The sequence below is a fragment of the Pogoniulus pusillus genome, chromosome 19 (genome assembly GCF_015220805.1).
Source record: "Pogoniulus pusillus isolate bPogPus1 chromosome 19, bPogPus1.pri, whole genome shotgun sequence".
Classification (NCBI taxonomy): Eukaryota; Metazoa; Chordata; class Aves; order Piciformes; family Lybiidae; genus Pogoniulus; species Pogoniulus pusillus.
The window spans coordinates 6,150,081-6,394,682 of record NC_087282.1 but is presented as its reverse complement, the minus strand read 5'-3'; the positions used below and the strand labels follow the sequence as shown (position 1 = coordinate 6,394,682).

Genomic DNA, 244,602 nt, shown 5'->3' with positions numbered 1-244,602 from the left:
GAGGTCTTCAAGCAAAGCCTGGATGAGGCACTTAGTGCCATGGTCTGGTTGACTGGATAGGGCTGGGTGCTAGGTTGGACTGGATGATCTTGGAGGTCTCTTCCAACCTGGTTGATTCTATGATTCTATGATTCCACACACCTCCTGCTTTGAAAAGCTCCTTCAATAGCTTCTGCTTCCACAAGAGCTGTACTGATGTAGCAAAACTCATTCTGAAATGCCATATTAAGACCCCCCCCCAAAACCCAGGTGTGGATAGGAAGACAGAAGTGAGTCAAGTTTCTGCTGGGCTGTTTTTGTGCATATGAAACACACACAAAGAGTAAGTCCTGGGTTAAGTAAGGAGACTGAAGGAAACGACAACAGAGCACTGGAGGGGCTATTCAGGCAGCTCGAAACACACCATTCTGGAGGGATGCATGGCCAAATCCAGCTGCACTATGCAGCTGTCACCAACAGTATCCACAAGGGACCTGACAGTGTGGATAACCTAAGTGAGTAGACATCAAGCCAAGTTACACATGCACACGAGACAGATGTCAGTGCACAGACATTAACAGACAGCACAAACCAATCTGAAACCACAAAACCAAGGTACTTTGCAGTGCATGCCTCTTGAATCATTGATAGTTTAGGGGCAGCAAAACCCAGCAGGAAGAAAATCTCATGTCAGTTTAGCTTAAATTTTGAGGCGAACCAAAATCTCTGGTGAAAGAGAATCACAGAATCAACCAGGTTGGAAGAGAGCTCCAAGCTCATCCAGGCCAGCCTTGCACCCAGCCCTATCCAGTCAACGGCACTAAGTGCCCCAGCCAGGCTTGGCTTCAACACCTCTAGGCACAGTCACTCCACCACCTCCCTGGGCAGCCCATTCCAATGCCAATCACTCTGCCAACAACTTCCTCCTAACATCCAGCCTAGACCTCCCCTGGCACAACTTGAGACTCTGTCCCCTTCTGCTGCTGCTGCTTGCCTGGCATCAGAGCCCAGCCCCACCTGGCTACAGCCTCCCTTCAGGTAGTTGTAGACAGCAATGAGGTCTGCTCTGAGCCTCCTCTTCTGCAGGCTGCACACCCCCAGCTCCCTCAGCCTCTCCTCACAGGGCTGTGCTCCAGGCCCCTCACCAGCTTTGTTGCCCTATCTCAACATCTCTCTTGAATTGAGGAGTCCAGAACTGGAGCTGGTTGCAGGGTTGGGAGCATCTTCCCAAGTCACCCAGTACCTTCTGTTTTCAGGATCTAATTAGGTCAAACAGCTGAGCAATTCAAAATTCAAAGGCAAGCAGGGAGGCAAACTCAGATTTGTTCTAAGTGCAGCCTTCCATATAAGCATTACAACATTTTAAAGTGTATGGGAGGGTTTATGAGATGCTAAATTTGCTGTGCACTGAGTTCTGAGGATTAAAAAAAACCTTAGTAAATAATAATAATGAAACCCTCCTGAAACCTCCCAAGGAACCTCCCCCAAAAAATCTCACTTCTGGAAGGTGAATAACAAGTGGCACAGCAAGGCTAATGGGATCCTGGGGTGTATTAGGAAGAATGTGTCCAGCAGATCAAGGTAGGTTCTCCTCCACCTCTACTCTGCCCTGGTGAGACTTCATCTTGAATACTGTGTTCAGGTTTGGGCTCCCCCATTGAAGAGGGACAGGGATCTGCTGGAGAGGGTCCAGCAAAGGGGTAGGAGGATGATTAGAGGATAGGAGGGCACGGCTTATGAGGAGAGGCTGAGGGACCTGGGGCTGAGGGACTTCCACTGTCATCCAAGATTGGGGTTTGTATCCCTTTCGGTAGGCATCCCTTCCCACAGACTCCCTGCATCCCTTCTCCCTTTCTGTATGCATCCCTTCCCTCAGTCTCCCTGCATCCCTTCTCCCTTTCTCTATGCATCCCTTCTCCCTTAATACCTATCATTGTCTGTTAAGATTACTTTCTTAACTTCCAGTTCCGTGCAAGCCCTTTTGTTTACCCCTTACTTCCCCTGCCTATCTTTGCCCCGAGGGGGAAGAGGGAAAGGGAGGTAATCCAAATAAACTGTGGGATTTTTTTTGGCCCTGAAACCTTAAACAATGATACCTAAGAATCTAGAATGTAGGTTTTGCAAGAAAATTACAATTTATCAGTGTGGAATAAATTCCTCCAAATCCCTTTTACAGAGCACGACCAAGAATGCTAAGTGGAAGAAAGGCTTCAGGGAGCATGATGCAGCAGCTGCAAGGAAGGCAGTAGGTTAAAGCGTGTTCATACACCTGTAGTGAGCTGCTCTTTGCCCTGTGCAAAGTGATGTGGCATTTTATCAAGCAGTCTCTGAGGAGGAACCCACATGCTGTTTTGAGTGGAGAAGCAGCTGGTGGAGCCTTGTGAGCTCAATTTCCAAAGCAGTGCTGGAGAAGCTGTTGTGAAGTTCCTAGGTACAGACACAAGGCATGGATAACCCTAATGGCTCCCAAACCTCAACCAGAGAACAGAGCTAGGCATTTTGCTCTCTACAACTACCTGAATGGAGGTTGTAGCCAGGTGGGGTTGGTCTCCTCTCCCAGGCACCCAGGGACAGAACAAGAGGATACAGCCTCAAACTGCACCAGAACAGGTTTAGGCTGGAGGTTAGGAAGAAGTTCTTCACAGAAAGAGTGATTTGCATTGGAATGGGCTGCCCAGGGAGGTGACACAGTCACCATCCCTGGAGGTGTTTAAAAAGAGACTGGATGAGACGCTTAGTGCCATGGTTTAGTTCATTAGAAGGGTTAGGTGATAGGTCGGACTCGATGATCCTAAAGGTCTTTTCCAACCTGGTTAATTCTGTGATTGGCTTGAGACTATCTGTGCTAAAGAGAGAATAAAAGGAGAGACAGAAAAAAGGCTGTCCCTGGAGCTGTACACTGATCTTTCTGGATTCAGCTGCTGAAAAAGAGTCTGGTGAAAGGTTTGTGAGCCAGGACAAAGGTCCTTTATGGTTAGGAAAAAACCTATTTCTCCCCAAGAGCATACAAATCCCTGTTTTCCCAAGATACAGGGCTTGCTCCTCTGGGCCTCCTCCTAACTGAAAGATCATAGAATCAACCGGGTTGGAAGAGACCTTCAAGATCATCCAGTCCTTATCACCCAGCCCTGTCCAATCAACTAAACCATGGCACTAAGTGTCTCATCCAGGCTTTGCTTGAGCACCTCCAGGGACAGCGACACCAGCACCCCCCTGGGCAGCCCATTCCAGTGGCAAATCACTCACTCTTTGAAGATCAGACTGAGTTTTCCCACGGCTGTCCACATCAAAACAACAGGAACTCACTCCTGATGCAGGATCACTGATCTCAGTGGCTGGGCTGTATCTACCTGGGAAAGCAAAGCCAGAAGGAACAGATCTCATCCAAAGAGACAAACCTGCCTGTCAATTCCAGTACATTAGCTGGGCAAGCATGCTTGAGAGTAGAGCACAGTGAGCCTCTTTACAGCAAAGAATAAAACCAGAATTAGGGGGCCCAGATTCATGCTGAGAAGACTCTAAAAATAGCTGCACTGGTGCTGTACCATCCCATCCCTTCTTTTATTTACATAAATTATGCCAGATAAATAATTGCACCTCCTCTGCTAGCATCAAAAGGCACAAAAATCTTCCAAGCACAGATTCTACCCTGCCAAAAGCATTTAGAGGAACAGTGGGATACTTTCTAAAAGCCAGTACCTGGGGTGAGAGAGAAGAATGGGTAGAGAACAGATACAAGTAGACAGCTGACAAGCACTCAAACAGAATGAAGCTTCCTTTCCATTTGTTCCTGCAGAGAGACTGAAACAAGTCCCCTGAATGAGAAATGAGGGCTAGAGGGGAGAGAGTAAGTCTTTTGAGAGCAGAGAGCATCAAAAGATGAGGAGTGGGTGTCAAAAAAGTGTAAAGAAATATGGGCCAAGGATGAAGAAGATGAAAGAGAGGAGAAAGGGAATAGAATTAGGAAGGAAAAAAAACCAAAACAAAACCCCCACGCAGGAGAGAAGGGGAAGGCAGACAGGTGTTTTTCAGGGGCTGTTCTGTTCTTCAGCAGCTGTCAACACATTTACAATGTGCCTTCCATCCCCCTCCTTATTTACTGGGCTGTGCACACAAAGGAGCAGGAAAGCAATCACACTGGAGCTGCAGAAGATTCGCTTCAGCACAGAACAGCAGTGCCCTAAGAGAAAGGAAAGTGCTTAGTGATCCGTGTACAACAAACCATGATGGGAGTGTTACAGTCCTAGGCTCTAGAGAGAGGGTTGGGAGGAAACCTGCAGAGAGCAGCCTCTTCCTGCAGAGATCACACTCAGGACTTGGAGGCAGCACAGATTCTGGAGGAGTGAGTCAAACTGCGTGGGGAAATAGAAATGCACATAAACACCGCATGTGAACCCGCACATAAACACCAGAAGCTCATCCCTGAATTCTTTAAAGGAAAAGCCCAAACGATTTAGGCAGAGAATAAAAATTTCACAAGTATCTGCTGCAATTTGCAGCTAATCCCAGTGCCTGAGGCGCAGGAGCTGAGCCGTGTTAGGGCGATTCGCTATCACTTAGCCGGTAGCAGAACAGCTCCCTTCTGTGTCACAGCTGTGGCAGGTACCCAAGCTCGCCTGATGCATGCTCACTCATCAAGCTGCAGAATGGGATCCCACCTGAGCTTGCAGATCTCAAAAGGCTGTCAAGGTTAAAAGAGCATTTAGAGTCTGGGTAAGGTACCTGCAGCTTGCTTGACAACCAGCTGTTTTCCTTTTTACTCTTGTGCAAGGCTGCACTGAGCCTGAAAATGGAAATAATTTGCCAAAACAATTAAAGCATTAAAATAAAAATTACCTTCTGCTACACAGACTTTTTTTATGCCTACAAGACAGGAAACTGAGAAGCAGAGGAATTACACAGCATCACAAGACATGCACGTTACCAAATGTTATTTATGTGCTTCAATACCTCCCTCTTGCCAGCTCAGACCACTTGGGAGTGACTCAGGCAGGTGTAACAGCTAGATCACAGAATCAACCAGGTTGGAAGAGACCTCCAGGCTCATCCAGGCCAACCTAGCACCCAGCCCTGTCCAATCAACCAGACCATGGCACTAAGTGCCTCATCCAAGCTTGGCTTGAACACCTCCAGGAACGGTGACTCCAGCACCTCCATGGGCAGCCCATTCCAATGCCAGTCACTTTCTCTGGCAAAAAAAGAGAAAGCCTAGGCCTCCCCTGGCACAACTTGAGACTCTGTCCCCTTGTTCTGTTGCTGCTTGCCTGGCAGAAGAGCCCAACCCCACCTGGCTACAGCCTCCCTTCAGGTAGTTGTCGCCAGTAATGAGGTCTGCCCTGAGCCTCCTCTTCTCCAGGCTAAACAACCTCAGGTCCCTAAATCAGATATAGATCTCAGGAGTCTTGTGCTGAAAGCCACATCACCATATGCTGAGGTTATAAGACCTTCCCTGGTGAAACTCAAAGTTTGGTGAAATCAAACCATCATCAGATCAAAACCATCACTCTTATTCCAAAAAGCAGAGCCATAGAGGAAAAGGCTTTAGTGCAGCATAAATGATCTTCACTGGAAGCAATGTGGCCTTGCAGCCAAGAAGGCCAAGGGCATCCTGGAGTGTATTTAAAGTGGTGTGGTGAGTAGGTAGAGAGAGGTTCTCTCCCTCTACTTTGCCTGGTAAGGCCCCTCAGTTCAAAAAGAGCCTCAGGGAACTGCTTGAAAGCATGCAGCACAGAGCCACAGAGACGCTGAAGGCAGCTGAACATCTCTCCTCCTGAGGACAGGCTGAGGGAGCTGGGGCTCTTCAGCTTGGAGCAGGAGCCTGAGGGGTGGCCTCACTCATGTTTATGAAGAGGTGAAGGGCAGTGTCAGGAGGACAGAGCCAGGCTCTGCCTAGGGATGCCCAATGACAGAACAAAGGGCAGTGGGTGCATACTGGAGCAGAGGAGGTTTCCATAAGGAAAAACAGAGATGCTGTGGAGCATCCTTTTCTGGAGACATTCAAAACCTGTCTGGATACATTTTTGTGTGACACTACCCTGGCAGAGGGATTGGACTCAATGATCTCCAGGGTTCCCTTTCAACTCCAGACATCCTGTGGTAAGTTTTTGAACTATTCATCCTCTAGAGCAAGCTCCTTACCAGTGCCTGTTGTTCTTCACCCAGACTGGATGTATCCTCTACCTGAAGAGTACACCAAGAGCTCCCTCACCTACTCTAAGGAATCACAGCATTATAAATAAAAGCAGCCCAACAGGCATTAGTAATGACAAGTTATCAGCTCATCTAGCATCATAGGCAGACAGGAGATTCACTGTGCTGAGAGGCTGGAGACAAGATGAACCTTTGGCTAGGTCAGATCCCTCAGTTTCCCTTATTCCTCTCTCCTCTGTGCTAAGCCATTTTGTCACAGCAGCCAGGAGGTGACTGCCTGGCCTTAAAAGGGCTTACAACTGAGTTTAACTAGAAGACAAAGGGAAGCAAATGAGGAGATTCTGGGGAGAGACATAAAAACCTTAAATGTTGCATTTAAAAAGAGGCAAAGTGGATTTTATTCTGGTAGCAGTTAAGTGTTAGCAGGAGCATTGAGAAGCACACACATTGACAGTTGTTAGAGCTGCAGTACAAGCCTCAGAGGTTCAATTTTCTGAGTGGCTACAGCTGTACCACCTTCTAAATCCTTGGGTCCTGATTTATTCATGGCATTAGGAATGCAAAATACAAGCAGAGGGAAGTAGGCCAACAAGAGAATAGAAAACAGGGACAGAGAGGAACCAGTTTCTTCATTCCAGCTGAAAACAGGTTGAAAATTATTAACTCTTTCAGAGCAAGCTCTCTCTGGAAGGGCAAGGCAGCCTGATGCATAAAAAACCCACAAATGAGCCTCTCCCCATAGATCAAAGTCATGATTAACAGAAACAAAGCAACCATGGCTTTAAAAAAAGAATCAGGTTAACTCTGGCCTGAAGCATTTCCATTTGCAGCAGCAGAAGGCCAAGGCCAATGTGTCTGTCAGGGGAGGGGTTAATGGCTTTGGTTCTGTGGACCAGATGTTCAACTGGTGCAACTCAACCTAGACACAGGCAGAGCTGTGCCTGCTTACCCTAGACAGGGTTCTGGCCCTGTGCTTTGAAACCCTACCTAATATCCATTCAGATTTTTCTAATGGAAAGAGCCTCAGTTTCTAGAAGCTTCTCAACAGGCTACCAGACAAGCTGCAGCATATGGTTAAGGTGCAATGATCACTTCCCTGACCTTTGTAACACAAGGGATGATAAAAAAACCTGTGATGCTGCAACAGCAATCTGCCACATGATTCTGTTTTCTCAATCAAACACCAGCCTCAGGAGAAAGCTGCTCTCAGGGACCAACAACTGTACAACCTTCAGTGGATACTGAAGGGATTCTACAATAAAACTGTACAATATTCAGTGGATCCTGAAGGGATTCTACTATAAAGCTGTACAATATTCAGTGGATCCTGAAGGGATTCTACTATAAAACTGTACAATATTCAGTGGATCCTACAGGGCTCTGCTGTAAAACTATACAACATTCAGTAAATCCTGAAGGGATTCTGCTATAAGCCTCTTAAAGATATTTACATACAGCACATTCAAGCTAGAAATTAGCAAGCAGCACTGATAGTAGCTGGAACACCCCAGCCAGATGAGAAAGGACAACACTTTAGTCTAAGGAGATCTCTCTGCAAACTTCTCTCTTCCAAAGTGCAAGATATATACACACATAAATAGATACATACATACTAACCAGACCACCTATGTGAGACAAGAAGTATGGTACTCAACTTAGAGGTAGTCAGATTTGGAGAGGTTAAAGAAACCAAACTTATCCTTGTTGGCTTTGGAGTCACTCTCAGGACTGATTCCTTCACTGGATCAAAGTAAAGATTAACAACGCAAAATTCATCATCCCTCTGAGCCACCTTTTAAGTGGTTACAATCTGATTTTTACAGCAGAGAACTGAAGTCCACTCAAATTCTGGAGTCCTAAGTTTTGTTTCTCCCAACTTCTGATTCAGTGTTAAAATGAAGTGACAGGAGAAGATAAATTTTTTATCAGAGTTCCTTCAAGATGAGTAGGTTGAAAACATTTTACAGCATATAAATTATTTATCTATGTGCATGTGTAATATACAACACGTAGAGAGCCAGAAAGGACAGCCCCCACCCCCTCCATTTACACTTATCAATGGTGACCTGCTGGCTATCCTGCTCCAAGTGCTCAAATCATCAATAATCCATCAGTTGAGCACCAAGCTTCCCAGGTATTTTGGATTGACATCATAAATAATGTTAGCACAAAGTCTCTTCTGGAGGCTTCCTAATGAAAATGAAGTTCAGGAGGGTCAGTTTGGTCAGCCAATATACACACAGTGCAAGAGGGACCTGGGAGTGTCACAGTGCTCCAATCCAGTACATACACAGTCCCCCTGAAAAGTTCATCAGGTTGTTTCTCATTACCTACTGTAATGAGCAAGATAAAGCAGGTCAGGGATCAATACTGCTTATAAATGAAGCAGCATTGCTAGTTGCAGCTTTGAGAAGGAAAGTGGTGGTGCTGTTTTTTTTCCTCCCTTCAAAGCAAATATTCCCAACAGAAAAATGAGGATGATAAAAAAAACCATCTGAGCTCAGCAGCTTCAGACCAATTAGGTTCAGCAGATGGGGTTCAGTGTTAGTGAACCAAGCCAGCCCAAGCGGTTCAGGTCTTCACATCCCCAAAATGGGTATCAGTACAAGAATGCAGATGAGGGTAATTGCTCTGCTTCTGTCCTCTGAGTAAGGAAGAATTAGTGACACACTCCATTAAACTCCATCTTCCTGTTCCTCAGCTTTATCACGGGTGGCCTGGGACACACGATTGATGCTGCTTTCGATGAAGACCTTTAGGCCCTTTAAGCCTTGTGCATAAAGGTATTCCAGATACCAGTTCCACTTCTTTCCCTACAGAAAAAGAGTCAGATGGGCAGGACATTCTAGGAATCTGTAGCATATCTTTGTCACTTTCTTTAGCCAGTCTGAGAAGGTCTTCAAAGATTACCCTGCACAGATTGCCAGCATGTAGCTTACAGACATGCAGGGCCACCTTTTCTTCCCACATGTCCAAGCATTTCACTTCTGGGTTCCACATTCCTAGCCTGAGCATGACAAGCAGCACAAAAGGCCAATGGCAGCCTATGCTGCATCAGTGGACAGCAGCTGGAGAGGAGATTCTGCCACTTTGCTCTGATGAGACTTCACCTGGAGAACTGCATCCAGCTCTGGAATTCTCAACACAGAAATGACATGGACTTGGAGAGGGTCCAGAGGAGGGCCACAGAAGTGACCAAGGGGCTGGAACACCTCTGCTATGAGGACAGGCCAAGGGAGCTGGGAGTGTTCAACCTGGAGAAGACTGAGGGATCTAATAGCAGCCTGCCAGTACCTAAAGGGGACCTACAAGAAAGCTGCAGAGGGACTGTCTGCAAAGGCCTGCAGTGACAGGACAAGGGACAATGGTTTGAAATGAGAGAAGAGATAATCTGGATTGGATGTTAGGAACAAGTTCTTTAGCCTGAGGGTGGTGGAACACTACAACAGGTTGCTCAGGGATGTAGTTGAGGGTCCCATCTCTGAAGTAATTCAAGGTCAGACTCAATAACGCTCTGAATAACCTGATCTAGTGGAGGATGTCCCTAAAACAAGAAGTCTTACCTTAATTAAACTGAAGTTGAAGGTAGCATCATCTGGGAAAGCCTTAGGGAGAGGGGGGAAAAAATGAAACAGTCTCAAGTCAGATAAAAAACATGTCCAGAGTTGATGTGCCTGTGCTTTCTTCTAAGTCAGGAACTACAGGTGTGCAAAGAAACTTTTAATCATGCTTCAGAATGGACTTTCAGCACAAGACTGTGTCCTTCAAGTGGTGCTGTGGAAATCATCTTGGTCTGTTACCGCATTACTGGATAGCAACAGAGATACCTTTAACCATTGCCTTTCTACAGGGTAAAAGTTACCCCTTCAAAACACTGTCATTTCCAACAATGAGAAAGAGAGCAAGAGGAGAGACCCTCCTGACACTTAGGTTATTGAGGTGGAAGCCCCACGCCTGAAGGCCAGGCTGGATGTGGCTCTGAGCAACCTGATCGAGTGAAAAGTTTCCCTGCCCATGGCAGGGGGGTTGGAACTGGATGATCCTTGAGAGGTCTTCCAACCCTGGCAATTGTGAGCTTAGTCTGTGTTCTGTGCGTGCTGCAGAGCAGTGCCCTCTGGTGCTCAGCACTCAAGGGTTTAAGAAAAGACAGCACTGCAGCAAAAAAGCACTTTTCCTTGTCTTAGGACACATCTATCATAGCTGCTAAGCAAATTTGGGGGGTTGGGGCTTTTTTTGTTACAAAACTACAAAGAATAATTAGAAAACTTCAGAAAGGAAAATATAAAAGATGAAAAACTAATCCTGCTACAACAGGAGAATGGTCAAGAAGTTTCTATATAACAAGAATTAAAATACCCTTTTCTGGCAAAGACAAAGTGTGGGTGCAAGAGACAAGCTACTTAGATTCAGGACTTTTACATGATATAAAATGAAGGAAATTTTATGAAGTGCTCCTAATCAGCATTCCTTGCTTAAACTTTTAACCTGAGATTTCCCTTCATTCCAGAAGCCACACTCCCCTTCAGCCTGCCTGCGTTCCTCACATCAAAAGGCCATTTTTGTGCACCCCTTGCCCTGCAAAACCTGATCTCTTGAAGCAGCATGCAGATCTCAGAGCAGTAACAACTCAGGCAAGCTGCTCCCTCTACTATTCCATAGCTGCACTGAACACAACTCCTAGCAGAACCCACACAAGACTGCACCCTATTGCTGCACCTGAAGTAACTACTTTTCTTTCTCTGATAACCCATTCACAAAAGCTTCTGCAAGAGTGCACTGTGCCCACCTGTACAGAGTTTAACTCCATATTTCTTGTCTTTCTGGACTTTAAATGTTTAGGACACATTCCATATTTTGTAGAGCAGGATGAACTATTGGGAAGCTTTTCCTGACTGATTTTTCATTACTCAACTATCTTAGTGACCATAAGCACAAATTCCCATCTAAAATGTACTTTTATGCTAACAAAGACTGCTCCACTGATCTGACAAACACAGAATCCCACACCAGCTTCTGAAAGATCTGTCTCCTGAGAGGCACTTCTCCAGAGGAGCTGTCAAAACAGAACATCTGACACTGCCAGAGGCCCAGATGTTGGTCTGCAACCATTACCTGCTGCAGGAATTGGACAGCATAGCCAATCATGGCTGGGTGGTAGACAATGTTAAAGCTGGTTTTGAACTCCTGCACTGCAGTTTCCTTCAGCAGTTCATCATCCATATGAAGACCCTGAGGATGAGTATCCTTCTGGAACACGTTGGATGTCCACAGACAACCTACCATGGCTATTACATACTGGTTGTACTCTTTGTATGTCTGGCTACTGATCTTGAACTGCAGGATTTCCTGAGGGGTAAGAAAATCAAATCATTAAAACCATCCTCAAAGCTGCTGGATGTGCTCCTTCCAGTCCTTAAAAGAATGCCATCAGAAGCCCTTCCCTCCATTCAACCCAACTCCTCACTAAGGTCTGTTCCAGCACATAGCAGATTTACCCCCAGTACCTTTTTACTCAGCTCATTTTCTTTTGCAGCCACCAAGTTGGTTCGATATCTGAAAAGGAAAAAAGAAACAAACAAGAGATCAAGTGAGAGACCTCTGATTTTTTTCTACCTAACAAAGCTAAAAAAAGCTGGAGGAATGCATTGGAAAAAAAAAATATTTCCTCCATGGGAGAGATCCAAACTTATCAGTGAAAAACAAGATGAAAAAGAATTCAAAGGGGCTTTATTACTTAGCACAGCTCCATCCTTTCCAGGAAGACTGGGGGACACTCAATAATAATATTCATTTCTTGAGTGTTTGAGACATGACTGATTTGCCAGGGACAGGCACTCTCAAAGGCAACATGTCAGAACTGACATGCAGCCTTAAAATCAGCAAAACATGCAGTGCATTTCTGAGGGAGACTTTCATTCACTAAGCAGGGAAACAGAAGCCACTGGAAGTAACACAACTTGACAGTTGTTCTATATAATAAGCATTAGCTCCTCTTATTTCCCAGAGACCATCCTGTCACTTTAATTACCCTGCAGACTCCTCAGAGAAAAAGCCACATGGAGAGCCCTGCGCCAGCTGTCAGCAGTTGGCTACTCTTCTTCTCAAATGCAACCACTGGAACTAACAAGGCCAAGAACAGCAGCCATGATGGTGGATCCTGCAGAGAGCTAAACAGTGTTGTCTTTTGACCTGCAGGCACACAACATTCCCTCCTCTCACAGAGTCTGGAGGTGGCAGAAGTGCTTCCTAGTCAGCACTCAACAGTATTTTTAAGGAAAACTCTAGTGGTCAAAGGACACAAACAAGGATCTCTGCTGTGAGGACAGGCTGAGGGAACTGGGGGTGTTCAGCCTGAAGGCTCTGGGGAGACCCAATAGTAGCCTTGCAGTACCTGAAGGGGGTCTACAAGCAGGCTGCAAAGGGACTGTTGCCTGCAATGATAAGATGAGGGGCAGCGCTGCGAAATGAGGGAGGGGTAGGTCTAGGTTGGATATTAGAAACAAGTTCTTTAGCATGAAGGTGGTAGAACAGTGGAACAAGGTGTCCAGGGAGGTACTCAAGGCACCGTCCCTGCAAATATTCAGGCTCAACAGGGCGCTGGGCAACCTGATCTAGATGACCTTTGGAGGTCCCTTCCAACCTAAACCATTCTAGAAGTTGTATAGTTAACTGCTATTCATTCCAGCTGGCTGACTTAAGTTCTCTCAAAACAATATGGGAACTCCTTCCTCTGCATATCAAAGACATGTAAGTGACACAGGAAAGAGGTCAGAATCCTGCTGTTTTGGGTAACAGACTGAAAACAGAGAGTATGAACCACAACTATAAAATCCTGCACCGTGAAAAACAGACACACCTGAAACGTTCACTTTTGCTTTGCATGGTAAGAGAAAACAGATTTCAGACTTTACACCGAAGCAATTTCATTTCCAAACGACTGAAAGGGGAGACAAGGAGTCCCTACAGCCCACACGATTTGTAGTACCTGTACATAATGTAGCAGAGCTTATTCAAGCTGACAGGACTCATGCTGAGAAGCGCGGGGTAGAAAACTCCAGCAGGAGGCAATATCAACAAAGGCAGATTGTACCTCAGGTACATGTCACACACCTGCATAAACCAAGCAAATCCAGGCAGATTACTACTGCCATTAACAAACCCTGAAGCATCTGAGAGCTAAACAGAGCATGATAGTGCAATTTCAGTCAGCTCTATCAACTTCACCTAGGAGGGAAGATCAGGGTGAAGCAATTCCATTTGTTTCCTTTGCACTGAGGCATATTCATCAGTTCATGTCTCAGTGTCTGCTTAAAACAGTGAGGTATATACCACCTTGTTTTGACACAGTGAATCAATTCTACCCAGATCCCTGTACAAAAGCAGCAGTCATTTTTTTTTCTGAAGCCAGGTAACAGATAACCCTGCCAGAGGGGACATGGTACTTGATTTGATGGGCACCAGTGCAAGCAAGCTCAATATTGGAGGCAACCTGGGCTGCAGCAATTGCACAGTGGTGAAGATCACAGTCCTGAGGGACACATCAGGCAAAGAGTGAAGTCAGGACACTACATTTTAGCAAAGCAAACTTGCAGCTCTCCAAGGAATTAGTCAATAGGATCCCCAGGGAAACTAATCTCGTGGACAAAGAAGCAGAACAGAGCTGACAGACCTAGAAGGACATTTCCCATTGAGTGCAAGAGTTCTCAATCCCCAGGTGGAAGAAAACAGGCAAGAAAAGGAAGAGACCAGCATAGCTGAGTGGAGACCTGCTGGTCAAAATAAAGGACTGAAGGAAATGCACAAGCAGTGGAAGCAGGGACAGGTATCCTGAGAGCAATATAGAGACACTGTGTAGGGCTGAATCAAAAAAAGACAAGAAGGGCTTCTAGAAACATGTCAATCAGAAAAGGAAGGTTAAAGACCCCCGATGAGCAAGAATGGCAAGCTAGTAAAAACACACAAGGAGAAAACTGAGGTAGTTAGCAGCAATTTTGCCTCCATCTTCACAGGATACCTCTCTCCTCACACCTCCCAAGTTGATGGATCTCAAAATGAGAATCAGGGAATATTTAAGCAGAAAAATCAGGATATGTTGTTTGAAATGGAAACCAACTCTTTTGTTCTGTAAATCTGAATTAAAAAACACGTTATGCTGCAGGGTTACTTTCCCTTCCACAGTTCACCTCTGGCTTTAGTCTGCTCTGGTAAGACTTCACCTGCAGCACTGTGTCCAGCTCTGGAGGCCTCAACACAGGAAGGAAAAGGACCTGATGAGGCTAGTCCAGAGGAGGACCATGAAAATGATCAGGGGGCTGAGGCACCTCTGCTATGAGGACAGGCTGAGGGAGCTGGGAGCATTCAGCCTGGATTAGAGAAGGCTCTGGGGAGACCTAATAGTAGCCTGTCAGTACCTGAAGGGAGCTACAAGAAGGCTGAAGAGGGGCTGTTTGCAAAGGCCTGCAATGACAGGCTGAGTGGCAAAGGTTTGAAATTAGACAAGAGAAGATTTAAACTGGATGTTACAAACAAGTTATTTACCATGAAGGTGGTGTAACACTGCAACAGATTGCCCAGGGAAGTAGCTGAGGCCCCACCCCTGGAGCTATTCAAGGTCAGGCACAACAGGGCTCTGGGCAACCTGATCTAGTGGAGGATGCCCCTGTTCAATGCAGGGATGTTAGACTAGGTAACCTTAGGAGGTCCCCTCCAACCCCAACCATTCTATGAGTCTATGACTTAAGAGCAACCCCTTTCAGGCAGTATTTATTTCTGGCTGTGGATGCAAGAGCTGCCACTTGTAGATGGAATAATAATTTGGAATGTTCCTTAACCACAAAGTTCTGTAGAATACAGTGAGGAAAGTGTTCTCAAGCTTCAAAATCACAAAAAAAGTAATGCAAACAGCCTTAGAGCAGTGGGAGTTTTGAAAGACAAAATAAATGGCATACATACGGTCTCATAGAAATTCAGGATGAAGTACAGCAAGAAGGAAGAGTTGTTCTCCAAACACAGTGCAACTGTAGAAATCCTTCCAACAAAGTGGACCAGCTCAGCCACCACGTTCACCAGTCCAGAGAGAGTGGTATTCCTGCAGCAATGACAGGGTGCAACCTCAGCAGAATCATAGAACCAACCAGGTCAGAAGAGACCTCCAAGATCATCCAGTCCAACCTAGCGCCCAGCCCTATCCAATTAACTAGACCATGGCACTAAGTTGGGTTGGAAAGGACCTCCATCTAGTCCAACCCCCTGCACTCAGCAGGGACATCCTCCACTGGAACAAGTTGATCAGAGTGGTGTTGAGCCTGACCTTGAGAATCTCCGGGGATGGGGCCTTAATCTCTCTGGGTAACCTGTTGCAGTGCTCCATCCAGCCTTTCCTTGAACATCTCCAGGGATGGAGACTCCACCACCTTCCTGGGCAGCCCATTCCCATGCCAATCACTCTCTGACAACAACTTCCTCCTAACATCCAGCCTAGACCTCTCCTGCCACAGCTTGAGACTGTGTCCCCTTCTTCTGTTGCTGGTTGCCTAGAAGAGACCAACCCCACCTGGCTACAGCTTCCCTTCAGGTAGTTGCAGACAGCAACGAGGTCTGCCCTGAGCATCCTCTGCTGCAGGCTCCACACCCCCAGCTCTTTCAGCCTCTCCTCACAGGGCTGTACTCCAGGCCCCTCACCAGCTTCATTGGCCTCCTCTGGACACCTACCAGTACCTCAACATCTCTCCTGAATTGAGAGGCCCAGAACTGGACATGGTACTCAAGGGTATAGACAGCTCTTTGCAAACAGCAAAAAGGAAAAGTGACTTAAAAACGAATATATATTGAAGTTCATATATCCAAATGTCCATCTGCCCCATCAAGCGTTCAGCAACATACATTTGCTCTTCAGCAGGCCCAGTGAAGTATTGTTATCACATTATTGCAAACATTTCTGTACCATGAGGGTGGTGGAGCACTGCAACAGGTTACCCAGGGAGGTAGCTGAGGCCCCATCCCTTTAGATGCTCAAGGACAGGCTCAACACATCTCTGAGCAATTTGTTCTAGTGGAGGATGTCCCTGCTGAATGCAGTGGGTTGGACTAGATGGAGGTCCCTTCTAACCCAAGCCACTTTATGATTCTGTGATGACACAGCTGTCACTGCTACAAGGGTTTTGACTTCTGGACATTGCCATTTTCAGTGGCAATAGAAACACTTTTAAAGACCGAGAAAGAAGAGGATTGATAAAGCAGCTTACAATAGAGCAGATACATTGCAATAGAGCAGATACATTACAGAGTTATTAACTTCCTAGCCAGTCATGTTAAGTAACAGGGCTGGAATGCTTAAATACTCTAATGAACAATGCACAGAACACTGCATTGCATTTATCTCAGCCAAAACTTACAAAGAATGGACTGGAGATGCAGGCTCTGACTCTGGCTGGAACAAGCGGCAGTTTAACCAGTTCTGCAGCAGCTCTTTCAGGCTCTCAAAAACACTGCACTGTAAGGGGCAAAAAGAAAACAGGTTGGTGGCAATTTAAAGAAATGAACAATACTGAGCAAAATGTTGTCATGAGAATTGACATGTGCAGAAGGAAGTTTCTCCAGATGTCAAAGTGCCTGTTCTATTCAACTGAAGGTGTGTGTTAAATAGCTGGTCATGGAGAATGCAAGTCTCAAATACTGAGTTAAAATGGCAATAAAACAAATCAGCTGTTTTCTGGTTCTTATTTCCAATGCTCCAGATAGAAGAGATTTTCTTTTTGGACTGGAACCAAAGACACTCAAACTCTCATAGTTTTGTAAGTATATATTTTATCCACATTTGGGCACAGGCTTCCCCAAAAGAAGTTCCCTATAGAAATCCTCCAGGTGTTAGCAATATCAACCAGAAGTAAACAGCCACTGGACTCAACTTACCTTAAAATAAAGTGATGATGTGTAAAAGAGCTGTGCCAGGGGATCATAGAGCTGTGACTTCACTTCTGAAACACAAAAAAGGCATTGTGATACCTGTGCACAAATTTTAACCCTCGAGGTCAGACACTGTCTAGCCTCACCCAAAAGACCTGCAGCACATACCAGGGAAGCTGCTGATGGGGATCCAACTAAGAAGTCTGAGGACTTGTGATTGGCAGCAGGCACCATCCCAGAGAGGAAGGCTCCTGTACACGAACTCCTCACAGGAAGTAAATCCCTCCTACAAAGCAGAAAGTGAACATTCAACAACTCATCTCATATGCCTGTACATTTCATTCTCACTTCACCCTTGAGAAAAGCATCAGCTTGAACCTTCTTCCTGTCATATAATTCACCAGGATAGTTAAGCTATCGTGCTCAGATTATCTTTTCTGCAGCAAACAAGGCCACCTCCAGAATATTGCCTTGCTGTACGAGTATGGATGTTTATTACTTGAAACAGTGTCACTTCTCAGAGACACTACTGGAAACAGGCAAGTCCCAGAAGTACTTTATAAGAGACTTTATGAAACTCTGTGCTTCCACAAAGTAGGCTCTTACCTGCAAGAAACATTCTGTCTTGTAGACAGTTTCTAGGAAGATCTTGAACTCGTCTTCATTTTGGTGGTTATCAGCCACACACCAGGGGCATTCTAAGGACAGAAGACTATTTGAATATGAACCCAGCAAGAATAAACACAATCAATTAGAAAAAACAGCTACTGGAGAAGAACTGATTTTTCTAACTATAACTCTGAATGGCAAAGTACCACTATAGAGAAGTGAAAAGCCTCAAACATCCTTTGCTTCACTAACATGCAAGGTAACCCTAAATACCTACCTTCCTGAAGAGCCTGGCTCAACCAAAAGTGAAGCCTCAGATGAACAGATTCATCTTTGATGATACTCATGTAGTGAAGCAATAAAGGATTTGTTAGCACTGAAGCCATCTGGGAAGGAAACTGCAAGAGAAAAAGTATCAGCAAATTACCAGATAACCTCATCACATGAGTGGCCCAATCCTTTCACCAGCACCAAGACCATCTCCAAGACTCATTCATCCTACTCAGATAGGACTAGATGCTCTGTTAGAACGGGGTAGCCCACAAACAGGACATAGATCTCTCACAACAGTGAGCAGAAACTCACCTCCAGACAGTGGATATTTTGTAGAAGCTGAGAAAAAGTCCGCAGCTGCTCCACTGGAAAAGACTGACTTGGAGTGTACAAGTCAGCATTATTTACCTTGCTCTCTTCTAAATTCACTTTGTTTGTACTACTTGCAGGTACAAGCAGGTGAGCATTCCATTTCTGTACAAAAAACATGAGCAAACAACAATGACTCTGCTTCCAATGCAATCAAGAGCACTTGTTATCGATGTTCCCATAAAGACCTTGATTGCAAAAAAGGGTCTCCAGGTTTTCATTACAATAGGGATGCTGTGTTTCTGGATAGCAGCTCCACCCTTCCTGACTCCCATTATTTGCCAATATGCATCGTAAAAACAGCTGCTTGGCCCTGTCTGGGGTCTGCCTTAGGCCTATAACTTACCCTTTTTCGTGACTGAGGTTGAGCTGTGCCTAAAACCAGTGGCTGGTGTACTGGAAAGTTTCTTTGCCTCACAGTGTTGATTGCTGCTTTCCATGGGCCCTCTGAATTCTTGAAGAAATTCTGAAAGCATGAATCAGACATCAGTGCAAGATGCCAAACTAAGACAAACTGACAGAAAGACTAGTTTCTGTTCTGATCTCACCACAGGGGTGTATGCACACTCTCTTCTCTGTGTGTGACTTTCACAGCACAGAACTCTCACTTTTCATCAGGTCTTTTCAACTGCAGTTCAACAGTTGTAGAATCATAGAACTGTTTGGGTTGGAAGGGATTGCCACCCATCATCTAGTCCACTCACCCCTGTTCAGCCTGGAGAAGAGAAGGCTCTGGGAAGACCTTACAGCAGCCTTCCAGTACCTGAAGAAGTCTACAAGAAAGCTGGGGAGGAGCTTTTTACAAGAGCTTGTAGCAACAGGACAAGAGGGGATGGGTTGAAGCTTGAAGAGGGTAGGTTTAGACTGGCAATTAGGAAGTAATTATTTCCAGTGAGGGTGGTGAGACACTGGCACAGGTTGCCCAGGGAGGTTGTGGATGTCTTCCCACTGCTGGTATTCAAGGCCAGGCTGAATGGAGCTCTGAGGAATCTGGTCTAGTGGAAGGTGTCCCTGCCCACAGCAGAAGAATTGAAACTAGGTGGCCTTCAAGGTCCCTTCTAACCTAAACTATTCTATGAATAGTCTCACAAGTAGAGGTTCCAAATAGATTAAGTCTAATTCCTTACCTTGATTTTCCCAGGAAGAGTTATGGTCACCAGTTCAGGACAGAAGAGTTTGTAAAGTGACAGTAGAGCCTGTAGATGACACTGCATTCCCTGTCAAATACCAGAATAAGAGGAACAAATATGTGGGATATGCTTTTAGATTAGCAACTGAATAAGGTTTTCCAGAAGCTAAAACCCCAGAGTGATTACTGAAAGCTTTCTTAAGTTACACATCAGCAAATAATCACAGATGAAAAAAGAAAACCACAACTGAAAAAGAACAGAAAAACTGTTCATGAAACACCTTAGGAAGGGGACTGAAGGAGGAGCTTATTGTAGTCATAACTCAATTAAAAGGAATTTAACAACTAAAACTCTGAACAATGACATCATCTGCTCTCTAAATGCTAAAAAATAGCTACAAGTTTTTTCTTACAGAAAAAATGAAAGAACTTTTACAATTGTATATGTCTCATTTTTGAGTTCACTTGGAAAATATTAATATAATATTAAAGCTGGTAAGAGGGAAAAAATGAAGCTGCCCTTTGCTTCAGAGTTTTTGCCACACCTTGCCTTAAAACCTACAGCATGTGCTCACAAAATACAAATGACATTTAGGGATACACATTTGAGACAGACAAAGCAAGAACCTGCAATTCTAAGCCTAACCCTGTCCTGAGACATCAACCACTCTTCCACCCTGCAAGGACCAGTCTCAAACTGCATTTATAGCCACTGTTTAAACTCTACAAGCTTTGAAATCAACTCACCATTTTTGCTTGGAGGTCAAGCAGTCTCTTAACCCGAAAAGGCTTGACTGGAAACACAATCAAGAGCACAATGCATTAAAAAACACCTATTCTATCAGATATTTAAGCAAAAAGGCAACAACACTTTAACAGCAAAGTCATGGCAAAGCAAACAGAACCACTCTTGTTTGTGGAGGAGTTTCCACTTTGCAATGCCACACAGATCAAGCTGAACTACCACTCATATTTCCTTGCCTTGAAAGCAGTAAATAAGGTAGCCATTGTGTTACCTTCAACAGAAAAGGCAGTGCCAGCAAAAAGAAACAAAATGGTCTGAATGGAATACAATTGGACAGACTCACCATTTTCTTTTGTGGTCAGCAGGTAGAGCAGGTGGCAGACATAGGAACACTGCAAAGAAAAGGCAGCAATGAACTATCTTGCCAGTGTAGGCTGCACTAAAACAACACAGAGACTTCACAAGTCTCTGTTCACAAGGTTCCATGTGAACAGAAGGAAAAGCTTTTTCACTGTGAGGGTAACAGAGTCCTGGAACAGGCTGCCCAGAGAGGTTGTAGAGTCTTCTCCTATGGAAAAATTCAAAACCTGCCTGGATGCATTCCTGTGTGACCTACTCTAGGTGCTCCTGCTCTGACAGGAGGTTTGGACTGGATGATCTTTCAAGGTCCCTTCCAACTCCTAATGTTCTGGGATACTGTAATGTTAATCTAAACCCATTTAAAACTTGACAAGAAATATAACTGAACTTTTGGAACACTAAAAAGTCTGAACTACATAATACTATGAACTGAAATTGTGAATATTCTATCTACCATTATTGCCAAGTTCATCTTATTATTAACTGAATCCAAACACCTCAATATTCCACCACTTGGATTTCACAGTTGCCATTTAGCCAAAAATCTCCTGGTTGCTTGTTCTCATTTAAGCTACATTTCAAGTCAATTAAGTAGAACAGCATTTGGAGCTTCTCACCTTTAAATAAGTAATGCTCTAAAAGGGTTTGTTTCAGTTTTGCCCAAGGTATACAAGGCAGGTTCTCCCCAGGAGGGGAAACTACACCTGCTGATGTCTGACATCTAAGGCAATCTAAGAGGCTGCAGCATCATAGTGAGTCTTGGGAATTTAGACAAAAGATATTGTCACTCTGTGTGATGCAAAATAAATCCTGGAAACATGTTTAAATATCTAGGCCACAGCATCCAAACTAAAACAATCAAACAGTACTTCCCTGTTTAAGCTAAATCTTCCAGCAACCTTAGAGTGCAAAATAAAGCAGAACAAAATGAACTGCAACCATCAGGAACTGTCTCTTTGGATTAATATACACACTGTTAATGAATATTTAAGCTGCTCTTACCATCTTCTCATCTTGCAGTAAGTAAAAGAAGACACAGTACAGGGCACGAAGTTGTTCCTTGCGATCAATGAAGTCAAACATTGTGATCAGCCATCTTATAAAAAGCAGCTGCAGAAAGGGAAAAAGCCATTTTAGAGGAAGTGATGGGCAACAGAAAGGCAGACCAGTCACACATGCCACTCTCAAGGACAGCTACAGATGGACAGTAAAGGGATAATTCATCTGTGGAAAAAACTCTGTGAAGGGCACCAGCTGCCCTAACTGCCATATCAGAATGGAAAAAGCTCAGTTCTGAATGCATGCTAATGTTCAGATAGGATCTGAGAGTCCCATGCTGCAAGACAGACATTGAGGTGCTGGACTGAGCCCAGAGAACTCTTTGGTCTAGAGTCCTGTGAGGAGTAGCTGAAAGAACTGAGGCTGTTTAGTCTGGAGGAAAGGAGGCTCAGGGTAGACCTCATTGTTCTCTACAACTACCTGAAAGGAGCTTGGAGCTAGGCAGCTGTCAGTCTCTTCTCTCAGAGAGTGAGAGGACAAGAAGAAATGGCTTCACGTTGCACCAGGAGAGGATTAAATTGGATATTAGGAAAAACATTTGTCAAACACCGGAACAAGCTGCCCAAGGAGACAGTTGAGTCACTCTTCCTGGAGGTGTTTAGCATAGATGTGGCACTTAGGAACACCATTTAGTGGTAGACTTATCCTTGCCAGGTTAATGGGTGGACTTGATACTAAAAGCCTTTTCAAAATTAAACAATTCTATGATGTAAACCTTTGAGCAGACTACATGTAGGTGCTTTGCTAACATTAAGTCACGTTGCCAAGGCCCACAGAACCTTGCTGAAGCTGATCAAGAACAGTAATATACAGAAACATCACTGGAGAAAGCATCCCTAAGGAATTCAGACACACAAGAGAACCAGGAACTGTGCAAATTTCAACTCACACTTCAAAGGTATCCCTTGATTCCTACTGCTGTTCCAACAATGAGTCTGCCAATCTTTCTAAATGGCAAGATCTTATTTAAGATCCTTGTATAGAAATGCTCCAGGATAATTGCTTCCTGAAAACAATCTTTCCTCATCATTTCTGTGCAGCAACAATAATGACTGCAAATATTTATGAAGTTACCTGGACGTTGCTTGAGCATTTGCTGACACAGAGCCAAGATATAGATGAAACTACAGAATCTTCTGGTATTACTGAGGCTGGAACCAGGCTCTTCAGTAAACGAGTGTTCACTGTATCAGCTGGAAAACAAACAGTTAAAATATGATGCTTCTGTAACAGATCCCTTGATATGGTTTTGCAGTTTAAGTCAAAATTCCCTCTAGACAAGACTTTTCAGAACTTCACTGCTTAAGTTAACAGCACACAGAAGTCTAGTATGGATGGGCTTATGGATACCTCAAAAAAATCATTTTAAACTGGAAAGAAGCATTTCTGATAAGTGTAAGGTCCTCCACCTAGGCCAGGGCAATCCTAGATATCAATCCATGCTGCAGGACAACGAAATTGAGAGCAGCCCTACAGAAAAAGGCTTGGGGACACTGGTGGATGAGAAGCTGGACATGAGCCAACAGCGTGCACCCACAGCCCAGAAGGGCAATGGCATCCTAGGCTGCATCAAAAGCAGCATAGCCAGGAGACAGAGGGGATTCTGACACTTCGCTGTGCTCTGGCAAGACCTCACCTGGAGTAATGCATCCAGCTCATGGACCTGATGGAGCGTGGCCAGAGGAGGGCCATGAAGATGATCAGGGAGCTGAAGCATCTACAAGGACAGACTGAGGGAGCTGGAGTTGTTCAGCCTGGAGAAGAGAAGGCTCCTGGAAAACCTAATAGAAGCCTTCTGGTACCTGAAGGGGGCTACAAGAAGGCTGCAGAGGGACTGTTTGCAAAGGCCTGCAGTGACAGGATGAGGGAAAATGGTTTGAAAGGAGAGAAGAGATAATCTGGATTGGATGCTAGGAACAAGTTCTTCATGAAGGTGGCAGAACACTATAACAGGTTGCCCAGGGAGGTAGTTAAGGCTCCATCCCTGGATCTATTCAAGTTTAGTCTCACCAAGGCTCTGAGCAGCCTGCTCTAGTGAAGTATGTTTCTGCTGGCTGCATGGTGGTTGGACTGGATGACCTTTGGAGGTCCCTTCCCACCCAAAGCACTCTATGATTCTATGACTCCAGGCTGGCAAGACAACCAAAAGCAACATTAAACAACCAAATTTCTTCAGCCAAAGAGTACAGTACTGTCAGCCAAACACCAGCAGGTTACTGTTCTGGAGATCAGGTGGCAATTTGATATCAAGAGCACTAAACTACTTGCACAGTGAGAAAGGAACTCTGTATCCTCCTCGTGGGTTAGAGGGTTGGACTACATGATCTTTGAGGTCTCTTCCAACCAGATACAGTCTGTGAAAGTTTGGTTTGGGGTTCTTTGGGTTTTTTTTCCCCATTACTGTTTCATTATTTAGCAGACTAAATGCATTTATACTTTCTATTCTTTAAGAAAGCAGCATGAGGGCTGCACTGGCTCTGCTGTATTGATTAGTAGGATGTTGGGTGGGTTTTAATGTTACTAAGTTTCAGTAATACAACTATGTCAGTTTCTTCAGTTGTTTTGATCTTGGGGAAAAGAAACCTACACAAACAGTTACAAAATGAAGATACAATGGTTGCTAAGGTCACATTTTAAGCCTTTTAGAGAACTACAATTACAAAGAAAGGAAATAAGCTTTTCAACAAATATATTTGTAAGAAACCATAATATTTTTCTGGCTGTATGTCCTCTCATAGCAAGAACTGAGGTTAATTTTAGGATGAAGTCAGAAATTACACTGAATTATGCCACAGAGGTTAACTTTACCCTAAAATACCTAACAAAGCAGTCAGCATAAACTCATTATCTCAAGCAGGTTTGATTAGAGGGGAAAAGAGTCATTCACAGAAGACACAATGGCAGTGTGTAAACATTTTACCAAGTTTGCCACTGAGTGCCACGTTTAGCAATACATTAAATCCTTCAGGGGGTAACCCTCTTTGCTGAGCAATGCTTTCCACAGCAGCCAAGTGCTTCTGTAGATCAGGATTGCTTCTCAGTGAAACACGGTCTGGAACTAGGGGGAAAGAAAACAACAACCAACATTAGAAATACAAGAATGAAACAACTTCTGAACTGAAAATTAGCTCTTTTAAACTTCTCTGAACTACCCCAAACATATTCCTTTCTGTTGGTTCCTTTACATGGTAACAGAAAGGGAGGGGAAAAAACCTTTTAAGACATTACAAAGCTTAGGTATAAATGAAAGAAAATAGCAGGTAGAATGAGATTTATACTTATTTTTTCTATGCCAGGCAGTTAACCTTAAAACAGCTTTTACCTTTCTCAAAGTAGCTCAAAGCTTGCTCAAGGGAGTCTTGCTCACTGTCATTTTTTGGACTATCAGGAGATTGATGACTTTTTTCAGCATTAGTTGCCCCTCCTTTTCTCCAAGCAGAGAGATCAGTTTGACTTTTATGAACTGGCAGAGGCTGCTTCGGGGTCTTAGAACTTCGTCTTCGATGCATCTTTTGAAACTCCCAGCTGAGAGTGGAAAATGTTATTTATTTGTCATGGGGGGTCCAATCCTTCATTATGAAGAGGCAAAAAATCCAGAGCAATCACCGACAGATGAAGAACGTCAGAATTGGTTCCTTGCAAGAAAAGAAAAGTGTTTGTCAGGTGCATGAACTGTACTTAGAACCATAGAATTGTCAGGGCTGGGACCTCAAAGATCATCTAGCTCCAGCCCCCCTGCCATGGGCAGGGACACCCTGTATTTTCATTACAAAGATTTGTGATGGTTTGGGTGTTACCTGCCCCCTCCCTCCACTTAAAAAAAAAATCACCCAGACTAGACTCAGCCAAGCTGGGAATTAGAATGAAGCTTCATATTTACAGCTTAGCACAATATCCAAGCAGACATTTACAATCTATACAGCTAGATACAGAAATAGACAAGTAATACAGAAACACAGCAGCCCTCCCAGAAACCAGAGTCCCCAGGAGGGGCTCTCAACCACTCTTCCAACTTCTTTCCACCCCTCTACCTTACCCCAGACTTTGCCCTACATTCAAGGTGATTTTGGAACTTAGAAGGATTAGTCACAGAGACAGCAGTTAGAGAGAGAGAGAAGTGCATGTAGCCAGTGCCCAAGAGCAACTCTCTTATCTATATTTATGTTCTTATACATCTCAGCAAGCCTATGAGTGAAGCAGACATCACCATTGCTTCCTGGTCACAGCCTATAATCTAATTCCTCTCACCAAAATACCCTAGCTAGCTTCAAGCTAGCATAAGACTGTAGACAGACCCTGCATAACATCAAAGAGTAACTTTACAGCCACCCCCCAAAGACCACACAACATGCTCAGAAGGTGCACAGACAGCAGTTTATCAAAGCCTCCATTCTTTCTTTTGTTAAAGCAAGAGCACAAAAAAGTCACCAGTAAAAATTAACAAAAAACTATTTTCAATTGAAAAATCCTGGTAAAACTGTACCTAGGATCTTGATCTAACATTAACAGAAGCACAAATTAGCAGAACAGAACCAACAACTTCCTTCTGAGTTTATTTTGTCCACCTTCAGCTTCATTACTTGTATTGTGTATGCCAATGTAAGCAAGCAAGAGGCTATGACTGACTGCAAGGCAGTGCACAGGTATTAGAGGATCATAGAATGGTCTTGCTTGGAAGGGACCTTCAAAGGTCATCCAGTCCAACCCCCCTGCAGTAAGCAGTGACATCCTCTGCTAGAGCAGGTTGCTTAGAGTCATGTCCTGCCTGACCTTGAATAGTGCCAGGGATGAAGCCTCAAATGCCTCCCGGGGCAACCTATGCCAGTGTTTCACCACCCTCATGGCAAAGAACATGAAGGTTCCTAACGTCCAACCTCCATCTACTCTTCTCCAGTTTAAAACCACTACAAAATTAATTTTACAAAGGAATAGATCTTTCTGTAACCTACCTAGGAGCTAGGATTGAAAAGAAATGTACCTTATGTATTTTTATAGGCTAGCAGGGGCGTAGGATACTGGAGGGCTGCTCTAAGGTGTCCCCAGAACCTTCTGTTCTCCAGGCTGAAGAGCCCAAACTGCCTCAGCCCTGTGCCTATAGGGGAGGTACCCCAGCCCTCTGATTACCTTTGTGCCCTCCTCTGGGCCCATTCCATCAGTTCAGTGTCCCTTTTATGCTGAGGGTACCAGAACTGGCCACGGTGCTGCAGGTGGGGTCTCACCAGAGCAGAGGAGCAGAATTACCCCTCTCATCCTGCTGGTTACACTTCTATTGATACAGCCTAGCACACAGCTGCTTTCTGGGCTGCAAGTGACTGTTGCCAGCTCTTGTTGATTTTTTTCCAACACCTGATACCCCCCCAGGTCCTTCTCCTCAAGCCTCTCCTCTCCCAGCCTGTACTGATGCTTGGTATTGCCCCAATCCAGCTGCAGGACCTCACACTTAGCCTTGTTGAGCTTTGTGAGTTCGGCTTAGGCTCACCTCTCAAGCTTGTCTATGTCCCTCTGGATGGTATTTCTTCCCTCCAACGTGCCAGCTGGACCACAAAGCTTGGTGTGATCCACAAAGCTGCCAAGGGTGCCTCACTGCCACTGTCCATATCACTGACAAAGATGATAAACAGCATCGCTCCCAGCACTGACCCCTGAGGGATGCCACTTAGAATCATAGAATCAACCAGGCTGGAAGAGACCTCCAAGCTCATCCAGGCCAACCTAGCACCCAGCCCTGTCCAATCAACTAGACCATGGCACTAAGTGCCTCAGCCAGGCTTGTTTTGAGCATCTCCAAGGATGGCATCTCCACCACCTCCCTGAGGAGCCCATTCCAGTCGCTGGACACTGAACTATTGCACTCTCTGAGTACAGTCACGCAGCCAATTCCTTATCCAGCCAGGGGTTCACCCCTCAAGTCCATACTTTCCCGATGTGGTGACCGGGATGTCATGCAAAACACTATCAAACACCGTACACAAGTCCAGATAGATCGCATCCCCGAAGTACAACACCCCCCGAAGTACAACACCCCCCGAAGTACAACACCCCCCGAAGTACAACACCCCCCGAAGTACAACACCCCCCGAAGTACAACAGCTTTCTGATTCCTTTGCACCTGCTCTACCCGGCTCTCCTCGTTTCGTTGTGCAGGAGTTCGGAGAGAAGAGCTTTAAAAGGGAAGGCAGCGACCGTAAAGCAGCCCTAACAAACAGGCTGGAACACAGGCGCTTGCTAGGAGCCAGCCCACCGCTGCACAGCTCTTCAGCATCAGGCACTTCCACAGGGATATCCGGCACGACCCCCCCTTCCCCTCCGCCCCAACCCACGCACGCACACCCTTCTCCCCACAGCGGCTCCCACCTGCCTGCCCAACGCTGCGAGAGGCCCTGCGGGGAGGAGAGATGAGAAGGCCTTCCCGGCCCGGTCCAGCCGCACCGCTGCGCTCAGGCACTTCGGCTCCGGAACCGCAAGAACGCCAGCAAGGACCCCGCGCCTCAGGGGGAGAAGCTGCCCTCGGAGGACCCAGTGCCGAAGGCGCCGCCTCCTCCTCCGCCGCAGCCCGGCCGCAGCCACCGCCACCAGCGCCGCTCTTAACCGCTCCGCAGTTCAAACCTGGGCGCCGCCGCCCGCGCGTGCGCAGCTCGCCACCGGGCGGGGCCGCACCGCCCCCGCGCATGCGCAGCCGCAGGCTGTGGGTAGCTGGGGCCGGGGCGCGTCCGGCGCACGGAAGTCTCGGCTGGCCTGGGGGGGTGCAGCGGCGGCGGCGGCCGACGCGGCGGGGCTTAGGAGGGTGGGAGCTGGGTGAGGCCAGTGGTTGGTGGTGGTGCGTTTCATCCCTCCGTTAACCGAGGGGCTGGCCTGCCCGAGCATGGGCTGCGGTGCTCCCGAGCCCTCGCAGCTGGCGGCGCTTCGGGGGCGATCTCCCGCAGCGAGCTGCGGCTGGCAAAAGGCTGCCTCTGGAAGAAGCCAGTCATGGCCACCCCTGGTGGGATGAGGCTGACGGAGTTAAGGGACGGGCTTGGAGATGAAAGGAAAGCGCAGGGAGATAAAAGATGGGAAGAGTAAATTAGCATCGCGGTGCTACAAACGGGCTGGGATAGTTCTCATCGCCTCTTGACGCGCAAAGGTGACTGGCAGCTTCCGAAAATAGTTTGCTCATGCCGAGAGGGGCAATGCTGGAGGTCAACGCAATATAGATAAATAGGGGATTCTTGTTACTGGGCTCCGAGAAAAGGCTTGGCTGCCTCTGTCATGAAGAACACGTAGCCACTGCTGCGGATCAGCAGCTCGGGGTGGGTGTTAGGAGGAAGATCTTGCCGGAGAGAGTGATTGGCATTGGAATGGGCTGCCCGGGGAGGTGGTGGAGTCGCTGTCCTTGGAGGTGTTCAAGCAAAGCCTGGATGAAGCACTTAGTGCCGTGGTCTGGTTGTTTGGACAGGGCTGGGTGCTAGGTTGCACTGGATTGAGCTTGGAGCTCTCTTCCAGCCTGGTTGATTCTATGATTCATTCTTGCAAGTGTGAAAAGAGAGGAACAGCTTTCAAAATTTCACTTCCAGCCTGAAAGTTTTTTCAGGGATGCTATTCAAAAACAATTTTACATCTATCATTCCTTTGGCATCTGCACAGTTCTCATCACAAAAGACAACCACTCGTTTCCAGAGTTCGCTGAGATGTACACGTTGAAGGGGCTGCTGGCCAAAAAAGGTTGCAGCTGTGAGCTCTTTGTGTAGAAATAAAAGACCATGGGGTTTGAGGTGATGGCATTTATTTGGTTTTGAATTAAAATATGATTAAACTCCAATCAGAGTGTGGCAAATGAAGCATTTTTTTTTTCAGGATGTAAAGCAAATTCTGTATCATTTGGGATGAGCTCGAGATAGTTTGCAAAGATTGTCTTAACAGCATTGGCTATCTATTTTTTCCACTCAGAGTGCACATTTGATAAGAGCCAATTAGTCTTTGGGGGGCTCTAGGAGGATGCTTCTGCAGCAATTATGTATTCAGCATATAGCCATCTGTATCAGCAGCAAACTTTAGCATAAGAGAACTGGATACATTGCATATGGACATCCATCATTTTTTTATAGAGGTAATACTGACATTTTACTGGAGTTTTAATAGCTTTTCTTGCTGCCACATTGTCATGAGGCAGAAATTCAGCTAAGGCTGTTTCCTGAAAACATCCAAATGTCTTTTAAATGCCTGTGCTTATTAATGTATAGCCCAGCAGTGTCCAGATGGATTTCATCCTTGCCATTCTCTGAAACTCCCCAGTGAGATTTTGCCTGTGTTTTGAGCACAGGAAAACTGCTTTCAGGTGTGTCTCTCAAAAAAATAAAAGAAAATCTCTTTCTGTTGATACATTTTTCTCCAAATTTCAAAAAGTTTTATTTTCATGAATAAGAAAATAAGGAAAAACTGAAAACAAGACAAACATCAAGGAAAAAAATGAAACCAAACAAACTCAAGAGGTAACACATGCTTCCTATGACACTCTCTAAGATTTCAGATACAACACACAAAGGATTCAGGCTCTAGTGACAGGACTTTCCCCACCACCACCATCCCCTGCTCACCAAAGCTGTATGGGGGATGAACAGTGAGGTACCTGGGCATGTTAGGACCCTCATCTATCAGCAATAACTGACAACTCTTACAGTAGCTGTGGAAAAGGAGATTCTGTTTCTTAACAAGGAAATAGGGAGCAGAATGGTATTTGCCAGTGAGTATTTTCCCTGGATAACCAGTCTAAAAGAAAGGACTGGACACAGAAGCAGCAAAGGTTAAGGGATTCCTCTCTCAAGCATGACACTTTTATGCTCAGTAGGGTTCTTTCCACGCTTGACTATGGAGAAGGAAATGTAGGTTTGTGGATGGGGCTGCACAAGCCTGCACAGGGACACCCTGGTTACGTTCTACCCAGCTGCTGTTACACCCCACTGCCATGTTGGACAAGTGCATCCAGACTAGGTTTCAAGTGCCATGGCGCTCAGGGCTGATGTTCAGAGGTGACTCTCCCCCCTGCAGCAGTACCAAGTTAGCATGACTACCTGCTCAACTCTTTGCCCGTGCTCTCAGGCTGTTTTTGCAGCTCATGCTGAGGCCAGCACTACTCCAAGCAGGCTGCCAACTGCCTCCATGCTGTCTTGGTGAAAGCTAGCTTGTGTTTTTCTGAATTACAGGGCAGCAGCAAAAGCAAGACTACAGTGTAGACATACCATGTGTCTCACAGACCCCAAAAGCAACTTTATTTAGACAAAAAAAAAAAAAAAAAAAAAAAGGGTTGTGGAATATATAAATAAGTAAATAAACCCCAAATTTTCTGGGTGACTTTGGAGGGAGCTGCCTCGAGGGTCCGTATTTCCCACACGCACTCTACTAGGATACCTTCATTTTGCCTTTCTCAGAAGCTGCTTCTTGGATGAGTGGCTGCTCATCCCCGTTCACTGAGAGGATCCTCTTTTCTGGTGGCTGTTCCTCAGGCTGGCGAGCAATCAGCAGGCGACAGGTGAGCAGAATCCCAAAGACTAGGGCATGGGCGTAACGCTTGAGTGGATCCCCCACCAGCTGGTGGAAAAAGAGCACAGCCAGCACAAGGAGGAGGAGGAGAAAGTTGGCCACGTCTTTGGGGCGACCAGGCACCAATGTCATGACAATGCCACATGCCACTTCTAGGGCACCGATGCTCTTGCGGAGAAGGATGGAGCTGACTCCCATCTTCTTTAGCATGGGGAGGGCCCGCACGTAGCTTTTGTAAGCTCGTTTCTGCAATCAAGCAGCGACAGTGTAGAACACCAGAATGTGAGAAAGGCAAAGGTGACTTCCACGTTGAAACACCCTGATGTGCAATCAGACCTAAACATCACTTCGCTCATCACAGACACCTCTGACACCATACCCAATCTGCATCCCTCAAGCATCTGTTGGAGGGATATCAGTGTGTAGTTTCCTGGCTGAGTTCTGCAACCTAGCACCCATATTTGGAGTTAGGACCAGACCAGGTGCAGCTTTTCCTGAAATCTGAAGTTAAAATTGCTAGAATTAGCAATGTAGAACCATGCTGGTACAAACAAGTACCTCTCCCTAAGAGTAGCTGGTGCTTTATCATTAACACACCCTGTAAAGCCAAGGCACAGCAAGACAGAAGTTCCTTTCTACCTCAAAGCAACTTACAGTATCCCAGTGTTTATGGGCAGTGCAATCTTAGCATGAGACTATACATCAAAGCTGAGACTCACCAGCTCTGTCCTGTGCTTATATACCTTTATGATCCTATCTTTCCTAGGATGAAAGCAAGCTGACATGTGATATCCTTTGCTCCCTGGTTTATGCTAGATTTAAAAGGTAAGTTGCAAGACTCAACCTCCTTATGTGGCCTCCTCATTCTTTCAGGGAAGTAGCAACCTCTGTCCTTACACACATTCAAGTTTTTGCATTTGAACATTAAGTGCTTGTGGGTTTATTTGGTTTCTTTGGGTTTTTCTTTTTGCCTTCCCCCCCCCCAATCAAGTATTTAATTTGTTTAATATATTTTCATAAATATAGTTATTTGAGACAGTAAAATTATTTCACAAACCCTGTGAGGAGTGGCTGAGGGAGCTGGGTATTTTTAGCCTGGAGAAGAGAAGGCTCAGGGGGGGACCTCATTGCTCTCTACAACTACCTGAAGGGAAGTTGTAGCCAGGTGGGGGTTGATCTCTTCTCCTAGGCAACCAGCAATAGAACAGTCTCAAGTTGTGCTGGGGGAAGTATAGGGTGGATGTTAGGAGGAAGATCTTACCAGAGAGAGTGATTGGCATTGGAATGGGCTGCCCAGGGAGGTGGTGGAGTCACCATCCCTGGAGGTGTTCAAGAAAAGCCTGGATGAGGCACTTGGTGCCATGGTCTAGCTGATTGGCTAGGACTGGGTGCTAGGTTGGACTGGATAATCTTGGAGGTCTCTTCCAACTTGGTCGATTCTATGATTCTATTTGCACTTGCACTTGAGCATACTGTCCTGGGCAGATATTCTTGCTGCAGTGTTCTCTACTCCTGTCCTCAGGGAAAGGGAAATGAAAGCTGAATTTCAGCTCTTACAGGCATTGATCACATTGTAAATTTACTTCCATCTGATTTTGGAAAGCTGCACTACAAGGCAGGCAAGGACTTCTCCACTTCTCTGTAAAGTTTCCTGCTTCCTCCTAAGAAGAGCTGACACACTTCACGTGTGGTTAAAAATATACAGCATTGTCATTCTTTGCTACTAAATTGAAGATCTCATGGCACGTTAAGTGTGTGCACTGCAAGGATGCCTTTTAAACCTTCATTGAATAAAATCCTCAGAGCAAAGTATTTTTAAACAATTCTAGGGGGGGGGGGGGTTGGAAGTACAGCTTTTAAAAGAAATGTACTATTAGCATGTCCTAAAGTACTCTTTTAAGGATTTTAATAGACAAACTAGTGTGTCTGGTTTTTGATGAATGAAAACCTGCAAGTTTGGTGCTGTAGGGAGATAACAGAGGTTCTGTATTTGCTCAGGGCAAGAAGCCATGCTTATTGATTGGCAAGATCAGGTTTTCACTATCTGTCTCCATTACATGACAGGCCACCCTGGTATGCAGCACAGCAAAAAAGCAGGAAAGCATAGTAAGCCCTGAACATGATACATTATGGGCTATTAAGAATGATGTGGCTGTGTAATATCCAAGTACCTCTGCTTTCTCTGTGTAAAGACAGAGATCTTTCCTTCCTGTGGGCTTGACTCTTGGTAAAGCAGAAGAGGACAGAGAGGCAAAATATTTTGCAAGGCTTTTGCAATGCTCCTAAAGTCTCAGTGCTTCCCCACCTCCCATTCCTTATGTAGCAGAATCTTAAGAGCTTTCTGAGCATTTTATCTCAGCATCTTGCTCTTGAGTTACTTGGGGATTTTTCTGTGTGAGATCCCTGTGCTGGGCTGGAGATGAGGCACTGTGATTCAGATGTTATTTGAGAGCTAAGGAAAAGCAGCTGAGCAGGTGGAGCAAAAGGATAGAATAGAATGTGCTGGAAACTTCCAGCACTATTTTATTAGGGGCACAAAAATCATGCCGATGCGTTTCAGTGGCTGCAATAAATATAACAGGGCCAGGAGGGGGGTGGTGGTGGGGCAGGAGGAGAATAAACAAACACGGCCGAGGAAGCAAAATGTGACAGCCAGTCCCTTGCCTGCCTGCACCTCGCAGCCACCAAAGCTCTGCAGCAGGCTTGGCCCCGGGCAGAGAGAAGCAACTAGCTCGCCAGCTGGGGAGATGCACACACTTACTTCTTCTCTCTCCTCATCCCTTTCCCATTAGGCAAGAGGAGGAGAGGTTCATTTCCCAGGCTAAGGAGAATAATAAGGTTGTTTCTAATAACGTTTTCTTCTGCCAGCTAAGACTCGCAAAGCATTTAATGGTCACGAATTAATCCCTGCACAAGTCTGGTGAGACAGGGACAGACACAGTGTCATTATCCTTGCTTTAAAGCACAGAATTTTGACTATGACCATCTGGCTAGCGAAGCAGACATCTGCTTTTCCTAGCCTCAGTCCAGGGATAGGCATTCTCCCAGGGATCGGCTGTACCTGCCTGCTACACGCCTGGCACTTCTTCAGCCCTTGTGTTTCAGAGACCCTTGCGTCCCCATCTTTCCCCGGCATCGGCCTGCCGTGCTCCCCCTTATCTCTTTGCCTCCCCTCCCCGTCCCTAGCCACAAGAGGTTTCTCCGTGGATCGGCTCAGACTTAGCCCGGGTTAGGGCTGCCAGGGTGTTCTCGGCGCTATGTATTATTTGTGTCCCTGTGTGTCCATCAAATAAGGAGACAGATTAGCTTCTTCCCGCCCCCGCCCGTCGCTCAGGGCTCCAGAGCAGCACCCACTGCGTACCCCACTGCAAAGGCTGCTCCTGCAGCAGGGTGGAGGGCAGAGAGCCCTCTGCCTCCATGCTGCCGCCGCTGTACTCACCATCTCGTTGTAGGCATCTCTGCTGAGCCGCGGGGTCAGTTTGATGGTCCCCATGAAGACGAAGAAGAGCCCCAGGGCCACCGAGAGGGCGATGATGGTGATAGTCCTGGGAGATGCCATGGAGCCGGCCAGGAACCGCTCCTGGGAGCTAGTCGTAGCGAGGCCTTGTCGCTCCGGCTGCCACTCCGGGCGGGAGGTAGTCAGTCACCATTGAAGGAGATGAGGAATTAAGCTGCAGAGGCAGCGAGGATGACAGCGGGAGGGAGCTTCAGCCTCCTCCACTGAGCAACCGCCGGGTCCTAATGCCCGGCAGCCACGCAGCGGAGCCAGGCGGCTCCAGCGCCTGCTGAGCAATGATTGTTCCACCGACTCCTACCCTTAAATCATCCTCCTTTGCCTTGGACCTTCCATGAATTACTCCCGAAACCCGACACGGAGCCAGTTCTAGGGATGTCAGGTGGCATTCAAACACACAGCACAAATGCTCACTAGTGGAAAATGAAGACACAGAATCAGTCAGGGTTGGAAGGGACCACAAGGATCATCTAGTTACAAGCCCCCTGCATTGAGCAGGGACACCCTACCCTAGAGCAGCCTGGGCCAGAATCTCATCCAGCCTGTCTTTAAACACCTCCAGCCATGGGGCCTCAGCCACCTCCCTGGGCAACCCATTCCAGCCTCTCACCACTCTCATGCTCAACAACTTCCTCCTCACCTCCAGCCTCACTCTCCCCACCTCCAGCTTTGTTCCCTTCCCCCCAGTCCTGCCACTCCCTGAGAGCCTAAAAAGTCCCTCCCCAGCTTTTTTGTAGGCCCCCTTCAGATCCTGGAAGGCCACAAGAAGGTCACCTGGGAGCCTCCTCTGCTCCAGACTCAACAGCCCCAACTCTTTCAAGTCTGTCCTCACAGCAGAGCTGCTGCAGCCCTCTAAGCATCCTCATGGCCCTGCTCTGGACACACTCCAGCATCTCCACATCCTTCTAGTCCCAGGGGCTCCAGAGCTGGATGCAGGACTCTAGGTGGGGTCTCAGCAGAGCACAGCAGAGGGGGAGAATCACCTCTCTGGCCCTGCTGGCCACACTTCTGCTGCTGCAGCCCAGGCTCCGCTTGGCTTTCTGGGCTGCAAGTGCACACTGCTGGCTCCTGTTGAGCTTCTGGTCCAGCAGCACCCTCAAGTCCCTCTCCTCAGGGCTGCTCTCCAGCCAGCCACTGTCCAGCCTGTATATTTCTGCTTGGCATTGCCTTGACCCAGATCTTGGAGATCTCTTCCAACCTGGCTGATTCTGTGATTCTATGTGTATTGAAGGGAGGGGCAAAAGCCCACTGCAGGTGACGGACCCCTACAGGCAGAAGGACTCCAGGGATGTGCAAGTGTTGTAAACAATCTGGTGGGTCAGCTCTGCCTGCTGATAACACACCTGGTGGTCACTTAAGCATTAATGTGGCCAGGGGGCGCTGGGAAAAACTGAATAAAAGACACTGGGCCTATACCAGCAGTGGTGTACATATGAGAGGCAGAGGGACAGAAAGAGCACATCACTATGGACATCCAGCCTGGAAGCAGCAGCCCAGGAACCCCCTCTGGAAACCTCATCTCTCTCTCTCCCCACCTCTCTGGCCGATGGTAATACAATCCCTTTCCTGCTCTTCTCCCTTTTCTCTGTTGTTCCCTCTCCCTCCCTCTCCCCTTCTCTCTCTTCCTGTTTTGTTCAGCTTTATCCTCTAATAAATAGCCTTGCTGTGACAGATGGTCTTGCTTGCACCTTAATTTCATAACATGGAAATATATAAGAACAAATCTCACTCATCTGGATAGATACTGTTAATTTCCATCCTCCAGACCGTGACACAGGGGAACTCTGCTCACTCAGACACACCACCAGGTTGTAGCAGCTCCATCTGTTCAAGAGCTGGAGAGAGATTCATCTAACATTAGGGTTCATGACTTGCAGTCAGGGAGTGGCATCACATGTTCAGATCACGCCAAAGTTTTGAGTAGCCCAAGAAAAGGTTTGCAGGGGATGGAAGCGTGAAGAAATGCTACAGAGGACCTTTTCACCTTGGAAATCCACATCTTTCCTTGCAGAACAGTGTAGTTGGGCACCCCAAAAACAAGAACAAAAGCAAAATTATTTATTTTTTGACAACTTCCAAAAAAAGTAAGTTCAAAGCCTAGCTATATCTACTCCAGGCTTCAGGACAGCTTCCCAGGCTCTCAGAGCTGGTATCTCTGCCTGCTTGTCAGCGGGTGAACAGCAACACCAGCTCACAATGAACAGTATGAGGAAACAGGTCAAAAGGCAGAGCCAACATGGGGGTAAATGGCTTTCCTGACAGCTTCTTCCCTGGGTTAGGTGGGCAGCACAGCCTGTGGAAAGCAAAGAAGAGCATCTTTTAGACCAGCAACACACTAGCACAGAGGAGCCCCTATTACAAGAGGGATGTGGAGATGCTGGAGTGTGCCCAGAGAAGGGCCACGAGGATGAGCAGAGGGCTGCAGCAGCTCTGATGTGAGGACAGATTGAAAGAGTTGGGGCTGTTCAGTTTGGAGCAGAGGAGGCTCCCAGGTGACCTTGTGGCCTTCCAGGATCTGAATGAGGCCTACAAAAAAGCTGGGGAGGGACTCTTTAAGCTCTCAGGGAGTGCCAGGACTGGGGGGAATGGAGCAAAGCTGGAGGTGGGGAGAGTGAGGCTGGAGGTGAGGAGGAAGTTGCTGAGCATGAGAGTGGTGAGAGGCTGGAATGGGTTGCCCAGGGAGGTGCTTGAGGCCCCATGGCTGGAGGTGTTTGAGGCCAGGCTGACTGAGGCTGTGTGCAGCCTGCTCTAGGGTAGGGTGTCCCTGGGCATAGCAGGAGGGTTGGAACTGGCTGCTCCTTGTGGTCCCAGCCCTGACTGATTCTACGATTCTATGCAGGAAGGAGGTATGGTGGCTGACATTCCTCAGAGTCTGCAGCTGACAGTTGGCTGAGGTCTGGAACCATCAATACTTAATCCCAAACCAGCTCTGAAAACCTGATGGCCAAGCTGAAGATTCAGTGACAGATTTAAAGCTGTCTGTCACAAGCCACCCCAGAGGACATACACTCAATACCCTTAGGAAACAATCCTTGTTTTTGCACTAACTTCACTGGTTGCCTGCAGATTTATCTGCCACAGACACTCAGCTCTGTGATTAACCCTAAGCAGGTGTCCCATCCTCTTGGCTTCCTTTTGTTGGCTATGAGGGGCCAACCTTCCTGCAGTGAACCCAGCAGACTCCCTATCTCACATCCAGAGGTGCTGCTTTGTTGGGGGAAGGATGCACAATGCCATTACAGCATGTTGGCAGTATTTTCTGTTCCTTACTGATGCACTAAAGCATCCTGCTGGAACACAACCCCCCGAAGAATACCTGAGTGCAGCTTGCAGGTAGCCTCATAGTAACATAAAAGCATAATGCACTTCTGACTATGCACTAACTAATCCTGGAGCACATCTGCAGAACTCACACACTGAAATACAGTCACAACAAAAATCTTGCTAAGCTGAAGTCAAGTATTTACAGATCACAGAATGACAGGGGTTGGAAGGGACCCAAAGAGATCAAGTCCAACCCCCTCTGCCAGAGCAGGACCATGCATGCAATTTATGGCCCTGGCTGGACATAACAGGGTCTGTCACTAAGGTCAGTGGAAAGGAAGGGAGGAGGATGCTTACTCAACAAAGTTCCTCATGGCTTCACCCTCTGGCTTGCAGGAGATGTAGAGCAGCCTCCGGATGGATGTGCAGTTTCGAATGGCTCGCACCACCCTGTAATCTGTAAACACAGACACTGCACTTCCCCGCTGACCTACCACCACTCTCAGCTCTCCAGGAGAGCACAGAACCACACTCAACTGCCAAAGGTACAAGGGGAAAAAGAGAATATAAACTTTTTGCCATGTCTTGTCTGAGACGCAGGCTGTTAGGAGGCCAGAGATGAGACTGGCACTGCTAACACCTTAGCTGGTTTGGCAGGGCAGAGCAGTGGAAGAAATTTGTGCCCCCAGGGGGGTGAAGTATGATAGAAAAATTGTTACATAAGCAGAGGCACATAAAACCTTCCACACACTTGTGGCACTGCATTTGGGCTTCAGGACCACTTTGGGACTTCCCAGTACATGCTGGAGTGAGTCCAAGACAATCAGAGAGCTAGAGCACTGCATGCATGAGAAAGAGTGTGAGGGCTAGGGCTATTCAGCTTGGAGAAAAGAAGGTGGGCTGGGATCCATCTTCAGGGGCCTCATGGGAGATTACAGAGAAGATGGGGCCAGAATCTTCTCAGAAGGGAACAAGAGGATGAGAGGCAACAGATCCACTGTAGCAAGGGGAAATTCTGATTAAATATGTTAGGGAAAACATTTTCAGGAGAGGGTGTCCACCCTTGGACACCCTAAAACCTCAGCTGGGTTTTATAGCCCTGTACAACCTTATACAACTTTGAGGTTGGCCTTGCTTTAGTTGGGAGATTGGAGTGTAGACCTCCAGAGGCTCCTTCTCTCCTAAATACTTTTGTGAGTCTATGAAATATGGACAAAAAGAGTAGAGCTGTCTGCCTTAAAGAGAACACATGATAAAGGCACTGAAAACAGCACACTCCATGGGATTCTACCTGCTGTTGGCAACAAGGTAAGAAACTAGAGACTAAGGCAGCAGAGGGTTTGGAGCCAGTGTTAACAGGTCTAACAGAACTTGATCTAAATTCTCTGTTCTCAAGATGGAAATAAATGGCAAATTCACTCACGGAGCCCAGCCCGAGATGGGTTCACCACAGCAACAAGAGGTCGGCCATCCTCCCACGATGACAGCAGTTGTGGCAACACAGCCTCTGCCTTTCCACTGTGATACTCACAGTTTGAAATTCCTGTGAAGCAAAAGGCAACCACATGAAGTGAGAAGAGTCAAGCTCACCAGACGTGAGGTATAACATGAAGCACCACCTTTTGCTGGGTGGAGGTAACTTGTTAGGATCCTTCTGCTCTCTTCTGCTTCTGGTTTTTCAGCAGTTAGTTTGAAACTTTCTGCCATGGAGAGCTTGAACTCACCATTAAATGCTGCATTCCACCTGGCATCCTCTACTGCCTTCTCCATCACCTCGATTCCAATAACCTTGGACACTTGATGAGCCAGACAGAGACTAATTGTGCCTGGAAATGAGGGAAGCAAAAAATACTCCACAGATACAGGCTGAAGATCATTTTTGACACATAAAGCACCAGCCCTGGGAGGCTGACTCACAAAGCCACTGCTCACCAGTTCCACAGCAGATGTCGAGGAAGGTGGTGTCCCCACCAGCCTGGCTCAGCTCTCTGACTGCCTGGTACAGAACTTCTGCTCCACCTGTGTTTACTTGGAAAAAGGCATCTGGAGAGATGCGAAACTTCAGGCCAAGCACTTCTTCAAAGATGTGTGGTTCTCCGTGAAGGAGCTGGAAGGGAGACTGCTCATGGGAGCAGCGTGTCATGGTGCTGGCAGAGGACACCAGAAAACAGCTGTTAGAAGGCAGCAGAGAAAGTGGGGTTTCACTTCCCTTCCCCAAGTGTCCACATGCAGGGAGCGATAGTTCTACTCCCAAAGCTTTTATTTCATGTGTCTTTTCAACAGGATCAAAGAATTTGGATTCTTTGTAAAGTATCTGCAACTTCCACAGCCTAGAATTCATTAGAGAGACCAAAATGACTTTGCAGGAGGCAGCAGTCCTAGGATCTATTCCCAAGGTTTGCTGCTAATGCTGTTTACTTGCTGGGCAAAGTCACTGTAGGTTGTTTTCTTTAGCTTCCCAGGGTCCTAACTCCCATGAGGGAAAGTCATAGTGTATTTAAATATTTGTGGTCTGGAAAACCAAAAAGTGTGGCCATCTTAAAACCATGTCTGCAAGAAGCATGCAAACATCTGTTGTTCTATTCAGGAACAACCTGGACTGGCAGGATTTGAATTGATCAGAAAAGAGGGAGAAGAAGAAGGTGGCTTTGTTTCCACTCTTTCCCTGAGTCAAGACATATACCTCTCTTGGAAATACAGTGAAGTCAAGTCACAGACTGTTCCAGGTCCACAGGTGAAGAACTCCTTCAGCAATGCTTTCTGAGTAGCCAGTTCCTCCTGTCAAGAGAAAGGAAAAGCCAGATGTTTGAGCAATCTGACTGGACACCTCTCCTCAGCCATACACCCAGCTCAGGTCAGCCTGATGCACCTCTTGTCAGGCGCCCTGTCCTCCATGCTCTCACCTGGCCCAGCTCTTGAGGGTGGAAGGTGACGATAGCCATGGTGTGGCCACGGCTGGTGGTGCGTACCACCAGCTCCCGCCAGTGTCCACCTTCGTGGAAGAGGAGACAGGGATCCAGGGGGGAGCAACGGATGAAGTCCTCATAGCACTGAGCAGAGGAGAAATGGCACTCACAGCACAGCAAAGGCAACTGCCCTGGCCTTAGCGTATCTCAGTGTGCCCCGAATTGATGGCCCTTCCAGCAGTACCATCTCCTTTTGGTTTTTCTCTCTGCTTGCTTTCAATACACTGAGTGAAGCTCTTCCCAACTTCACAGAAGGCAAAGGCATTGTACTCATTTCAATTTGTGATTCTTACATATTTTAATAGATGGGCAGGAATTCATTGCCCCTTGATTAACTTCGTTCTTTGGGACGGTTTAGAAGCTGCGACATTAACATGCAACTTTTAAATGATTCATTCATCAACCAGAGTCAGGCCTGAAACTTTTCAGAACATGAAAATGCACTTTCAGTGTAACTACAATGACAGTGTTCCTCCAAACAAAGAGATATGGAAGCCTCTCTATTCCACAGTCTAGGGATGGACATGACTTGGTTGATTTTACCTGGGCTACTTGTTTGTGTTTTGGGGGTATGTTCTCCATGTGGTTGGCTTTCACACAGACAATATTTCTAGCTGGAGAGAGACAGACAGGTTATTTGTTGTTATTTGTTTCAGGGCATGTAAACTACTGTAGCAGATGACAGGATAAACTGTGGAGATGCCTTTCTCCTGGATCTGGTATCCCAGCGTCCCACTAAATCCTGTGATGTTCTAGGTTCACACATCCAGCAGTATTCAACAGAATTCCCTTTGCCTGTGACCACTGTCACTGACTTCCATGAACAGCTTGGAGCTCCAGTAGCATTTTTAATGTCCTCTGTTACTCCCAAAGGAGCCACTGCACTGTTCTTAAACTAAGGGAGCCAGAGCAGAGCAAGCTGGGTTTCTACCTGGGGAATAATAGTGTGTGCTTACAGCAGCAAAGCAGTTTGAGCTGCCTGGAAGACAGCATTCTCATTTCAGCTTAAATGCTTTAGCATTCTGCTGTCAGAGGTCAAATGCAGCCATAGAATGATTCCTTCAGTGAAAGAAGGAAGCAGTGACCACACCAGCACCTCTTGCTATGGATGTGGCCAAGCACAACCTATTATCTATGGTGGGAACAAGTTCACCACTAAACAGCCTGCAAGGAGCTGACAGCTCAGTCACACAAAAATAAACTGCCTTGTGCATCCCAAATGCTCCAAATGTGCATGTGCAAATGCCTGTGGATGTGCACACTGCACCATGCTCTCCCTGCTCAGCACAGGCACCAAAACCATGGGAACAGGATAATTAAGAGTCAGAAAGCTAAATCCTGGAGGGGCTTCTACTGCAGCTATTGTCCCTTCTGCTATGTTTAGCAAACTAGAAGCTGTTTTTTCGTAAGAAAGTAATGAACTGAGATTTTAAAATTGCTGCCCCAGACTTGGTGGTGTTTCTGATGGCATCCCTTGGGATTCAGGCTCCTAATTTGGCTGTAGGTTGTCACAGTGAAGCCTTGCCCCAACCCAACTCACACCAGCAGTTTTCTACTCAGCTCCTTGTCCCGTACAGACCTCGGCCAGTTCCCACATACAACCCCACAGTTTTGGGGTTCCCATCCGGTCCTCGGTTCACAGAGAAAGTAGATTTGTTTCGGTAGCCATTAATGATAGGCTGAGGGAGGAAAAAAAAAGGAAAAGTAAGGCCCTGGATTAAAAGAAAAGGTAATGGAGGAAAGCCAAAACCCAGCCTGGTTGTTCTGTTGGCAGAATGGGAAGACACATCTGAACGTGCAAAATGCAGAAATGGAGCCTGGGTGTGAGACCCCCAGTTTCACTCCTTGGGAGGAAGAAATGGCCACCTGTGACAGGTTAATCAGGGAAAACCAGGGCACAATAAAGGCTTCCTCATCACTGGGCTGGCTTCACGCTCTGGCAGTCACTGGCTGCAAAGCAGAATCTAGCAAGGACTGCCACAAGCACATTCTCTGCAACCAAGTAATCCCCACCATAAAACTTTTGAGAGTTGAGTGAGTGTTAGTGGCTCACAGTGGACAGAGCGTTGCCATGGGATACTCACTGAAGGGACTACAGGCTGGAGAGGACAGCAGAGTCCACCAGGTTTCTGTACATCTATGCCCAGCTCCTCAAGATGAGATGCCAGTGTCTGCAAAATCTTCCTCTGGTTTTCATACTTCACCTACAGAGGAGTCTTAAGCCAGAAACACTCTCACAGACCACATGATGGTAGGCAGGTCTTCATCACCCACCTCTGAGAAGGAAGAAATACTTCAAGTGGGATTTTGCCCAGAGGAGCTCAGCCTTTCTCATCACTCCAACTTCTTGGAGCCACAGGGAGAGAGAAATCTTGTGTCCACTGCCATGGAACACGTGGTCCAACCTGAAGCCCCAGTGAACCAGCTGTCCCACGCTGGACAGGATCACTGTGCAAGTGCCCATCCTATTGTGTTGGTGACCTCCCACACCACTCACAGTGACCCCAGCCCCATCCTTCGCAGTAACTTAAGATTTAAAGCAGCAGTAAAAGGACTCTGAAGACTTTACAGCATTAAGCAACAAAGGTGCTCGGAGCTGTTGCTCAAGGGGAATAGAAGGGAGGACCACAGTTGGGGCAACAAGACAAAGCAAAGTGCAGGTAAGCACATCTTACCTGCAACTGCTCTTGATAGGAAAGTCTCCACAGCGGAGTCACTGCATTTGCTAACCTGGAAAACACAACATTGCTCAGAGATGCTCTCTGCCTGATACAGTGAAACGTCCCCATCGGCTGCTTTATGGGCAAGATCCTTCTGGTATGGGTCCTGCACCAGAACTGGCTGTGAATATCCAAACTCCCTTTACATGGTACCTTCCTGGTGCAGAGTCCTTGTGGCTGGAAAAGTGAGCCAGGAACCATAACAACTAGCTCTCCAGAGGGTAGCCCGAGCCTTGGGCAGAAAACTAGCTAGCGATGCCTGCGTGTCCTGGGTAAGCCAGGTGCTGTTTCCGATCCCCCTTTAGAGGACAGGGCCAGGAATAGCAATTTCCCCGCACGCAGACCCAGTCACTGACTCCAGGCTGGCAATGCCAGGGGAATGAGCATTCACATGTTACTGGGGTCAGAAGGGAAAAGCCAAAACGGAGCAAACAAACCTAAACAAACCCAAACAACAATACAAAACCAAATGCAGGCAGAGAAAAGGGGAAAAAGAGAGGTCACGTTGTAGCTTCAGATGGGTTCTGTTGCTTCCTGAATCAGAAGCTTTGGCTACAAGGACAGTCCAAGTCCTGTCTCCCTGCAGTTTTCCTTTGAAAGACCAAGATGCTCATCACTCGATACTCCCCATCCTGCATCATCTACCTGTTCACATTTCCAGCCACTATTACATCTTTTTTGCTGATACTGTCCTAGATGCAAAGCACCAGAGTGAAATGCAGTTTGTGCAGCAGGCAGGGAATTACAAGCTGCACATTCTCAGTAACCCAGCCATGCAGCAGCAGTTTAGAGATAAACCTTGGAACTTGTCACTACTTACATCTGAGGTAGGGTGAGCAAAACCAAAACACATAAGAGCTGATTAAAAAACCCAAACAGGATAGGGGTGAGGTGGACACGGTCCAAACTATAGCAACTACCCATGAACCTATTGCCTCACTAAGCCCATGGAGAATCTCACCCCACGGCTGCTGTTATTTTGAAACCACTTCCAAAGCGTCCAGAACTGCAAAGCAGATGGAAGGTTACTTTGTGCTTGCCAACGTGCAACTGTTCTGCTCCTAATCCTTTCCTCTTGGCTTTGCCATTATTCCTATCCTCAGGCAGAGCTCCACGAAAGCCAGCTGAACCCTGCCTCTTCTTACTGGGGAGAGCTGGTCTGAGGTGAAACCCTCAACCCGCTTCAGGTCCTTGCAGCTTTAGAAGATCGCTCGTTTCGAAAGAGCCGTACCTCTCCTCCCACGAAGAAGCCGGTGGGCTGCACCGCTCCCTAGCTTTTTTCTTCTCCTTCCACTTTGCTGTCTTCTCCGTCAGTAGACTGCGGTCCCGACCTGCTCGGCTGCTCAGGAGAACCCTCCAAGGGCGGAGGTGCCGGCGGGGCAGCCTCACCGCGCAGCACAGAGCCATGGCGGGCAGAAGGGTTGCACCCCTGCGAGCAGTGCGGCCAGCCTGCCCTCAGCTCCCCTTCGGGATACAGCTGGAGAAAGGCAGCGTGGCCAGCTCCGGCAGCTGAATCACTTGGGTTTCAAGTCTCCCATGGCAGGTCTGACCCAGCGGGAGCGCTTTCACTTTGCTCAGAGCTGCCGCACGCTGCGGGCAGAGCAGCCAGGGTCCCTGCCCTGGGCCGGCCGGGAAGCAGCAGCGGGAGGCGCCCTTTCCTCCCTCGGCCGCAGGTGACCGGCGGCGAAGCGAGCGCAGCTCCCGGGGCCGCCCCGCCTGCCCCAGCTCCCGTAGAGCCCCTCCGCTCTCGCGCGATGAGGAGCTCGCTCCTCCCGCTCGCCGCCGCCTCAGCCTTTCAGGGCTCCGGTGGCCGGATGCGGAGCTCTGCGCTTCCGCCGCACCGTGCAGTGCTTACGGCCGACAAACACCTCCACGCTACGGAACTCCCTGGCAGGCAGGCAGGGCCAGCTCCCGCTCTTACCGAAGTCCGCAGTCTCTGGACTAGCAGCTGTTCTACCCTAAACGTACTCAAGCTACCACCACTGGTACCCAGGCAACCACCTGGATTGGTTGGATGCCAACCCCTTTTCTCCTCCGCGACAGCCAGGTGCAGAGTCTGATGGTGGCTGCGCTGTCTTGTTTTCGGAAGAAAACAAAGTTCTAATGCATGAGGGCTTCCGTGGTTGGGCCGGGTTGTTTAATCCGTCCCCAGGACATTCAGCTTGGTTCTGCCTCGAATTGGCTTTGGGATTACACTTTTTCAAGCACGGCAACTTTCAGTATGTACGACGAGCAGTTTACTACGACTCAAAGTAAAGGAGGAGATGAACACATTCACTCTAATATTTGCTTCTGTTACAGAATTCGTATTAAAAATAAATAAGGACATAGAGGATAGGCCAACAGAGACTGTGGCCTTAGTACCCAGCTCAACCCCGGCCTTGCCGCCGCTCAGAGTCCCTGCCCGGCGGGGCTCAGCATCTCCTGCAGCACCAGATGCAGCAGATGGTTCTGTTCGGCGGTCAGCAGCGGCCACAGCTCGGCCTGCAGGGCCTTCAGCGCCTCCGCGTCCTTCTCCTGGCACGCCAGCACGGCCGACTGCAGCAACAGGAAAAGCTCGGCCGGTAGATAGCTCGCTGCCGGTGGCAGCCCTCCGCTGGCCCCGGGACCACCGCCAAGCCCTGGCCCCGGGCTGTCTTCGGACGCCTCCCAGCAGTACTGTTCCAGCGTCCGGGCGTGTTCGGGCAGAAGTTTTGCGGGAGGAGGCTGCAAGAGGAGCAGTAGCAGCACCCGAGACACCTCGCAGCGTGCCAGCAAGTCCAGGCACGCACCACAGGGTACACCGCCAGCACCCAGGCCGGCTCCGGCCAGGGCCTGTGCCCGCGTCAGCGCCGCCAGCGCGCCGGCGTAGTCGCGGCCCAAGAGCAAACAAGAGGCGCGTTCAGCCAAGCAACGCAGGGCCTCCAAGGGAAGCCGCGCCGCCGTCAGCAGCTCGGCCGCCCGCTGCAGAGGAGCGGCGGCGCGGGCAGGCTGTCCCGTGTCGCGCAGCGCCGCCGCCAGCTCCAGGCACAGCCCAGCCGCCATCGCCGGCTGCCCCCGTTCCAGGTGCAAGCGGGCCGCGAAGGCCCCGCAGCTCTGCGCCGCTGCAACATGTTCGCCGAAGCCGCCACGCAGCCCTAGGCGCTGCCGCAGGTCCCGCTCCTGCCGCAGGAAGAGCCGTGCCGCCTCGGCCAGAGCGGCCGCCTCGGCGGGCCCGTGGAAAAGGCTCTGGGCGCAACGCGCTACGGCTAGCTGGCACCATGCCGCGTAAGGCAGGCTCTCCTGGGCACGCAGCTCCCGCGCCAGCGCCGCGAACTGCTCTGCCGCCTCGGCAACGTTCGGCTTCCGCAAGAACCGCCTCCGCAGTTTAGCCGACACCAGCCGGTACCGCGATAGGAAGTCCCCGTCCCCACCGACGCCCGGCCCGGCGCCACCCGCCGCGCCGGAGCCCGAGCCGCCCGCAGCCGCCAGCATCGCGCACCGCTCGGAGCTCCGCGCCGCCCCGCGTGCCGCCGACCGACCGGGCCCCGCCCAGAGTCACGCGGGCGGGGAGGTGGCGGTGCAGGGCGGAGCCACGGCGCGGGGAGCGGCCAGCGAGCGGCTGCCCGCGCCCTGTGAGCCTGCAGGTACCGCAGCCGCCGGCAGGGGCAGCCCGGGGCGGGCGGCGCCGGCAGAGGATTGGTCACACAAAGAGGTGCGGGGCTTGTCGGGAGGGGCGGGGCTTGCCGTGGCGCCTCCCTTCCGGTCCTTGCGCGGCGGCGGCGTTACCACGCGGGGCGGTCATGGCGGACGGGGACGGTGCGTAGCGGCGGGAACCCGAGGCACAGCGCTTCGTCCCGCTGGGCGCGGTGTGCGGAGGCGGGAGCGGGTTTGGGAGGCGTCCACGCGGGAGTCGGGGCCATCACTGTGTCGGGGGGGGGGGCTGGTGGCGAGCGCTCTCGTGGGCCTGCCCCGCTCCCGGCGCGGTAGGGCCGGCAGAGCCTCCGCGGGACGCTTAGCGTGTCGCTTCCACAGGTTCCAGCGTAAAGAAGCGGCGGAAGAAGGAGAAGCGTGCGTTGCTCGATGAGGATGTAGCGGTGAGTGTGGGGCCGCCGGCCCTGCTGGGTGATTTGCCTGGGGCCAAGCTTGGGTTCCCTGTGGGCTTCCCCAGCCCCATCCGCGGCGGCACGGTCCGTGGATCTTGGAGGGAGGTCTGCATGTGTCGGAGCTCACCTAGCGTGCCCAGATGGGTTTCCCTCGCCCTTAGCAGCGGGAGGATGGCCGCTCCGCGCCTGAGAACCGCGTGGCGGGCAGCAGAACCGCGTGGTGGCGGCGTGGTGGTGGCGGGGGAGCGCGGCGGGTGGCAGCGCCGGTCGCCAGTTTGCTCTGATCTGATCTGGAGTAATTTCATCTGCCCATAGGACATTCAGCACACCGAGGAATTTTTTATCAAGCCCGAGTCCCGGATCCCCCAGCTGGATACGTCTCAATGGCCTTTGCTGCTGAAGGTAGAGCCGGATATAGGCAACTTAGTGGCTCCTTGCTGACCCTGTTCTTTCTTATGCTCAATCAGTGCAGGCCAGTAGAGGTCCACAGCTCTTTCTTTGTGTCACCATTCTCCCTAAGAACCAGCACGTGTGACACTCAAAGCGTCAGCAGCACCGTTTGCATACCTGCTCTCTAGGTTTATCATATTCTGTGACGACGCCACCAGATTTCTTAAGCTATTTATTTCTGTCTCAGTGGCCTGTGTAGACATAGGAGTAGTTTGTGCTGACTTTCTGTGGTGTTGGATTTATCCTGCTTTTTGAATGCTGTCGTTCTTCTGCTTTCCCATCTCTTTTCAGTGCAGAACTTCTGCATCTCTTTGCATTGGTTTCGTTGTTAAGTCGTTTTCATTTTGGAAGAGACAGTTTTGCTGAAATGTGCAAGTCATTTTGTAACTGTGGAGATGTATTGGAGCAAAGCAATGTTGAAACCAAGGTGAGCTGAAGAGCATGTCTGATCTTTTGCTTGGATCTTGCAGAACTTCGACAAGTTAAATGTGCTGACAGCACACTACACACCTCTTCCTTCTGGTGCTAATCCCCTGAAGAGGGAGATTTCTGACTATGTTAGGTAAGTGCAATACGGGCCATAGAGACTTCTATTTACTGCAGAGTTTATATCTTTAAACTGGATTCCTCTTGTACCTTTCTGCTTGATTCAGGTGCTTTGCTACTAACCAGTAAAGATCTAAATAGGATCCTCTGGTTATTGCTTATAAACTTGTCTCATTCTGGAGTTGTGGCTGCCTCGTGAAGGGCCATGCAGACACTTGAGGAGTTCTGTGGAGTCTTACAGAAAGTCTTTTGGCCTTCTAGGCTTTGGGACTGCTTGTAGTTTGTAGCATTTGGGTTAGTTTAATGTTGAGCAGTCTGGGGAGAAGAGAAATCGTTGACCATGGAATGTATCACCTACAGAGAGCAGGACTGAGATGCATTTCTTTGCAGCCATGGAAAACACTGTCAAAATTGCTGTGCTCTTCCTCTGTTAGCTCTGAAGTTTCACTCCTCCTCTTGTGTCACCGTGCACTGCAGGTCTGGCTTTATTAACCTCGACAAACCTTCCAATCCGTCTTCCCACGAGGTGGTTGCTTGGATCCGACGTATCCTCCGAGTCGAGAAGACTGGGCACAGTGGCACTCTGGATCCTAAGGTGACTGGGTGCCTCATTGTGTGCATCGAGAGGGCAACGCGGCTGGTCAAGTCTCAGCAGAGTGCAGGTATGTTTGCTGCCTAGGACAGTTTGTAGTCTGAGTGGGGAGATGAGGAGTTCTAGAGAAGACAAGATGATTTCAAGCCTTTGGAAGGACTGTGCTCAGTACCTTGAGCTTAAGGGTTGCTTGTTCTACTCACTCCCAGCACATCTGTGCTTTCATACGATTTGTGAATTGCCTTTCTGGGTCAGTCAAGATGCTTGTGACAGACTGGTTTAATTTTCTAACTGAGCTTACAGCCTCAGCCTCTACCAGTCCAGTCATTGGCTACTGGAATGGGCTGCCCGGGGAGGTGGTGGAGTTGCCATCCCTGGAGCTGTTCAAGGCAGGATAGGACGTGGCACTTGGTGCCATGGTCTGGCCTTGAGCTCTGTGGTAAAGGGTTGGACTCGATGATCTATGAGGTCTCTTCCAACCTTGGTGAAACTGTGTGATACTGTGAAATAACACTCGGTGAAGAAATAAATGGATCTTAGATTGATTCTGTTGGAAGAATAACCAACTCCATAATAAATTGCATTTCCTAGAAAAGATGGTTGTGAAACTGTCAGAGCTCTGTGGATGTGTGGCTGTGAGGCAGTGTGGACCTTGAAGTCAACATTAAATGCAAGTGGCCAGTCCTGACTGCTCTTGTCGTTCTTGCAGGCAAAGAGTATGTGGGAATTGTTCGGCTGCACAATGCAATTGAAAGTGAGGCTCAGCTTGCCAGGGTAAGTCTGGGCACACTGAAACATGCTGGCACTTCTGATGCAGTGGTCAGCATTGGTAGGAGATGAGAGGGCAGGGGCAGACCTGAGGTGTGCTCTGTGTGTGAGGTGATGATGAAGTTTATCCATTCTCTGAGGGCATTGGTGTTGTCCTCCTGTAGTGCCCAGATTCCTGTTCTAGAGTCTGGGTACCGTGCAGCCTCCAGAGACCCTCCAGTCTTCTGGTGTCCTACTGGGGGCCGCTGTGGTCTGTGGCTGGCTGCCTACAGGAGTGAAGTGATGCCAGCAGGGTTGGAACTCCTCTTTTGAGGGGCTTCACCCCGACTGAGATGAGGGATAATGTCTGATCACATACTGCCACCTGGTGAGAAAGCCCAGTTGTGCTCACTGGCAGCTGGGGTGGCGTTTTGACCGCATTGCTGGTTCACATTGTCTTTATTAAAGGTGACATCATCAAGTCGTGCTGGACCTTGTAATTTCTTATTGTGGAAGTGGTTGTAGTTGCTGGAGACCCCAAGGTGCTGTTGTGCTGGGGCAGAGATGTGAGCTGTTACTTCTGCTTCTGTCCTCAGGCAATAGAAACTCTGACAGGCGCCCTGTTTCAGCGACCACCTCTCATTGCTGCTGTCAAACGACAACTGAGAGTCAGAACCATCTATGAGAGCAAGCTGGTGGAATATGATCCTGAAAGAAGATTAGGTAAAACAAGACTTTCCTGCTTTCTTCCTTTGAAGCTGGCAGTTGATACATCTTTTTGTGACATGGGTCGCTTCCTGGTTGTGGTAGATGCTTTAAGACCCAAGTCTTCACCACTGTCAAGCAATAACTGCTTCATATGTGACTTTGGTGTGCTGAGAAGCAAATCCCACCTATTTTACTTGTACTGCTGCATCCTTCATCAAGGAGCCAAGTGATGTCAGTTGGATGGCAATAGCACTCAGTGCAAAGATGACCTACATCTATCACCCTAGGCTGATGGCTCTGTGAAGGGTTGGATGCATAGCTTCTTTGGGAGGGAGATTGGTTTTTAGATAGATGTTTAAATACTCTTCTATTGTGTGTTTCAGGTATATTCTGGGTGAGCTGTGAAGCTGGCACATACATCAGAACACTCTGTGTTCACCTCGGTTTGCTGCTGGGTGTGGGCGGACAGATGCAGGAGCTCCGCAGAGTGCGCTCGGGCGTCCTGGGAGAGATGGTAGAGTGCCAGCTTTAACTATAGCCACAACTTGAAACTGTCACAGTTGCAAGAGTTCTTTGAAATGTGTTGTTTTGATAGTGTCAGGAGGTGGTGCAGGTGCTCTGGGAGGAGCTCTGTGAACAGCCCCAGAAGTGTGGGAGCCCTTGCTGTAGAGGGTCTGTCACCAAAGCGTTGAGTTCAGTTCAGGGTGTTGCCCTTGTTCTGGTAATTAAGCTTTGGGACAGCGAGTGACTGGGAAGTGCACCGTGGTGGCTGAAAGCTTGTTTTATGCCACCTCTTGTTTCTCAGCCTACAAACCATGCATGTGCCAGAGGTTCAGCTGTGTGATGCCTGCTTAGCCAATCTGTCACCACTTGGTGTCAGGGCACCCTGCAGGAAGCCTGCTTCAGTCTCGTGTGACCCTGGTCTGGTCATAGCTGGATCCTGCTGCTGGCCTAAACTCCAGACCTGATTCCTTTTCCTTGCAAACAAAGCAGGTGTATTGGGAGTGCAGGTGCTCCCCCATGCATCTGCTTGGATTTAGTCACTGGTGGTCACCTATTTCTCAGTTTCAGGTGTTGGGTGCTTCAAGAATTTATTCCCTGTCACAGACTGAAAGCTGTTTGATGGGACAGTAGCCTGTGGTGATAGGATGAGGGGCAATGGTTTCAAACTAGAGTAGATTTAGACTGGATGTTAAGAACAGGTTCTGCACCACAAAGGTGGTGAAACATTGGAACAGGTTGTCCAGAGAAGTAATTGAGGCCTCATCCTGGATAGAATGGTTTAGGTTGGCAGAGACCTCAAAGATCATCCACTTCAAACCCCTGCCATAGGCAGGGACACCTCCCACTAGAGCTGATTGCTCAAGGCCTCATCTAATCTAGCCGTGAGCACCTCCAGGGAGGGAGCATCCACAGCATCCCTGGGCAACCTGTGCCAGTGTCTCACCACAGATATTCAGGGTGAGGCTCAACAGGGCTCTGGGCAGCCTGCTTTAGTGGAGGATGCCCTTGCTGACTGCAGAGGGGCTTGGACTAGACGGTCTTTGGGGAGGTCCTTTCCAACCCATACCATTCCATGGTGCCATGATTTAGCTTTCTGCTCACTAATCTTTGTCTAGATGTCTCAGGGCTTTTTACATTTCTTTGGTTGCATTTCAAAGTTTAAGGTGGGCAGGCTATCCTACATCTAAGTGCTGTCTGAGAATAGGAAGGTCAGAGATTGTGGTGGCACAACCAGCTGCTGAGGGAAAGTATTTTTGCCTCTTTTGGGTTGCTTTCTTGATGCTTTTGAGTTGTGCATCTGTTTTTCACTCCCTTTCAACACACTATCTGCTGTTGGACCTGAGCTGTCTCGATTTGGTGGCTGGCGTTAAAGTTTAGAGGGGCTGTGTGTTTGCAGGACAACATGGTGACCATGCACGATGTACTGGATGCACAGTGGCAGTATGACAACCACAAGGATGACAGCTACCTGCGAAGAGTCATCCTGCCCTTGGAGAAGCTGCTGACCTCACACAAGCGCCTGGTCATGAAGGACAGCGCGGTGAGTCCGGAGGTGTTGCCAGAGCCTGCAAACTGTCCTAACTCGCACAGCTGATAGGATAAATGGGGGTCAGGATCTACGTGCTCAGCACTGTCCTGATTGTGTGCTGTGCAGGACCTTTTGTGGGCCAGTGCCAGATCAGCAGTAAGATCACAGGGTGTTAGGGGTTGGAAGGGACTTCTGGAGGTTTTTCAGTCCAGCTCCCCTGCCAGAACAGGACTATACAATCTAGTGCAGGTCACACAGGAGCACATCCAGACAGGGCTGGAAAGTCCCGGAGAAGGAGACTCCACAGCCTCTCTGGGGAGTCTGTTCCAGTGCTCTGTGACTTGCACTAAAGAGGCTCTGCCTCATGTTGAAGTGGAACTTCCTGTGCTCCAGCTTCCATCCATTGCCTCTTGTCCTATCCCAGGGCACAAGTGAGCAGAGCCTGTAGTTGTCCCTTCCTTCTTGACTCCCAGCCCTCAGATAGGTAGAAACGTTGATCAGGTGTTCTCTCAGTCCTTTCCAGCCTAACCAGCCCCAGGTCTCTCTCTTGCAAAGGCCAAGAACAGAATGGCAGAGAAGCTGCTCTCCACACCTCAGGAGGATGCTGGTGGTTATAAGAGATCCATCCATGTTGTTTGCTGTGGTAGATGCTTTGTTTTGCTTGCTTCTTCCAAAGCCCCCAAGTCTTACATAGTGGACAATAAGAAACAGATACTTGGGGATGTTACTGCTGGGACAGTGATGGCAATGGGAACCTCAAACATTGCAGACACTTATTACCTTGCCTTATTGTCTAACAGTTTGTAAGCTTTCCTTTTCCTTATGTTTTCAGGTTAATGCTATTTGCTATGGAGCTAAGATCATGCTGCCTGGTGTCCTGAGGTATGAAGATGGTATTGAGCTTAACCAGGAGATTGTTGTTATCACCACAAAAGGAGAAGCTATCTGCCTAGGTATGGAGCCCCTTGTCCTTTTGCCCACCTAACTGCAGACTGCATTCCAGTGAAGGAGCCGCAAAAGAGCCCCCATGTGCAGAAGGTTTGAAGGGCTGCATCAGTTCTTGGCAGGCAGGGTGTGAAGAGTACCTCAGACTCGGGTGTGCTCTGTGTGTGAGGTGATGACGAAGTTTATCCATTCTCTGAGTGCAGTGGTGCTGTCCTCCTGCAACACCCAGATTCCTGTTCTAGGGTCTGGGTGCTGTGCAGCCTCCAGAGACTCTTCCAGTCTCCCAGTGTCCTACCGGGGGCTGCTGTGGTCTGTGGCTGGCTGCCTGCAGGAGTGACGTGGTGCCTGCAGGGTTGGAGACCCTCTCTGGGGGGCCTCCATCCTGGCTGAGATGAGGGATGATGTCTGATCACACACTGACACATCACACTTTCTGAGCAGCTCAGATCACAGTAAGAGGACTTGATCAACTACCAGCTTCTCTGAAGTGACTCCAAAGGATGCTGTGTTCTAACCAGGATCTTTAAAGAAGCTGTGTAGGTGACAGGTGCTGACTCAGTGTACAGATGGGTTGTCACAGTGCTCAGTGCTGCGTGGCCTCATGCTCTGTCCAGACCTATATTAGACTGAGAAGCCTTAGGAGTGTAGCACAGCCAAGCTGTTCTGGTTGCACTGCCTGCACTCTGGTCATCTTTGGAACCTGGCAAGCAAAACATGATTTACTGGTAGGATTAAACTCCTCTAGTTTGGCTCTTCAGTGTCTTGGGAGCTGATGAAGGAGCAGCACTGCTCCCTTTTTGTATTGGTGTGGTTCCTTTGTGCTGCCTCAAAGTGCTTCATCTGTTCACAGACCTTTTCATTATCTAGTGTGCTGCTGCTCTGAGAAATGGTTAATCTTGCTGTGTTTGCTGATCCAGCAGTGTAAGCTGGAGGCCTGTGCTAGGCAGGCATGGTTAATGACTGGTGCACTTGCTGCCCCTGAATTTAGCCCAGAACTTGCCTCCAGTGAGGGTGAAGTGGTGTGGGGAGAAGGCAGCTTGCTCATTTATGTGCTGACAGAGGAAGAACAGGCTGCACACAGCAGGTTCCTGCATCACTCTTGCAGTTCTGTTACAGTTACTGAACTCTGCCTCTTCCTGCAGCTGTTGCCTTGATGACCACAGCAGTCATTTCTACCTGTGACCATGGCGTTGTGGCCAAGATCAAGAGAGTGATCATGGAGAGAGACACCTATCCACGCAAGTGGGGTCTTGGTCCCAAGGTGAGTGGCTTGGGGATGCAGTCTGTCCCAGGGTGGCCAGGAGAGCCCAGCTTGTAGGCATGTAGGATTCCAGACCCCTCAGCAGAGCTGCACCTATGTCTTCTCCAGGACCTTGGTGTAATTCTGCTGTGCATTCCTGGAGTCCTGGTGGCACTTCCAGCTGCCGGGACCCTGCCAGCCTGGTGCTTTCCCTCACAGTGGAGCCTGGGCAGCTCTATCTGATGTCCAGCTGAGGTTGCCACTGATGCTTAGATGTGAGCTGCTCTGGTCTATATGGCACCAGCCCTCTCCTGGTAAAGAGCCAAATGATGTGAAGTGGATGGCATGAGCACTTGGTGCAAAGATGACCTTCATCTATCACCCTATACTGATGGCTCTAGAGGGGCAGGGCAAGCAGCTGCCTTTCCTTCTGGTGCAACTGCAACAGTGCCAAAATGCAGATTGTCCTATGAGACACTTCAGTGGTGCCTGAAGGACATGAGTAGTGAGAGCAGCTGTTGGGTTCCTCTCTCATCTCAAGCATGGGATGGTCACAGAAATGAGCATGTTAGCAGTGCTGGCTTAACTGCAGTCAGACTTAAAGCTCAGTGTAGGGTTGCTGTGGCTTCTTCCATTCCTGTGGTTTAGGAGAACTGCAGAAAGCTGTAGGGATGCATGCACATTGTTGGTTTGGCTTATTCCTGGGTTAAGTCCTGTTAGGCTGGGTGGCTGAAGCCCCAGGGAGGATTTCTCCTCTGTGAACCTTCAGTCTGACTTGTTGCACATTGCTCTCAGGCCAGTCAGAAGAAGATGATGATCCAGAAGGGTTTATTGGACAAGCATGGAAAGCCCAATGAGAACACACCAGGTTCCTGGAAGGAGGAGTATGTGGATTACAGGTGGGTGCAAGATGTGTGGATCCCAGGAGCACCCTGTGCAGTGAGGGCTGGGCTGAGAGCTGCCAACTGTGCTTGGAGCATGTCAGACCTGGCCTGAGGCTGTCAGCTGTCTAGACTCATGGGGTGTGGTGGCTTTTCTTGCAGCCCCAGGGAATGTGCTGCTGGTGGACAGTGCCAGAGAGAAAGGCCCTGAGCAGATGGTTATCCCTTTCTAGCCTGTGCTTGTGGTTTCAGAGGGAGTCAATTCTGCTAAATTAAAGAGGGGAGGCCTTGCTGTTGCCCAGCCAGCTGGCCCTGGTGCAGGCTGCAGGTCTTCCCTACACCAACCTCCCCACCCACTGCCTGGCACTGGTTGCAGAGCCCTTGGAAGGGGGAGAGGGCTTTGTGCTTGTGGAGAGCAGCATGAGGTAGTAGCTCAGCCTGAGCACTTTCTCTTTCAGGGATACTTCCAAGAGAGAGGCAGCTGCCATTCCTCGAGCTGTTTCAGAGCCAGAGAGGACTCCAAAAGTGAGTATCATTAGCACCCTCTAAGGTTGCTTGGGCCCTGGTGAAGAGCAGATACATACCTGAATATTCTGGGAACTGACTGTCCCAATGTATTGTGGTTGCATGGTCAGGAGCTAGCTCTAGGGTGACCTGTTTAGGGCCTGAGTGTTTGTCTATGGGATGTGGTGCCACAGGACTCATACCCAAAGAACAATGTGAGAATGAGGAGGTCTGACCTGTGGTGCACAAGCTGCAGCATCGAAGCAAATCTGTTGTATGGAGCCACAGTGAAGGTTCATTATACCAAAGACCCTTTCTGGAGTCTACAGAGTTGCAGAAATGTCCATGCAGGAGTTATCTAAAGTTCCTGTGATTCAGGGTTTGTGCAGTTACCTAAGGATCTATGCCAGGGCTTGTGCCTGCCATTTGGAAAGGTGCAGCAGCGTTTCACACCCTGGAGCATTTTGGATAGAGAGTGCAGTTCTGGGCAGAAGCAAATCCCAGGCAGTGTATGCTGGAAGGGACTGCTGGCAGTTGGCAGCTCATTCTCCCACTCAAAGCATTAACTGCAAAGTTTAAATTGGGCAGAAGAGTTGCAGTGGGCTTGCAGAAAGCTTTCCCATCAGTGGAGGTGCTTTGGCAGGGTGGCTGACAAGGTGTTCCCCCAACAGAGGAAGCGAGAGCCGGAGAGTGAGAGTGAGGAGGCTGTGACCCCACCTTCCCCTGCTACCCCTCCACCAGAGGAGCTGAGCAAAAAGGAAAAGAAAAAAAAGAAGAAAGAGAAGAAGGCCAAAGAGGCAGCTGAGAGTGGGGGAGAGCAAACAGAAGTGGTATGTAATTGGGTGCTGCCATGGGCTCGGTTCCAGGGTGTACAAGGTGGCTGTACAGGGGCGCTTGTAAACTGAGCTGGTCAAAGATGGTGGGAGATGAGGCAGGTGAGGCTTGTGGGGGTGGATCTGCAGTGGGGCAGCCACCTGTGCTTTGGGGCAGTTGGTGGGTACATGTTCCTGGCAGGCCACCTCTGTGCCCTGCTGCCCTGGAAGTGCCCCGGTGGGAGGATGGTGCCTGGCATGGTGCTGGCCTTCAGTCAGCATGGTGTGAGAGCGGATTGTGGCCATGGAGAGCCTGCATTGCATCTGGAACGGGGCTGTTCCTCCTGAAATGAGCAGTGGGGGATTTCTTACTGACTCCTTCCAACCTTTTCACAGACCTATGAGACCAGCACCAAGAAAAAGAAGAAGAAGAAGAAACAAAAGGAAGCAGAAGAGAGCTCAGAGTAAGCGACTGGACCTGTCCACAGCAGATGACCTCACTGGCCAAGAGGAAGGAGTCCGAGGCCTTGGGAAGAAGAGGACTGACTGCACGGCAGAGGGGCCAGCAACTTCCAAGTCCCTGTTCTGCTGTGTATAGGAGTGAGCAGGAGTGCTTGCCCACGATGGCACTTGCTCAGATCCCCCTCCTCATCCTGTTTTAAGGGTTGCCAGAGGAGCGGGGTGCCCAGCTGCCCCTGCATTGTGTTGCTCTCTGAAGCTGAATGATCCAGTGCCAGTAGTAGTGGCATCTTCAGGGAAGCTGTAGCTCCTGGCTCTTACTTGGTGTCTCCGTTTTCACTCTGAGAGGGAGGAATATTTTTCCCCTCCTTCTTGTCCTGCCTCTTTCTTCCTTTTCTTCCAGGATTGGGATTACTACCTGACAGCTGCAGAATGTGTTGGTGGCTGAAGGACTAGCATTGTCATGGATTTTGATGAGGACAGTCATATGAATTATTGGAAGGGCCCTGCTTTGTTTTTAACCTGGCCATATGTTGGCCTGATGCTCAGCTAGAGAAGATGAAATAGTCCACCCCAGATGCTCCTCACTACTTCTCTTTCATAAATTAATTAGAACATTAAATTCCTTTCCCTTTATAATGTGGGAACTTACTTGATAGTTGTCAGAAGCTGGCCAGTAGGCTTTTCCAAAGGGCTGTTGAGACAGAGTCCTGAGGAAGAATTTAGCCAGAGGCAGCTCTGAGGGGCACTGGGTGTGGGCTTAACGGTTTCAGAAGGCCTTGTCCCAATTTCCTTGTCTGAGGTGGCTTGCTGAGGGAGGGTGGTCTCTTCTGTCACAGCTAAGCCAGGATTTTAACCCCTTTTTAAGAGAGGATCCAGGCTGGTTTTTCCTTTGCTTCATCCCTGCAGACATTGTCTTGGCCTTGTGTTTATCTCAACCATCTGACTTTTCTCCTCTTGAGTGCTAGAGATGCATGCAGGCAGTAGGGCCAGCAGCTGGTGACTGTTAGAACCTGACCAGGGAAAAAAAAAAGTCCAATTTTTATTATTTTTGACATAAAAATAAAAGCCTTATTTTTAAATGGGTGATTTTCTTGCTTATGGAGGTCCTGTGGTGGTGAAGGAGGCAGCTCACATACGTCCGTGATGCAGATGGGAAGGCTTTCCCTTCTACCCAGCCTTTGTTTTGCTCTCCTGAAGAAGCTGCTGGTGCAGAGGTCATGTTGACTGGAACATTACTAGAGGGGCCTTGGTTACTGGTCAGGACTTAGCAGGTACTTAAGGGCCACTCTCCAGTAAAGGCCACTGCAGCCTGCATGGAAGCTGGGTGTTCTTTTCCTCCTTTGCCAGGGTGAGCTGCTGGACAGCTATGTCAGTGGCCAGCAGGGACTGTTTGCTCCTTACCTGCCTAACTTTGAGTGTGTTAGGATCAGGGAAGTGAGAAGAGACTTGGAGGTGCCAGCAAGTGCTCATCCTAAGAAGCACAAGACCTTTTACAGCAGTGTTTCGTTCAGCACATGTTTATTGCTGCTTATTGATTCCCTGCAGTGGATCAGAACGAAGGTCCCTATTGCACATCAACAGATAGATTGTTTTTGGCATCCTTAAGAAATTGCACAAGCCTTCTTCCTCTTTCCTCTAGCTGACTGCTGAACACACAAATGAGATTCTTCCACCTAAATGATGGCTATGGTTTGCCCAGGAGCTATAGTGATGCTTCCTGGACATGGTCATGGTAGGCCTTGTGCGTCATGGGGCTTCTACAGGAGCCCCTTGGAGTGGGTGAAGTTCACGTTTGCATACAGTGTGGGAGACACCCTAGACTCTTGACAACATGCCTGGATGATCTTTAGAGACACTGTTTCTACTGCATGCAACAGATAACTTGTGGCTGGATAGAATTTACCCCTTGAACTGGCCCCTCTGGGGTTTGGTCTGCAGGGCTTCCTCAGCTGCTTGGAGACTCTCCAGCCAGGCAGTAACAATCTAAGCTGCACGGTGAGAATTTCAATACAACTACATTTGCACAGGGTGAATCAGAACACTCCAAACACAGTTATGCAGGGTGAGACTTGCCTGGGGGTGGCATGCTGCATGCCACCTTTGTCAAATCCACACTTGGCTTTTTCTGCTCTTCCCCATTTGCGAGGAGAAACTTGGATGTAGGAGATGAGAGGTGGTCTCTGTGAAGCATCCTAAGCTCTGGGCTTCTTGAAGCCTTGTGGACCCTGGCCAGGCTTTTGAGGTGTTTGTGGCAAGGTGTTCGTGTGCTCCTGTGATGGCAGGGGGCAGCTGCCCAGAAAGGCTCCCTGCTCTGCCACTTCCCTTGGGACTGAGGCAGAGGTCAGCCAGGTGCTACAGCAGGTCTGTGCTTTTCTTTGCCCGGTGTGCTGGGCAGCTGTGCTCTGAGCTAAAAGGGTGGCCTGGGCTCCGCTGTAGGCCCTGACAGCACTGCATTACTGTGCCATGGGAAGTGGACATCCCCTGGGCAGTCCCTGTCCTCTGTTCCCCTGGGAGAGGAGATCCAAAGACCCTGTCTGTGTCAACCAAGACCATGTCCGTGGAGCAGCAGAGGAAGGGAGTTGTGCTGGGCTGTGTGTGGATCAGGGGAAGCTGAAGACATTTCTCCCCATGGCTGCAGGATGGTTGATGGGAAGGGGCTGGGGTCAGATGCCCTCTCAGTAGACCCAGGAGATGGGCACCCACTGTGGAGAGCTGCAGGCTTGCTCAAAGGCTTCCTGCAGCAGCTGGAGGCTTTCTTCTACCCCATTGTTGACCAGCGAGAGGTCGAAGTAGTGTGCGTATCGGCTCCGGATGCTCTCCGAATCCTTCTGGAGCTGCTCCAAAGCCTCTGACTGTACAGAACAAGAGTGAGGGGTGAGGAGGCAAATCTCACAGTCCACCCCAAGGAGTAAACTCCCTCCCACCACCAAAACAACTCAAAATGGTCGCCAGGTGTCAGAGCACAGAGCATCCCTGCAGCTTGTTTCCCCAAGCTGGGAGCAGTTGTGCAGTCTCTGTGGGCCCTGCAGGACTTGTGGCCAATGCTGGGAGGCTCAGGCTGCCTCCTAGAGTGAGGCCAGGTGGCCTTGGTCTCAGTTTCATCTTCAAAATGCTTTGTGGCAACTCCTTGGCAGGAGGTTTACCAAGCTTGGCACCGCATGAGTTAACTGCAGCAGCAGTGCTGCTTTCAGCCTCATCTTGGGGAGAGATGAGAAGCTTAATGAGGCAAAGAATGAAAGGAGCTGCTGTTTGTGTGTCTCATTTTCACAGCTGACAGCAGGATAAATGTTTCTGCTGCAGCTGGAGCCAGCCCTGGGTGCTGGACTGTGCACCCCCCTGCATGTCAGTGGCTGATGGCTGCTGGGGGCTGTCACGCTCATGGAGTCTACATTTGGGCTGCAAGAATCACCAGTTTCTGTTTCTCAGGCCTGGGCTGAGGAAGTTGCCCTGCTCTTGCAGACCACAAAAACAAATGCAGATATGAAGATGCTGAGGTGGAGCAAGGAGAGAGTCCTGAGGTGCTGCAGCAGGCTCCTTGCCCTGCTGCCATGACAGGCCCAGTGGGAGGGGGACTCAGCCTCGGTGTGCTGCCACCTACCTGCTCTGCCTTGTCTGTCGGGGCAATGAAGACTATGAAGGGGGAGAGCTCGGCTGTGCGGATGATCTTCAGCGTCTGTGGAGAGAGTGCTGCAGTTACCAGAACGTGAGCACTGCTCAGGGTGGCAGCAAGCACTGCCTGCTGGCTCCCCACCACCCCACACTGTCCCCGAGACAGGGGTGATGCTGCCCGTGATGGGGTCACACCTAGTCTGAAGCCAGGGGTGGACTCCTGAGTCTAAGGGTAGTTGTGTGATGTGGGAGCAGCTGAGTGAAGCTGGAGCAGGGGTCTCAGCATGGCTTCCTCTGCACTTCCTGTGGGAGGACGTAAGGGTGTCCCCAGCCCTCTCTGGGCTGGCTGCTGCACACAGCTGCCACTTGGCAACGCAGCATCCACACACTTGGTGCTGGAGAGGGGAAAGGGTCCCTGTGCAGGGCCCCTGCTGGCTCTGCACCCCGAATGCCACAGCATCCTGGCCCTGGCCTTGCTGCTGTCACAGCCAGGTGCATACTGTGATAGGGAACACCCTCACTGTACACGTCTTGGGAATGCAAATCCCACCCTAGCACTCCCTGGCTTTTTCCTTTGGGAAGGGCAGGTGGGCAGTGCACTGGGGAAGGCAGGGACAGTCACCACCAGCACAGGGGTAGTTCAGTCTGTGGTAGCCCCTGTCCTCCCCACCCTTCCCCTGCTCCCTACCTGGGGCTCAATGTCCAAAATGGCAACTTTATCCTGCTGGTGGATCTTGTGAACTGTTTCAAACTTGGTTCCAAACATGTTTCCCTGGTAGCTTCCAAACTCCAGGAATTCGTTGGCCAAGATGTCCCGAGTCATCTCCTCAGTGGAGACAAAGTAGTAGTCCTTCCCATCCACCTCGTTCTTCTTCTGGGGGCGTGTGGTGTCTGTGGAGGGAAGGAGACAGTGAGTTCTACCCCCCAGAACTGAGGAGGCAGCCTTCCTCCTGCCTTCCCCTTCTGAACCTGGGGCTAAGTCATGGAGGACCTGTGTACCTCAAGGCCAGGATGTACTAATTCCTTCAATTCCTTCCTGCCTGAGACAGGTAGGGAACTGAGTGAGCCTGAGGAGAGCCACTGGCATGGGAAATGTGATGCAGGCATTAGCAGCCCTGCAGCCATCCGTGGCTAGGTTCAGCCCACGGCAGATAGCAGGCAGGAAGGCTCTGCTGTGCCCTGTGTGATGGCATCGTGGGCTTCATGGTACTGGAGGAACATCTCCCTGCCTCTCATTTGCTGTCAAAAGATCCTGGCTCAAGGTGGTGAAGGTGCCCTCCAGCCTGGCTGGGTACTTACATGGAGGTGGGTACATGAACTTGTCTGGGTTGTTGCTGAGCAGAGCATTCTTGATGTGGCTCCGGCCCACGCCGCTGGCCCCTGCAGAGAGGGAGAGATGGACACTGGAGCCTGGCAGGAGATGCTGAAGCTCCTTTGTAGCTCTGAGGAAAGGTGCCCACTGAGCAGCCAGCACAGCCAGAGCTCAGCCCCTGTGGTGTGGGAGTCCTTGCTCTGGTGCAGCTGTGTAAAACAGGAGCTGCTTTTCACAGAAAATACCCTTAAGGAGCTAAAAATTCCTGGATCAGCTCTAGCTCGGCATCACAGTGCAGGTGTCAGGCCATGCACAGTGCCACACATAAGTCAACCTCCCTGGTGACTGCTCTAGGCAGAAGAAATGCTCCCCAGGTCTTACTGGATTTTAAAGGGCAACACTGCCCCAGCTCCTGCCCAGGACCCACCACACCCAACCCCTGCACTGCAGAGGATGCCTGGAGCAGAACCTACCAATGAGCACCAGAGTCTTCCTCTTGAAGGCAGGCAGCCTCACCACCTCTTCATACGAAACCACATCCAGCTGGTCAAAAACTGAGATGGAGACAAAATGACACAGCAAATGGTCACAGCTGGCTCAGCTGCAGCAGCAGGACTCTGTGTGAAGACAGGGCTTGGGAACAACAGAGGGAGCAATCTGAGCTGGGTTGGGCTGGGAGCTTGGACCTGTCTGGCTGCTCAGGGGAAAGAGCAGCAGCCTCAGCAGCAAGCATATGAGGTGCAGAGCAGGTGCTGGGGAGCTGGAGCAGCAGCCACTGAAGGAGAAGCTGGGGCTACTCCATCCTGCTCAGGACAGTAGGACCTTGGAGCTGAGGGGGGAGGTGGCAGGAGGCTGCAGGGAGCTTGTTGCTGGAGGAGCTTTATTTATCTTGCTGATTTATGACCTTGTTTGCTGCTGGTTGGAGCTGAAGGCTGAGCTAGGAGCCAGCATGTCCTCAGGCACCTGCTGGCCCAGGGCATGCTTAGCAGGTGGCGTTTGCAGGGGTGGCTGAGGGGTGACTCCCTGCCCCGCCAGGGCCATGGTATGGCAGCTGTGGGGAGCAGTTTGGGCTGCTCTCCAATTGCTGAGTGGCAACAAGGCCACTGCCTGCCCTGTGTTGAGCAGCCTGTGGGGTTTGAGGCCTTAGAGCTGGGGGCCAGGAGTGCCAGGGACTGTCACAACAGGAGAGCTCAGGAGCTTGCTCTCTGGCTCCTGCCTGAGCCAGCCCTGGCCTCCTGCACTACAGAGCTGCATGGGGACACAGATGTGACCACCTGAGGGGTATGAGGACTTTGGAGAAGGGACTCAAAAAGCTGACAGCTGTGGGGTATCCTCCGAGGCTCCCAGCAGGGCTGTTTGGTCTGACTCCCACGGAGGGCAGATCTGCCCCTGCCCAGAGGCAGGAGCAATGGCCAGGGCTGGGGATGGAGCCCGTTGTCCTGCTCACACTTACTTGAGCTGTGCTTGGCCAAGTATTTATCTTTGCACTTCTTCTTCTTCCCAAAGGGGCTGCAGCTGGGAGACTCGCTCTGAGTGGGCTGGGTGACGCTCGCCACACGCCTGCCGAGACAGGGGGACACCGCCATGGTCCTGCTGTCACCCCAGCCTGGGGGACAGCAGCAGGGCTGCTCCTCAAACAGGCAAGCAACAGAGGAGCAGGGCAGCTGCTGGGACAGGTAAAGGCTCCCTCTGCAGCAGGTGAAGAAGTTTGCCTCCTTTCCCCAGCAGTGACACTAGGTTTACCCAACAGAGTCACACATAGTCCCTGTTCCCACTTCCACTCCCAGATCCAGCCCTCCTGGCCAAACGCAGGGACGTACCACTCCTGCAGCTCTGGAGAAGGGATGAGCCCTGCTGACTCGGTGCAGGAGCCCTCCACACGGCCCTGCCACCAGTTGCTGTCGTCCTTGTTTATGATCTGAATAACGTCGCCGATCTGGAACTTCAGCCCTGCTTCCTTGCAGGGGATCAGGTTGTCTTTTTTGGGGTCGTAGTCAAACTGTGCTCTCATGAACATCTGTGAAAGAGAGGGCAGGCAGCATCAGCAAGGCTGTGCAAGGCGGCTGAAGTTACTTGTGTCCAGCTGCCAGCCCCACAAAGCAAGCCCTGATGAGCTGGCTCCAGGCATAAGGACCCTGCTCCAGAAGTAACCCCAGCCCCTGCTGCTTTCCAGGCCCCAGGAGGATGAGTGGGGAGCTGGGATTGGTTAGCCTGGAGAAGAGGAGGCTCAGGGGAGACCTTATTGCTGTCTACAACTACCTGAGGGGTGGTTGTGGCCAGGAGGAGGTTGCTCTCTTCTCTCAGGTGGCCAGCACCAGAACGAGAGGACACAGCCTCAGGCTGTGCCAGGGGAAATTTAGGCTCGAGGTGAGGAGAAAGTTCTTCACTGAGAGAGTCATTGGGCACTGGAAGGGGAGGTGGTGGAGTCGCCGTCCCTGGAGCTGTTCAAGGCAGGATTGGACGTGGCACTTGGTGCCATGGTCTGGCCTTGAGCTCTGTGGTAAAGGGTTGGACTTGATGATCTGTGAGGTCTCTTCCAACCCTGATGATACTGTGTGATAAATCCTTAAAGGAAGCTTTTGGGCATGGAGCTGCAGCGGGACATGCAAATGGGTGAGGGAGGAGGATGGTATCTTGGCACTGCTGGGAGCCAGTGCCACGGCTGCTGCCCTGCAGGCCCCACAGCTGTGCCTGAACCCTGACCTGTAGTGCCCTGCAGTACCATGGGTGCTTGCAGTGCTGATGAGCAGAGCCAGCTGAAGGTGAATCCTACCACCTGGACCAACACAGAATTGTTTTGGTTGGAAAAGACGTTTTAGATTGAATCCAAACATTCTATAACTCTGCCAAAGCCTGGTACTAAAATATGCCCCTCAGCACCGAGTCTCTGTATCTTCTAAACACCTCCAGGGATGGGGATTCAACCATCTCCCTCGGGAGCCTGTTCCAGTGTTTGAGAACTCTTTCAGTGAAGAAGTTTCTTCCAAGCTCCAACCTAAACCTCCCCAACTATAACTTGAGGCTATTTCCTCTCATTTTATCACTTGCTACCACAGAGAAGAGGCTGACACCCACCTGATTACAACCTCCTTTCAGTAGTTGTAGAGGGCTGTAAAGTCTATCCTTAGTCTCCTTCAGACTAAGCAACCCCAGTTCCCTCAGCCACCCCTCTAAGCCCTGTTCTCCAGCCCTGTGCTGTGGTGAGCAGAGAGGAGCCACTGCAGCGGTGCACTCTGCAATCCCATGTCCTGAGAGCCCCAGAAAAGGCCACCTCTCAACCCTCAGCCACTGTTCCCTGGCAGCTCCCCAGCACTGGGCATTCCCCTGCACAGGGCAGGGTCTTTGGGCAGCCAAGGCTGCAGTGTCATGTTCATCCTCACCAGGGTCTGTCCTGGGCTCTTCAGCATCAGCCACTCTTGCAACACTACACTCCTCACAGCTGCAACTGCACACAAGCTGCTGCTGCTTCCCAGGCCACTGTGTCACACTCCTGGGGATGCCCTGGCGACCACAAAGGCACAAGGAAGTGGCCCCTCCCTGTCCCTTCTGCTCACTCAGCTCTTTGGGCAGCAGTCTACATTGTCCCACTGAGGTAAGACTACCCTGGTGCCTCCTCCTGACCCAAAGCCCTTCTTAATCCAGCAAGCACCTGGGTGCCCCTGGGCTCTCAGTGCCCCCAGGCATCTTTGCAAGGTCAGGATAGAAATGGCATGTGGAGTTTGTTCTCCAGGAAAGGTGTTCAGGAAGGACAGCCCAACAGAGAGCAACAGGATGGACGAGATTCACCTCTCCCTGGCAAGGGGGCAGACCCTGTGTGTACAGCCAGTGCTTGCTCCCAGTGCCTGGGGGAATGGTTTCTTGTCTGAAATGCTGATGCAGCAGCTGAAATCTGCCTCTGGCCCAGTGCACTTAGCATGATCAGGACTAGGGTGGAGAGGAAAAGTCAAGACAGGGAATGGAGGACAGGGAGTGAACAGCAGGGTTCAGGGAACAACGTAAGGCTGTGGCTAAGCAGACCTCATATTGCCCTTGTTCCCCTCCTGGGTTGTTTGTTTGTTTTCCTGTGGGCCTGAGGCTGCTGGCAGCTCCCAGACATGGTGTGAAGTCCTGCAGGCTCCTCCAGAAGTCATGGGTGCTGCTGGGCTCCAAACTGGCAGCATGCCTGGGGCTGCCCAGCAGTTGTGTCACCAGCAAGAGATCTTTCTGGGATGATGCCCATGTCCTGTCCTCAGAGGAGTTAAGCAGGGACTGGAACACCATCTTCCCTGAGCAGGACAGACCATGCTGTCCTCATCCACACCAAAACAATTTCCCACAGTATGTCCTCCTCCAGCAGTGTTGGTTGAGGCACAAGGCCAGCAGGACACAAACATCATTCCCTTTTCACTGCCAGAAAAGCAGAACATAGGAGATCAAGCTGTGACATGAGACCTCTCACAATGGAAGACAAGAAGAGTGGAATTTCCTCTCAGGATGAAGACTGATGCTTGCTTTGAAAGCAGTCTCTGGCACAGTGAAACCCATCAGCAGCACAAACATACAAGGGACATGCAGCAAGCACTGCCTGGAGCTCTCTGCTCCCACAGCCCTGGTACCCCAAAGCCAGACATAGCCAGGTCCTGTACAGCAGTTAGGAGTTAGCATCAGGCAGCTCCAGGCATCGCCTGTGGGCTGCAAAGAGCCAGCTCCAAATGCAGGCTATTTGCCTGCCAATTGCCAGCCTCCTGTGGCTAAACTCCCAGGTGCTGAGCAGGCCCCAGCATGAGAAGCCCTGGTCTTTAAAAGTCCAAAAGCTGTGACCTGCACCTGGGAACAGGTTGGAGACGATCTCGAGAGCCCTGAGTGCTCAGTGCTGCTTCTCCTTAGGATCCTCCCACGCAGGAGGACCCCTGAGTACTTCAGTCACAGCAGGGCAGTAGGTGTCACCCCCTGCTACAGCACATCACCCACCACCTGGCAGCGACAGCAGGCACAAAGAGCTTCCTTCCTCTACCTCACCACTTCCTTCCTCACACTCACTGCTCACAAGCCTGCTGGTGGCATCCGGACCTACACCACCCTCCTTGCAGCTGGTGCACCTGGGCATCAGCCACAGCAGGGAGCAGCGACAGCACCTGCAGGTGCTGCTATGAACCCCTACCAGGGACGTGGCTCTAAAGGTGGCAGGACAAGTCCTGGTGTGCCACGCTGCTGCTTTCCCTGCAGCTAGGCTCAGGCATCAGCAGCCCAAGCTCCTGTGTACACATGGGGTAAATGCATCCACACAGGGCCCAAACCTGCTTGTTTGCAGTGGTGTAAGCACAGGACAGGGTCCTTCAACCCCCAGCAACTCGAGCTAAGTGACTAGGCAGATGTCCCCATTGTCCTTCCCCGGGCTCAGCACAGCTCTCTTCCCAGCACTAGTGCTCTGTGGTTTGCTCTGGTGCCACCCAGCCCTCCCCAGCCAGGTGCTGGTCCCTGCAGCTGCACTTACCTGGAGTGCAGGGAGGCGACTTTGCTGGTTGGGAATGACTTTTATTGAGACCATCCCCTTGGTTTCTTTCTAGTGAACAAAGCAAGGGGAGAAAGAAATGTTGGGGGGAGAAGGTGGAGGCTGGACAGCAGCAACCTGTGCAGGGAGATGCTGAATGCCAAGACCCACAAAGGCAAAGCTCCTGGGTGCTCCCAGCCATGCTGTGATGCTGAAGGACACTACAGTGGGGCCAGAAACAGCTTTGCTAGGGCTAAGAGCCATGGCAGCATAGCTCTGCAGTGCCTGTCCCATCCCCATGGGAGGACACCAACACCTCTCACAAGGGGCTGGTTGTAGGCACTGCTATAAGCATCACCAGGATGAACATGAAGATCTGTATCATCTCTGGCATGGCTGCCCCAGTCAGGAGCCTGGGAAGAGAGGATGGTTCTGCCAGGTCACTTTCATGCTGGCCTCTCACTCCTGCCCTCCTGGTTACAGTAAAGGCACAGTACTCCTTTGCCTGCCACAAGCCAAATGCACTTTTGCCCCATGTGTTCCACAACACCTACATGGTCCCAGAGGTACAACCACCCTTGGAGGGACCTTCTGGGCCGCCAACTGCCCTCCTAGGTCCCACTATCTGGAGCAAGGATGTCCTGCCATGAGGCAGAAGAGGATCCTGGCACTGCAGCAGGGTCAGGCACTCTATACTTAAGCTGCTTGTGAGCATCCTCAGCCACACCACCACCTCCCTCTTGCCAGGTCCCACATGTTGGGCATAAATCAGGGAGACCTCAGTATGAACCCAAGGCAGGTCTGAGATCCTGTCCAAAGCTGTCTCTAGCAAGGACCCAGCAGGATCACTGTGATCTCAGCAGAAAAAAATGGCAGCAAGATGACCTGCAGGAGCAGCTCATGTTTGCAAGAGCAGCTAGCCTCTAGGGCTGGAGCTGCACACCAGCCTTGGCAAGCAGAGGTGGTTTCCAAGCCCCACACACATCAGCACATCAGGGACCTCACTCTTGCTCTCAGGAGGTCAGAAACAAGCAGCAAACATGGACCACCAAGGCTGCACACATGAGACCATCCCTTGGCTGTGTTACAGCACCTCAGCACAGCAGGCCTGGCTCCTGCTGCATCACACTGCTGCACACAGCTGTGTGCTGGCTCTGGTATCTAGGAGAGGGGGTGGAGGTTCAGCCAGCATGAACATCTGCAGGCCAAAGAAGTCCTTCCTGGGACAACACCCCTACCAAACAAAAATACCTACCAGCATCTTCTGCAGCTGGTCAACTGAGTGGTTGCTCACACTCTGCCCATTGATCTCTATGATTTCATCACCCACATGAAGGGAGCCTGCCAGCAAGGGGAGAAACATGGAAATGAAGGACAGAGCCACTCACTAAACCTCAAACTGCAGAGGTCCACCAGCCTCCCTACCCCCAGCAGCGTCCCCCAGGACGCTGTGGGCAATACTTGTGAAGCCACATGTGTCACAGGGCACTAAATCACAATACACACTTCATCCAATCTGAAGGCCATCAGGTTTCTTCCCACCATGAGTCCTTCAATGCTTCAGACTGGTTCAGTTATCCCAACTCCAAGCACCTCACCTGAAGCCGTACGGCAGCCTCCCTGCAGAGCCCTTAGTACAGGCACTGATGACTCTCTGTGCTTTCAGTCTACACACACAGCCAGATGACAGCCTCAGACAGGCTGCTACAAATCCAGCTCCACTAGCATTGCTGGAATGTCTCCTGAGTTATTTTGGCAGGGGTAAGCTCATGCTTCCCACTTGGATTCAAGGCTGGAAACGGGGCCTCTTCTTCTAAGCACAGAAGATCTCATTCCCACGACTCTCTGGCAAGACTCAAAGCCAGAAAACAGCACCTAATTACTTATTTAGGCATCTTCTGGTCTCCAGAACCAAGCCACAGCAAGCCTGTCCACCTGTGCACTTTAGGAATGGGAAAAGCTTTCCACCCAGTCCCTGGGGCATGATCCAGCCTGTCACAGTGACCCCATCATGAGCCAGAGAGTCTCCTGTTCCTTTTTGGGAGAGCCCTTCCCCAACCCCTCATTTCTCCCTACACCTCCAGTGTATTAACATGGCAACCACACAAAGAGACCAGCCAGTTCCTGACGTATTCCTAGCGAAGGACTGGGTACAGATGTCCAATCCCAGGGGGAAGCCTGCAGTCCTGGGGAGCTGCCTCATCTCTGCACTGAAAGCAAGCATCTGCAGATGCACACACCCCACACACTGCCTCTGCCAGGGCCTCGTTACCTTGTCTGTGAATCATGCCCCCGTGGAAGATCCTGGCTACCATGCAGCTCTGCTTGTCGTTGAGCTTCAGCGTGATTCCCTGCAAGACAGGAAAAGCCATGACTGCCTGCTAGAGGGGAGAGCTCCTGCCTTCTCAGCAAAGTCCTCTCCAGGCCCATGCCCACGGGGGGCAGCCTGCTGCAGCTCCTCTTGGCACAAGCATCGCTACCCTCTGATGAGGTTCTCTGTGGGTCCCCAGGCAGGATGCAGCACCTTGTTCCCACGGCCAAGGTCTCCTGTGACATTCTGCTTCCCCCCAGGCCAGGCTGTTGGCACAGCTCGAACTGCCCCTCCACCCCTGGGCACTAGCAGGCTTGGGGCTCCTGCCAGCTCTCACCATGGGCTCCTCTGTGACCTTCTCAAACTGGATGAGGCGAATCTTGCGCATCTCGCGGCCACTGCCATGGGAGGGGCTGCCTGCAGTCGCTGAGCCGTTGGTGTAAATGTCCTCAGTCACGGCATTCTGGGACTGAGTGATGGCCTGTCAAGGCAGAAAAACACTGGGCTTTAGGGGCTCCACCTGAACAGGGCCTGGGGGTGCTGGCTCCTCGTTGTGGGGCTGAGCTACTTCACCATGCCAGGGTGGCTGCGGTAATGGTGGGGCACAGTGAGAGGTGAGAACCATGAGAGAGGACAGTGTGAGCAAAAGAAAAAGAGATGTGGACTTGAGCTGCAGTTTTCTGGCCTGGGAAACACAGGAGATAAGAAAACTGTGGAAAAGCTTCAGGCAGCAGAAGCCCAACTTGTTTAACAGCTAATCATCTGCAGCAACAAGTCCCAAGCACTACCTGAGTGCTGCAGCAGCACCTGGCCTGCAGCTGGCTTGCTGCAGAGCATGAAGTCCAAGACAGCTTCACTGAGGGAACAGAGCTGTGTGTGCCTCAACTGGGAGAACCAGTACCAGGGTCTGCTCTTGCTCAGCCTGAAAGTTCAACTTTTCCCCTTTTCAGTGGGCAACTGACAGAGTGCAGCTCCCAGCTCCAGGCCAGCTCATGCTGGCCAGCACTGGAAAGACAAGTTAGGCAAAGCAAGCCCTCCCAGCTGCCCCACTCCATGCCAAGCTGCTGGCTTTGCTGCCCAGTTTACACCCAGCCTGGAGTGGAGAAAAGGCTGTCAAGTGGCAAGACCCATCCAGGCCATGGGATGCTTTGTGTTGGTGCAACTGGGGTGAAGAGCATTTGCTGCTGGGTGCAGCTGTGGCACTAAACAACAAATCAGGCTTTGGCGGGGATGTGCCAGAGCTCTGCCAGGCCCAGAGAGAGACTAAAAGCAGGGAGGGAGCTGAAGACATCAGACCCAGAACCGGGCATGTCAGTGGGAGATGCGCTGGCAGAGGGATGGAACAGCAGCCTGGACAGAGAGTGCTGGCAGAGCCAGGGTGGGAAGGGTGCAGGGAACAGTGTACCCATGCTGCAGTGGCAAGCAAGATGCATGATTTATTTTTAAGCCAACTACTTGTAGAAGAGCCAATCAACCTCCTCCTCAGAGGAAAAAGGCAACTTGCGTGGGCTCCAGCTGCCAACAGCTCGAGTATGGAGAAAGCTGAATCTCAGCCTAGAGCAGCAACCAGACCAGCAATTCAGCCCAGAGCAGCAACTCGGGGCAGAATGAAGAGCAACCTGCAGCCCTCAGCCCAGCTCACCAGTGCCAGCAGGGTACCATGCCATTTCCACCAGGCCCTCAAACTACCACAGGCACAGGGACAGATCCAGCACCACAGGTATCTAGAGGTGCCCCTTGACTCTCTGCCAGCAGTCCTGCCTCTGCTGAGCCAGCAAGTAGGAGAAGGAAGAGTAGGACCAGGAACTTCTTCAGCCCTGCCTGAGGCCAAAGTGCCCATGAGGTAGTCTGAGTCAGCAGAGATCACACTTATCTTAGTTGTGCCTTGGGAAAGTGCTTTCCCCTCAGCTCCAAACCTCTAGGCTCAGCAGAGCCTGATGACCCAGGACAGCCTGCTCCAAGGACTAGGAGTTCCTGTCCCTGCCAGGGGAGCCTCCTGGCCCTGACCTTTGCTTTTTGCTGTTGGAGAAAACACCCAGCTCTTGATGCTGACGCAGCACCAGTGTCACCTTGGTGACTCCTAGGGAGCAAGCCCTGCTACCAGAGACTCAATGATGCATCAGAGGATGGCCACCAGGCTCTTGATGGCAGCTCTGAATCCAGCAGGGTCCTTCAGCAACTCCTTCTGCCCTAAACAGAGCCACTCTAGGATGGTGTGGGCTTTTGCTGGCCACACTTTGCAGCCAGTGGATAGCGATGGGAAAGTGCCTGGCTCCTAGGGAGGACCAGACCTGCGAGCTGGCAGATTCCAGCCCCAATGCTGGGCATCCAGCAGGCAGAGACAGGAGATATGCACAACTGACACACTCCATGCAAGTGAGCAGGCTGGCCAAATCACCTGCCCTGCACTCTTGGCAGCCACCACACTCTCAGCTGGCTCAGTCCATCCTAGCCTCTGACTTTGAGAGCCTTTTGAGTCATGCTGGCAGCAGGCCAGACCCTGCTACTTATGCACTGCTCTGCAGGGAACATCTGCAAGGGCTGCCAAGAGCTGGCTCCATGGCCACTAGCTACAGCTGGTTCTGCACAGCCCCAGGCTTGGTCATAGCTGAGGACAGATTTGGGGCAGGCAAAAGGTGAGGAGCTCTGAGGGGCTGAGCTGTGCAACAGGGCTGCCCAGCATCCAGCAGCCCTACGTGTGCCTTGCAGCTGGCTGATGAGGGTACAAATCCTCATGCACAAATCCTGCTCCAAGTGGCAATGCACAGAGAAGCCACAAGCTCCATGGGCTGAACAGATGCACCCCAGCTGCCTGCCTGCCTTTCCCTCAGGACTCCAGATTTCTGCCCTGTATCTCAGAGCAGAGGGAAGGGCACCAGTTTCCCAACAAGGAATTTGGTGAGTGTGGAGCAATCCTCAGTGAGGAGTTCAGGACTTGGCATCTTGTGCCCTGGCAGGGTCAGAGTCATCTGCCAGGGTTGCTTCTGCTGCTGCTCTCTGGCTCAGTCAGGCTGCATGCCACTGGGCAAATCAAACATTAACTGGGCAGCCTGTTTGCAGGAGGGTGAAGCAACACTTGAGGAAAGCAGCACTTGGTTCCTGGGCTCTCCTTGCTGCTCTGACCAATATCATATTGCTTTAGAAGAGCAAAGCTTCCTGGTGAGCATATGGAGAAAGGTCAGAATGCTGCCAGCTTTGCCAAGAGGGCCTCCAAAGCACAGCAACTCAAATGCAGGAGGGAATCCTAGAGCTGGGATCCCCTGTGACTGGTGTCTGGGCTGGTAGAGAGATGTGCTCTGCTGCCCACGATGAGCAGCAGAATTCCAGCTTCCTCCAGGAATCATCACCCATCACATTATAATCACTGCAGGTGTGGGCAGGGAGGCTGGAGCATGTTGGTGCAGGCATGTCCTGTCTCGGCAAGGCATCCTCCTGTCCTCTAGTACTCCAACATCACCTCCCCATTGCTCAGCAGATGTGTGCACATGGTCTCAGCACAGCTTAAAAAACACAGCAGTGTGTAAACCAAAAAACAGCAACACAAGGAAAAGAAGAGGTCGAGAGCTGCTCAGGCAGCCTGGAGAAGAGCTAAGTAGGCATTTACAAGTAATTCATCCTGGCAAGACCCCTCCAGGCAATACGATCCAGGTTTAAATCAAAGAAAGCAACGTTTAAATCAAACAGGATTAGGCTGCTGACACCGGGAAAAGGCCTGGCAACACCAACAGGTCGCGGTGGGAAGGGCAACAGAGAAACAGGGGGGATAGAAGCTGCTGTGGAGGCCAGAAGACGCCGCCGGCTCTGTGCGCCCTCACCCTGACTCCAGATCGCGGAGTGCTGCAATGGAGAAGGGTCGGACTTTGCAGGGAACACAGGTCAGTTTTGCTGAGGCATGGAATTTCCTACCAGGAGAGGCTGATGCAGCCTTCCAGATGTGTTTGTGAAAGCGGTCACCTCCAAGGCAGAGTCAGTAAAGCCACAGCACTTAAAGAAGAAACCCTGAGGAGCCGCCCAGCCTCCCCATCCCCACCTTCCAAAACGAGCCCTGCAAAACAGCTTTCCCCCTGCAGCTCTTACAGGCTGGAACACGGCAAAATACACTGGAGATTAGGAAGTTGGAGCCTGTCCTCCTCCATTCATTTTGGTCAAGCCCAGCAGTTTTACTTGGCATCAGACCACTCGTTTTGCCACAGTCATTTCAGGATGTGGTCCTTCAGGACTGCAGCCTCAGTCTGCTCTGGAGCTGGTAATGGGTGGCTGCTGGGAACCACTGCCCACAGGCGAGTGCAGTGTCCCCTACACGTCCTGGGGTTCAGCTCTCTCTGGATGTACCTTCATTTCTCCACTGCACTCCCAAAGGTCACATTTGCTGCCAATTTTATAGCTGGAGAACTGAATCACAGCTGATAAAGGGACATGCCCAAGGCTGCCCTGTCAACCAGGTGCACAGCTGGAAAGAAAGCCCACAGCTCCTTGGTAAATCAGTCAGGAGATAAGGAAAAGATATGCAGGCATGTGATGGGGCTCAAGGCAAGAGAGCAAGAGGCTTCCTTCACTTTGGTTTGTTTTCTAGCAATGGCTTCCACTTGGTGAGGGTTTGCATGCCCTGCTGTCACGGGACAAACACAGGGTAACACCTCCCAGCATGTGGATCTGCCAGAAGAAATGGGGAAGAGAAACTTCCCAGTCACCCTGGCTGACTCCAGCCAAGGAGTAGCCAGCTGGGCCCAGCACCCTCCCAACATTTTCCTTGCCCTACTGCTGCTGGGAATTTATCCCTGTTCTGCCAGAGTCCAGGCAGACCCTCTGCCTGGATCCTGAAGCCAAAGGGACAGGAAAGCTCCTCTCAGCAGCTACCTCATCTAACCACTTTGCTTTAAAAGCTTTTTACTTGTTTTTTTTAAGGGACTCTGCCAGGGTTGAGCCATAAAAAGATCATCAACTACTGGTGTGGGATATATCTGACGAGCCTCTCTTGGATGCTGTAGTGTCCTACAAGACCAGCCAAGGGCAACACTTCTAGGAAAGTTCCTCTCTGCTCCCAGAAGCTCCCCATAGCTGCAGGGAAATCTCAGCCCAGACATGTTATGCCACAGCCCTGCCAGGGACTCCTGCTCAAAGCTGGGAGAAAAGCACCAGCTGCTCAGCACCGGGAGCTCCTGACCTTCTGCCAGCTGCACCCAAGCTACCCCAAATGACACTGTCTGGGGAAGGAGCCCTCGCAGCAGATCAAGCCAGCACAGCCTGCTTTCCTTCCACTGAAGCCGGGGTGCATGTGCTCCCCCAGACCACTCCCTGCCGCGGGGCAGGCGTGAGAAGGGCTGCATACACCCTCCTCCTCTGGGGCTGAGACCCACTACCACCCCCAGCCCCTCCAGCCCATGCCGCGAACCTGGAGGTTGCTCAGCAGCTGCATCAGCTCATGTGACGGGCAGTTCCAGTTCAGACCAGCCACAACTTTGCAGCACCACAAACACAAGCTCCGCTATGGCAGGACGCTGAAGCTTCCTCCCGTGCACCCAGCTCCTTCTTCCCTGCCCGGCCATGCTGTGCCAGCCACACTCGCTGACCGTTCGCCCCGGGCGCCCCACGTCCCCCGGCGTGCAGCCCCGCTCCCGTGCTGCCGTGGGTCACCAGTACCACACACCGGGCACACACCTGCATGCCCACCCTCTGCCCGCCGCGGGGTCTCAGCTTTAGCGGCCCTGCTCCCCACTGCGCCTGCAGGGGACCCGGGGTGGAGGAGGACGCTGGGCAGCCTATGCGGGCCCGAGCTGGGCGCTGGGTGCGGGACTAAGGGCCCGCGGACACGGTGGGACACAAGGGACGGAAGATGGAGGGAGGCACCGCGGGAGACCATGCCCCTGGTGAGGGAAGGGGACAGGAGGGGAGACGGGGCGCGCTCTCCCTGCGGGTGCCGGGCCCGCCGCGGGGGCGCACCGGGGCTGGAGGCCAGCGCTGCCCGCCAGCCGCCGCTCACCTCGGGCTTGGCCCGGTTCTGCAGTAGGTGCTCCAGGTAGAGGTCGGAGAGCGCCGTCCGCATGCTGCCGGCGCTAGCGCTGCGCCCCGACTTGAGGGTCATGCTGCCGCCCCGCCGCCGCCGCTCCACCGCCGCCGCCAGCAGCTGCAGCCGGTTGCGCTGGCTCCAGCAGAGCGGCCCGGACCCGCCTGTGCCGCACAGCCCCGGCTCCAGCAGCGCCGCGGCGGCCCGCACGCTCCGCCCGGGTGGCAGCGGGGAGAGGCCTGCAGGCGGGCGGGCAGCGCGGCGCCGGGCGGAGCCGAGAGGCCGGGGGAGGGCCGGGGCCGACCCTGCGGGCAGCGCCGCCTCACGGGAGCTGCGGACGAGTGGAGCTCTGCCGGCGCTGTCGGTGCCCGGTAGCGCCCAGGAAGGGGCGCAGGGCAGGGTCCCGGAAGCGGCAGGAGGAAGGCAGGCGGCCCCGCACAGCTGGCACATCAGCGCTGCCAGCTGCCCCCCAGGAGCTGAGCCACGCTGCCCGCCGCCCGGCTCTTTCCAGCGCTGTCCCCGTCGTGTCCCTGCTGGGCACAGCCCCGGCCCGTGCCAGCCCCTGGACGTGCCCAAGCACCGCAGACCTGTACGCGCCCGGGTGCTGCCACATCTGTCTGCTCAGGGGACCCTGCTGGGAGGCACTGGCCGCACCCCTTGCACCCGCTCACGTAGCTGCCAAAACCAGGGCAGGACACTGCAGCTGAAAGGGGCTTGGTCCCCTCACAGCCAGAGCAGGCCCCGGCAATGACACGGGGAGCATCGCCGAGAAGCAGCATTGACGCATAGCTGCCTGTCACCAGCCGACGGCCACCCCCAGCTGGCACTGGTGCGCCGAGCAGGGTGTGCTGTGCTGCGGGGTGAGGATGCGCAGGGGCTTCTCCGTGCTGCGGCAGGCAGCTCTCCTTGTGCTGCTCTGGGTCGTCCGCCTCGTCGTGCCCCGGCGACTCGCACGGCTGGGGCGGGATGGCAGATCTCTGCACATGGGAGCTCTGCGTGGTGGGGAGGGACATTGTCAGACTCTTTGTTCTCTCGCTGCAAGTCTTACTGCTGCCAGAGCCCAGGCGAAATTAATTCTGATGGAATCTTGAAGATAATCACTGGGAAAGGGACATGAGCCACAGCCTGTGCTCCCAGGAGGTCTTTGTGGGACAGGAGGTAGTCAGGACTGCTTGGCTCTGAGGCTTTGCCAGTGGCAGACCTGACTCAGATTTCACACACCTGGTGCTAGAAAGAGTAGTCTGCCACTGAGTGGGACAGGTGTCAGGGACAGGAAGAGCCACGTGTGGCAGAAGGACAGCTCCAGCCCATGACACATCTTGCTGGGGTTATAGCAAGGCATCAGCTCATCCAGTGGCCAGTGGCCCACCAGGGCCTCTGGGAGCTAAAGGTAACTCCTCCTGTGAGTAAGGAAGGAGGGCAGCCACAGAAAGCAGGATGATGGTGCCCATTCCAGCCATGGCAGCAGGAATATTATGGGAATGAGGTGGAGGTAAGTAGAGGGCCAAAGATCAGAGCTGGTTCAGGCTGAGCAAGTGCTGCCTCCCTCAAGCCACAGTTCACCACTGATTGTGAAATCGATGCTGGAGCCTGGAGCAGGGGTTCCCCTCTAGTCCTTATCTTTGCTGCTTCCTTCAACTTGAGGACTGTGCCCGGGCCATGGAAGCTTGTGCAAAATAAAACTGAGAGGCTCTAGGGCTAATTAATTACTAGCTGCTGGTAATGCTGACTGAGCCCTTGGGGCCTCCAAGGCTGTGGCAGAGGAGAAAGTGCAGGGAGATACTGGAAAATTACTGTTTAATTCTTCAGCATTACACTGGAAAATTACTGTTTAATGCTTCAGCATTACGTCTGACTATGGCATCTGGTGGATGAGGGGCAGGAAGAGGCTGATAACGAGTGAGCCACTGAGACAGCTCTCCCTTCCCCTCCCTAGCAGCAGGAGCAGCCAGGGCCGTGGAGGACTGGCTCCATCCTCGGTGAGAGTTCAGTGTCTGGGTCCTCGGGAGGGCTCTGCCCACAGCTGGCCCCACAGCCATCAGTACTCCTGCTGAGTGTCGCAGCCGAGCAGCTCCATCCGCAGGGCGATGTGGTTGTGCCACTGCCGGGGATGTATCCTCACGTAGCGGGCAAAGAGGGGAGGCTCCAGGGTATTCATCACTGTGCCAGTGTGGTCTTGGTTTGCCTTGAAAATCTGAAGAGGTGAGAAAAAATCATGGGGGTGCTCTCCTCTGCTGGTACAGAGAGCCTGTAGACTTGAGGACACGATCGGCCCAGACAAGCACCACTTGGGAACACTTTAAGGAGGAAAAGGCACAGCTTGGCCAGCTCACTGCCCGTTAAACAGCCCTGTGAGCAGGTTTGCTGCCAAGGGCTGTGCTTGCTGGCTGTGGGGTGGCCTCTGCCTACCTTCTCCTTGCCATCCTGCAGGACCATGTTCCAGTGCACACCATCCTGGCTGCTGGAAACCGCAAACTGCTTCACAAACATGTGGGTAAAGACAGCTTTTGCTCCCTGGGTAATGATTGCAGTCACTTTCTTGGTTACTTCAAAGTCCACTTGCAACCACTCGTGGAGGCTGTTGCTCTGGGGAAGGACAGACTGCCTTCAACCCTTCAGCAGCAATGAGAGAGGCACATTCATTGCAGCTGAAGCTAGTGCACTTGGCTGCACAAACTCCCCATACAGCCCTGACTAGAAGAGATTGCAATCACCCAGCTTGCCTGCTGGGATTCCCCCCCATGCCCTACTGCCTGCATGAGGATGTCCTCGCATGGGCTACCTTTGGCCTCCATGCATTGGTCCTCCCCTGCAGATGCAGGCGGCCGTGGGAGGGTGACCAGCTGGAGAACACATTGGAGCTGTAGGAGGATGCGGAGATCCGCTCATCAGGGATCCCTCTATTTTCCATTCCTAAAGGCATGGAGCAGCCTGGAAGAGAGGAGACAGATAGGGGAAATACCCACCATGGAGATGCTTTCTGGTTTCTCACTGCTCCAGCCACCTCCTGTGCACTTGCCTTGGTTATAACTTCTCCTGTGCTTTGCCACAACATCTTTGTCCTTACACTGCTCAGGGCCCCTGCCTGCAGCATAGGGGAGTGCCAAACTGCACCTACCGCCTGCCACCTGCCCACCTTCTTGTCTCCCTGTGGGTTTTATCTAGGAAGAATGTGAAGAATTCATGCATCTACCAGGACATAAAGAGAACCTGTCTCCATGGGAAGGACAAGATTACTTTCAGGGAGACACCCTATACATGGTGTGATCATGTGCACAGCTGCCTCAGAGCTGGCTTTCAGGCTTGTGGCATATGGTGATAGCATAGTCTCTGCTAGCATAGTCTCTGCTGCTTGTAGCTGCTGGAGAGTCCACTCTGCTGGTGTGCAAAACTAAAGAAAGGATCCCAAAGCACCACTGCCCCAGGTCGCATTGGGCCAAAGCAATCTCACCTTGGAGCAGCAAAAGCCAGAGCAAAAGCCAATAGCATCTGTCTCTGCTTGTTCCCTGTACCCCCAGGCTGAGGCAGTAGCTCCCCAGCTATCAGCTTAGCTACTGCTGGAGCTTCCCGATGGTCCAGGAAAAAGTGCTGGTGAGAGCTGGTCCCACGGACTCCTTCTGCTAGTGCTGTCTCTAAAACCATAACGAGATTTTCCAGGCTTGTCCCTTCAACACCTCACTGCTATCTCCAGCCTCCTTCCCCGCTATGCAATTGCCTGGGGAGTCCTGAAACTCGTGGAGCTGTTGCTCAGCACCCCACAGGGTCAGGCCCCGTCTTTGGTGCTCGCTATCTAGAGGTGAGACCTACTGTTGAGGTCACAGCCCAGGAGCTCCATGCGCAGCGTGGTGCGGATGCTGTAGTGGGTGGGGTTGATGCGGATGTACCGGGCGATGATCGGGGGGTTGAAGCGATTTTCTCTCACTCCTGTTCCATCCACATTTGCAAAGAATAGCTGCAGGGAAAGGGAGAAAAAGGGTGGTTGTACCAGGGAAAAAAAAGAGAGAGAGAGGCCGATAATTAGTAGGGGTGAGAATTTGTCTGATACTTCTGTATCTTATCATCGTCCTTACAAAGAGAGAACAGTAGCCCAGGGGGATTATTTGAGCTGTAATGCAGACCAAAGGAAGTGTGAATGGGGCAAAATCAGGGTGAGCCGCTAAGAAAGAGGAGGAGGAGAAGGAGAAACCTAGGGCCTGTACAAGTAAATATGGGTTTTATATTTACTTTCACCAAATAAAGGAAAGAAAAAGAAAAGTCAGTCCTGGGACTTTTGAACCTAGGAAAAGTTTTGGCCACAACTCATGTACTTGATGGAGGCTTTTCTGGGTACTTTTCTTTTGCTAGGATGATCAGCTTATGCATATGTAGGTTGTGCATTCTTCTAATCATAGAGTCATACAATCGTAGAAGCAACCAGGCTGGAAGAGACCTCCGAGATCATCCAGTGCAACCTAGCACCCAGCCCTAGCCAGTCACCTAGATCATGGCACTAAGTGCCTCATCCAGGCTTTGCTTGAACACCTCCAGGGACGGCAACTCCACCACTTCCCTGGGCAGCCCATTCCAATGCCAATCACTCCTTCTGCCAACAACTTCCTCCTAACATCCAGCCCTGGCACAACTGAGACTGTGTCCCCTTGTTCTGTTGCTGGTTGCTTGGGAGAAGACATAAACCCCCATCTGGCTACAACCTCTCTTCAGGTAATGAGTAGAGATCTCCCAAATCATCAACATCTGTGCAATGTCTTTGGAAAGCCAGATTAGCTTCTGGAGCCAAAAAAGGTATGCAGGCAGAATCTTACAGCTAGCTCTAAGTAACATGTACCATAACATTGAGCAGTGGATGTCACAGCCACCTGGGACTGTGGAAGGAAATAGCTCAGTCAATTTAATATGAAACAGATGGACACAAAGAGCAAGTCCCTTGCAGATCTGTGATCTGTGATTCAGTCATCCTGGCAATGAATGCTCACTGTTCCTATCCTAATCAAATAGGAGCTGAGATTTCTGCCTTCTGTACAGCACTCTCTAGCCCTCATCATAGAATCACATATTGGTCTGGGTTGGAAAGGACCTCCAAAGGTCATCCAGTCCAACTTCCTCTGCCGTTAGCAGGGGCATCCTCAACTAGATCAGGCTGCTCAGAGCCCTGTCAAGCCTAACCTTGAATAGCTCCAGGGATGGAGCCTCAACTACCTCCCTGGGTTCCACTACCCTCACGCTAAAGAACTTGCTCCTAACATCCAATTTAAATCTTCTCTTCTGTAGTTTGAAACTATTTCCTCTCATCCTATCACTATAGGTCTCACCCCCAGAGACCCCATTCAGAGAAGACACTTTCCTCAAGACCCTCTTCACCTTACCATCTGGGTGCTGGTGGCATTCCCCTTGTATTTCCTCCACCTGTGTCCGTCAAGGCTGTAGAAGACAACAAACTGGGAGACGTAAAGGCTGGAGAACTTTTGTCGTGCCCCTTGGGTTTTTATGCCACGAATAATCATGACATGCAGTAGGTCCACCTGAGAACAGAAGTCAGGGATTCATCTTGATGAAAACCTAAGCCACGTTCAGGCAGTGCAGTGTAAACCTGTGGAACCCACTTCCTTGTAACATAGCTGAGCACAGGTTGTGAAACCAGCTAAAATGGTCTTTCATAAGGATGCAAGTGAGACAACAGCTGGCAGAGGGCAGGTTTGGAGAGGTGAGCTGGGCTCAGTCTTTGAGGGATTTTGGCACAGTGTCAGGCCAGCAACACCCATGGCCAGACCAATTGCTACAGGATCTCACAGCTCCCTTCCTCCCTTCTCAGAGGGGAAGCAGGGGAAACAGCAGGATGTAGCTGGGACACACTGGTCATTGGCGCAGGCCCTCTGTGTGGGTCCTTATGCACAGTGCATCAGCCATGAGCATGCAGCCTTAGCATGGGCCCCTCCTTACCTGGATCCAGGCGTTGCTCTGGTCGGTGCTCCAAGCATTGATGGAACCAGCATTATCCAGCCTGGCCAGGTAAGGAGCCCATTGCCCTATGAGCAGAGCACACAGAGATGAGAGTGCTGCTGGCTCCAGCTGCTGCCCTCCCCACAGTGGTGAGAAGTCTGGCTGCAGGAATGAGCCTGGGGAATCACCCTAGGGTTTAGTAGCCAATATAGTGTGAGAGAGCGCTGACACGATGGGATAGATGAGTGGGATGCTGACATGGGCATGGATGTAGGAAGGACTCTGCCAGGGACACGGTGAAGCAGAGCCTTGGGCAGGCAAGCATGGGGGTTGTGCTGGCTGAAGCTGCCCCAAACTTCATCTGCCTTCCTTGCAGCAACAGCCTCTACTCACCATACTTGCCCGATGCTGTGATCTGAGAGTCTGCAATGTGACCCGAGGACAGGCCGAGGGCATTTTGGCAATCTGCAGCCAAACAAAGAGAAGGAGAACAAAACCCAGGGACAGCTGATTAGATAACAAGGCTTTTGAAGGAGCAGCAGCCTCCAGGCTCAGGGAGGTTGTCTCAGGCCTCCAGGAGCTCCCAGGCTTGTTTGTCTCACACAAAGTGGTGGGTATCAGATGTTTCCACATCTATCCCTGAATTGTAGTGGCGCTGAAAGTTCTCGCTCCTTGACCCAGCTGCCAGCAGCAGAGTTCCCAGCACCAACCATCATCAGCCTCTTGCCAAACTCAGGCTCCTGACCTCTCATTCCCATGTCCTGATCTCCCAGCAATGTTAACAAGTGCCTCTTTTTTATACCCATGCCTTACTCCTGGGCTTTTTTTGTTGCTAGGCAGCACATAGCTAAAGGGAAGTCTGCCTGACACTCATGTCTCTCTGCATCTCTCTCCTGGCCTGCTGAGCACAGGGCTGTTTGTCCCTCAAAGTAACCATTATTATTAGTGACTTGTCACATCTTGGTATTTTGAACTTAAGGAAAGATTTTCTGGATGACATTTAATCCTCATTTATGAAGAGGAAGATATTGTCACTGACGGATAAAACACTACTCTCACAAACTGTTTTCCGCGGTGCTTAATTAAGGTGAGGCAGAAATGTGATGCTCTGAGGTGGAGTCAGAGGTTCCCTGTGGGTTTTTTAGCTGCTCTTAGGGCTGTTTCTATCAGAGCAACATGTAGTCAGGCAGGGTTGTTAGCTGCCTCCTGCCATCACTCAGTTTGCCTCTTGACATGTGGTTTAGGCAGCTGGGCACAGCACCTTCCAGATGGTGCAGGCAGGCAGTAGCCTGTGTGTGCAGTGCTGGAGTAGGAGCAGTTTACAGGAGGTCCAAGGAGAAAGGGCTCTGGAAAGTAACTTTCACCCCACAGTGTCTCTTGGCTGTGCTCTCTGCTGGGCTGTGCAGGGTGACAAGGGCTGAAGTCATAACTTTCTTTCAGCATGAAAACCTGGAAGACCCCACTTGGGCCACCCCAGGGGAAACACTGAGATCCCTGGAGGAGGAAGCTCTGCGGCAGCAAGCGGGACAAGGTGCAAGGAGGATCACTCACTCAGGTCGTACACGAGGAAGAGAGCACTCATCCCAGCTTGCTGGTGCTCTCCCACTTTGCACTCCACCCGCCAGATCCCAGCATGCGAGGGCCACATCTCCACCGTCCCAGAGACACCTGGCCAAGAATGGGAAGCAGAGCAGAGAGGAGTTACTGGCTGTAATGGAATGGCACAGTGCTGAGTGCCATGCAAACAAAGCCAGACTCTTCCAGATCCATTTCCTCTCTCTGCTATCACCTTGCAGGCTTGGCACCTCCTCATGGGCGTGACTTGAGGCCACAGCAGCAGTGCTTGTGCTGCATCTCACCTGGATAAAGGTTGTAGACTCCCATGCGGTACTCCTGGCTAGTCCTCATGCTGAACAGCTGCCCATGAAAGTGGATGGAGTGGATATCCTCGGTGCTGCCCATGTTCAGGAGGTGCCATCTGACCCGCTGCTGCTCAGCCATCACCAGCCCGGGCAATGTGTCACTCGTGTAGCCATTGATGGCTGGGGGAAGGCTGCAGTCAGGAGCAGCTCAAGGCTCCAGAGCTTTTCCATCCCAACACAGACTGCGGGATGGAAAGGGGAAGGGCAGAGGTCCTCACCATGGAAGGAATGGTTTCTCTTAAAGTCAGGGTTGTCCTGCTGGATGTGGCAGGGAGGGCGGCAGTTCCTCTCCATGTTCTCCTGGAAGTACCAGCTCTTGGTCTCGTCAAAGATGGTGAAGAGCAGGGAGAACTCCTGCACAGCCAGCTGCCGCCTGAACACGAAGCTCAGCACCCCGCGGCGGCAGATGATCAGCGGCCCAATGAGGCCTGAGTGCAGGTCCTTTTCCTGCCAGGGAGTCAGGGAGGAAGGTTTAGCCTCAGAGGAGGAGGCAGCAGTGATGCCCATAAGCAGCACAGTAGTGAGGAAGCTGGTGGCCTTGTCTGCATCCCTGGCCAGGCTCCCACTCACAGCACCACAGAATGCCAGGGGCTGGAAGGGACCTCCAAAGCTTATCCATCCAACCCCCCTGCCAGAGCAGGGTCACCTAGATCAGATCACACAGGAACACATCCAGGCAGGTTTTGAATATCTCCAGAGAGGGAGACTCCACAACCCCCCTGGGCAGCCTGTGCCAGAGTTCTGGCACCTTCACAGTGAGAAAAGTCCCCCTCATGTTTACATGAAAGTTCCTCTGCCTCAGCTTCCACCACTGCCCCTTGTCCTGCCATTGGGCATCACCCAGCAGAGCCTGGCTCCAGCCTCCTGGCACTCACCCTGCACATATTTATAACCACTGATGTGGTCACCTCTCAGGCTCCTCTTTTCCAAGCAGCACAGCCCCAGCTCCCTCAGGCTCTCCTTGTAAAAGAGGAGGGCACATGGCATATGCATAGTGGGAAGGATGTGCTGACTTCACTGGGGGATCCTCACTCTGCCCCGAGGCTGTGCAGCAAGTGCTGCTATGTGCTTTCAGAAGCAGTGCTGCCTGCCTGGCAAACTGTCCAACAGTCCCTGCCCCACTAGCACTGGAACCCAAGGGCCAAATTCAGCCAGATTTGGCAGAGGGGCAGGGAGCTGCAGCATGCTGGTGCCTTACAGGTGTTATTAGCTGGTACACCTGAGGAAAGGTGGGGAAAACCCAGTTCAGGAAAGGGACGAGAAAGCTCCAGCATGAATTCATCACCTGAGAACCTACACAGCCACAGGCTGCTTTCAGCACAGCACCACAGGAAAAGCCTTGACCTCAAAGCCAGGACCTGCTTTTCTTTCCTTCCTGGGATGCAGCTTGGACAGGCTTCCACCTACCAGGTCCACGTTGGAGAAGTAAGCCCAGGCCTTGCAGTCAAACTCCTGTGTGGTGGGTGCCATCTGGGGCAGGACTTTCCAGGAGTACTTGCGGAGCTTACCAGGCCACACCACCTCTCCACCCTGTGTTGCATCCTGCGTCCCCTCATAGGCTTGCAGCGTGGAGTGGAAGGAGAAGGGACGTGAAGCCAGGTTCTTGAATGTCACCTGCACCAGGAGGAAGGCAAAGCAAAGACAGTGTGGGAGAAGCTTGGTGCATTGCTGAGAGCCCTGGACCCTGGGGCTGGATCCAGCCAGTTGATGGGAAGGAGGCAGCCCACACCTCTAGCTGGAGCCCATGCAGTGGGCAACCCCTGCTAAACCTCAAACTGTGCCTGTGCAGTGTGATCTCCAGTGGAAAGCACATCCTGGTCATGTCAGCAGAATGAGGCCCTTTCCCTGCTCAGTGGGAGCAAGGTCACCTGCACTACTGTCTCTGGAGCCCAGAGGTGCTGAATCCATCCTTGTGGAGATTTCAATGAAAGCTGGGCAACTTCTCCAGGCATGCAAGCCCTGAGCCTGGTGAACTGCCTTTCACCTCTTCCTTTTAGAAGAGTGCTGAAGGACCTCTGGTGGTGAGGGAAGCCCAAGCCTCCTCTCATATAGAGACTCAGAGACTATGTACTGAACCCCGTTTAGCTTACACTCATTTTATAATCCCTTCCCCGAAAAGGCTCCCCATAGAGCCCAGAAGATGCTTTGGTCGTGCAGTTGAAGGGCTTGGGTCTACCTCGGGTACAGGGCTTTGCATATGAGCATTCTGAGGTTCCTCCTGCCCTCTGAATGGTGGCTCTGCCTCCTGGTGCTATCCACACAAAGTGCCACAGGGAAACTCCTGCCCCTAAGCCCTGAAGGTGAACCCATGGAGCCCACCTCAGCATTCCCTCTGGCTGAACACAGCCAGCAATGGGTGGGGGGGAGGTGATTTCAGGTTTTGTAGGGAACAGGAACTTTCAATTCACCATGATGACATCTTCCACTTCTGCTCTGATGTATGGCCCCAGGATGCCCAAGTGCTCGTCCAGCTCCCCCCGCAGCAGCGGCTGTGTGAAGGAGTCATCCATGTACTCTCGGAAAACCACCTTGCGGTACTGCTGGAAAGTCTTCCTCCTGCCTCTCCAGGGGTCCCTGTTGAGGGGGAGGACAGTCAGCAACTCAAGTGACACTGTCCCAGAGGGAGGACAGCTATGGCAGGGCTGCTGCAGGGCAGGGGTAATGCAGAGCCCACTTGCAAGGAAGCTCAGAGTTGCTGGAGTCACCAAACTGCCCAGGTGAAGCAGAGGGGCACTGGGAGCATCCTTATGCTAGGCTGCTTGGCTGGATCATGCAGACATAGACCTGTGATCCTTGCCTGCCAGCAGAGACCAGCTGCACACCTCAGTGCAGGAGGAACACACGAGGAAGAGTCCTACTCACGTGGCTTTTAGGAAGTGCCGTGGCCTCTGGTTGCCGTAGTCCCACATCACCTCCACCGCTGCGATGAAGTATTGCCGCACCTCCCCCTGGAAGGAGCGTGGGTCCTGTTCCTCTTCTCCGTAGATGTCAAAGTCCTCCAGGGTCTGCTCTGGCTCACCGTACTCATCGTAGTCTGATTTGGCAGCCTCTAGCCCTGAGGGGCTGGAATGGGTCCTGTTGGTCAGAGCTGGTGTCTCCCTGGGTGCTGGGGCATGGTTCCTCTTAACGACAGTGCTGTTGCTTTCCTCACCCTTTTTGGGCTCTCCTAGACTCTGTCCTTCTCTCTTCCCAGTTTCTTTGAGGACATGTCCCTCTCCGAGCATCTGCTGTCCATCTGGACTGGCTTGCACATATTTGTCTGGGTTTCTGGGAATGCTACGGTTGTGAGCAAGGCTGCTTAGAGCCAGGGAATGATTCTCTTTGGAGGCTGGTTTCATAGTGCTTTCTTCAAGGCTTTGCCTAGACATGCTCTCAGGTGTGTGGTCCTCTGTGGCACTGACCTTGAGCTGCTGAGATTGAGGACTGAACTGACCCAGCTGCTCCACAGAGTTTGTCTCCTCTATCTGTCGTCTCCCCTGATCTCTCTTGCTGCCAGGAGCTGCCCCAGCAGCAGCTCTGCCTGCATGCACCTCAGTCAAAGTTGGGCTCTGCAAGTCCCCAGCGTGTTTCACTGTCCCCAGGGAGACTTGGTTCCAGTTTGAGGCCAGGTCAGCAGCCACAGCAGCAGCCAGCATTTCTGAGCTGCTTGTTGCCATCCCTGCCTTGCTCCCTAATGCTCCCTTCGGGGCTCCCTCACTGCTACCCCCTACACCCCCATCTGTGCTTGGCCTCCGTGCAAGATGCATCTCATCAGCACTATCTCCAAACAGAACTTGTGGAGCCTCCCCACCCAGGTGCAGTCTTCCCTCAACCATGTTTGATTTTTCTTCCAGGCTTTGCTGGGCCACCATCACCTCAGGCAAAGTGTCCTTTGACACTAGGGACCTCTTTTTGAGGAGAGTGCTGCAAAAAGGGGAATGAGGTCCACATGTCTTTGGGACTTTCTCATTCTCTGCTATATCAGGGGTCTGAGTGGGCAGACCCTGCTCTGCTCTGTTACCCTCAGAAAGGGGCTCTCTGCTGCCAGGCTGTCTGGTGCTGGGAAGCCCCAAACCGTGCCTCAAGCCTGTGCTCTGCAGTGACCTGGCTTGGTGAGGCCTCCAGTTGGAGCTTCTCATGTTTGGGGCTGTACCTTCGTGTCTCAAAAGCTGTTCAGGACTGTTTAAGAAAGCATTTGGCAACTGCTTTTCATCATGGGCCACAACGTTGGATTCAGGAAGGGCAACACTGTCCATTTCTGGCAATCCCTCAGGAGCTGTAGCCTCCTGAAGCACTGCCTCCAAGACTAATTCATCCCTCTCTTCTGTCAATACATAGTTGGAAGGCTCAAGCTCATTGGTGTGTGCAAAGGTGGTTTCTAGAAGGCTTGTGCCTTTGGCAAGTTCACTGTCTTCTTGTTCTCTGCCAAGTTTTTCAGGCAAGGAGTTACTCACATCTGAGGGGATTTGTTCTTGTACAGGTTTGCTGGGTCCCACATCTGAGAGAGAAGCATTTCTCCCTCCCAAAGATTCATAAAACCCTGGTGAAGCCACTTTGTGAGGCCTTTCCCTCAGTGTGGCATCTAGCTCGTGTGGTGAATAACTGCTTCCTCTGGTGTGACTGTGAGCAGTCCTGTTGTCTGCTTTCTCACCTGAAGATGTAGGATTGTCCAGTGCAGAGGAAGAGTTAAGGTCAGCACTTAAAGCTGGTTCTGTATTAGTTGTCTCCTTTGACTCATAGAGATTTAAGGACATTTTATCAGTCTCTCTCAGCAACTTGTCCTCAGCACCCTGAGAAGGTAGCTCCTGAAGTCCCAGATTGTGCTGCAGGTCATCCTGTTGAAATGAGCTCCTGTTCTCTTGAAGAGGAGCTTTGCTAGCAGCAGAAGCGATTGAGTCCCACAAGTCTGCTGTATGAGCAGTCCTCTTTTGAGGCTCTGTTTCCAGGTTCTCTAATGTGCCACTATGTTGGACCATAGTCCTATTTACTGGCTCCTGCACCTCTGAGATATTTGATACCTTCTTTCCTGCCAAAACACCTTCTGGAACTGGTGTGGCTTGATGCAACCACTGCTGACCTGCTTCTGAGCTTAGAGTAGGATGGACCCTTCTGACACTCTCCAAGTCTCCTCCAGGTGGGAGAGTACCAAACCCTTCATCCTGGGTAATGACTTTTGACAATTCTTCATCTTCCAGGAAGGATTCATAGGACACTGGCTCATAGTTTGTCTCTGGCAGAGAAGACATGGAAGTACCAGACGGATGTGGCATTGTTCCTTGAAGTGTTGATGTGCCATTGGGAGGGAGATCATAACTCCTGTCATTGCTCAGGAGGGCTCCATGGCTGAGTTCTGTCGAGCACAGTTTTGAGCTCTGTGTCTCACTTCTGGAAGTGGTGACATTGCTCAGCTGCTCATTCACACATGGCCTTTGCCATCTCTTCCTTTTAGAGAAGCTCCTCGGCTCTAAGTTGAAGGTGTCCTCGTACTCCAAATAATCTTCATCATCAGAGTATTGCTCCTGCTGGCACTGCAAGACTATGAACTTGGCTTGCATCCCTCTGTCTCTAAAATCAGGATTCAAGCATCCCAGTGTCCAGTTGCCTATTTCAAGGGAGGACAAGAGGACACCATCAGCCCATCACAGTGGGAAGTCAGAAGTGCTGCCATCCCTATGCTGCCCTCTTGCTAGTGCACTCCACATTTTCTGCCAGCCTCTGGTTCATTGTAGTGTTTTCTTGTTTTCCCAACCCCTGGAATACTTTACAGCTGCACTCACGTCATCAGGCCCAGCCTTGACAAGCACCATCAGCAGAGCCAGAACTTAAATAGCTACACGCTCCTGTGAGGCCCCAGTGATAGCTTGGTGAGAGCGTTTAACACACTGGAAGCCACCAGGAGCACTGCCAGCAGTAATCACCAGTACCCACTCCCAAAGATGTGAGGTGCTGTCAAGCACACCTCTCTCCCACAGTTGTCACATCTCTCCCACTCAAGGAGAAAGGAATGAAAAGGCTGCCTCTTGCTCATATCCCTGGCCAGTGTGTTTGCTCTCTGCAGGGACTGCCTCTTTAGCACCAAAGAGTGGGTGGAGAGGTGTTTGACCAGGCTCTGACTCTGCTCTCTGCTGCTGGCCGAGTTGCTTCAGATAAGCAGGCAAAAATCACAGCTCGAGGCCACTCTACTGCCCTGCTGAGGCCACATCGGCAGTACTGTGTCAAACTCGGGGCACCTCAGTTCAAGAGGGACATAGAACTGCTTGAGAGAGTCCAGCACAGAGCCACAAAAATGATGAATGGAGTGGAACATCTCTGTTATGAGGAGAGCCTGGGGGAGGTGGGGCTGTGCTGCTGGGAGAAGAGGAGCCTGAGAGGTGACTTCAGCAATGGTTATCAATATGTGCAGGGTGAGTGCCAGGAGGCTGGAGCCAGGCTCTGCTGGGTGATGCCTGATGGCAGGCCAAGGGGCAGTGGTGGAAGCTGAGGCAGAGGAACTGTCATGTAAACATGAGGGGGAACTTTTTCACTGTGAAGGTGGCAGAACTCTGGCACAGGCTACCCAGGGGGGTTTTGGAGTCTCCCTCTCTGGAGATGTTCAAAACCTGCCTGGATGTGTTCCTGTGTGATCTGATCTAGGTGATCCTGCTCTGGCAGGGGGGTTGGACTGGATAAGATTTTGAGGTCCCTTCCAGCTCCTGACACTCTGTGATTCTGTGAATAGATGCAATATTTGGCTGGGTTTTAGGAAGCTTCCTGGGGCATCTAGAAACCCTGTCAGCTTTGCTCAGGAGGCAGCACGTTTGCAGTGGTGTGGGAAATTCTGTTTCCTCTGGGTGAGGAATGGTTAACAGCATAACTTTCACAAATGCCACAGGCAAAATGCTGAGCAGGGGGAAACAAAACTGAACTCTGAAGAAAATCCTCCCTACAGAACTTCCCCAGGCCTCCAATTTTTCTCACTTGCTCCCTGGGATAGGACAAGGAAGAATGGATGTAAGCTGCAGCACAGGAAGTTCCACCTCAGCACAAAGGGGAACTTCTTTACTGTAAGGGTCCCAGAGCACTGGCACAGGCTCCCCAGAGAAGTTGTGGAGTCTCCTTCTCTGGAGCCTTTCCAGGCCTGTCTCGATGTGTTCCTGTGTGACCTGAGCTAGATTGTGTGGTCCTGCTTTGGCAGGGGGGTTGGACTCGATGATCTCTTTGGGTCCCTTCCACCCCCTGACATCCTGTGAGCCTGAGATAAACGAGCTGACATCGGTGCCTGAACCTGCAGCAGCGGCAGCACTGATGCTGCCTTTGACTTCTGAGCTTGGAGCCAAGGGTGGGGATGCAATGTCCCACCTGCAGCCAGCTTACCGACCTGGCAGCATGTGTGACCTTTAGGCACCCCATTAGTGAAGCAGTTTCATTTCTTTGATTTAAGCTTTGGAAGGATTTAATCCTTGCCTCTCTCTTTGCGTTTCCAGCAGGTTGTGCATCCCTTTGCTCTCAGAGGGTGCCAAAATGTGATCAGGTAGCAGAGACCTGGCTGGAAGTGCCCTGGCTGCTCTTTGCCCATGGTTTATAGAATAGCTGTGCAACAAACCTGGCTTCTCCAAACTCATGAAGACTGTTTCTCCAGAAAAGGGGAAAAGGGTGAGCACGTCCTCAAAGACCATGTTGTGCTTGAACGTGTTTCCAGAGAAGAAGATGGAGAGGAAATCCGTTTGGGCCCCAACGCTCAGGACATACCAGTACACAACGTCTTGCAGGCAGAGTTTTGATTGGAGGTTGTCGAACACAAAGCCGTTAATAGCTGGAAGAGAGCAGGGGTGAAACATTTCGTTAGCATCTGATTCTGCCAAGCAGTGCAGTCGCTGCTGTCCCCTGCTTGTTGCCTGGGGCAGGGATTAGCCTGTGTCTGCTGGGACTTTGCAGCGAGCCCCACTGTGATGGTTTGGGTGTTCGCTGCCCCCCCACACTTAAGAAAATCATCCAGACTAGACTCAGCCGCTCTGGAAATTGGAGAATGAGGCTTTATATTTACAGCTTAGCACAATATATGAGCAGATATTCACAGTAGATACAAGTTAAAAGGTAACACAGAAACACAGCAGCCCTCCCAGAAACCAGAGTCCCCAGGAGGGGCTCCCAACCGCCCTTCCACCTTCTCCCCACCCCTCTACCTTACCTCAGACTTTGTCTTACACTCAAGGTGAGTTTGGAGGGTTGGACAGGGGGGTTAGGAAGCAGAAGGATTACTCAGGCAGCAAGTTAGACTCTGTTATTTATGTTTGTGTTCTTGTTCTTATATATCTCAGCAAGCCTATGAGTGCAGCAGACATCTCCATTGTTTCCTTTTCACAGCCTATCATCTAATTCTTCTCACCACAATATCCCAGCTAGGCTCAAACTAGCACAAGCACTCACTGTGCATCATGTTGGAGGCATAAAACTGGGGGTCCTGAGGATTCACATGGGCTGCATCAGTGCAGAACCTCCTGATGTTCTCCTCCAGGTACCAGCTGCGGTTCTCATCAAAGACTGCAAACAGCAGCAACCTCGTCTTGTCTGACATCATCTGGAGATGATGGTGGAGAGAGATGCAGTTATTCCTGGCCTGATCAGAGTGCCCTCCACACCCAGTGTAGCTGCCACGTCCTAGCCTGGGTGCATGGAGAAGAGCTCGGTGCCAATTCACAGGAGTTAGGGTCCGGGTTTGGAGAGAAAGCAGGATGGGAACGCAGGGATGTGGGCACAGATGGCAGGGTTGAAAAGAACAGACAGATCTGGCTTGACCGAAATATTTCACCCACCACACTTATTCCAGCCTTTCAGCCTGACAGTTGAGGCAACAAAGGGAGCACTCACCTGATTTCCCCTTTGATCCATGGACTTCCTACAGCAGATCAGGAGAGGCCCAATCAAGCCTGAGGCTGTGTCTCGGACTGGGTCGACGGAGCTGTAGTAGAACCGGGTGAGGCAGTGAGGATCTGCCTGCGTGGGGCCATCCTCAGGGGTGATCTTCCAGCTGTAGGTGAATGACTGGCCAGGGGGGATAGGAATGTCCTTCACATTCTTATCTGGCAACACACAGCCCAAGGGCAGATCAGTTAGGTTGGGGCTGCTCCTGCAAGGGCTGGATCCCACTTTTAAAAACCTCGGGAAGGAGGTTTCCTGCCCACACAAGTTGCACAGAAAACCATCCAAACCCATGCCCACCCCAGGCTGGCACACTGGCTGCTAGCCTGCACTGTTGGCCTGTGCTAGCCTGTGCAGAGTTGGTCGGGACAAAAGGAGCCCCCGGGAGCAGAGGAGGATGGAGAGGCATATGCTTCATTCTGACAGCCCTTGAAACTCCTGCAAACTGGAAAATTTGCCCCATCTCAGCTGGGTCTGGGCAGTCTAGGAGTTTGCAGATGCAGGTAGAGAGCTGGATAGGGCTCAAGTGGGTGAAAAACAAAGCAAGGGAAGATAATTTTAAAGAAAATGCAGCTAGACCATGAGAAAAGCAAGGAGGAGATCCAGAAGGAACTCAAATGCTAATAAATCCTCTGAGCATTTAGCAGGATCTTGCACTGACAGAGCCTTAGAAAAAGATTTCTCTGCTCCTAGTGCCCAACTGAGCTTCTGTGCAAAGCTCATGTGTCAGGCAGGGCAGGAACAGCTCTTTCTATTTATACTCCCCTAAAGAGCATTATCCCTGTGGCTCCAAGACCACAACTTGCCTGCTTTCCACAGGCTTGAATTGTTAGCAAAGCTGGTGAGCCACATCTGCCCGGGGGCTGTTGACAGAGGGGCAGGGACAGGGCTCCCTGCTCCTCTCTTTGGCCTGACTGTGCAGAAGGAAAACCTCAGTTTAGATGGTTAACAGGTCACAAAGCTGACCTGGTCCACTGAACTCCTTGGCAGCTGTCATTCTGATTTTGCCAACCTCTGCTGCAGCAGCTTGAGGTTTTTTTCTAACCTCTGCAATTGCTGCTGTCATTGTGATGCACCTAGAAGGGCAGAGGGGAGGAGACTTGGGGCACAATTTTGCCCTGGTGGAATGTGAGATGGCTTTGTACAAGTCATGATCCAGGGAACATGAAAGCAGTTCTGGGAAAGGAACCTGCTAACTCAACAACCCCAGAGCTAAAACCATGAAGCTGTGAAAGGAGGATTTGTCTGAAATGAACCCCCTACTTTAAAGCAGGGCAGGGGACACCCCAAGGAACGAGCACTGTAAGCAAAATGGCAAACACAGGCACAATCACCAGAGTGGTTCCTTCCTCATCAGAAAGTGAAGGCCTCCAGGATGGGCCAAACACATCTCCAGCTCCCTGGCTGGCAATTCCCTGTCTCCCAGCCATCATCCCAGACATCTTTAAAGACAGGATTGCATAGCACCCGTGGGGATATGAGCCAACAGTCATCATAACTTCTGGGACTGCAGGGCTAAAAGGCACTTGGATGGGTGGGTCAGACAACCAATCTTACCATAGGCTGCAGGAATCTCTCCTGGCCCAGAAGCAAGGCAGTGGCCAAAAAACAGTGTTGTCCCAAGTGATCATGATCTGTCTTACCTTGAGAGGCCTTCATGGCATGGTATGGACCAATGCTGGTGAGGCCATGAGGGTAGATGTTGTATGGTCGGCTTGCCAGGTTCTTGAACACGATCTGAAAGGAGGACATCCAACAGCAATGTTTGATGCTTTCTGAATATTGTGAGCCCTTGAGGCTTGATTCCTTGATTCCTAGGGTGTCTGCAATCAAGCCATATCAAGGGGACAGGGCCATGTGCTGCACATCTCTCACCAAGACTGTTTTAGCTTTGGCTTGCAGCAACATCTGCCTCTCTAGTGACCTTTGGACATTACCAAACACGACAGAGCACCTCAAGAACTTATGTCAGGTCTTAACCACAAGACAAGACCTATTAGGAGGCAGAGCATCAGCCTCTGAGATTCCCCTTCCCAGTCCCATTTTGTGGAAAGCAACCTCTCTCTCTCTTACCTTAAACTGATCTCCAACCTCCCCCTTAATGACAGGTCCCAGAATCCCCTTGTCTGGCTGATCTGACGTCTTGCGCTTCTTGAAGGTTGCATCCTCATACTCCACAAACATCACTTTCTTATACTTTGAACCGACCCTCTGAGGGCCAGCTTCCAGCAACAGGCTCGTCATGTTCCTGCAGGCAAGGCAGAGAAAGAGAGAATGATTCTGCCAGAAGCACAGCAAGAGCTAGGCAGACAAGCAATGGCTTGAAGGATTCCAGCACAGAGCCACAGAGATGCTGAAGGAAGTGGAACACCTCCCTGATGAGGAAAGGTTGAGGGAGCTGGGGCTCTTGAGCTTGGAGGAAGGAGACTGAGAGGTGACTTCATTCATGTTTATCAAGATGTGAAGGGCAGTGTCAGGAGGACAGAGCCAGGCTCTGCTCACTGATGTTCAATGATAGCTGCGATCAGGTTTGGGCTCCCCAGTTTAAGAGGGACAGGGATCTGCTGGAGAGGGTCTCAGTGGAGGGCTATGAGGATGATGAGGGGACTGGAGCACTGCCTGATGAGGAGAGGCTGAGGGACTTGGGGCTGTTTAGTCTGGAGAAGAGAAGACTGAGAGGGGATTTAATCACCTCTGACACCTAGGTCCTTCCAGACAGGGCAAGAACACCACATCCTGGGGCTGTGGCCACATGCCCTTACTGTGTAAGTACTCCTGGTAGAAGGGTGAGAAGGTTCAGCAAGCTTTGCTACCTGCTCAGAAGGAGCTGACCCCAGAGACCTGGTGAACAGGGGCCAAAAGACAAATACTCTGCAGAGCATTTGGTAAAATGGAACAAAGGCAGCTCCTGCCTTCCCATGTCCTCCCCAGCACCGCTCCTGTCCTGCATCCATACTGCTACTGCTAACGAAGGAAAGCAAAACTGTCCAGGTTGGGCAGAAGGGAGATAAATTGCTAGGGAAAAGGGGGAAAGCTGGCAGGTCTGCCTCAAGAAGCAGCCTCATGGGCACACATGCCCACTCTCACCTGTCCAGAGACTGTGGCTTCACTGGGGCATAGTCCCAGTCCATCTCCTCAGCTGCGATGTAATGCGTCCAGGTCGCAGGCTTCTCCTTGGCGTAAGAGCGCACTTGGATCACATGAAAACCTTCCTCACCCTCTTCAGGGTAATCCATGTCCTCTGGCTCATCTGACAGCATCCCCATCTTCACCAGGCGCTCCTCCATACACTCCTCCACCTTCACCATGGCCTCCATGCCAGCTGGGTTTGGACAAGCCAGGCAGAAAGGATTACATCGATATCCCAACACAGGAACACACTCTCCCAGGCTCTGCCTGGGAGATGCCCTCTGCACTACTGTCCCCATCAAATGGACCATCCTGGTTACACATGGATAGAACACTATGGAGCAGGAGGGGCCTTGGAGCTGCAGCACTACATAGAATTCTGAGCCCAGGCTACCCCTTGGCCTGCTTCTCCCCAAAGCTCTTGCAGAATAAGGTTACCTTGCTGGTGAGACAGTAACTGGCAGAAGATCCGAAACCAGCCAGCTGTTCCTGGCATGGTCTGGGCTGTGAGATACGTGGCAGGGGAAATTTCTAGGCTGCTGAGGCGGTGGCCTCTCACCAGGAATGTGTGACCTTCGAAGAAGATGGAGTGCACTTCTGGCCCAGTGCCCAACCCAATCACGTGCCAGTGGACCTGCTTCTTGAGGCACAGTATGAGACCTGGCAGGAGGGAAGGAAGGCACTTAGAATTGTCAGAGCTGGAAGGGACCTCAAGGATCATCTAGTTACAACCCCCACCCCATGGGCAAGGACACCTCACGCTAGATCGGGTTGCTCAGAGCCACATCCATCCTGGCCTTAAAGACCTCCAGGGATGAGGCTTCCACCACCTCCCTGGGCAACCTGTTCCAGTGTCTCACCACCCTCACTGTCAAGAACTTCTTCCTAACATCTAGTTTCAATCAAAGGTCACATTCTGTGCTTCTGTGATCCACAACCTTCCTGGAGGTGTTGCAGGCCAGGTTGGATGAGACCTGTTCTAGTGGGAGGTGTCCCTGCCAGAAGCAGGGGGTTGGAACTGGATGAGCTTTGAGGTCCCTTCCAACCTAAACCATTCTATGATTCTGAAGTCCTCAACAGTAGTTGAAATACCCTAAAAAGGGCAGAGAGAGGTGACCAGGTTTATTTGGAGGCTGGAGAAAATTCCTTCCTTGGAGAGACTCAAATGTGCATAGGAAATGGGAGAGGATTTGACTGCACTGTCAAAGTATTTCTCCTGCAGAGAAATGCACAGGCACCAAAGGGCTCTCATCTAGCAGAGAAGTGAATTACAAGGGCAAGTTCCTGGAAGCTGAAGGCAAACAATGTCAAGCACTTGGTTTTGGCACTGTGTGCGATAGGTGGTGATGGAACAGCTCCCAAGAGCCCAGCAGGAGACAGGATGGAGGCTTTCTCCTGCGGCTCTCAGCTTTCCATTGCCACTTCTCTCCATCAGATTCCTCTCAGGCCAGATCCCACAGCCAGGCAGGGGAGTGCTGGATGAAGGTGAATACCTTTTCAAGCAGAAACCTACTCTGTGTTAGGTTTGCAATTGGACTTGATGGTCTTAAAAGTCTTTTCTAACCTAAACTATCTCATCATTCTAGTCCCCAAATTGTATGGAGGTGTGTGGGCAGAGCCAGGCTAGTGAGAGCTGAATTTCCCCCACAACACTCCCTCCAGCCTCCTTCACAGGCTACAAGAGATGGAACTTTTTGCTTCTGGCAATGTCCCTGGAGTCCAAGGAGGAGGTCACTGCACTTGGTAACACAGCCAGCCAGAAACAGGTCCTGCCCCACTGTAAATGGGCAAGGCAGATCAAGGAGTTGGTGTGTGGTAGTTCCTCTGAGGTGAACACAGCTTAACAGATCCATCACCTAGAAACTTCTCTTGATGTTTCTTCCCACATCCTTTCACAACCTACCTTGAGTTTACAGACTTGGCTACACCACTGTTCCTAGCACCTCCCCTGACCTCCATATATGTTCCCAGCACACCAGCACTCACCAGGCAGTGAGCCATTGATGTAGCCATTGATGGTGTGCAGCTCTGTCCTGTTGTGAGGTAGAGGCTGAGGAGCTGCCAAGGAGCCAGGCTCAGAGTACCAGCTTTTCCCTGTGGGGAAAGGAGGATGCAGTCAGCTTTCACTTGAGAGCATTTCCAAGCAAAAGGAAATGTTCCCACCGAGGGGAACTAGTATGGAAGCAAAACACAGGGAGCTCAGATGTGTGGTGGCTGTTGGAAATCCACAGCCACAGCTTTGCATGAATGTGGGGGTGAACATTGCATGTACTGTGTGGTGGGAGCAAGGCCTGGGCATGGGATGGGAGAATTGGAGGGAGCTGACAGCTCCCTGCACCTGGGAAGCAGAAGGACTGACAGTGCTGCACCAGGAGCACAGTGGCTGGGGGAGCTGTACAAGGCTCAGACTGCTGGGAGGCAGCGTGGGAGCTGAGCAGCTGCGCTCACACCATGGCCAAAACAGGCATCCTGGCCCAGGCTGGATTCAGGGTCCGACACCAGTCAGCAGGGTAGTTACCTTCATCAAACACTGCGAAGAGCATCACAAACTCTTGCTGCCTGTTCCCGTTCCCATCGCTCTCCAGAGTCCCTGCAAGATGCCATGGGATGGATCTCTTTAAAGGGTAGCAAGCACCATGCCCATCTCCCCAGCAAATTCCTGCATGCCCAGCAAGAGTTGTTAAACCAGGGCCAGGCTGTGGATTGCTTTTGTGACAACTCACTATTGTCACAGCCTCATTTCCAGCACTGCCATCCCCCAAAACCCATGGCTGAGAGGCAGTTGCCTCTAGAATTCACCACAAGGTCAGTTTATGCTGCCTTCCCCCTGCAGGCTTTCAGGACCCATTTAGTCACCTGGATGAGCCCATTTTATTTAGCTCCCTCATCAACACCATGTCTAGACACACTCAGTGGAGAAACTGCTCGTGGTGAATCACTGGAGCCTGCAGACAGTGGCCTAAGAGGAGGTGACTCCTATCCATTCCTCTCCAGTGACTACAGAAGGACATCTCTATCCAGGAGATGGGTGAGCCAGGGGTGACCAATCTCATCCAAGGTACATTCCTTAGTGACTCTTAAGTCAGGATTTCATCACCTCCATGTTTACTGAAGGAAGGAGAGCAAACCCAGGTACTGTAGAGCAGGGAGTGTTCAGGTGTCCTGCCCCTCTCCCTTTTGGATACAAACCTCCCTCTAGTTCTTCTGGCAAAACCCTGTTTGGCAGCTACCCTGGCTGGTACTGAGCCATCACAGCTTGGTGAAGCTCTGAAGGAAAGCCAAGCATGATTTATGCCTCCATACCAATTCACTTATGGATAGATAAGGTTCAGACACAAGAGGGATTTCATCTGTGGGCTGAAACCTTGCAAAGGAAGGAAGCAGCCATTCCCCTCCCACAGGGGAATCCAGAGTGCACTTGGCTCCTTCACTGGGAAAGGGCTCTTCAAGGAAGGTGTCAAACCACCAAAGTGCTGTTGGTGACCACAGCTTACTGCTGCCCACTGCCATGGTCAGCCTCTGTAAGGTGTCTTTGATGTTTCTGCTTTGCAGTTCACAGTGGTATGTGACCTGTCCCCATCCTGTGCTCTCCTTACCAGGTCTGCACACAAGCAGGGCTCCAATCAAACCAGAGTTGATGTCCTTCACGCTGTCTGTGTTGGAGGAGTAGGAGTGGGTCAGGCATGGTGAGTCACCATCTGTTGGGCCCTGGTTTTGCTGGATTTCCCAGATATATGTGTGTGTCTTCCCTGGATCTACCCTGTCACCCTCCTTCTCTGGCTGGCTGGTCTCATCCTCATAACCTGCACCTAAAGGCAAAGAAAGAGAGGTCACTGCAAGTTCATCCCCAAGACACCACAGCTACAGGGATGCCTCTTCCCCCAACCCAGAGCACAGCCTTTCTCCACCCCAGCCTCTGTAACACTTATGGGTGACCTCCATAACTAATATGGGTTTGCTCTGGGCTGTTGGCTCAGCTCAGGTCATTTCTGAGTTGGGCATGGCTTTGGTTACTCCCTCAGGCCAAGCCATCTCTGTGGTCATCTATCCTCATAGAGGGATGTGAATAGCAAGCTCAGGGAAGGACATGCTCCATCCAGGCAGGCAGGCAGCAGAACAGAAGGTGCTGCACAGGGGTCTACAACATCTGACTCACCTTCTGATGCCTTCCAGTAGGATACCCCAACAGCATGGAGGTTGTATGGGCGAGAGGCCAGGTTTTTAAACGTGATCACCACCTTGTCATAGACTTCTGCTCGGATGGTGGGGCCCAGGAGACCTGAGGGGGGAAAGAAACAGAGAGAGGCATCTCACAGCTCAGCTGGCTCATCACAGCTGGATGAGAGCTGCTGTTCCTCCATCTGAATTTCCAGCTCTGTGTTTTGTTGGGGGAGATGGGATATGGTTTCTGCCCTCCCGTAGAGACCTGAGCTGGAAGGTGCTTCAGTGCCTCCCTTTCCATGCCAGTTCAGCCTCCCTGTGAGTAGCTCAGACTGACAGTTCTTGGGGTTGGAACCATCACTACCTCCCTGCCAGTGTGGTTCCATCCAGCATCAAAAAAGGGTCTGTGAAGTCTGCAGACACTTCTCCCACGGACAATGCCACAGCTGTTTCAGCACCAGCAAGGCTCCCTGCATGCCCAGCAGCTCTGCCATACTGAGACCCTACCCAGGTGCTTCACCTTTCCTGACCGAGGAGCTGCCAGCACCCAACCCAGAAAGAATTTGTCCTCTGACTAGGAGAGCTAGGGCTTGCCATTCTGAGGGTTCTTACCCATCCACGCTGGCTTGGGCTTGGGCTGTGTGAATGAGCCATCAGGGTACTCCACAAACACAGCCTTCCTGTACTGGGGAGCCACAGCAGGCACAGGGGGCCATGGTCCTGGGTTCCTCGATGTGCTGCAGGAGGGACATGTAAATATAAGGAAAAGCTTTCTCACTGTGAGGGCGACACAGTCCTGGAGTAGGCTGCCCAGAGAGGCTGTGGAGTCTCCCTCTCTGGGGACATTCAAAACCCAACTGTAAGTGTTCCTATGTGACCTATTCTAGGTGATCTTGTTCTGGCAGGGGGGGTTGGACTGGATGGTCTTCTGAGGCGCCTTCCAACCCCTAACATGATTCTGTGAAAAGCCAAGGCTGATTGTGCAGCCTCATCCCCTCCCCACCAGCTTGCAAGTGCTGTGCCAGCCTCGGGGATCACCCAGCCTGTCGTGTCCTTTGGGTTTCCTGACCACCCCCAGGTGACTGTTTTGCTTAGCTCACAGATGACAGTGTGGCAGTGATCAGTGATGGAAGAAGATGCAAGAGCAGGAGGCACAGTGCTGTACCCAGCTGCAGCTAGCATCGTTGTCAGCCTCCTGCCCTGCCTGGCTTCGTGCTTCCCTGCCAGCAGAGACCTGGGGCACTGCAGTATCACAGTGGCCTCTGCCCTGCAGCCACATCCCACATCCCCATCCCATCCCCAGCACTTTCATGTGTGGCAGACACATCACATCATATATAACCTTGAGCACCCTCCCCATCTCCCCCTGAGAGGGGGACTCTGTTGAGCTGCATGGCAGGTCACAGTGGCTTGCTCCGTAGTCATTTCTTTTCTGACCAAACTGGGATTCACAGCCAGCCCCTAAAAAACTGCTTCTTGCAGCACGGGCATAAAGGAGCCTTGAAGATATTTCACACCTCATTTATCTCTGCTGGCCACTCTATCTGTAACTGCCTTAACAAATTCATTTTCCAAAAGGAATCCATCAGGTTTATCAGGATAACAAAACCAGGAATTTCTCCAAAAGTTTCAGAGCCTGCCTTATCAGCACCAGGACTGAGACCACTCCCAGTAACCACACAGGCTGCTTACAGCCTTGTTTTGAAGCAGAAGCCAGGTGGAATTTTCTGCCCTCTGAAGAATCATAGAATCATAGAATCAACCAGGTTGGAAGAGACCTCCAAGGTCATCCAGTCCAACCTATCACCCAGCCCTAGCCAGTCAACCAGACCATGGCACTAAGTGCCTCAGCCAGGCTTTTCTTGAACACCTCCAGGGACAGTGACTCCACCACCTCCCTGGGCAGCCCATTCTAATGCCAATCACTCTCTCTGTCAAGAACTTCCTCCTAACATTCAGCCTAGACCTCCCCTGGCACAACTTGAGACTCTGTCCCCTAAAGAAGTGGGGAGGATCGCTCTGCCTCTCTGACTAAGCCTTAATTCAGGGTTCCTTTTGAGTCTTCCTCAAAAGGAAGAGGAAGGAGACAGAGTGACTCAAATTTAGGAAAGAGTGATGGACATTCATCCCCCTGCTGCTGGCTGGAAGCCACCTGCACCTGGGCTATGCTGTGGGTAGCAGGGGGGTTCACCCTCTCTGGGGCAGAGCAGGACAGGCAGCTACGAAAACCCCATGTGTGCCCAGCTCTTGCCTTTCCTTCACAGCTCTAACCCACATTCAGGTTAGCAGGAAGGCCCCAGCAGACACAGACCCGGTGAGCAGGGCCACTGCATTCAGCTGACTTTGACCATTCCTGGCTAAATGGCAGAAGGTCTGGAGCAAGTATTGCTCCCGAGGGTGACCTTCATGCTGGGACGTGGCACTGCTGCAGGGTTGATGGCATTGGGCTCCCCGCTGTTGGGAAGCTGCACCTTAATTCCCAGTCGTCGACCCCCCCGGCTTCGAACAAACATCCCGGGGACAGGAGGGTCTGGTCCTGGTAGTTCTGCAGTAAACAAGGCAGAACCCCTCTGGAGCCAGAAGGATTTTGCTGGCGAGCAGAGGCACGGCTGGGAGAAGGCTCGGTGACACTGGAGCTCAGCGCTTGCTTCCAGCTGGCATGGAAGAGCCTGACAGCCTTTGCAGGGGATGAGGAGGCAGTTTGGCACAGGCACATCTCATTCAAGTGCTCCTGGCCTTTGCACTTGGGGTCCCCGTGAACTTCCTACCCCAAGCTGAAGCCGAGGCAGGGAGATAAGATCCTGGCGCCTTCAATCAGCATTGTTAGCTGCACTATCGTTTCATCTCTGCAAGCCGGGAGGCAGCCAAGGTAAACACCCTGTGCTGCTGGAGCTCTCACACAGCCTGCTGCTACGTGGTCACCGGCTCCGAGCTGGAGCCGAGATCCCTGTGGCCACAGCAGGACATGCTTGTCCCGATTCCCACGCTGTCAGCAGGGCTGGGTTTGGGAGGCAGAGAGACTGAAATCACGGGGAAGGTGTAAGCAGCGCTGCCTGCTGTGCCATAGCCCCTCGATTTGCCAGAGCTTGCCACACATGTGCCAGAGACACCACCAGATACAAACAGGGGGTCTGGAGGTCCTGCCTGGAGGTGCATCCCTGGGGGCTACCACTAAGATGCTGGTACCACAAGGTTGGAAGAGGAGGAGCTGAAGACACCCTACACACGGCGCAGAGGCAGCCCAGCTCCGGCAACAGCTGAGCTCCTGCCACACTCTCCTGGTTTGCTCCTGCATGCCACTTGTCCCCAGCACAGCTGCTTTCCTGTGTCCTCCCTGCAGAAGGGGAACCAAGCCAAGGCTGCAGGGCCAGGAAAGAGGCACGATTATCCAGCTGGCAACAGCCAGGCTGAGCAAGGGTGCCCAGACATGCTCTGCCTTTCTAGGATGGAGCACGCCACGAGGTTCCTCTGAGAAAGCTAAAGTTCTCTTTCCCCATTTTAAAGAAGGACAGGGGACCGACCTCAGACTGCCTGCTGATGCCATGTCCACCCCCAGGGCACAGCCCTGTCCCTGAGTCACTCCCAGGTCAGAAATGTTGTTCAAGTGTGTCAATAAAGCAAATGCTGAAATGGAAAGCCACAGACTTGAACTAACAGCAGGAGTGACTCTGCCTTCACCACAGCTGAATGGATCAGAGTGCAACATTAGTAAGAGTGTGTGTGGGGGCATTAGTAATATTAGGGGGTGCTGGATGCAGTTTTCCTACTGAAGTAGCCAAAGGGAGGAAAACCTGACAGTGGCTCTGATGCAGTAACCAGTTGAGCTGACCTGGTCATCACTGAAGACTGGCTGCCAGTGCCTGACCACAGCTCCCTGCTGCTCAAGCCAGCGTGGGTCCGAGATGGAGATGTGGGCTGACATTGCCCCTTCACAGAGCCTGGGGAAGGGCAGGGGGAAGCGAGGCAGAGGGAAGCCAGGCAAGGGATGTAGCTGTCCAGCTCTGTCTCCGACGCTGAGCTCAGCAGAGCCCATCCACTGCCGTGTGCGACCAGACACCATCCTCACACCTGAGAAATTAAACTGCCACTTTCCCTTCCAAGTACTTCGACAAATCCACACCTTCCCCCCTTCTGAACTGCATACAAGCACCTTTCTTGCCCAAACACTATTGTTTTAATGCCCTAGATGAAAGATTTCAGCCCCAGCAAACTAATGTACACAAAGATGTCAATAACTAAAGGTGGGTTTTAACAGGGGGAGACGCAGTGGAGAGCCTTTGCTGTTCTGACTTACATCAGGGGGTCTGCAGCCCCCAGGCAGAGAGGCACAGGACCCCGTACTCCCCTTGCTTTTCCCCAAAGCTTCCAGGATGCAGGGCAGAAGAGAGCAGAGAGAGGCTGGAGAACCAGCTCCTGCCGCTGGGCTCAGACTTTAAAGCATCACAAGCAAACAGCATTAAGATAAAGCAGCACAGAGCAGCAGAGCAGAGGAAGTCTGCATCTCTTTCTGCAGATTTATCCCACCTGTGCTTTGTCAGGGTCTGCACTTCATGACTCCTCACTGCACAGAAACTTCCACTACCAGCCGTCCCAGCAGCTCAGTGCACCCATTCCATCAGGCTGTCCCCATGTACCTGCCTGCCTGGAGCCAAGCTCACGGTGCTGTGATGCCAGGCTGGGAGGACAGCCACAGCAGGATGCTAGAATGACAATAGAAAGAGCTTTACCCTGCAGGTGCTTGCAGCACGGAGAGCAGGTCGCTGTGCATGTAGTCCCAGGTGGTTTCCACTGCGGCGATGTAGTATCTTCTGACTTTGCTGATGCTCTCCTCAACCAGGCAGAAGAGCAGCAGGCTGTGCAGAACTCCCAGTAGCATCATGCCTGTCGGCTTGGAACAGCCCTGGCTTCAGAAGGAAAAGTGAAAAGGAAGGAATGAGAAAGGAAAGAGGAGAGAAAAGCCTTTATCTTCTCATCCAGCTGTTGTAATCCACAGGAGATGATGATTTAAAGGCAGTACCCGCAGGCTCTGTCAGAGTGCTGGGGAATCCCTCAGAAACATCAGGAGAGGAATTGCTCGAGGAGATTAATGCAAAGAGGAGTGTGCAAACAATGGACTCTCCCTCTCTTCCTCTGAGGTGGTAGTGGCAAGAGGAGAGGAAAAAACAAAAGGAAAGGGAGGGCAAATGCAGTAGTAAGCTCTACTGCAGGACTCAGCTGGCTCCGTGTTCTGGCCCTTGTCCGGGAGCGAGGTGGGGAAAGGGAGGGTTGCAGAGGAAGGGGAATTTAGGTGCGGTCTCTGCCTGGTCCCACCTTCCCTCTCACTGCAGAAGAGAAGGAGGGGAGTGAGTTGCAGGCCAGAACCCTGCTGCTGCTCAGGCTACAGGAGCTTTTAATTTCCCAGCAGGTCGGTCTGCCCTTATACCTATGGCTGAAGCCCATCAAGGAGCCAGTAGCTGCCTTCTGTACCTGCTAGCCTTGCATAGCACATGGAAATGGGGATTTAGGGGAAAATTTGCAGGATGCAGATGGATTGTTGCTATAAAGCAGGAGCCCTCACTGCTAGGAGCCTTCAGAGTGCTTTGCATCTGCAGAGACAGGGCTGGAGGTGAGCAAAGAGCCAGGGCTGCATGCATGCATGTACAGAGGTGAAGCATATCCCTGCTCCCGGGTGCCTACACCCCAAGCAGTGATACTTTGAGCCACACAGGAGGAAGCAGGGTGGAGTGATCCCTGGGAGTCCCCTTCCCACCAGCTGCTCCTCTCACTTCTCCTCCAATGAGTCCTGCAGAACAGCTTGGAGAAGATGCACTGCAAGACTTTTACTTATTTCTTCCACTGTGAACACACAAATTGTCACCATCTCTTTTTAAAAGCCCAGGAAATCCTGCTCCCCTCTGCCCCAAATGCACATGTGCTCACACATGCATGCCAGCAAGTGGCTCTCCCTCAGCTCAAGAAGGCAGGAAGATGAGGAGGAATCTTTTGCATCACCCCAGCATCCGCTGGGCAAGCCAGATGGGGAAATGTCCCATAAATCATGCTGTAAGGCAGCAAGAGTTGCAAGGGGGGTGGTGACCCCTGAGGTGACAGTTCCAGTGTGTGCAGCACCATCTGTGTGACAGGTCTTGGTGCCTGGGCAGCAGAGGCAGATAGATGGTGGGGACAGTGGAGACATAGGCATTTTGGGATCCCAGCCATGAATCCTCAGTATGAGGCAGATGGGACTGGGATGGGACAGAAAATAGGAGCTGAGCTCCCTGGGTAGGACCAATCCCAGAGGACAAGGGAACCCAATGTCTCACTGTCCTGTGTAGCCCAGCACAGCCTGGGAATGACCTTGTGAGCCTCCCAGCCTCGTAGGCTCACCACACAGCAGCACCCCATGCCTGTAGGGAAAGGGGCCAGTTCTCATCACTTTGCTGGAGACATCTCTTTTCTCAACCCTCCCCTTATGGCAGCCACAGGACAGAGGAAGAAAAAACATCCCAGGCAGCTGTTTCTGCCCAGGATTCCCACAACAGCAGCAAGGAGTACCCAGTGGAACTCTCCAATAGCCTCTGTAAACCCCCAAACCACTGAAGAGCTTCCCACTCCTGCAATCTCTGAGGGGCTGGCTGGCACAACAGGAGCCAGGGCAGAAAGTGCTGCCCTCCCACCACCAGCCTGCTCCCAGAGAGGCAATAAGCTACTGAGAAACGTTTCCTCCAGACCATGTGCATGTGGCTGGCTCCATGCACTGCTTGGGGCTCCTTTTCTTTGCAAGAAAGATGAGTAACAAACCACCCCACATTTTCCAGCAAGTATTTTGAGGCAAAATAAATAGCATGTGAAATTTGGAGGTGTCCTGGGTGCCTTGCACCATTTGCCCTGATGCAGTGCTAGAGGGGAAAAGGTCGTCTGGAGGTCTGGAAGAGACATTGGAGATCCAGGATGTGCTTCTGGCACCAGTGTCCCCTGCAGTATGGATGTGACTTTATTCCAGTCATCCTGTCTGGGAGCCTCCTGGTGCTGAGACTCTGCTCACCCAGAAAGGCTGGGAAAGGTGTTCCTTCCAGGAAGAAGCAGATGGGGAGAACGTCCCAAGCACATAACATGAGCAGGAAGAGGGGATTTAGGGTGGCAGCATGGGATAGGCATGTGGGAGGGTTGGGTTTGGCTTTCAGGAGAGGTGGTTCAGCTCTGGGTACTGGAGGTCTGCATGGAGTGAAAAACGACCTCTTGCCTCTAACCCTGGCAGAGATGCCTGCACTGCATCCCCCTGCCTGTGCTGCACTGCCATGACAACGTGGAGGGGAGTCAGGCAAAGCTTCCCTTGGGGGCTGCAGCAGCAGGAGACAGTCAGAAACGAATGCTTGCGACACCAGCAGGTGCTGAAGTGCTGCCGAAGTGCTGAGTTTCACCATTTTCAGCTACCAGAAGGAAGCAATAGGTTTTTTTACCCGGAGACATAAGAGTAAACTGGAGAGACTGAGTCTAACGGGAGGGAGCAGAAAGAAACTTGTATTATCAAGATATCTGAGGCTGTGGGATGGGGAATCCAGGTGCAAAAAAATGGAGAACACTTGGAAATAAATTGGAGAGGGCTCAGATCCTGGTGCTCCCTGCACACAGCAGGTAGCTTTTCTCAGGCATGCAGGAGCCAGTGCAGAGCAAAGGCATCCACAGGGAGCCCAGATCTCTGCTGGCACAGCCTGCGAAGCTGGAGTCCACATGCCCCAGCAAGAGCATGCATGGCCACAGCAAGTAGGGTGGCATTAGCAGCTCTGGCACTTCCGAGGGACCTGCAAACCTGTGTGTGTGCCACTGCAAGGCATCAGCCTTGCCCATGTGTGGCTGGGCCAGGCAATAGCAGACAGCTGAACCTTTGAGAAAGCTGCTGAGACACATTGGCATTCCAGTCTTGCCTGCAGTGAGGCACAGTATGAGCACATCTACCCAGGAAGACAGTGCCAGCACTCTGTCCTCCTGTGCAGACACGATGGGGAAACCAAGAGAGGTTCCTGACACTGAGAGTCACAGAGAAACCTGCTTGACCAGGGTCAAGGACCCAGGTGCTTGCAAGAAGTGCTGTTTTTTCCCCCACATTGTGCATTCCCCAACTCAATATGTGGCTGTGGCTGATAAAAAATGACTCAGAACAAAGTGAGCCATGTGTAATCTCTCCTGGGACGTTTTTTGTGTGTGTAAGAGAGCAAGTGACTCATAGCAGCTTCTCAGGACAGCAGAGTATGTCAGAAGCAGCAGCCACCCACGGGGCACTCTCTCTTCCTAGCACTCACATAAGCAGAGGGCACCGAGTCACTGGCTGTGCCACATGGCACTGCAGTTTGGCAGAAAGACCAGGCATGGCCCCTTGCACCAGCACTTCTGAGCTGGAGCATCTCCTGCTGCTGCCCCTGTCACACCTGGACCCTGCCTCCCTTGCGTGGGACATGGTTTTGATGCACAGCTGCTCCAGAAAGAGGCATGGCAGCCCAAGGGTTGGCAGGACACGTCCCAGACATGCTCTGGGCAAGTCCCCACCGTGTGGCCTTCCTACACTTCTTCCCTGTGCTGTCGGGTGCATGCTGGCAGCTGGCTTCTGGCCGGGTCTACCTGGATGTGTGCCACCCTGACACATTCCACCAAACTCAGCAGGAAATCCTTGCCCCCCATCCGGTGCCTCCCTGCACAGCTGGGCTGAAGGATGCTGTGGGGACTTCCATCCCCCTCTCTGGAGCCAGCACTGGTGTTTAATCACAGAGGATGTCTATCCCAAATAAGCAGCCCTGCTATGCTATGCTCTGCAAGGGCAGAGGTGGTTTAGTGGAGCTGCTTTTTCCAGAACCCAAAGAGAGATATTAAAACAGAGCAGCCCAAACTAACCCACCAGCCAGAAGAGGCATTCCCGGTGCTCTTTCTTCCTCATCAAGGCTGCTACAAAACCAGCTCAGATGGGGAGACAAACCCTGACCTCAGTGCAGACAAATCACAGCAGCAACAAAGTCCACACTTACCCTGGGTGAGGGAAACCTCTCTTCTTTGGAACCAAAGCTCTGGGCTGGAGGAGAAATACCTGCTGGACCTCGCTCAGCTGCTGTAGCCCAGCAGTGATGGGGCAAAGAAGGGCTCACAGAATGGTTGACCTGCAGACAGCAGGACCTCAAGAATCACAGAATCATAGAATCAACCAGGTTGGAAGAGACCTCCAAGATGATCCAGTCAAACCTATCACCCAGCAGAGAGCACCAACATCTCTGAGTATCTGCCAAATCCAACCCTGAGGTTCCCTAGCCCTAAAGCAGAAATGTCAACGTGGAAGAGGTACTAAAAATAAACCTGTGCCCTTCCCTGAGCTTTTAAAGGGATTTCATTTCTCCTTTCTCTTATGTTTCTCAGGCTGGAGATGACTCCTCATGATTCAGGCAGCATGAACACCACGGCTGCACCCCTGATGGGGCACCAGGGAGGCTGCACCTGCAGGAGACGGTGAGGACAAGCATTTGGGAGGCTCACCCACCAGAGGCTGTGTACAGTAAATGTGCTGGGACAGTAAATGTGCTACATTTACTGCTCAAAATTGGTGCTTCTTGGCAGGAAAGGTGGCTTGAAGGGTCCTGGGGGCTCACCCCTCAACACAGCACTGTGCATGGTGCTGACTGCTCAGCCTGCCCTCCTGTTCCCTAAACCCAGTTGGCAGAAATCTCAGCTGCTAGCAGGAGGGAGGAGAAAGCCCCTTCCTTTGTGGCATGGAAGCGGGGAAGGCAGAGCTGTCCTGCAATGACAAGTTCCTATGATATCTGGGTGCCCATGGGCTGTTGCCCCCACCCATAGACAGAGTGGCACGAAGGGCATGAGCTTGGGTTTGCTTCATTTCCAGAAAATGAAGGAAGAGAAAGAGAGATGGTGGCAGAGAGAGAAACCCCGCTGAAAAACTCTGTGCTCTTGCTTTGAAAAGGCTGAGCTGTGAATTTCCTTTCTGCGAGTTGCAGTGTGCCCCAGTCAGCTGTGGAGACGGGGCTGTCCCTGCTCGGCTGAGTGACACCAGCACGGATGTCCCAGCCGGGGGAAGGGGAATTTCAGACGTTGCTTCTTGCCCTGCTAAAAGCAGCACACGGTGGCAGCCCGGGCAGAGCACCGCGTGGCCAGGGCCATGAGGCTGCCGGTGTCAGAGCCACATCACACTGAGGCAGCAGAGTCGCAGCTTGGGAGCCCCAGGACACAACAGCACTCCAGGTCCCCACGCATCAGCAACATTTTTCCTGTCAACAGGCTTTGGCATCTGGTGGAGATGTCCAGGTACGGTGCCTCACTGAGTTGCCCAGAGGGGCATCGTGGGTTCATTTACAGGGCATTTTGGGGGGCTTTACACATATGGGGGAGGTGGTTTGCTAGGGGACGTGCTTTTGCTGACTGGGTTATTGCCCAGCACTGCTCACCTTGACCATGCATGGCTGCTGAAGCCCATGTGGGCTGGTGAGCTGCAGCTCAGCTCAGCTGTGCAGACTGGGAAGGAGTGGTGGTGCTGGGAGGAAGGGGAAGCCTTCAAGATGGGGAACAGCTTTTTATGCATGTGTTTCCTGAGCTGAACAGGGCTGATTTCCAGGGAGCCACCTTACAGAGAGTCCCAGTGTCTGCAGGGTGCCGAGATGCTAGTGCTGGGCTCTGCTCCTTTGCCTGCTGGCCCTGTACCACCCTCCATCCAAAACTGAGCTTGATCCCATTGCACAGGAGCTGCCAGCCCAGCAGCACTTCCAGCCCTCTATCAGCCCAGCTCCTTCCCTGCTGAAGTAGGAAGGTGAGTGTCTGCCCCAGGGCACGGTGCACATGCATTGGGAAAGAGTGGGCCAAGCTGGACTCCAGTGGGTGCCCCTGGCAGCATGCAGGAGACCTCCCAGCTGGCACTGGGGAAGAGGAACGCTGCCTAGACCAGAGCAAAGCAGCAGCCCTTCGCACAGGTCAGGGAGATGAAACCAGGAACACGTGCTGCACAGTGACGGGAGCCCACAATACACATCCAGAAGACTCTAGTGTCACATATCACCAGTGTTCAGATGGCATTCCCAAGACCAAACACTGCTGCCAGGTGCCCGCTAGCCTCCAGCCATTTCTTCCCACTGGCCATTCCCTTCTCAGCCATCACAGCTTCGTTTCACAGGAGAAGTTGCTCTGCTCGCTGCCAGCCCTGTCTAGAGCCAACGTGGAGATCCTGGAGAGAAATGGTGCTCTTGGCTGCTCAGTAGTCAGTGTAGGATCTGTCTGACAGTCTCACTAACAGCTACATCTGATTACTGGGTCACCTAAGAGTAGCCACACTGCATCTACAGGACCTGCCCTCTGATCTGCTGGGGATGGGACCATCAGGGAGGACTCGCTGGGAGTGTGGCGAGGGCAAAGAGGAACCATGTGGGTTTGGCTGCCTGGAAGAGCAAACACCGGAGAGTAAATATACCCTGCTGGAGCACAGTCTCCTTTCCTGGGTTGTTATAGAATCATAGAATCAACCAGGTTGGAAGAGACCTCCAAGATCATCCAGCCCAACCTAGCACCCAGCCCTATCCAGTCAACCAGACCATGGCACTAAGTGCCTCATCCAGTCTTTTCTTGAACACCTCCAGGGACGGTGCCTCCACCACCTCCCTGGGCAGCCCATTCCAATGCCAATCACTCTCTCTGTGAAGAACTTCCTCCTAACATCCAGACTATACCTGCCCTGGCACAACTTGAGACTGTGTCCCCTTGTTCTATGTCTGTATGAGTGTAAAAGCCCTTTGGAGCAACCCTGCAACTGAAGGGCTGGGCACTAGGCTGGACACGTCTTCTCTCCTGCATGTCCATGGCACCTGCGCCTTTGCCTGGCCTTCAGCACCTCGGACTGTGGAGTCTCAGGGCCCAGGCTTGCGGTGGGCAGCAGCCCCCAGCCGCCCCGGGATGCCCGTGTGGAAGCCATCACGCCTCGGAAGGGCTGTCCCGCCGCTCGGGTCTGAGCGCACCCCAGCCGGTTCCCCCTAATCAGGGCGGCGCAGGAAACGCGTGCGGCGCTGCTGTGGCTCCTGACACGTCCCCACTCGCCTGCGATGGGGAAGGAGGCACCAGGCTGTTCGCTAGTGGGATGTCCCAGCCACCGCAGAGGAGTGACGCCGCCGCTTCCCAGAATCTTGTGTTCCCCGACCCGGCCCACGCTGCCTGCGCTCCTGCTCCCACTCATGCTCTGGTTTCCGCTAACCCCACAGGAGGGTCAAGCCTGCTCCTCCTTCACTTACAGTCTCCCCAGGAGGGATTTATTTTTTCCTGCTGTGTCTCAAGTTTTCCACCTTTGTTTTCCGCCACTTCCTAAGCAGTCACTCCCCGAGCGTGAGGTTTTGCTCGGCACGGTTCTGAGTAACGACTCAGCAATCGGAGCGCTCACTGTTAGAGAGGCAACGACGTGCTCCTGCGGGCCCGGGCTGCCCAGGCGGGCTGAGGAGCAGGCAGGGGCACACCAGAGCAGAGCTGGGTGTGGTGCTCAATGCAGCTGGGCAGAGCCTTGGCGCTGCCCTCAACACGGTCGAGCCCCCGGCCCCGCTCCACGGCGCGGCCCAACACGAGAAGTTCAGGCGGTGGGCGCCGAGCTGCCCGGCAGGCTCGTATGTGCCACCGTTGCTGCGGGGTGACAGCCCACAGCCGCGCAAGAGCCCCCGCGGCAGAGGCAGCAAAGCAGCGCAGGCTGTAGGGAGCGTTTAGGGCAGACCTGCAGCCCTCTCGTGTTGCGCCCACGCCCTGCGCCGCAGCTGCTGCTCCTCCCGGAACAGCTCCGGTAGAGCGGCTGACGGCAGAGCCGGGCACACCGGGACTGCGGGCGACGCGGTTGCGGTGGCGCAGGGTACAGCCCATGCGCGCCCCCATGCCCTGCGCTGCCTGCCCGCCGTGACGCGGCCGGGCCGGGACCGGGGCCCCGCTGGGGCTGCGGCCGCGGCGCTCCGGTGCGTGCGCAGCGGCGTCACGTGCGCGCGGCGTCTCGGCGGCGGCGGCGGCGAGCGGAGTCCGGCGGCACCATGGCGGTGCCGGGCGGAGGTGGGCTGGGCTGGCACGGCGGGATGGTGGCGGCGGGGTCTCGGGGTCCCCGAGCTTGGCGCCCCCGTCCGGGAGTGAGGGCTGTGCCCTGCGCGGAGCCGTTTCTAGTGACAGCGAGCGGCAGCCGGTACCGGGCCTGGCACCGCCTGAGGGCCCGATCCGCCGCAGAGCGTTCGGGGGGGCAGCTCCGGGAGCAGAGCTCTTCGGCCTGCACGCCTTCCTCAGGGAGCGTTGAAGGGAATGGGGTGCCTGGAGACGGCGCCTGATGAGCCTTGGGGAGGGGGACTGAGCCCCTTGGGAAGGGCATGAGGCCCGGGGGGTCCCAAGGGCCCAGGGGAAGTGCCAGGCGCCCTGGGCTGCCTGACCGGGCGGGGGTCCCGTGTCCCTGGGGAGGCTCTGGGCCACTGGCAAGGGGGCTGTTGGGGCAGCGGTCCTGGCACTGAGCCTCTCCAGCTGCCTGCAGGTGCGAAGGAGGACTCGTTCAACGTGCTGGACCTGGCAGAGTACACCAAGAACCGGCCCTGGTGGCGCAAGATCTTCGCCCCCAGCTCAGGGTCGAGCGCTGAGAAGTACAACGTGGCCACGCAGCTGGTGATCGGAGGGGTCACGGGATGGTAAGAGGTGCCGGGCTCGCCGTTGCTGCCCGTCGTGGGGAGAACACCGGTGGGCACTAGCCAAGCTTTTGGGGACGTGCTGGCAGGTGCAGGTTGGTCATCTGGCTTTTGGGGATGTGCTGGTAAGTGCAGGTTGGTCATCTGGCTTTTGGGGATGTGCTGGCAAGTGCAGGGTGGTCATCTGGCTTTTGGGGATGTGCTGGTAAGTGCAGGTTGGTCATCTGGCTTTTGGGGATGTGCTGGCAAGTGCAGGGTGGTCATCTGGCTTTTGGGGATGTGCTGGTAAGTGCAGGTTGGTCATCTGGCTTTTGGGGATGTGCTGGCAAGTGCAGGGTGGTCATCTGGCTTTTGGGGATGTGCTGGTAAGTGCAGGTTGGTCATCTGGCTTTTGGGGATGTGCTGGCAAGTGCAGGGTGGTCATCTGGCTTTTGGGGATGTGCTGGTAAGTGCAGGTTGGTCATCTGGCTTTTGGGGATGTGCTGGTAAGTGCAGGTTGGTCATCTGGCTTTTGGGGATGTGCTGGTAAGTGCAGGTTGGTCATCTGGCTTTTGGGGACGTGCTGGCAGGTGCAGGTTGGTCATCTGGCTTTTGGGGATGTGCTGGTAAGTGCAGGTTGGTCATCTGGCTTTTGGGGATGTGCTGGTAAGTGCAGGTTGGTCATCTGGCTTTTGGGGACGTGCTGGCAGGTGCAGGTTGGTCATCTGGCTTTTGGGGATGTGCTGGTAAGTGCAGGTTGGTCATCTGGCTTTTGGGGACGTGCTGATAAGTGCAGGGTGGTCATCTGGCTTTTGGGGACGTGCTGATAAGTGCAGGTTGGTCATCTGGCTTTTGGGGATGTGCTGGCAAGTGCAGGTTGGTCATCTGGCTTTTGGGAACGTGCTGGTAAGTGCAGGTTGGTCATCTGGCTTTTGGGGACGTGCTGGCAGGTGCAGGTTGGTCATCTGGCTTTTGGGAACGTGCTGGCAGGTGCAGGGTGGTCATCTGGCAGTCTTGCAGAGACAGCAGGTGTCCAGCTTGCTCAGCCCTCTGTGCCCTGCCATGTGCTGCTGAACTGTGGGATGCCTTAGAAGCTGTCTCAAATGTGGGGCTTGAGAACTGAGACTGTCTCCTGGGGAAGGCAGTGGTACCAGGCTCTATTTTTTGATCTGAGATAATTCTCTTCAACTAATGGCCTAAAGTAATGGCCTTGAATTTAGAACAAGCAAATACTAGGAACCAGGATGCACTCTTCCTTGAAGATAAGTGTGCTGCAGCATCTGCACAAGAATTTCCTGTGGAGGTGGCTTCGTGTACCTGTGGGCATGGTCCCTGGGGTTTCCTGTTGCTTGTAGCAAGTGCTGCAAGCACTTGTGGCTCTGTAACTTCATTGCCACAGTAGCAATGAGTTGTAACCTTAGTGCAAGCACACTGCTTCTTGCCATGCATGTCGTCTTCATCAGGCACGGGGGTAGTAACTATTTGCAATTGTATGAGATTTAGGAGGGACAGAGATCTGCTGGAGAGAGTCCAGTGGAGGGCTGTGAGGATGATAAGGGCACTGGAGCACTGCCTGATGAGTAGAGGTTGAGGGACCTGGGGCTGCTTAGTCTGCAGAAGAGAAGACTGAGAGAGGATCTAATAAATGTTTATAAATATCTGAGGGCTGGGGGTCAGGAGGTGGGGGGAGAGACTCCGCTCGCTTGCTCCCTGGGATAAGACAAGCAGCAATGGATGGAATCTGTAGCACAGGAGGTTCCAGCTCAACACAAGGAGAAACTTCTTTCCTGTAAGGGTCCCAGAGCACTGGAGCAGGCTCCCCAAGGAGGTTGTGGAGACTCCTTCTCTGGAGCCTTTCAAGGCCTGTCTGGATGTGATCCTCTGTGACCTGAGCTAGATTGTGTGGTCCTATTCTGGCAGGGGAATGGACTCAATGATCTCTTTGAGTGCCTTCCAGCCCCTGACACTCTGTGATCCTGTGTATGATGCTCATTTTCTGATAAAAACATGAGCTGCCCAGTCTCTATGCTGTGTCTTCACTGAGTGCATGCATTCAGCAAGGGGCAAAAGCAAGGTGCTGTGTTGTTGTACAGTGCTGGTAAGGAAACTGTGGTCTGACTGAGCAGTGACGTGGTGCTTGCTTGAGTTGGTGTGGCTGCAGTGATTTTCTTCTATGTTGAGAGCATGTAATCCAGTTTGGAGACCAGCAGAGCTTTAGACTGCTGCTGTCTGCTAGTTTTAGCATTTTTCTCTTCTGAGAAATGAAAAGGAAAAAAGGCAAGCAGTTATTTGGCCCACAAAGATCTGCTTCCCGTGCTCTACAACTGAGCAGCAGCAGATGTGCTGCCTAATTTCCCTTCAGAGATGATGCCAAGTTAAAAAAGAAAAGAGAAGAAAAGAAAAGAGCTAAGATCACTTGTTGATTTTTGGTGAAATCACATGTTTCTGATTACTTTTTTGGGAGAAGGTTGCTATTGAAGAGGTGGGAATCAGAATCATAACTGAAACTGGCTGAAATGTGATAGTGAGAAGTGAAAAAAACTATGAAGCATTGCTTCTGGCTGGGCACAAATCCTTTCTCTCTGGTTGCATGGAGGTGTCTCCTGCCATTTTCAGGCTGTCTCTGAGTCTTGGGTAGTTACTGCCTCGGGGGTGCTTGTCTGTGGGAAGCATGCTGAGGAGGGTGTGTTTGGTTTCTCGTTTTCCTGACTGGATCCTGGTTGCTTTTTAGGTGTACTGGGTTCATCTTCCAAAAAGTTGGAAAGCTGGCAGCAACAGCAGTGGGAGGTGGCTTTTTCCTGCTTCAGGTATGTGTGGACAGTGGGCAGGCTTTCCAAGAGCTTCACTGGTGGGGACGAAGGGCTGCCGAGTGATTGTTATGTGTTGAGACATGTGGGATCGGTTTCTGGCTGTGCCAGGAGCTGTGGGAGGCCATGGATGTCCAGGGTATGTGTTTTCTAAGGCACACAGGTGCAGAAGCTGAGCAGGCTCAGTGTCTGTAAACTGAAGGATTGCTAAGAGGTCCTACAGGTTTGGGGTCTGCAGGCAAAGGCCTGGGAGTGCTGTTACTGCAGAGGCACCTGAGTGAAACAGGAGGCAGTCTTCAGCTGTGGGAAACCACGGCACTGCTGCAGGACCTTTGGTCAGAACTGGCTGCTATCCTTAGTCCTAGGAGGTGGTATGCCTGGAGGAATAGACCTGGATGTCAAGAGGGACTTGTGTAGGTCTATGATACGCTTCTTGTCAACCTGGCTACTTGAGGAGTCAGGCCAGCACAGAAGTATCGAGGAAGATGAGAGAAACAGAGATCTCTTTCTGTCCTCAGCCATTTCTCCTGGTTTGCAAGAACCTTGGCACTGAGAGTTGCTGCTTGGATGTGGACGTTTAGCTCCTATATCCTGCAGGAGGCAGAACAGCTCTCAGGTCACACTCAGCAATCTTGTTTGCTTCTCAGGCACTGTCCCATGTGTGCCTTGTTCTCCCTGCTCTTCTAGCGCTGCTTGTTTTGCTGAAAGCCAAAAGCTCACTTTGAGCAGGGAGAATTTCACTGCTGAATCATCCTGACCAGATAAAACATTTAGAGAGGAACAGGCTATTAATAGCTGTGTCCACCCACAGCAGTAGGAGAGCTGCAGAGTCCCACCAATATACGCGACAGTTGTGAGGGGAGGGCAGTGCCAGCTTTGCATTAGAGAATAGAGGCCAAAAGAGGCTAAGCTGCAGTGAGTGCCCTGCTGCCAGGAGATTACTGTGTGAGGCAGATGTTGCAGCAGAGTTAATACAGCTACAGGGGTGGTCCTTTGTCTGGTTTTTAGCCCACTGGACCGGTGTGTGGGAAGTGGCTGTGGTGAGGGGAAGTGGGTGGGCAAGGGTGTCTGTTCAGCCACAGGCATGCAGGATTTGACTTTAGGAATTTTCTTTCCCCTCCAAACTCCAGATTGCAAACCACACAGGGTACATCAAAGTGGACTGGAAGCTCGTGGAGCGGGACGTCAACAAAGCCAAGCAGCAGCTGAAATTTCACAGCAGCAGTAACAAAATGTCTCCAGAAGTGAAAAGCAGAGTGGATGAGGTGAGACAGCTCTGCCAGGGCTTGTGCAGGTTTGACTCGTGGCCACTTATGGATCTTCTACTGTACAAGTGCAAGGAAGAAGTGCTTTTGTGACAGCAGAACAGGAGCAATGGCAAAGGCTGTGGTAATTGCCTAGTTAGGCTTTAGTAAAGCCTTTGACACTGCTTCCCACAGCATTCTGCAGAAGCTGGTTGCTCACAGCTTGGACAGGAATTCTTTTTGCTGGGTGGAAAAACTGGTTGGGTGGCCAGGCCCAAAATGTTGTGGTGAATGGAGTTAAATCTGGTTGGTGGCTGTGTGTGCAGCAGGGAGATCAGGGAGAAGAAGACATTAGGTAGGGTACTTTGGCAGGCCTGAGCAGTAGCCTCTGCAAGCATCGCTCCCCTTGCAGAACAGCCTGAGGGATGTCTTCATACAGGCAGAGTAGAAGAGTGACCTGCTCACGTTGAACACTGTTGACTCTTCTCTCCCCTGTTTAGGTGATCATATTTCTGAAGAAGAATGTTATCCTGACTGGAGGATTTGCTGGAGGATTCATGCTTGGAATGGCATCCTAGAAACTGCACTCAACTTTCATGCCCAGCCTCCCCTGCCCTCCTCCTCTACCGCTCTTCTTTCTCACTTAGAAGTAAAAGGGTGTCTCTGACAGGCTCAGTCCCTTCTGCTCACAGGTTCCAGCCCTTTTTTTCTTTACAACACTGCTTCTGATTTCCAGTGTTTTGCTCTGTCTGAGCTGTTAGAGTGCTGGGATCCACCTGGAATCTTATTACTCCCAGTGTATTGTTGTGATTCTGTTCCCCACCAAATATGGGAAGTTGCAGCCTCATAAACATGCAGTGGCAGAGAAATCTCTTCAATGTGCTCTTTCCACGTGCTCAAGGCTTTTACATGGACATTTGTCTGCTGTCCTATGGTGTACAGCTGGCAGCTGCTCACTGCTATTTAGCTTGCATTTTTTCTGCCCCCTCTCCAGAGAGATGCTGTGTGCAATACAAAATGTGCTTGGCTGTCCTGGAGTGGATGCAAAAGTGTCAGAGAACAGCCTGACTTGTGTCCAGAGCAGGCAGATAAAGAGCAACTTCATCCTATATGTGGTGCTGGGGGTTCTCCTGCCCTTCCCCTGCCATTGCTCTGCACATAGATGGTTGTTTGGCTTCTCCTCTGCTGTTATTTATACTCCTTACTGGAACTGCAGCACTGCTAGTGGAAACTGAGCACCATGAGTGACACTTCAGGCTCTTTCCTCATCATGTGTTCTGAAAGTTGCCAAGCTTCTTGCACTGTAGAGCACCTTGCTTGCTAGCTGACTGCCCAGCCTTTCCAAGTGTGCTGAGGTGCTCTTTTGGTGGGCAGCCTTCCAGCACACGTTGTTAGCTGGCACAAGCCATGTGTGCTTCAGCTCTGCCACTTACTGTAAACCACCCTGGGCCTCAGACTGGTGTTTCTAGGTCTACTGTGACCTCCTCTGGCCAGTTTGGTGTTGGTGATGCTCTAGAGCTGTAACTATGTGGGACAGGGTTGTAATCAGGAAATGCATCCCTCTTTAGGGTACACTGTACTGGTCTAGAATCTCCCTTGCCAGCTCCACTGGAGCAGCAGTAGGGGAGGGCATGAAACCTGGCGTGCTGTCCTTTACTCTCTTGCAGGTGGTAAGGCAGCCCAGATGGGTTTGGACAGTGCAGCTGTGTGCAGAGCAGAACTGTAAACCCACCAGGGCAGATGACAAACAGATCCCTTAGAGGTGTTGTGTGCTGGCTGTGCTGTGCTGGCATTACAGCTTTCCAGGGTGTGGGCACTTGCATGATGGCATGAGGATGTCCTCCAGCAGCTACATGCAGGAGCTTTACCGAGAATGGGGCTTTTTTTTTGTGTAAAAGCTCATCCTTCAGTGGGAAATGTGCTAGGGAATGATGGTGGGTGAAAGGGATGCATCACTGGCTCAGTGGCTGCACCCCATCTTCAGAGCTGTGTAATGCTTTCTGATCTGCTGCTGCTGTCGGTATGGCTAGGGACAGGAAACTTCACCCAGGAGCTGCAGGAAGAGCTGGGTCTGGAGGTTATTCCACCAGAGGTTGAGTTGTGATTTCAGTTGTGTTGGTTGAAGTGTCAGTGTGGCAACACATTGACTTATCAGAGGTTTTTTCACCTTCAGGATTTGAAAAGAGGCTGCAGTTAGTTATGAAACAGAAATTGACTATCTTTGCTCCTGCCCTTCTGTACATGGAGCAGCTGAGCTCACGGTCCTTGTAACAATGATCTTCCTAAAAGCCACCCAGGACTGCAGGAGTGATATGTTGCAGCAAATAGGTCATAGTTAAACGAGTATTTGGGAGTGGAGTGACAGATGGTGGTGGTGATTTTGTTGGGTTTGTGGGTTTTGGTTTGGAACCTCGCAGGGCATGAATTGATGCATTTGTATTGCAGGGTATTTCATGTTCCTGTAGGAAAACAGCACTGCTGCCCCTCTGCCTGGTGTGCTGCCTAACACAACTTCTGAGATGCACTAATCCCTACAAAGCCTTCTCCAGCGCCAAAGCTCAAAGAAAAGTCGTTAACAGACCCTAGGGATGGTTTTTTTTTCAGGTTCAAATGAATCATTTTTTCTGCCCAGCCCCAGGGAAATGAGTACTGGGTTCTGCTCCTCGGGGTCCCCGACTTGCTGCTATGGAGAGGAATGGCCCAGAGAGGGAGCTAAGACGCCTTAAATTGCTGCTGGAAAGGGAAACAAATGACAAATTCATGTTGAGTTTGAAGGGACTGCAGGCAGGAAATGGACATCAGGATCTGGCAGATCTTTCTGCTCTCCGAGTGTCAGGCTCGTGGCTGGCACCAGTTGGTGCTGTGGGCCCACACTGGAAGCTTGGATGCTGAATCCACTTCTGTGGGGGATGCATTTTCTTTGCTGCAGGTGCCAAGATGAGATGCTCCCCCCACCTTTCCCCACCCCTGCTCTATTTGGTCATGTTTCAACAACTTCTGGCATCTGTTGCAGTCTGAAGAGGTGTAAAGCACACAAGGCTTTTAAAGTGTTTTTTATATAGTGTGTAAATGCTTGTTGAAGTGGTATTTTATTAAACAAATTTGCTCTAATAGCTTCTGTGTGAAGGTCTGATCTTGGGAACCAGCATGGTTTGGTGTTTGACTCGCAGGAGCCACCAGCCTTCCCTCCTCTCTGCAGGTAACCGCGGGCTGCCTTAGTAATTCCCCTCTCCCTCATGAGCCTGGGACCAGTCACCCATCTTCCCAATAGCTGGGATGTTTCTGGGGCAGGAGATTTCTGGTGCCAGCCTGGCTTGAGTCTCCCTACTGAGCCAGTCTGCTCCACCCAAGTAGAAATGGGCATGGAGACAAAGCTTTTCTCTTCAGTGGATGAAAGAGAAACATAAATATTTACTTTTTGTCATCTCTTAGAGACATTCCACTGCTCCTGCTCAGGGCAAAAGGAAAAGATGAGCTGCTTGTCAAACTCTTTGAGCTGCTTCATTACATTTGTCAGCCATTTCCCCTCTTTGTCATGAGTATTTTGTCTCCAGGGTGTTTTTCTGGGAGGAGGGAAGGGGAAAGTTAGTCCTGAATTATTCTGATCTTGAGCCCTGGTTATAAAAATTTCAAGCAGCTTCTATTTAAAGCTGGTATCAGATGTGGCTCTGGACTGTGACTAGCAGCCAAGCTGCCTGCCTTGCAGCTACGCTGGATTCTCAATAAACAACCCAAGCCAGCCTGCAGTTTGTTCCAGTCATTTATTGTCTATCATGGCATTTCAGAGCAATGAATACAGAGGCTTTGCTCTTCTAGGTTTGAATATGCTCAGCTATTGTACCTAGACTACAGTGGTCTGTATTTCATAAGTAAGTTGTACTTCATCACAGCACAGAAGTCCTTTACGGCTAGATCTAACACCAGAGTTAGGGGCCTCGTGGGTTCAAAGTCCGGGATTTAGGTGCCTAGGTCCTGGCGTGGACTTGGCACCCACTGAGGTGCCTGGACTCCTGCTACAGGGGACAGAGAGACTTGGGCAGCTCTAAAGGGTGATGCAGGAACCTGTCTACCAAGCTCTTCGTACAGGTCACTGGAAATTCTGCTGCACAGGTGAGATCTTCTGAAAAGCCATCTCTCCCTGGGGTCCAGACACAGATGGGTTGTGAGTGAGTGTGTGTGTTGAAAGCAAGTGTCTCCAACTGCTTGTTCTGTAAGCAGCACCTAAATCAGTTCTTGGATCTAGCCCAGGGCTTTTGTTGTTTTGTTTTTTTTGAGAGGCCTCTGGGTACCAGTGGGGTTAAACCACACTGAGTTTGTAATATATTGCTTAGAGGTGTTCAATTCTACAGAACTTTATAAATTTTCTATCAACAGTCAACTCTTTCAAATGAATATTGCTTTTTAAAACCAAAAATCCCTATTCCTGTAGCAATCCCTGAAATGTTGTTTCTGTTAACATCTGTGTCATGCAAAAATAGCAGCGTGTAGGCCGTTCAAAACTCAAAAGCCTGTCCAGTGGGAAAGTGAGGCACTTAGGCAAAGTGACCTGCAAGTCACTCGTGATCTATGCAAGACCTAGGAACAATCACTAGACCTGGATTCCCATTCTTGAGCTTGAGCCACTGGACAGGCAAATGTCTGGGCCTGCTGCACGATGGCAGCAATTACCTTTGCTGTGTCAAGATGGGTTTGTTTCATGGGTCATGCTTAAACTCACTCACTCTTCTGAGCTTATTTCCTGTACCTTTTCACTTCAGAAACCAGAGTAACTTGGTTCCAGTTCTCTGTTTTGAGAGCAAGGATGGATTAGAGTAAGGTAAGCATTCTAAAAACATCAAGTTGACTTTTCACAGACACAGGTGCAATGCAAAGACAACGTAGATGATGTTTTGGTACAGAAAGTCAAGTCTGTTAACCAGAGCATCTGTTGGTACCGTGTTAACACTTTTTGGTGTGCCAGATGGTGTGTTCTAGGAGCAATCTGGCTCTCCTGGAAGTCTAAAGAAGGCTTAACAAAACACACACGAGCCGTGCAGGTGAGTCCGTGCTCCGGCACGTGCTGGAGCTGCATTGTGTTACTGAGGTGGTGCAGGAATTCCTTCTGAAGTCACCTTAGACTTTTCTCTCTCCCTTTCTTCCTTCTCAAACCCTGAACAACAGATGGATCTGCCCTTGGGGTACCGGGCGCAGCACTTCCGCATCTCCTGAAGCACAGTTTCACACTTGGACTCCATGTAGTTGTTCGCTGGAAAACAAGAAGGAGACACTGAGTCTGCAGAGAGGAACAGCTTTTGTCCCCAGAGAGGATACATCTAGCCTAGCTGGGCAGGGTGTTTCTCTGAAAAGCAAGAACTTCTTACAAGCATTTCATCACCTTCTCTGCTCTACACAATTTTTAGTTTCAGCTGTCCAAAGGCTTGCTGTTGTGGATGGGAGCATCTTCAGTTCCTCACTTTTGTAGCTATCACAACTCACTACAGTAAGAATGAGATTTCCCTTGTTCCTGCCCTTCAGTCCTTACTTTCTTTAGCTTGTGTGTTTTTAAGCTGGCTCTTGTTATCCATGGTCTTAAACCTGGCTGCTGTATCACTGTAAGGTAACAGCTGTGTCACTGTAACGTAACAGCTGAGTGTAAAGCTAAGAGCACACAAAGAGGATTTGGTATAAACAGAGACATACAGACCCCTTCAGCACTCTGTCCTCTGTAAAAGGAAGGGGTGAGAAACAGGACTGCAAACCTCCTACTAGTAGCCTGCTGTGGCCAGGCTGTAACTTTGCAGCATAACTGGAGCAGGCAGCACTTGGCTAGACACCTGCGGCTGAATCCATCTGCACAGAGCCAGTGACAGGACTTCTGTCCACACAAAGGTCCCAGCTCTAGCCTTAGCCACGCAACTGCTACTTGACCTCCTCATACTTTTCTTCCTAAGCTTTTCCTTTTGGACACTGCCAGAGCTGAGGCACGGGGCTAAAGGAGCTCCTAGTCTAACCTAAGATGGCCAAACACAGCTACGCCCTGCTCTCTACCTTCTCCAGCTTGCCTTTGTCTTAGGCTTGGAGCTTTTGCTGCGCCAGGAGGTGCAGCCACTGCAGGACACAGCTGCTTTGTCCAGCATCCTTTCTGCCCTAGTACTTGACTGGGCAGCACACCACTGTTGGCAGAGGAGGCAAAGCCCACAGTGCTCTGCAGGGCTGGCTCAGAGGGAAGCCCTGTGGCTTACATAGTAAGCAGATCGAGTCTGTGGCTTGAATGAATAACCACCTGCCTCTCTGCACAGAAGAGCAGGGCATGCAGAGCTACCTGCTCTGCCCCGGGTCAATTCCTGCACAGCTGCATTCACCTCCACCACCACACCCCAATCCTGCACTGATTCAAAAAGACTAAAAGAAGCAAGAGCAACCCAGTGTGAGACAAACACAGCCAGCCCTGAAAAGCCCAGAAAGCAGCAGTGAATGCCTTCCAGTTAAGGAGCAAGCCAGCTCACTCTGACTGCTGGGCTATAAATTCCCTCCCTGGGCTGGTGTGTGAGCTGCTACACAGAGAGACCGCCCTTGAGAAACAGGCTGCGGGTTGCCACTGCTGTATGCAGGCTGGCAGGCTAGAAGGCACGGCAGGTCCCTGGACAGGGAACGGCGTCTCTCTGTGCCATAAGCTACTGCAGCTGAGTGCTCCAGGGCTCTCCTGACTGCTCCTCTGCCCGTGCAGGCTGGTTTCTAAACCCACACCTATGCAGAGGCACACTCTGCTGTCTGCCAGGGATGAATTTCTGAAAAGCACAAGGGTTGGTTAGACAAGGGATGGCAAAACACAGTGGGCACTCAGTCTCACAGAGGAAGATCTTTTGGAACAACAACTCACTCCAAGAACAGCCTTTGAAAAGCCAGCAACTCCCAAAAGTCCTGCTTCCACTTCTGCCCTGTGCACACCTCTATCACATCCATCCTTAGAGGGAAAAGGCTTTGCTGTCTTCAGCTGTGCAGCTCAGACAGCTCCACAGCACTCCAAAGTGACAGCCAGAGAAGTGGTGGGCAGTGGAGTGTGCGTGCAGCAGAGTCAAAGAGCTTCTTTGCTAGCACTTAAGCACCCAAACCAAATCTGTGCACAAAAACCCCCACAGATAAAATACTGGGGATGACATCCAAAAAGAGCACAGTCACAGATGGAAACAAAAGAGGGGGCAACATGAGCTTTTTAAGTGCAGACAAATGTTGGGGTAGAGGAGGTTGTTTGAGCTCTTTGTGCTGAACACAGCATCCAAAAATCAATCCTGGGAAAGGCAGACATCCACCAATAACTGACTGCTGCTTTTCCCTACTTTTACCCCCCTCAGCCACTGGGGTGGTTTTGTTACCTGCACAACCACTGCTTGCTGCAGCCTGCAAAGCCATCCTTCTACTTCCCCAGCAGGAAGCCCTCCTCCCTCCCTGCTGTATTGCAGCTAACCTGCTTACAGTCTGCACATAAATTAAAGGCAGGAATGAGCTGCCGTGGAACTGGCCTGGTTGCCATTAGTTGTAGCACCACCAGGCTCCTGCCTGCTTGGGCCTGGGCTAACACCGTGATTTATTCTCACACAAAACTCAAAGCATGCTGGCTAAGAACTCTACCAGGTGAGTTAGGGAGAGCTCTTTCCCACGTGGCTGAGCTGCCTTGGCACACAGAAATGGTTTCTCTTATCCACGCCACGAGGCAAAGCCTTTTCCAGGAAAGCATCCAGCATTTTTGTCTAATATTGTCCTCTGTAAGTAAGAAGCTTGCTTTCCCCAACACGAGCTCCCCATCATCTCCCTTGCTGCTACAAGTATCTAGCTAGGCTAATACAAAACAGAGGTCTCCAGGAGGAGGCCACTCACACCCTGAGGCCAGATCACATATACCTAACCCACTCCTGACAAACACCTGTCTGCCCTGCTCTTAAAGTACCCCCGGAGATAGAAGCTCTGCCTATTTTTCATACAACCCACCCACTCCCTCCCTCCCCTCTCTGTAAGGGAGATGATTATAATGTCTAGCTCTGCCTGCCTAAAGCTGGGTCTGAAGACTACCCATGAAATCTCACCACCAGCACGAAGAACGCCCCGAAACAAGCACAACACTTCGGTTCCAAGCACTCTGTTTTTGTGCTAATGGTCTCTTGTTAATCAAGCACAAAGGAATTCTATCAGACATTATCATTCTGCTTGCTTTCAAGCAGGTAATGCTAAGGTGCTTGCTTTCTTCCTTCTCCAGGTGAAAAGAGGGTTAAGTGAAAAGAACTAACTGCCACCAAAAAGCAAGACACCGAAAAGACAAAATAACACTTGATACCTTGCAAGCATTTCTGTATTTCACAGGCTTGTTTCTGGCAAGGATCCTTCAGGGGCATGTTCAGAGAACTAAAATGATAGGAAAATGTTACTGTAGGAAGAATGTAGTTTCAGAGGGTGGGGTGGGGCAAAACCACTATCTTAATGTCAAGGCTTCAAAGACCTCCTCATTTTCCCCCCTGTCATGGACAGTTCAGAAAAACATCTGTTTCTGCTTACAGATGCCTGCCAACACATACAAGAATTCTCTGTCTGGCTAAAGGGTGATAAAGTGGACAATGAATACAGGAAATTTTATGTTGCTAGGCTTGAAGGCCATTTTCTTTGGTCAAAATGTTTCCTGTCTCACTTGGATGAAGAAAGATCCCAGCAATAATTCAAATTAATATGGCTAAGTTTTAGCAATTCTGTGCTTGTAGACCTCATATTAAAACATTCATAGAACAGAAGCATTTGTGTAAAAGCCCCTTCTGAGAACTCTACACAACCAAGGATTTGGTGACAATCATATAACTAACTGCAGCTGGAGGAGGCATTTCAAAAACCACCTAAACAAGACAACTGAGTTGTGTCTGTTCCACAAAGACAAGGAGGGCTTTTTCCCTTGGTTCCAGGAGAAACTCTCTTAGAAATCTCCTCCCTCAAAAATATCTAGACTGGATGGCAGCTCCATCTTGTTCAAATCCCTAGAAAGCAGCATTTCAGACCCTCAGTTTGACTTTCTGCCACCAAGGCACCTGTAACTGAGACCTTTCATGAGAGACCAAAAGAGGAGCAAAAGCTGGTGGTGCTCGTAGTTGGATGGGAGACCTCTGCAGGAAAGCACCACTGCTACCCAAAGCGGTGGTGGGACTTCAGCTCATTCCGACACACAGCTCCTGCCCCAGCCCAGAGCTAGGGAGGGGCTGCCTTTCACACCTCTCATCATTCACCAGCCCACAGCACTTCTCAGCATCGCTAGGGCACTGTTCCTGGCATCCTGGCCAAACTCCACTTGGGGCAGTTACATTCTGCCTACCTAGAACTCTCTCCGATATTTCCCTTGGACAGAACACTCCTCTTCACTGCCTGTCCTAAACTCTTGTGTGATGTTGCTGTGTGTTGCTTAACTGCTTCCACCTCAGAGGTGGCTGCATTTCAGTGGAGAGAGAATTGCACAAAACATACAACGACATCTTCCTAGAGCCACTGCTCCTGAAAGACAAAAAGTCAGATTAAAGAGAGTGACTGGGAACAAAGAGAGCACAGAACAAAGCAGGGGTAATGTCTACACATACCAGATTAATCACCAGGCACAAGTTTAAGCAGCAGTTCTTCAACACCACCAAGCTGTAAGCAACAAGGAAAAGTTCAATACGTCTACAGTAACCGTGGCTGAGCTAATGGACTTCAATAATTATAACAGTCCTTTGGCGTCCCTCAGGGATCTCAAACGACTTCACAAATAGGCATGACTATGGTCTATTGTCGCCACCATCCTTACCATGAGATGGTGCTCTATCTCCCAAACGCGAGAGTTACTATCCCTGTACTGCTCACCCTGGGACAGCTGCCACATATGAGGCAGCCGGGATGGGGGGAGCTGGCTGGGTCGCAGCGCCTCACCCAGGGGAACCTGAACTCTTTGGATCCGAGCCCTCAGCATACCTTCCTCCTGGGGGGGGAAAAGTAACAAAGAGAGCAGGCAGTTACTGGCAATGCAGTAGAGGCACCTGCAACAGCAAAGCTACAAGCACGGGGAAGCTCGAAGGACACTTGCCTCTTCCGCAGCCACAAGCCACGTTTTGCGGTGCTCATCACAGTAAACACCCACACGTCGCACCCACAGCCGCACGGGAGGAGTGCCAGCGTGCCCTCCTTCTGCCATTCCCTCAGGCACTTCTGGATGCTCCCCTTAGGTGGATGGCATCAGCCCTCAGGATACACACACGGTCTCTTTAGCCCGGAATACATTCACGGAGGAAGCTCTCAGACCTGAAAGGCACCGCTGGGTGATGTCTGACTTACTGTGTGAGATGCTAAGTGCTGGCAGGTCCCTAAACGCCAGCTCGGGGAGCTAAGGAGGTGCCTAAGTGAAGGGGAGGTTCATAACAGGTTGCACACTTGAACACAGGTGCTCTATGGTGTCTGTAAGGCATTCTTGGGCAAAAGGTGCTATTGGTAGGAAGTTAAACCCTGCAACTATTGGCTTTGCTTATTCCACTAACAGTCCTATTAACAGTCTTTGTGCAAAATAGGGAGGGGGCAAAAAGGAGAAGAAAACAGTGGTTTACACAGGAGCTCTGTGGCTAGTGATGGTCTAAATCTCAAAGAGCAAAACTTGTGGCAAGAGGTGAAATCAGCTCAACAAGAAGGAGGATCAGTCTGGAGACAAAGCATGGAACTCCAACTGCAGGACTCTCATATTTGGAACTTGCAGAGCTGTCATTGTGAAGGGTCCTTGGTCTCATCTCTCAAGAGGGTGGCAGCATTGTCCATTCATGTACCAGCTTCTGGTGAGCAGCTCTTGTGGCCTTGCGTAGTTCAGCTTTGAGATGCTTACAGAGAGCCACTGATAACAGCAGGGACAAAGGAATTTTGGGCATTGAGGTGGTTCTTCCTGCTGGGATTTTTGTTCACCAGCAAGTTTATCCTGTGTACCAGGTTACAGCAAGCTGAGTCATTAGCAAATGAAGGTCAGAGGAAATAATTTTTCTCTTTGAACCCTAGAAGAGGTAATCAAAATGGTACAGACAGTCTTCATTCTTTATCTAGGTTTAAAGTAGAAGAGAATTTAGCTGTAAGACATGTAACATCCTCCTGCCATGAAGCAGATGCAATATTCCTATCCCAGTGAAACACAGTGGTCTTCTGAAAACTTGGAAAGGTCTAAGGTATATTTCAGGCAGGAGCAAGAAAATCTGGGTACAAAATAAAGTAGGGAGAGTCAGGCAGAGAAAAAAATTGTTACACATTGGGGTACATATATAACAGGAAATACACTCCCATGTTGTTCCACATCTCCCATCAGTGCTTCTCTACCTTTTTGAATCAAAGGCCCACACAGCCTTCTGGAAAACAAAACACCAACCATGGATGTCAGCCTGAACAGCACTGTCACAGTATGTTAATTTCTGGCAAAGACAACTTTGAATATTTTGGGGTTTGAGGTTTTTTTTTTCCCCCTCCCATTCTGTTTGTTTCCTTGCTCAATGTGTGGGAAACGTGTGTGTGCATTACAAAAAGCACTGCTGCTCTGGAGACCACTCTCTGATGCAGCACAGCCACTCCAAGCAATGCCCCAGCAGCTGGATCACCAGGTGAGCATTAGGGACGTGACAGCAGACTGACAAGCCTCACAAGGCCTTCAACACTAAGCCACGAGGGTTAAAGGGACATTTCTGCAAGTTAATTCCATGCTGCTTTACCTTAAGTCACTTCACAAATTTAAGCCCACGTGTAGAAATCCCAACAGTGCCCAACAGTGCAAAGCAGCCATCGCTACTGCCCGTTCAGTCAGCTGAATGTAATCACCCAGGTCGGAATTTGGCCAGGATGCTCTCCTACTCTGCAGGTCCATCACCACCAAAATTGCTCAGAAACTTGCTTTTGTTCCATCCAAACCTGAAATCTCCTTAGCTCATCATCCTCAGAACCAGGAGACCCAGGACTAACTTTAGCACTGAAAAACTCACTCAGTAAGCGAACGCTACTTCCTACAGCAAGTAAACTCTCCTGGGAGGTCTCCTATCCAAATACTAACTACAGGTAGGATGACTACAGCACATGTATGGTTGTCTTTATTGTGCACAAACACGGTGGCAGTGACAGCTACAGGACTGAGAGAACAAGGTCCCATGCAGAGAACACTGTGCAGAACAGGCAGTGGTTAACAGGTTTTTCACCCTTTGCCCTAGCAATTTGTTCCAAACTCCTCCAAACTTCATAGCTCTGAAGTTCAATAGTTGCCAAAGTTCAAAGGCCCAGCCTGGCCTCCCTTTTCACCAGTCTCTTAAGGCTGCTATGAAGGTGCCCCACTAGTGCCACAACTAAAATCTGGAGGTCAGGCAAAACTGTCAGTTTGGTCTGAAGTTAAGACCAAAGTCTGTCTTTAGTAGTCAAAACATAAGGAAGAGACAGAAGGGTTGAAAAACATGTGCTTAGACATTTGCACCTGAAGCTTTAAGAAAATCAAACATATATAGTTCCTCTTTCCACAGGTTTTATCAGAAAACAATATAATTTAAAGGAAAAAAAAGCCTGAAGGAAGATGTGGGTGCAAGAAGTAAGCTCAATTCTACTTAAAACAAGTTGTAAAACCAGTTTCTGATACACCTTGCTTCATGTTCTGGTAGATAAACCACATCTAACCAAAAGCCAATCAGCTGAAATGTGCAGGATTGCAGTGTCATCTCTTGACACAGAATTTAATGTGCCCAGAAAGATAACTGCAGAAGTTGAGCTATTTAAGGTATTGATTTGGAGATTTAAAGCTCAGCCCTCACAGACAGGAACTAGACTTGTAAGTCCATCCCTGGCCTTAGAAGTTCAATGCTGTACTGGGACATGGGTGGATTTCTGAGCCATACAAGATATGAATAAATGTGAAAATGGCCAGAAGAAGGAGTGTAGTACCTTGTAGTACAGACAATTTATTTGCTTTTAAACTGGATACATTAAAATACTTTACAAAAACAGCCAAAGAACCTGCTCCTGCTTGGACCATCCCTAGAGCCAGAGCTCTGCATGCTGAACTAACTCCACCCTCTACTGCCTTAAAAGGGGACTGAGTCAGATTGTTAGGAGAGTTTATCTGCCTTTGAGGAGCCAAGGGAGTAAAGCAATCCTGCAACTCAGTGAATTGGGCACAGGCTTGTCCTAACGCTGCTACACAGCTGCTGGACCAAAGCTGCCAGATTGGCCTTCTGGTGGAGATCAGGGAGCTGCCTGCACACCTCTGTGCGCGCAGCCTTCAGGAGCGAAAGGGCGCTGAACTTTCCCGAAAACCCCTGCCTGCACCTTGCAACAAGTCAGGGATCAGACGAGCTGGCTGCTGATGTAAGAGCATGTTGACTCACGCTAAAGCTCCTGCCTGGGGGGGTTGTACTCTCCTCTGCCGGCAGCACTCGACCCCAGCGAGCGCCGCCGTGACTCCACTCTGCCCGACCTACTGAGGGGTAGCAGATGCTCACCGACCAGCCGGGGTTGTCCAGCAGTTTGGGGAGAGAAGGTCTAGCTTTGGTAGGATCTAAAGAAACAGAAAGACAATGGGAGATGGACGGAGCGTGGAAGGAACCCCGAATAAGCAAGGGAACGACGAGGAAAGGGTTGTGGGAGCCGGGCCTCGCAAAGAGCCGGCCGAGAAGCGGGTGTAGGGCCGGGACGGACAAGGGGGGCAGGGAGAGCAGGTCTGGGAGGGGATGTGCGACCAGTGCGGACGGCGAGCCGACTGTAGCGCGGAGAAGGCGGGAAGGATCGGAGAGGCCCGGCCGCCGCGGCGAGAAAAGTGCGCAGCACGTCTCCATAGCAACTACCTCCCACCCGGGCCGGGCCTGCGGGGCTCGGCGGCCGGCCCTCGGCGTGAGACGGCATCAGGAGCAGCGGGAGGCGCCGAGAGGGGCCCCTCGGGCCGCCCACCCGCGACCTACCTGCAGCCAGGCGCCAGGTGACAGCCAACACCGTATGCACCGAGCAACGCCTTCCCCCGCCCGCCCCTCTGACCCCGCAAGCCTCACGCCCCGGCCGCTCGCAGGTCCCAGCGGCCGGTGCGCAGCGGAGCCCCGCCCCGAGCCGGGTCGAGCCGGGCCGCCCCGCCCCGTTCCCCTCCACTCCGCCACCCGCCCCGTCCCGCCCTGCCCCGCCCCGCCCCGCCGCGGGCAACGGCTGCAGCTCGGAACCCCGGGCTCGCCGTTCGCGTAGGGGACACGGCGCTTCCGCCGCGCCGCACCGCCCGCCTCTCCGGAAGCCAGGCTGCACCTCCGCTGCGCCGATTGGCTGGGAGGAGCGGCGAGTCTCGCTGGGATTGGCCCCGCTGGCGAGAGCGGGCGGGGGAGGCGGGGCTTCTGGGGAGGGTTGGAGAGGATTGGCTGGGAGGAGCAGCGAGTCTCGCTGGGATTGGCCCCGCTGGCGAGAGCGGGCGGGGGAGGCGGGGCTTCTGGGAAGGGTTGGAGAGGATTGGCTGGGAGGAGCAGCGAGTCTCGCTGGGATTGGCCCCGCTGGCGAAGGCGGGCGGGGGAGGCGGGGCTTCTGGGAAGGGTTGGAGAGGATTGGCTGGGAGGAGCAGCGAGTCTCGCTGGGATTGGCTCCGCTGGCGAGAGCGGGCGGGGGAGGCGGAGCTTCTGGGAGAGGTGGGGCAAGCGGGGCGGCGAGCGACAAGATGGCAGTGCAGGCGGTTCACCTGGAGGCCGATGCTTTCCTCGTGTGTCTCAACCATGCGCTGAGCACGGAGAAAGAGGAGGTCATGGGGCTCTGCATCGGCGAGGTACCAGAGTCGATCTGGGCTTGTGGTTTGCCGGCTCTTACCTTCCGAGCAGGGCTCGGTCACCGCGGCAGGGAGCGTTGTGCAGGCCCGCGTTGAACGGTTCCCCGCAGCGCTGTGCCGTCCGCCGCTAGCGTACAAGCGCAATCGCGGTTACTGTGGAAGTCAACGCGTAGAGTTAGATAAACTGCTCCCCGAGGAGCGGCTGAGGGAGCTGGGGTGTTCAGCCAGGAGAAGAGAAGGCTCAGGGGAGACCTTACTGCTCTCCACAACTATCTGAAAGGAGGTTGTAGCCAGGCAGGGGTTGGTCTCTTCTCCCAGGCACTCAGTGGCAGAACAAGAAGACACAGCCGCAAACTGCGCTAGGTCAGGTTTAGGCTGGACGTTAGGAAGAAATACTTAACGGGGAGAGTGGTTGGTATTGGAATGGGCTGCCCGGGGAGGTGGTGGAGTCACCGTCCCTGGAGGTGTTTAAGAGGAGACTGATGAGGCTCTTAGTGCCATGGTTTAGTTAATTAGAAAGGTTAGGTGATAGGTTGAACTCGATGATCCTAGAGGTCTCTTCCAGCCTGGTTCATTCTGTGATCTGCTTGTCCAGCTGTACTCTGCTGTGTCACTTTTTCTCTGCTGAAGGTGCAGGAGCCAGCCTTTGCCTTGGGGAATGACTGTTGCTTTAACAAGAGGAGTAATCTGCTTTTCTTTCTGTGTCATTAGGTTGACACCAGTCGAATTGTGCATATCCATTCTGTCATCATCCTGCGCCGCTCGGATAAGAGAAAAGACCGTGTGGAAATCTCACCAGAGCAGCTTTCAGCTGCTTCTACTGAAGCAGAGATATCCTTTGGAAGAGACAGCACCAGATTGGCCAGTCAAGTGGTTTACATCAGACCTCTTTTTATCTGCTGTGTTTTAGTCTTGTAGCCTGCTCGAAATTGTCTGCTGTTTCTCTGCTAGTCTGGAGTGCTGTCTGGCAATTGCCCTTCTCTGGAGTCTTTGGTGATTCCAGCATTTGCAGAGCAATTGTTATAACTGTTTCATATTTTCAGTTTTACCTGTGACCAAAGCCACAGAAGTGTGTTTTGGGGAGCAGTTCAGGGAGACTGAGGAGTTGAAAGGTTAGGAAGTCTCTTTCTGAGTGTGGTGCACTGGGAAGCCTTTATATAGACTAAAGGATGGTGTTTTGGACAGCTTGCTGCTATGTCACTGTACTGTAACAGGCAAATTAAATCCAATGTGCTTCTGCAGCAGAGGCATGCTGCCCAAGAAGCTTCCACCAGCTATGTGCCGTGTCATCCCTCTAAAGGGATCTGGAATTCTGCTGACTGATGAGAAACTCTTTTAAAGCTCATGTTGGTTTTCCCTGTGGAAAAAAACAAACCTTCTTCCATTTGTTTTCTTGGTTTCAAAAAAGCACCTTGACTCACACACAGGTTGGCTGAAATGACTGGACGTCCCATGAGAGTTGTGGGCTGGTATCACTCTCATCCTCATATTACTGTCTGGCCATCACATGTTGGTAAGAGCACTCTTGGTCTAGGTTCTATGTGAAAACTTACAGCTGGATAATCTCATTCCTAAATATGCTGGATTTTCAGAGCTGCACATCCCAACTAGCAAAGTTTGGTTTCTCAAATAGTGTCATAGAATCATACAATGGGTTTGGTTGGAAGGGACCTCCAAAGGTCATTTAGTTCAAATCCCCTGCAGTCAGCAGGGGCAGCCTCCACTAAAGCAGGTTACTCAGAGCCTTGTCGAGCCTGACCTTGGGTAGCTCCAGGGGTGGGGCCTCATCTACCTCCCTGGGCAGCCTGTTGCAGTGTTCCACCTCCCTCATGCTAAAGAATTTGCTCCTAACATGCAATCTAAATTGACTCTTTAATTTGAAGCCTTTTGCTTCTTGTCCTATCCCTACAGGCCTTTGTAAGCAGCCTCCTTGTAGACCTCCTTCAGGTAGTAGGTGGGCTTCAGGAACCTCTGCCAATACCCTTGTTCCTGTCCATGTGCTCCAGGTGCTCATAAGTCACTGATCCACTAGTACTGTTCCTCCAGACAGGAAAACTAGACTTGGGGTGTGGGGAGCAGCAAACTCCAAAAAAACCAAAAGATGTGGGAATCACAGACCTGCTGTAGTGAGTTTCAAGATCAGAGTTAATGCAGAAATTAAAACTCTGAAGGTGTGTGAATACATGTTGGAGATTATGGCTGCTCTTCCACTGTGAGGGTGACAAGAGCCCTGGAACAGGCTGCCCAGAGAGATTGTGGAGTCTCCTCCTCTGGAAACATTCAAAACCTGCCTAGATGCATTTCTGTGTCACCTACTGTTGGTGATCCTGCTCTGTCAGGAGGGTTGGACTGGATGATCTTTCGAGGTCCCTTCCAACCTCTAACATTCTGTGATTCTGTGTGATATTTACACTCTTTCAGGTGACCACTGCAGTTCTCATTTTCTTGTTTCTCTGTCTACAGACGTCCGCACACAAGCCATGTATCAGATGATGGACCAAGGTTTTGTAGGGCTTATATTTTCCTGCTTCATTGAGGACAAAAACACAAAGGTAAGCAACTCAGAAATAACATTTAAACCCCAGAATGCTCATGAGAAACATCAGCCCCAGTGCAAAGCTGAAAGCATTGCATGCAGCCTGCAGCTCTTGCTCAGAGCACAGTCAAAGCATAACTGGAATGGTGATGTTTAGATTGTAATGCCAGTGACAGAACAATGAGTTACTGATTGCTCTGTGCTGATCCACAGTTTGGCTCTCCAGCCAGCAGAGCTGGGTTGATAGTGGGGTTCTGGGGCTGCATCAGGTGGCCACAGTATATGTGTGCACTGCAGTGTGCAGCCTGAAGGAGAGGAGGCTCTGGAGAGATCTAATAGTGCCCTTTCAGTAGTTGAAGGGGGTTACAAGGAGGTTGCAGAGGGACTGTTTGCAAAGGCCAGCAGTCATAGCACAAGGGACATTTAGATTGGATGTTAGGAACAAGTTCTTTAGCATGAGGATGGTGGAACACTGCAACAGGTTGCCCAGGGAGGCATTCGAGGCTCATCCCTGGAGCTATCCAAGGTCAGGCTCGACAAGGCTCTGAGCAACCTGCTTTAGTGGAGGCTACCCCTGCTGACTGCAGGGGGTTTGGACTAGATGACGTTTGGAAGTCCCTTCCAACTCAAACCACTCTGTGATTCTATGAATGCGAGTTGCTCTTCATCTCTTGAGTCCAGGATATACAACTTAATTGCACCTCTGGCTTCTGTAGAAGATGCTGCTGTAGCATGAGATAAGTTGGCAGTGGTCTGTCTTCTCTAGGTGTTCCAGGCAGCTGTTTTAAGATTTTCTTTCAGTTAATGAGTCTTTCAATATCTGCCTGTAAACAGCTCCAGCATGCTCATCAAAGTGCACCTTTGCAACCTGTTAAGATACTGTTCTAAAGCAGATTCTTCTTTCTAAAGGAATATGTGGGCCTAGCCTTTTTTGCTCTTGGCATCTGACTTTCTGCTGTCTCTCTTAGACAGGCAGGATTCTCTACACCTGTTTCCAATCCATTCAGGCCCAGAAGAGCTCTGAGTGAGTACAGCTGAATTAGGTCCAACATCAATTTGTGTTTCATCTTGTCTGGGTTGTTCTTAAATTGAAGGGAAAAAATTAGTGTCTTGTAGGCTTCACATGAGAAGCAAATATTGTATAGAGATGCCTGACTGAGGTCTCCTTACTTCTCCTAATGCAGGCTGCTTGAAGATTAGGACTAATTAACTTAGTCAAGATAATTAAGTGCCTTAAAATTCGGTGTAGGATGCTGCAGTCTGGGTATGAATTTGTGCTGTAATCTATTGTGTAGAAGGCCTGCCCTGCTGCTTTCAACTCTAGAGGTTGAGCATTTAGGCTTACATAGTGGAGAGTCCCCAGTGCATGCTGTGACTCATATTGTCAGTATTAGCCACCCAGTTGCTAGCATTTTAGCATTAAAATATAAGACAAGTTTGTGGCTATAAAAGGCTTTCACTTGCATATCAACTCAGGCTTGTGTTCCCAGAAGTACAATCTGCAGCAGCTTTGTAGAAGTCCTTTTTTTCTCTCTGTTGCTTTGAAGATAATTGTGTTTTATAACCCTTTCAGATATGAAAGGATTGAAATTCCTATTCACGTTGTCCCCCATGAAACCATTGGGAAAGTGTGTCTGGAATCAGCTGTAGAGCTGCCCAAGATCCTTTGCCAAGAAGAGCAAGATGCTTACAGGAGAATTCACAGGTAACAAGAGTGAGGCTGCATTCCTTTCCAACACTGCTTTAGTAACATGTTTTACTGTTTTGCTGTGCTTGGTATACCATAACCTTAGCAGAGGTGCAGAAAATCATTAGCAGCTCATGTGCCTTCGTAGGAGATCTGATTTAATGCCTCCATATTAAGAAGTCTCAAGTTGTGCCAGGGAAGGTATGGACTGGATGTTAGGAGGAAGTTGTTGCCAGAGAGAGTGATTTGCTTTGGAATGGGCTGCCCAGGGAGGTGGTGGAGTTGCTGTCCCTGGAGGTGTTCAGAAAAGACTGGATGAGGCACTTAGTGCCACGGTCTAGCTGATTGGACAGGGCTGGGTGATAAATTGGACTGGATGACTTTGGAGGTCTCATCCAACCTGGTTGATTGTGTGATTCTAAGTAAAATTCCCTCAGCCTCACACACAAGAGCTAAATGTAACTTCTTTGCTGCCATAGAAAAAGCTAGAATGTGTGTGAGCTTATGGGTGACACTGCAGTGATTTGTCTGTGTGGGGCAGTAATTAGCGTTTAACTCCAGTAAGAGTGCTGAGAAGTCTGAGGAATGAGATAAATAATCATCTTTTGGGGGTTTTGTTGGTTTTCTTTTTCACTTCTGGTGCCCAGCACTGCTGTTTGTGCTGTCAGCTCTTTCTTGTCCTTGTCAGAGTCTGAGGTTCAGCAAGTGAAGAGGTTTAGATGTAACTGCAGTGTAAGTGACTTGTACATAGCTAGTTCTACAGCCTGGGTTTGCTTTATTCACTGCTCTCTTGACCCTAACCTGCATTCTGTTCCTTCTGATAGCCTCACCCATTTAGACTCCGTAACCAAGATTCACAATGGCTCAGGTAAGGATTCTCCTTTTTTGCTTACAGAGTTTTGAACAGGGGTGAGTTTGGCTCTAAATTCAGGGGGCAGGAAACCACAGCTGTGTAGCATTTCTCATAAAGAGAGAGAGAAAGCAAAGAACTATAAAAGCTCAAACTTTGGGCTTTTTCTGTGCCATGCAGTTCATCTCCAATCACAAATGCTGTGCAACCCAGAGAATTCCCTGAGATCATTATCCTGTTACATGAAGTAATTGCAATAGACCTTGGGTTGGTTTAGGGTTGTGTTTTGGGGGTGAGTTTGCTGTTAATGCTGCAAGGGGAATTTGGATTTGGTGAGTCTTAGTGTCTGATCTATGCACCTGCTTGCACCTCCTGGCACATTAAGTGCATGTAACATCTTTGCTTTTACCTGTGAGACATGAAGAATACTAATCCTGCTTCTGTTCCAAGATAAATACCCCATTGTTCATTCTCACCTGGCAATAAATGACCAATGAATTGGCATCTGTGAGGAGTTGTGTGCAGATTTCCACATTTGTATTGTGGGTTTGCCATCCCTCCCCTGGATGGAGCTCAGGTTCAAGCAGCTTGTTTCCCTGTTTAGCAAGCTACTGATCCTGGCTTTCCCATGGGAATATCTGGTTGCTTTGTCCAGGATGTTGGCTGTCTCTAATGCTCTTGGCTGTGGGGGTTTTGTAGCACACTGAGCCTTTTACACATTTGCATTGTCATGAAACGTTTCTGCTTTTTCCAGTGTTCACAAAGAACCTCTGCAGCCAGATGTCTGCCATCAGTGGGCCGCTCCTCCAGTGGCTGGAGGACAGATTAGAGCAGAACAAACAGCGAGTGCAGGAGCTGCAGCAGGAGAAAGAGCAGCTCCTGGAGGAACTAGCTGCTTTAGAGTGAAGGAGGCAACATAGACCTTTCAGAAGACAAACATGGAAAAAAAAAAACCTCTGCAAGACCTACTCCTGGCTGAAGGGTGGCCCAACATTGCCTTACAGGGAGGATACTGCTGTGCCTCTTCTCTTGCCCCATGCAGCAAAGAGCACTTCTGCAGGATAAGGGCTTTATCTGCCCCAGCTTAATGGAAAGCAGTGGTGTCTTTCCAGGTGCTGCGCGATGCAGTGCCCTTCTAGCTCAGTGATGGGGGTGGGTAGCACATGAAGAGACTTTAGTTCTGGAGGACACACACCTAGGGAGCAAAGGGGTTTGTCCTCCCCTGTCTGTTGACAGAAATCTTACTGCTTTATATGTATTCCAGGAGCCTAGAACAGGAGAGTTAGAGGGGAAAAAAGTGTTTCTCTGCAGTCATATCTGATGCTGCCAGCTTCTGCCTTTTAGTGGAATCAGTTGACCATGACTTGTATCTAGTAATGGTCTGGGTTGTCTACACAGGCAGGTAAGACTTGGTGGGAGGGAAGCTTGGGAGGAGATGTGGCAGAACTTGGACATAGGATCTGTGTGCAGCATACTCAACACCAAATAAAGTATTCCAAAGCCAGAGCTGTTTGGAGTAGGAATGAAATGGATGCTACAGAATGCCAGTGGCTGCAGGTGTTGGACAGTGTATTTTATTTCATGGAACTGGTGCATGCCCAGCACTGAGATTCTCTACAAAATGGACATTTTCTGCTCAGTGGAAGCAGTGTAGTTTCTTCCCAGAGGGAGAAAGGTTAAGATGTTGAGAAGAGAACTGATAGATATGCAAGCCTATCATTCCTACATGCTGAACTGAATTGCATTCAGTCTGATTTCATTAGATAGAAATGAAATAAAATGCCTAATTCTTCACATGTTCTTGCTACTGCATAGCAGAGTATCCACAATCATGTACATAGTCATTTGCATTCTGTTGTGGGGAGTCATAAAATCATTTTAAGTTGGAACAGACCTTTAAGATCCAAGTGCAGATGTTAATCCAGCACTGGCAAGTATCTCCTTGTGAACAAAGATACCAACAGCACAGTTAAGACTTCTGTTTCAGCTCTTTGGTTCTTACCTAAGGCCTTGGACACTCAAGGAGATGAAAATAAGCTGCCTGCATTTCTGCAGTGGACGCTGTGATGGCTTTGACAACTCATTGGTTTGGCTTGCTTTGGGAGAATGAAAGTAACCTAGCTGAGAGAGAGGTGTACACTTCCTTTCAGTGAATAGCAAATATTAGCAACTGTAAATTGCTGTCAGACCTTGGAAGCCCCTCAGCTAGCTTGGTTTGGTCAGACTTCACTTAATCTTTCTGCATTGACCTTGAACAGTAGAGCATCTTTGAAGTAAAATGCTCATCACTTATGTTTCCCCCCCTTAAATTTAAATATTTAAGTAGTTTTTGAACTGTCAGTGTCTGTTTTGCTTTTGTTTTCTATTTCATGTGCTCCTTACCTTGATCTCTGCCGAGGATGGGGTGGTGCCAGGCTTGGTGCCCCAGGGGCACCAGGCTTGGTGAGAGCTTCTTGGAGGCTGCTTAGCAGCCCTGGGCCCCGTGGCTGTCCGCTGCGATGTCCGAGGACATTCTGCCAGGCATGTCCCAGCTAAAGCCAGAAGAAGCTCTCCTGCAGGTCCAGGCCTGCAGTTCTGTTACTCGCCTTGTTTTGCTTCTCAGGTTCCTAAGATCTGAGCTGGCACTCGTCCTGGGGTAGCATTAACTCCATATTATCAATTCTGTAACTGGGATAGAGGCTAAAGCAAAGTGGCAGGCTCAGGTTTGCTGGGGCTGTGAAATGGCTGCCAAGGGAAGGTGAAGACCATCAGGAGCCTTCGGAGCTGCCCCGCGTGTAGAGCTGCAGAACCCGAAGTGAACGCGCGGTGGCAGCAGCTGGCCCCGGGCGAAGCGCGGCGGCACCGCACACACAGGCGGGATCCGCCGCGGAGCTCGTTTGCTCCTGAGCGTCCCGCTGGCCATCCTCGGGCCTGGGTGCGTGCACTGCAGCTTTCCTCACCGCTCTGCGGTCACGGCGCTGCTGTGCTGCACACGCAGCAGGCTTCCTGCGCGGGGCTTGCCACTTGCAGACCAAACACCGATGCCTTTTGCCCCCCGACTCGCCATCAGACACGGCACATAGAAAACAGGCACAGTGGTGGGTCCTCAGCCACCGACCCTAGAGCCCTAGAGGCTCCATTCTCGCTCTGTACCGTAGCTCTGCTCTGCAGCCGCTCCAAACGAGCCCTCGCTCGGCGTCGCGCTGCAGCCCCCGTGCCGCCGGTGCCGGCTGCGTTCCCCGCGGCACACGGCGTGAGGCTCCCGGGCCGCGGCGAGCGGCATCGTTCTGCAGACCAGCAGTCTCGGTAACCAGGCAGCACCCGAGGCAGGGCTGAGGACAGATGTGACAAGGGCTCCGTGCAAGGTGGCTTCTCAGGTCTTGCATTGCAGTTTCTTTCCTGTGACGCCCCTCAAAGGTAACAGCTGGAGCAAAACTCCAGTGGCCGTGGTGGAACCGTGAGCATCGCGTTCAGAACCGTCTTGAATGTGTAAAAGATTAGAAGAGTCTAAATTAAGGAGACTGCGACCACTCTGGTGCAACCCATAAGGAACTGGGAAGAGCAGCTGGATGAGCAGAGATTAGTGCAGGAAGATTCAAAGTTTGAACAATTCAGACAGCAGTAAGCAAAATACAGAATGAAAAGTCAAAATAATTTATCTTGGAATGGCTGTCATGAATTAGGGCAGTTGTTATGATTTGTGGTTTATGTGTGTTTGAAGATAGTACTCAGAGCTCACGTTCTGAGATCCGGGACAGATGTTCTCTGAATTCAGGTATGCCCATAGAATCACAGAATCAACCAGGCTGGAAGAGACCTCCAAGATCATCCAGTCCAATCTATTGCCCAACCCTGCCCAGTCAACTAGACCATGGCACTAAGTGCCTCATCCAGGCTTTTCTTGAACACCTCCAGGGGTGGCGACTCCACCACCTCCCTGGGCAGCCCATTCCAATGCCAATCACTGTGAAGAACTTCCTCATAACATCCAGCTTATACTTCCCCTGGCACAACTTGAGACTCTCTCACCTTGTTCTGTTGCTGCTTGTCTGGGAGAAGAGCCCAACCCCTACCTGGCTACAACCTCCCTTTAGGTAGTTGTAGACAGCAATGAGGTCACCCCTGAGGCTCTTCTTCTCCAGGCTAAACACCCTCAGCCTCTCCTAGAGGAGTGGATTATTTCTCAGAAGTGCTGTCATTACCATGCAGCAGGTTACCTCCTCTGCTGGCAGTGCTGTCTTTGCTAAAGCTCATTAGAACAGATATTTCTTTGCCTGTATTTCTCTCTATAAAGTTTCTATAAAGGTGTTAACAGAATTGTGGCTAATTGCATCCTGTAAAATCAGACAGATGGCTGCTCCTCAGCAGCATAAGCAAATAACAGATGTGAAAACACTCTGCAGGGAGAAGGCGTGACATGAATCAAACATTTATTAAAAAGGACTGTACAGACAAATTAAACAGGTAGCACACTTACTCCTCCTGAGCACAGGAGTGAAATACTTAAAACACTGAAGCCAGTGAAAGCACCAGATATTGCTAAGGTACCTAACTGCTAAAATGAAAACCTACCTTGGAGGAAGTAGAAAACTGCAAAACAAAGGAAAGCACTTCTGTTTATTTAAAGTGCCAGTAAAGTCTTCATTTCTTCAATAGCCTGCTGTTGGGAGGATCACATCAAGGGCTAGTTTGAAATTAGATCCTCTAACTTGAAGCCAGGGGTGGGTTTAGTTGGGCAGTGTCCTGTTTAGAAAGCTGATGAGGAAGTGCAAGTATTAAAACTTGACTTAAATTTTATATATATATAGTCAATGGGGTTCTTGGCTCTAAAGTTGGAACGACTGATCTACCCCAGCTTGTGTATGAGGATTCCTATAGCAAAGCCTTTAGCTACAGAAGAAGGCTGGCCAGGAGGGGTGGGACAGGCTCTGCTCACTGCTCCCTGGGATAGGACAAGGAGCAATGGGTGTAAACTGCAGCAAAAGAGGTTCTGCCTCAACACAAGGGGGAACTTTCCTGCAAGGGTCCCAGAGCACTGGCACAGGCTCCCCAGGGAGGTTGTGGAGTCTCCTTCTCTGGAGACTTTCCAGGCCTGTCTGGACGTGTTCCTCTGTGATCTGTGTTAGATAGCATTGTCCTGCTCTGGCAGGGGGGTTGGACTCGCTGATCCCTTTGGGTCCCTTCCAGCCCCTAACATCCTATGATCCCACAGCTGAGTGTTCATATCCTGTCAGCATGAGCTTAAAGGTGGGGAAGGCAGGAGGAGAAGCTTGTGATATTTTTTTGCCATTTGGCTGTTGGTTGAGGCAACTGAGGAACCCAGAAGGGACCCTGGAAACCATCTGTGACAGAAAATCCAGTGGTTTTGTTGTTGCTTCAAAACCCATTGAAAATGGAACCACAAAACTAGGCTTAAACCTGACTTGTAAGCTTTGACAAGGTCTCTTTGCAGCTATGAAGATAACTGAACCTAAATAAGAATGCCTTTAAGCCAAGTGAAGAAGACTCTTTACAGAACATTAGGTACAAAGGAAGAGACGACTGTTTCTTGACAGAGCAAAAATGCAGTAGAGTTGTGGTAAGAACTGTACTTCAGACAGCTTCCTCCTCTGAAAATCAAGAAATCAGTATTTTATAATTACCCCTCCAGTCTCTTTGAGAAAGGAGCCTGGGAGAAAAGAGCCTGGGGCTGTCATCAGAAGAGCTTCTTAATTTGTGAGACAAAAGAATACTGGTTCCCTCTGAAAGATACTGCTTCTCTTCCCTCCGCCCCCAGGACTCCTTAATTCATAGTACAGATTTTTTGTGTCCTTGAAATGGAATCACAAAATATCTCAAGTTGGAAGGGACCCATAAGGATTATAAAGTTCAACTCTCTGCTCCTTGGAGGGACTACCTAAAACTAAGCCATATGACTTGGAGTGTTGTTCAGACACTCCTTGAACTTTGATAAGATGTCTCTGGGAAGCCTCTTGCAGTAACCAACCACTTTCTCAGTGAAGAACATTTCCCAGTGCAGTTGTTGCAGTAACTAACCACTCTCTCAGTGAAGAACATTTCCCAGTGCAGTTGTTGCAGTAACTAACCACTCTCTCAGTGAAGAACATTTCCCAGTGCAGTTGTTGCAGTAACTAACCACTCTCTCAGTGAAGAACATTTCCCAGTGCAGTTGTTGCAGTAACTAACCACTCTCTCAGTGAAGAACATTTCCCAGTGCAGTTGTTGCAGTAACTAACCACTCTCTCAGTGAAGAACCCTTCCTAGTGTCCAGTCTGAACTTCTAATATAGCATCATTCCATTTCCTCATGTCTAGTTGCTGGTCACCAGCAGCTTCCCCCTCCCCTGTTCCCCTTCAAGAAGTTGGAGATTGTGTTGAGGCTCCCCCTCAGCCTTCTCTTCTGCAAGCTGAACAAACCAAGTGACCTCAGCTACTTCTCCTATGTCTTGCCCTCGTCTGAACATATTCTAACAGGTTGTTACCCTCGTATAGAAACACATAATTGTTTGGCTTGGAAAAGACCCCAAGCTCATCCAGTCCAGCCACTGCCCTGACATCACCATGGCCATTAAGCTAAGTCCTGAAGTGCCACATCTACACATATTTTGAATGCCCCTGCGTCCAGTGACTCTGCCACCTCCCTGGGCAGCCTGTTCCAATAACATCAAGGTGTCCAAAACGTTGAGGTGAGGCTGCAACAGCGCAGTGCAGAGCGGGACAATCACCTTCCTCACCCAACTAGCCATGCTGTGCTCCGTGCACCCCAGGGACACAGCTGGTCCTTTTGGCTGGGACTGCTGACTCATTGTCAGACTCATTCTCTGCAGCACACACTATTCCTAGGGCAGAACTTGGTGAAGGGTGTGGAAACAGCTCTGTACACCATTGATACAAACACAGGATGTCATATTCACTGTTTTTTTTCCCTCACATATTCACTGTTGTCTTTTTTTCCTTTGTTAAAAAACCAAACCTTGTTAAACACAAGGGCACAAGAGACTAGTTTAAAAAAGTAAAAACAACAAACTTGCCATACTAAGTTAGTAAACAGTGCAGCCTTCAGTTTAGAGCTCTAAAGATCTCCCAAGAAAGAGCCTGGCAAAGTAACAGTGAAGTGAGAGCAGCCTAGGACTACCTCTACCTATTTCAGAACTGTTAAGATGAAGCTTCTCCCAATCTATCCTGTTCATACAACTTCACTGCAGACCATTTGCCCATTCTCCATTGCCACTGCTTCTCAAATGAACGTCATCAAAGTAAGCTGCTGTCATGTATGCACTCTGGGGGTATCTGTATGCAGTTCTCTGCGTGCATTCCCACTCAGAATTACACCAAGCATGGCACACAGCATGTGGCTGCTCTGACCTGTGAAAGAAGAATCCGTGATTTGTGTTGGGAAAGGTGTATAACAATGAGTTTGCTCACTGCTGCCCTTTGGAGCATGGATATCCCCTGTTATTGCTAGTTCACAGAGATTGAATCCCAGCCATTCAGCTACCAGAATCCACTCCTCTTGACAGATTTTCAGAAGCATGTGCTGCAGGCTCTGTCTCTGCTGTTAACAGACCTGCCTCTGCTGTTAATAGATGTTTATTTGGCTAGGAAATACTAAAATGGGAGAAAATCAACTGAACTTGGCATAAATTACAGAATTCTATTCAATGAAATACTTGTGTACTTTGTGGTGGAGTTGGGAAATTAATGGCAATGTATGTGATCTGGCCAGCAAACTTGGTTCATGTGGATTTGTACAGCCTCCCAGCACTTGGCAGAGGTCTGACAGAGACTTGGAGCTTCCCTGTTCTTCCCATTTAAGCAAAGTTCCCAATATAGCCACTCCAGTGTAATATTAGAGGAGAACCTGGGCTGAAGAGAGAAGAATGTAAACAGGCTGTCCCTGCCTCCTGAAGTCAGTGAAAAGAATATTTAATACTTGAAATCAATGTAGACAACAAAGGCAGTGACAAAAGTCAGGTGAGAAGCCTCAGTTCTGTAGTTGAGTCACTGCCATTGTCCCCACTGGAGGAACTGCTGTTACATTAGGTGAAACAAAGAGTACCTGGAGTGGTCTGAAGGATCCTTTAGTCAGGGTTCTTTTGGCACACAAAAAGTGAAAAAAAAAAAAACCAAACCAACAAACCTGGACTGAAATAAAGCTTACTTGAAAATGGCCTATTAAAAGATACAGAAATAGGAAGTCTTGGTTGAGGGAGGACAATGACACCAAAGCCAGGCAGTGGTGAACTACATAATTTTTAACTGACGCTGTTGCTGGTGTATGTCACTGAACTTCTCTGTGCTCCAGCAGAGGATATGTCTGCCAAGGGAGATGTTGGCTGTAAAAGCCAGGAAGAGAAGCCATGCAGAGTGGCTGATGTTGCAGTGGGATATTTCATGCATGTGTCTTAGAGAGCCAGATACTTGACCACAGGACTGAGAAGCCTTGGACTTAAGTCAGTCAATCTTCTGACAGCTGAAAATAACATCATACTAAGAGGTTAAAGCATCACGAATTACATCAGATTTAAAAGTTCACACACAGCCAGCAACTTGATCCCCCTTTCAGATTTTAAGTCAAGTTGGAGGGAATGGCATAACCAAACTCCAGAAGACAAAAACTCACCTCTGTCCTTACCACACTGATTTCCTGTATAACCACTTTCTTTTTTAACATGAACATTTCCTGTATAAAAAAGAGTTCTACTGAACACCCAAACTTATGCAGTCATACTAGCTTGGAAAAACAAAGTGTCCTTCAGTCAAATGCTCAGCCTGCCATTTCAGCACTTCAGACAGCCTGCTGTTACCAGCAGAAAGCTGAATGACCAGTTAGCAACATCTGTTTTTAAGACGGGCACCTAAAAGTATTTGTGGCAACCATGTTTGGCCAATAGGAACAGCCTGGCATTTAGGATACTTGCATAAGAATTCTACTCTGTTTAGGAGTCCAACAAAGATGGAATGATTGAAATGTTAAACTGTAGCACCAGTATAAGACTTTCCTAAACCCAAATCCTAAGGACTGGAAGGAAATCAAGACGGAGCAGGAACATTGTGCTTACATTGCATTAAATAGAAAACAAGGGGTCTGTCATACTTGAGTCTGCACTTCAGTAAAGCCTGGCCACATTTGCAGTTCTGCTGGAAGAGTACTGGAACAGGTGATGTGTTTGCTTGTCAGTCTTCTGGGCTTTCATTCGTCCTGTTTCCTCTTGGGCTTTTTGGGATTCCGGGAGCGGCTCTTTGCTTTGCAGAGCGGGCAGATGGGCGCGTTCCGATGGATTTGCTGGTGACACGATAAACATGCCTGAAACAGCACAGTGCAGCCTCGTTACAAACGCTGCCACGGGGGGTTCTGAGCATCACATTCCACCTTACAGCACAGGAAAAATTAACTAAGGCTTCTTGCCTTCTGCTATGGGTTGGAGTGGATTCCAACCCGCCCCCGCCCCAATAACTTCTTGTAAATCTGCCTCACAAAGCAAATTCAGCACAACTCATGATCTGGGAAAGCCAGAAAATGAAACTGTAGTCTTACAATTAGACTGAATGTAACAAATAAACTACTACAGAAATTAGTGACCTTAGAAGGAGCAGAGATGAAGTCAGCAGCCCAGCAAAGCCAAGCGGCAGCCAAAGCAGCAGCGGCGGTGGGAGAGGCAGCAGTGAGCAGCAGCAAGCAAGAGATAGACCCAAGCTGTGCTTCCAGATATAAAGCTTTCAGTGCTCCAATGAAATTATATTTACTTAGCTGTTGTTGCCATTTTATGGCCTATTGCTGGCATGTTATCCTTCTCACTCACAGTTTCTCTGTTCCTATTTTTTTAATATCTAAGACAGAAATCATAGAATCACAGAATGGTTTGGGTTGGAAGGGACCTCAAAGCTCATCCAGTTCCAACCCCCACCAGAGGCAGGGACACCTCCCACTAGAACAGGTCACTCAAGGCCTCATCCAACCTGGGCTTGAACACATCCAGGGAGGGAGCAGCCACAACCTCCCTGGGCAACCTGTGCCAGTGTCTCACCACCCTCACTGGAAAGAACTTCTTCTTAGCAGCCAGTTTGAATCTCCCCTCTTCCAGTTTAAACCCACTACCCCTTGCCCTGTCATTACAAGACCTTGAAAATAGTCCCTCCCCAACCTTCCTGTAGGTCCCCTTCAGATACTGGAAGGCTACACCAAGGTCTCCTTGAAGCCTTCTCTTCTCCAGGCTGCAAAGCTCCAACTCTCACAGCCTGTCCTCATAGCAGAGCTGCTGCAGCCCTCTGAGCATCTTTGTGGCCTTGTCTGGACTCGCTCCAACAGCTCCATGTCCTTCATGTGTTGGGGTCTCCAGAACTGTACACAGTACTCCAGGTGGGGTCTCAGGAGAGCATAGTAAAGGGGAAGAATCACCCTGCCACAAATCCAGCTCAAATCTACTCAAATCTAAATCAAATGGCCAGAAAATACGTGCATTTCTTTTAATACCAATCCATCTGGGATCAGTTCCCAGCTGTAAGTTTTTCTTTTGCCAAGTGTGTTCTTTTTCCTTACATGCCCTTCTCATGAAACACAAAAGGAGTGGGAATTGCCTACATCTGTGCTGATGGAGACTCTTAAGTCATAAAGGAGATGAATAATACAGAGCCTTGTCCTCAACCCCAGCCTACCCAGGTTGCTTTTGGTTTGAATCACTGCAGGAAACTCACAAGCAGGACACATCATTTTCCCTTTTCATCGACACTGATCAAGTTAATGAACATAAACCATTCCAATGACAAAAGAGGGAAAAGAAAACCCAACATGTGCCATTTCCTGACCTTCATTGGAGGTGGCTGTTGCCTGAAAGTTGCTGTCTGTCTGGTATCTTGTTTCCTTGCCACTTGCAGCTGTTGGGCAGCTGCTGCAGCTGCAGCCAGAGACTCTGGGATGGGAGGCTCCTGTGGTTCTGTCTGCCATTCTGCTTTCTGCTTTTCAAAGTAGCTAGACAGAAGAAAAACAAATTAAAAATATAACCACCATCTGGAATATTCTATTAGTTTGTGAGGGATATTTCGTGTTAAAATGCAATGGATCCAATTTCCCTATCATGCAGCTCCACTACAGTCAAATTGCCCTTACTTAGACACCACTTGGACCAGTTCATAAACAGAGTTGGTATTTTTGTCTGCATTTGTGCACTTCAGCCAGATCCCAGGTTGTCATCTTCTATGGGATCTTGATGTACAAGTGCATATACATCTAACAAGGCAGAAATTAGGCAACGTATGTATTTGCTTTTCAACACCTTTAAAAGCACCTCTGTCAAACTTAGGTTTTATATATTCATAGAAGTTTATTCTGTTAACATTAATAACTTTAAATGCACCTCTGCCAAACTTAGTTTTTATATATTCATAGAATTTTATTCTGTTAAAATTAATAAGTTTAAATGCACCTCTGTCAAACTTAGGTTTTGTATGTTCATAGAAGTTTATTCTGTTAAAATGAATAAGTTTAAATGCACCTCTGTCAAACTTAGGTTTTGTATGTTCATAGAAGTTTATTCTGTTAAAATGAATAAGTTTAAATGCACCTCTGTCAAACTTAGTTTTTATATATTCAAAGAAGTTTATTTTGTTAACATTAATAACTTTAAATGCATCTCTGTCAAACTTGGGGTTTGTATTTTGATAGATTTTTATTCTGTTAAAATTAATAACTTTAAATGCACCTCTGTCAAGCTTAGTTTTTATATGTTCATAGAATTTCATTCTGTTAAAATGAATAACTTCTTTATGCAACAGGTGAGTGCATTCTTTGTAGTGTCAGGATGCCTTAAATGGAAAACAGCACTTCTAGAAGAAAAGCAAACCTCAAAAAATATGTCTGTGAAAATGATGCCAAATGTGCTGGGTGGTAATAGAACAGCAAGTGTCTTTATGCCCCATTTGCATTTAAAACTGATGTGTTAAACAAAGGACACTCCTTTACATGGTAGCTAATTCTGTCACCTGCCCTCACCTAGGTTATACCTAAAAATGAAGCTGTAATTTATTATCCACATCTAGGGTAAACTTCTTGTCGGCAGCGATGGGTATATGGCTGAAGGCCACTGCCATGTGCTTGCAGCAAGAAAGTACAATTCTGACTAGAAGCAGCACAAAGCAGCAGAAGAACATTTGTCTTGTATCCCTTTCTTGTGTCGACTTCTACCTCTGCTTGCTAAACAAGCAAAGAACCAAAAACATTTTAAAGAGAGAAATAAAAAGTTGCTAGAAAAAGCAGCATAAAAGCTGCTCTATTTTCACAAGAGAGAGAACCAACCACCCTGGAACTTTTGCATGTCTCATGTAGAGTTTGCAGCTTGGAATAATCTAAGATTAGCTTCCACCAGACTCAGACTCAAAGGTATCAAACACACCCCCTTTTTGGGTAACTCCGGCTTTTCACGCTTACCTCTTAAGTCCTATTCCCACCTACCAAGATAAGTAAAATGACAAAACAACCAGACCTGAGTGAAAGTATAAAGCCAGATAATGTTTGCTCCTGAGACTTACTCCAGTGACAGTTTCTCTTCCTCCTCACATAGATCTGGCAGCCTCTGCAATCCCAGAGTCATCCGCAAAGCATCTACGTGCTCCTTCAGGGGTTTGTACTCCTCGTGCAGGCGACGAGTAGACTCCAAGAGCTTGTTGAGATCATTCTCAGACTGCTTGATAGTGTTCTCCATCTGAAACAGGATGGGTAAGCTTTTAAAGAAGGGCTCCTTTAATGCTGTTCTCATTGAGCAAGAGACTGTATCAGAGAGAAGAGTTTTCTCACACTCAGGTTAGAAGAGATTGAAGACTATGCAATAGCAAAACAGAGTTAAGGCACTGGAAGGATGAAAACTGAGCAAGGAATAAGCAACTGAAAGTGACACAGGAGATGCTTTTTTGCTTAAAAATAGTGCCCTTGACCTATATAACCTATATAATTGAAAAAAAACCCAACAAACAAACAAACAGGTAGATAGGCTACAGATAGTCCAAAATTCTGAGTTGCAATGAATTTACTTTACTGGGGGAGGGATCTGCTCTAACCCAGCACACAGATTAATCAGCAAGTGAGGAGCTATGGGAAACTTTCAAGGGACATCAAAAAATAAAGTAGAATAAACTGATTTTCTGTGCTTCTAAGATATCTGAACACTGATGGTTAGAAGTTAGCAAACAAGCTAAGGAAAAGTTCCTGCCTCTCCATCTGCAGTAAATGGGAAAAGCAGCAGAGAAAAAAGACAATCTGACAGGAAAAGAGGGGAGGGTGAAACAGAAACAGAGGTTGTGCAGCTGGGTTGGGAAACATATTTCAAGTGATAAATGCAATCTTCACATGTAGTACAGAGTGTTTACTTGCTTACAGTGTGGGAGCTTATTTCTTCTGGTACAAAGCACAGCTACCTTCAGAGCTAGAAAACACAGTACAGTCATTAATGTGCCCTAAAATGATGTAAAACTTCTAAGTTTCAAAATATGGCATATATTTTGGAACATACACTGGGGGCAATTAGCCCCCAAATTTGGGAGATTAGCCCATAATTGGCTGAACTCCCTTGTCTATAAATCGTTTTTATCTTAGAATCATAGAATCAAGCAGGTTGGAAGACACTTCCAAGCTCAGCCAGTCCAACCTATCACCCAGACCTATCCAGTCAACTAGACCACGGCACTAAGTGCCTCATCCAGGCTTTTCATGAACACCTCCAGGCACAGCCACTCCACCACCTCCCTGGGCAGCCCATTCCAATGCCAATCACTCTCTCTGACAACAACTTCCTCCTAACATCCAGCCTATACTTCCCCCAGGGAACAACCTGAGACTGTGTCCCCTTGTTCTGTTGCTGGGTGCCTGGCAGCAGAGCCCAACCCCACCTGGCTACAGCCTCCCTTCAGATAGTTGCAGACAGCAATGAGCTCTGCCCTGAGCCTCCTCTTCTGCAGGCTGCACACTCCCAGCTCCCTCAGCCTCTCCTCACAGGGCTGTGCTCCAGGCCCCTCACCAGCCTCGTCACCCTTCTCTGGACACCTTCCAGCATCTCAACATCTCTCTTGAATTGAGCAGCCCAGAACTGGACACAGCACTGAATCTTATTTGTATTAATTCCCTTCAGGCTGGTACTTAATGTTTGGTGGTTCCACACAGTGATGAAGGTCAACTCTTAACTAAGAACATAACAGATACAAAAAACCTCCAATGAAATGTCTCATCTATCTGCCAAAGTGTCTCTGTTTCCAGATGCTAGCTGAGAAAAGACTACCAGGAGGAAGAGCTCCCTTTCAGACTGCCAAAGCAACGTTACTGTGGATACTGACAAACCTGTAGCCACAATGGGCTTGGTTATCTATTGTCTTGCTTGCTATGCCAAACCTTTCAGAATATCCTGCCCAGAACAGAGCAGGTATCCTGAGAGCAATTTATTTTGCACTCTTTGTAGGCTCCTAGGCTGGCACTGTGAAGTCCAGGTTGTTGAACCAGCGATAGTTCACTGCTGTGCACAATCCCACAACTTGTGGAATGAATCCTACAGAGCTGTGTCTTAGGCTGTCTGCTGCTGGGCTGTTGCCTACCACATTAATATCAGCATGGATCAGTCGCAGCTCCTCCACGTGGGCCATCTTCTCCTGCAGCAGCAGGTCCATTTCCTGCTTGTATTCTTTCAGATGCCTCTCCTCAGACTCCAGGGCTTCAAATTCTGCTTTCAGTCTTGCCTTTATTTTTTCCATCTGCAAAGTCTTATTCCTGGATGCCAGTGACAAATTAAAAGTGTAGAGAGACAACAGTAAGTCGCTGCAACATGTTTTTTGCAAGGTGTCACTTTATATGTGGATAGATGGAACAGGGTAACAGCAGTAAGAGACAAGGGTGAGACTAAAGGTGTGTGAGAAAGCATGAGGAATGATAAGAGAAATGAATTCTAATCCCAACTCTTTCGCTGATCTTTTCAGCACTGGAGAAATCTTACACTGAATTGTGACATTAACAGAGCAATGATGTTATCAGAACAGCAAAAACTCAAATGACACCAACCATCAACACCCCACTTGGAAGTAACTCTGCAGGCTCTTGGTACTTTGCTGTCTAGTACCTGTCACATATATGCACGTTTCTGCCCATATCCTGCATTCTGCTGTTTCCATTTGTGCCAGTCCATAATTCCACATAAAAAATGTCCCTGTCTCTCCCTAATCATCAAGGTCTGTGAGAGTCAATCATCACTTTTAAGCTGTCACGACTCAACAGCCTGGTGAAGAGGAGGCCTCGAGGAGACCTTGGAGTAGCCTTCCACTATCTGAAGGGGACCTACAGGAAGGTAGGTTTAGATTGAAAGGGACCTCAAAGCTCATCCAGTTCCAACCCACTGCCATAGGCCAGGACACCTCCCACTAGAACAGGTCGCTCAAGACCTCATCCAACCTGGGCTTGAACACATCCAGGGAGGGAGCAGCGACAACCTCTCTGGGCAACCTGTGCCAGTGTTTTATGACCCTCACTGTAAAGAACTTCTTCCTAACATCTAGTTTGGATCTCTCCTCTTCCAGTTTAAACCCACTACCCCTTGTCCTGTCATTACAAGACCTTGAAAATAGTTCCTTCTCAGCCCTCCTGTAGGTCCCCTTCAGATACTGGAAGGCTACACCAAGGTCTCCTTGAAGCCTTCTCTTCTCCAGGCTGCACAGCCCCAACTCTCACAGCCTGTCCTCATAGCAGAGCTGCTGCAGCCCTCCAAGCATCTTTGTGGCCTTCTCTGGACTTGCTCCAACAGTTCCATGCCCTTCCTGTGTTGGGGACTCCAGAACTGTTCCAGGTTCCTCCCTGCTTCCTCTCTTGCATTTATGGCGTGTGTCCACCTAACTGCAACAGATTAGTTTCCTCACTCTTATCATCACTGGCTGCCACCATCTCTGCCAAACTGAGTTGCAGGGAATTGTTTCAGCCCAAATTATCAACTTTTGATATTAGGAAAGAAGAGTGCACACAAATTAGAACTCCTCCTGTTAGCATCAGGCAACACACAGATTGCTCTAAACCAGAAACCTGCTCAATGTAGCCAGCTCAGGCTTTATGCTGGAAATCAATGCCTGAAGCCAGAGAGTGAAAATGCCCTACCCAAAGCTAAGGAAAGGCACGTCCCCGAGGTGGGCACACACTGTTCCATGTCTCCTTGGCTGTGAGCCCCTCTGAACGCCTGCAGTGAAGGATGCTACGCACAGCCCCGCCGTGTTCGCGGAGCTGGCAGCAGCAGCAGCGAGACAGCTGCTGCAGGGGACAGTAGCAAAGGCCTCGGTCCGGGGTGTCTTCATCCATCACCTCCATCACCCTAAGTCCCCGGCCCTCGCCCTGGTTCATCGCTTCAGGGCGACGGCCAGAGAGAACCGGGAGGAAGGCAGGGAAAGAAAGAGAGAGAAGGAAGAGAGGGAAGCAGAGAAGGAAGAGAGAGAAGGAGGGAAGGAAGAGAGGGAAGGAGGGAAGGCGGCAGGGAAGAAAAGGAGGGAAGGAAGAGAAGGAGGGAAGGAAGAAAGGCGACAGCGGAATGAGGGAGATCTCGGCGGGGCTCCCTCGAGGGCCGGCGGGCAGGCTAAGCGCTGGCTGCTCCCCGCTCCACACCCGCACAATTTCCATCCCACTTCCCGCAGGCCACAGCTCCAGCACACAGCCGACCCTGACCCGCCGGCAGCCTGTGCCCCACACCGGTGTCGGCCCACCCGCTCCCTGCTCGGACCTATATCGGGGGCACGTCGGTGTCATGCTCCGCTTTCCGTGCCGTCCCCTTCCCGTCCCAGCCCCTCAAGGCTCCCGGCGGGGAGTGAGTGAGGCAAACCCCTAGACTGATGACAAGTGAAAGGGCTTTAAAAGAGCCCCCCGCGGCCCGCCACAGCTGCCTCGGCTGCGTGGGGCTGCTGCGTCCTGCCCACTCCGCGCCCTCCCTTCTCCTGTTATCGCTCCGGGCTAATTCTCGGGAAACGCGAGACGGTCGCCGCCTTTCACCGCACATTCCAGCGGCGATCGCCGGCAGCAGATGCTCCTTCCCCAGCTACAAGAATGCATTTTCGGCTCTTATCATCAAGCCCAGCGGAGGCTTTCTTCCCCTCCCTAGCACAATAGCTACTTTCAGATGGATACAACTCCTCCGCTCCTCCGAGGAAAAAGCTGTTTCGTGTAACTGCTGCGGCACAAAACATACCTGATCTCCTTGATGCTCTCGAGTTTGCACATAATTTCCTGCTCATCTGCCATGCTTTTCACTCCCGATTGAAGTCCCCCGTGCAATGTACAAAATACCGGGGGGGGGGGAGGGGGGGGATAGAAAAAAACATACAATAGACACAATGTAGTCACCCCCTCCTAGCCTACGGTCTCCGAGCCTGTGCGGTAAGGCTCTGGTGGGAGCTATGGGACTTGGAGTCCCGCTTCCCATCGCTGCCTGGGCAGACGGGCGGCAGAAAGACTACAGCACCCAGAAGGCAGAGCAGAGCTTTCCTGCCATTCTTCCGGCAACTAGCTTTTAAATCGATTTGTCACACCTCGTTGTGCCAAAGGTTGTTAGGAGTGCAAGGAGGGCGGCAGGCTCCCTCCTGAGATGCTTTGCATTTAGTAAAATTATCGCATATGCACTAAGAGGTTGTTGAATGAGCTCACGATTTTGATGAAAAAACTTTGACACTTAGGCTTGATGTAGCCATGATGTTTTCTACTGCTCGGAGTGGTGTGGCTGTCTGGAGTTCCAAGATCTATTTTGTTCTTCAGTGTTTGTTTTCAGGTGTTGGTTGGTTAGTTGGTTTTTGGTTTGGGTTTTTTGTTGGTTGGGTTGGGCTCAATTTATTTTATTTCTACCATTATCCATAGCACTTGTAAGTATGGGAAAGAAAACCATGCCAATTAAACTGTTGGATTGAGGAAAGTCAGGAATAGATAAGAACATCAGAGCACTTCACAGAGATTGATGAGTAGACTCCCAGTTCTTCCTCAGCCAAGTAATTATTTCCCTCTGGCTTCTCTAAAGTACTAAGCACTGTGTTGTAAGCAATGAATTATATCTCATCATTTTGAAAGGTCTCTCCTGGAATAAGTCCTGAGGGATCCATGCTGTAAATTTTGGATTCTTCACCTGTATGCCCAAGCATTTACCCCAGGGCTTACTGGCTCTGATGGCCATGCTCAGCTGAAGGGTCAGCACACTAGAACAAGGTCTGGATAGTCAGTAAGGAATTCTCATTCTGCAAACATCAACTGCTGTGTGTTACAAATGTACAGGTAGAAGTACCACAGTGTGATGGTTTGGGAGTTACCACCCCCCCCAGCTCTAAAGAAATCATCCAGACTAGACTCAGCTGGCTGGAATTTAAGGAATTAAGCTTTATATTTACAGCTTAGCATAATATACAAGCAGATATTTACAATATTTACAGCTATATACAGAAATATAGAAGTTAAAACTAACACAGAAACACAGCACCCCTCCCAGAAGTCCAAGTCTCCAGGAGGGGCTCCCAACCACCCTTCCACCTTCTTCCCACCCTTCCACCTTATCCCAAAGTTTGCCTTTCATGCAAGGTGAGGTTGGAGGATTGGCAAGGGTGGGGGGGGTGGGGGGGTGGGTAAAAAGCATAGGGATTAGTTACACAGAAGCAGTCCAGGGCACTCACTGTGACAGAGATACACACACAGTGACTCTCCTGCTCTATCTTATCTATGTTTTGTGTTCTTTGTTTGATACATCTCAGCAAGCCTGTGAGTGAAGTAAATATCACCATTGTTTTCTTTTCACAGCCTATAATCTAATTGTTCTCACTAAAATATTCCAGTCTTAGCAAATAGAGTGGACACTCTTCGGTCAGTAGCGTGAATGTGATGAGAACAGGGCAGTTATTCTGGAACACATTACAGAAATGTGATGTGGAAGGCACTGGAAGCACTTCACCTCTGCTCAGCACTGATCACACTCACTGGAGTCTGGGCTGCTGAAAAAGAGAGTGAAACATAGAAATGGACAGAATGCAGGGGAGAGCAATGAAAATCCTAAGAGTTTGGGGGAACATGAAAGATGGTTGAATGCAAAACAATGTGTCCATATTCATATGGCATGGCTTGAGTTAGGGCTTATGTTCTCAGAAATTAATGTCTTGAGATGAAATTCTCTTGAGGTACACTCTGGCCCTTTTTTTTAGCTCTCACTGAGCAGTTCAAATGACTGATCCAGGAAATCAGGTCAGTCAAAAAAACCCTTCAGCACTCAAGGATGACATCAGAACCAGTGCACTGCAGCTTTCTGCTCATTTTCCCCTGGAAAGAATAGTTTTAGTCATCTTCTAAATGCTTCTAATTCCTAGTGAATTAAATGGAAATCTGGAATTAATGCAGACTTCAGTGGGAGAACCTCCTTTTATTTTAAAGATTGAGTGTTTTAATAGCACAAATTATTAGTTTTCATGAAGCAGAGATAAGCAGGGTGTTTTATTTCCCCCTTTGGCTTATCTCTGCTTTCCAATATGCTCTTTACTAGTCTCTTGTTCTCTATGGCAGTCTGTTCTCTCTAAGTGCTTTTACTGCTGTTCTAGTTACCTTGTGCTACTTTTGAGCAGGGAACTTATTTTTGTATACCCTTGTAAAGTAAAACAAATTTGCATAAAGTTATGAAGCCATCACAAACCTTAGTAACTGAACTCTCTGAATCTAGGTAAAGTAGCTGACTCTGAGCTAAAAACTGACCTTGAAAACTCTTCACATACCCTTTCTCTCAGTGTTTTGCATGGAAGATTTGTGCAGTATAATGGACTTGAGGTGTTAGGAATCACTCTGACTTTCTACCATTGGTTGCTGGGTTTGTTATTTTGCTGTTGTTTTTCCTTGCCTGATTGGTTTGGGGGTTTTTGTTTGTTTGGAGGTTTTGTTTATTTGTTTGGGTTTTTTTTTTCCACCAAGGAAGTTGTAAACTGAAGTTGTGGTGAGGCTAGGATGAGGGTGCTGGAATTGGAAGAAATATAAAGCCAGAAAACAGGCATCAGAGCTAAGCAAATGTGATTGAGGTTTGTCCTTAGTTTGGGGCAGGGAAGTTCCTAATAGCTGGAGTAAACAGCCCCAGACTGAGATTTCTAAATAGCCACAGTTAGGAAAAACAGCTGAATGGATTTTTGTGTATCCTGCCTTTCACTCCTATTATCTTAACCATAATAAAGACAAATCCACTGATGGATTGCTTTTGACTAGCCACTGAAGGACCTGGGTTGATGCAGGATGTGAAGCAAGCCACATTCCCTCAAGGATTGATTATTTTTTTACACTTCATTAGCAAGTTGGTATTTGCTGTCTGAGAACTGTTTGGGTTTTATTGTTGTGGGGTCTTTTAACTTTTTAAGATTCAATTAAATTAAATCTAATTCAATTCTATGAGAGCAGAAGTGTCAGCTCTGAGACTATGTGAACTGTAGGTAGTTGGTATCTCCGGGCAGTGAGATCATCCATCATGAATTTCATCATGTTAGTGTCTGCAGCTTGTAGAGCAGGATTCTTTCACAGTTAGCACTGCAGAAACCCAAGGACAAAAGAATCATCATCATAGAATCATCTTAGAATCAACCAGGTTGGAAGAGACCTCCAAGATCATCCAGTCCAACCTATCCCCAGCCCTAGCCAGTCAACTAGACCATGGCACCGAGTGCCTCATCCAGTCTTTTCTTGAAGACCTCCAGGGATAGTGCCTCCACCACCTCTCTGGGCAGCCCATTCCAATGCCAATCACTCTCTCTGTGAAGAACTTCCCCCTAACATCCAGCCTATACTTTCCTCGGCACAATTTGAGACTGTTCCACATAATTTCCCCAAGTATCAGGCAAGAAATAGAATAACGAATAAGAGACCAGACCGAAGTATCAGGCAAGAAATAAGGAGAATAAAGAGACCAGACATCATGAGAAACAGCAAATGAGCTTCACCCAATGCCTGAGCAAGTGACAGTAGGGATCAAACATTCTCCCTCAGACAACAGGTTATTAGTGTTGGTAACCTGTTTATCACTAATCAATAGTTAAGAAGGGTTAAAAACTCAGATGACTTGCACAAAGTATAGACTTTTTTGGGGGGCAAATTTATCTGCATTATACAAATCCAGATTTTGAAAATGCAGTCTTGCTGGCATTGCAGAGGTAGCTCTTGAACAGGTAATGAGTAAGCAGCAGTTGTGAATGGGGAGATGGTTTAGTTATTTTCTGTGTTATTTAAGGGCTTTTACCTATAATGCTGTGTTCTTCAATTAAAGACAAAAGAAGATGAAAGAAAATGGTGATAGGCATCAGCATCTTCTTCCTCATCTCACAGCTTTTGTAAAGAAATCAGAACCAGCTCTGATTGTGGTCTTATCTGAATCAATTTAAAGGTCCTGCTGCCTTAAAACCCAGGGAGGGTAGGAATGAGCCCTAAGTGAGATGTTTGCTCAAAGGGGGCAGGCTTCTTTGATGCACGATTTTAATAAATGAACTAATTGATTTGAGGGGGTAGGAGAATATTTAGCTAGAGTGGGCCAGTGAATGGTGTTGCTAAGACACTGAGGGAGTGAGAGCAGGCAAGGTGAGGATATGAGAGGAAGAGAAGGAAACTCTGCTCTAACAGGAGTGAATCCCAGTCGACATTTGCAGTCTTTGTCCCATTTTAATTTCTGATTTTGCCGGCTAAACTAAAAGGTCAAGGACAGAAAATGAACACACAGATGTTCAATTTGCTGCTTTGCTCTGCTTTGGAAGACAAAAAGAAACCCACAAAGAGCTATTAAGATATTTGTAAGTTCTCAAACGGGAAGTGAACCTACCCACAAGCATTAGCAAATATTTTTCTCTCCTCATGTAAAACAAAGGACAGAAAATACCTACACCTACACATTTTAAAGCATTTCAAGGTGGCCACAAAGTACGGTGTGCTTGATGAGTTTAGGAATACTAAGCAATGTAGTACAAATATAGAATCATAGAATCAACCAGGTTGGAAGAGACCTCCAAGATCATCCAGTCCAACCTATCCCCCAGCCCTATCCAGTCAACTAGACCATGGCACTAAGATGCTTTTAATGTAATATAAACAATAGTTGAGGAACAATTCCTAATACCTTTCATATTTACCTCTGCAAGAAAATCGTCTACTCTGCTCCTGCATTGCTAACACTCAAATCGCTTATCCACTTGGGCTCTTCTTGTTTTGATAGAGACTGGAAGGTCTTCTCTTCACAAGGGAGGTACATGAAGAAGACATGGAGCAATGGGCATATATTGCATCAGAAGAGCTGTCCTCTGGGTATGAGAAAGACATTGCTTACAGTGAGAACAGTTACGCACGTTACCAGGGATGTGGTAGTCTCCATCACTTGGAGGCTTTCAAGATGCCATTGGGCAGGGTGCTGGAGCATGTCACCTGGGCTCCCTTGCTCAGGAAAGGTAGCGTTACTTAGGCTCCCTTGCTCAGGAAAGGTAGCGTTACTTCGGCTCCCTTTCCCGGGGAAGGTTGGCCCAGATGATCTTTCACGATCCCTTCCAACGCGGCCTATTCTGCCGAGCGCCCGTTTCCGCACGGCCACACTCCGCTCCCGGGCCGGAGGACCCTCGACCCCCCCAAAGCACCGCAAGGGGTCAACAGCGCCGCGCACCGCCCCCGAGGTCACGGCCAGCCGCGCACGTGCGCTCGCTCCGCCCCCCCTCCCCCGCGGCTCCGCGCCGGGGGCGGGGGGGGGGCGGCGCGCGCCGCCGCGTGCCGGCTGCGCGTGAGCCGGCTCCGGGCGCGCGCGGGGCGCCGCGAACAGCTGGGGCGCCTGCAGCAGCGGGGGCCGGGCGCGGTTGCTAGGAGACGGCGCCCGGGCGGCGGCGTTGGCCCGGCTGAGGCGCAGGCAGGGATGAGGTGGAGGCAGCGGCCCCCGGGCCCCCGCCGGCGCTGAGCGCCCCCCCTTCTCCTCTCGCACCTTCCCCATCCCGTTCCGCCCTGGCGTTGCTCCTCCGCCATCCCCCTCTTCTCCTCCTCTACCCTCGCTCCGGCCTGCCCTCCCCCCTCCATGAGGCGGGAGCGGCCAGAGTGGGGCCCGTGCCGCGGCCGCGCCGAGCCCCGCCGTCCCTCGCTTCTGCGCTGCCAGCGCCCGCAGGGAACCGCGGGCGACATCTGCAGCGACTACAGCGGGTGAGGCCCCAGCTAGGGGAAAGGGGGCGGTGAGGGAGGGCGAGGGGCGGCCCGGGGTGGGGGCGTCAGCGTAGTGCCCTGTGGGAGCCCCCTCCTCCCCGTCTCCCCTCCCCTCTTCTCTGTCAGGCGACGGCAGGGCCTGCGCGCTGGGAGGGTCGGTAGGGCGCCCCCTGCCGCCCCGCCGGGCGCTCTCCAGGCCTGTCAGCAGCTGAGGTGCGGCCTTCAGCCGCCCCCCGGCCTTCCTCCGTGGTTGGGGGGCCGCTGCTTCTCCCGGCACCTCGGGGGTGTCCCTGCCGCCCTACGCACACGGGGAGGGGCGGCGGCTCGGTCCGGCGTCTGCCTCCGCCCAGCGTGGCTGCTGCCCTTGGCGTGCCGCGGTCCGCCCCGCATCAGGTGCTGCCTAGGCAAGAGAACGCGGGGCTTTCTTAGGGACCCGGCGTCGTTGTTCTTGCAGCTGCCGGCAGAAGCCTGCTTTGGGTGCTGGAGGCTGTTGTGGCAGGGCGATTGAAATGGCCTAGACAGTTTGGTACGGAATCGGGAAATTCGCCTGGTTTCACTTGGGAATTGTAAGTGCCAAGGAGGGATTGGGAAGGCTGCGTTAGCGCGCTGTTTAAGGAGGTGTGTAGTGTCTGAAGATGCAAAGGGTAGCAAGAAACTCGCACTAACAAAAGCAAGGTGGTGACATAAGGAAATCACTTTCGTAGTGGATACCTGATGATCACCACTAGCATCCTTCCATTTTGCGTTGTAGTGCAAATGCGAATAAGGATCTGGTCGCATACTGCAGTATAGATGAGATTTGAGGTACTGATCAGTTCAGTCAAAAATGTTTCTCTTAGCTCTTTGCTTTTCTAACTGTCATTTAATCCTTTAGAGATTATATTTCACAACAACTGCATATATCCTCCATAAGTTAGTAAACAGTACCAATGAATCAAAAGCTGTATTGTCTTTTAAGTGGGGATATGTGGATCTAAATTAATTTGTTTTATTGAGATACATATGATTCTTCTGTTGTCGTTGTTGTTAATCTTTCAGTGACTGGCATATATTCTCATAAATGGGAATCAGGAATAGAATACTAAAATATTGATTATTTATGAACTTCCATTATATGTACTCCTGAGTGCCTGGGAGTGTGCAGAATTCCAGATCAATATGATTTCTTATGCTTGGTTTGTTTCTTGGAATGGATGAGTCTTTCAAGCAGTCACTCTTGTATAGGAGGCATCCTTTATTGCTGAGATGTATTTTCTGCTTAGTAGAGGTTATAAATGGACTATGGTATGTGGAACTGAAAGGTGTATTTCACAAGTGTAGCTAATGTAAAATCATCTCTGCTTCTTGCTGAAAAAATGGGTTAGTGGGAATGTCAAGGTCATCCTCAAATTTAGAGCAGTTTAACTTCTGCTGGAATATGCATTTTCTTTTTCACTGTCATATAGCCACTGTCCCTATTCCAGTCCTGTAGCTGTTGACATTTTCTGGACCCGTGATCCATTTGTCTTCTGAAGTGATCGAGTGCTTTGTCAATTTCAACAGCAATCTGTAAGGCTTCCTAAGACACTCTCATTTGAATGACCTCTTTAAGATGTATTTCAAACAAAGAAAATCAAACTCACCGTTCAGATGGAGTGGAAACAAAAGGTGCTAAAAGGGTGAATGGATACAAATGTCAATTTATATGCAGATGAACTAGTAAGAAAGTAAATTCTTATTGTCTGCTGTTTTGCATGAGGTAAGTTCTGTCTTTCTGCTCTTTGATCTTTCTTGGATGTCTTTTCCTATGCAAATTATTCCATTGTAGACATCTACGGGTTTTGACTTTCCTAGCCACTTTCAGCTTGCAGCTGAAATGTCATTTTGTTAAACAAGTAACGATTCTAGATTTGTGCGTAACAGAAGTAATACAAATTACTTCTGTCATTTGCACTCTGTTACTGTTTACATCACAAGCAGAAGCCTGGGAGCTTTTAGGAATTAGGCAGGCAGCAGGTAAGAGTAAGTAAGAATACCGTGGCCACCTTTACAGATCTAGGCTTTCAGATGCCATGATATGTGGCATTGTGCTTGTTAGATCTTAGCTTTAAGAAACGTACTTGGAAGTGCAGAGCTAAGCAGTATAGCATCCCCTAAGATGTAGTTTTATTGTTCTGAGGTGAAAAATGTATTCATGAGATTGGCCCAGATAAGAAAAACTCTTCATTATCTGGCGGTTTTGATTGAAATATATATGGTCTTTCTATATTTAAACGAGTGCTTCAGCTAAGTGACTTTGAGTTTTAAAGGTAGCTATTGTATTTCATCTTCTTACATGAGTTATTTTTGACATTGCTTGCTGGCAAAGCAGGTTGAATCACCATGTCAAAATAAAACTTAGGCGCTACATCATTTGTTGTGGGCCTCTTCCAGAATGGCATTGGGATATCATAGTACAGTGTATGTAAAGGCTTTTACAAATTATAGCACAGGCCAAGGTACTTGCTGGTTACATTATGGGAAAGGAGCTCTTCTGTGTCAACTTTCAGTCTGTCTAGACAGAATCCCCTCATCAAGATTAATATCTCTTCTGATTATCTGAGTCAACTTCTGCTTCAGTTGCCTGGACTGGAGTGCTCTACCAGGGACAGAGTATCAACCTAGGGCTAAACTCAAAAGTTTAGCTCCAATTACTTTAGTAAGGACATGTACAAGAAATTTAACATGTATGCACCTTTAAGGAGTGCACAGACACATGAAGTCAAAACTAAGTCTGAAAATTTTAAACTAAAACCCACATGGGTGGCTCTTACTCCCCCCCACTACATTTTTTAAACACTACTTTCAGACTCTGTGCCAAGTCATTCTCTTTTCTGATTTCTAGGGTGTCCTCATTTAAAAACCAAACAAAAAACCACATCCTAAACCAAAATAACCCTCCACATCAAATAAACCTCCGCTCTCTCATACAGATTTTCTTTTAGAAAGGGAGAGATGAAATTGCTGGAACATAGGGGTTTGCTGTTTTCGTCTTGGAAAGCAAAGTAGTAGTCTTTTTCCTCTTGTCTTCTTGAAGATGACTTTCCAGCTTCTTCACCTTGTAAATGAGCAATATTATTATGATAAGAATGAAAGAATCATAGAATGAAGGAGTACCTAGTTTGAATTGGACTCCAGGACATCATCCAGTCCAACACCTTGCTCAAAGCAGACCCAATTAGTGATGGACTGACTTAGGTTTTGCAAAAGCAAGATGACAGATGTGAAAATCTGAAGTCACAAGATGCCTTGAAGCACCTCTTAGTGCTTTCCATAAAGGTGCTATTTGATGCTTACTGAGCAAGGTCTCACTCTGCTTCCAGCATTTTTTTTAGTAGCTTCTATGTGGTTGGTAGAGTTCACTGAAAAGCCTGTGTCCTAGCAGCTGAGTGCATCCAGCCTCTTGACGAGTGGCACATCATGTAAGCATCCATGCAGTATAGAGAGACTGTAGAAAGAGAATATCTGTTGGTTTTCAGCTTTTTAAAGAACTGCTTTGGGAAGATATTTTTAGTTAAAGAAACATTTGATTTAGGTTAGATTTAGTGTTTTACATGTTCAGTTACAAAGTTACAGTTAGTGTAAGTTATGATGAGATACATCATATCCTTGATGTGTCTCTGACTTAGCTGCAATTATAATTTGTTATTTCTTCTTCCCTTCCCGGACCATTAATGAGTCATTTGGCTCTACAGAGTAGATAATATCAAACACCTTCCTCCCAGAATGCGGATTAGAACCAGTGTGTTGCCGTAGTTTAAAACTTGAATGCATGATCTCATTTTACAAGGAACTGCTAACACTTGATCTTTTAAGGGGTTATGCTCCTGATCCTATTCTGCCTGATGTCACCTGGAGTCTGAATGTTGCTTTGGTAAGGGCAACAGACTTTCAGATTAGTAACAGCGCTAGCTGTAACTGCTTAAGATTACTAGAAAGGGAAAACTGGTGGAGAGAGGTACTATGTTATTGTTAGAGCACTGTTTTTTCTGAGTCTGTATTTGCCATCTACTTTTTTTGTTGTTTTTCTGTCTTAGGAAACATGGTTGAATATCTAATGCAGCAGAAATATTCCATTTCCTTCCCTTCAGAAGTCTGGCCTCTGCTTTATACTTGGCTTGTGCTCAGCACTAGCTGTTCCTTCTAGGTCAAGAAATCATTTAACTCCATGCCTGAATCTTAAGAAAAAGCCAAAATGCCTCTGATCTATTTAGAATTCAAACTGTATCATCCATCCTGCCCCTTTGAATTCATATTTATCAGTGTGATAAAATGAATAAAGTTGGAGGCAAGATGCCTAAATTCTGCGCTACCTCTGCATTTCTCTTCAGTTCATGCTTGATTTATAGTTTACTCCTTCACAAGGAATTTGTGTGACATGCTAGAAACAGCTTGCTTTTGTGTGTAATCTAATACTGGATATTAAGAGGAAGTTCTTCACAGAGAGAGTGATTGGCATTGGAATGGGCTGCCCAGGGAGGTGGCGGAGTCGATGTCCCTGGAGATGTTCAAGAAAAGACTAGATGAGGCACTTAGTGCCATGGTTTAGTTGATTGGATAAGGCTGGGTGCTAGGTTGGACTGGATGATCTTGGAGTTCTCTTCCGACCTGGTTGATTCTATGCTATCAGTGATCATGCAAAGTATTTACTGGAATAAATCTCAAGTACCTCAGACTTTGAGGTGCTGGAAGTTGATGAGGAAGAACAACTGTGTGACCTCAGCTTTTGCAGGATTTGTGAAGGAAGATCTCTATTTCACTTTTCTAAATTGGTCTGTGAAATGTATCAAGTGATACATTGGGAGATTCAGAATTTATGTGTATATATAGGAGCATATCTGTCTATCTGTGTTTGTGTGTGTGTTTATGTGGTGAGTTTTTTTCCCTCATATCTTCTGTGAAGGCAGAACACATGTAGGTGCAATAAGGCAGAGATCAGAAAGGTAAACCTTAGTAAAGTCATTGCTAGTCCTATGTATTCTTGTGTTTGGATTCCTCAAATTCAGTTCTCCCAGCACAGCTGAATCTCTTCTACCATTGCAAGTGTTCCCTCAGAATTTGTTAAGCAGAATATCCCCTTCAAGGTCCAGTGGTGATGATGATTACATTCATCTTCACCGGTGAGTCAACTCTGAAAATCTCTGCTCTTTGCCTCTGTAACAGAAGCGTGCTACATCTTATTGTTCTGCTCCAAAGGTGGTTGAGAGGCAGATGCAGAAATAACAAATTTGCTTTTCTTTTAAAGTGCTACACCATAGTTAACTTAGAGAGGAGGGAGCTTCTAAATAAAAGTTATTACTAACAATACCAGCAGGCTATTTACAGTTACAGTTTCAATATTAATTTTGAGGACAAGATATTAACTTCTGGTGTTACCTGCTACTGCGTTGCTTTAAACTTAATGTATATCAGTGGTTTATGTCAGAGAAGTCGTTATGAGTAGAAAAAGGACAGTGTTTTTCTTGATGTTATTCTGAGTTTGGTGGATAAAAAAATATACAACATTAGCCCTTAGATTGGTATGAATTTAATGTTCCTCTCTTCATCAGAATTACAGTGTTGAAACTTGCCATTAATGTGTTGAGACTGACATTGCAATGTGGTTGGAAAAAATCTATTAAATGGCATTAAAATGCTGTCATTTCTATGGCTCTAATTAGCAAGGGACTAAAATCTCTGATTTGCTGTTTTAAGGCTTTTGTTAAAAGTGCTGTTTGACTTAGTGCATGCTTTGGGAATACTGATTCTACCTGTCTCTAAATGTATAAACAAGCTGCAGATCTTTGCTTTGGACTATCTTTTCTGGAACAGGGAAGTGAATTGGTTTAATTTCTTAGATTAAGAAGTACAAACCCAATTTGAACATATTTTAAGTATCTTAAAATAAGAGTCTGCCTTTTTAAATAAGGAGATTCCTTGCTTCTCAGCAAGCAGAGTACTCTAAGTGATGTTAATGCTGGATATTTCCATCAAAAGCTAGCTACCTTTATCTCAATTAAAGCCAGTTATATTTGCTTTCCTTAGCTGGGTGACTTGGAACTGTTTTGACTTTTTTATTGAAGCTATATCAGAATACATATGCTGTACATCTGTCAGTGATTTGGTGCTTAGATGAATGCTGTTCAGTACAAAGCCTCTTAGAACAGTCTTAATAAAACTGTGAAATACAGTTTAAAAAAGAATAAAAGGGCAGAATTCTTTATTCCAGGTGCTGCTAGATAAATTCAGAGTGCTTGTTGACGTTACTGAGAATGCACTTGAAGTTGTGAGTAGAAATGATGAATGTAGCATTTTTGCAAAAGCATTGCATTTTGGAGTCACTTTAATTTAAAACTTCTCAGCTTAAAAAGGAAAATATTTCCCACAAAGCTTACTTTATCTTGTGTTCCTACACTTTTGCAAGGCTTGACACAGTAAAACTAAATCAGCTAAGCTACCACACTTTTTTTACACTGAAAAGAATTCATTCTAAGGTTCAAAAAACCCAATTTGTAAGTGTTTAATTCCCCTGAAGTACAACGTATGCATTATTACGGCATGAGTGTGTAAACTGTAATGTATTCCTGTTATCCCTCTTTAAAATGATGATAAATGTAGAAACCTTGTGGTTCAAGGTGTATAAACACACAGACAAAACGCTACAAATCACCAACCCTTTCTCTTTGTGTTAAGGACAAAAGATAATTGCACATAATGTCATGCAGCACAACTCTTCCATTTTTTAATCTTTTTTTTTAACCCATTCCAAAATACCCAGATGTTAATTTTAGAATATTTTCTGCTTTTCTTTGGTTTTGAATCTGCCCCAGCAGATGTGTACCACCTCAGTGTATAATTACCATGAGAAAAGGCTACCATTTTTATTTGTGACTCATACGCTTTGTCAGCTCTTAAGTGCTTCTTTCTCGGTAGATAAAATAGTTCACTACCTCAGAAAATATTCAAAGCAGCAAGTGGCAATGTGTAGTATCTGGGATGTTCCTGAAATAAGAATTCAGCAATAAGGCTGTCTTCAGTGCCGTGAAAGCACTGATGTTCTGCTGTCTCTTAATGAGCGCTGTAGGAGCGTGGTTTTCAAGGTTATGGGCTAATCCAAACTCCAGTGCCATCAATGCACCTTGAGCTGTTCTCCGTTTATGGCCTCTGGCGATCACTGCTGCCTAATAGAGCGTGTTTTGTCACGTTCCTGAAGACTTGTGCAATGCCTTTCAGGTTGTTTTCTTGCTTTTGGTTTTCACTGTAACATCTTTAAATTGGCAATTAGTGATGTGCTGGGGAAGTTTGGAAGGATCAGAACAAACAACGTACTCGGAGGTGTTTTTAGAGTAACCACTAGTCTGTGCTGCAGCACACCGCGGCGCTGGAGATGCTCTGGTGTGTTTGGGTTATGTTTCTCAATAGGAAATCTCTTTTAAAGACTTCTTTTTCTCTTTGCTCATGTTGTTTCCATACCGACCGTGATCGGTATGTGTGTAACCGGGAAGTTGTCAGCTTTTCTAATAGTAAGCTTATACACTCTCTAAGCTATAATCACGAGGCATAGTTGTAGTAGGTATATAGTATGCCAGCACTACCTGCCCTAGTTGTGAAGATCACAGAATCACAGGATGTTAGGGGGTGGAAGTGACCTCTGGAGATCTTCGAGTCCAGCCCCTCTGCTAGAGCAGGTCTACAGAATCTAGTGCAGGTCACACAGGAACACATTCAGACAGGGGTTGAAAGCCTCCAGAGAAGTAGACTCCACAGCCTCCCTGAGGAGCCTGTTCTAGTGCTCTTTGCCCCTTACAGTAGATGATAGAATAAGTTTTGTTCATTCATGTGATGTAGAACGAGTAACCTGAGATCACAGTAGGTTTGTGCAGTTCGTGTTGAAGCCTGTGTTGCTATGATTTGGCTGCTCTTAGTGCCTGAGCCAGGTACATGAAAATTAGTTTGTATATATTTCTTTGTGTATTGCAGTCAGCTTCTGGTGATGTAGAAACAGCCACAGTAATCAAAGACCTGGCTGTTTAGAAGAGCATTCTTCCAGAAAGATGCCTCTTCTTCTAATACCTGTCTTGCAGGAAAGAATCTCTACAGAGGAGAATTCTAACTGTGAGTTAGTGAAGAGTAAAGAGGGATACTGAGGTATTAAAATTCATGCTGAAGCTTGGAGGGAATATCTTAATTTTCATAAAAAACATGCCATATTTTTTATTCTTATGAAGAGTTTTATTCAACAGCTTAAGAAACACAAAAGGATACATTTACAGTATTTATTCTTCACTGCGCACATGGAACTCCCTGGGGTGTTACCATATCATGTGTTGGTATTCAGATTTTTTTTTTTCATAGAATGTTGGTAATAAGTGACTCTGTTTTTTAACTACATGCATCTCAAAAATAGGCAACGGAAAACAACCAATCCTCTCTTTCCTTACAATAAGTACTGTGGAATCATTGTGATATGTAATTATTATTCAGACGAGAAAGACATTTCAGAAAAAAATGGCTTGGGTTTTTTGTTTGGTTGTTTGTTTCTCCTTTGCATTTTAGTATCTGCAGTGACAGAAAACAACTGCTTAAAAGTGATGAAAGGAGTTAATAAAATATTGTTCATTTAAGGTTTGTTCCTTTTAGTAGATGTATACATCATATAGTTGCCCCTTTGAAGGGCATGGCTCAGAGCACATTGAGATGGTGACAAGATTGTGTGATAGTTGTTCATTCTTTCGTGTTTTCTCTGATTCTTTAGGTCCTGATGAATTGAACAGGCCTTGGAAAAGAATATTTCTTGCACCATCTCTTTACTATCCATTGTAATTTGAATAGTAATTGTTAAATGATTTCCAAGTGCTTTTTGTAAATATGACAGGACTGAGCAGGCATTTTCCTTCTGATCTAATGCCAGCAAAATTAAATAGATGCTTTCAGTTTGGTCCTCTATGAACAAAATATAGATAAGGATGCCTTCTTTTCTCTGAATCACATTATCAATTCTACTAGTTGGTCGTGACTGTGCTGGAAGAGGTGTTTAGTAAAACTTGGTTGCTTAGCAATGAGCATCGTGAGGATTAAATGTTAAAGCTGCAGTGTATGCATTTCTGAGTTACAGTATCTTAAAATCAGAAATGGGTAAACAGCTTTCTATTCTCTCCTGAAGTGTGTGTTCATATTCAGTTGTCCTCAGAGGGAATGTAACTCATGCCAAGCAAACATTAAAATTTCAGTGATGCAATCTCATTGTTTATGATCTGTGAGATGAGCTTTTCCATCTTTGTGAGAATTTGAAGGTACGCTGACTCATTTCTCAATCTTGTAGTTACCAACAAAATCAAGTGTTAGTCAAATTATTTATGCATTGGGTTGTTTTTTTCTAACGTTTGTTCTAGTTTTGCTTGTACATGTTTGAGGGTCTTAAAACGTAGCTGCTGTTCTCTCCTGCCCGGTTCTTCATTCCATTATTTTTGCTGACTTAGGAGAAACACAACACTCCTTCCACCCTGGGTGCCTTCTCTCGATGGTCACCGAGAAAACAGTTTTTTGTATTTTTTGTGGGTGTTGGATTTCTTGCATGCTGGGTCAGGAGCACCAAAGCAATGAGACGACCCTCACTGTCTGAGAATCTTAACCTTATGCATTTGGGAACAAACCCTACAGTGTCCTAAATATGTGGAAGCAGTGGAACAGTTAAGTTGTACAGCTGGAGCAAATAGCTAAGGATGGAGAGGTTTTGGTGCAAGCTGACTTGTTTCCTGAGAGCTCCATGTGCAAAATCAGAGGATCACAGACATAGTCTCTGGAGGTTGCCTGCCTCATTTTCTGTCAGCATGGGAGCTGCTGCTAAACCAGATTGTCTATTTGACAAAATTGCCTCTCCAGAAAGTTTCTTTGTGCTGGATGTTTAAAGAAATGGGAGGACAAACTCCTTCTGTTTCCAGAAGTTACAAGGTCTATGTACTCTGTCTTTTTTGTGGACAAGCTGTGATCTGTCTTGGCAGAAATACCTATAGTTGGTACAGACAGGACCTTTTGACTTCTAGTGCTTTCCTCACAAGATCTTAGATGAATATAAAGAGCTTTTATAAAGCACCATGACTTAGTTTTTAAGTAGTTTGAATATAATAGAGATTTATTTCTTTCTGGGCAGATTTTTAATGCCCATCTCAAATATTTCTAAGGTAATCACTACGTCACAGACTTGATACTTTCCAATGCTATGCAAGACAGGGATGAGACAGCTAAAATTTCCCTACTTAGTGGCTTTCAACCAAAGCCTGACATGAATGAAAAAAAGGCAAAAAACTCCAAGATGAGTCATAAAAGTGGGTGTTTCCACAGAGTGAGCTTTCACAACAGATTCACCAATCTATCACTACCAACCAAAGAATAGTAAACCACAGCAGAGGGCTGGCGGAGAGCAGTCGTAGAGAGACAGTGCTGCTTCCTAAGATGGGCTGTACTTGACTTGCTTTCTTCGTTACTGCTACAGAAGTGAGTATGCCAGCAGGAGGGACAGAAATTGTTCTTAAAATTACATTTCTTCATCTTTATTTTTTTAGTTCAGGATTACTTAGATCTGACTATGACCATAAACTGTCTTCTTGTTAAAATAAGATCTTACTTTCAGGGGAGGACAAATGAAAATTATGATGAACTGTTAACCCATAACAGAAAATTAGAGATATGCATGTGGAATTGGGAAAATGCAAGAAAATCAGTTTATATATACATAAAATATATTACTTTTCAGCTGAGAAAGAAGGGAAAAACTAAGAGAAAACTTGTATAATTGTAATTTATAAACAAAAAAAGCTGAAAAATCTAAATTCTGTGGAAAAAAAAATCATAGTGTCTGGATGAGACCAATTAATTTAATTTTCGTTTGGGAAGGAACATGCTTTGCTTGTAGTTTAGATAAATTTTTTTTAAAGCCCCCTAAAAATTGGCTTAAATAATTTACTGAAATAAACCAAATGGGGAAGCTAACAGTAAATCTGAAAATCCAACCTCCTTTTTTCTTTATCATAACTTCAAGGCTGTTTCCAATCTTAAGAACCCTTGGCTGATCATTCTTACAAGCTGTCTACTGGCAAAGGGGGCAGAATTATTTCCTAGAGGTGTAAAACCAGGCATGCTAAGTTTAACAGAATGTTCTTGTGACATGTTGAGGAGAGGGGGAAAATGGAGATCTTTAAACCTAGACCAACAGGATCAGACTGTCCTTTGTCCAGTGCTAAAGCAGTAGTGCCATAAATCTGGAAAACTGAGTCTTACTGCAGGTATCATAAACTGTTCCTCAATTGCAGTATTTTGTGAGCTGAAGGTGTAGTGTGTTGCTAACCTGAGGTTTAAAACTTCTGTAATATTTTTTATGTCCATTGCTTCAATTTTGGCAAGGTCCACGTTTATATATGTGAGAGCTAATTAAAAGCCATTCCATCTTAAGCTGATTAATACATCTACGTTGGTAAGCACTTGAGTTATAAACACACTGCTGTTAGTGCTGTGTGAGAGAAAGTCATCTCAAATGAAAATGAAGAGTACTGCAATAATAGTGATGGAGAAGTGCGTAGAGGGACACTCTAATTATGTAATATTAAAGAACAGCAACTATCTAAATCTTGCCTCATCTAAGTCTAGCCTCAGCCTTAACAATCCCCATTGGAATTTCTGTTAAAATGCAATAAAACTGTGTTTTTATTCCATATTGCATAAAAGGCTCAGAATGTGCTTCTTCTTTATTTAAAATTATGTTGATTGACAAAGCTTGACCCTTCAGGGGTGTATTTTTGAGAAGTATTTTCTATAATTAGCTGGTTTCCAAATGAAACTAGGCTTTTGAGCAGCCCTCTCTGCAGTGTGCGTTTTTGTGTGTGTGTGCATCACGACAAAGGCATGAGCAGCAGTCAGCCGTTACATTTGACACTGTTTGTAGTAACTTTGAGACCATTAATGGTTATTGATCAGGCTAGACACCTTTGCTTTTCATGCTTATTTTAGAACTGCCAAATTGTAGCAGAAAATCATAGAATGGTAGAATGGTTTGGATTGGGAGGGATGTCCAAAGGTCATCCAGTCCAACTCTGCAGTAGGCAGGGACATCCTGTGCTAGAGCAGCTTGCTCAGAGCATTGTCAAACCTGGTATCTTTGGAGACGGGGCCTCAGCTACCTCCCTTGGCAGCCTGTTACAATGTTCTACCACTCTCATGGTGCATAACTTGTACCTCACTTCCAATCTCAGTCTCCAGATTTCAAACCATTACCTCTCATCCTTTACAAACAGTCCCTCTGCAGCCTTCTTGTAGCCCCCTTCAGGTACTGGAAGCTATTAGGTCTCCCTGAAGCCTTCTTTTCTCCAGGCTGAACAACCCCAGCTCCTTCAGCCTGTCCTCGTAGCAGAGGTGCTCCAATCCTCTGATGATTTTTGTGGCCCTGCTCTGGACCTGCACCATCGGGTCCATATCCTTCCTGGGTTGAGGGCTGCAGAGCTGGGGACAGTACTGCAGGTGAGGTCTCACCAGAGCAGAATGAAGTGGCAGAATCATCTTTCTCCATCTGCTGGCCATGCTGTGGATGTTCATTTCATCAGAAGACTGTGCTTCATTAAAGAACCAGGCCTGCATTTTAGAATATTTTGGGGTTTTTTTAATTTTAACTCTTTTTTTCCCTTCCCACTGTACATTTAACTACAGGAGTAATTCTCTCTTAGCTCCTCTAAAGACATCACAAGTGATTCAAACAGAATGTGAAAGGTTTTTATTCCCAAAGGAATCAAAGCACACAAATAAAAGTTCAATGTAAGGCATTTACCTAAAATTGTCCATTTGTAAACACACATTATCTTAAAATACATACCTTTAGTAGGTTGGTACTCTCCAGTATCACTGAAAGTGTGGGTTGGAGTTGATTGTGCTCCAGATTGTGTCTGCCATCTCTCCCAGCATGGAAAATTACCACAGCAAGTAGAGATCATAAATAAGAGTGCAGTCTTACAGAATGTTAGTTTGGCCAGTTTAAGGTAATTGCTGTCCAAGTGTTTCACAGCTTGATAATCTTTGTTTCACTTTGAGACAGTTTCACATTTTCGTTGTTAGGCCAATAGAGGCCTGCTTTGGAGATCCTTTGACATTTTTATGGGTTTGATGATCAGATTTTATCACCTTTCTAGACCTGTTGTTCTCTGAAACAGTCCTATTGGGAACAGAAAGACAACATTTAATATAGGGAAGTAGTCAAGGAAGAAAGCGTTCTGGGATGAGTGATCTATCAGGGGCTATGATTTTCAGCATCTTACTTCCTAAAACCAAAAGGATATGAAAACTTGGAATGAAGAAGCTCTGATTTGTGTGTGTGGTAGTGGTGCTTTCATTTTTCTTTTGTGGATTCTTCTTTGTAAAAGATCTGCATTATTTTTCAGGGAAAAACAGTACAAGGTAAATTTTCAATTTTAAAAATACTTCTAGGGTGTAATATTTTGGGGGTTACGTTCATTTTACATCCCTAAATTAATATATTCATGCATGTCAGGATTTCCATTACTATTCTCTTGATTTCAGTATGTACTTCATTACAGAATAATTTCAAAGGATAAAAATAAATAATAAAATGAACAATATCAGAGATCATAGAATCATACAACCAACCAAGTTGGAAGAGGCCTCCAAGCTCATCCAGTCCAACCTATCACCCAGTCCTATCCAGTCAACAGGACCATCGTACTAAGTGCCCCATCCAGTCTTTTCTTGAACACTTCCAGGGATGGTGACTCCACCACCTCTCTGGGCAGCCCATTCTGGAACATGTTCAGAGAAGGGCAACGAAGCTGGTGAGGGGCCTGGAACACAGCCCTATGAGGAGAGGCTGAGGGAGTTGGAATTGTTTAGCTTGGAGAAGGGAGGCTCAGGGGTGACTTTATTGCTGTCTACAACTACCTGAAGGGAGGCTGTAACCAGGTGGGATTGGTCTCTTCTGCCGGGAAACCAGCAACAGAACAAGGGGACACAGTCTCAAGTTGTGCCAGGGGAAGTCTAGGTTGGATGTTAGAAGGAAGTTCTTGCCAGAGAGTGTGATTGGCATTTGAGTGGGCTGCCCAGGGAGGTGGTGAAGTTCCTGTCCCTGGAGGTGTTCAAGCAAAGCCTGGATGGGGCATGTAGTGCCGTGGTCTGGTTGATTGGATGGGGTGGGTGCTAGGTTGGACTGGATGAGCTTGGAGGTCTCTTCCAACCCGTTTGATTCTATGATTCTAATATCAAGCCTAAACTTCCCCTGACACAACTTGATACTGCGTGTTCTTGTTCTTCTTCTAGGTACATGAGACACAACTTTCTCCCCAAGACAGATTCCCATACTTATTTTTGTCCCTAGACTTGGAATTGCTGTATGTCAAAAGAGTTACCCTACTGTACATTAAGGGAGTATTTCTCCTGTTATTTGCTGGTTTGGTAGACCACAGTAATTAAATAAGAGCCTCTGTGGTCTTTTGGGGAGATGGGAATCGTGTGTGTAAAAAGGTTTTCAATACAAATGTATTTGATATCATCCTGGATATAAATAATTCATAGATTTGGTAGAGTGCTTACGCTCTTTTGAGGAGATTTTTCTTTTAATGATTACTCATAGCCTGAAGGAGTGGAAGAGACATGAGAGGTGATGAAAAAGGGGCATGAAAAAGATACACATTTATTATTGGTTACAATAGTGACCAACCCCTCAAAAGCATGAGTTAGACTTGTGGGTTTTTTTGGTGGTTTTGTAACTTCTTTTTGGATGCATGAGTTGCTGATTAAGACTGGACATCTTTGACCAATCTCTGTTCCAGTGCCAAAGTTGTTCCTATTTCATATCACAAAAATTCCCATAGGAATCCTGGAAAAGAGCTTTTCATATATCCAGGGCTTATATCTGCAGCGTTTGTCAGAACACAAAGGCAACTGGATGAACTGTTTAAAGCAAAGGAGTATTGGAAAACTGCTGTCAGTGCTGGGTGGTTCTCATGTCATTGCTGTTTAAGGCCAGCCTCTTTGGACTACATTTTTGCTGACAGAAGTGTCTGCAGTGGAAGTAGCTTTAAAACTGTGATGTGCTCTTTCAGAAGTTTAGTACCTTTTCTTTTAGTCTTTTTGTCTGTGGTTACAAGTTGTGCCAGGGAAGGTATGGGCTCGATATTAGGAGGAAGTTCTTCACAGAGAGAGTGATTGGCATTGAAGTGGGCTGCCCAGGGAGGTGGTGGAGTTGCTGTCCCTGGAAGTGTTCAAGAAAAGACTGTATTGATGCACTTAGTGCCATGGTCTGGTTGATTGGCTAGGGCTGGGTGCTAGGTTGGGTTGGATGATCTTGGAGGTCTCTTCCAACCTGGCTGATTCTATGATTTAAAAGAGATGACTTTAACAAAAGCAAGATTTGTCAAAATGAGAAAGTGGAACTAAAGTAAATGAATGGCTTCTTCCAGACTGTTACCTCATTGTTTTTCCTTCCATTGGATTCTCCATTCCCAGGTTTACTGTTCTACAGAGACAAATGGGACTCGCAGCTTTCTGAAAGCGGGTCTCTAGCTAATTATTTTGGTAATCTATTTTCTACAGTTACCCACATTTACATCTAGGTCTTTGTTTACCATATTATCTAAAACATGCATAGCTGTATCACAGAATCACAGAATGTTAGGGGTTGGAAAGTTCTTTGAAAGATCGTCCAGTTCAGCTCTGCTACTAGAACAGGATCACCTAGAGTAGGTCACGCAGTAACACATCCAGGAGGATTTTGGATGTCTCCAGAGACTGAGACTCCACAGCCTCTCTGGGCAGCCTGTACCAGGTCTCTATCACACGCATAGTGAAAAGATTTTTAATTATGTTTGAAAACTTACTTCCAAAGTCTCCATGATGCCAGTTTGGTCTTTCATGCATCACTTCAATCTTCTCATCTATCAGACCTATCACTAGAATTCTTTGAACAACTTTTCTCCTGGTATAAGACAAAAAAAATTGAGTGTCTGTCCTGGCTTTCTGACAAAGTGCACTTAATATCCATCCTTGACTTTGGAATTTTCAGTGCAGTAGGTATAGTAAACAGAGCACAAGATGATTGCTCTGTAAAACCTTTATGCATCTTGTAATTGACCTTTATATGCAGCAGGCAGTTTGCAGTCAACTTAACTGATCAGTTCCAAGAGTAAACCCTGAGGGAAGGAGGCTGAAATGGTTTGTGTTAAATTTCATGCAGCCTGAAACTCCACATAGTCATTCACGATGCAGGCAGGCTGCTCCTGCAGCAGAAGACAGGTTTCTACTCAAAAGTGCTGAGTCACCCCTTTCTGGTTTATGATCTTTAAGTATAACTGAGCTACTTCATTAATTCTAGCTGTAAGTTTATTGCATTGAGAAGTGTAATTCTTTTTTTGTATGTAGAGTAGCTAGGGGAGGGAAAGAGTTTAATTCCTGATGAAAGAGACAGCATAATTATATGCTTTATTATGATCAATTTTTACACAGAAATGTGAATGAGTGGGGACCTCTACTGACTTGTAAACAAAAATCATTGCGAGATGAATATTTCACAGGATTTTTCTAAAGCTAATTGTTTGGTTTCTGTTTGTGTTGTGTTTTTTCTGTTTTAAAGGAACTTCATGTCGGTGTTGTTTATGCCAGAACATAGTAAGCAAGGCAAATTAAATCCCACCTCGTGGAAACTTTTACTTGGCCAACATGATGCAGTTGAGTATGAATTCCAGGTGGCTTTGGAAATGAAAGAGAACTGAGCTCTCTGGCTGGAAGCTGAACGTGATGACGGCCTGGTCTATGGTAGGAAAGCTGAAAATGGAGAAGAGGCACTCCAGAGAAGACAGAAACGTGGAACAAGATGCTGGAGAATGCAGTGCTGAATCTGAGGAATGGACGAGCTCAGAAAGTGAACCTGAGCAACCATACTTCAGGAGCAGCTGTAGCAATACTCAGTGGAGAGAAAAGGAGGTTTCCACTAAACCACATCGGCCACTCTGTCGGTCTCCTTGTTTGGATCGCCCAAGCTTTTCACAGAGCAGTATCACACAAGACTTGAAGCTAGATGAATGCAAACCAAATTTGGACAAGGAATACCAAGCTAAAATGGATTTTGCTTTAAAGCTTGGGTATGCAGGAGATCAGATCCAGGCTGTACTGAATAAATTGGGGGCGGATGCACTCATCAATGATGTTCTGGCAGAGCTTGTGAGACTTGGCAACAAAAGTGAATCGGAAGGACAAAGCGGTGCCAGCAGTAGCACTGGTACTCTGGTGCCAAGAGGCCCTTGCCCAAAGGAAATAGCAAGCCCTGAGTTGTCACTTGAAGATGAAGTTGTGGATAACAGTGATAACTTGAGGCCAATTGTCATTGATGGAAGCAACGTGGCTATGAGGTAGGTCTCCCTGTCACAATGCTGGGAAAGAATAAATCGTTAGAACATGCATGAGAAAAAACAGGATTGGTGGTGAAGTAATTTTAAATCATGTAGTATATTTACACTGAAAATACACCTGTTTTTATGGACTCTTTAGTCCAGGTTTTAACTATGCTGTTACTCCTTTAGATGTAATCTGTATTCCCCTTTTTCTTACCTGTGCAGACAGATTCCTGAGGGTATCATAACTAAACATTGTGTTCTCTTGTGTATCTGCTTACTTATGATTCAGGCATGCCTAAAGTATTTCCTGAGAGGATTTACAGTCTGATTCTTTAGTTTGCTTTATGTTTAGCAAATCAAGATAGGCCCACCTGTGAGGGATACTAATTAAAATTCTTAGTAAAGATTCTCCTTAGTTTTTATCAAACCTCTCAACAACTTCTTTCCTGTGAAGAAATATCTTGAGCTATTTTAAAAATGACTCCCTTTTACTTTGGTGCTTTTTAGAGACTCCTGTGTGTTTCAGAAAACACAATTTTGATGGGAGCAGGGCTTAAGCAATTTTGAGAGAGTTACTCATTCCCTTTAAAAGGCCTAATAAAAGTGCAGAATATTTAGTATTAGAGAAATGTGATTTTTTTTTAATGTGGATGTTTAAAATCTAGGTGTTTAAAAGCACTTATCACCATGATAAGCCAACATCATTCATTCTTTTCTTGTTATTGATAACTTTTGTTTTATTGATCCTATTTAAGGTAAGCTCACTTTATTGGGGAAAGTGGTATTTTTTTCATTCTCTCAGCTAATAAAATGAAGAAGTGGGGGAAAAAATGACATTTATTTGCTTTTGCTTTGGAGATAGTGGAATTTCACCATTTCTAAAGTTTTAAGTAGCTGTAATCTTATGACTGAACTGTTGTTTTCTTTTCCAGCTTCGTAAGCTGGTCTAATTAAAAGAATTAAATGGTTTACTTATCTTTAGAGACTTTGTATTTCCCTGATATCCTTAGACCAGAGCAGTTTTAGAAGTAAAAAAATCTAACCCCAAACACACCACCACAACAGCAAAAACTAAACCCAATTATAACTTTTGTCCTTGCTGTTTCTAAAACTACTGCATGTTTTTTAGCCATGGGAATAAAGAAGGATTTTCCTGTCGGGGAATTCAGCTGGCTGTTGATTGGTTTCTGGAAAAAGGACACAAAGATATCACTGTGTTTGTACCTGCATGGAGGAAAGAACAGTCTCGACCTGATGCACCGATTACAGGTAATAGATCAAGATTTTCTTTGACCTTTTGGTTCAAAAAAGTATTCCATTAATACATGACTGTGTTGTCTCAAGAGGAGTGTGGCCAGCAGGGCAAGAGACGTGATTCTTCCTCTGCTGTTGTGAGACCTCACCTTGAATATTTGTCCAGTTCTGGAGTCCCCACCATAAGAAGGATACAGAGCTGTTGGAGCAAGTCCAGAAGAAGGCTTCAAAGACAATCTAAGGGCTGGAACACCTCTGCTATGAGGATAGACTGAGGGAGCTGGTGTTGTTCAGCCTGGAGAAGAGAAGACTGTGCAGGGACTTTATACCTTCCAATACCTGAAGGGATCCTACAAGAAGGCTGGAGTGGGACTTTCCATAAGGATGTCCAGCAGTAGGACAAAGGGGAACGGTTTTAAGCTGAGGGAGAGTAGATTTAGTCTGGATCTTAAGAAGAAGTTCTTCAGTATGAGGGTGGTGAGACTTCAGAACAGGCTACTCTGGGAGGTTGTGGATGCCTCCTCCATGGGGGTGTTCAAGGCCAGGTTGCATGAAGCCTTGAGCACCCAAATCTAGCTGAGAAGTGTCCCTGCCCATGGCAGGGAGGTTGGAGTATGTGATCTCTAAGGTGCCTTCCAACTTAAGCCATTTTATGATTCTGATGGGTGCTACAGACTGGGCTGTGGCTGTGATGTTCATCTGAAAACACAAGTTTCACTGGTGAGGAAACATGCCTTAAGTGTCTCCACCTAGAATCAGTGCTGGTTTCTTGTAACTTGACTGGATCATTTCAGCAATTTGAGAAGCAGCAGTCACATTTTCCCATTAGCAAGCTTTGTTAAGTCTACAGGAAATGATTATTAGTTGCTGGGCCAGTGTAAAGTAAGGAGTATCAGACCAGAGGCTCATTCAGTAGGATCACCATGAACACACAAGAGGCAGCATGTGTTTTTTGACCCATAAAAAGTACTTATGTTTTACTTCAGGCTAACAAGGAGGCTATTGTAATACAGTAACAACAGAGTTTTTGATGTGTTCACAGGATGTTAGGGGTTGGAAGAGACCTCTGGAGATCTTCGAGTCCAATCCCCCTGCCAGAACAGGACTACAGAATCTAGTGCAGATCTCACAGGAATGCATCCAGACAGGGCTTGAGATTCTCCAGAGAAGGAGACTTCATAGCCTCTCTGGGGAGCCTGTTCTAGTGCTCTGTGACTCTCACAGCAAAGAAATTCTTCATCATGCTTACATGGAACTTCCTATGCTGTAGTTTGAATCCATTGCTCCTTGTCCTGTCACAGGACACAAATGAGCCAAGCCTGTCCCTGTCCCTTCCTTCCTGACACCCAGCCCTCAGATGTTTATAGGCATTTATTAGATCCCCTCTCAATCATCTCTTTAGGGTAAACAGCCCCAGGTCTCTCAGCCTGTCCTCTTCAGGCAGTATTCTGGTCTTGTCATCATCCTTGTATCCCTCCATTGGACTCTCAAGTAGATCCCTGTCCCTCTTGAACTGGGGAGCCCATGCAACATTCTAGGTGGGGCCTCACCTAGAAGTCTGAGCAAAGGTACATGACTGCTTAGAGAGGAGTAGAATGGTCATGGAGGTGAAATATTGAACCAGCACTTTGAAATAAAATGACACTCTGCATCTAGACATTTTTAAGTGGTAATGGGAGCTGTGCATGGATGTAATTACAAACACTTTGCCAGAAGAGCAAGCCAGAAGCTTCATGTTTCAAAGGCTGCACTTCCTCTTTTAAAACTACTTTCAAAGCTTTGAAGAAGAGTAGTCTTTTCTTATAGACCTCCAGGGACGGTGCCTCCACCACCTCCCTGGGCAGCCCATTCCAATGCCAGTCACTCTCTCTGGCAAGAACTTCCTCCTAACATCCAGCCTATACTTTCCCTGGCAGAACTTGAGACTGTGTCCCCTTGTTCTGTTGCTGGTTGCCTGGGAGAAGAGGCCACCCCCCACCTGGCCACAATGTCCCTTCAGGTAGTTGTAGACAGCAATGAGGTCACCCCTGAGCCTCCTCTTCTCTAGGCTAAACAACCCCAGCTCCCTCAGCCTCTCCTCATAGGGTTTGTGTTCCAGGCCCCTCACCAGCTTTGTTGCCCTTCTCTGGACACGTTCCAGCATCTCAACATCTCTCTTGAATTGAGGAGCCCCAGAACTGGACACAGTACTCAAGGTGTGGCCTGACCAGTGCTGAGTACAGGGGAAGAATAACCTCCCTGCTCAACTCCACTTCTTTTACAGATCAAGAAATCCTACGTAAATTGGAGAAAGAAAAAATCCTTGTGTTCACCCCCTCTCGAAGGGTTCAGGGAAGAAGAGTGGTTTGCTATGACGACCGATTCATAGTGAAACTGGCTTTCGACTCGGATGGCATCATCGTATCCAATGACAACTACCGGGATCTTCAGAATGAGAAACCAGAATGGAAGAAGTTCATAGAGGAGAGGCTGCTGATGTATTCTTTTGTGAATGACAAGTATGTTTCCTTTTTTTTTTTTGTTATTCTTCATCAGCAAAGGAATTTGTTAATTCAGAACCCTGAGTACAAACTCCATTTCTACCTCCTTAGGTTTATGCCTCCTGATGATCCTTTAGGACGCCATGGTCCAAGCCTTGAAAATTTCCTAAGGAAAAGGCCAGTTATTCCTGAACATAAGAAACAACCGTGTCCTTATGGTAAGCACCCAAGTCTGCTGGATTTGGTACATTCAGTGGTATGTGAAAGGAGCTGTTAATTGATGCTTTGCCATTAGTGGTGGAAAAAAAAAAGAAGCAGCCATTTTTCATCTAGTGATAGGACAAAGGACAGTGGATTGAAATTAGAGAAGAAGAGTAGATTTAGAGTGCATGATCTTGGTGGTCTCTTCCAACCTGGTTGATTCTATGTTAGGAACAAGTGCTGCACCACGAGGTGGTGGAACACTGCAGCAGGTTGCCCAGGGGGATGGTTGGGGCCCCAGCCCTGGAAATACTCAAGACCAGGCTCATCCAGGCTCTGAGCTGCCTGCCCCAGCAGAGGATGTCCCTGCTGACTGTAGGGGGGGGGTGGACTAAATGACCTTTGGAGGTCATTTCCAACCCAACCATTCTATGATTCATGGTGCCATCCATGCACTATAAATATCCATTTTCATCCCCTTCACACAGACATCAATAAAAGCAATATAGCAGAAAATGCAGGATATACCAGGTATACAGAAGAGCTTTTTGCTCTCCTGCTGTGTGTCTAGGGAACGAGATTCGTAACTACACAAAGAGTGTTACAGCTGTTCAGTTTTATATAGCATTGTGTATATTGTCAGCACTGAAATCGTGAGCCAGTAGGAAGAGAACTCGTGTATCTTGCTCTTGATGCAGTGATATCCATGGATACAGGTAGCAGAGTCTGTGGCTGCCTGTACATACAGTAGATATATTTAGATATATATAATAGGTAAGGATATATAGAAACAATTCTTCTTTAGGGGGTCAATACAGAGATGTTACTATTGAGGAATGGCAAAGGATGCAAAGAGAAAAAGCTAGCCACTGGTGGTTTTGATTAGCTCTTGGTTTATTTAACCTGCAAACACTTTCCTCTTCCAGGTAAAAAGTGCACCTATGGGCACAAATGTAAATATTACCACCCCGAACGGGCAAACCAGCCTCAAAGGTCAGTAGCGGATGAGCTTCGAATAAGTGCCAAATTATCTGCTGTGAAAACTATGAGTGAGGGAGCCTTGGCCAAATGTGGCACAGGGCCGTCCAGCTCCAAAGGAGAAATCAGTTCTGAAGTGAAACGCATTGCCCCAAAACGCCAGTCAGATCCAAGCATTAGATCAGTAGCTGTGGAGCCTGAGGAAAAGTTGTCAGTAGCCCGGAAGTCCGAGGCCAGCTCTGTCCCGTCGCTGGTTTCTGCACTAAGTGTACCAACGCTCCCTCCACCAAAAAGCCATGCAGCTGGTGCATTAAATACGCGTTCTGCAAGCAGCCCGGTGCCAGGTTCCTCACAGTTCATGCATCAGAAATCCTCACTGGAACATATGTCCAGTGTGCAATATCCTCCTATACTAGTCACCAATAGCCATGGCACCTCAGTTAGCTATACCGACCAGTATCCCAAATATGAGTCCTTGGGGGACCATGGCTATTATTCCTTACTCAGTGATTTCTCCAACTTGAGCATAAGTAGTATCCGTAACACAGATTATTACGGGGCTGATATGGACCAGGGGATGTATTCTAGAAACTCAAGCCCCTGTCCTGACAGTTGCTTAAGCCATACAAGTAATGATTCTTATTCCTCTTACAATGACTTGTATCTGGGTGTAGCAGATGCCAGTCCAGAAGACAATGTGAAGATCCACAGACTGCCATCACAAAATCGTCTTCAGCCTTTTTCCCATGGTTACCATGAAGCCTTAAATAGAGTTCAGAGTTACGGAACTGAAGAGCCTAAGCAATCCCTTCGCAAACAGTCAGTTTCCCACTTAGGGCTCCACGCCCAGCATCCAGTTGTTGGAGCACGGTCCAGTTGTCCAGGAGAATACCCTGTGCCTCAAAACGTTCATCCATCAACTGCCCAGCCAAGCCGTGCCTTGGTCATGACGAGAATGGACAGCATTTCTGACTCACGGCTTTATGAGAGTAACCCCACGAGGCAGAGGAGACCACCCCTCTGTCGAGAGCAGCATGCTAGTTGGGATCCACTGCCATGCACATCCGACTCCTACGCTTACCACTCGTACCCACTGAGTAACAACCTCATGCAGCCGTGTTACGAGCCTGTCATGGTAAGAAGCATGCCCGAGAAGATGGAGCAGCTCTGGAGGAACCCCTGGATTGGGATATGTGGTGAGCCGCGGGAACCTCACATCATCCCAGAACATCAGTATCAAACCTACAAGAACCTCTGCAATATTTTCCCTCCAAGCATCGTCCTTTCTGTGATGGAGAAGAATCCCCACATGACAGATGCACAACAGCTGGCAGCTATGATTGTTGCCAAGCTAAGAACAGGGCGTTAAAGCGGTTACAGCCTCCTCTGGGTAAACGGAACTACAGCATAGAGGACCTGCAGGAGAACTCCAATGAAGGAGGAAGGGGCCAATCCCTTGTAAATATTTTCTACTAAGATAGTGTGAAATGCTGTACACAGTAGCAATCATATATATGCTGAGGCACTATCTAAGAGGTGATTGTATTGTAAATTTCCAGATTTTCAACCTAGGGATTTTTAATAGTATTTTATAGGAGATGCATACCTTGCTGCATGGATAGCTCATTAAGAACTACAGCGTCACATTCGGTGTTCCTAAACAACTGTTAGCAATTATATTGCATGTATTAGTGTACACTTTTCAATTTGCTTACAATTACCTATTTGGCCTTTTAAAGGTATGCTCTATACACACCCAGATGACTTGTAGGGCTTCAGCTTTGTCGTTTGACACTGCCTACCGGCATGGGAATTAGTGAAGAAAAAGTAAACTTGACAAAAATTCAAACACTCAAATTTGTAAAAGGGAAAAAAAAAAACCCAAACCCAAACCCTGATTTCAGCTTTCAAGTGTCAATATTGTTGCTGGTACTTGAATTTCAAAACTGTTCCCCAGAAGTTTGAGTATCTATTGTCCAGTACCGTGGCTCGAGCCAACAGAAGCCAAATACTTGATTAAATTGGGACCAAAACTTTAAGGAGTTTGAAGGCGTGAGTGCCGCTCAGTAAACTCAAAGAAGTTTAACTGTAGCTTCTCTCTTCAGAACTGCCTCTCAGCAGCTGCTGGCCCAAATCTCTGGACAAGCTGAAAGTTAATTGCCAGTTTTATCCCAGCATATGGGATTACTCAACCTGGATTTTAACGTGGAAGTTCATCAGTAATTACAGCCCTTCCTCCGGGGGCGAGGCTGCCACCCGAGCCAGCCCAGTATTCAGGCTGGCTGTGCAAGATCCACTTGAGAAGAGGCTGCTTCCTGAAGAGAGTTGCTACAGCTGGGCTTCTTGGCAAAGCTGGCCTGGTTTTTGCTCTTCAGATCCACGCAAAAGGTGTGCATTTGCCTCATGAAGGCTTCTAGAGTTCCTGTTTCAACAGGTGAGCTAATTTTTGTGTGGCATTGTTTGCGCAACCGGTACCTTGCTCAGGGTGGGAACCTTTGTAGCTAAATGTCTCCAAAAGAGGCGTTTATTGTTTTTTTTAAGCTGCACTGACTGGACGCCCTTTTTTGACTCCATTGTATATTTCAGCATTTCCAACCATGACTAACTCGACAGGGCTCGAGCTAGGACTTGTTGACTTCTACTGTAGTTTTTTTCATGAAAGTTGAGAAGGCCTGGTTTCTGGCCTTTTGTTTCTTCATGAGAAGGTGTGACACTGCCTAAATGTTTCTTACTGTGAAACACACGGAACGTGAGGCTGCAGTCAGGGTTGTTTCTGGTGTTTTGATAATGGCTTGCATGCTGCTTTCTGGTTACCTTGTCTGTCTGAGGAACAGAGTTTCTATCATTTCCTCCACTTGTGTTACTGTAATGGTTGGGTTGATTCAAAAGATCTCGTGGGCTCTTTATCACGTGCAAAGTACTTTCCTGTCATATTGAAGTAAGGAAAACAAATGAAAGAGAAAAGAATCACCACCGAGGCACAATTAGAGAGATTTGAGACCTGTATTATTATTCCACACAAGATCAATATTCTTGTGCTGGTGCAGGTAACATCCATAATGACCGTGTCATTATGGATTTCAAATCAGCTAACTCAAAGGTGATTCTGTTTTTGCACCTGACGTTACAAAAAATAACCTAATGAGTTGGTTATCATCTCTGTTAATGGAGAGGGGAAAAGAAACAAAGTAATATTCAGATATTTCAAACAGTTGGGGGAACCAAACTTAATTCTTGACCTGTTTTTTCAAAACCATTTCTCACTGACCAGCATTTTCCATTTTTTTTTCATTTCCAATTAATTCTTCTCTTCTCTTGCATGGTATATAAGCAGCTGAGAGCAATGCCTCAAATAACCAGAAATGACCTTTTGTTTGTTGATACAAATTGTATCTCTTTTTTCTTGATTGTATAAAACATGTGTATAAAATACTACTACTACTACTACTACTACTAATCTCTAGATTAACTTCAGTACTAACATTTTTTTTTCACCACAACATTTGTGACACTGTGTGTCACAGGGAAGTAGCCCATGAGTAATTATGGATCTTTTATTTCAAATGGGCACTTGTAGTTTATAGACAAACAAAGGACAACTTTTCAGAACAGGTTTCTTATGTGCACAGATGCTGTGTGTACACCTCAAGCATTACCACGTGGTTATCTTTAGTCTTATTTATTAAAGCAGATACATTCTTGCACTGAACTTTATGTACAAAGTGTTGCTGTTGGCTCATCTGCATGTGTTGGAAATGTACCCAATGGGATTGCTAGAGGCCTGGCTTCGTTCTTAAGGGATCCATTTATCGATTCTTTAGGTATTAAATGAAGTTTGTTGTGCACTCACCGCTTTTCCATCTTGCATGGAATTAAATATTTGTGTGTAGAAAAACGTTTGTTCCCTTTTTCTCCAGTTCTAGCCAAGAGCTGTTGCAAGGAGGGTCAGTAAGGTGGGTTTTTTTGATGTTTTCTAACATGGAAAACTGAGCAGAAATTTCTGTCTGAAGCGTCGGGTGGCTTATGGAGATACTCATTTCTGTAGGCTTTGTTTAGTCCTTTTATTTTTCTGTCTTACTGCTAGGATAATTCCTTTTTAAGCAATGGGAATGCTATGCCAATACAAACCCAGCATCCTGTTTCCTTAAGGCACTTTGGAGGCTAATCATCTTTGTTTTTATTTTTTAGACCCTCTCAGCATCCATCATGTGCAGAGTTACAGACTGGGCAGCGTAGCCTCGTGGAAATCATTTGCAAATTCTCTTGCTTGTTTAGGTTCTCCTTAGAGGTAACAGAGTTTTTGTATGTGATGTAGTCTTTCCTAATCAGCTCCTTTTAAGTGACTAATTCAGTCATCCACATCTATTTTTTCAGGTATGTTTACAAGCCAGTTCAAAACACTGACACATTCATTCACCTTCAACTCATAAGCTTCGATTTCTTCTTAAGTGGAAGAGTTGCTCTTACTAACACCTGCTCACAACTGTCTATAGTGTAAATAGAAGACTTTGTATAAGTGCTCTTTTTGAGAGCATGGTATTTAAATGTTTTTAAAACTGTAAGAGAACAGTTCTAGAAACTATATTTTAATAAAAATCCATGAAATTAACAACTCTAGGCAAGGGAAAAATAGAAGAGTGGGAAGGTAAAATCCTGGCCTGCTGCAGTCTGCAAGAGATTGAAGCAGCAGGCTCGAATGCTTTACTGGAGCCAGAGAGTTCTGATTTAGCTCTGATTTGTCAAAGTGTAGAACCTTCCATTCACAACTCAATGATCAAATGCTTTTAAGTTATTTAATGTTGGGGTTTGTGTGGGTTTTTTTTTTTTGGTAAGAATGACACATCAGTAATATATTAAATTGTACATATCGATACTTTCACTCCTGTTTAGTCCTCTTTGTCGTATTGAGCTGCAGTAGTTGGCTTTATCCATTTGTAGAATTAAACATTTAACTGTTTAATTGTTGGTGTAAAATTTTATAAATCTCTTTGGGTTTTTTTGGTTGACCCAAATATAATGTAAGTCTTAATGACAAACTGAGTGCAAATGGGTGTGACACCGGTCTGTGGTATTGGTAAATCCCTGTGGTGGTAAAGCGTGCGCTGCTCCAGTTGCTGCTGCATGTTGACTCATTCACTAACACTGAGTCTGTCCTGCCTCTCTGAAAATGCTTTCACTCTACACTTCGAAACAGGTGGTGTGAGTGGGGTTGCTTAGGACAAGCAGAAGGATCCACATTAAACAACAAAAGCAAGTCATCTAGCTAGGTGAGTTCCCCCTACACGCTTTTAAGGCCTGTTTGTCTCAAACTGTGCATTTGTGCGCTTTGAAACTCTTGATGATGTCAGAACACGCAGGGAATCTGGCAAAAGAGTTCGGTGGTGACACACAGCATGCACCAAACCACAAACAAGAATGTTTCAAGGGACATATTTTGACTCTAGTATTAAAACTCCGTGCTAAAGAGAAGGAACTGGCTGTCCTATGAGGCTTTGACTTGATCTTGGCTTGCCAGAAGTTTACCTGAAGTAATGTAGTACTAGAGGACGCCTCACAGTCAGATCATTAGGTCTGGCCCTTATTTCTGTGGTGAGCTTTAATAATCCTCTTGGCTGGCCTGTGTGACAGAGCCCTGCTTACTTCTTGCAATATTTCAACTGGAAAAGGACAAGTGCACCCTGACGTTACCCTCATGGCAGTGTTTGGTTAGCCTCTGACCAGCCATCACACAGCATCTCTGCTTTTGGTCTGTGGTATTTAAAGTGTAAATGGAGAGAAGAATCTAAGAGAAATCCAGGCTCTTAACCTATTCTCCCCCTCTGCTCTGTGTTAAAGGTTTGCACAATAATTTAATAATATGAAACATGTTATACTTTATATATCTATATATTTAAAAAACTGCTTATTTAATAAAACTGAGAGCCATTGGATTGCTTGTTTCTAGCTTTTTATTTTGTAACCTGTCTCTAGACGAGAGCTCCATAAAAGCTGCTTTGTCCCAAGCAGCTGCTGTGGTCTGTCCAAATCATTATTGAATGTTCGTAGTTGAGTTACTGTAAAGCCCCAGGTTCTGAAGTCATGCATAATGCTCAGTCTGTCCTTAAATCGGTGAAGGAAAAGGGAAAGTGTTTGGCTTTTCTTTAAAAAAGGCAGAGGCAAGGGTATTATTAGGCCCTCTGCACTGCACACATTTCCTTTTGCTACTCAAGCCCTTCATCCTTTCCTCTCTGCTGTGAGGGAGGTGATAGGATGCCTTTTATTGCTTTGCTTTAACTCCAACCTGTTAGGGGGAGGAGAATTAAAGCTAAGGAAAAGAAAGTCTATTACATATTGCATGTCTATTGGCATCTGCCTGAACTTGTCACTCTTGCCACTACCTGGCCAAGAACCAGCTTGATGCAGAAGGCTGCACCAAACCAATCAAACTGTATGACAGAGTTGCTTTTTCCTGATTCCAGGCCCTTCGTGTGAATTTACATCTTGAGTAAAGCACTCCTCAGAACAACTACGCATTCAGTTCCACAGGATCCTCTTACTGCTGCAGTTTTCTACCCAAAACTGCAGCCTCTGGGCAGAGCTGAAGTCCCTGTTAGGAGCCTTTGGAAATGAGAAAGCAGAGTAAGTAACTTCTTCCTAGCTCTTCAAGTTTTTATCCTAGTAAGGTTCCACTATTCTGCCCAATTACTTACAGCGAAAAGGAAAAAGCAGAAAAAGCCAAAAGGGGCAACAAGCCACAAAAGCAGTTCCTATTTGCATGATTTACTCCATGCAGTCCCAGCATCTGTCTTTTTCAGATAGTGAAAAGCTGCTTGGACAGATTAACCTACAGGGAGAAGGCAGCCTCAAAGAGTCCTGCTCAATGCAAAAGAAAAGTCATTTAGGAACACATCAGCATTGCTTTGCTGTTCCCCACTCAGTGCAAAGAGCCATTAGCACACTGAGAACAAATTCTACTAAGTAAACCTTTGCCACACGACCTTTTATTTTTTGAACTGTTGTGTTTGTGCTGCCAGATCTCAGCAGTACCAAATGCAGTAACTGGGGACTTGCTTTTGAAGCCATTTGAACTGGCTGGCTTTAAACATCCAGCATCAGCTGTGCAGTACTTACTCTATATTACTCACACTAATGCTGTTGTTCCCCAGGTGCTCGGCAAAGCAGCTACAGAATTGTTCCTCCTGTGAATTAATCATAGAAGGGTTCCAGTTGGAAGGGACCTCCAAAAGTCATCCAGTCCAACCCTCCCTGCAGTCAGCAGGGACATCATCCACTAGAGCAGCTTGCTCAGAGCCTTGTTGAACCTGACCTCCAGGGATGGGCAACCTGTTGCAGCATTCCACCAGCCACCCTCATGGTGCAGAACTTGTTCCTAACAATCTAAATCTCCTCTCATTTCAAACCATTGTCCCTCATCCTGTCACTGCAGACCTTTGCAGACAGTCCCTCTGCAGTCTTCCTGTAGCCCCCTTCAGGTACTGGAAGGCTGCTGTTAGGTCTTCCTGGAGCCTTCTCCAGGCTGAACAACCCCCTGCTTGTTCAGCCCATCCTTGTAGCAGAGCTGTTCCAACTCCCTGATCTTCATGGCCCGACTCTATCCCTCTGCCATCAGGTCCATGTCCTTCCTGTGTTGAGAGCTTCAGAGCTGGAGGCAGTACTGCAGCTGTGCTCTCAGCAGAATAAAGTAGGAGAATCCCTCTCTCCTTCTGCTGACTATGCTGCTTTTGATTCAGCCTAGGATGCCATTGGTCTTCTGGGCTGCAAGTGCGCACTGCTGGCTCAGGTCCAGCTTCTCATCCACCAGCACCCCCAACTCCTTTTCTGCAAGGGCTGCTCTCGAGCTCACCACCCCCAACCTGGCTTGATATCTGGGATTGCCCTGACCTAAATGGGAAAATCAGGCAAACACACAGCACACTATTAGCACCACAGAGACAAGAAGCGCTCAGCAGTCTGGCTAACCAGGACCAAAGGACATGGAAGGCACTTTCCAGAGTACCTGAGTGAAAGAGGAAAACCAAGGTTCAGACAGAAGGTTCGCCTTCAGTGAGGTCTATTTATTAACCATGGGAAAAACTAAGGAACACCACAGGATTCCGTAGTGCTCTCTGTTTGGCAAACATTAGCTGGAGCTAGAAGTTCATGTCAGTGGTTAAGTAGGACAATGATTACTACACCTGGACCTTCCAACACACCACCTTTATAAAATACTTACTTTACATGGTAGAAAACCCCAAAAAACCCAAACCCCAGTAAATCTTCTCAGAAAAAACAGTCTCTTGGAGTGGCTCCTTCCCCATCACCAGTTCTTCCAGACCACTTCTCCTGTGCAGTACTGAAAGCCACAAAGCACTCTGCTGCCTTAGAAGAGTTGAAGGCCGCTTTTTATTTTATGGAAGTCGTTCTGGGTCCACAACAATCCTCCTGACACAGGAACATTCAATTCTGCAGAGCTGTGAGAGAGAGAGAGAGAAGTAAAGCACAGAGGCATGAGCCCATTTAGCTCACAGCAGCAAGGTAACTTTGGTAGTGCTTTTAAAGCTGAAGGAGTTTTGTTTCCAAAATAAAAAATGTCACTTCTCGTTTTCAGCTCTGAACCTTCAGCTGCTTTGCAAAGAAGCCACAGAAAGGAGTGCATGGACAGGGGCTTTAAAGGAAGTTGTTTGGTGACACCCACAGCATGCTGAGCAGTTCCTGATTTTAGGAGGTGGCTTGCTCTGCCAGGCGTAAAGTCCCTTTTCACAGCAGGAGTTGCCCAGTTAGGGTAGAGTCCCAGGAGATCCCCTAAACAGAGACCTACTTCCATGACTTGCTGACACAGTAGGTGAAGGACAAGCAGGTTTGGTTTTGTGTTTGCAGACAGAAGGCAGCGTTAAACACAAAGAGCAGCTGGAGAACACACAGAAACCTTCCTCTAGTCAGAGCCTTGCTCTGTGAGGAATGTAAACCACGAAGGACAGTTAAGGGTTCATCATTTCTGTTTGTGTTGCAAGAATTGTGAAGGTGAAAGCTCGTTTTTTTCAGCAGTAAAACCAATCTCTGAAGAATCCATTTGAAGCAAGGTATCTGACTGGGAAGAGAAAAAAGGAAAACCATAGAATGGGGTGGGTTGGAAGGGATCTCCAAAGGTCATCTAATCCAAGCCTGCTGCAGTCAGCAGGGGAATCCACCAGAGCAGCTTGCTCAGAGCCTTATCTAGCCTGACCTTGAGTAGCTCCAGAGATGGGGCTTCAACGACCACACTGGGCAAAACCTGTGCAGTGTTCCACCACCCTCATGGGAAAGAACTGTTCCTAACATCCAATCTAAATCTCCTCTCATTTCAAACCATTACCTCTCATCCTATTACTGCCTTTGCAAGCAGTTCCTCTGCAGCCTTCTTGTAGGGCCCTTCAGGTGCTGGAAGGCTGCTTGTGGTGTCTCAAGCATGTTTTTCACCTTCCATGTCCCTTAGGCCTAGAGAGCGTGAGCCTAAGGAGAGCTCATGCACTCTCAGCCACAACCTATAGCATCCTCCAGGACAAGATCATGTTCCCTGCCTATTCATCTGTCTAAACCCTTCAGCACACACTAAGCATTCCTCTCACCTTTCCTGCTTATGCAACTCATCCTTAGGACAACAAAACCCACTCATCCGTGGCCTCTGAATGACGAATCCTGTGTTTGAAATGCCAGCGTGATCTCTACAAGTCAGCAACAGCACCCTCAGAGGACTCTGCAAATCACAGAATTATTGAGGCTGAATAGACCTCTGAGATCATCAAGTCCAGCCTATGACTTTACATCACTTAACTAGACTATGTCACTAAGTGTCACATCCACTCTGGTCACAACTGGCCAAATCTGCCCCCATTGTCAGATAAAACTGACAGTGGAAGCAAACAAAAAAGCTCAGATGCTTATCACAAACCCCAAAACCACTGCCTGAGGATGGCAGCAGCTACCCAAAGCTCCAGTGGTTGCCACAGCAACGCTAAACACAAACTCTGACAAGACACAAGGACCAGAAAACCCACCAAAGAACACAACCTTCTGGGGGAGCAGGGAGGAACTGCAAGCTTTTTCCAAATCATCACAGGAACTTATGTCTCCTGTTAAAGCAGAAACAGCCAACTCTGAGGAGAGAAAAGTATTCCTGCAAGCAAGGCTGAGGTGTTAGCAAAGTTGTATTTGTACAGCAGCTTTAAGCTGTACACCTGTGCCTCTTCCTGATGTTCAGTACTGCAGTAACAGCTTACACAGCAGGGCTGCTGCTCAGGGCTCCTCATAGACAGATCATTTCTCCTCTAAGTCAAAATGCCTCTCAGACACTCCCTGTTCAGAGGAAACACTGCCAGAGGCCTTGCAAATAAAGCCAGCACAGAAACATCACAGCTCTCACACCCACTGTAAGGACCCAGAGATCCTCCTCTGGCTGTTGGAAACTGTCCTGAACTCAGCCTGTCAGTGGGGCAATTTTTCCTCCCCTGTGCTGTATGCTCCTCATCATTCATGACTTCACAGAGCTGTGTCATGCCCAGCACAAGGACCCAGGGGACAGACAGTGACATCATTCTTTGCCTTTACTGCGTGAAGGCTGCCAAGAACAAGCTCATCACAGCACATTAGCCAGGATGGGAGGGATGAAGCTAGAGCATTGCCAAGCAAAATAACGGCCCTCAACCCTTTTCCATAAGCAGTGCTGAGTTGTCCTCCAGACACCTGCCATCCATTGTTTTTCCAGCAAAACAACTGCAAAGACAGCTAATTACACGAGAGTGGGGTACAGCCTCAGCATTCCCTGGGTTTGGTTGGATTCAGCTCTTCTTGAACTACATTGCTTCTCTGAGATACAGGCCACCCTGTTGTGACAACAGCACTCCTGTCTGAGGGAAAACCTGCACTGAAAGCAGATGCATTCAGGACATCCACTTGTTAGATGTCTTCAGCTAAATGTCTTTGCCTTCATTTCAACAAAATAGCTGTGGAAACCACAGGACAAACAGTCTTGGGCTATCAGAAAGTGTCTATGATAAGAAGCAAGCAAAACAAACATTCCACAGCACCAGAATGTGTGCAGATAACCCAGTTCAGCTGCACACATAGAGACTGGCCTGAGGTGACCACTTTACCTGTCCACCCCAATCCACCCTGCAACAGAAAGTCATTTCTGCAAGTAAATGTTCCACCACTTCACCCTGAAGCTGCCTCCACATTCCCCTCTTATCTCCTTGGATTCCAGCTATCTCTTGTCACTTCCTAATAAATCCAGGAACCTCTCTCCCCTCAGGAAGGGGCAAAGCCTTCCCCATAGGAAAAAAATCCCAAGCTTAGCACTAATTGCTACCAGAAGGGAGAAGAGGAAGCTCCAGGGACACCTAATATCAGCCTTCCAGTACCTGCAGCAAATTCTGATTAAAGCAAGTTTCAAGACAATTTCCCAATTCCTAGAAGCAATTAATTTAAAACCTCCGTGGCCATTTCACCTTGCTGGAATTCTTGCACCTTAAAATATGCAAAGGTGGCACTCTTTGCAGAACAGTCTCAAGACAGCATGACAAAAACTGGAGAGAGGGCAAAAATTAGCTGTGACCTTTGCTCTTTGAAGTTTCCAGGATGCTACTTTTCCAGCACACCTCTGCTGTGCCTCTCAGCTGCTACCACACTCCACCCAAGAAGTGGCTGACATTTGGAGTTACCAAGATGATTCCTGATGCACCTAGCTCTGTAAATTGGTTTGGTTTTCTCTACAGCAAGAGCTCAAGAGGTAGAAGTGATTCTATGCTACACAGAACAAGCAACATGCTCAGTGCAGGTCTGCAATGCAGCAGTTTGTGGGGACTCATTCTGTTTCTGTAACATCATCATGTGGCACTGCACTGCAGCAGGAACCAGCTCTGAGGTGACTGTCTCAGGAATTCAGCCACATCCTGCACGCCCTTTTCCCTCTTATCTCCATGGTATATGATGAGAACAGAATACTGTAGGTAAAAAGTGAGTAATACTCTTAACCTCAACTACAAGATACTTGCCATAGAATGGTTTGGGTTGGAAGGAACCTCCAAAGGTTATCCACCCCAACCCCCCTGCAGTCAGCAGGGACATCTTCCACTAGAGCAGGTTGCTCAAAGCCTTGTTGAGCCTGACCTTGGACAGTTCCAGGGATAGGGCTTTAATTCCCTCCCAGGGCAACCTGTTCCAGTATTCTACCACCTTCATGCTAAGGAACTTATTCCTAATATCCAGTCTAAATCTCTTCTCTCATTTCAAACCACTGTCCTTCATCCTATCCCTGCAGGACTTTGCAAACAGTCCCTTTGCAGCCTTTTTGTATCCTCCTTCAGGTACTGGCAGGCTGCTATTAGGTCTCCCTGCAGCCTTCTCTTCTCCAGGCTGAACAACCCCAGCTTCCTCAGCCTGTCCTCAAAGCAGAGGTGGTTACTGATGGCTTCCCCTTTTTAAAAGCAAGGTTTCTAAATCAGCTTGTGCTGGTTCCACTGATAGCTGGTTCTATGGCAACACCACCTTCAGCCTCTGCAAAGTGCCACCATCAGAAGTCCACTCTTGCTCCCAGGACAGGCATTGCAGAAAAGCTCCAAATCTCTCCAGGGCAATCCATTACTTTGCACCATCAAAAGTAATGGCAAGTTCCTCCTAACCATAAACCTCTGAGCAATCAACCCACGCCAACCAGTCTGTCACAAACTCCCTGAAGTCACCACTGGTTTTTGTTCCATATTCTTGTGAGCACCTGCAGATAGAGGATTAGAGGTGAAAGAAGCAGCCATAGATCAGAGATCTAGCTCAGGTCACACAGGAACACATCCAGACAGGCCTTGAAAGGCTCCAGAGAAAGAGACTCCACAACCTCTCTTGGGAGCCTGTGCCAGTGCTCTGGGACCCTTACAGTCATGAAGTTTCCCCCTGTGTTGAGGTCTATCCCAGGGAGCAGTGAGCAGAGCCTGCCCCCCCACCTCCAGCCCTCAGAGATTTATAGACATTGATTAAATCCCCTCTCAGTCTTCTCTTCTCCAGACTAAGCAGCCCCAGGTCCCTCAGCCTCTCCTCATCAGGCAGTGCCCTCTAGTCACCTCATCATCCTCATAGCCCTCCACTGGACCCTCTCCAGCAGATCCCTGTCCCTCTTAAACTGGGGAGCCCAAAACTGAAGGCAGTACTCAAGATGAGGTCTCATCAGGGCAAAGTGGAGAGGGAGGAGAACCTCCCTTGATCTGCTGGGGACACTCTTCTTAATGCACCCCAGGATCCCACTGGCCTTCTTGGCCACAGGGGCACATTGCTGTGCCATGGATCAAGCAGAACCAACCCCTACTCTCCAGGCCTGAACTGACCAAAGAACAAACCAGTCCTGGGGAGCATGACTGAAAGGATGGAGTAAAATGCAACTCTTTGGAAGGTTTAAAACTGGAAGCTAATCTGGAGATAACTCTGAATGAGTAAAAACATCAATATGTGGAAGAGCTCTTCCTAATGCTGTACTCCAGGCTGCATGACTGTCACTGCTACATGCAGGTTTTGGAAGCTACTCTACTGGGCTCAAAAACTCCAAGGGGAGAACCACTGATTAGAAGTTATCCTACCAGGTGTCTAAGAAAATTTTTAGCTGCCATTCATCTACATCCAAAGGGTTCTTTGGAGTAAAATACACACAAACCCATCACCTACTGTGTATATGATGAAACTGATCTGACAGTTTCTAGCCCTCAAGTTCCTTTGACTTCAAAGTGTGAAATAATGACCCTATTAAAACAGGGTCGTCCTTTCCCTCCGTGGCATGGTTTAATTGGGTAAGCTTTATTTAGTAACAAAGGTGATCTAACTAAAGCCTCACACAATACTACCATTAGTTCCATGACAACCTGTGCAGATCTGAGGTCAGATCCACAGCTTAAATTACCAGCTGTAGCTCTGAAAAGGTCACTGAGCAATACTAACATGCTGTGGCTGAGGATCAGAGCCCCAGCTGACAGAAGCTGAGTTTTCACATCTGCTGAGCCTGTGCTAATAACCTCCCAGCTGCTAACAGCAAAATATCAGGATCTCCACAGTGGTTTCTTCTAGAAAGAGCAGGAGGAGTGAAGATGATAAGACTGTAAACTGGCTTCCTCAGAGGATACCATGGAAATCCAGCTTTGATGGCAAATTACACCACTGCCTTTAACTTCCAGATACTGCAAAAGACCCAAGGAGTACAAAGCTAAAGTACACTCCCAAAAGGGAACAAGAGCAGCAGCAGCTCCAAATAGCAGCTCTCAGACTTGATGACAGGAAAAAATGAAGGAGACAAATGCAGAGAGGTAGGTGTTGAGTTTGTTCTCTCAGCTTTGAAGGAAGATTGACTCCTAGGGTTTCATGAAGTAGCTTCCTGTGACACTGGTGAGTTGTCACAGCAACACAGGTAGCCACACTTCTGTCTCACTGCACCCAGCAGGAACACACAGTCAGACCAAGACAGTACAAGCAAGCAGGAGTGGGGGAGGGTGAGAAGAGATTCTGTCTGATGCTGGGTTAACCACAGGACAGACCTTACTCAGGACGATTACTGTAGTCTCCGTTTGAAACATACAGTAAAGAGAGACATCTACATCCACTGGTGTGAAACTCTCAGCATATTCACCACCCCAGTTAGGTGCAGCCAATTCCTTCCTCAGGTGTTAAACAAGTAATCTCCAATCAACCACTTCCTGAGGCTGCTTTCTCTCCTCATCTTCAGGCTTTCCCACTAACGCACTTCAAAGTGATTCAGCAAACCACAGGGTTTTAAAATGACTCCTCCTTCCCATACAAGATTAGCTCGTCTAGGAAAAATGAGGTTGTGGGAGGCTAAATGACTTCCAAGACTTCTCACTCTGAATGCTTTCACTGCAAGGCCACAGCTCTCCCTATTGAAGTTATTCATCCCAGTGTCTCGCCAGGCAAATTCTGCACCAGTTCTCAGTAGCTTGTTCTAGAACTCCTGCACTTCCTGACTAGCAATGCTGTGGGATCAGCAGATCATAATTTACTGACAGATAGGAGCTGTCAAAAGTTGATCAGACCACCTGCTCCCAGAAGCTCAGAAATTAAATGGAGTATGAAAAATCAAAGAATCATAAAATCATAGAGTTCTGTGATTCTAGGATTGTTCATTCTTTTCTCTGTGGAGAGAGAGAAGGATGCAAAGAGTTTGGTGTCTGTTACAGAAAGGGGAGGGAGCAATGGGATGAGATTTAATGAGGCCAAGTGCAGGGTTCTACACTTTGGCCACAGCAAACCCAAGCAGCACTATAGGCTGGGGACAGAGTGGGAGTACTGGTAGGTAGTAGGCTGAAGATGAGGCAGCAGTGTGCCCAGGTGGCCAAGAGAGCCAATTGCATCCTGGCCTGCATCAGGAACAGTGTGGCCAGTAGGACAAGGGAGGTTATTCTGCCCCTGTACTCAACACTGGTCAGGCCACACCTTGAGTTCTGGGCTCCTCAATTCAAGAGAGATGTTGAGGTGTTGGAAGGTGACCAGAGAAGGGCAATGAAGCTGGTGAGGGGCCTGGAACACAAACCTTATGAGGAGAGGCTGAGGGAGCTGGGAGTGTTTAGCCTGAAGAAGAGGAGGCTCAGGGGTGACCTCACTGCTGTCTATAACTACCTCAAGGGAGGCTGTAGCCAGGTGAGGTTGGTCTCTTCTGCCAGGCAAGAACAGCAGACAAAACAAGGGGACACAGTCTCAAGTTGTGCTGGGGGAAGTATAGTGCCACGGTCTGGTTGATTGGCTAAGGCTGGGTGCTAGGTTGGACTGGATGATCTTTGAGGTCTCTTCCAATCTGATTGATTCTATGACAGCATCAGACAACACTGAAAGCTGTCAGCAGTCTGAAGTGCAAATCACTGCAAAGCTCCTTCCTGTGTGACTTGCTCTAGGTGATCCTGCTCCAGCATGGGGCTGAACTCAATGATCTTTCAAGGTCCCTTCCAAGCCCTAACATTCTGTGATTCTGTGTGATTCCAGGAAAAACCCATGAGAAGCACAGTTAGTAGATGTCAGAGATAATCAGGAGGCATCTAGGGCAAACTATTTAGTCAAAGAGAAACAAAAGGAAATGTAATCCTTAAATTTTTGCCAGCATCCAGTACAAGGCAGAGAGACAAATGCATTTCATGGTTCAGTGCCACAGTCTTTCCTGTGCCATTACTCACTTTGTATTGGGTGACTTCCACTCATCTCTCACTGGCTGATCAAGCAAGGACATCATGGAATAGTTATCCAGCAGGAGGCCATCAGGGTCATCTGTTTGACCTGGGAGCTTCCCAAGAGGAAAATCTTTCCATCGTACTTCCTCTGGGTAAGAACAGCACATAAACAACAAGTTTGAGATCCCCAGAGAGGTTTTCAAAAGCCAAGATCCTCCCAAACCCACAAACATCATTCGAGGCAACTCAGCCCTTCAGCAAAAATGAACAACCTCAGGTCCTGAGCCAAACTTGGTTTGAAGTACAGCTCTAACTCAAGTTATCTCCAACTTTACTATTGCTCCCGAAGGAAATCTCTCCTGTGAGGACAGACTGAAAGAGTTGGGGCTATTCAGTCTGGAAAAGAGGTGACCTTCTTGTGGCCTTCCAGTATCTGAAAGGGGCCTACAAAAAAGCTGGGGAGGGACTCTTTAGGTTCTCAGGGAGTGACAGGACTGTGGGGAATGGAGCAAAGCTGGAGGTAGGGAGATTCAGACTGGATGTGAGGAGGAAGTTCTTCAGCATGAGAGTGGTGGGAACATGAGAGTGGTGGGAACATGAGAGTGGTGGAGAATGGGTTGCCCAGAGATTTGGTTGAGGCCCCACCTGTGAAGGTGTTTAAGGCCAGGCTGGATGAGGCTGTGGCCAGCCTGATCTAGGGCAGGGGAGTTGGAACTAGATCCTTGTGGTCCCCTTCAACCCTGACTGATTCTATAGTGACTATAGTGTGAGAGACAGCAGGGACACACCTGAAGTTCATGTAACATCATGTAATCCACAAAGTGCAGCTCTTCAGCATCACTGTGAGGAAATGCATGGCCAGAAGATCAAGAGAGGTGATTCAGCCACTCTGCTCTGGTGAGACCTCACCTGCAGTATGGCAACAAGCTCAGGGGCCCTCAGCACAGGAAGGACATGGACCTGATGGAGAAGGGCCCTCAGCACAGGAAGGACATGGACCTGATGGAGAAGGGCCAGAGGAGGGCCATGAAAATGATCAGGGAGCTGCAGCATCTCTGCTGTGAGGACAGGCTGGGGGAGCTGGGGTTGTTCAGCCTGGAGAAGAGAAGGCTTCAGAGAGACCTAATAGCAGCCTGCCAGTACCTGAAGGGTCCTGCAAGAAGGCTGTTCCCAAAGGCCTGCTGTGACAGTACGAGAGGCAATGGTTTGAAATCAGAGCAGATTTAGATTGGCTGTTAGGAAACAGTTCTGCACCAGGAAGGTGGTGGAATACTATAGCAGGTTGCCCAGGGAGGTAGTTGAGCCCTATCCCTGGAACTATTCAAGTTCAGGCTCGACAAGGCTCTGAGCAGCCTGCTCTAGTAGAGAATGACCCTGCTGACTGCAGGGGGGTTGGACTGGATGACCTCTGGAGGTCACTTCCAACTCAAACCATTCTCTGATTATGAACATTTTGGAAAAGCCTGACCAAAACCAGAATTAAACAAAGCAGGGACAAATGCTCCTGGAAAAGGCACTCCCAAAGTTCTAAGAGTACAAGAGAGATGACTCCTGCACTTCAGCAGAAGACTGGGAAAACCAATCTGCAGTGATTTGTCATTTAGACGATTCTGAAGCACACTTAATTCCAGCCAGGCCTAGAGGGCTGAGATGCCTTTGCAGTTCAACCAACAGTTGCCAGTGACAAAGTCTTACAAAGTCAGTTTTTTACCTGTACTGATCTGCCAGGGGGATCCTTGCAGTGCTGCTCTTTTCTCAGCAATGGCCACCATGTTGCCAGAATGAGCAAGTCCTTCCAAAGGATTTGCTTCAGTTATCATCTCTTCTTCCTCTTCCTCCACTTCTTCTATGCCATCATCTCTTTCCAGCACATCTTCCTGTTGCTCTACAGTCTGCCCTTGATTTTTAACCTGATTGTCTTGCCTGGCCCTCCACTGCAAGCTCTCTATAGTGTAAATTTGGTGTTCACTACCATCTGAAGAAGTGCCTGGACTGGACACAGGTCCAACTCCTTCTGTGTAAACGGAAGTGAGGTAGAGAAGCTTCTTCTGTGAAGAACGTGACATGGGAGGCGTCATGATCGTGAGGATCCTAGAAAGGAAAAGGGCAATGTAGAAGTCTTAAAAGCAAAAATCACTCCAGATGAAGCTCTAGCCATCTGAGCAGCCTTTTAAGTGTGTTTCCTTCCAGGCCAACTCGCCTACATATCTCCTTGAAGAAGCAAATCTGACGACCTCCGATGGGTGGATGTTGGACTACTCCCTCTCCACGACTGGAATTAAGGACATGAGGGACTCTCAGTGAATTCCTGACCTGCTGTTTTCATGTGAAAAAGTTATCACTTCTTGAAACAGTCACAACTCTGCTATCAAGTCATATGCGAGCAGGCTGCTGCTTTAGTATCTCCCCAGTCAACTACTTTCATTCTCATCCTCCTCTGTAGAATCCACCTGCCACTATTTCTACTAGATGTAAAGGATGGGAAAGCAACCACACAAGGGAACTGGCCAAAACTGCAACAGAGCAGTTTGTTGCCCCCTACCTATGTCACACAATGAAACTTACATCTGAAGAAGGTGTGGAGTTGCCCAGCAGGGAGCTTCCAAGCAGTTATCAGTCAGTCTGAGCCACTCCAAAGGAACTTTATGGAGAAAGAGCTCCTTCCTGGATGCCTGTTTGTTACATTGCTGTTTCTTCTTCCCTTCAAAGAACATAATAAAACCAGTAAGGCACTCCAAAATGATACAAATATGCCTTTCATCACTTTGCATTTCCATTGGAACACTCATCCCAAATAGGCAGGGGAATCCATCCCTGAAGCTACTCAAGGTCAGGCTCGACAAGGCTCTGAGCAAGCTGCTCTAGCGAAGGATGTCCTTGCTGATGGTTTGATTAGCTGAGCTTTGGAGGCTCCTTCCAACCCAAACCATTCTGTGATTCTAGAACTGTTAACAAGTAGGTGATTTGTACTTCCCACCAAAAGGTCACACCACTCTCCCAGCAGTACAGAAAAGACATTGAGTACTGTGTCCAGTTCTGGGCCCCACAATTCAAGAGAGATGTTGAGGTGCTGGAAGGTATCCAGAGAAGGGCAACAAAGCTGGTGAAGGGCCTGGAACACAAACTCTGTGAGGAGAGGCTGAGGGAGCTGGGGTTGTTTAGCCTAGAGAAGAGGAGGCTCAGGGGTGACCTCATTGCTGTCTAGAACTACCTGAAGGGACATTGTAGCCAGGTGGGGTTGGCCTCTTCTCCCAGGCAACCAGCAATAGAACAAGGGGACACAGTCTCAAGTTGTGCCAGGGTAGGTATAGGCTGGATGTTAGGAGGAAGTTCTTCACAGAGGAGTGATTGGCATTGGAATGGGCTGCCCAGGGAGGTGGTGGAGTCACCGTCCCTTGAGGTGTTGAAGCAAAGCCTGGATGAGGCACTTAGTGCCATGGTCTAGTTGGCTGGCTAGGGCTGGGTAATAGGTTGGACTGGATGAGCTTGGAGGTCTCTTCCAACCTGGTTGATTCTATGACGTTTCTCAGCCACTCACCAGTGTTTACTTTGGCAATGCCAGCCAGCATCTCAGCGATCCAGTCGATCAAGAACTGCGGCCGGAGCTCTGAGAAGTCAGAACATTCCTTCAACTCCATGAACATTTTCTCCATTAGGATCTGTGTGAAACTTCGGGAAAGGAGGCCTGACAGCAAAGGCTGCCAAAAGCGGTAAAGAGCCTCAGGGATTCTGAAGTGCCACACCTCTTTATTTGCTGCAATAGAAGAGAGTAAGAGAAGCTGAAAACGACTCTTCTGCACTTTTTTGGTGAGCTATAAGTGAAGTATTTTAGTTTGTGGTTTGGCCTGCACTGATAGGCCAAGAGGGGCAATGGTTTGAAACTTAGATTGGATGTTAGGAGTAAGTTCTGCACCATGAAGGTGGTGGAACATGGCAACAGGCTGCCCAGGGAGGTAGTTTGAGGCCTCATCCCTAGATCTATTCAGGGTCAGGCTCAAACAACACTCTGAACAACCTGATCTGCTGGAGGATGTTCCTGCTGACTGCAGTGGGGGTTGAATTAAATGATCTTTAGAGGTCCCCTTCAACCCAAACCACTGTATGATTTTATTCTGGGATCACTGGTGTGTTCTGAGATCTTCACTGAACCTGGAACTATTATTCCTCTTAAGCTAGGGATGTAAAATAAGCAGCAAATTGGTAATAATGCAACGGCTCAATGAAAGCCAAAAATACCATGCCTGATCTAATCATGTGGTAACCCACAGGAAATCCTACCTGGATGCTAATCTCTTTCCAGTTTCATCTTATTTCACAGATAATGAAAAGCTATTCTGTCTGAAAATACACTGCAAGAGAAGGAACACTGAGCAGAGCAACACAGAATCAAAAAGCTCCCTATGGCGGAGGGGTTGGAACTGGACGATTTTGAGGTCCCTTCCAATCTAAACCATTCTATAATTCTAACATAATCAGAGAAATGTGAGGATCTTTATTGGAAAATCCTCTGGCTGGTGTTTCCAAGAAGTGCCAGGGAAGCAGAGAAATTATCTTCATTGTCTCTAGGTACCAAATTCCCTTGCGGATAATCCATGCAACTCCACGTGTACAGACAGCAGCATGGAACTAAGATGCAGCTGGTGAAGGAGGTTAAAAAAAATTCCAAACATTCAGATTTGCTTCTAACCTTTAGTAGTAGAAAAACTAGTGGGAGTTCATGAAATCAATTAACTGTTGCAGGTAAGGGCAGAAGTGGAAGCTCTGAAAGACATTTTGGCCTGGCTGCATTCGGTGCTGAAGAGCTCTCCTGCCATGGCAAGAGATTTCTGCAAAAGCCACTGCTAAGCACGGCCATAAAGAAGTGTGGAGAACAGGCTAAGCAATGTTTCAGAACCAAGAATGTGCAGAGAATGGCAGATTTCAATAGAATGAGACCAAGAAAAGAACAGAGATGGCCACAACACTAGGCATGCACTTTTTAACTGTAGTGGTGTCCAAGACACTAACCTTCATGCTTGATATTTAGCATCTCCAGACACTCCATCTTTGGGATGAGAAAGCCATCATGGAGAAGAACCTCAGCCACCATCTCCCTAAAGCAATCAGAGTGTCTCATTAATGCCATTTACTTCTTCACATGTCAAAACACTACTTGCACCAGTGCTGGAACAAGTGTGAGACAGACAGAGAGTTGAGGCTGTTCAGCCTGGAGAACAGAAAGCTCCAGAGACCTGTGAGCAGTCTAGCCTTCCAGTACCTGAAGAGGGCTACAAGAAAGCTGAGGAAGGACTTTTTACAAGAGCCTGTAGTGATAGGATGAGGGGGAATGGATTTAAGCTTGAGGAAGGGAGGTTTAGACTGGAGATCAGGAGGAAATTCTTTGCAGTGAGGGTGGTGAGACACTGGCACAGGTTGCCCAGGGAGGCTGTAGGTGCTCCTTCCCTGGAGGTGTTCAAAGCCAGGTTGGATGAGGCCTTGAGTGACCTGTTCTAGTGGGAGGCAGTGGGGGTTGGAACTGGATGATCTTGGTGATCAAACCCAAACCATTCTATTGCTCTATGAATGTGACTTACCAAAATACCAGGACAGAAGCCTACACATTGCAGTAACACTGAAGCATCTTAACTGCTCATCCACAGTAACAGCTTTTCAGAAGGAGAGATGCTCAGAGGCACTTTTGGACTAACAGAAGGTGTTTAACAGAACACGACAACTGTGCAGATTCCTTCCTAGCTAGAAGTGGTGCTGGGGGTGGAATGGTTACTTGACAAGTCTTCTCTACACCTGCCACACCACTTTCCTGCAGAGAACAGTCATGCAAAAAAAGGCTGCCACGTTCTGGTGACAGCACCCTACAGCATTCCACCCAAGCAGCTTAAAGCCACACTTGAAATCCTGCTCGTTAAAGTGTTTCAGAAGTGCCAAAAGCAAACTCCTGGTTACTTGCCCAGGGGCCAGACACACCACAAACCAGGCCTGGGGAGGCTCCTCCAATATGCTGCTCTCAGTATCTGCTGTTTACTCAGGGACATCCTTCAGAAGCATCAGGAAAAACACACAGAAAGTACAGAAGAGGCCAAGTATTACCCTGCAGTTTTGAAGTATTCTAAAGGTTACTGTGAAATCAAAGTCTCCACAAGGCTGTTGGGAGGGCTTCTGAAGACACTAAAGATGCTGATGTGCCTTGGGGCCAGCACAGCTAAGTCAGGAACAACACCTTGGAGTTTGCTGACACAGGAAACATTACTCATTACTAACAACTCAGTCCTCAGAGATGTTGAGGAAATCAACCAAATCCTTGCTCCACAATCCATGATCAGTAAAAAGGCAGTGCAACAGCTTTACAAGCCCAGCTCTGCACTGTACCTTTCACCTCAGTTCCTTATCACAGCTGTACCTGTTCTCTTGCATCAAGTCTTTGATCTGAGCCAAAATCCAGTCTACTTCCGAAGAGGAATCAGACCACGCTTCTCGAGACTTCGAAAGAGACTGAGCAGCCTGCAGAACCTGAGTGAAGGAAAACTCCAAGCATTAACAGCAAATATGCCCCAGAAAGGCACTGCTACAAAAAGATGGAAATGCCATAGGCACTTCATCAATAGCACTTCAAAAAATTCATGAAAGTTTCCCTTCCTGGGGCTACATTAAGGGTTAATATAAGTCATGTCCCACTGGGAAAAGGCCTGCATTAAAAAGGCAACAGCAACAAGGGGTCACAGTCCTGGCATCCTCCTTCTGCTTCTAAACCTTGCACTCTCTGGCTTCAGCACAAACCAGGACAGACTCCTTTTGAATTACTAACTCCACATGAAGGGTGGGGATGAGGTTGTCTCCTCAAGAGAAGGTTCTGCCAGCCATATTAGGCATACAGTAGGTCAAAATGTCAAATCAGCACAGCCGTCCAGGCAACCTGTAATCAGCTGAGAGCATCTGAAGAGTAGGAGCAATACACAAATCAGGCTACCAGGTTGTACTAACAATGTAAGAGAGACTACTGGAGGTTAGTACTGCACTAAAGTTAGTGGTGGTTTGTTTGATATATATACCTTATCTGAGTACGTCCAGCAAGGTAGGACATGCCTTCTACTTATGCTCACAACCTACCCAAGAGGCAAGAAAGGGACAAAAAGGCCAAGGGAGAATAAAACAGAAATCCTCTAGTAGTATGAAATAAACTCCTGGCAACTTAGTCACAGTAGCACTCAGGTATTTGGCTTTTCAGTTTGGGCAAGAATGACTTATGGCCCCAAGGAGGAAATGAGAAGAACCCAAAGTGATGTTGATCAGACTGTGCTTACCCGAAACTGCTCATTCTTGTAGGATATCAGCACATCTCTGACTTTCTCTAGAAATAAACAAATAATTTAATCAATTTAATCAATCAATCAATAATGTAATCAATAATTGGATCAACTGTATAGGGGAATTTTGCTATCTGGCTGAGCTGCTTAGTTCTGCTGAATGCACGCTCAAGGAAGACATCAATCAAATGAAGTAACAAACTCCATCACAGTAAAACTGTTGCTACTGTCCAGGATGTTGCATATTTGATAGAGTAAAAGATTTTATGCAACAAATTCAGTGAGCTAATACCAAAAAAGCAACTCTCTGGAAGAGCAGGCTGCCCAGAGAGGCTGTAGAGTCTTCTTCTCTGAAGACTTTTGAAAGCTGCCTGGAAGTGTTCCTGTGCAGTCTGCCCTAGGTGGTCCTGCTTTGGCAGCAGGGTCACACTTGATGATCTCTCAAGGTCCCTTCCAATCCCTAAAATTCTGTGAATTTCTGAATCCACCATGGCCCAAAACCTGTGCTGAAGGATTTGTCTTTATACATTGTCAGGGACAGAAGACAGCATCACAGAATGCTAGGGATTTAAAGTGACCTCTGAAGATCACCTAGTCCAACCCCCTTGCTACAGTAGGGTCACCTAAACTAAATCCAACAGAACACATCCAAGTGGATCTAGAGTACCACAAGAGATGGAAAGTTCAAAACCTAGTCTCTGCACCCCTAGAAGAGCCTGGAAACATGTCTGTTGTTAAAAAAAACAGTCTTGGCAGATTTGGAATAAACCTGCTTTGTCTTTCCAGGAAGCTCATTACCCTCCTCTTCAGACCAAAGCTGCTTGCCTCTTAAAATTCCCTTGCACCTGCACAGATGTCAAGATGCACCAAGTCAAGCATTCAGTGTTTCAAGACCTCATGAATTCAAGGATTGTGAATGAAAAGATCTCAACTATGCAGCTTCATTAGGTAAGTTATTGTAGAACAGGAATGTCTTGGTTCTAGTTTACATTTCCCAGAGACTCAAAATACAGCTAACAGAACCAATACAGTAATTGAATGCCTTCTCCCCCCCACTTTTGGAAAGAAAGGAATTAGATGTAGAGAGGAAGAGGGTAAAACAGCACACCCAAATAAAATAGTCTTGCTTCAATTTGGAAGTTAAAAGGGAAAGAAAACTTTAACAATAAATAGGAGGACTGTAAGGTAGGGGAGTTACAAAGAGGTATAGGGAAGGGAAAACAAGATACAAAAGATATAGCTATATATATATGCAACCAGACTGATGGCAATGGATGGAGGTAGATTCTCAGGAAAGGGGAGGGTGTCCACCACGTAGTGGGATGACCACGTGGCAAAACAGGAACAGCAGCAGGAACAAGGGTGGTGCTAGCAGGCAAGGAGGTGAAAAAGTGCAAGAAACAGGAAGTTCATCTGTTTGTATAGGGGCCCTAGACAGGAAGCGGGAGTGGGCTAACCACTACACCTGGGGTCGGGTTCAAGATCCACTCCCCACAGAGGAGTCAGGAGAACCTAGGGTGGGGTTCAGACCACTGCCCAGGAAGGTTAGCCCTTTACAAGGGAGATAAACAACCAACCCTGACATGGTCCTAACATGGAGCTGAAGATGACACTTTCCAGCTGCTTTCCCTTCTGTAGGACACATCTAATCCTTGCATCTGCCACTGTTCTAGGGACATTTACCATGAAACTCCTGGTGCTTCTCACGCGCCTTGTGCTGTGGGTTTGGCATCTCCCACACATCATTGTCCAGCTCTGCATTTGCTTCCATCCCTTCCTGCTCCTCTTCATCCTCGTCCTCACTTTCTTCACACAAATTATTACCCAGCTGACGGCTCCAATACGTCTTCCGTAGCCAGTCCAGCACAACATCACAGCCTAGAAGAAAGCAGAAAACATTCACTTCTCAGAGACATTTTCTTTGGTATTTAAACAATAAAATAGAATCACAGAACCCTGCAGTGCCCCAAAATGGAGGGTGCTCCCCTCAGGGCCTGTTGCAGTGCCATTGCCACCCCAAGTGCCCACTAGCAGCACTCACCCTTACGGCACAGAGCCAGTGGTGGCAGCTTCCCGTGGGTCAGCTCATGACGGAGATCCACCACCCAGATGGGGATATCTGCCTGAAAGGACAGCCGCAGGCATCATCCCACAGTTCACATCACACCACAACTGAGTGCAGCCCTGCAAGAGAGTCTCCACCTGGGTGGAAATGGCCTGTTCTAGGCCACTCCTGCAATGCAGTTTCCCTGCTTCCCACACCAAGAGTGGGCTGAGATCCCTCTCTTCTCTGATCCTATTCCTCTTGTGGCCTGGGATCCATACAAACTTGGGATTTCAGTTATAAGTTCTTCAAGGTTACTTGCAACAACAACAGTCTTTTGAGACAGAGGTGCTGTGTGTAACTTAATGAGACATTGAGAAGCAGCTACTTATGTGATGAAACACTCAGGGTGAGAGTTTGTGTATCAAACACACAGATCACAGCTAACACTCAAACCATGCACACCCTAAGCTGCAGGCAACTTTGTGCAGCTTTTCTAAGGACAACCAACTTGAACGGAGGGCCAACAAGATCCTGGGCTGCATCAGGAGAAGAGTAGCCAGCAGGGCGAGGAAGGTGATTCTCCCCTTTTACTCTGCTCTGCTGAGACCCCACCTGGAGTACTGCAGCCAGTTCTGGAGCCACTGGGACAAGATGGATGTGGAGATGCTGGAGTGTGTATGCAGAAGGGCCAGGAGGATGCTCAGAGGGCTGCAGCAGCTCTGCTGTGAGCACAGACTGAAAGAGTTGGGGCTGTGCATTCTGGAGCAGAGGAGGCTCCCAGGTGACCTTCCTGTGGCCTTCCAGCATCTGAAGGGGCTTACAAAAAAGCTGGGGAGGGACTTTTTAGGCTCTCAGAGAGTGCCAGGACTGGGGGAATGGAGCAAAGCTGGAGGTGGGGAGATTCAGCCTGGATGTGAGGAGCAAGTTTTTTTCCATGAGAGTGGTGAAAGGCTGGAATGGGTTGCCCAGGGAGGTGGTTGAGGCCCCATCCCTAGAGGTGTTTAAGGCCAGGCTGGATGAGGCTCTGGCCAGGATGATATAGGGTAGGGGTTGGAACTAGATAATCCTTGCGGTCCCTTCCAACCCTGACTAATTCTATGATTCTAACTATGCAAGACCTTGGCTGGTGTTTAAAGCCAGCCTTCCCTTAAACCCAGCAATAAAACCCCATCAATTCATCATTCTCACACAGGGGCCCTAGATAAGGCTGTGCATGCAAAGGAGTCTCAAACACTCTCTCTTCTTCCCTTTCAGACCCAGATGTGACTCTACGTGGTCCTACTATTACAATCACATTAAACCTTTCCTTCTCCATGCACAAGCAGGCAAGCTCACCTCAAGCAAGAGACAAAAGATGAAAACACCTATAAATGTGAGTGCTTTTCGTGTATACCTTTGCTTGCCACTTGCCAAAGAATTTACAAACCACAGATTTAGCTCTTTTCCCCTATCTCAGTAGCTAAGAAGCAAAAATGTGTGACGTACAGGCCAAGTGAGACAATGTCCATGTAAATCAAGACACAGGATTCATCATGCTTTAACAAACAACAGCCTGTGTTACTTCTAATCTGATCTTAAAGAGCAAAGTTTTAGATCTAGTTACGTCATGACTCTTCCAAACTTTGTGGCTGGAAGGAAGTGGCAGCTGGTTACAAAAGAATTATCCCCCGCCTCCAACTCACCTCACCCGGAGCTGTTACCAGACAATGCAGATGCTCTGCATACACAGAATGTATCAGTGCAGTCTTAGTCAATATTTACCTCTTTGGCTAATTGTCGCAGAGGAATGCTGACCATTTTCTGCTTCCTTTCTGTGATCAAGTTGACAAACCTGCATGCAGATTACAGAAAAGACAAATACTTGTCAGGAGCTGCAGAGAGCTGCACCCACAGCTGTGGTCCCAGAGATGCCAAGTGCAATCAGACAGCTGAACGCCACTACCCACCCATGTCCCTCACTCTCTCTTGAGACACAGACCCTACCATACAAGCACTTCAGAGCCCTACCTTACAAGAGCCAGCCCATAAGAGAGGATGAGCTCATCAGACTTCAGTTTTCCAGATGAATCTAGGACCTTGCAACGAATCAGTTCAGAGGTGCAATCCACCGCGAGAGGCATTTTGGGACCATACCTGCAGATGAAGGAAAAAGAGGTGATCAGTCTCACAAGAATCCAATAACCCAAAAAAAGAGCTGCTTTTTGGCTACTTTTTGTGCTCCGTGGTACACAACAGCCTGCGAAACTATGCAGCAAGAGAGCATTAAAGGCTCTTTGCAGAAGGCTTTTATCTGGGGACAGAATGATTGCATGGCTACTCCTAATCTCGTGTTAAACAAGTCGTTACTGATGTGCTAAGGACGCACACAGTGTGAGATGCCACACCTAGACTGGTCTTGTGTATGGATGTAGCAGGGGCAACACAAACAGGCAAACGTAATCTCGGGGCCCTGAGTATGCTCACTGCAGCACTCTGCCTTGAGAAAGCAGTCTGGGGAGCTGGGACCATGCAGGGCGTCTGCCTGCCCAAGTGCCCAGGGGCCCAGCCTGCTTCTGGCATGCGCTAGGGGCCCGAAGCCCGCTGCGTGAAGGGGCTCTGCAAGAGGCAGCTGCCTGCCCGGCCAACCGGCGACCGGCGCACACGCAGCCCCGGCCGCGGAGCAGCGGCCAGGTCCCGGGCGCTCTACAGGCCCAAGGCAGTGAGCAGACGGAGCGAAGAACTGGGGACGCCGCTTCAGGGACAAAGGAGGCAACCCAGAAGGCAGCGACGACCCCACAGGGACACAGACTACTCCCCGCCCGTGGCACGTACCGGCTCTTCCAGGCCGAGACCCGGTCCAGCGCTTCCTGCTGCAGGCGGCTGTCCCCGCAGTACAGCCCCACCATCACCTGGTCCCACTCCGCCCTGCCTCTCCACGCCACCACGGTCCTCAGCAGCTTGGGCCTCCTGCGGGCGGGGGACAGGCAGCGCCGCCCGCCGCGCCCGGAGCTGCTGCCGCCCGCCATGCCGCGGCCCCCGCGCCCCGCTTCCGCTGCCCGCCCCGGGGCGGAGCGTGAGGCCGCCGCTTCCGGAGCGGGCTGCGGGGCGCCGGTGGGGCGATGGGGGCTCGGCTCGGGTCCCGCAGGGTTCGTCTGTCCGGGGTCTGCGGGCTGCCTGCAATGGCGGGACCGCGAACGAAAGGGGCTGGGGCTGTGCCGAGGCCGGTGCGGAACGTTCCCGGCCGTGCGCGCTGGCGGGGGGCTGAGGGACGGCGACAGGCGTTTAGGGTCACGCCGAGGACAGCGGCGTGAGGATGGGCAGCCAGAGGACTGGACTCGGTGGGATGTGGAGCACGGTTCTGCCGCAGGAGGCGGAGGCCATCGCATAATGAAGGGCTTGGGGCTGTACCTCGGTGGCCGGGGTGAACCCGAGTTCCGCAGGCATCTGCCCGGTGCTGACACATGCGCTCAGCGTCCCTGCCCTGCCGGCCTTGGCTGAACGTATCCGCTCCTGCGGGAGGCTCAACTGCTTTTCTTTGCAGAGGCAGCATTTTACAGGCTTTTGCTATGTCCTGCGTGAACAAAGGATCCAGGCTATAAACCACCTCGTTCTTCTCTTTCTTTACTGGCCGTGTAATCCCAGCAATACTCCCGTGTTAGAGGTCAGGCTGAGGGAGCTGATTCTCCCTCTGTGCTCCCCTCTGCTGAGACCCCACCTGGAGTACTGCAGCCAGTTCTGGAGTCCCTATTACAGGAGGGCTGTGGAGATGCTGGAGCGTGTCCAGAGCAGGGCCAGGAGGATGCTGAGAGGGCTGCAGCAGCTCTGCTGTGAGCACAGACTGAAAGAGTTGGGGCTGTGCAGGCTGGAGCAGAGGAGGCTCCCAGGTGACCATCCTGTGACCTTCTAGAATCTGAAGGGAGACTACAAAAAAGCTGGGGAGGGACTCTAGGCTCTCAGGGAGTGCCAGGACTGGGGGAAATGGAGCAAAGCTGGAGGTGGGGAGAGTCAGATTGGAGGTGAGGAGGAAGTTCTTCAGTGTAAGAGCCTGGAATGGGTTGCCCAGGGAGGTGGCTAAGGCCCCATCTTTGGAGGTGTTTAAGTCCAGGCTGGACAAGGCTGTGGCCCAGGCTGATCTAGGGTAGGGTGTCCCTGCCCATGGCTGGGGGGTTGGAACTGGCTGCTCCTTGTGGTCCCTTCCAACCCTGCCTGATTCTATGAATAGGAGTGAGCAGCGAAAAATTCCAAAGCTGCTGTCTCGTACAAAACCGCTTCAGAGATCACAGGAAAGAAATGCTGGGAGGGCTCCGTTAAAATACCATCCCTGATAAATGCCTCAGTTCATTCCAGCTTCAACCTCCTCCCACTGCCTCCCCCCCCCACGAAGCCAGTCTTGTTCTTTTGTGGTGTTTGTATTAACCTCGGGCCAAACCGAAACGCGTTTCGCTCCTGCCAAGAAGCGCCAGGCTGAGGGAACAGGTTGCTGTTGCAAATGGGACTAGTTGAAATCTGAGTTTGGGGTAAAATGCAATGAGGCAGATTTAAAAGTGTCATAAATAACAGGCATAAACTTGTGTTCATGCAAGTTAAGGCTTTTAATAGAGTTGCAGGAATCAAGCAATGTACAGGCCTGGGTGCGCGAGGAGGCTCCGCTCTGCCCTAATGCACACACTTTGCCTTCAGTTTTCTCTTTCTATATCCTGTTCTATTACATATTCATTACTCATTCTAAGAAAAGGTTGGGTTTTCCTTATTGGTTTTAGGAATGGGAGTTGTCTCTTCCACGTATGTCTCTTTTTATCCAGAGGTCATAGAATTATGGAATCATAGAATCAACCAGGTTGGAAGAGACCTCCAAGATCATCCAGTCCAACCTAGCCCCCAGCCCTATCCAGTCAACCAGACCACGGCACCGAGTGCCTCAGCCAGGCTTTTCTTGACCATCTCCAGGGACGGTGCCTCCACCACCTCCCCAGGCAGCCCATTCCAATGCCAATCACTCTCTCTGCCAACAACTTCCTCCTAACATCCAGCCTATACTTCCTCCGGCACAACTTGAGACTGTGTCCCCTTGTTCTATCGCTGGTTGCCTGCCAGAAGAGGCCACCCCCCACCTGGCTAGACACAGAAATGGAAGAACCCACAGGCTATTGTCTTCCATAGAATGGGGGCACATACACCTACTACGGGACAGGGGTGCGGTCCCCATGAAACCCTTCTCAGGCAAGGAAACTAAGTTGCCTGGCTTTCTTTTGTCCTGTTACCAGGCAATGCAGATGCTCTGCATACACAGAATGTATCAGTGCAGTCTTAGTCAATATTCACCTCTTTGGCTAATTGTCGCAGAGGAATGCTGACCATTTTCTGCTTCCTTTCTGTGATCAAGTTGACAAACCTGCATGCAGATTACAGAAAAGACAAATACTTGTCAGGAGCTGCAGAGAGCTGCACCCACAGCTGTGGTCCCAGAGATGCCAAGTGCAATCAGACAGCTGACCGCCGCTGCCCACCCACGTCCCTCGCTCTCTCTTGAGACACAGACCCTACCATACAAGCACTTCAGAGCCCTACCTTACAAGAGCCAGCCATGCAATGCAGACAGGCAGGTAAATAAGACAGGACATGCTTAAGCTCATTTTTATGTCCTTTAGGACTATTTGCCACAGTTGCCAAACTCCCGCAGCGAAAGCGAGTTCTCAGAAGATACGAGGCAGGGAGAAAGCCTGGAAGAGGGCCCCGTGCTCTGGAAACGGAGTTGCACTTTTCATCTGCTTAAAAAGTGTTCTGAAAGGACAAGCTGTTTACTGCAATCAAAGGGCCTTATTCAGAGGCACAGGAACACCATGTGTCCCTCGGCTTGCCAGATTGCTTCTGCGTTCCAGAAAATCAGCTGCAGTGCAAAGGTAGTGAAAGCCAAACACGCCAGGGTGCTGGGGGAACAGATGTCAAAAGTTGATCAGATCACCTCCTCCCAGAAGCTCAGAAATCGAATGAAAAGGAGTATGAAAAATCAAAGAATCATAAAATCAAGGAGTTCTGTGATTCTAGGATTGTTCATTCTTTTCTCTGTGGAGAGAGAGAAAGATGCAAAGAGTTTGGTGTCTGTTACAGAAAGGGGAGGGAGCAATGGGATGAGATTTAATGAGGCCAAGTGCAGGGTTCTACACTTTGGCCACAGCAACCCCAAGCAGAGCTACAGGCCTCAGCCTGTAGCTGAGTGACAGTAGACAGAGTGGCTGGAGAGGAGCCAGGTAGAAAGGGACCTAGGGCACTGGTAGATAGTAGCTGAAGATGAGGCAGCAGTGTGCCCAGGTGTCCAAGAGAGCCAATGGCATTCTGGCCTGTATCAGGAACAGTGTGGCCAGCAGGACAAAGGAGGTTATTCTTCCCTTGTATTCAACACTGGTCAGGCCACACTTTGAGTACTGTGTCCAGTTCTGGGCCCCTCATTTAAAGAGAGGTGTTGAGGTGCTGGAACTCCACCACCTCCCTGGGCAGCCCATTTTGGAGCGTGTTCAGAGAAGGATGACGAAGCTGGTGAGAGGTCTGGAGCACAGCCCTGTGAGGGGAAACTGAGGGAGCTGGGGGTGTGCAGCCTGGAGAAGAGGAGGCTCAGGGCAGACCTCATTGCTGTCTACAACCACCTGAAGGGAGGCTGTAGCCAGGTGGGGTTGGTCTCTTCTGCCAGGCAAAAACCAACAGAACAAGGGGACACAGTCTCAAGTTGTGCTGGGGGAGGAATAGGCTGGATGCTAGGAGGAAATTGTTGTCAGAGAGAGTGATTGGCATTGGAATGGACTGCCCAGGGAGGTGGTGGAGTGGCCATGCCTGGAGGTGTTGAAGCAAAGCCTGGCTGGGGCACTTAGTGCCATGGTCTGGTTGATTAGCTAGGGCTGGGTGCTAGGTTGGACTGGATGATCTTGGAGGTCTCTTCCAACCTGGTTGACTCTATCAGTCTATTAATCTATGACTGAAGCAGCACAGAATTCACAAGCTTTGTGGGCTTTTGGATTCTGGATCTAAAGGGAGTTACACTTGTGCTGCTGCTCTGTTTGTGATGTCTGTCCATGAGGTTGCTCAGTAAAGAATAGGGACATAATGGGTAGTGATGTTTTGTTGCTCAGAATATCCCACATAAGACTGGCAGCAACTTGCCACTCTAGTTCCTGCAGCCTTGCTGTGGTGTTGGGTGAGAAAAGAGGCCAGTGTTGTCTGTGGTGTCCTTCTAGTACTTTGGGAATTGAATGGTTAGGGTAAGTGAGGTTACTTGCATTGGCAGATGAAGTGCCAGTGAAGAGCAAAGCACCACACCACTGTCTAGGTAAAAGGTCTAAATGGAAAGCCTGTTTTTTAAAGAGAAAGAGATTTCAGTGTGTCAAGGTACTGTGGATAGTGGGTTAAAGTGAAGAATCCAGCAGGTGAACTGTGATAATATTGCCTCTAAAGGGACATGAATCCACTTTTCATTTACAGAACTGAAAAGGAAGCCCCTGGAGCTTTCCTGAATAATCTTTTTCTTGATGGGAATAAAGAAATTCCCTACTTCTTTCCAGAAAGTTTGAAGTAAGCAGAGGTGATACCTGGAAACAGCCTTGGAATGCCATCTGAAAGGAAAGTGCACATGCAGCATGCCTTTCTTGGCTGGGCTTAACAGCTTACGTGCCAACTTTCTTCCTGGAGTGATCAATGGCAAAACATGCATTTAAAATCAGTGGGTGCAAACAATTAGGAAATGAAGCAAAAGTCTTTTAAACCAAAAAAGGAGGGAGTGTGACAAGAAGACAGGATGCAAGGTAGTTTGTTTGCTCACTGCTGTTGTTTTTGCAGTCATTTGTTAACTCAAACTTGAACAAGGCATAGCCAGGAAAGAACAATACTCTGCCTATTTTTTCTGGTGTGTGTTTTGTTTTGTATGTGGCTTGAGAGTTTGATCCATAATGGGTCCTAAGACCTCTGAGCTCCACGTATTTCCCAAACACCATGGCCCTCTGAGATTGTTAGCAGAGCAGTGGGTGGCCTGGCAGTTGTTGCCTTCTTGTTTGAGTGTGGTTCCCTGGAGTGGGGAGAGCGACTGCTGATAGGGCAGAGAACAAGGGGAGTGGGGCCTCTGCATCTTCTCAGTGCTATTGGCTGGTTTTGTTTTCTGGCATCTATGAGACTTGAGCTTTGGAGAACAGCCATCTGACATCCTGTTTTCACTGAATTTTGTCTCTGGTCTTCCCAGTCTCTTCTCCTTTCTTCTGCTTGCAGAGTTTGCTGCAATAACACCAAGGTAAGAACATGAAACAGTGCTTCTTGGCTCATTTCTCATGTGGGGGTTGTTTGAGCAAGAGGTATCTGGCATTCTAGGCAGATAAAGACAAGTTTAGCTAGGATCTCAGAAATTACTCTGGAGAGAGCTGAGTGCTGAATTAACCTCACCTGCTTGGAACCACCCTCTATGGATTCCTGTGCAGCAAGCGCTAAGCAATGCCTGCACACTTTTAGTCCTCAGGCTCAATCCTGCTCTGGTTGAAGTTAGTGGAAGTTTAAGGGTGAAGCCGAAGCTGCATCAAGCCTCAAACATGTTGGCCTTGGCAAGGACAGCAGCTGGGCAGTGACTCTTGTGACATGAGAGTGACCAAGATGCAGCTTCCAGCCTTTTCTGATAAAGCTGGATGAGGTGCTGTGTGGAGTTCTTCGCTGCAGGCTGTCTCCCCTGGTGCAGAGCTGGTTTCCATGCTGGTCCTGGATGGAAAGGTTTGTTGCTGAAGTGAGCTATGGCTCTCATGCTCAGCACTTTTTGCACCAAGGGGAGGAAGGACATCTGGAATGTCTGTGTGCATAGCCCCAGCACATTGAGCAGCCACCTCTGGGTAAGACACCCCCCACCCAAGCAGGAAAGATAGGCAGGTTTGTTCTACTACAAGAAGAGAAGGGAAAATAGTAGAAATGCAGGGCATAATGGGGGTCTGAGCAACCTGATCTAGTTAGGGATGACCCTTCCTGCTGCAGAGGGGTTGGCTAGATGACATTTTAAAGGTCCCTTCCAATCCAATGCATTCTATGATTGTATGATAAGAGAAGGTTGGATGGAAATGTGTAGGAGTGAGGAGGTGAAATGGAAAGATGCAATGCAGAACCAGTCAGAGGTGGATACCTGTGGGTGAAAGTCAGCCCTGGTTACTTTCTCAAGAACATCCTGTCCCTACTGTGCTCCTGAGGATACAGAGATCCTTAGTGTCCCTCTCTTTTAGAGTAATGTTCCTAAAGCAGGACTCAAGCTTCTCCCAGGTGTGTTGGATTTTGAAGAGCAAAACAGGGGATATATTACAGGAGACAAGTAACTGAACATACTATCCAGTGCAAGAGACCTTGGCAGCAGGCTCTGCTGCTCTTCTGACATGTTAGCCAGCCCTGATGGAGGAGGCAATATGTTCTGCATTTCTGTCTAGCAATCCTGAATAGAGATCCAGGTAAAGAGAAGCTTTCTGCAGAGGGAAGGGTGATCTGGCTCAGCAAGACTCTGTGCAGGGAAGACCCAAATAAAAAAAGTAACTCAGGCAACCTAAATGTTCCCACCAGGCAGCAGGGTCTTGTGAAACCTGTTATGCCAGACTCAACACAGGAGATGATGTTTGAAGACTTGTTTAGAAAAGAAAGTCTTGATGACTGTTTTACCTTTTTGACACATGGAGGTCTCTGCAACAAACTGCTCAGGGAGAAAGGGATAGCAGGTGGAGATGGAAAAACTGGATGAGGGGAGGGATAGTGGAAGGAATGTCTTGGGGATGAGAACCTCACCTGAACTGTGTTTATGGCAATGATTATCTAGGGTGTATGAACAAATGTGGTGAAGCAGGTTCTGGACTGCATGCTCTGGGAAGAAGCTGAGAGGGAGAGCAATGCAAAGCAGATGCCTGCCATTTTGTTTGGTGCAGTGGTTTGAAATTGGAGAAGATCAGATTTAGACTGGATATTAGGGACAAGTTCTTCACCACGAGGGTGGTGGAACACTGCAGCAGATCAGATTGCCCAGGGAGATGGTGGAGGACCCATCCCTAGAGACATTCGAGGTCAGCCTTGATGGGGCTCTGAGCATCCTGGTCTAGTTGCAGATGTCCTTGCTGACTGCAGGATTGTTGGACTAGGCAACCTTTAAAGGTCCCTTCCCACCTAATGATTTCTGTGATGTCATGAGCTCCTGAAAAGTGCTCAGACAACATGCCCATGGATCAGAGTCCAGAAACAGCCACTAGACAAAATGGGGGATGGCAAAAGTGGTTTCCTCCCTACAGGAGATAAAAGGTTCAGGTACAAAGAGTGTATTAAAAGCACTGGAATGAGATACCCTGGGACCCTTTCAGCTCCAAAACTGGCTTTAGTTTTTAAAGTCTGTATTCTTCTCTCTTTGTCTGAAGATAAACAAGAGCCTATGAGGACTTGCACTTCCCCCCTCCCTCACAAATGGAATGCTCCAAGGAAAAAATCATCCTGAATATTGGGGGAGTCAGATATGAGACTTACAGCAGCACCCTCCAGACCTTCCCAGGGACCAAGCTGTGCAGCCTAACAGATCCTCGTGCCCCGAGCATCTATGACTATGATCCCACCACCAAAGAGTTCTTCTTCGACAGGAGCGCTGAGATCTTCAGCTACGTGTTGAACTATTACAGGACCAAACATTTCCACTGCCCCATTGATACCTGCAGATCAGTCTTGAAAGAAGAGCTGGCTTTCTGGGAAATAAGTGAGGCACAGCTAGCACCCTGCTGCTGGCTGAAGCTGAATAACAAAGTGGTGCAGACAGAGGAGCTTAACATCTGGGATGAAAACGAGCAGAATGACCACCAGTGCCTCATAGTCCAGACAGAAAGAAGAGATCTCAGCTGGCGAACCAGGTGGCAGCCAAAGATTTGGTCTATGTTTGAGAAACCCTTTTCCTCAATCAGTGCTAAGGTAATCCTGTATGTGGGGATGGGTGCTGTGTGCTTTGGGATTACTGGGATGGGTCTGTGCGTTCATAGCTTTGATAAGCATGCTCTGAGTCCTGGATTAAAAGATAAGAGAGCATTATCTTTCCTCATTAACAAGCACCTCCTTCTGCTCTCCTTTTCCTATCCCTCTTCTCTGCACAAAATGCCTCTTTTAAACATCAGTCATGGAGAGCAAAGAAAGTCAGAGGCTGCAGAAGACACTTTCTGTGCTGTCAATATTTCTAGCAAAAACATTTAGTGCTGAAGAGACCTTCAGTGTGGGTCTGTTGCGTTATTCTGGCTGTTGGACATTTCCCCTTCCTCACAAACTCTGATAGAGGAGTGCAGGTGATTTTTTGTTTTTCTTCAGGTCTGATCTTCTCTACTGTTTTTCAAACCTGAGAAGAGAAAATAGACTCCACCTGAGCAAAGTGATGGTGCTTTGAGAAAGATCAGTCTGGGGTCACACTGGTCCCATGAAGGAGATCTTGGGGTTGTGGAGGGGCATCGAGGTTAGGTGGTATGTGTTGGCCAAACTAATCACATATGTGCCCTTTCCTCCCTCTGCAGTGTTTGGCTTTTGTTTCTCTGCTGTTCATCGTGGGAATTGTCATCATATTCTGTGAGGAGACCAAGGCACAGTTTGAGTTCTTTACTGCTAACTTCACCTCTGTTGGCTCTTCTGAGGTCTCCCACAACGACCATGAACCTTATTACCACCAGGCTGCCTACTTGCTTCACTTGGAGCTTTTCTGTGTCCTCTGGTTTACTTTTGAGTTCTCTGTGCGGTTTTGCTGTTGCCCAGACAAGAAACTGTTCTTTCAAAATCCCCTAAACGTGGTTGACTTCCTCTCCCTCTTCCCAGTTTATATTGAACTCTTTGTGGCTGGGCAGATTCAGAGGATGCCAAGCCTGGGGCTTTGGCTGGGCTTTGTTCGCATTATCTATCTCCTCAAGCTCCTGAAGATATCCAAGCTGATAGAAACACCTCTGATCCTCAAGGTTCTGTGCTACACCCTCAAGTCTATCCTCAGAGAGATCTGCATCCTGTTGATGATTTTGGCCTTTGAAACTCTCTTCTTTGGCTCTCTCTTTTTCTATGGGGAGTTGCTAGGTAGCCACCCTTCCTACACAGGGGAGCTGCACTTTGCTGACATTCTTGTTTGCTTCTGGTGGGCTTTGATCACACTCACTACAGTGGGCTATGGAGATATTATCCCTCTCACCCCATTTGGCCAAGTGACAGCAGCCTTAGCTGCAATATTTGGCATGTTAACAGTCATCATCCCAATCCCCATTTTCCTGGTGAAGTTTAAAAGCTATTATGACATTGCTATCTTCAAGCAGAAGCTGGAAAGAAACAAGAAACATTAGCACTTCAGAACCTCTCTTCCCCTTTGCCTTTAGCAATAAACCTTCAGTGAGGTTTATTCCCTTTGATGGGAAGGGAGTGCAGGTAGTTCTCACTGCATTTTGCTTGCTGCCTTAGCCTATTTCAAGCCATTGGTGAGGTGAGAGGCCTCAGGCAGTGCTTGACATACACAACAGTTCAGACCAGTTGAAGTCCATGGATCTTTCCCACATGCTCTTTTTGCATGCCACAGGTCTCTCTCTCACCCAGCTGTTCAGAGACAGGATGTGATGCTGCATTTCAACCTCAATATGCAGCTCATAGCTCAGCTCCATGACTGAGGACCACAGCATATTCCCTCAGCTGGCATGCAACCCAGGATGCCAGCTATGCCCTCCATTGCCTGACAGCCCATAACCACATTTTGCATGCTGGGAAAGAAGATTTATTCACATTCCTGCTCTGACAGAGAGGAGGGAGTGTGGATACAGGGTTTGAGTGTGGGGTTTGAGTGTGGGCATGGGGTTTGAGTGTGGATAAGATGTTTGAGTGTGGAGGTTTGAATGTGGATAATGGGTTTGGGTGTGGGTATGGGGTTTGAGTGTGGATAAGGGGTTTGGGTGTGGGTATGGAGTTTGAGTGTGGGTATGGGGTTTGAGTGTGGATAAGGGGTTTGGGTGTGGGTTTTGGGTGTGGGTATGGAGTTTGAGTGTGGGTATGGGGTTTGAGTGTGGATAAGGGGTTTGGGCGTGGGTTTTGGGTGTGGATATGGGGTTTGAGTGTGAGTATGGGGTTTTGAAATGATGCTCTGTTTCCTCAGTTGACATAAGCAAGCCCACACTCTCACAGAGATGTAAAGAAGGCAGCAGGCTGCCCTGACTGTGCTCCTGTCTGATAACCTGCCCTGTGAGCTCACAGGAGCTGCTGCAACAATTGAGTAGCAGCAAGGAAGCCCTCCAACAGCAAATCCTTTTTGGCTCTGCTGCAGTCAATGGCAACCTTTCCTCAAGCCCAGTAAGATCACAATTTCTTTGTTTGCTTCCAGTGGATTAACACATTTCAACAGCTCTTGCTATGCTCTAGCCAAAATATCTATATGGGGTTTTTTTGCTGTTCAAAAGGAAGAACATAATCTGCTCTATTCAGTACCATTTTAATGTCTCCTAGGCATAAACTAGGATTATTTATCTTATAACTGGATAGTCTTAAAATTAAACCTATGTTGAATTTTGACATAACAAATCTTGGTGAGGTAGAAAAAACCCACCACATCCCAATCATTATTTAGCAGGGTCATGTGCTAGGATTGTTCTGTTCAGTAGGTAAAAACTCCTGTAGGCAATAACACTTAGATATTTAAAGTTCATGGAGGTTATATTTTAATTGCCATTTTGGTTAAGGTTCTTCACTACTATTTCTGTTCAGGATAAGATCTTAAGGATGCTTTGTGTGAGGCTTTTTGTTTGTTTGTTTGTTGGTTGTTTTTTTTTTCCTGAAACAGGAGGTAACTTCCCTGTGTTCCAATGGAATTACATTTAATGAGGTTTTACCTAAAGAGAAAGAAAATACACTGCAAACATCTCAAGCATAAAGCACATGAGAAGTTGGAGAGACCCTGGCAGTGGAAGGAAAGTTTAGGTGCTCTCTACAACTACCTGAAGGGAGGTTGTAGCCAGGTGGGGTTGGTCTCTTCTGCCAGGCACTCAGTGACAGAACAAGGGGACACAATCTCAAGTTCTGCCAGGGGAGGTCTAGGCTGGATTTTAGGAGGAAGTTCTTCACAGAGAGAGTGATTGGCATTGGAATGGGCTGCCCAGGGAGGTGGTGGAGTCGCTGTCCCTGGAGGTGTTCAAGCAGAGCCTGGATGAGGCATTTAGTGCCAAGGTCTGGTTGATTGGACGGGGCTGGGTGCTAGGTTGGACTGGATGATCTTGGAGGTCTCTTTCAACCTGGCTGATTCTGATTCTGTGATTGAGTAATTTGACTTCTCAGCTCAGCCTCTTCTCAGTGCCAGCACTTTCTGAAGGTTATGCTTTCACACATGGTGTCTGCTTCTAGCAGTGTTAATGCTCCTGGTTGGAGTCACTGTCAAGGGCTGGGGTTCAGAAAGGCTCTTTCTTAGTCTTGCTTCTGTGCAGACCAAGGCCACTGCTAAACCTTGTGCCCCACGTTGGGGTGCAGTCAGCAAAAGGTGGCACCTGTGAAGAGGAGTGCACAGAACAGGTGACTCTAAACTGACCAGCAGTGGATTCCATCCCATGGACATCACATTCAGTGTAAAGCTGAGGGATCATGAAGGTGAAGCCTCTTCTTCAGTGGATGGCATCCGAGAAGGATTCTGTTCTGCCTTTGATCCTGATCCATGTGTTCCTGAATCCAGCTCCTGAATCTGGTTCCTGTTTGTTGCTGACTCCAGTCTGGGACTTCCCCAGTGCCTGCCACAGCATCAGTGGTGGCTGTGACTAATTGCCAGCACTGGGTCAGGACTGTTATTAGTTTGCATCCAATTTACTGCTGTTATTTTCATTAAATCTGGTTTAAGTTTTTTTTTGCAGCCCATTGGTCTCTCTCCCTGGTTCCTTTTCTTGCCCCTGTCAGGAACAAAGAAGGGTTAATAGAGTGCCTGTCACTCGTCTAGTGGCCAGCCCAGCCCTAACCTTTGACAGTTTCACAGAGATAGGATCTCAGCAGTCAGTAATGTGCTTTGACTTTGGATCAGAAGAAAAACCTCAAAACTTGGATATCTTTTAAGAATCAGATTGTCAGGATGCAGTGGGGGGCACCAGCTCCTGAAGGGTCAAGGAACCAGGCACAAATCCACAACCGCCAGAGCAGGGTCCTTGGTCAGCTACACAGTGCCAAGTGAGGTAAGCTAACCAGGGCAGAATCACAGAATCATAATCTCAGGTTGGAAAGGACTCATAAGGGTCATCATATTTGACTCCCTGCTTCGTGCAGAACTATCTAAATCACAGGACACTGAGCACTCTGACTTCTTCCAGGAAAACGTTAGTAAAAAGCAAAGCAACCAGCAGAAAATTCCCAGCTGAAAATCCCTTTCTGTATGCTGACCGAGGCTGCTAACTTGTGCTGACCTCTGAATCAAAGTGGAACAGCCACAGCTCCCCTCCTTTCATGTTCCCAGTGCTCCCCAGTGTGGAAAGACGAGGAGTTGCTCGTCACTAGGCAATACCATCGCAAGCATCACACAGTGCCAAAGTGATGGGGCAGATGGGCTTGTTCTCGGCAGTACAGCTCTGACAAAGCAGTTGAAAGTCCCTTCTCATCTCTGGACCAGGCTTCTTTCTCTCTTGTGGAGCCTCTTAGCTGTAGATGGCCCAAGCAAAAGGAGCACTGTGAGGAGCTGTGCTTCATGAGTGATGAAAGAAAAGCATTGCTGCCTGCTGGTGCTATTCACTCTGAGGGCATTTGGTGAGACAGTTCTCTGATGACTCCAGAGCGGCCCAGTAAAGGAAGTCATTGAGGCTTATCCATCTTAGGACCTGCTCCTTTTCTGTTTCACTTAGAAATAAAGTGTTTAACACAAACTGTCTAAAAGGTGGGTTTAAAGACAAAGCTGTTTCTGATGCCCTTCATGATAAATAAGTTCATAGTCATGAGGTCTCTGCTAGACTCCCACACTCTTTGACACTCTCACATGAGCTTAATTTCCAATCTAAGGTTTCTAAAGAAGTGTGTCTTGTGGCTGGTCCCCATCCCAGCCAAGCACTTTGGGATTAGCATTGTGCACTCATCAGGAGCAGTAAAGAGGGGAAGAACAAAACCTTCTGCAGCAAGAAAAAAATTCAGACATCCTGGTTATCTGTTCTCTTGTTTGAGTGAAATTTTGAGGTGTAACTGCTCAAAGTGAAGTTTCTTGCTGCAGCTGCAATAGGAACCTGACCAAGGTAGACATTCGTGCTTTGTCCCACATCCTTTTCTTGCATTGATTCACAGCCAGTTTCCTGATTCATCTCCCTATCCCTTTTGCCACAGAGTGGCAGCACACCAGCTGATGCAATTCACATCTTGTGCCTTCAACAGAGCTGGAGGGCTTGTGAGGTGGGCAGGGTTCAAACTGAGGCAGAGGACTGCTCACAGTGGCTATTCATCACTGTTAGATGATGTTAACTCCTGCTTGCTTCCCAGCCAGTGACAACCAGGAAGCAGTTGCAGGTTCAGTATTTCTCTTTCTCCTGCTTTCTCAATATTGCATGCACTCACTGGGCTGAATTTCCAGTGATTTTAGCTGTTTTAACACCATCCCCAAACACTCTAAAGCATGTGCTGGGTGCTGTGCTCCTGGGGCTCGTCACAACTCTGTGCTCCCTCTCCATCGAACATGGTGCAGTTATTGGACCCAACTTGCCCAAAGCTGAGTTGGAGAACTGTTAAGTCCCTTGCATAAAATCTCATGGTTAAGTGTTTCATTATGGGTAGGGTCAGAACCCATCCACTGATTCTCTTATCCCCTGCAAAGGCTGTTACAGAGGCAGATGCTGTTCACAGAAGGGATGGGATGTCACATTTACTGTACCCGTGAAATGGATGAGAAGGGTCACTGATGCAGCTCAGGACACTTTGAGAGAAAGAAGTCATGTTCTCAGCTACCCTGAATACTACTAACATCATGACTATAGAATCATAGAATCAACCAGGTTGGAAGAGACCTCCAAGCTCATCCAGTCCAACCTAGCACCCAGCCCTATCCAGTCAACTAGACCATGGCACTGAGTGCCTCATCCAGTCTTTTCTTGAACACCTCCAGGGACGGTGCCTCCACCACCTCCCTGGGCAAACTGGTAAGAGCTTGTTGTGCCAGTGAAGGCAGCAGCTTTCCTGGGCCCTCAGGCTATGGAAAATTTAGGGTCTGGTGAAGCAGAACCATTAAGCTTGTGCACACAGGCATCTGTATGGCCTGTCGGTGGGCACAGTGACTCAGCAGCAAAGGGAAACTCAGCTGCAGACAGTGAAATCAGAGCCTGGGTGAAGTAACTCACAGAAAGTAAATGATTTTGACATAACTGGGAAGTGAAAGAAAGTTCCCAAATCTAGAGATTTCTCAAGGTTCAAGAACAAGCACCTTCAGGAGGTACATTGGCTGTGAGACCATATCAGCAAGCTGGAAAGGCTAGAGCATCTAGTGTTCATGCTGTATTGGATCAAGCAGTTCCTGAAGTCCAGCTCAAACCCAGCACTTTCACTCACCTGCAGCTGAAACCTGATGTTGGTGTCAGATTGTGGCACAGTCTCTGGGTAAAGCTCACTTGCATCCTTCTTCTGATCCAAGCCCTAAAAGTGTGGCTTCCTCCTCCTCAGAGTCCATCAGCCTATGCCAGCTACTTTCAACTCTGCCTGTGTGGCAGTTTCCTCAGCCATGGGGAAGTTCAGAAGCAGAACTCTGCTGGGTAGATCTTCACTGTGACTCATCTGTGCCAGGGAGGGGAGAGTTTCTTTTTCATTTCTGCAGCTTGGAGAGGTGCATCCTCCAGTGCCTCAGCAGCCCAAGTTTCAGACTCCTGTTTGCACTGTTGTGTGTGGTGCTGGGGGCAGGGGGGGGGGACAGGGAATTGTGCTCTGAGTTGATACAAGGGGGAATCATTCTTTTAAACCATGCCTTTCTGCCTCCCTTCCCCACTTCCCTTTTTCCTCCTCCAGTGTTGCCACCTTGTAGTATTTTAATCTGAGGAAGCAGATCTATCAAGGAAGTCAATGGCAGGGGTGAGGTGGGCGGGGAAGTGAGGGGGGCGGAGAGGAAGAGGAGGAAAATCACATCACAGCCCAGTCTGCCAGTGTAAACACTTGATGATTTCCTGTTATTGTAGCCTAAAATGTACCATGACATCACTTGTGGGCCTCCCAGAATCACCCAGAAGGAGGAAAAGCCAGCATTCCCAGCCCGCCCCCAGAGAGAATCCAGGAGATTCAGACCCTATAAGGCAGTGAAGCTCTGCAAGCAGCAAAGGCAGAGTTTCGAAAGCTTTCTTGTTCTTGGCAACGTGGAGGTTTCACAAACAGGAAAAACTGCTTTTACTTTTCCTAAAGGGGAACTGCTTATGCCTCATGAAATATTGATGCCTTGAACCGTGCTTACTTCAGAGGCAGAGCTGAAACACCAGAAGTGCTCTTAGCTCAGGGCAGGCACGGGGCAGCCCCTTGCCAAAATCACATCAGCTCGTCTTTTGTAGGCAGTCACTTGCTTGTAGCACTTTGTTTCTAAACCACTCTACAAAAATAAAGGTAGTTCAGTCAAAAGCTGTGGTTTACATAAACCAGTCCAATTAATCTGATACTTTTGCAAGGTGATGCTCATCCTCAATTGGTCTCTTCTGCCAGGCAAGCAGCAACAGAACAAGGGGACACAGTCTCAAGTTGTGCTGGATGTTAGGAGGAAGTTCTTCACAGAGAGTGTGATTGGCATTGGAATGGGCTGCTCAGGGAGGTGGTGGAGTCACCATCCCTGGAGGTATTCATTTAGTGCCATGGTCTAGATGACTGGAGAGGTCTGGGTGCTAGGTTGGACTGGGTGATCTTGGAGGTCTCTTCCAACCTGGTTGATTCTATGATCTGTTGTAGGCATCCTACTTTTTATAGCACCCACTTCCCCCCCACCCCCAATAACTCTGCCAAAAAGATGTTTGTCAAAAGCTGTGGTTGATACAAAACAGTCCAACATGGAATTAATCTGATGATTTTGCAAGGTGAAGCTCACCCTCAGTATGGTTCATCTGTTGCAGGCATGCATATTTCTATAGCACCACTCCCCCCTCCCAAATCACTCTGCCAAAAAGATGTTTGTCAAAAGCTGTGGTTGATATAAAACAGTCCAGCATGAAACTAATTTGATGATTTTGAAGCTTGCCCTCAATATAGCAGAGATTGTCAGTTTTTCCTCCTTTCCTGAGCACTGAACCAAGAGTGAAGGGCCAAGACCAGGACAGAGGAGCACTTCTAGAACTGGACCCAACAGGCCAGGTTTGTGTCTGGTTACAGTTAATCCTGAATCACTATTCTCAGTCTGAAGCACTGTAAGGAAGTACAGAATCAGGATGACAGAGATCACAGAATCATAGAATCTTAGAATTATAGGTTGGAAGAGACCTCCAAGCTCATCCAGTCCAACCTAGCACCCAGCCCTGCCCAATCAACCAGACTAAGTGCCTCATCCAGGCTTTGCTTGAACACCTCCAGGGACAGTGACTCCACCACCCCCCTGGGGGGCCCATTCCAATGCCAATCACTCTCTCTGACAACAACTTCCTCCTAACATCCAGCCTAGACCTCCCCTGGCACAACTTGAGACTGTGTCCCCTTGTTCTTTGCTGGTTGCCCAGCAAAAGAGCCCAACCCCACCTGGCTACAGCCTCCCTTCAGGTAGTTGTAGACAGCAGATGGACTCTCACAATTTTTCTGAGGGGGGATAATAACCAGGCTGATTCCACACCTCACCCTTCAGCCACAGCCTCTTTCAGAGAGACCACTGTGGAGTATCTGCAAAACTTGGGGTTTTTTCTTAAGTAAGGTAACAAAGTTCATAAATACACTGCTGAATTAGTAATCATTTGGACTCAAACCTTGCCTTGCACACCTGCCAACTGCCTGGCAAACATCAATCAACAGTTATAGTCTAAACATTTTGTTCTTGAAACAGACCAAATTAGTAAGGAAACTGAGTCACTGAGAGTTAATGAACTGCTACCTTACAGGACAGAATGTGTTCTTTTAATGGGAGCTTAAAGCAATTCTATCCCTCCAAAGAGCATCAGAAAATTGGATTTGAGTTACCACGAAGTAGACTTGAAAAGTCTGAAGAGAGCCATCCTAGGGCAGAATGGTATAAGCAGGTGTAGTAAATAAAGCACAGCTGGGATTAAAAACCAGCAGAATGCTCTTGCAATTCATGGGACAAAAAATAAGGTTGTTAGAAGTTTTGCTGTTTTTTCTCTTACTTGGACTTAGTGGGACACAAAAAATGGGTTGTTCCCCAAGAGCTGTTTTTGGATAGGAGAAGCAAGCCATTCAAATTCTCACCCTGCCCAGACCTTTCCAAAGCTCTGCATACAAGATGACTATCACTTGCTAAGTAGTTTGCTCTTCGTTCCCGATGCTGCAGGGCGCAGCACTGGGAACTGAAGTGAACTGAGATCTGTGCACAACTATGTCAGGACTCTGTGTCCAATGAAATCGAGGGCTAGGTTCTGATGACAGCGTCAGGAACCTCCATATCTGTGCCCAGCTCTGCTGTGAGCAAAGCACCAGGAGAACAGATTGCTTAGACACCACTATGAGAGCTGTGGGATGTTGAGGCTTTAAATTAACTTGTATTGCTCTGTATCTGCTCAGGGTGACGAGGCTATCATGTGGGCTTGGCAATGGAGGGCAGGAGTTCCTTCTGAGCACTGAATTTACCAGTTATTCTGTCCCTGGGGTTTTTGCTGAGGCATATGAAAAGATGGGACCTGCTTAAGGACAGGGGTGTCAGCAGCAGGGCTGAGCACCTGGTGACAGATGGATGTTTGAAGTTCAGTAAATGAAGGTAGTTGTGGAGTTTTGTGTGGTGTGAATCTTCATCTAAGATGCTGCCTTGCATGCTTGTGGGATATTGATCCTTGTTTGTGCAAGTGGAAGTCTGGGTCATATGCTAAGTCTTGCTTCATTCCCATAGCACAGGCATGACCTGCCTATGTCAGACTGCACTTCACTTTGTGCTTAGGCACTGCAGGCTGCTTCAGTTCTCTGCAGGGCTGGTTACTGTCACATCATACCTAGCTGAGACTGGGCAGGTTTAGATTGGACATGAGGAAAAAGTTTTTCATGGAGAGAGTGGCCAGGCACTGGAATGAGCTGCCCAGGGAGGTGGTGGAGTCACCCACCCTGGATGTGTTTAAGAGTGGTTTGGATGTGGTGCTTAGGGATATGGTTTAAGGTGAACCTTGTAGAGTAGGGTTCTAGGTTGGACTTGGTGATCCTGAGGGACTTTTCCAACCTGGATGTTTCTGTGATTCTGTGATTATTTTGTAGGACAGATAGCCTTTGATGCTAAATGTTTCCCATTTCAGTTTTCCACTCTGATAAGACCTCACCTGGAATACTGCATCCAGCTCTGGACCCCTCAACACAGGAAGGACATGGACCTAATGGAGTGTGTCCAAGGGAGTGCCACAAAGTGATCAGAGGGCTGGAACACCTCTGCTACAAGAACAGGCTGAGAGAGCTGGAGTTGTTCAACCTGGAGAACAGAAGGCTTCAGGGAGACCTAATAGCAGCCTGCCAGTACCTGAAGTGGGCTACAAGAAGGCTGCAGAGGGATTGTTGGCAAAGACCTGCAGGTACAGGATGAGGGACAATGGTTTGAAATGACAGAAGAGCAGATTTAGATTGGATGTTAGGAACAAGTTCTGCACCGTGAGGGTGGTGGAACACTGCAACAGGTTGCTCAGAGAAGTAGTTGAGGCCTCATACCTGGAACTATTCAAGGTCAGGCTGGACAAGTCTCTGAGCAAGCTGCTCTAGTGGAGGATGTCCCTGCTATCTGCAGGGAGGTTGGACTGGATGACCTTTGGAGGTCCCTTTGAACTCTAATTCTATTATTCTGTGCAATGCCTTGTATGACAAAAGTAAACATGGCACATGCCTGTGCCATGGTATGATTGGCATTTGTGAGAATACTTCATCCCTTATGACACATATGAAGTGGTGCAGAGAAATTAGTAAAGATGACAAAGTAGTAATGGTAACAGTTTAGGTTATGATGACTATGTTTGGGAGAGCAGCAAAGTGTGCTCGATGCTCACTGATTGGTACTGGATTATCTCTGCTTATAGCCAGGGTGAATCATCCTGGAAAGTTTGACTGCATTTACTGTGGCAAGCCTAGGGAGAAACAAAGTGAAACAGAGTCTGGAAGAGCAGTCTTTTATCAGGGCAGTAAATCCAGGTTTAAGACTCCAAGTGTCAGACCAGAAACACATTAGCCTGGTAACACAAGGAGCCAGCTCAGAAGTGGCACTTTCTTCTGGCTCAAAGTTGTTTAAAAACCATTGCTGAACTTGCTTGTCCCAGGAAGGTGGATCAAACATCACCTCTCCATGCCCCTATACATATATGCCAGATCAAATCTCATCTCTGCTGAGGTGTGCTAGCATTAAAGCATGAAGTCAGCAACGCTCAGACTGACCTAGGTAATCAGGCAGAAATGTCCTTGCCTGCTCCAGATGAAAAGTTTGCTGGAAGTGATGGAGAGCTCTGTGGATCCAGTATGAGTGGTCACAGAGGCACAGCCTGTGCTCTGTGGCCTGTGTGTCAAGCAACGTGTGCATGTGTGATGTTCTGCAGCCCACCAGTGGCCTGCAGAATGGGTATTAGGGATTGCTAGATGATGTTCAGAGGCCCCTCATGAACTTTCTTTCTCTGTTTCTGTGGTTCTGCAAGAGGAAACAAAAAAGCTGCTTCCTGCACGTTTGGAGGGGAAAGAAGCTTGTTTGCTTGCCATAGTACACAGCTTTTCCATGCATCAAAGCAGGTAGATTTATAAGTCTCCTCTGAGAACACCAGTGACCCTCTGGTTTCCTTACCTCCTGTGAAGTAGTGTGGAGCAGCCCACTTGTACCATCAGCAGCTCCCACTGCAGAACAGGCTGTGACAAACACTACCATGTGGGTGAAGCCAGCACACGAAGGAAAATATCTAATAGGCTGTTGTTTTTGCTCTCCTTACTATTGATTTTTCCAAGTGAAAAGGAAAAATGCCTTAATCATAGAATCATAGAATCAATCAGGTTGGAAGAGACCTCCAAGCTCATCCAGTCCAACCTAGCACCCAGCCCTACCCAGTAATCTAGACCATGGCACTAAGTGCCTCATCCAGGCTTTGCTTCAACACCTCCAGGGATGGCGACTCCACCACCTCCCTGGGCAGCCCATTCCAATGCCAATCACTCTCTCTGACAACAACTTCCTCCTAACATCCAGCCTATTCCTCCCCCAGCACAACTTGAGACTGTGTCCCCCTGTTCTATTGGTGGTTGCCTGGGAGAGGAGACCAACCCCCACCTGGCTACAACCTTCTTGTACAGTGCAGTGTTAACCTCGCTGGTGTAAATCCCCTAAGGAAACAGGAAGGATGGGTGTGAACTGAGGGAAACCCTCTAATTACAGCTGCATTAGGCTTTTTGCTGTGGCCAAAGGCAAACAAGGCTTAGGAAGGTTTCTTAGCAGTTCACATATCAACTAAACCAGAAGATGGACATCTGTTAGAGTGGAGGAGGATAAACCTAATAAGTGCCTGGTATGCATTATTCAGCTCCTAAAGAACACAATGGGAAAAAATCCTCTTAACAGGTTGGAGAGGTGAAGCTGAGTTGCTTGCTTTTCTGCTGTTGTTCTCTGAAACAAACCCCTTAAGCCCCTGGCCTGTTGGACTCTCATGTCTAGGTCAGAATCTCAGCTTCAGCTTTGAAAAGATGCATCTTCTACTCTTCATAGTGTTGATGTGACAAAAGGCAGAGCTCATGATTTCCAAAAGGGGTAGGAGGGAGGAGCTGGGGAACTCCAGGCCAGGCAGTCTCACCTCTGTGTCTGGTAAGATCATGGATCCTCCTGGAGGCCCTACTGAGACAGAAGAATAGTCAAGAGGTGATTTGGTGCAATCAGCATGGCCTCACCAAGGGCAAATCCTGCCTGACAGAGCTGGTGGCCTTCTATGAACAGGTCACAACATTAATAGATGAGAGGCGAGCAACTGATGGCATTTGCCTGGAGCTGAGCAAGGCCTTTGGCACTGTCCCACACCATGTCCTGGTCTCCAAGCTGGTGACACATGGGTTTGATGGGTGGAGCATGAGATGGATAAAGAACTGGCTGAATGGCTGCACCCAAAGAGTAGCTGTCAATGGCTCCATGGCCAAGTGGAGGCCAATGACAAGTGGAGTCCCTCAGGGATCAGTCCTGGGACCAGTCTTGTTCAGCATCTTTGTGGATGCCATGGACAGAGGCACTGAGTGCAGCCTCAGCAAGTTGGCTGACAACACCAAGCTGTGTGGTGCAGCAGCCAGGCTGGAGGGCAGGAATGAACCTGTACAAACCTGAGTTCTTGTGTGGGTATCTCAAGTGTTTAAGGCCAGGATAAGTGTTTAAGGCCAGACTGGATGAGGCTGTGGGCAGCCTGATCTAGAACAGGGTGTCCCTGCCCATGGCAGGGGGGTTGGAATTGCATGATCCTTGTGGTCCCTTCCAACCCTGATTCTATATTTTTAATGTAAATTCTCTAATAATAATCATGCAGACTCTTCCATTAAGCATGAAAACAGTTATTTGGATGCAGCTAGGAAACAAAGAAGCTCAAACTCCTTCTCAGAAGCCAAATATGCTGCAGCTCAGCCCTGGGACTGTTGGAAAGCAATCTCCTTCCATGGATTCAGTGAGGATTTCTGGTATCTCCTGTGCTCTTGAGGAGTTATCCTTTTCCTTTAATGATCACAGAGAGAGTGATTTGCCATTGGAATGGGCTCTGCCCAGGGAGGTGGTGGAGTCACCATCCCCTGGATGAGGCACTTAGTGCCATGGTCTGGTTGATTGGACAGGGCTGGGTGCTAGGTTGGACTGCATGAGCTTGGAAGTCTCTTTCAACCTGGTTGATTCTACGATCCTATGATTGTTTTTAGCTGCAGACTGGCCTTTCACTGAGAGGGACTTTGGTATCTTGATGGCTGTGTCATTTCTAAAAGAGAATTATCCAGAGAGCTTTTGTGTTTTCAAAGCACTGCACAAACATCAGTAAGCTAATCCTCCCTGTCCCCAGGATTGCTGAGGATAGAGGTTTCTGGCAGGGAAGAGGGAAGGCTCCTGGGCTTGGGGATCTTCTCAAAATATGTGTTTGGGCTTGAAAAACCAGTTTTGACACTGGACACCTTCCCCCCCCCCCCTTCATTTTAACTCAGGAGATTTTCTTTTCTTAAAAACAAGCAAACAAACAGAACAGGTTGAGTGAGAGAAAAAGAAGGGGAAAAAAAAGACAAAGGGAAAAAAAAAGTTATGGCTGTGTTTTAGAAGTGGAATTCTGTGTTTGCTATGGAGACTGAAAAATGATCCTGACACAGAACAGGCATGACTGGGACTGAGTGTCTGCCTCTCTGTGTCTGTTGCAGAAGGCAGGCACTTCTGGGCCAGAGAACAACTCACAGAGTATGCATGTCATAGCCAAAGAGCCACAGAATGGTTTGGCTTGGAAGGGACCTCCTAGACTAACTGCCCTGCAGCCTGTAGGGACATCCTCCACCTAGAGCAGGTTGCTTAAAGCCTTATTGAGCCTGACCTTGAATAGCTCCAGGGATGGGGCCTCAAGTTGCCCTCCCTGGGCAACCTGTTGCAGTGTTCCAGCATCCTCATGGTAAAGAACTTGTTCTGGACATCCTATATATCTATATACCTACCTAGATACCTACCTACCTACCTGCTTGTTACTTCTCTATCTACTCACCCATTCCTTTCTTTTTTTGTTTTACTACCCACTCAAATATCCTAAATCTCTTAACTCTCTGCATTTTGGGATCAGAGATGTCACATATTTAGTAAAAATCAAGGAAAAAACAAGTGATGGCATCTCTCAAGCCTGTGGCTAACAGGGCAGGGGTGTGGGGGGTGTGTGCTGTGTGCTGCATCATCGTGTTTTGCCGTGGGGAAACGAAGGACTGGATACAGTGTGTGGGAGGTAGGGTTGCCCGGGAGTGCATGTCTCTCACACTCATCCAACCCTGCCTGCAGATCACACACTGCAGGGTTAACAGGGTGGGAAGGAATTCCCTTCTCTTGTGAGTGAATCAGCTGGGTGGGAGAGGTTAGCATGAACACTCCCAGATTAGACTCCTGCTCTAGGCATCTCCTGCACAATAACGTTATGGGTGGGTGTTTGTCCTCTCCTTCATGGTCCAGCTCAGAAAACAGTGCAATACTTACCTAGACAGCATTGTTGTGGGTCAGGGTTTGGTGCTGACCTAGGCAAAAAAATGCCATCTGAGCAGGAGCCAAAGTGATGTCTTCAGTATATAATGTTCCTGCATTGGAAGAAAAGTTGCTGGCAACTCCCTGTATATTTTTAAAGTTTCCAAAAATAGGTCTAAGTCTCAGGCAAAATGAATGGAGGCAAGGCTCAGATGGAAAGAACTGGTCAAGTTTGCCTGAATCAGTTAGGGCTGAGGTCATCTTCCACATTATACACCACTACCTGGAAACTCAGGGCACTTTTCCTTTCTTAGGGCTGTCTGAGCCCTATGCTCCAGTGCACTGATTCACTTGACTGAGTTCAGTCCAGTGGGGAGAATGGACTTAATGTGAGTGGAAAACTGAGAGCTTTCTCCCTGCTCTGCTCTGCTTCTGCTGTGTAGGATCTGGAGTGCCTGGAACACTGAGCCGGTCTTGGAGCCCTGAAGAAGCAGAGGGAAGTTAGATGACAAGCAGCTGCTCTGTGTGTGAGGGAGAGAAGACTTTCTAATCACAATGGCAGGCAGGAGAGAAGGTCAGGGAGAATGTAAGTAGTGGCTGAGCTCTGGGGAAGTACACACTTATGTTCCAGGAGGAATCTGATGTCAGTCAGTGACTCCTGAATTCATGGAGAGAAGGAGAATTTAGGAGACAGCTTCAGAAACCATTTGGTCCTCTGTACACCCACGGAGTACCCTGGCTTCCAGGGATGGCTCAGATGGCCTGAGGCTGAAGGTGTTATCCTGGCTGCACTTGAGACTGTCTTCCTTGGAGGTTACTGCACCCACAGAGGTGCCAGCAAACCTGCATGCCTCCCTGCTCACTCAGTTCTGATCCAAGTTAAAATCCATGCTGCCAAAACAGAGAGGTAATCACACCTATAACAAGCAGTGTGATAACCTGTAGAAGCAGATCTGGAAAATAATATAGCTGCTGCTGAATATTTAACATCCACAATATGTTTGTTTCAGGGGAAGGTTGTTTTGGACTTGTTCTGTTCTGGTCCAGGTAATGGAATGCTTGCCAATAGCTGGAGCACAATAGATACACCTCTGTGAGCACATTGAATCATAGAATGTCACAGGCTGGAAGGGATCTTGAAAGATCAGGCTAGAGAGGTGGGCACAAGCCAACCTCATGAGGTTAAACAAGACCAAGTGCAAGGTCCTGCATATGCGTGAAGGCAATGCCAAGCATAAATGCAGGCTGGGCAGTGACTGGCTGGAGAGCAGCCCTGAGGAGAGGGACTTCGGGGTGCTGCTGGATGAGAAGCTCAACTTGAGCCAGCAGTGTGCACTTGCAGCCTGGAGGGCCAACCAGATCCTGGGCAGCATCAGGAGAAGTGTGGCCAGCAGGTGGAGGGAGGTGATTCTCCCCCTCTACTCTGCTCTGTTGAGACCCCACCTGGAGTACTGCATCCAGCTCTGGAGCCCCTGTTACAAGAGTAATGTGGAGATGTTGGAGAGTGTCCAGAGCAGGGCCAGGAGGATGCTCAGAGGGCTGCAGCAGCTCTGCTGTGAGCACAGACTGAAAGAGTTGGGGCTGTGCAGGCTGGAGCAGAGGAGGCTCCCAGGTGACCTTCTTGTGGCCTTCCAGGATCTGAAGGGGGCTACAAAAAAGCCAGGGAGGGACTCTTTAGGCTCTCAGGGAGTGACAGGACCTGGGGGGAATGGAGCAAAGCTGGAGGTGGAGAGTGTCAGCCTGGACGTGAGGAGGAAAATGTTGAGCATGAGAGTGGTGAGAGGCTGGAATGGGTTGCCCAGGGAGGTGGCTGAGGCCCCATCCCTGCAGGAGGTTAAGGCCAGGCTGGATGAGGCTCTGTCCCAGGCTGCTCTAGGGTAGGGCGTCCCTGCCCATGGCAGGGTGGTTGGAACTAGATGCTCCTTGTGGCCCCTTCCAACCCTGACTGATTCTGTGATTCTATTCTGTGATCATCTGTCTCAGCCCCCTGCCATAGCAGGATCACCTAGAGCAGATGACACAGGAACCAGCTGCCCAGGGAGGTTGTAGAGTCTCCCTCTCTGAAGACTCATCATCATCATAAGCAGCTCTGGCTTATGTTCATCCAAAAAAGAACTCAGCTCACAAGATAGGAGACTGCAGTGCGGTGGGAAGCAAAACCCAGTGAATAGGAAAGTCACTCCAAAGCAAACTCCTGATCTCAACTAAAAAGCTAACATGGATGCATGAGGAGATAGCAATCTCCAGGACAGCTAGGGGTGGTGATGATGGGGGTGTGGGAAAAACATCTTAACCCTGAACACGGCACTGGCCTGCAGCAGAATGTGCTACAGCTCAACCCACCAACCACAGCAGCGGCAGGGCTGCCTGGGGGCGAGCACAGCCCATCCGCTGCCTGCGCTTCCACAGGCGCACAGCTGCTCATGGCAGACGATTCCGGCAGGAACACTTCTGTTCCCTCTCTCGCAGTGGCCCTGCTAAGCTGTCGATGATGGCAAAGGGCAGAAAAGCTCAGGCTGGGAATGCTGAAGCGATGAGAGCTTTGCCCGGGCCTCTGCGTGCATGCGGGCAGGCGAGGAGCAGCATCCTGCAGACACGGAACGGGGTCAGGGAGCAGGCTGTGCATGCAAGCGCCTACGTGCTGCTGCCCCAGGGCACTAAATGCTCTGCCCCTCCAGGAAAAAGGGGCAGGGAGACCTGTCTGCGACTTGCAGGGCTGTTTTTCACGGGGTTCAGCACAGACCCAGGCTTCAAACGGCAGCTCTGTGCTGAAAGCTGGCAGTGATATGGCAACAGCTTGTTTAGTGGTCTGTAGGAACTGTTGCACTGGCTGCAGCAAGCTCCTCCTGGTTCGCTTAGCCACCCGTGCAGACTCACACAGCTCAGGGGCTGTGCCCTGCTGCCCTTGGGGCTAGCGCCATGATCTGTCACTGCTCTCTCTGATTTAATCTTGTGAATAAATAAGGAAGCTTTGGGGCCAACAGGCTGCAGCACATGCTTTCGAGGAGGATCAAGACACACAGGTGGCTGTTCTGTAATACTGAGCTGTCCCTGCCTGAGGAAGGGACATGGAGAGGGAGGTGGTTTCTCAGTGGGTCACATTCAGCCCTGGTACAACTTTATTGATTCCACTGGAGACACAAGGCAAGCATTTTGCAAGGCCTCCTTCCTCTCTGATTGCAGAGCTCCTCCTCTGTCACCCTGTGAATGAAACACAAAGAGCTTTGCCAGTCTCTGCAGTTTTGCATGAGCTAAAATGTTTAGAGGTGATGTAAAAATCACCACGCTCTGCCCAGCCTGTCCCAGCACCACTGGTCTGCCTTCACTATCTCCTCTCATGATCAGACTCCAGCTCTGCAGCTACAAACTCCTGCTGTGGTAACACCGTGGGTGTTAGAGATCCACATGCCTTTGGGAGGGGTTTCATTTCAAACAGCCAAACCATACTGACCTGAAAATCCCTCTCAGAGATGGCTTCTCACTGGCTCCCTTTCAGTAACACTCATGTTGGGTAGTGATAGGACAAGGGGGGTAATGGCATGAGTTTTAACAAATCCAAGTGCTGGGTTCTGCACTTTGGCCACAACAACCCCAAGCAGTGCTACAGGCTGGGGACAGAGTAGCTGGAGAGCAGCCAGGCAGAGAGGGACCTGGGGGTGCTGATTGACAGTAGCTGAACATGAGCCAGCAGTGTACTCAGGTGGCCAAGAAGGCCAACAGCATCCTGGCCTGGATCAGGAATAGCGTGGCCAGCAGGACCAGAGAAGTCCTTCTGTCTCTGTACTCAGCCCTGGTCAGGTCACAACTTGAGTGCTGTGTCCAGTTCTGGGCCCCTGAATTTATGAAAGATGTTGAGGTGCTGGAAGGTGTCCAGAGAAGGGCAATGAAGCTGGGGAGGGGCCTGGAGCACAGCCCTTTGAGGAGAGGCTGAGGGAGCTGGGGGTGTGCAGCCTGCAGCAGAGGAGGCTCAGGGCAGACCTCATTGCTGGCTACAACTATCTGAAGGGAGGTTGTAGCCAGGTGGGGTTTGTCTCTTCTGTCAGGCACCAGTGACAGAGAACACAGCCTCAAACTGTGCCAGGGCAGGTTCAGGCTGGATGTTAGGAAGAAGTTCTTCATGGAAAGAGTGATTGGCATTGGGATGAGCTGCCTGGGGAGGTGGTGGAATTGCTGTCCCTGGAGGTGTTGAAGAAAAGCCTGGATGAGGCACTCAGTGCTATGGTTTAGTTCATTAGGTGATAGGTTGGACTCAATGATTGTAGAGGTCTTCTCCAAGCTGGTTAATTCTGTGATTCAGATTGGATGCTAGGAAGAAGTGCTTCACCGTGAGGGTGATGAGGAACTGGAACAGCTTGCCCAGGGAGGTGGTGGATGCCTCATCTCTGGAAGACTTTAAGGCCAGGCTGGATGGGGCTCTGAGCAATCTGATCTAGTGTGAGGTGTCTCTGCCCATGGCAGGGAAGTTGGAACTGGATGATTCTTGAAGTTCCTTCCAGCTCTGACAATTCTATGATCTATGATTCCGTGGCCCTTTTCACCATCTCAGACTGACTCAGCATACAATTACTCCTGACTATGACATGTTGAAGCCTCCAGAAAACACCAGTGTAAGTATGTTTATTCCTGATAGACTCCTGTCCAGTGGTTACCTGTATCAGAGCCATCTGGAGCCTGGTACTCAGCCCTGGATGTTGGATTGGCACTCTCACTCTCTGACAGGCATGGAAGGAAATGCCTGTTGGCCTTCATTACAATCTCCAAGTTCCCAATCTCTGAGTCAAAAAGGCAGTGGCCGTACATGGTCATCACACTCATCACCATCATCTTGGCTCCACATTAGCCTTCTGAGAAGCAGGCACAGCAGGAGAGAGGGAGGAGAAAACTTGCAGAAACAGTGCTTCTTTGGAGCACTCAAACTGTGAAGAACTTCCATGAAGACTCCAAGTACTACAGATTACCCTGATGCTCAAGAGGTGTTGAAGAAGCATGGCTGTTTGGGAAGAGTGACTGTGTTGGTTTGGGAGAGAAGATGATTTTTATCTCTAAACGCAACCAAATACCAAACTGATCCAAGACAATGAAAAATAAAAAGTGATCCACTGATGTCTGAGCAGAAGGAAACTAAAAGCAAGAGAAAGAACCTTAGCTGCTATTCAGAGAAGACACAGAGGGGTTGAAGAAGCATGGTTTGGGAAGAGTGACTGTGTTGGTTTGGGAGAGAAGATGATTTTTATCTCTAAACACAACCAAATACCAAAATGATCCAAGATAATGAAAAATAAAAAGTGATGCACTGATGTCTGAGCAGAAGGAAACTGAAAGCATGAGAAAAAAGCTTAGCTGCTATTCAAAGAAGAGCTCATAATCAGACTGGCTGATTTGAGAGGACGACTCAGGACTACAAATGTGACCAAGGTGCAGCTCTCATACTACGGTGGCGATTTTCTGCCCCACTTTGCTTATGAGAATCAAACTAAATTTCTTCCAGCCCTCTGAAAACACACCTTCTAGTGCAGAACAACTTCCTCTGGGGTTCTTTTTCTTTTGCTTTTACATTGCAGTGAGCTGGATGGAATAAAGCTTCCATCTTCTGTCAAAACTATGCAAAGCACAGCTCAACTTAACCCAGCATTAGTCAGAAAAAAAAAAAAAGGCTCCTTGTTTAAATGCTGATGCTAAATAATTCTGGTATTCCAGAACAAATAATTTACATGCCTTTTCTGCTTAAAAGAAGGTACTACAAAAGGTTTGATGTAAATGAAACCAAGACAATAAATCCCCAGCGAAATGCCAGACCTCCTCCCAGGAGAATGCTTAATGTCATTAGCCCATGTCCTGGTCTAATCTAATGCTGAAGCACTTTAACATTATCTGGGCTCTGAGCGGCCTGGAAATAGCTTGCTTGCTTTCTTTTCTTTTTTTTTTCTTTCTTTCTTTCTTTTTCTTTCTCTTTCTTTCTTTCTTTCTTTCTTTCTTTCTTTCTTTCTTTCTTTCTTTCTTTCTTTCTTTCTTTCTTTCTTTCTTTCTTTCTTTCTTTCTTTCTTTCTTTCTTTCTTTCTTTTTCTTTCTTCCTTTCTTCCTTCCTTTCTTTCTTCCTTCCTTTCTTTCTTCCTTCCTTCCTTCCTTCCTTCCTTCCTTCCTTCCTTCCTTCCTTCCTTCCTTCCTTCCTTCCTTCCTTCCTTCCTTCCTTCCTTCCTTCCTTCCTTCCTTCCTTCCTTCCTTTTCCTTTCTTTTCCTTCCTTCCTCTTCCTTTCTTCCCTTCTTCCCTTCTTCCCTTCTTCCCTTCTTCCCTTCTTCCCTTCTTCCCTTCTTCCCTTCTTCCCTTCTTCCCTTCTTCCCTTCTTCCCTTCTTCCCTTCTTCCCTTCTTCCCTTCTTCCCTTCTTCCCTTCTTCCCTTCTTCCCTTCTTCCCTTCTTCCCTTCTTCCCTTCTTCCCTTCTTCCCTTCTTCCCTTCTTCCCTTCTTCCCTTCTTCCCTTCTTCCCTTCTTCCCTTCTTCCCTTCTTCCCTTCCCTTCCCTTCCCTTCCCTTCCCTTCCCTTCCCTTCCCTTCCCTTCCCTTCCCTTCCCTCTCCTTTTTCTTATCTTTCCTTTGAGGCCCTGGGTAATGTTTCCTCTCTCTGCAGCCTCCTGCAGGGAGGCTCTTCATTCAGCTGACACTTTTACCCCTTGGAATCTCACCCTGCAGTCAGGGAGGAGAGATAAGCCCTGCCTGTGTCTCTCCAGGAATCCACTGGTGTGCTTACTCTCACACACGGCCAGGCAGGGAGGGCTCAGCTGCTTGATAGGGCCAGGCCACCCCTCCTCAGCAGCTGCCACAGGAGAGCTCTGCGGGGGAGGCGAGATGCTGGTGCAGCACCTCCACAGCAGGAATTCCTCCTGAGGCTGTGGCTGAAGCACCATGTGGTTCAGATGTTCCTAATGTCTTGTGCTCTCCCTCAGCAGGGAAAGGGAAGAGGAAAGGAAGAAGCAGGAGAGGAAACAGAACCTAGAAACTGACGTGCCTGTCACAGGGAACCCTTGTCTTCAAGAGTGGCATGAGTGGCATTTTGCTTGGCTATTGCTGAGTAACAGGAAGAAGGACAAGAGAAGTGGCTGGGGGGAGAAAAAATGTGCCTGTGGTGCTGTAGAATCCCCTTTGCTGTCTCACCCCTTCAGACTGTTTGCAGACTGTTTGACATGTGGTTTGTGAGTTTCTCTGCACAGGGCCAGTGACTGGCACACTGTGAGCGGGGAATGCAGTTGCTTTGGGTCTGATGTTTTGTTGGAATGGGGCTCCTCTGGTGTCATGGCTCCTATCCTCAGCACTGGGAAGAAAATGTTTCCTGGAGCCTAAACTATGGCTCCTTAATTTTTGCAAGGAAGTAGCCAGACTTTGGTCATCTGAAGTTTTACTGTCTTTGTGAAGAAGAATTATTGAATCCTTGAAATGGTTACCCCCAGTCTTAGGAAGAAATCATAGAACCATAGAATCACAGAATGTCAGGGGCTGGAAGGGACCTCAAAAGTTCATCCAGTCCAACCCCCCTGCCAGAGCAGGATCACCTAGATCAGACCACACAGGAACGTGTCCAGGCAGGTTTTGAATAGCTCCAGAGAGAGAGACTCACCAATCCCCCTGGGCAGCCTGTTCCAGTGTTCTGTCACCCCCACAGTGACAAAAATTCCTCCTCATGTTTAAATGACACTTCCTGTGCCTCAACTTCCACCCAGTGCCCCTTGTCCTGTCACTGGGCATCACCCAGCAGAGCCTGGCTCCAGCCTCCTGGCACTCACCCTGCACATATTTATAAACATCAATCAGGTCACCCCTTAGTCTCCTCCTTGCCAAGCTAAAAAGGAATGTTGAAATAGAACTCCTTGTAGAAGCAGAGTCAGGCTTTACTCATCATGGATGTTGTAGTTAGCATGGTAATGAATGAGTTTCCACAGAGCCACCTGAACTAGAATCATAGAATCAGTCAGAGTTGGAAGGGACCACAAGGAGCAGCCAGTTCCAGCCCCCCTGCCATGGGCAGGGACACCCTACCCTAGAGCAGGCTGCACACAGCCTCAGCCAGCCTGGCCTTAAACACCTCCAGGGATGGGGCCTCAACCACCTCCCTGGGCAGCCCATGCCAGCCTCTCACCACTCTCATGCTGAACATCTTCCTCCTCACCTCCAGGCTGAGTCTCCCCATCTCCAGCTTTGCTCCATTCCCCCTATTCCTGTCACTCCCTGAGAGCCTAAAGAGTCCCTCTCCAGCTTTTTTGTAGGCCCCTTTCAGATCCTGGAAGGCCAAAATAAGGTCACCTCAGAGCTGGGAGAAGGCTCACACCTAATCATCTTTGATCCAGACCTAGCAGTTTGCCCTCTATAATTTGCTAAGATCACAAGCAAGTGTCTTTGTTACTCTGCATCTCCTCTGTCAACATCACTTTCTGTAGGAAACAAGAGGAACTCTCTTGTGGAGCAGTTTTGTTTGGTCTAGCCTACAAAAGATTGTGTCTAAAAATGTGTCAGAAAAGTGAGGAAACTTTGTATAACACCCTCTGTACAGTCATTGCATAGAGAAGCTACTCCAGTTTACATCCATCCAATGACAGTGATGATTTTGCCTATGTAGACACAGCACAGAGATTCTAGTTCAGGAGCAACCTGTACATTCAGGTGGTATAAACAAAGTTCATGGACTCCATTTCCATCTCCAGCCAGGTAGGGACAGGAATAGTTTTATTACTCTGTCTCGAGTGTTACTCCTGCTTTAGAATCATAGAATCAACTAGGTTGGGAGAGACCTCCAAGATCATACAGGCCAACCCAGCACCCAGCCTGATCCAGTCAACCAGACCATAGCACTAAGTGCCTCATCCAGGCTTTGCTTCAACACCTCCAGGGACGGTGACTCCACCACCTCCCTGGGCAGCCCATTCCAATGCCAATCACTCTCTCTGACAACAACTTCCTCCTAACATCCAGCCTAGACCTGCCCTGGCACAACTTGAGGCTGTGTCCCCTTGTTCTGTTGCTGGTTGCCTGGCAGAAAAGACCAACCCCCACCTGGCTACAGCCTCCCTTCAGGTAGTTTGGAGTCTGCCCTGGCCCACATGGCTTGGACCAGGATGCAGCTGACCTTGTCACTCTGGGATGCTACCATCTGACATTTTAAGATTGGACCTCTCCCTAAGCCAGGTTTCTGAACAACAATTGGCATATGCCAAGTAGTTTGATTTACTGTGGGGTGAGGCAAGGCCTTGCCTCTTACAATCTAAATGTTTCTCTCTCTCTCTCTCTCTCTCTCTTTTTTCCCCCTTCCTTTTTATTGGGTGAGAACTATTCTGGATTTTTTCTTTCCCACATCACCCTGGTTGGTGAGGAAACGACACATTCGAAAAGCAAATCAACACATTTTACAAGCCTCTGGTTTTAAAGTTATTTGTGCCATATTACATATAGATTTACAACAAAAAGTACTCCTTGGGGAGGAGGGGAGGGGGGAGAAAAAATAATTAGAAACTTCCTTTTTTTTTTCTCCAGATTCTGAGGATTTAATTATGGTTTATTTATGAGGCACTCTGAGGTCTTTTGAATGAAGTGCAGTTTTAAAAGTGTTATTATGAATCTGATGTCAATTCCCAACGTACCTCAGTTTAATATTAATCCCAGCAGAGTCCTGTAATCGAATTAAACAG

General features: G+C 48.9%; 15 protein-coding genes and 5 non-coding genes across 26 annotated transcripts; 10 read left to right on the top strand and 10 right to left on the bottom strand.

The window, feature by feature from the left end:
* Positions 1-8,664: 8,664 nt before the first annotated feature.
* On the bottom strand, positions 8,665-28,120 carry CENPI (centromere protein I). Its single transcript, XM_064159065.1, has 21 exons — positions 27,933-28,120; positions 24,901-25,213; positions 24,499-24,636; positions 22,653-22,771; positions 21,522-21,629; positions 20,503-20,551; positions 20,162-20,208; positions 19,413-19,502; positions 18,632-18,751; positions 18,229-18,390; positions 17,921-18,041; positions 17,641-17,732; positions 17,203-17,320; positions 17,041-17,105; positions 16,524-16,621; positions 15,082-15,217; positions 13,115-13,239; positions 11,634-11,682; positions 11,242-11,475; positions 9,693-9,734; positions 8,665-8,942 (listed from the first exon to the last, which is right to left on the bottom strand). The coding sequence occupies exons 2-21, from the start codon at positions 25,085-25,087 to the stop codon at positions 8,805-8,807; spliced, it is 2,238 nt and encodes a 745-aa protein (XP_064015135.1). The 5' UTR covers positions 25,088-25,213; positions 27,933-28,120; the 3' UTR covers positions 8,665-8,804.
* A 1,815-nt stretch (positions 28,121-29,935) lies between these two features.
* On the bottom strand, positions 29,936-34,860 carry TMEM35A (transmembrane protein 35A). The gene is made up of 2 exons (XM_064159064.1): positions 34,531-34,860; positions 29,936-31,337 (listed from the first exon to the last, which is right to left on the bottom strand). The coding sequence occupies exons 1-2, from the start codon at positions 34,648-34,650 to the stop codon at positions 30,951-30,953; spliced, it is 507 nt and encodes a 168-aa protein (XP_064015134.1). The 5' UTR covers positions 34,651-34,860; the 3' UTR covers positions 29,936-30,950.
* A 1,780-nt stretch (positions 34,861-36,640) lies between these two features.
* TRMT2B (tRNA methyltransferase 2 homolog B) lies at positions 36,641-45,680 on the bottom strand. 3 transcript variants are annotated; one of them, XM_064159059.1, is made up of 12 exons: positions 44,787-45,680; positions 43,511-43,565; positions 42,920-43,039; positions 42,415-42,514; positions 41,379-41,449; positions 40,773-40,919; positions 40,553-40,647; positions 39,802-40,016; positions 39,594-39,695; positions 39,293-39,412; positions 38,227-38,326; positions 36,641-36,898 (listed from the first exon to the last, which is right to left on the bottom strand). In XM_064159059.1, exons 1-12 carry the CDS (start codon positions 44,960-44,962, stop codon positions 36,772-36,774), a joined length of 1,428 nt encoding a protein of 475 aa, XP_064015129.1. In that variant the 5' UTR covers positions 44,963-45,680; the 3' UTR covers positions 36,641-36,771. The 3 variants fall into 3 exon arrangements, with proteins under 3 accessions (XP_064015129.1, XP_064015130.1, XP_064015131.1); XM_064159060.1 differs by lacking the exon at positions 40,773-40,919; XM_064159061.1 differs by lacking the exons at positions 41,379-41,449; positions 42,415-42,514.
* Positions 45,681-45,808: 128 nt separating this feature from the next.
* F8A1 (coagulation factor VIII associated 1) lies at positions 45,809-47,074 on the bottom strand. The gene has a single exon (XM_064159062.1). The coding sequence runs from the start codon at positions 47,006-47,008 to the stop codon at positions 45,947-45,949; it is 1,062 nt and encodes a 353-aa protein (XP_064015132.1). The 5' UTR covers positions 47,009-47,074; the 3' UTR covers positions 45,809-45,946.
* Positions 47,075-47,256: 182 nt separating this feature from the next.
* DKC1 (dyskerin pseudouridine synthase 1) lies at positions 47,257-58,617 on the top strand. Its single transcript, XM_064159058.1, has 15 exons — positions 47,257-47,332; positions 47,549-47,610; positions 47,935-48,021; positions 48,540-48,631; positions 49,093-49,277; positions 49,917-49,981; positions 50,551-50,677; positions 51,046-51,176; positions 52,563-52,706; positions 53,527-53,647; positions 54,782-54,900; positions 55,675-55,778; positions 56,219-56,285; positions 56,936-57,094; positions 57,473-58,617. Exons 1-15 carry the CDS (start codon positions 47,317-47,319, stop codon positions 57,542-57,544), a joined length of 1,551 nt encoding a protein of 516 aa, XP_064015128.1. The 5' UTR covers positions 47,257-47,316; the 3' UTR covers positions 57,545-58,617.
* On the top strand, positions 50,082-50,329 carry LOC135184160 (small nucleolar RNA SNORD17). Its single transcript, XR_010305873.1, has one exon. It is a non-coding gene; the product is annotated as a small nucleolar RNA SNORD17 (small nucleolar RNA).
* LOC135184163 (small nucleolar RNA SNORD83) lies at positions 50,884-50,959 on the top strand. Its single transcript, XR_010305876.1, has one exon. It is a non-coding gene; the product is annotated as a small nucleolar RNA SNORD83 (small nucleolar RNA).
* LOC135184158 (small nucleolar RNA SNORA36 family) lies at positions 51,341-51,476 on the top strand. Its single transcript, XR_010305871.1, has one exon. It is a non-coding gene; the product is annotated as a small nucleolar RNA SNORA36 family (small nucleolar RNA).
* LOC135184159 (small nucleolar RNA SNORD17) lies at positions 53,804-54,052 on the top strand. Its single transcript, XR_010305872.1, has one exon. It is a non-coding gene; the product is annotated as a small nucleolar RNA SNORD17 (small nucleolar RNA).
* On the top strand, positions 55,201-55,276 carry LOC135184162 (small nucleolar RNA SNORD83). The gene has a single exon (XR_010305875.1). It is a non-coding gene; the product is annotated as a small nucleolar RNA SNORD83 (small nucleolar RNA).
* Positions 58,618-59,039: 422 nt separating the features above from the next.
* MPP1 (MAGUK p55 scaffold protein 1) lies at positions 59,040-76,981 on the bottom strand. The gene is made up of 12 exons (XM_064159057.1): positions 76,221-76,981; positions 70,578-70,721; positions 70,202-70,280; positions 69,185-69,270; positions 67,933-68,001; positions 64,280-64,476; positions 63,913-64,019; positions 62,933-63,013; positions 62,447-62,527; positions 61,836-62,038; positions 61,137-61,211; positions 59,040-60,390 (listed from the first exon to the last, which is right to left on the bottom strand). The coding sequence occupies exons 1-12, from the start codon at positions 76,692-76,694 to the stop codon at positions 60,214-60,216; spliced, it is 1,773 nt and encodes a 590-aa protein (XP_064015127.1). The 5' UTR covers positions 76,695-76,981; the 3' UTR covers positions 59,040-60,213.
* A 1,043-nt stretch (positions 76,982-78,024) lies between these two features.
* Positions 78,025-105,199, bottom strand: F8 (coagulation factor VIII). Its single transcript, XM_064159056.1, has 26 exons — positions 104,998-105,199; positions 100,883-101,007; positions 100,266-100,388; positions 99,706-99,918; positions 98,628-98,699; positions 98,096-98,203; positions 96,548-96,769; positions 96,068-96,302; positions 95,054-95,228; positions 94,624-94,717; positions 92,930-93,141; positions 92,489-92,639; positions 91,665-91,874; positions 86,966-89,684; positions 86,512-86,677; positions 85,511-85,717; positions 84,322-84,550; positions 84,041-84,223; positions 83,733-83,849; positions 82,575-82,646; positions 82,182-82,267; positions 81,608-81,763; positions 80,052-80,196; positions 79,027-79,175; positions 78,654-78,830; positions 78,025-78,438 (listed from the first exon to the last, which is right to left on the bottom strand). The coding sequence occupies exons 1-26, from the start codon at positions 105,147-105,149 to the stop codon at positions 78,283-78,285; spliced, it is 6,654 nt and encodes a 2,217-aa protein (XP_064015126.1). The 5' UTR covers positions 105,150-105,199; the 3' UTR covers positions 78,025-78,282.
* Positions 105,200-113,208: 8,009 nt separating this feature from the next.
* FUNDC2 (FUN14 domain containing 2) lies at positions 113,209-121,056 on the top strand. The gene is made up of 5 exons (XM_064159051.1): positions 113,209-113,302; positions 113,766-113,916; positions 116,624-116,699; positions 117,830-117,964; positions 118,444-121,056. The coding sequence occupies exons 1-5, from the start codon at positions 113,284-113,286 to the stop codon at positions 118,519-118,521; spliced, it is 459 nt and encodes a 152-aa protein (XP_064015121.1). The 5' UTR covers positions 113,209-113,283; the 3' UTR covers positions 118,522-121,056.
* Positions 121,057-121,690: 634 nt separating this feature from the next.
* Positions 121,691-131,959, bottom strand: CMC4 (C-X9-C motif containing 4). 3 transcript variants are annotated; one of them, XM_064159055.1, is made up of 4 exons: positions 131,878-131,959; positions 131,422-131,477; positions 126,252-126,319; positions 121,691-123,188 (listed from the first exon to the last, which is right to left on the bottom strand). In XM_064159055.1, the coding sequence occupies exons 3-4, from the start codon at positions 126,307-126,309 to the stop codon at positions 123,019-123,021; spliced, it is 228 nt and encodes a 75-aa protein (XP_064015125.1). In that variant the 5' UTR covers positions 126,310-126,319; positions 131,422-131,477; positions 131,878-131,959; the 3' UTR covers positions 121,691-123,018. The 3 variants fall into 3 exon arrangements, with proteins under 3 accessions (XP_064015125.1, XP_064015124.1, XP_064015123.1); XM_064159054.1 differs by lacking the exons at positions 131,422-131,477; positions 131,878-131,959 and adding an exon at positions 131,308-131,386; XM_064159053.1 differs by lacking the exons at positions 131,422-131,477; positions 131,878-131,959 and adding an exon at positions 127,269-127,352.
* MTCP1 (mature T cell proliferation 1) lies at positions 127,354-131,398 on the bottom strand. The gene is made up of 5 exons (XM_064159052.1): positions 131,308-131,398; positions 128,010-129,150; positions 127,734-127,904; positions 127,528-127,579; positions 127,354-127,444 (listed from the first exon to the last, which is right to left on the bottom strand). Exons 2-4 carry the CDS (start codon positions 128,115-128,117, stop codon positions 127,532-127,534), a joined length of 327 nt encoding a protein of 108 aa, XP_064015122.1. The 5' UTR covers positions 128,118-129,150; positions 131,308-131,398; the 3' UTR covers positions 127,354-127,444; positions 127,528-127,531.
* Positions 131,960-132,587: 628 nt separating the features above from the next.
* Positions 132,588-140,123, top strand: BRCC3 (BRCA1/BRCA2-containing complex subunit 3). Its single transcript, XM_064159050.1, has 8 exons — positions 132,588-132,710; positions 133,422-133,542; positions 134,137-134,223; positions 135,174-135,262; positions 136,215-136,270; positions 136,820-136,951; positions 137,758-137,801; positions 138,538-140,123. The coding sequence occupies exons 1-8, from the start codon at positions 132,606-132,608 to the stop codon at positions 138,687-138,689; spliced, it is 786 nt and encodes a 261-aa protein (XP_064015120.1). The 5' UTR covers positions 132,588-132,605; the 3' UTR covers positions 138,690-140,123.
* A 2,052-nt stretch (positions 140,124-142,175) lies between these two features.
* On the bottom strand, positions 142,176-155,043 carry ZC4H2 (zinc finger C4H2-type containing). The gene is made up of 5 exons (XM_064159049.1): positions 154,951-155,043; positions 152,336-152,507; positions 150,287-150,459; positions 148,568-148,730; positions 142,176-147,068 (listed from the first exon to the last, which is right to left on the bottom strand). Exons 1-5 carry the CDS (start codon positions 155,001-155,003, stop codon positions 146,955-146,957), a joined length of 675 nt encoding a protein of 224 aa, XP_064015119.1. The 5' UTR covers positions 155,004-155,043; the 3' UTR covers positions 142,176-146,954.
* A 5,522-nt stretch (positions 155,044-160,565) lies between these two features.
* Positions 160,566-187,478, top strand: ZC3H12B (zinc finger CCCH-type containing 12B). 2 transcript variants are annotated; one of them, XR_010305730.1, is made up of 7 exons: positions 160,566-160,916; positions 177,535-178,309; positions 179,424-179,563; positions 181,812-182,046; positions 182,140-182,246; positions 183,156-185,641; positions 187,396-187,478. XR_010305730.1 is itself a non-coding variant. In XM_064159048.1 (6 exons), exons 2-6 carry the CDS (start codon positions 177,699-177,701, stop codon positions 184,574-184,576), a joined length of 2,514 nt encoding a protein of 837 aa, XP_064015118.1. In that variant the 5' UTR covers positions 160,566-160,916; positions 177,535-177,698; the 3' UTR covers positions 184,577-187,102. The 2 variants fall into 2 exon arrangements, 1 of the variants encoding a protein (XP_064015118.1); XM_064159048.1 differs by lacking the exon at positions 187,396-187,478 and having other exon boundaries at positions 183,156-187,102.
* Positions 187,479-191,240: 3,762 nt separating this feature from the next.
* LAS1L (LAS1 like ribosome biogenesis factor) lies at positions 191,241-214,082 on the bottom strand. 2 transcript variants are annotated; one of them, XM_064159046.1, is made up of 13 exons: positions 211,527-211,751; positions 210,723-210,848; positions 210,477-210,546; positions 208,710-208,791; positions 208,352-208,546; positions 206,666-206,712; positions 205,765-205,874; positions 204,375-204,460; positions 202,906-203,121; positions 201,933-202,068; positions 201,079-201,458; positions 199,374-199,515; positions 191,241-191,657 (listed from the first exon to the last, which is right to left on the bottom strand). In XM_064159046.1, exons 1-13 carry the CDS (start codon positions 211,718-211,720, stop codon positions 191,567-191,569), a joined length of 1,875 nt encoding a protein of 624 aa, XP_064015116.1. In that variant the 5' UTR covers positions 211,721-211,751; the 3' UTR covers positions 191,241-191,566. The 2 variants fall into 2 exon arrangements, with proteins under 2 accessions (XP_064015116.1, XP_064015117.1); XM_064159047.1 differs by lacking the exons at positions 210,477-210,546; positions 210,723-210,848; positions 211,527-211,751 and adding an exon at positions 214,017-214,082.
* A 2,786-nt stretch (positions 214,083-216,868) lies between these two features.
* Positions 216,869-221,563, top strand: LOC135183665 (potassium voltage-gated channel subfamily C member 1-like). The gene is made up of 3 exons (XM_064158869.1): positions 216,869-216,963; positions 219,092-219,629; positions 220,217-221,563. Exons 2-3 carry the CDS (start codon positions 219,138-219,140, stop codon positions 221,018-221,020), a joined length of 1,296 nt encoding a protein of 431 aa, XP_064014939.1. The 5' UTR covers positions 216,869-216,963; positions 219,092-219,137; the 3' UTR covers positions 221,021-221,563.
* Positions 221,564-244,602: the final 23,039 nt, after the last annotated feature.

Bases quoted from the DNA above. Each gene is read 5' to 3' on its own strand.
- MTCP1 (XM_064159052.1), bottom strand. From the start codon at position 128,117: ATGGCAGAAGGAGGGCACGCTGGCACTCCTCCCGTGCGGCTGTGGGTG. The intron at 127,905-128,009 runs GCAAGTGTCCTT...TTCCCCCCCCAG, and splicing joins GGCTTGTGGCTGCGGAAGAG to GAGGAAGGTATGCTGAGGGC. The intron at 127,580-127,733 runs GTAAGGATGGTG...TGTTGCTTACAG, and splicing joins AGATAGAGCACCATCTCATG to CTTGGTGGTGTTGAAGAACT.
- F8 (XM_064159056.1), bottom strand. From the start codon at position 105,149: ATGATGCTACTGGGAGTTCTGCACAGCCTGCTGCTCTTCTGCCTGGTT. The intron at 78,831-79,026 runs GTAGCCCATGCG...GTCCTTCCCCAG, and splicing joins CCAATGCATGGAGGCCAAAG to AGCAACAGCCTCCACGAGTG. The intron at 78,439-78,653 runs GTAGGCAGAGGC...TCACCTCTTCAG, and splicing joins TGCAGGATGGCAAGGAGAAG to ATTTTCAAGGCAAACCAAGA.
- ZC3H12B (XM_064159048.1), top strand. From the start codon at position 177,699: ATGACGGCCTGGTCTATGGTAGGAAAGCTGAAAATGGAGAAGAGGCAC. The intron at 182,047-182,139 runs GTATGTTTCCTT...CTACCTCCTTAG, and splicing joins TATTCTTTTGTGAATGACAA to GTTTATGCCTCCTGATGATC. The intron at 182,247-183,155 runs GTAAGCACCCAA...TTCCTCTTCCAG, and splicing joins GAAACAACCGTGTCCTTATG to GTAAAAAGTGCACCTATGGG.
- BRCC3 (XM_064159050.1), top strand. From the start codon at position 132,606: ATGGCAGTGCAGGCGGTTCACCTGGAGGCCGATGCTTTCCTCGTGTGT. The intron at 132,711-133,421 runs GTACCAGAGTCG...CTGTGTCATTAG, and splicing joins TGGGGCTCTGCATCGGCGAG to GTTGACACCAGTCGAATTGT. The intron at 136,952-137,757 runs GTAACAAGAGTG...TCCTTCTGATAG, and splicing joins GCTTACAGGAGAATTCACAG to CCTCACCCATTTAGACTCCG.
- CENPI (XM_064159065.1), bottom strand. From the start codon at position 25,087: ATGCATCGAAGACGAAGTTCTAAGACCCCGAAGCAGCCTCTGCCAGTT. The intron at 17,321-17,640 runs GTAAGAGCCTAC...TCTGCTTTGTAG, and splicing joins AGACAGAATGTTTCTTGCAG to GAGGGATTTACTTCCTGTGA. The intron at 9,735-11,241 runs GTAATGGTTGCA...CCTCTCCCTAAG, and splicing joins CTGTCCAATTCCTGCAGCAG to GCTTTCCCAGATGATGCTAC.
- TMEM35A (XM_064159064.1), bottom strand. From the start codon at position 34,650: ATGGCATCTCCCAGGACTATCACCATCATCGCCCTCTCGGTGGCCCTG. The intron at 31,338-34,530 runs GTGAGTACAGCG...GCTTGATTGCAG, and splicing joins GAGATGCCTACAACGAGATG to AAACGAGCTTACAAAAGCTA.
- ZC4H2 (XM_064159049.1), bottom strand. From the start codon at position 155,003: ATGGCAGATGAGCAGGAAATTATGTGCAAACTCGAGAGCATCAAGGAG. The intron at 150,460-152,335 runs GTAGGCAACAGC...ATCCTGTTTCAG, and splicing joins TCCATGCTGATATTAATGTG to ATGGAGAACACTATCAAGCA. The intron at 148,731-150,286 runs GTAAGTCTCAGG...TCTTCTGTCTAG, and splicing joins GAAGAGAAACTGTCACTGGA to CTACTTTGAAAAGCAGAAAG.
- DKC1 (XM_064159058.1), top strand. The intron at 47,611-47,934 runs GTGAGTGTGGGG...ATCTGCCCATAG, and splicing joins TGCTCGATGAGGATGTAGCG to GACATTCAGCACACCGAGGA. The intron at 48,022-48,539 runs GTAGAGCCGGAT...TGGATCTTGCAG, and splicing joins AATGGCCTTTGCTGCTGAAG to AACTTCGACAAGTTAAATGT.
- FUNDC2 (XM_064159051.1), top strand. The intron at 116,700-117,829 runs GTATGTGTGGAC...TCCAAACTCCAG, and splicing joins GTGGCTTTTTCCTGCTTCAG to ATTGCAAACCACACAGGGTA. The intron at 117,965-118,443 runs GTGAGACAGCTC...TCCCCTGTTTAG, and splicing joins TGAAAAGCAGAGTGGATGAG to GTGATCATATTTCTGAAGAA.
- LAS1L (XM_064159046.1), bottom strand. From the start codon at position 211,720: ATGGCGGGCGGCAGCAGCTCCGGGCGCGGCGGGCGGCGCTGCCTGTCC. The intron at 208,792-210,476 runs GTAAATATTGAC...CTGTCCTTTCAG, and splicing joins TGCGACAATTAGCCAAAGAG to GCAGATATCCCCATCTGGGT. The intron at 202,069-202,905 runs GTGAGTGGCTGA...TGTTCTTTGAAG, and splicing joins CATTGCCAAAGTAAACACTG to GGAAGAAGAAACAGCAATGT.
- CMC4 (XM_064159055.1), bottom strand. From the start codon at position 126,309: ATGCCCCTGAAGGATCCTTGCCAGAAACAAGCCTGTGAAATACAGAAA. The intron at 123,189-126,251 runs GTATCAAGTGTT...CTTGTTTTCCAG, and splicing joins AATACAGAAATGCTTGCAAG to CGAACAACTACATGGAGTCC.
- TRMT2B (XM_064159059.1), bottom strand. From the start codon at position 44,962: ATGGCTCTGTGCTGCGCGGTGAGGCTGCCCCGCCGGCACCTCCGCCCT. The intron at 38,327-39,292 runs GTGAGTGAATTT...CTGTGTTTACAG, and splicing joins CCCATCTCGGGCTGGGCTCC to ATTACAGGGTGGTGCGAGCC. The intron at 36,899-38,226 runs GTAAGCATCCTC...TGCTTTCCACAG, and splicing joins GCCATGAGGAACTTTGTTGA to GCTGTGCTGCCCACCTAACC.
- F8A1 (XM_064159062.1), bottom strand. From the start codon at position 47,008: ATGCTGGCGGCTGCGGGCGGCTCGGGCTCCGGCGCGGCGGGTGGCGCC.
- LOC135183665 (XM_064158869.1), top strand. From the start codon at position 219,138: ATGGAATGCTCCAAGGAAAAAATCATCCTGAATATTGGGGGAGTCAGA. The intron at 219,630-220,216 runs GTAATCCTGTAT...CTCCCTCTGCAG, and splicing joins TTTCCTCAATCAGTGCTAAG to TGTTTGGCTTTTGTTTCTCT.
- MPP1 (XM_064159057.1), bottom strand. From the start codon at position 76,694: ATGTGCCAGCTGTGCGGGGCCGCCTGCCTTCCTCCTGCCGCTTCCGGG. The intron at 62,528-62,932 runs GTAGGTTCTGCT...CCCTCTCTGCAG, and splicing joins GAAGACTCTGGTGCTCATTG to GGGCCAGCGGCGTGGGCCGG. The intron at 60,391-61,136 runs GTAGGTGGCAGC...TGTTCTGTACAG, and splicing joins CGACAGACAAGGCAGAGCAG to TCAGAGGCTTTGGAGCAGCT.